Below are 288,358 nucleotides of genomic sequence, written 5' to 3'. Positions count from 1 at the left end.
CTATGTTCTTAGAATAAATTCATGAGTAAGATGTCTGCATTAAATGGTTTAAATATTTTTTGTTCTCACTATGTATTACCAAATTGCATATTTTAAACTTTTGCTAGTTTACATCGGGGCATCACCATACAAATGCCCTACTTTTCATGAATCTTTTCCAACAGAGTCAATTTGCTGATGAGATTTGGCTGCTTTCTGGCCACACTATTCCATGTTCAATGGTAAAGATTCTCTGGAATTCCGTTTCAGTGGCCTCTTGCACGACAAGGCTGTGAATGTGCTAGATTATAACAAGCCCCACAAAGGTCTATTACCTCTAACCCCTCTGCAATTTTTTGGCCCACCTGTAATTCTACCATTAGAGGAACATCTTTTTGGCTTAAGGCTTAGAGTTTTTCTAAAATGACCTCTGAAAGGTGTTGCTTTTAAATGGCTATCGGCTATTTTTATTCTGTTGCGAGGATGAGGAACCACATCATCTTGAGAAGGAGGAGGAGGAGAGGAAGCCAGGAGACAGTGATTGGAGTTGGGGGGTGGGGTTGGGGGTTGGGGAGGGAATGAAAGCCAAGAAGAAAGAAGGTGCATATCCTTTCCCTCCCCATCTGTTTTTCTTCTTCAGTGCTAATCCAAGGGAATGTAGTTTTCATTCATTCATTCATTCATTTATTCATGCTATGAAAACATTTCTTTTTAGTGCTTTCTTATGATGTACATAGCACTCTTGGTGCTGGACAGGGATACATCAGTGAACAAAAGATGTGTCTAGATGTGGGGTTACTGTTCCACAATGAGAGCCACAGAGCTCTGGCAGGCCTTCCTCTCAGAAGTGTCAGTGGTGGGAAGAGTAGATGGCCCTGGAGGTTAAGGCTTACCCTGACCAGCTACTGCCAGTTGTGGGCCAGGCCCCTAACTGCTCCCCGCTGGGCCTCAGTTCAGCAAAATGAGGGATTTAGATGCTAGGAGGAAGATCTCCATGGTCCCTTCCACCCCCCAGCCCTCTTTTTCTACTCTGGCTTCCATTTCTGCCAGTGAGCCCTCCAAGTACACAGCAGGATTAATCCATCAGCTCAGCCAGGCTGGGGGAGGAAGGGAGGCAGGCGGAGGAAGTATCAATGATATTGCACTCCAGTGAGCACTGAAGAGGCTCCATTCATGGGCCAACAAAACCTGGGAGAAGCCCCCGACTTAATCAGCCTCTGAGGCTCCAGCAGTAGGAACAAAGGGAATCAAAGCCTTACTTGGCAATCCAGATAACGCATCTGTTGTCTCCCTGACACCTGAGCCCACGGGCTCTGGGCTCCACCAGTACGCAGGCAGGCGCAGGCACGCGCGCGCGCGCACACACACACACACACAGAAGCAGATTGAGGGGTTATAGGTTTCCAGGAGGAAGGGGAAGACAAAAAAGCAAAACACCTGAGGAATTACATGAGAGATGATATGACTGAACAAGAGCCTTATTTTATTTGATTTGATTAATTAATTTATTTATTTTAAAGATTTGTATTTATTTATTTGAGAAAGAGAGAGAGAGCATGAGCGAGGGGAAGGGCAGAGGGAGAGGGAGAAGCAGGCTCTATGCTGAGCAGGGAGCCCGGTTCAGGGCTCAATCCTAGGACCCCCTGGATCATGACCAGAGCTGAAGGCAGACACTCAACGGCCTGAGCCACCCAGGCATCCCAAGCCTCATTTTAATAATACTGTTTTAGGCCATGCTGCTGGAATGCTTACAGTTTAAATTTTTAAAAATTAAGATCCTTTTTACACTTAATAACCAAAGAACATTTTGATGAGGTTTAAAATGAAACTCTTGCATGGACTTCTGCACAAAACTTTTGAGGGTCCTGGAGTTAAGTTTCTTACCATATTATAGCGGTTGCGATACTTTGTATCATGCATCTCTCTTTTTTAAAAGATATTATTTATTTATTCATGAGAGACACAGAGAAGCAGAGACACAGGCAGAGGGAGAAGCAGGCTCCATGCAGGGAGCCCCATGTGGGACTCCATACCAGGACCCCAGGATTACGCCCTGGGCCAAAGGCAGGTGCTAAACTGCTGAGCCACCCAGGGATCCCCTGTACTCTGCATTTCTATAGAATATCTAGCTAGGCACTTTTTTTTTTTTAATATTTTGACATCCATCTAGTAAAGTAGATAGAGATTATGCATTGGCCCATTTTATAAATGGGAAAACTGAGGTTGTGTTTCTTACGGCTGCTTTATGTCTATAGTATGCTGCTGTGATCACCTGGACCAACTTCATCAACAAGCGTGATCATCCCTGACCTGAGGGTGGTGCAACTGAGCAGACAACCATCTCCCTTCCATAGGTAAATGCCAGAATGAGAACGGGCAATTAGGATGCCACACACACACAGCAACTGGTAACTTTCCATGCTAATCACGATGCCTTTGTCAGATGTTGAGAGTAACTGGAAGATTATATTATTAGGATGACTCACAAAATTCATTAATTACTTGTTTTGTTTTGTTTTGTACTCACATGGCTGTGTTATTTTTTTTTATTTGACCTTCTGCTGCCCTGTACTATCACAAATTGCATCTTTCTGAGGGCAAGTCTGAGGAAGTTTGCATACATGAATATATATCAGTAGCATTTCAGTGAATGGGCATTGTCTTAAAAAACTTGTTGGAGTTGTCAGCAGTGTTTTGTGGGGTTTTCAACAACAATATTTACTAAATAGCTTCAGGGCAAATATTTCTGTTGGAAAAGTCTAACATTAAAATGAAAAGAAGAATTTTGCAAGGAAAGAATACAGTTTATTGTGTTCAGTTTTTTCTCCATAGGGAATAGGTAAGAGATGTAAGATCAAAAATGTATGTTGAGCTGCCATGACCAGTGGATGATGGACATGGTTTCTTTTTTAAAATATGATACCTGTGGCCACAACTGATGGCAGGAAAAACCACAGAAAAGGTGTTTCTTTCTCTTGGGTTCAGCTATTTTCCTGTTCTATGCTTCTTTCCCTGCTAGTGATTTGTTTTTACCTAGGAATCAGGTGACTCTTGGCATTCCTTTCAAGATGTTCTTGATGTATCTCTAGTCTTGGATATTTCCTTGAGCAGTATCCCTGACCTAGGACCAAACACACTTCTTTCATTGATACTTTCCAGCTCAAGGTCCTGATTTTCTAGTCCAGATATGACTTCTTGATAATTGGATAATTTCAGGCATTGTCCCCAGGACAGAGACCTTTGGAGGTCAAAGAGCCTTCACACAGCACTCCTCTCAATCTCCTCATGGAGGGTCCGCTTATAAGTTGAATCTGGCACCTTAAGACCTCTATTCCCTATAACACAAAGGGAGCCCAAGCTCTTGGCTAGGCTTGTGAGCAAAGCGGAGGAAACTGTTGTAAAACTATTTTGAAGTTCTTTTGCAGAGGAAGACCTTCTGGTGGCCTTAATGTTTCTTAATAGTTTACCTTCCACTCTCAGTGGTGTGCATGCAAATTATCCACAAACCTCTAGGCCCCTTCTTCACCACATGTCTGGCCTTCCTGCTCCACTCTCTTTCAAGGTGAAAACAGCCTCTTCAGACCTGCCAGCCCCTTTGAGTTGACCCCTCTGTCTCTAAAGTTACTTCCTTGGGATCCCTGGGTGGCGCAGCGGTTTGGCGCCTGCCTTTGGCCCAGGGCGCGATCCTGGAGACCCAGGATCGAATCCCACATCCGGCTCCCGGTGCATGGAGCCTGCTTCTCCCTCTGCCTATGACTCTGCCTCTCTCTCTCTCTCTCTCTGTGACTATCATAAATAAATAAAAAAATTTAAAAAAAAAATAAAGTTACTTCCTGCTTTGGTAACATCTTTCCTTAGAAGGAGCTGGAGGTGTTTTGCATAACTAGCACGTGGTGGGGACAGTATACATGTTGGCAGAGTTGAACAGACTGCTGAGAAAGGAATGGGGTCCTTCCTGTACTAGAAGTTGGCCTGCATCTGGGACAGTGATCTTCAAAGGGTGATGGAAGGCCCACAGTGGGCTACAAGGCTGCCTTGTGAGCCTTGAAAGATTAAGACATCTTTGTGATAGAAGATAGACCAAGCGAGCCACGGTGCCTTTTGCCATAAGTCAAAGAGGTTGGAAAACATTGGAGAAAAGTAGTCATGCCAGGAAGCAAGATAAGAGTACTGGTTATTCACTTTGGCATGACACTCTCTCCAAATGGAGGGAGGGAGTGGAGCTTCAGAAATGCCTCTCTGGTAAACAGCTTTAGTGTGCTCTCTTCAAGTCAGGGGCAGGGGGCAGGAAAACTTCCATCTGGGAGAGCAGTATACTGGTGTTTGCCTCTGCAAACCCCATTATTATTTACTTTTACAGCTGATAACTTCCACCCATCAACCCCGCTCCCTAGACAGACACATTCTGTCAGAAACATTCTTCAAATACTATGCATTCCCTTGATTGGGTTCTCAGTGCTGTCCCACCTGCTTTCCTGAGACTTCTAGTTCATCTAATTGGAACATTATGTATTCATAATGAGCTTTTGACTCACACATTTAGGGATGATTTCCTGCTTTACTTGCACAGATAGCTAACCACATCCATTGTATAAGGATTTTTGTAATTTAACTCTTAGAGCAAACTGCATTTCCAAAGTCTTAGAGTATATCTCATTGTGGCCTCAGTCCCTACAACGTCTTCTAATACTGTGATCTATTAGTAGGAACGAACTATCCCAAAATCACAGCTTCTAGGTGACAGATAGACACTGAACTGGTGTATTCTGTTTACTATCCCTCCTCTGAGTTACAGAGAAGCCTTCCACCTGTCAGTGAAGACAACTCTAGACATTCTTCCTATACTACATTATAGAGCTGAAATGGTATTCAGCGGAGTCCCCTAACAGCAACTCTGTGTGAACAGCAGAGGAGTCAACAAGAGATGAAAGCAGCTGCCAATGAAAGCGTATATAAACTGAAACCTTATCAACTCATGCCCCAGAATAGTCTCTTCCCTCTGGAGGCTTTCAGAATGGTCTCGGCTCCTGAAGAATTACATGCTCAGAAAACATCTACTGGTAGCATCTAAAGTGCCAGGCAGAGAGTTGTGGGTGTAGGATGAGTAAAAGATGAGTAAGACCCAGTGTGTGCACTCCTGGAACTCACGGTCTAATATGGCAGAAACATTGGCTTGCTGGCAAGTGGTTCTTGGAATAAGTTATGGGATAATGACCGGCAAGAAGGAGAAGGAACATTTGGAATTACCTGGAGACACATTCAACCTTGCAGTTCTTCCAGCAAGCATAAGGCTCTTTTTCAGTGCCAAGAGCCCTGCTCCCCTTCTTCCTTCTCCTTGCCCTCCCACTCTTTCTTCTTGGCCTTTGGAGTCTGGCTGTTGGCCTGTCTGAGGGCTGTGGCCACTGCTTTTCAGGATGAGTCATTCCAACCCATCCCCACACACAGAGCAGCACCTCCTCCATGAAAGGAACAGGGGATCTTCAGATTAAGCTTAAGTGTGGGCTGATTGATTGATTGATTTTAAAGAGGTTAGGAGTGAAAACTCTTATTTGAATATGAACAGGCTTCAACACTCTTTCTCAAAGCACAAGGATACTATTAATTAAAAAAAAAAAAGAATCTACTCTCCAGGGCTGGAGAACTTGGACCAGTGAGGGAGAAAAAGCAAGTACACAAGCCTGTTTAAGAGTTAGCTAGCAGACTTGTATTCATTTTAGCTAAAGCAAATTCCAAAACCAAGTGAAATGCTCCAAGAAAAGGCATCCCTACATATTCTATTACTCATAAAATGATAATCCAACATATTATGAGTTTGACAAACATTTAGTGTCAGTCACTTTACTGACTGAGCCCTGGAAATACTGCCCAAGACACAGTCCCAACCATCATGGTTCCTTGAGGATGTTCCTTCAAAGTAAAAAGTATAGCTTCCTAAAGGTTCTCTCAGAACTAAAACACGCACGCGCTCTCTTGCTCTCTCTTCTCTCTTTCCTCATTCTCTCTCTCTCTCTCTCATTCTGTGTGTGTGCATGCATGCGTGTGTGTGTGTGCGTGTGTGTGTGTGTGGTGTTCCTTCCTCCTTTCTTTCAAACCTTCATCCCCCTTTCTTCCTCTCCTCACACTGGTGATAGTCATAGCAGAGTATTTTAGTAACTACCACACAGACAATCACGTACCACTTTGTATGATCCATGATTTGCTACATGGTTGTATCAGTCAGGATAAACTCGGTTATGCTGTAGAACAACTCCAAAATCATAGTGGCTTAAAACAATGAAGATTTATTTTTTGCTTGAGAAATGTATTCATCATAAGTTGGCAGGGATCTTTGCTTTTTGTATTTACATAGAGACACAAGCTGATGGAGCAGCTGCCATCTTGAATGTTGCCAGTTTTTGTACCAAAGGGGAAAGAAAGTTCTGGGAAGTCACAAAAAAAAGGCTCCGGGCTCCAGCTTGGAAATGTCACATGTCACATGCATACAACATTTAAAGGCTATACCTCATTACAAAGCTCCATTCAACCATAAAGAAGCCAGGACTTTCAGTCTTATTCTGTGCCCAGAACAGAGGAAAATGGAGTATTTGCCAAATAGCGCTAGTGACTACCCACAATGGATGTAGTGGATTTGATGGATGCTTATCCAAACCCTAAGATGCTAGGCCTCTAGGCAGTTTCAGCCTCACCATAGTGAATTCTGTCTCTTTAGCCTCAAAGAAAAATAGGAAAATCACAACTACTGCTAAATCTCCAGAATAGTCTCATCCCAGGGTGACCTCATGCCATTCTTCAGCCATACAGGTAGACACGCGAAACACATGGAGATAAGGGTGGTGGTGAGGGCTACAGTAATAAGATGATTGAATAAAGAGGTTTCAAAACCAGGCCCATTTGGATTTGCATCCTTGTTTCCTCATTCACTACCCATGTGACCTCAGACAAATTTCTTAACTTCTCTGGGTCACAATTTCCTCATCTGTAAAAAGAACTAATAAAGCTTAACTCATTATTCTTTGTTGGGATACGCTGACTGAGATAAATCATGTAAGTTCCTTAGTACTTGATAAGTGATCACCATTATTGTGTCAGGATTGGAATAATAAGTAAATATCACTGCCGTATGTGAGAGAAATCATGTGCAAATCTGAAAGATATTTTAAAGTTGTTGCCTTTTCCTAGAGATGCTCTACTAGGTGTCAAGAAAAGGAGTGTGGAAGAGATCAATGCATGAGTAGCAACACTGATGCACAGGAGAGAAGCCAGTGTTATGAGACTGTGTGTAAAAGCCCTCTATATGCTCTCCTAAATACCTTTTAAGATTAGAGCGTCTTCTCTAATCTTAGACCTTGACTGAGTGCCTCCTATGCACAGACATCTCACACCTATTATTCCATTTGTTGCAATGAGCCCATCAGCTTGTATTGTTATGCCCATTTAATGAATGGGAACCTTTACAGCCAAGGAGGTAAGAGCAGAGACTCTGGAATCAGACTACCCGGATTAAAATGTGAAAGCTACCAGTAATCAGCTATGTGACCTCAGGCAACTTACTTTACCACTTGTTCATCTGTAAAATGGGAATAATAATTACGCATCACAGGTTGCTAGGTTAATTAAATGAGATAATGTATGTTAAATGCTCAGCTAGGTGCTTGGCATGTAATAAGGGCTCAATGGATGTTATTTAGAATCAAGACTCCAAAAACTTAAGTCCCTTGCCCGAGATCACACAGTTAGTAATTAGGAAAATTTAAACTCTGGACTTTTCAAATCCAAAGCACATGTGCCTGCGTTTTACCACATCATTCCATTATTTCCACTCATGCAATTGCCCTTAGGACTGCATTACTCTTCTGAAATTTGGGACAGGCAGTTCTCAGGCACAGTTGAAGAAAAGCAAGAAATCATGCAGAGGGTAGACGATGACAGTGGCAGGAAGCAAGTGGAATCATTCCATTTTCAATCCTGGTCCAGATAGGCTCCTAAAGTTGCTTTAGTCTGAGAAGGGGGAGGTGCTACTCCCAGGCTTTGATGACCTACTATTAGGTACCTGCAGGCCTTCAAGCTCTGGGCTAGGTGACTTCCCTGCATTTTCTCACTTCATCTTCACACAGACTTTTGAAGGAAGGTCTTCTTTTCCCATTTTTTTTCAGGAGACTGAGACTCAAAGGGTTAATTAAGCAATGTGCACAAGGTCACGCAGGTGGAAAAAGCAAAGCCTCTGAAAGATAGATTAGGTGGAAAAAAACCCTTTACCTACTGAACATTTAATAATCTTATTTTTAAAATGTAACACATCTCCAGATCATCAGAATAACAAATGCTCATTATGGAAAGTGGGAAAAGTGATACAAAATATAAAGACGCAGGAAAAATTATCCATGACTGTACCACCCAGAGTCAGTCACTACTAGCAAGCCCTTTAGTATATTTCCTTCAGGTCTTTTTTCTACCTTCCTTTCTCATTACATAGGTAATATCATACTCAACGGTGTTTAGTGCTGTGTTTTAGGGGACCAAGAACGAATTCAGTAGACATTTCTAGTTAATATAACAAAATCTTTGGTTATGAGACTTGGGGAGCTAATAACAGCTTCTATTATGCACAAAATGCTTTTTAATTAAAGTATCTCTTTTTATCTAGCCTATTCAAATAATTAGAATATTTATGCAACTAATATTTTAATGCACTCCATTTTTTAAGAGAAAGAAATAGAAGACAACAGAGAAGCTGATAGATCTAATTTATTTTATAAACCCAGACTAAACACCACCAGGCTGTAGCCTGGATATGTACCCTTGTATTGGAATATGAAGAAAAAGACAGGAGAGGAAAGTCTCTTTACAATTAATGAAAATGCTCTAGGTCGAGTAAAATGTAGAAATAGCCTCCGTGTGATAAGAACACTCGACCCCCCCGAGGGTCCAAAAGGAAGATGTTAGGGGAGGCTCTGGCTGCAGAGATGTTAGAGGTCAGAAGTGGACTTTGGGACTTTATTGTTTTTATGTTTAAATACTCTGTCTGTGTTTTGATAACTGAACTTGCTAATAGCCAGCCACTTGAATTGCTGCTTCCAGTTTTTTGTTTGTTTTAAATAAGAAGATTCAGCCAGTAAGAATGGGAGGAGCTGCAAATGATTTCCCCAGTTGGGAGTGCCTGCTTATTTTTCCTTCTGCCTGGGCATGCTGGTGTGTAGGCCCCACTCACAGACTCATACATCTGAGGATATAGCCCAAGAGAGCCCTTGATCAGTATATTTATGTAGGAGGTGTGTATAAGAAGGCCCTCAAGTACCAAAATATATAGTTAACTGTGGGTAAAAAAGGACTCCTGTTGCAAAAATTTAAATATGCCATTTCTCATATATTCATTTTCTTCTTTCATTTGGCAAACCTTAATTGAGCATCTAGCATGAAAAGCACTGTGCTCCTTGCTGTGAGACAGCTGAGATTTCTTTAAAAATGGGCCTTTACTCCTCCCCTTTAAAAGCTTACTATGTGATAGGAGTACTCTGATCATCCATTAAAGCATACCCAAGTCACCCACAGTGAACAATACTATAGGAGAAATACTTTAGGAATGAGACTGAACATAGGTATTGTAGGAATCCAGAGGAGTAAACATCCACTCCTGTCTCAGAAGACACTGAGGAAGATAGGTATAGGAGCCAAAGTTGGCTAGGAATGGACAGTAAATATCCAGAGGCCAAAAAAAAAGGCATGGTACACCAGGAGACTGGTTTACCTGGAGAAGAATCACATAGCAAGGTGTCTTGAAATGAAATTGGAAATTAGGGGTCAGAATGTATAGAGCCTCTAATGTCAAGTCCAGTTGACTTAGACACATATAGATGGAAAGTTAGGGAGGTGCCTCCTAGAGTCTCAGAAAAGCAGGAGATAAGGGTGACATTAGAGCAGAGAACAACAGTTCCTCACTTTCAGAATGTCTGCTAGGCCAACAAGCCATAGTTGTACCTCAAGGAAATACATTAATATAGAATGTATCAAAGTTGTAGAAAGAACATAGCTTCCAAATAAAAGATAGCTCTTTAAATCAAGCCAATTAAGAAAAATTCATTTGATTCTGCTTATTTTTTCATCATGGCCCAGTGAAAAGTTAATCACAGCCACGTCCAAACTCAGTAAGGAAGCATACGACTATCATATGGATCTATAGGAGAAGAAGGCACCAGAGGCTGCCTTGGTGCATTAGCTGCCACCCTGGCCTTGCTTAGTCTCTTTAGAGCTTTACTAGCATGAATAAGTGTCCTCCAGTGGGATCAGCTCTTAGGATACTGGCCAGCCACAGCTCTAAAACCTTCAAAGCCTAAGAGACTAGACCCTAGATTTTGGTGAATTCACCAAGGAAAATGGATCTTTCTAGAATCTGATCTGGGCAGCTCACCGGCTTTCTCTCCTTGGGCCTCCTTAAAGAGTACCTTATCATTCAAAATACCCACAGTTCTAGTTGTAGAAAAGTTTAGTTTATAGACTTTACTCCATTCCATATGTGAATCACCAATAAGTGAATAGAATACATTTACACTGAAAGAATCTAAATGTTTTCATTTTTTGATGATTCAAGAATAGTTCACCAAAGCATACATCTAGAACTCTCAAAACATCACAGAAAACAACCCAATGCAAAACAAAAGTGGTCAAGGGGTAAAATTATTGAATAGGTACTTCACCAGAGAGGATATCTGGGTGACAAGTAAGCACATAAAAAGTTGTTCAACAACATAACAAGTTACCATTGTATACTTAATATAATGGCTAAAAGAAAAAGTACTGACAATATCAAGTGCTGACAAGGATGCAGAGAAACCGGAACTCTCATGCATCACAGGTATGAAGGCAAAATGGCAAAGCCACCGTGGACAATGGCTTGCCAGTTTCTTTTAAACATGCACAAGCCATATGACCCACAATTCCTATGCCTGCATATTTATTATAGAGAAAAGAAAATTTATATTCACATAAAAACCTGTCTGTGCATGTTTATAGCCATTCTAGTTATGATCACCAAAAACTTGAAATACCCCAGACATCCCTCACTGGGTAAATGGGCACACAGAAACTACTTCAGAATCTTATAGTACTTTGGGGGAACATTATAATCAATTAATATCATGAGATGGTCATAGAAGAAAAATGGCCTTATATTTTTTTCTACTTATTAAATGATTCCAGATAGCATAAAGATTTTATGCAATTGCAAACATGAGAAAATGTGTAAATTGTTCACTGATGCCTGTGTTAGCCATATGGTTCATGTATGAGTATAGGTTTTGAAGGATCAGAGGGTAAAGTATGTGAATGAGAGAAGGAAGAGAAAGTCTGCATGTAGAATAAATCAGTCTCTGTCAATGTTGGCTTCAACTCCAGAACAAAAGTGAGGCAACTGCCTGTGTGTGTTTGTGTTTGATTAAGATGTTAAAAAATTAGTTCTTAAAATCATTGAATTTTTTTTTATTTTAATTTTATTTTTTATTTATGTGTGCGACAGTCTCACACACACACACACACACACACACACACACACACACAGACAGAGAGAGGCAGAGACAGAAGCAGGCTCCATGCACTGGGAGCCCGACGTGGGATTCGATCCCGGGTCTCCAGGATCGTGCCCTGGGCCAAAGGCAGGCGCCAAACCCCTGCGCCACCCAGGGATCCCCATTGAATTTTTTTAAATAGTCTTTTTCTGTGTGAGAGGTAGAGAGCCCTATATTTATTTTTATTTGTTTGAGGATTTACTTATTTATTTTATAGAGAGAGAAGAGAGAGTGAGCCCATGAGTAAGAGGAGGTACAGAGGGAAAGAATCTTCAGCAGACTCCCCTGCTGAGCCCAGAGCTGGAGCCATCAGAGGTGGGGGACTCTGTCTCACCATCCTGAGATCATGACCTGAGCCAAAATCCAGTCAGACACTTAACCGACTGAGCCACTCAGGCGCCCCGAGCACCCTATATTTAGATGAACTCAAGAGAGTAGACACAGAATTAGCAGGGTGGGTGGCACTGCCGGAGGAGACTGTCCCTCTCCTCATCCTGGTGCCGTCTTTGCCATTCGCTGTCCTACGTGCTGAGGGACATGACATGGTGTGATCCATCCTCCCCACGCATCAGCTCCTGCATCTGCAAACCAGTGACCAGTCCTGAAGCAGCTGCAGTTCTTTTGCTGCAAGGCCAACTCTGCATCCCAAAATGTATTTCATCAACTGAAATAAATGAGACATAAGTTTACCAGCAGGTGGCAATAGAGGTAATTGTGTATCCCAAAAGATTAAACTTTTATTATTTTATAAACCAGAGCTGGGGACCATCAGAACTTCTTCATTGAGCTCCAGCTTCCCTTCTCACCGTGTTACACTACCATTCTATGAGATAGAATTGTTCAAGCCTTAGAAAATTTAGTGAGACACGTAACCTTTCCCAGACTCAGCTGCTGTTGTGCTCAGATTGCTAATGGGGGCTCCTCTAAGAGTCTGATAGTTTGGGTTGAAAAAAATGGAAATGGTGGCAACATCATTATGGTCCCATTAATGAGATGTATTTGTGGTGAAGGGAGGCTCAAAACAGTGAAATAAATGCTGTGTTCAATTATCACCTCCTGGCATTATTAAATGAGTCTTACCCTCTCAAAGAACAAAGATAAAGCACTTAGACTGCTTGTGAATGGCAAAGGAACCCTAAGTGAATTTCTCAGACCTTTGTTAATTCCTTCCACATAGGAGAACACCCTTAGATTTCAATGGGAAAATAAACTTTTTATTTACACACAATAATTTCAAAGGCCAGCGAAAACAGAGACATTTGCTCTGAAACTCATGTCCCCAGTGGAGAGCAATGTGTTGCAAGAATGTCTCACTTGACCGTCTTTACCCTAAAACTTACAGACCGCCCATTCACCTTCCTGCTTCACCAGCTCTCCCTGATTCTCTGGCTCTCTCTCCTTCTCGATGGCTCCTAGGCTCCCGACTCTCAGGCTCATTCCCCCTGGTCTCCCTGCTGTCCTGTGGTTCATCCCTCCCTTCAGTTTCCCACAATCACTCCTAACTGAAAGGGAATTTGGCATGCATAATTTAGAAAAATTAAAATTGCTATTGCTGTATTTCCTGGTCTTCAATTTAAGGGTTCATTCAACTCCATGATATTTCTAAAAGTCAGAAGTGAATTCCTTTTTCAATTATTTAACTTACTTTTTAAAATAAACACATTCATGTGAATCAAAATTCCAAAGACACCAAAGGATAAAAATTCTCTTCTTACCCCTTCTCCTGCACAGCTCTCTTTGGAAGCAACTAATGCTACTATTTCCTGATAAATACTTCCAGAGATATTAGATGCATAAACAAGCAGCTAAACATATATATATTTTATGTGTGTGTGAGTTTAGGTATATGTATGTATGTATAAATATGTATGTATATACCTTCTTTATTTTTTCTTATTTTTACATAAGTCATAGCATACTTCATTAAAAGTACTCTGCTTTTTTTTTTTTAACTTAGCTATATATCTTGGCAATCATTCCATATAAATCCAGAAAGAACTTTCTCTTTCTTTTTCACAGACTCGGAGTATTATGTTTTGTGGAGGGTCCATAATTTATTTAACCAGACCACGATAGTAAGGATGTTTCCAATTGCGTGCTATTACAAACAATTCTGCTGTGAATAATCTTGTTCATATGTCTGAAGGACAAATTCCTAGAAGTAGAGTCGCTGGATTAAAAGGCATGTGCATTTGTAAGTTTAATAAATATTGTAAAACTGTCCTTAGAAGTCATACCCTCAGAAGTATGAGAGCACCCGTCTCTCTGCACACTCAGCAGTCAGCCCTTTCCATTGCTCTATTTTTCAGAATTCTTTTGACAATTCTTGTTTTTCTTTCCTTATGAACTTTAGGAAGTTTCTGTCAGCTTCTGTCCTTGTCCACCCCCCACCAAAAAACAAAACAAAACCCTGTATGAATTTTTATTGGAGTTGCATTAAATATATAGATGAACTTAAGGAGAATAGATATATATCTTTATGATGACTCCCTTTACAGATGCTTTTTATTTGATAAAGTGTTCATTTCTTTCCTCAGTAGCAATTGGATATTTTCTACATTCAGCACTCACACATCACTTCTTAAGTTTATCTCTTGGTATCTTAATTACTATTGCTGCTGTTGCCAATGGGATGTTTCCTTCTATCTCCTCTAAGTGGTTGCTGTTATATAAACATAGATATCAACGCTTTGATTTCTGTGCCCAGTTTGTATCTCACCACCTTACTGAATTCTCATATTACTTGTAATAGAGTCAGTTAGGTTTGGGGGGATATACAATAATATTGTGACTCAATAATGATAACTTTATCTCCTTTCCATTTTGTAGGACTATTTGGGACTGAATGTTTGTGTTCTATAAAAATTAATATGTCAAATCCTTAACCCCCAATAGGGCTATATTGGGAGATAGGGCCTCTAATAAAGTAATTCTGGTCAACTGAAGCCATAGGGGTCAGGAGCCCTGATTCAATAGAATTCATGTCCTTTTTATAAGAAGAAACTCCTACACTCCCTATCTGGCTCTTTTTTTCTCTTTTGCTGTCTCTTCACCATATGAGAGCACAATGAGAAGGTGGCCATGTACAAGCCAGGAAAAGAGTCCTTACCAAATCTGATTCTACTATACTTTGATCTTGGACTTCTAGCCTCTAGAACCGAGAGAAAATTAATTTCTGTTGTTTAAGTCACTTGGTCTAAGACATACTGTTATGGCAGTCCTAGCACATGAATACAACCTGTATTTTCTTTATTTTATTAAATGTATGGGCTAGCTGGAACCAGAACAATGTTAAGTAATAATGGTAGTTGTGGACATCTTTCTCTTATGTCAGAATTGAAAGGGAATGTTTCTAGTGTAACCCATAATGCTGGTTTTGGGCTGACAAACATATAGTCATATTAAGAAATGAAAGATTGAGGTTTTTTCATTAAGTATTTTAATTCCAGTATAGTTAACATATGGTGTTCTGTGAGTTTCATGTGTGCAATACAGTGATTCAACAAGTCTCTTCATTACTCAATGCTCATCATCATAAGTGTATATTTTCATTGAGTTTTTTTCATTGTTTGTGGTCTTTGTTGAAAATTAACAAATGCCCTTTTAGCGTCTATAGTGATTGATGGTCATGTGTTTTTTCTCCTTCAATCCACTGTTAAATATTAATGTCTTTCTATTCTGAAGCCATTCTATTCTCAAGCCACATAGGTATTCCCAATGGATATCACACTCGATTACAGTACATCATTCTTTTTCATTGATGTTCCATTCTATTTACTGATACTTGGTTTGGGATTAGTGTATTGATATTAATAAATAAGATTAGCCTATGCTATGTATCCATGGGTTTGTGTGGTAATGTTATCTCAGAGATTATCTTCTATTTATATTTCCTGGAAAAAATTTAAGAGCAGCAGAATGTCCTGTCACTTAATGGTGTAGTCGATTACTTGTAGCTTCCTGGTGCTTTGTCATTTCTGGTTGTTGGGAAGGTGATACTTCTTCAAAAAGTTTACTGTTTTTTTAAATGATAATTTGTGTGATATCTAATTGTTTTCTGGAAACATTTAAAGTAAGTTTTATTCTTAGAAAATTATTTATTTCCCAAGATTTCAAATTTATCTCCAAAACTTCAGTAAAGGTAATCTCTCTTTCTTTTATTTTCCCCTGTATTTGCGGTTATTGTTTCCTTTGTGATTTTTATCTTTTCTTATTTTATTTTTTTAAAACATTTCTTTTTTTTTTAATTTATTTTTATTTATTTATGATAGTCACAGAGAGAGAGAGAGAGAGGCAGAGACACAGGCGGAGGGAGAAGCAGGCTCCATGCACCGGGAGCCTGACGTGGGATTCGATCCCGGGTCTCCAGGATCGCGCCCTGGGCCAAAGGCAGGCGCCAAACCGCTGCACCACCCAGGGATCCCTATCTTTTCTTATTTTAAATTAAGTGTATTATTTTGTCCTTCAAGGAATTAGCTGTTGGATTTAATGTGCTCTCATCTTGTTTCGTCTTTAGTTAAATAATTTCTGCTTTTGATTAAATCCTGATTTACTCTTTCTTTAGGTTTATTATTATCCCTATTATCCTTCAGTTCTCTTTTTTTAACCCCTTGAGAAAGATGTTACTTCTTTCATTTTTAGCTTTTTAATTTATTATTCTTTATAGGTAAGGCTATGAATTTTCCTCTGGGCACTCCTTTAATTGCATCCTGTAAGTAGTGGTACATAGCATTTCTAAATTTATTTGTGACACAGAACTGAATTAATCGTTGTCTTGATTTGTGGCACACTTTCATCATTGGTCAGTGAATAGCCCTCTTTCGTTTACTTATCTATTTAGTGTGTTTATTTTAATGTGATAAATTTTAAAATTATGGACTCATTGCCTAACATGGTCTTTACAATAACCTGTATCTACATAAATGTTCCCCCATCTCCTCCATCTGCCTCCTTCTCTCTTCACTCAATTAGAGATAAACATCATCCTGAATCTTTTGTTTTTATTCTTTTTTTTCTTTTTATAGTTTACAACCTCTATCTGTCGATTCTTAAAATATATTTTATTTTAGATTTTTAATTTTTACTATTTTCTGAAGTCTGTGCTTTTGAGTTTTACTTCTCTTTGACATAAACTTTATTTTAAAGAGAAGTTTGTTTTCTTTTTATTTTGCATGTCACAGTTTGTTTCCTTTTAATTTTGTTTGTTTTATTATCTCATTTTTTTTATTAAGACCAGTTTTACAGCATCATGAGCAGAGAATGTTATCTGCACTATTTCTACATTTTGGAATTTATTGATGTTTTTCTTTGGTTTAAAATATGGTCAGTTGTGAATGCCACATAGCTCATGAAGAGACAGCATAGTGTCTAGTGTACAGTTTGATACAGATCAATCAGATCTACCTCATTAATTATGTTATTTAGGTCTTATATATTACCATTTTTGGTTTCCACCTGATTTGTCATGGACTGAGGGGCCCTAATTAAAATTTCTGCTATTGAAGATCCAGAACATCCTAAACATTAATTTATAATTTAACTGTCCAGGTTTTCACTGTCAACCAGCAGAGCTTTTGTTTTTGTTTTTGTTCTTACTTTGATTACTGATATTTGCTGCAATTTATTAAACAGAACTCAAGGGCAAGTGCAGCAGATCGGGTGGGCTCTGTAGTACAGGAAGGCCTAAGGCTGCATCTTGGAGGTGGCCTGGATGCTGGCCTCTGAGAGATGGCACAACGATCCAAAGTGGCCTCACCTTTCCATCCATTTCTGCCTTTCATGTTTCCACTTCTTCCCTCCACAGCCCAGTCATGCGGAATATATATAAAATTTGAATATGTATAATATATTGAATATATAATATCTATTATGTGCAGATATATAATTTGAGGAATATGGATGGTGGCAGTACTTTCAAATAAAAAATATGGATACTTAATCTGACACTATTTGGGTTTTAGGTAGTTCTCATACTCTGGCGGGAATGACTACTGCCAGATTGTCTCTTTCAAAGAATAGGTCTGTTTCTTCTAGGTTATCAAATTTGTGGGCATAGAGTTTTGAATAGTATTCCTTTATTGTCCTTTTAATGTTCATAGAATCTGTGCTGATGTCCCCTCTTTTATTTCTGATCTTAGCAACTTGTGTCTTCTCTCTTTTTCTCTTAGTTAACGTGGTAGAGGCTTATTGATCTTTTCAAAGAACCACCTTTTGGTTTTGTTGATTTTCTCCTTTGATTTCTTGCTTTCAATTTTATTGATATGCTCTAATTTTTATTATTTATTTTATCCTACTTCTTTTAGATTTAATTATCTGTCCATTTCTGACAGAGGGGTTTTGAGGTCTCCAACTATAATAGTAGATTCATCTCCTTGTATTTCTGCAATGAACTAAACGCTTATATTCACTACCACCACCACCAAATTCATATGTTGAAATCCTAACCCCAAAGGTAATGGTATTAAGAAGTGGGTCTTTGGGTGATTAAATCATGAGGTCAGAGTCTTCATGAATGGGCCTTTATAAAAGACACCCCAAGAGATCTTTTGCTCCTTCTACCATGTGATGTTACAGTGAAAAACAGCCATCTCTGAACCAAGAAGCAAGATACCAAGTCTGTGCACATCTTGATCTAGGACTTCTCAGTATTCAGAACTGTGAAAGATAAATATTTGTTGGTTATAAACTACTCTGTTCATGGTATTTTTGTTATAGCAGCTCAAGTGGACTAAGACAAGTTCTATCAGGTTTTGCCTTACATATTCTGAGCCTTGTTGTTCGGCACATCAACATTAAGGTTTGTTATGTCTTTTTGGGGAATTGATCCTTTTATCATTGTGTAATGCTCTTTTTTTTATCCCTTGATGACTTTCCTTGCTCTGAAGTTTCCTTTTCCTGAAATTTATATAGCTACTCCTGCTTTCTTTTGATTGGCGCAAATAGGCTATACCTTTCTCTATCCTTTTACTTTTGATCTTTATGTGTCTTTATATTGAAAGTGAGTTTTTCTACTCATTATAAACAACATATGTTTATAATACGGTCTTATTATTGATCCATTCTGACAATCTTAGTCTTTTTATTGGTGTATTTAGACCATTGATGTTTAAAATGATTATTGATATAGTTGGATTAATATCTACCATATTTGTTATTGTTTTCTATTTCTTGCCCTTTCTCTTTATTCCTATTTTTGTCTTCTGTTCTTTTTCTGCCTTTTGTGGTTTTAATTGAGCATTTTTACATGATTCCATTTTCCCTCTTTTCTTAGTATATCAATTATGCTTATTTTTTAACTTTTTAATGTAGTCAGTCTAAAGTTTTCAATATACATTTACAACTAAACCAAGCCCACTTTCAAATAACACTATACTGTTTCATGGGTAGCATAAGCACTTCATAATAATAAAATATTCCTAATTTCTCCCACCTCTTCTTGTCTCAGTGTTGTCATTCACTTCACTTATACATAAATACACACACGCACACATACATACACATATGGAAAGAGTGAAGCATACATCAGATATGTTGCAGCTGTTTATTATTTTGAACAACTGTTATTTGTTACAGCAATTAAGAATAAGAAAAATAGGGACACCTGGGTGGCTCAGCAGTTGAGCATCTGCCTTCAGCTCAGGGTGTGATCCCGCAGTCCCAGGATTGAGTCCCACATCAGGCTCCCTGCATGTAGCCTGCTTCTCCCTCTGCCTCTGTCCCTGCCTCTGTGTGTGTGTGTGTGTGTCTCTCATGAATAAATAAATAAAATCTTAAAAAAAGAATAAGAAAAATAAGAGTTTTTATTTGACCTTCACTTATTCATCTTCTAATATTCTTCCTTTCTTTTTGTAAATACCAGTTCCTGACTCATGTCATTTTCCTTCTCCCTGAAAAAGTTCTTTCAACATTTCTTGTAAGGCAGGTCTACTGGACAAGTTCCCTTGGACTTTGTTTGTCTTAGAAAGTTTTTGTTTCTCCTTTACTTTTGAATGGTAATTTCATAGGGTACAGTATTCTTGGTTGGTGGGGGTTTTTTCCCTTTAAATTTTAAAAATTTCACTCTACTCTCCTGTGTGTATGGTTTCTGAAGAGAAGTCAGATACAATTTTTTTATCATTTTTATCATATTTATATGTATTTATATAAATTTTATCTTCACTCCTCTAGAGGCAAGGTGTTTTCTTTTTCCACTGATTGTTTTCAAGATTTTTTCTTTATCTTTGTTTTTCTAAAGTTTTTTTTTAATGTTTTTATTTATTTATTTATGAGAGATACAGAGAGAGAGGCAGACACATAGGCAGAAGAAGAAGCAGGCTCCATGCAGGGAGCCTGATGTGGGACTCAATCTTAGGATCCTGGGATCATGACCTGAGCCAAAGGCAGATACTCAACCACTGAGCCACCCAGGTGCCCTTATATTCCACCTTTTTTAAAAGGTAAAACTGGTTTTATATAAAAAAGAGCTTTATACAAAAAGAATTTTCCAACAAGTATAGCTATTGGACAATGGAACAGTGACTTAGAAAGAACTAAATTTCCCCTCAGAGGAAATATTTCATCCAAAGCTGTCTGCTGCCAACTGAAGACATTGTAGAAGTTTATCCTGCACTGGGTGTAAGATTAGACAGTGAAGGTCCCTTCCAAAGATTTCAGGAACCTCTGAAAGATAATTGTCAAGAAGTTGCATTAATAAGACATTCGGGAGATGCTCTGTTTGGGGATCATCTGTGTTTACCAATAGTCTCTGAGCCTCTCTCTCTTTCCCACAAGGGTGATTCTTTGGTCCATTGAAGAGAAGGGGAAAAGGAGGGCCAGGAGAAAGGAAGCCACATGCTAGCCAGAGAATCCATGATCAGGTAGTTTATTCAAAGGCTAGTTTCAGTTAGGAGAGGGTAGCTGATTGAGATGGACAAAGCCATTAGCCCCTCAATGTCTACCTTGCCAGGTTACACCAGTTTAATCCAGAATGCCTCCTGAAAAGCTAAAGCCAATTAATTACCCACATCTGGTTTTAAGAGATCAGTACCTGTTGAGAAGGAGGAAAAGCTAACTTTATCATATGGGTTCCTTATCATGATCAGGGCCATTAGAGACCAGGATGGAAGTCCCAAAGAGGGCAGTATGAGGGCTGGGGTAGCCAGGATGTTGGGGAACTGCGGGGGTGGGTGGAGGGGTAGGGAAGAGCTTTGCCTACTTTGCAGTTTAGCCTGGGGCCTTGGTGTATCTCTGAGAACTTTCTCTGGGCTGATGACATTGTTTGCCAACACTCAAGTTGGGATGTCAGGACTTGTTTATAAATGGCAAACACCTTACACAGCTCAGCCCAGTCTTCCCTGTCTAGGCCAGTCTTGCCTCCTTGGGTTTAAGTCTGGGTTTCCTCTGAGAGAAAGGAAGAAGAAGGGAAAGAAGGGTGCTATCTCTGTTAAATATCTGCCTAAGAGGAAGGGCATATCAGCTATTCATTCTCATGTTAGTCACACACAAACACACACACACACACACTATTCCCTTCATGTCCAATATGATTACTCCACAGTTTCTCTATTGTGGGAGTTCTGGAACCGATCCACAAGGAATCCTAGCTGACTGGCTCTCAAACACCCAGAAACCTAGTAATAAGTATTGGACAGTACAGAAACTTAACAAGAGTACTGGATAGTACAGAAACCTAAGAAGAACAGGATAGGTAGTACATGTCATTGGAGGGAAAATTATGGTGAACCTCACAGTCAGGGAAGGTTTCACAGAGCAAGATGAAATGAACTTGAGTCCTGAAGAATGAACAGTTCTCAGTCATGCAAAGAGAAGGTGAGAGAATTTTAAGTTGACGAGACTACACAGGAGAAGCAGATGTGAGAGTGTGTTAGGAGCCAATGTGTGAACAAGTCTGACTGGATGGATCTTTTGAGGTAATTCAATGTTCAGTGCAACACTTCTCACAAACCTCCAGTTTTCATGCAGCATTCCAACTCCACTCATGATTGTTTGGGAGTCTCTAGACAAAAGTGAGCATTCAGTGGTTGAGGCTGGTAGATTAGGGAATGCTTGGAAAAAGTTTATCTGCAAAGAATCTGGAAAAGCCTCCATGAAAATTTTAAATCAAATGGGGGAAAGTTGACTGGATGAAAGTATAGTTAAATAAATTTATAGCTGTTCTATTACTGGACCAAAACTATATTCATCTCTTACCCCCAAATCTGCCACTGCTTATGTTTTCCCCCATTTCTATGGCTGGTCACTTACCCAAGTAGAAGTAGTAGTGAATTCTTTTTTTTTTTTTTTAAATCACTGCATACCAAGATCAGAGTACTGCTGGGGTTTCCCACAGTATGAGTTGCCACAGTCAGAGGTACTTACTGGCCTTAAAGGCAATCAACTTTCTCTAGGACCTAAACGTAGGCTGTGAAATCTGTGGCCACATAGTACATGGGAAAGATATTTTTTAGTTCTTGAGTAGTGACACCTATTATTCACATTGACATTTGGGCGTGCAAGACCATTTCAATAGAGTAGTATTTCCATTTAGACCAATTCATGTGGTAAGAATAAGAAGTTCAAATGCCAATGCCCCACATAATGTTCTTGCCATTGAAAAATATGAATTATGTTTTCCTACTAGCACTGACTAACACCATCATAATGATTGGTCTACATCTAGCACTCTGTGTAAAACACATGCAAATGAGAAGACAACAGTAGAAGGAGAAGAGAGGACTGGTCATAGGATGGAAGGAATAGTGGAAAATGTCTTTTCTAATTCATCATTAGAAAAAAACACAAATAGAGATGGCTCATTGTTTTTGTTTTCATTTTAGGGCAGTGGATCCACTGAGACATAAGTAAAAACTAAAAAGAATCTATAATCTAAAACAAACAAAAAGAATATATAATCTCAAGAATGGTCTGGAGATGTGGAACATCATTAAAAAGTGCCAAAATAGCAGACATGAAATCGTGATGTGCCAAAGTATCTTTTCTCTAGCATTACTTTGAAAGGTTGACTATTGACCTCCTGATGGGCCTTGAGGAATAAGGACTCAGCAGCAGTTTGATGTAGAAGTCAAAGTAGGGAGACATAAGTACTTTTTTTTAAAAAAGATTTTATTCACTCACTTGAAATTTATATAGAGAGAGCACAGTGGGGGGGAGGGGCAGAGGGTGAAGGAGAAGCAGACTCCCCATGGAGCAAGGAGCCCAATGCTGGGCTCAGTGAGCAGCTCGACATGGGGCTCAATCCCAGGACCCTGCACCGTGACCTGCTAAAGGCTGACACTCAACCAATTGGATCACCCAACTGCCCCCAAGAGATTTAAGTACTCTTGAAATCCCTTCTGTGCCCAGTGTCTTGGCATTTCTGGTTGAGTTAGTGGGATAGAAGTTTTCAAAAATCACAGGAGTGTGTGGACTATTGATGAGCAAGGAAAGTCTTCATTTCTAAAAGAGAGATCCTTCCATGGGCAAGATGATGCTGCCACACAGCAGACTGTAACCTGCCAGTCTGAGGAGATTGTCTGTCTATGTCTGTCTGTCTATGATAGAATCCATCTGATAATTTGGTCAGAAGTTTCTTCCCAAAGGAGACAATATCCCTGCCCCTTTTTGAGGGGAGGAGGAGTCTGGGTCCCCACCCCTTAAGTTCTTAAAGCAGTAGTAATAATTATTTCTTAAAGGAAAGTTGACGTTTTGGCTAGCATGATCTTTGAACTGACTTTCTCTCTAATCCTTCTGACACAGAAGACTTGTTGCTGAGTTAATGAAGAAGGTCAATATTTGAATGAAATAGAAGAGCTTAAGAGAAAACCCCCTTGAGATAATTAGGGGATTAGAGGCTTGTCTTTGTTAGTAAGATGCTTATGGTGCATAGGACCCGCTATAATGCATAGGACGGTTCTGTAGAATAGCCAGGCAGCCACTTATTTTAAACTGAGAAATAGGAGTGAGTGTGCAGAATAAAATGAGAGGGAGGGACGCAGCTGAAGGGGGTAGTTTCTATCACACTGGTCATACTGGCACCCTCTTGTGGCTCTGCCAGAGTTTAAGGGCCTATGAGCCTTTCTCATCTTATATACCTCAATACTTACTGCACAATTGGGAGAAAGCAGTCTATTAACCAACTACAAGTCCAAATACTCGACATTTTCATACACTCACCAATCGTAATGGACAATGAAGTCCAATGGCTGCACTATAAGTTTAAGAAAAGTCTAATTAAAATGACTTTTGAGAAAGTCCATCATTATACCATCTTTAAACAAACACAACATAGTGTGTTGGGTATTTTTCTTCAGTTGGGTAGGAGGTAACATAGTGGACTTTTACTTAATGGATCATGTCTTATAAGATAAATTCCTATTTCCTTAAACACAGATCAGCCCATATTATGAGATACATCTGAGACCAGACCAAAAGGGACCAAGGGGAAGAATTAGATTCACATCTCTCATTTCAGCTCATCTAATATCGTTCATTGAGTTGAAAGATGGGTCAATCATCTTCACTATTTAAATGGCTCTGTAGCCTTTCTTTTGTTCCTTTTCCCCCTTTTCCTAACACATATCATTGAATTCATGTCAATTAAATACACTGGGGTTTGATTCATGGACATATTGTCATCTAAGGACCTAAGTGAGAGCTAGAAATAAAAGGTAGGGTCTGATGCTTAAGGCTTTAGCTTCAGAACAAATTGGCACTTGGAAAGTGCCTTGTTGGCTTCTGTCTTTCTAAATGGGTGTCCCAGAGTCTGGCCCTTGGTAATCACCCTTTTTCCATTGATGATACACTCTCCTATCTTTAAGTGTTCTTTACACAATTTTTGGATGATACTTTTGGTCCAGAAGACTTTGATTAAGAAGAAACACAGATTTATGGGAGACAGCCCTGGAAATTTTCAAACAGACACATCTTTATTACAACCCTCTGGATCTGTGGGAGAGCAGACAGGGCCCTCAAGGATCGGCTCTGATTTTGCTCCAGCTCCAGGCTTTCAATCACTCCTTTCTCTTCAAGCTCTCCATGTGAGCCAGCATTTTAATCTTTCCATCTCTCTCCCTCCTTCATCGTCCCCTTGTTTATTCACCTTTTCCATTCCCTTGTCTCATTTTCTCATTCTTTCTGATTGCCCCACTCACTCACACTCATATCCCCTGATGTATCATCTTTCTGTTGGAGCCTGTACTGATGGCCTCTTTCCAAGAGCAGCAGGTTTGAATCAGCTCCAGTTTAAAATGAAGGCAGGGGGTGGGGGTGGAGTGAGGCCAGGAGAGGATATCAGCTCGCTTCTGTCCAATGCACAGAGCTCACAGCCCTCCCCCAGCCTCCAGGCTGGCGCTCGTGCTCCCAGTCTCCCGCACTCACCCGCCCTTTCTCCCTGCCTAGACACCTCTCCACACACAGGTATGTACAAGAAAAAGCTTAATAATCCCTTGCAGGCAAGGCCAGAGACCCCCACCCTCAATCAGGCAGCTGGTTTCCATTAGATGTTCCAAGCCCTATAAATATTCTCTTTTCTCACTTATCTCTTATAATTTTTCCTATCCCTTTCTCATGTTCCCCGCTTCTGGGTTCCCTTCTGGGAGGAGGCCTAAATTAAGAAAGGCAGGCATGCCAAGCTTTGCATTAACCATCTTGTCGTGCCCCAGGCCTCTGGCAGAGCAGAACCCAGAAATATTGGCTTCTCGTTTGTCTAGTTTGCTGCTCCACACACTGGAGCTCGAAGTCCTCGCAGGAGCTCAGAGAATGCTGCCAGCGTCACCCCCTCTTGGGCTCTTAGTTGTGCTCCTGGCTGAGCCTCTTGAGCCCTCTGTCAAGGTAGGCTTGTGTTTACCACTGGATGGTAAATGGTGTCTTGTGTACAGCTCTGGAGAGCGGCACTGGGGGCTCAGATTGTGGCCTCTGTGCACAGGCTATGTGACTTCAGGCAAGTTACATAACCTCCCTCATTTGTAAAACGGTGCTGATAACACCTACCTCAAAGAACTGCTGGGGGGATGAAATGAAGTAACTAATGGGAAGACATTTAGCTCAAGTCTGCGCTCAGCAGATACTGGTTCTCTCCTCTTGCCCCTTCCAGTAGGATTTACTGTGTAAAACAAAACAAAACAAAACAACACAAAACAAAACAAAACAAAAAAACAAAAACTTGCCCTTCCCTTCTACTGCCTCCTACACCTTCCAAGAAATTAACTGAGCAATTAGAGAAGAATTAACCCTTAAATACCCAAGGTCTTAGTGGGGGAGTATAGAATGTTTGCTTCTTGGTGAATGTTCTCTAAGAAGGGAGGAAGAATGAATGTAAAAATCCCTAAATTAGAACAGTGTTTATAATTGTTAGTACTTCTTATAAACCAGGCAGCAAGAAGCTATGTCATTGTTGAGTGAGTGAGCCCAGAGCAAAAGTTTCTTCTGAGCACCTTATCCCAGGCCATGGCAGCTGAGAACACAGCCTCCAGGATCACACTGTCTCTGCGTCTGGATTCAACTCTCCCTAGCTGTGGAGCATCAGCAAGGTTTTGACTTCTCTGTGCTTCGTCTCCTCTTCTGTAAACGAAGATAATAATAGTACTGACTTCACGGTGTTGCTGCAAACACTGACCTGACATGGGTCATGGCTCTTCGACTAGTGCCTGGCAGAATAATTGTGCAGCAGACGTTACCCATCCCTCCCATCCAGCAAATCTCTCTCATAGTCTTGCTCCTCTGTCATGGCCATTCCCAAACTGACCTGTATGCAGGGCAATAGTCCGCTAGGGATTTGCTTCCCCAACCTCCGCCTATTTCTCAGGAGTCCAGTCACTCTGGTGGCTCTGGATAAATCCCAGTCCTCACAAGTGAAGCAAACTCTAGAAACTCCTTAACTGGCCTTTCCATAGTGGAGTAAAGTTTGGGAAGACACGCACAGTGGCCAGTAGGCCCTTCCCGAGCCTCAGGCATCCTCATCCACCGACTCCATAGCTTTCCCGAGACCAAAGCTTTTGTCTGGGAGTGCAGTCCGTGGCAAGCTAACAGAAACGGAGCGGTGCACAGACATCACCCGAAGTCTTCAAACTGCTTCAGAGGGATGGTGGTGCTGGGTCGGCCTACTCCGCCTGTCTCCTGGGCTGAGGGGGAATGAAGAGTACTGCCCTCCCAGCTCAGACCCAAGCATAGCACAGAATTCCAAGGTCTTAGGCCCACAGAATTGAATCTCCTGGTCTCTGAACATAGACCAATCTAGACCATTGGGAACTTTATAATATGTTGTTGCTGCGCTATTTCTCTGACCTATTTATACACTCCATACACTGTGGAGTCAGCTAGATTGCTTAATCTCTCTGAGCCTCCATTTGTTAATCTATAAAATGGTGCTAACAGCATTACAACTTTAGAGACACAGCCCATCTTTCTCGATGGACTTCAGCCATGACTACTTATCTCTGTGACCAGTTACTCTGTTATCTGGTTAATTATATTTCATTGATATAATTCCACTTCCTCTTATTCTGTCTTTCGTGAAGTCAGAAAACAGCTGGTCACCATCATTCTTACATATAACCACCTTCCAGAGACCTGAAAACAGTTAATAAATCATTCTTCAGACTTTGAACTTCAGGCTAAGCAATGCCAAATTCTTTAATCTTCTTCCCAAGAGCCTATCTGAAAATCTTGAATAATTTCATTTTTGATCTCTCCCTAAATTATTAACATCTCAGGTTTTAGTGCCCAAACATGCGTGTATTGTTTTAATAAGAGCCTGACAAACTAGTTGACCACAGCGTGTATGAAGTTGAATTCATGTCATTCATGCTCAGCTTGGGTGCCCACTAATATCGTCCATAACGATGCATATAAATGTTAGACGATGCCAAGAGAAAACAGGTCAGTGTTTGTTCCTTGAAGAAGGCAGCCCCCCCAACTTATTCAGTAAACGTGTCCTATTTGCCAGGGGGGAGGAGAAAAAGAACTATCAAAGGGGACCCTGAAGGAAATCGTTAAAGTGAGGAGAGAGCTCTTAAGAAAAGAGACGTTTTCTGCCCTCTGAACCTTCTTGCTTGATTCTGTTCTCCCAAGGCGACATTGCAGCTAATCTAAGTCTGTGCTCCACTAGGCCCCTGCCGTGCCGGGCTAGAGTAGGACAGGAAATCACCACTCAGAAAATAAATGACCTGTCCCAGAGTCTTTTGTTAATGAGTCCAGGGCATAATAAATCAAGGTGACCCAGTCTCCAGAAACACAAGCCTGTTTAAAAAAAAAAGAAAGAAAGAAAGAAAAACAACACAACATGAAACCTCTAAGCTCCAGAGGTGAAGAGGAGGCGAAGGGAGAGAGAAGACTGTGGGGAGTCCTTATAAATCACACCCAGACCAAACTGGTGCAGATGTTTTCCAGTTTTGGTTCCACTCAAGAGGCAGAAAACAGATGCATGTGGATGTGAATGGAAGGGCCTATCTGTCTGTGAGGGAAGATGGGACAGTGGCCTGGCGGACACACCCCCTCCTCTCATATAGTGTCCTTGGGGCTTTTAGTGGCACACTGTCTTCTGACTGTCTTGTCCTGGGTCTGTCTTTCTCTCTCTCTCTCTCTCTCTCTCTCTCTCCCATCAGCATTGCCAGAGTGTCCTCTTCTATCAGCTGTGGGTCCCAGCTTCCCACCGCAGCAGGCTTCGGTAAAAAGAGAGGGGTGGTCTGGTCAATCATGGGAGGGTCTTGGCTTACCAAGCAACTGCAGGCTCTTAACAACAGAACAGAGTGTCACATTGGAATAAATACTTCAGGATGTGGTAGAGAAATAGGAGCCTATAAATCTGGGGTGAGCCTCTAATATAAGACGTATTTGCAGAGGGCCTTCACAGAGAGCCACAAGAACCTGTGGAAACACACATCATTGTCAACTATTTCACAAATGCAGAAACAGAGGCGTAAAGAGGCTAAAGAGTGACAACAAAAAGCATTTGTTGTTTGGTGCAGAGTTTCTGCAAACAAGTTACCTCATTTGGAGACACCCTGTATAGTAGGTGAAACGGGTATTTGTCCTTTGTTACAAATGAGGAAAGTGGGCATGAGAGACACAAGGAGGCCTTCTCCAGGCCCACACAGCTAGTGTGTGGAGGAATCTGGTGGGTCCATGCTCAAGTGCTGGAATCTGTCTCTTGTCTTTTCTGCTTGGTCACAGCGGTGTGCCAGGGTCCCAAATGAGAAGTGAGCTGATGGGGAAAGGGTGCTTGAAAAGAGGGTACATTGTGGCCAAAGTCCCCCCTGTGGCTAGTGGTAGCAGGACAGTAGGTAAGTACACAAGAGGAAGTTGGCACTCAATTTTTCCCATTCTCCATGTCATAAATTATATCACACCAATTGCTTTTGTGTTTTTAATTATTGCTCAGGCTGTTTTATTTCAACCACCATCGTCACAATGGCTTGTTTGTCTACACTTTATATTTCAAAATCCTTTCATATCTGTTACCTCTTCTGAACCTGTTAATTGGAATTGTCATTTAGCCTTGGAGAAACTGTGACCAGAGTAGCTTGCCCATGTTCACTCCATCTATTAGAAAGGAGATATTTCCTCCTTGCCCAGACTGCCTCCAAAATAAACTCAAGCAGCCATATTCCCTTTGCCATCTTCGTTTTTTTCCATATTGCCCCAGTTTTGCACTGAGAGATATAACCTTTCTCCAGAATTTCTCTATACACTTCCTATTATGGCTCTGCCTCTTGAAATAAAATAATGAGCATTGTGTTCTAGTCCAAATTGGAGTCCAAGCATTTGCCCAACCACACAGTGCCATCAACCACAACATGAAGATGCCACAGCAGGCTACCTAAAATAAACCCAAATAAACCCATAGTTTCTCATTGGTCCAGGACCTAGATCTGCAGAACAGTAGGCACACCCATGAAAATTAGGGCTGTTCTAAGTATTTTTGGTTGGGCAGCGGCCTTCCACCAAGGCAGAACACTGCTTTAGGTTTGCTTTGTTGGTTTTTGTTTGGTTTTTCATTTTGTTTTTCTTGTTTTTCATTTTGTTTTATTTTTTGGATCTACTCTATGAATCCAAATCTTTCATACTCAGATATTGATTCTCAGCTGGGTACTGAGAGGCAAAACACCCAGATGTGGGCTTATCAGTTTCCTTTGATAAGAGAAACTGTTATTTCATTTAACAAATATTCCTGAATTCCTACTATGTACTAGGGACTAGTTAGTTGGTGAAGGTGATTGAGACTCACGCGTTATGTCATCCTTACACTAAACATCTGGGGGACCTTGAGCAAGACCCTTCTTCTTTAGGGACATCAGTTTTTGCCTCTATAAAGTGAAAGGGTAGATAGTTGAGTTCTGGGTCCTTTTTTTTTTAAATTTTTATTTATTTATGATAGTCACACACACACACAGAGAGAGAGAGAGAGAGGCAGAGACACAGGCAGAGGGAGAAGCAGGCTCCATGCACCGGGAGCCCGATGTGGGATTCGATCCTGGGTCTCCAGGATCGCGCCCTGGGCCAAAGGCAGGAGCCAAACCGCTGTGCCACCCAGGGATCCCAAGTTCTGGGGCCTTTCTAATCCTACTGCTCTAGAGCTCAGGAGAATCTGTGCTGAAGGACTAGGCCTGGTTGCAGCACCTAAGAATAGAATGTCCTTTTCATTTACTGATGTGAAGAACTGGAAAAGGAAGAGGTTGGGGGAGGGGGGAATAGTATTTTTCAAGGACTTTAGACTTTTCAATGTGTGGGAGTGGGGGGTGGAGGAGTAGCTACTGATTTTAAAGAATTCATTATATATGGCATAAAAAATTGTCAAATACAAATTTGTGTACCACTTTATGCTCTTTCCTGGTACATATTTTATAGAACTGTAATAAGTTCATCCATAATATTTTTTGTTCTTTGTTTTAACTGTTTTGTATAAACATTCTGTATATCACAGAGCGCAGTCTTCTAATTTTTTTAGTGGGTAAGAGCTTTCCATCCTATCATACCAAATTTATTTTTTTATCTACTTGTCTACTCCCAAATAGTGGAGTATTTGGACTATGTCCAGCCTTTTTCCTTTGATTAATAGCTCTGACATATATTTTCCCTAAATTATTTCCTTTGGACATTCATTAAAAAAAAAAAAGGAATTTCTGAATCAGTGATGCAATCAGATTCTAAAAGACCCAATCAATTTATAATGGCACCAGCAATTGATGAGCATTTTTGTTTTCCTTAACCCATCTACATCACATGCACTAATTTTTATTTCTTTTTGATGGCTTAAAAAGTGTACAATGTTTCTAGTAACTTCAATGGAATTGTTTGTATTTTCATTTCCTTCATTATTATTCAGGCTGGTCTGTTTATGTATTGAATATTCTGTATTTCCTCCAATGTGAGTAGTTTATTTATGTCTTTGACCTCAAGTCTAATGGTTTTGAAAAACATATTAAGGCTTTCATGGGCCAAAATCTATAGACTATTGATATATTGTGGATACCCAAATGTGAATACATTCATCCTCAGGAAGGCAGAGATATTTGTCTGTTTTGTTCAGTCAAGTATTCTAAGCTCCTAAAATGATGCCGGCAAAAGTAGGTGCTCAATACATAATTATTGAATAAGTGAATAAGTCATCACTTAATGTTTATGAGGCGCTTGTGTTGGGACAAATGTGAGCATTCAGTTTTGACACAGAGGAGATGAAAGTAATGTCAAAACAGCTGGATGTAGAAGGGAGGGGTGTTTCTCACTTCAGAATCTTAAAAATCCATATAAGGTGAAGGGACAAGATAAGAAGTCACTGAGACATTTCTTCAGATAATGACTTGACATTGCCCAAACATGTCACAGATATCTGTGTGTTCTTGTCTATCCCCCTCATTACTGTGTGCATTAATAGTGTCAGACTAACTTTAATATTATTCCATTGTGAACTCAATTCAAGCAGCAAAGGTTTCCTTAGCTTTTACGATAATCTGCAAGCACTGAACTAGCCATAGGTGGTTAGTGCACAGAATGCAGTCTCTGTGTATCTATGCATTGACATGCAAACCTTAGAAAAAGGAACAAATTATTGATATAGACTGCAGGGTGTATAAACCTCAAATGCTTCATGCTAAGTAAAAGAAGTGAGATGCAAAAGAACACATAGAATATGATTCCATTTATATGAAATGTCCAGAAAAGACAGATTTTTTTTTTTAAGATAGAAAGATCAGGTGCACTTGGGTGGTTCAGTCAGTTAAGTAGCTGCATTTGGATCAGGTCATGATCCCAGGGTCCTAGGATCGAGCCCCATGTCCCCCCTCCCTGCAGAGCAGGGAGCCTGCTTCTCCCTCTCCCTCTGCTGCTCCCATCCATTTGTGCTCTCTTGCAAATAAATAAATAAAATCCTAAAAAAAAAAAAAAAGGTGGGCGAGGGGTTGGGGTGACTGGGTGATGGGCACTGAGGGGGCACTTGGCGGGATGAGCACTGGATGTCATGCTATATGTTGGCAAATTGAACTCCAATTAAAAAAGAAAGAAAGAAAGATCAGTGGTTGCCTGGGGTTAGGGGATGGGGTGACTACAAATGTGCACAAGGGGTCTCTTTGGGGTGATAGAATTGTTCTAATGCTAGATTGTGGTGATCTTTGCACAACTCTAAAATTACTGAAAACCCATTCAGTTGTATACTGATAATGAGTAGATTTTACGGTCTTAAAATTATACCTCAATTAAGTGTTTTAAAAAGAGCGGCTACCATGACCTGTGCACTGTCAAAACCAAGCAAAACATAGTTCCCAGAATAGGCAAACATTTAGAACACTGTCATTTAAGGGCTGCCCTAGAGGTGAGCCCAAGGGGTTATGGGAGCAGTCAGGGACCTAACCCAATATTGGCACTCAAGGGAAGTTTCCCACAGGAGACAATGTCTGGCTGGGAGAAATTGTTCTAGGAAGAGTAGGTGGGAGGATGTTGGTTGCGTAGGGCACACGCTAAGTCAATGCCAATATTATTCATGTCATGGGAGATAGTGCTAAGGTCAATGCCCACCTCGTTTTGAATTTAGCAGGTTTCAGGGAAGTTAAACACTGCAGAAGTCTTCATGTATTGATTATAACTACCATCTGGTCGTGAGTCAGGAGCTTCACATTTGGGAACAACAATCTTATAAGGCAGGATTACAGATGAAGAAACTAGGCAAGAAGGGCAGATATTACTTGCTGAGGGTCACTTCTCCAGTATGAGCAGCAAAGCTGGAATCCAAACATATGCCTGAGTCTGAAAGCCATGCTTTTCCCATTCCATTATCTTTTACCTCTACATAGACACGTGACTATTACTGGTGAGGGATTAATGAGAAGGAGATAGGTTCTGCTGACCTGCTCTAAAGAATTCATAAAACCCTTCTACAAAGAATTTTTGCAAATGCAGTTTGACAGGGTCTCAGAGCCACAGCCTTTGTCATCCATCACTGTCCCTAGCACTCTGTATACAGCGGGCAGGCATTTGAAATGTGCCATTTCTCTATTTAGCTTAGGATGTGCAAGTGAAATAATCCTGATTCGAGATAAACTAAAAGACACTGACTTCCTGAAGAACTAGAAAATCATGAAATACCACAGAAATCCAGTCTGCAATGCACAGCCCTCATTAAATGCCTTTGAATAATTTTGCACGATCACACAAAATACTTAAGATGATAATGACCAAAACAGAAACATGATTTCTTTTTAAAAAAATGTGTTTAGTTTCTTTCAGAGTTCCGAGAACTGTTCCTTCCCCTCACCTTTGGCTTAAATGTCTACCCCTTATGGGAAATTGTGAGTCGGCTTGGGTGAGGCAAAGACACACATTCTTCTCTAGAAAGAACGGACTTGCATTCCTAGGAGTAAAATAAATTAGGCCCAGTTTCTCTGTCCATTAATTATGTGGAATAAACAGCCTTCCCCTGCTTGGAGAGAAGGACAGGAGACCAGCACAGATTTCCTCCTTAGACTCAGGGGAAAGATCACCTGACTCTCCAGGAGAACGCCTGTGGCCTGAGAGGGCTCAGAGGCGTGGAGCCGGCAAGGCTGTGCTGCCAGATGTTTGTAAGAAACGCACCGATAGACACAATCCCGTGAGACCAGCGGCAGAGGACTGCGGCATTGCCGGGGGAGGCTACAGATGCAGCAGAGCACGCGGGAGAAGGGATTTGCATCCATTCCTGCCCCTGGGAAATTTCCCAGCCCTGAAGGCAGCCTGTAGAGTCTAGGGAATGTACTGCCCCCGGGGGTAGTTATTTTGGTTAGAGTCTTAGAACAGGCCAAGAACATCACCCCGGGAGAGGGGGGCGGTAGGAGGGAAGCGAGGCGTGGCCCCAGGGGTCTGGTCAAATGGCACCAGCTGGGATTTCCAAGAGCATGGACCCTCACCACGGCCACTCTACAGGCAGGAGCAACACGCGAACGAGACACGGAGTCAGAAATGTTTTTTGGTTCTTTTTGTTTGTTTGTTTTGTATTCATCAGAGACACACACAGGCAGACGGAGAAGCAGGCTCCATGCAGGGAGCCCGACGTGGGACTCGATCCCAGGTCCCCAGGACCACGCCCTGGGCCGAAGGTGGCGCTAAACCGCTGAGCCACCCGGGCTGCCCGGAAATGTGTTTTTGACCTTTACGCGCTTGTGACCAATACGGCTACTCATCATCCTTCGCTTCCTTACAAGAGAAGCTTCGTTTTATTAAGGGATGCTGCGGAGCTCTCGGTTAAAACCGCTCAGCCTCCCAGAATCCACTGCAGCTAGGGGAGGCCACGTGATCCCCTTCTGACCAATGGGATGCAGGCAGAGGTTGCGGGCTCGGGCTTGGGGCAATCACGGGGCTCCGGCCTCTTGCCCTTTGCCCTTTCCTTCCCTTCCGGCGGTGAGTGCAGACTTCCGGCCGCCATCTTTCGCCGTGAGGCGTGTGGCCGGGTGCGCGAGGTGCGGAAGCTGCCTACACCCTCGGCGATTCCCCGCGAGCGCTGCTCTGACCCGGGCCTGCCGTCCGCGTACTTTCTGCTACGGGAGTCGGATTTTTGCTCGAGCCGCTGTAGGTCGGGTCTGCGTTACGTGCAGCCGAACCTAACCCGGAACTGATGGCCCTGTGAATCCCGGTAAACTCAGCAGCGGTTTCCTGTGACGTGTTAGGCGTGGGACTCCAAAGAGGAGAAACCTGCCAACCTCAAAACAGCCACGAGCTAGTGCGGGAGCGAAGGTGACGTAAGAAAACCGGCATCGTGCAGTCGATGTGTTTGAAAGCAACGGAGGTTTTGTTTAAAGTGTAAAATGGGAAACAGTCATCAACAAGCAAAACCTAGTGGGGTGAGTTGTGTGGGATTCCAAATTACACGTGCACATACAGGTGACGCTGATGCGCACTGAACGTCCACCCTTCACACTAGGGATATAACCCGCCAAACCAGGAAGTCGCAGCTATTGTGCCCTCCCTTAAGGACCACTTTACACTTGTTTATTTTCTCTGGTGGGGTCAGAGGACCTCCATGTCTCCTAAGTAAATTTCTCAAGCCTTTGTCAATTCCTGACACGCAGGAGAAGCCCCAAGAAGTCCATGGAAAAAATAAACCGAGTCTAACCAGCAGTGGTAACAAAGGGCAGCCGGGTCTGAGGCACACCCTGAGGGGAAGGCCAGCGGGCAGCAGCGAGCGGCATTTTCACCCACTTGCAGCCGCTGCTTCAGCAACTGCTGCCTCTGCCTGGCTCTGATGCACTCTGCGGCTTCCTCTCTGCCTCTGCCCTGCCAAACTCCCCATCATACCTCCCTGCGCTCCTGGGTGGCGTCCGTGTCGCCCGGCTTCTCACACACCATCTCTCCCTCTCTCTCCCTTAGCAAGTCATCAGCTAAGGATGATGAATTTTTAAAAGGTTATTTGCTGCATCTCTTGAGAGTGGTTTTATCCAGGATTTTAATTTTTGAAGCCGATGATTGGATTAATTGATATTTTACAGAAACAAGGATAACTTGCTTTAAATTTTTTATTATTTATTTATTTATTTATTTACTTATTTAAAGAGAGAATACATTCACCTGGAACAAAGTTTAGGAAGCTTGAAAGGATATGCACAAAGTCTCTCCCTCACATCTGTCTACCTTGCTCCTTTGCTCAGGGCAACCGCCTAGGTAGCCCCACTGAGAATTCTAGACAAGTATTGAGCTCAAGTTGTATTGCTGTGAGAGAAAGAGGGCGGGCGATGGCAAAGGGGGGAGAGAGAGATCTACCGGCTTTCCAGCTTCACCAGCTTTGTGTGTATCCTTGTGGAGCGACTTTATATTCAAGCAAGTATCTACACCTGTTTCCCCATTTTGTTCCATAAAAAGATGGCCATACTTTTTTGTACTTCTCTTTTTTTCCCATTTAATATAGCTTAAAAATCTTTCATATCAGCACAGGAAAAAGCATGCTCATTCCCTTTGAGCTAAAAAAAGTGTTCCCTTGCATAAAGGTATCAACATTTTAGCCCTCTGTTGATGGACATTTAAGTTGTTTCCAAGTTTTATTTTTTTAAATAATGATGTGATGAATAGCATTGTATATGAATCATTTCACAGAAAAGAGTATATTAGGATAAACATAGAAGGGAATAAAGATAAGCACTTGTGATTATGGTAAGTATTGGGAAATTTCATAAGAGATACTCTTTTACATTTCCACTTACAATGTATGGCCATGCCTATTTCTGTAAATCCCCACCAATTTAGTTTATCAGACTTTTTGGACTTTGTCAGTTTGATGGGTAAAAGATGGTCTGCCAGTATATTTTTAATTAGTTCCCCTTATGAATAATACTTTTTCATCTTTATTTTATTTTATTTATTCATGAGAGAGAGAGAAAGAGAGAGACACACACACACACACAGAGGGAGAAGCAGGCTCCATGTAGGGAGCCCGACGTGGGACTCCATCCCAGGTCTCCAGGGTCACGCCCTGGGCTGAAGACAGGTGCTAAACTGCCGAGCCACCGGGGCTGCCCAGATTTTTTTCATCTTTTACACATTTCAGAGCTACTTGTATATTCTTTTCTATTAAATATCTATTAATATCCTTTATTATTTCTTCTATTCAGTTGGTAGTTTTTTTAGTTGATATTTTCCAAGTTCTTAGAAATATTAAACATTTATCTGTGATACAAGATACACATTTTCCCCCAGTAGGTCATGTGTCTTTTGATTCTGCTTAACAAATATTTTTTACCTTGCAAAGATGTTTAGTTTAGATGTAGTCAAACATGTGAATCTTTTCATTTCTGGTTTCTAGGTTTTGTTTCATATTTAGAAAGTCCTTCTGTTGGGAAGGCAGTTTTTTTTTACCTTCTTATTCATGCATTATATTACAAGTTAATGAGTTCTTTATCATATGGCTGTTACAAGTTAGACAATGGCCAAGAATCAAAGATTGGGGGCAGGGAGTGGAGTGAGAATCTAGATTCATATTTTCTCTACTTCTGGCTGTATTAGGCAAGAGGACTTAGAGTACTCTGATGTCCACCTCATCTACTTGTCTGCAGTGGGCAAGTGAACATGCCCACAGCTCTGCAGACGGAGTGTATGTGAAAGGAAGATGCTAAAATGCTTTGGTGACATGTGCATAAACATTTGAATTTCTTCTCTCAGCATATCATAGTGTCCTGTCTTGCTGGACATCTAGGTAATGTCTATCTACATATGTTACTGTTTGTCCTCAAAGAAGTTTCTGGCATGGGAGGTATAACAAAACTCATTACAGCTAAAAAAAAAAAAATTGTTGCATGCACATTCCTTGGTTGAGCAGGCTTGAGAGAGCCAAATTTAGATATGTATAATGAGGCACCTATAACAAGCTAAGGCCACTCCGCCTCTTCCATCCTTCCTTTTCCCCAGCCACAGCCTCCCAGCCCTAAGGGTTCCAGCTCCTTCCTTCAGATGAGGTCATAGCCGCAGGTAGGCACCTGAAGTAGGAAAAGCTGCCCTCCTGCAGCATTGGAAAACCTCCACCAGCCAGGAAGGGCAGTTCTGAAGATGGCAGCATCTAAATTTTTAGAAGCAACAGCCCCTCTCTAAGTGTCCTTACAACACCAGAAGACAAAGAAGCTGGCCACATAACAAACCCAAACTCCACATATAAACAAAAGTATTTTGAGGATCACCACTCAGGTTTTTAAGATTTATCTTTGATCTCATTATTTTTAGGGCATTTTGAAACTGTGTCCTTCCTACACACAAGGTTCTAAACTGAGAGTAATGGCCAGAAGCCATTGGGTCATAAGATCACTCTAAGGATATTAGCCTCAGCCATCAGGTGCTCCCAGGGCTCGGGCTGGAGGAAAATAAATGATAGAGCTACTTGGGTCCAGAAGAACAGAGTGATGGGAAGCCACAGAAATCAGAACTAGGAGTATGGGTGCCAGGAGGCCAGGGCATTTCAAGTCGGTGTCATTGACTATATCTCTGTCATAGACAGATTCTTCAGGCAGAGTTAGAAGTGAGGGAGGGCTCAGGAATGGAGTAGGTTTATTATACTCATGATAACAGCTCTGTGTGAGAACCCAGATGGTGCAGGCCTGGAGATGTTTGTCTGCTGCCCTACATTGTCACCAGCTGGATATGTGATAGAGTCCTTTACCATTTGGAGCAAGGCGCTGGGCTGGCGCATGCAACTCCTGATCTCAGGGTTGAGTTCAAGCCCCACAGTGAGTGTAGAGGTTGCTGAAAAAGAAAATCTGTAAAACAAAAAACAAAAAAATTGGGAGTGCATCAGTTACCACACAGGTGAGACAAGATTAGCCTAAAATCAGTTTTAAGGGAGCCCCCCCTTGTTTCTGAGTTGGGTAGAGGGAAGAGGGGATTCATTTGACTCAGGGACTCAGGATTGATGAAGAAAATGCTGCGTCCAAAGGAGAAGCAGCTATATCCAAGGGAATTCTAAAGACCAGTCCTTCTACTCTTCCCTGATTTGGGATTCAGATGGTTTGAGGACATTTTCTATTTGAAACTGTGGCAGTTAACTTGAGGCTTAAGTGCAAGTAGAGATCAAGAGTCAGGAGAGAAATGGCTGTAAGTTGTGGACTGAAAGGTAAAGGTAATCAGCATGAAAGAAAAAGTGACCATCCATTAATTTGGCCACTGTTCACTGAACCCTGAGTGCCAGATATTATTTAAGGTGCCAGGGATATAGCAGTGAACAAAACAAAGTCCCTGCTCTCATGGTACCTATCCTATATTCAAGTGGTAGTGACAAATGATAAACAAAATATGTATGTATTTTTAAATACATATTTCTATATGTATTTATATATATCTTCCCTCCATCCCTATCTGTTCTCTTTGCTGGCTCTGTTAGTACTTTTGCCTACTGCCAATCGGTAAGTAATGGAGTGGGGATGTTATTTGGGATAGGTGGTCAGAATGCTTTGGTGGTTCTGATGTGACATCCAGCAGAGCTGGAATGAAGTGACAGAGGAAGCCATGTAAACACAGAGGGAAAAGTGTCCAAGGCAAAGGGCACAGTGAGCCCGGGGACAGGCAGTAATGTGCTGGGTGCCACAGGGAGGTCCCTGTGGCTGGAAGCAAGGGAGTAAGTGTGGCATCATAAGGGATAAGATGACAGGTTGGAGGAGTGTCGTAGTGCAGGCCACAGGCCTTGCAGACCATGATAAAGGTGTAGGAATTTGTTTTGAGTGCAGTGAGGGGCCACTGGAAGATCATATAGTTGTCAGGTTATTGGAGGGCCTGAATGGCATTGTGCCATCATGTAAATGTGATGCTCCAGTGCCGTACTTACCTCCTAGCCTGAGAGATCGTGCCTTCCACACCCCAATCTTGGGGGAACTGGTTGTGCCCTTCAGCCACTGATTGTGTACTGGGCTGCAGCGGGGCCTGAAGAGATGGAGAAAGCCATAAAGGCTGCGAATTGCAGGCAGTTGGGGAGGGATTGCCTTGACCTCCTACTTGAGCTGCATCTTGCACAAGTAAGTGGCTGTTATCCCAATGTTCAGAAAGCAGTTTCTGCTTCCTAGTTCCTAAATTCTTCCTCCTGACCTCTCTGTAAACCAGACTTCTGCTTACCAGAGCTCAGCAGGACACCTGCTATGTCCATCTTCTTCTGCCTAGAACAAAATACCAGTAGGCCCTTCACGAGCTTCTTCCTTATGTAGGAAGTGAGAAATCCCCCAAATTCCCCCTACAGTTCAAGGACAAGCTTTGTCTATGGGAGTTCAGACTCTATTGGGAAAACCCTGCACTCCACCTATGATTCAAATGCATTAGCAGATACGCATTACAAAGGAACCCAGATTCCAGAAGCTGATTTCTTTCACAGGTGCCCTTCCTTGAAGCCTTAGAAAATGCAGGTTGTCTTACACCATTTGCATGTTGTGTGCATGTGTGTGTTTATAACAGTAAGGTTTATTTCTTGCCTTATGTCTGTAGGATTGTGCTGTCCTCATTCTAGGACTGAGACTGAAGGCATAATCCCTGTGTGCAACATACTCCTCCTCCTCCTAAGTATTTCCTACTGATAGTTTTTGGAAAATAGGATGGAACTCTGTGCTTTCTTTTGCAGAATAAACCATATTGCCTGTCCCACATGACCATCTCACCCTTATCTCCCTGTTTTGTCTTTATCATAAAGTTCTTGAACCCACACATCATTATGATATTGTCTGAGACCTAAGAGAAATGAGCTTGAGCCCCAGAACATGAAACAGTATGTTCAGTATAGTCATGTGTGTGTTCTGAGTAGAGGTAAATATGCATAAATATTCACCAAAGAGGTGGCATTATGAGTGTTTTTTATTTTCATCTTTTTCATGTCTATTTTCAAATTAAAAGATTAATTTAAAAAATCCTTACATACCGACTACCTGGAAATAATGTAAGAAAGTTATAGTCTCAGGGCGCCTGGGTGGCTCAGATGGTTAAGCATCTGCTTTTGGCTCAGGTCATGATCCCAGGGTCCTGGGTCCAAGCCCCTTATTGGGCTCCCAGCTCAGTGGAGTCTGCTTCTCCCTCTCTCCCCCTGCTTTTGCTTCTCTGTCTCTCTCTCTCTCGCTCTCTCTCTCAAATAAATGAAATCTTAAAAAAAAAAAAAAAAGTTACAGTCTCAACCTCAGTCTTATCATCTAACAACTCTCTATGAGGCAGGGCCTTCTAAGTTCTGCCAACAAGTTGTCTTTCAAATAGAGCACGTGTGTGTGGTAAGCACTCATGGACTGATCCTCTGACCAGCCTCCTTATGTTAGGCACCTGTGTGTGGCTTAGAACCCTTCACACCCAAGAGCGTAGAATCGGGAGAGATTTCAGAAATGATCTTGCCTGATTGCCTGCACAGTGCTCAGCTTTCCCTGCTGTATCCCTAACTGGGGCTCATCCAGTCTCTGTTTCATCACATCTCTGGATGGGGAGCACAGGGGCAGGATACCAGCTATTGGCGGACATTGGGCTTAATTAGGAAGGTTTGCCCTGTAGAGTGGAAAGATCTATCCCCCCCTGAACTCCCACCCTCAGGTTCTCAGCCCCAGATCTCGGGCACTTCACAGCTCACAGGAAATAAAGGGGGACATACGGTAGAGAATGAAGTTCACATTGTTTGTCTTTCTGCTGTTTTGATTTAAGAATCTCTTTTAGTTTATCTTAGTTTCTCGTCAGTGCTATCTGGCACGACTCAAAGATTTGGCGCCTTCTCTGTGTCTCCTTTCTTATGTCCGTGGTTTCTTTCTCTCCTAGGTGAAAGATCATCAGCTATTTCTCCCCGCTTCATTCTGGCCACTTTTCTTCAGCAGCCAGCCCTGCACCTTTATGTCCTACACTGTACATCACTGGCTTTCTTTGACGTTCCCCCTCCTGTCTTTATCACCCTTTTTCCTTTCTTCATCGCTCTTTCCCTTTCAGGGACATAGGAAAATACATTATAGTAATGCACCTCCAATATGTGACTCCAAAATAGTACCTATAATAGTACCTGTAAAACAAGTTTATGGAAAAACAGATTGTTTTGATTTTGTTTTTAGATTTTCACAGTGATGATTATTTCAGTGCTTTTTTTCATTTTTATCGGAAAACACAACATAAAATTTATCATTTTAAAGTACATAATTCAGTGACATTAAATATATCCACAGTATTGTGCAACCATCACCACTCTCTAGTTCCAGAACTTTTGCATCACCCCAAATGGAAACTCTATGCCCATTAAGAAGTCCCACCCAGTGCTCCCCTCTCCCAGCCTCCGGCAATAACTGAACCATGTCCTGGCACTATGGGTTTGCCATTGCCGGATATTTCATACAAATAAAGTACAGTATGTGGCCTTTTGTGTCTAACTTCTTTAACTCTGCATAATGTTTTCCAGCATGTTTTATCACAATTGTAGCATGCATCAGTGCTTTTGATGCATTCATTCAGCATGCATTCATTTCTTTATATGACGGGATAATATTCCACTATGTGAATATACCAGTTTGTTTATCCATTCATTAGTTGATGGATATTTGGGTTGTTTCCATCTTTCAGCAGTTGTGAATAGTGTTGCTGAGAACATTTGTCTACAGGTTTTTGAACTTGAACATATGAACACAAATGCTTTTTTTTCTGAAGTATTAATTTTTTTCTCCACAACACAGGCTTGTTTATTTGTTTCTTGCTGGAGGCAGGGATGGGTGTGCCGCTACTTTGCTGATGCCCTAAGCAAAGCTCAGCCTGTCCACTGGCAATCTCCCATCTGTTCTCTGTTCTTGTGCCTCTTGATAATCTGTTTCCCTTCCTCTCTTTTCCCTGCACAAATTTGCATGTGCAACAATTCAGAATTCATACCGGCAAGTGGATTTTCTTCCTCTAGAGGTGTATATGTGTGTTTAATAAGTACAGTGAATATGTATAACTCAGAAAGGCCTTAGGCCTCAGTTCTCAGCTTCCCCTAACAAGGCCCCTTTCCAACTCAATTCCAGGAAAGCAGGCTCCAAGAGCTCAAGCCAGGAGAGGCCTTTCTTCAGGCCTCAGCTCATAAAGCCAAGGTGTGTCTGGGCCCCACAACTCTGTCAGACTTGGAACTTGAGCCTTCACTTGCTGGCTGCTGTCAGAGTTCAGTGCTCCCTGCCAAACCCTTGGAAAGCTAGAGGCCACAGAGAAGAGAGAGGCATCAGATTACTGCCTACAGAAATGTGGGGGCTGCCCTATCTGACATTCCCCATATACAGTGTCCACGCAAGCAACCACAGGCATCATCAGCATTTGGGATCACATCACACAATGCAGTCTGGTTCTCAAAGATACAGATGCCATTGCTTCTTTCCCCTTTGCCTCCCCTACCTTTCTCCTGGGTTTGCCTCTCACCTCCCTCTCCCCTATCCTCTGCTTTTTTCAGATCAGTCTCTCTGCTGATTTCCCCAAATGCTCTCTAGTTCTCTCCTGTCCCTTTGATTTCCTCCCCTCCTTTCATCCTCTAAACTTTTTCTATCCACTCCGTCTCCTTGCCTTTCTCCGTGTGTCTTTCGGATCTGTTTCCTTTGACACTGGTCCCAGGCCCACTGCCAAGTTTCAGACCCATTAGTGAGGTGCCTTGCTGACTGAAACACAAATCAAGACTGATCCGGGTACAATTAGCAGCTGCTCGCACCTCATCTGGAAAGCATTAGCCAGCACTGAGAGGGAGGGAGGGAAATACTGATGCCAAACAGAATAGATCTCCTATTTTGGAACATGAAAGGATCCTGACCCAGTAGATGTGTAACTGAAAAAAAAAGATACGGATAGACAAAGAGGCCCTCCTGAAAGGCAAAGATGAGTGGCCCATTAACTGACTTTGGGTATCCTTCAGCATCTATGCAAGAGATATAGATTTCTCCACATTGGACTCAGGTCTATGACTATCGTCCAGAAAAAAGGGCTGTCTGTTCCATTTAATTGGGATACTCAAACACTTGTGTGACCCACGAGTTTTCTGCTTCTGCTGCATATTGTGTTATCTTCATACTGCTAGAGGTCTAATGTGCTCTAAGAATCACCTGGCACTGAGTTAAAAATACAGATTTGGATTCACTAGGACTGGGGAGGGGTCTGAGAATCTACCTTTATAACAAGCTGGTGGGTGAACCACACTTTAACAAAGGCTCTAGGACAGTTCAACTCTTATGGCTTTGGTCAAATGCCTCTGCTAGGGCTTCTCCCAGTACCCTTATCCTCCGCTTTTTTAGAACTCATAATTAAAAATAAGTGATGTAATTAGCTGTTTGATGCCTATCTTCCCAACTCAAATGCAAGCTGCCCAAGAGTAAGAACCAGGCCTGTCTGGTTCACCTCTGCATCCCCAGTACCAGCCCAATGTGTTGCATATAGTAGGTGTTCAGTAAACATTTCACAAGTGAATGACCCAGCTTAATCCCCCAAAGCCCTCAAAAATCTCTCCTCTTTATGAAAGCCTTCCTAGGTTAGCAGTCCTTATTTGTATCTGCCTGGTGGCATTTGATGATTTCCCATGTGATATAGCCCTGCAGCTAGATCATTAACTGCTTGAAACTGAGACTTTATCTTCTGAGTTTCTGAACTTTTTTTTTATGTCCCTTGGAGAAACCTCCATCCCCCTCACTCCCACCCCATCTTAGTACTGGCTTGCTCTAGTAGGCATTTAGTGTTGGTTGATTGAGAGACCCTAGGATGATGCCAAGTTCTATTTAGACCTCAATTATAATGCCCAAAGGGTGGCTGAATTTTGGCTGGGCCCAAAGCCAAGGTTTTACATGCCCCAGTGGAAAAACCTTTAATACTACCTAACACATTCATAGGGTGGGAAGGCTGAGACATTATGTGTACACAAAATCAAGAGATGTAATATTGTGAGGCTCCCAAAGCAGTTATAAATCAAGCCACTCCAGAGGGTTGACTGCACAGCTGTGGCCATTACGTCACTCCTATTTTCTCCACTGAAGATGATGGCTCACACTGCAGAGCTTTACTTGCAGGGGTGGGGGCCGTTCTTTTCCAGGATTAGGCAGACCATTTATCTTGGAAATAACAGAAATCTGGCTCACAGCATCCTGCTGTAGATAGAAGAACTTGATTTTGTTTGGGATTCATCAAATGTCCTAACTATTTTTCAAACATTGAGGTCTTCATGAAACCTAGGGTGCTTTTGTCAAGCACTTTCCCCTCGTAATTTTAAAATGTGTGTATTTTAAGGGACATTTAATGCATGTGTTTTTGATTTATTTACCCTTCAATCATCAAAATGCTGTTATGCAAGACCTGTTTGATGTCAAAGAAACTTTATGAGCATTATTTGTATGTTTAAAAACCTTGCTTTCAGGGTAAAAAACAGGAAGTTGTGTTTTTCCAAAAACACATTGCCTTTAACACAAAAAGGTTTGAGGTCCTTTCCAGAATCCTAATTTCCCAGGCTCAAGGGGTTTAGAGCCAGTACAGCCCAAGCTCACATCCCTGTCTCTTCAGGGAATGAAAGCATAGCTGGAAGTCCCAGGCTTGGCAAACACAGGCTGCCACACTTGATGGGAATTTGTGACCTTTCCAATACCCAACGGTGACAAAGCTTAATCTGTCTGGAGACTTCCAAGCATATTTTACAACCAGTACCCCAGATGTATGTTCAGTGTGTATTCTGTAAAATGCCTAGCTGTGGCCTGATTATCTTCTTAAGCAGATAAGACATAAATCTCAGGGTGTTAGAGACAGCTTTTGAAGTTTGAAAGTATTTGGCAAAGAAAATCCGCCAGAATGCAGCTCAAAGATGTAATTGTATCGGGTGTATTTTCAGCGATCTAACTGATCTCAGGATGGGACATGAGGCCCAGAATGTCAGATATCCCAGGTGGTCTTTTAAGGCCCTGACCCAAATTGGCCCTAAAAACTGAGAGCTACCACTTTGGTCTCTGAGTTCTGATACATGTACAGGTAAAATGGATAGAGTGGGTGAATTTCAAAGCAATGATGATGGATAAACACACAGTTTGTTTGTGATATCTTGTAGAAACACAATGAGTGAGCAATAGAAAATATAAGAAGAGATTCTGGTGGAAGAAAAACTGCAGTGTGCCTAACACAAAGGAGAAACTCCGTGAACAGTTACTGAATGAGGAGTGACTGCATTTTGCTGAGAACAGATAACAGGAAATCTGGACTCATGGCTGTCAATTCAAATTTTCTTACCTGTTCCAATGCAGTGACATGGAAGTTTAGGGTAACAGAACAGAAAAATGCTGCTGGGCAGGGAGCAGTGGCCTATGGAAGCGGTAAGAAGCAGAGGAGTAGGGAGGCTGATGTTCCCCAGGCCACATGGCCAGCCTCCCCATTATCCTCCCTCCTCTGCAGCCTTGAAGCCCAGCCTAAAAGAAGAAGCAGAGCTTTGCCTGGGGATTGAGTCTCCCAGGAATGATACTCAGCATCTGAGTTAACCACTCAGCAGATATCACTGAAGGGCCAACCATCTGTCCAGAGTGACAGCCATCCCAGAGCCACAATGGTGGCAAAGATGCAGTCCCCCAGCCCCCTCAGAGTTCACAGTGTGGCAAAGGCAAGTGGCCAGCTTCCTGCCTGTCCAAGATTCAAGAGAGTATGGATGGAAACAGCAGGACAGAGGAGAGATGAGCAAGAGATGGAATCAACAGCACTACCCCTGAACAGATGTGAGGAGCAAAGGAAAAGGCAACATTAAGAACACCATTAACATTTCAGGTCTCAGCTTCCCAGAGGATGGTGGTGAGACTAGCACAAATGGAGATTATGGAGGAGAAAAGCAGTTGAGAGGGAAGATGCCAGGGTCAGCTTGAAACCTAAGTCTGGTGGGACATCTCTCTAAAATGGCACTGGGGAGACTTTTCTGTTTATTTTGGGAGAGAAAATGGCTGCCTCAAAGGTTCCTACCCCAGCAACAAAATGGAGAGGAGAATGAGCTTGAGGGGGCTCCATTCTTGACTGATGTGCCACCCAGAGACCAGCAGAAACAGTTGGCTCTCTTGGCCTGGACATGCCTAGATCAGAATTAGCACAGTAGTCTGCCTCCCTTCTGATCACCATAAATGTTCTTAGGATGAAAGAAAAGAGCAATCTCACACTCCATTAAGTAGGTCAGATGTGTGTGCTTCAGTGGGTAGTGGTGAATCTACATATGGAAAAATGTATTCAGAAATGCCTGACTCCAGCACTGAAATTCCATGGCACACATGGAAGGAATTGAGGAGATAGCCAAACTGACAAATATTCCACCCACGCTGTGTAATATGGTGTCCTGATGCATTTGGAAACTGAAGAGTAACATAACATGGTGGGAAAAACCTCCATAGCTTAACTTGGAGACCTTGAACAAGACTACATTCTTTACAGGATTTCTGTATCACTAAGAACTTCGTCAACTCCTCAGTATTCTGCAGAGTAACCATAGACGATCACCTCTGGCTATCTAGAATGCTTTGGCACATTGTTTTGAAGAGCTAAACGTTTCAAGAGAGCAAAGGGTTTATCCTTTAAGCGCCTCAACTTTATTTCTGTGATTTGGCATGAAATCTTTCCCTAAGGTATATAACTTTTCTTCTTACATGTGAACTTAATTTCACTCGAAGAATGCCAGTTACAAACTATGCTCTAATAAGAAATGTGCTGGATTGCAAGTTCCTTGAGAAATAAGTACATGCAAAAACTGGTGAAATCCAAAGGTCTATAGTCTATTTAATGGCATCACACTGATGTTCATTTCATCACTTTGATAATGGATTTTACTTATGTAAGATGATATTGTTGGTGGAAGCTGAGAGAAGGCTACATGGGAACTATTTCTGCAGCTTTCTGTGAGTCTAAAATCATCCAAAATAAGGTTTTTAAAAAAAGTACCTTGATTCAATGATCAAGTAGATGAAAAGAAGAAGGAAAAAAGGAAGGGGGAGGGAGAGAAGAAGGAAGGAAGGAAAGAGGGTGGGACTTGGGACCTTTAGAGACCTAAAAAGATATATGGGAGAGAGTGTGGAGTATCAGAAATGTGGAGGCTTTATATGCAGGCAGGCTCTGAGGTCATACCCCCTTCCTAGCTTTGTGACAGATTTCTTAAACTCTGTGAACCTTCATGTTTACCTTTGTAATATCAAGGATATACATACACCCTGCAGAAGACTGCTGTGAGAATTAAACAATATGCCCAGTACACCCAATAGATGATGCATCACCCAGTGGATACTCAACGAATTACCGTGTTCGAAGAGCCCCTTAATAATGTGTGGTTATAATTCTCCGTCTTGTTTCTGTAGCTCTGATTACCAGTCATCGAGATTCAGCCCTCACACTTAGTGCTCTCTGCATGCTTCCCTGTTTAATTGGCTGCTCCTCATCTGCTGTGAGCTTAATATAGTTCTATATACAGTATTAAATAGGCTCAAAAAGAGAATCTCATCTGTGAGTAAAGTATTTTTGTTTCAGCCCACAGACATTAATTTTAGCTGCTCAGAAACCTTTTCCTTTTGGCTTTCCAGTTTGGGGCTGAGTTCCAGATGAATGAGATCACAATATTAATAATAACCACCATTTATTGATCATTATAATGCTAACTGGGCTGTTTTTTACATATATTATCTCATTTAATTCTCAACACTACTGTAAGAAGTAACTATTTTAGTCACTCACTGGAGAGTGAGAATGTCATTCCTTGTCTGAGGGGCCAGAGTTAATTGTCTCCACAGCTGACATCACAAGACCTGGCTAACCCCATAGCCCAGGCTCCTGTCATAGAGGATACTGTAACAGCTTCCTATTCCTTCATCACCATCGAAAGTGCTTTTAAATGGCCTGCCCAGTCCTTAGAGTGGAAACTAAGCCCCTTTGGTGGAGAAGCTAAAGGGAAGGGGAGTAAGAAGAAGGGAGGAAAAGAAATTAGTAACCAAGAATCTAGCTCTTTAAAAAACTTGGGAAGACAGCAGTATTGGAAACAGCCCTGTTTTATACTGTGTTGAGTGTTTTAGTAAAAACAAAAAACAGGGTTTCCCCAAACTGCCTAAAGAAAGAAAACTTTCTTAGAGAAGGTTTCTTCCTTCTATATCCTGAGACCTCTCATCTCCTATGCTGAATCTACCTCCTGAGGCACAGCACAGCCAGTCAGGAAACCTCTCTCACAGGACATGAAGCTGTAGGATTTGAATTACATAATTTCTCTCTCTCTAGGCAGTCTCTTAGGAATTGTCTACTATGCATTTTGAAGACTTCTTGTGTTTGGTGAGAAGACATCTGAAGAAATGCTAATGATCTCGCCAGACATCTGTATGTGTTCATTGCTCAGAGCTTAAGCCAACAATGGGAGCCATGCTGGTAGACACAAAAGAAGGAAAAGAAGACAGAGCTTTGGGCTAAGAGGCATGGCATGGAGAAAATATGCCTATTCCATAAGAGCAGAGGCCAGAATCCAGCAAAGTTTCAGACCTAACAGCTGTAAAGTCAGAGGAGTCCTCAAACAGAAAAGGTTGCTGGGCCTTGGCACATATTTTGCAATGGGTTGTGGTGTGAGGGATGTTTGGAGCAACTGTAAACAGGAACTGCTGTGTCCTTATTAGGAATAATCACTTCTTATTAGGCAGAGAAATGGCTGTTGACACTGCTTGTGAACCCCTTCCTCTCTCCGGGCCCCAGCCTATCCTCCCCATTGCTTCTGTAAGAACCCACTGAGGCTGTACATTATGATCACTCATGGAGATTGCTGCTCGGCAGGGCCCAAGAAAAGAAAAAGCCAGAGATTCCATCTGGCTGGGTCCACCTTGATCCCAGCTGCTCACAAGAGCTGTTTATTCCTACCAACACTGAGCCTAGTGTGGCCCTCCTCCCTACAGGGTGGCCTTAAGAGCTGTCCAGCAGGCCTGGCAAATTTTGTCAAAGCCAGAACACTGGGCAAGATTTCAGGGGGGGTGGGTCCGAGTCCTCAGCAGCCTGGATTTGGAGAGGCAAGAGCTCAACAGAAGGTAGAGGCTATGAAAAGAACAGGTTGGTGCCTCAGCTTCCTTGATGGCAAGGGCATATAAACTGTCAGGTGCCAGTGCCAGAGGTCATTGCCCAGGGGTCACTTTCATCCAGTTTCATCTCTACATAGGTAGTTCAAAGTATAGGCTGTGGTGACAGACAATATGGGTCAAAATCTGGCTCTGCCTCTTTTTAGATGCATGTTACAGGGGGATAAAGTAAGACTTGGCAAGTAGCTGAATGAGAGGAAACAAAGAGCCTTTTAGAAGTCTAGGCATAGGCCAGACTACCTCAGAGGAGGTGAAGGTCATTTATAAAAATTTGAGATTAAGGAGACAGCAAATTTAAAGATGAATGTGAAGTCAGTTTTTCACATTTTGAGTTTCAAGAGCTACTGAAATAATCAAATGAAAATGCCAAGTAGGAAGGACGAAAAAATGAAATGGGAGTTTAGGAGAGAGGTTAGAACTAGATTCTTTTTGGGCAGCCCAGGTAGCTCACTGGTTTAGCGCCGCCTTCAGCCCGGGGCCTGATCCTGGAGACCTAGGATCGAGTCCCACGTCGGGCTCCCGGCATGGAGCCTGGTTCTCCCTCTGCCTGTGTCTCTGCCACACTCTCTCTCTCTGTGTCTCTCATTAATAAATAAAACTTTTTAAAAAACTAGATTTTTTTCATCATTGATCATGCACAACCCTACTTTATTTCGTATATTTTACCTTTAGCAATATAATGAACACTATGAACTTCTAGCCCATCTAATCATTACCAGTAACCCACACCTACTCAGGTGTGCATCCATATCCCATTTTTTTCACCTCAGAGGAAACCATGATCGTGAATCCTTGTCTAGAATTCCTTTGCCTTGTTTTCTATTTTATTGCATATATATTCTTGCATAAAAAATAAATTGACTTTGCTTGTTTTTGAACTTTATAAAGAATTAATACTATAGTGTCTTTTGGAACTTGCTTTTGTCACTTAATCTTATGTCACTGAGATTCATACATGTTATGTGTAGCTGAGCATCATTAAGTTTCACCACTATATAACATTTAATTGTGCAAAAATTCACTTTGTATTACCTAGTGTCATTGGGCATATAAATGTTTCCAGTTTTTTTTGCTATTCTGAACAGTGAGCTATGAGCCTTTTCTCATGTGTCTCCTGGTGCATAGGTGTAGAATTACTCTTGGGCTTATACTGAGGAGTGGAATTGCTGGGTCATATAGCATACAGATGTTCAATTCTTCAAGATAATGCCAAAGTATTTTTCAAAGTAGTTGTGTTAATGAGATGAAGATTGGAGAGGTATCATTAGGGCAACTATTAGTCATAGAAGCAGTTCACTTTGTCCAGGGAGATAGTATAAAGCAAGAAAAAAAAGAGGATTATTATAGTCTGATTCATAAAAACATGTACACTCAAGTATTCATAGGAGGAAAAGGAGCCAGATAAGGAAATAGAAACGGGTGTCAGGAGCAACGGGTGCCGGCGGTGGCGGGGAGCACTACCAGAAAAGAAGAGGCCCAAGTACTCCAAAAGAGAAGAGTTCCTTAAAGACTGGGTAACCAACATCAAAGAATGCTGCAGAGATGAGAAGGATAAAGGTAAAGAAAAGGTCAGTGATCTTTAAGAAAGCTATTTGTGGTTTTGTTGACTGCTGAGGGTGGATGCCAGATTTCAAGAGATTTACAGGTAAGTGTGGAGGGTAGAGAAAAATACTGTAATTATAAATATCATTTGGACAAGTTTGACAGTTGCGAAGTAGGTGTAGAAAGTTAGAGAAGAGGGAAGCCTGGGTGGCTCAGCGGTTTGGCGCCTGCCTTCAGCCCAGGATGTGATCCTGGGTCCTGGGATCGAGTCCCACGTCGGGCTCCCTGCATGGAGCCTGCTTCTCCCTCTGCCTGTGTTTCTGCCCCTCTCTCCCTGTGTGTGTCTCTCATGAATAAATAAATAAATAAATTTTTTTTTTTTTTAAAAAAAAAGAAAGAGAAGATAATAGAGCTGAGACGTGATTTTTTATTTTTTAAGGATGGGAAAGACTTGACATGTTTACAGATTCAGAAGTAGAAGCCAATGGAAAGGAAGAGATTGAAGCAGTAAGAGGTTCATTCATCCTTTTAAGGATTGGGAGATAATAGAATCTAAAGTGCAGATTTGTTCTTACCAGCTCTATTTCTCTGAGAGAGGGAAGGTTTTTTTAAAAAAAAAAGCTTTAAAATGCATCAGAAATTACCACCATCATGGCAACTAACATTTTTTGAGTGCAGCATTAAAAGATCCTTTCCTAAGCACTTAACACATACTGTCTATCTTGTCTAATCCTTGGAACAGTTCTATAGCATGGGTACTTTTTATCATCTCTATTATAATTTCCATTTTACAGAAAAGGAAACCAAGACTTAGCAATATGACTAGACCAGGCAGCAGATTGAGGCCACGTGCTCTGAATTATTAAACACAAGCTGGGAATTAGGAAAGTGGAACAAGCTTATGTGAGATGGCCAAAGGTTTAGGGCTGAAGGAAATCAGAGATGTAAGAAGAATGGAAGAGGTTCAGACTAGGCACCATTGGTAATATGATAAGGAATTGGGGGAAGAGGAAAGAGAAGTAAACATATGGAGCTCCTGTTTCAGCCTAAGTGCTAGGCCCTTTACATACACTGACTTATTTCAATAGAAATAAATAGAGAACTAAGAAGAGCAAGGGCCCAGTGGAGATAAGGAAACATTCAAGTGTAATGGAACTACACAGTCTGGATTTTCTCCAGTATGCTCAAATGCCAGGAGCAGAAATAGGAGGACCGTGCAGTTGAGCAAGGGTTGGAGATATACATAGTGTAAGCCAAAAGGCAATAGGATGGATGAGACCAAAGAGAATCACTTCCTGGCTAATGTGGGGACCTCGTGGGGAGGAAGACAAAGTCATGGGGGCAGATGAACTGAAAGGGAGGGGAAGATAAAGGGACTGAATTTCCCAAAGGGGGAAAGAACCAGTTTAGCACTGGCATGAATGGGAGAGAGTGGGAAGTGAGAGCGTGAGGCACAGCGGCCTTCCTGGTTTGGGATCTTAAAGACAGCAGCTGAGTGCTGAGCAGTTTGCAGTGTGGTCACCGGGGTGGGGCTGATAGAGAATAGAATGTAAGTGAAGATCACTGAGACTGGGAAACCAGAAGTCTGGGCTATGCACTTTTCAGTTTATGTTATATAATCTTCATGACCACCAGTGAGGTAGGTGTGACTAGAGACATTACATTGATAACCAAACTGAGGCTCCCCTAACTGGGAGGAAGTGCTGGGATTTGAATTGAATCTTCCCTGCCTGCAATTCCTACTCACTATCCAAGACTCAGTTCAGATGTCATCTGTTAAAACTGAGCCAGGTGCCCTTCTGAGATTTCATAAATCTTTCTATCCCCTCGTATTGCAATTGCTCATTTATCTGTCCTTCATTAGTATATAGGACGATGACTATATTTCCAGTGCCTGGTACCATTTCTGGTCCAGAATGGGCTCAGTAAAAGTTTATGGAAATAATGTATTTGAAAACAATAGACTGAGACATACAAGCCAGGAGTCTCTATTTCTAACATTTGGACTTAAAGTCCTGGTAAGTTTGGTTTGAGGGAAAAAAAAAAAAGATTATAAAAATAAGATCATTGTGGCTAATAGAAGGGCAGCCAAGAGAAGCAATGAGAAGGGGGCCTGGGAAGGAGTGGGCTTATCTGGATAGGAATGCATTAATTAATTAATCAAAAGCCCAGTTTTCTGGGAGGCCACCAGATACAACTCGGATTTATCCTACCTCCGTCACTTCCCTCCTCACCATAGCCTGACCCCAAAAGTAGGTAGAAAGGTTATTCCCCCTCTTCTACTTGCCTACCACAGCCTTGCTTCATTCCACGTTCTTCATACCAACCTTTCCTTTCGCTGCCCCCCCAGCTCCTCCCTTTCACATGCGTCCCCCCACTCCCCGCTCCCCACCATGCCATACACACACACTCACTCATGTCATTCCATCCCCAGATGAGCATCTCTGCTTGTTCTCTCCCTGGCTGCAGCTCCTTGCTTTCCCAGACTGAGAGAAGAGAAAGCCTGTTTTCAGTTAAGGTTTGGTCACACACAGATGCCTTTTCCATTACTCTTGTTTTTCCTCTTGAAGTGTAACATTTCTAATTAACTCTCCACAGGGGAGGAGGCCCTGTGTTAATCAGCCCCACGTGAGGAGGGCAGGGTCCTTAGAGGCCAACCCCAGGTTGCCAATAGCCAACCCCTGAGCAGCCTGCAACAGGAGCTTCCTTTGCTTTGGGGTAGGGATGGTGACCCTGTGGACACAGTTTGAAGGCATGTCACAGGCTTGCCCACCTCTGTGGCTAAGATCTGTGAAATGGACACTCTTCCAAGCTCCTTTACTGACTTCTGACAGCCCGAAGACACCAAGTTAACCTCGTCTAAGGACATGGAATTTATCTTGGTTTATCTTAGAACCTAGGGGAAGAGTTAGAAAATAAGGACCATAATTGGAGTTGTAAAAATCAAAACGATCTCCTCCTAGATCTCTACTTTCGTATATGTCTAAAGCACAATTTCCCCCACAAATGAGGCTATTACTGAAAATGTCATGGAGAGTTCATATTACTGCCCGTGTGATATAAGAAAATACACAAAGTTGCTTTGAAATCTGGATGCTGAGCAGTTGCCTTAGTTCAATTATTAGACCCCATGGATTAGCCACACAAATTCAAACTTGGGCCTCTAGAAAATGAAATTCACATTTCATAGATTCTAAAGGTTGGCCACAATTGTAAAAACTGCAAGTACTTGTGAACGTCAAACATTGGTTGTGATAAGTCTTTGGTGTGATTTTTATGAACTACGGTAGGCCAGGAATTGTGCTGGGAGCTTGGCAGTCACTGTGAAGTTTGCCAGGTGGGTAATTGCCATGATTTTGTGTTAGACCCAGGACCACTGTGGGGAAACCCCACCTGTGCAGAGGGCCTGGATTCTGCGTCTTTGTCTAGTTGGAGCTGCACTTTGGGAATCCTTGATACTGGGTGTCATGGGCTAGAGATTCACCGGATTCACTCTGGGGCTGGAAAGAGGAATTGAAGCAGTACCCCTTCAGCAGCAGAAGGACAAAAGCAATGGGAACTGGGGTGTGGGAACAGCAGGGGGATAGGAGGAATTGGTTTGACTGCAGAGTCTTGTCAGATTAGAGGCCCAGAGAACTCTGACGAGTGAAGGACACAGGCTGTTTATAATCATTAGTTAAGTAGGCTTGGTTACACCCTGAAAGCTCTGCCCCCCCCCCTCCAAGGCACCTGGGTCCAATTACCTCAGGGCCCATCTACCTAGAAGAGAAGTGGCATCTGGCTCTGATTCGCAGCTTGACTTCACTCTCTCCAGACACTCATCCTCTTTCTGACATGAATTTAAGGGAATACAGGTGGTAGAGGGGGCCCTGGCTATTGACACATACCCTCTAGAAATATCTCACTGTTTTATGTTTACATCTGCCTGAAGTTTGATCACCAGCAACTTATTTCTGTGCACAGTTCACCCTGCAGCGGTGACTACACACTGAGATGCTATTTCCCCCCTCCCCAGTTTTATTGAGATATAATTGACATATAACATTGTGTAAGTTTAAAATGTACAGTATAGTAGTTTGATACATGTATATATTGTGAAAGGATTACCAAAATAAGGTTAGTTAAGAGATTCATCACCTCACATAGTGACATTTTTGGGTTGCTTGTGTGTTCTGTGAGAACTTTCAAGATTTACTGTCTTAGAAGCTTTCAAGTATACAATACAGCACTGTTAACGGTAGTCACCATGCTGTATGTTAGATCCCCAGGACTTACTCATCTTCTGACTTGCAGTTTGGACCCTTTGACCATCTTCACACATTCCTCCTTCATTACCCCCACCCCTATGCCTAGGCAACCAATCCACTCTCAGTTCCTATGAGTTCAGTTTCTTTATATTCCCATGTAAATGAAATTATACATGATTTGTCTTTCTCTCTCTGACTTATTTCAGCATAATAATGCCTTTAAGATTCATCATCCTCATTGTCTTAAATGGCAGGATTCCCTTCTTTTTATGGTTGAATAATAATATTCCAGTGTGTATATGCGTTTATCACATTTACCCCATTCATCTCTAGACAGATACAGGGTGTTTCTGTGTCTTGGCTGTTGTGAATAATGCTGCTGTGAACACAAGCGTGCAAATATCTTTTAAAGATAATGATTTCATACCCTTCATTTTTAAAAAGTATTTATTTGAGAGTAAGCAAGCATGAACAGGGGGGAGGGGCAGAGGGAGAAGCAGACTCCCTGTTCATCAGGGAAGCCTGCAGTGGAGCTAGATCCCAGAACCCTGAGATCATGACCTGAGCCCAAGGCAGTCACTTGATCGACCAACTGAGCCACCCAGGCACCCTCCTTTCTTTTCTTTCTTTTCTTTTCTTTTCTTTTTTTCTTTCTTCTCTTTCTTTTCTTCTTTTTCCATTTCCTTCAGATATATACCCAGAAGTAGGATTATTCAGTAGTTCTATTTTTAATTTTTAAAGGAACTTCTGTACTGTTTTTCTGAGTGACTGCACCAATTTATATTTCCACCAACAGTGCTCGAGGGTTCCCTTTTCTCCATCTTTTCACCGATGCTTGTTATCTCTTGTCTTTTCGATAATAGACAGGTGTGGGGTGATATCTCACTGTGGCTTTGACTTGCATGATTTGATAATTAGTGATGTTGAGGATCTTTCCGTGTACCTATTAGCTATTTGTATATCTCCTTTGGAAAATTTTTCAGATTCTTTGCCAATTTTAAAAATCAGACTTTTTGTGTGGTTTTTGGTTTTTTGGGTATTTTAGCTATGGAATTGTATGGCTTCCTTATATACTTTGAATATTAATCCCTTATATACAATTTAGAAATATTTTCTCCCACTCTGTTAGGTTGCCTTTTCATTTTGTTGATAGTTTTCTGTCCTGTGTAGAAAGAAGCTCTTCAGTTTGATGTAGTCCCACTTGTTTATTTTTGTTTTGGGTACTTGTGCTTTTGGTGTCATATCCAAAAAATGATTGCCAAGACCAATGTCAAGGAGCTTTTTCTCTCTGTTCTAGGAGTTTTATGGTCTCAGGTATTACATTTACATCTTTGATCCATTTCAAGTTAATTTGTGTAAGTGGTGTAAAATAAGGGTCCGGTTTTATTCTTTTGTGTGTGGATTATTTTAAGGGCACAAATTTAAATCTTTAGGAAATAGAAGAGTGGATTGGGCAATATACAGTGCATATTCATTGTGTTCAGATCACATGAATGGGCACTTTGCAGACAAAATAGAAAAATATAGTCTGAGATGTTAGGGTGTAAACTTTCTAAATGAAAAGACAACTCACTCGTGGAAAGTATAATTAGATGCTTAAACATGGAGACTAGTTAGGGAGGGCATCTGGATCTCCTTTTGATATGCTAGTTAGAGAAAGATTCTCTGAAATGATACATTTAAGCAAAGATCTAAAATATAAAAAAGAGCCGGCTTTAGAAAGATCAGGTGGAAATACTTTCCAGGAGAGAAACCAGAATGTGCCAAGTTCCTGAGGCTGAAAAGAGTTTGTTCAAGGAAGTTAAAGACCAGTGTGATTAAAGTTTGTTTTCCAAAACATAATGAGGTAACATTATATGTAAAATTTTGTTTACTGTATTGTTACTTAATATAAAAATGCATTTTCTGTGTTTTTTCAAAAATATAGTTTTAATGATTTAATTCCATTCAATAAATAATATAATATGCATAATTATACTCTTCAAAAAACAATGTTTCCAGCTTTTTGCTTTTACAAATAATGGCAACATAGGCAGCTTTATACGTAAATACATAAATATACATATATACATAAATATTTGCCTGAACTTTTTACTTTTCCTTAGGAAAGGTTGCCAGGAGTGTAATAACTATTTGGTGGATAAACATTTCTTTTTTTTTTTTTTTTTTGGATAAACATTTCAAAACCAAATTTCTCTCCAGAAAGTTGACCTTATACTACTCTTTCATCAGCAGTATATGGAGTCCATTCCAGAGGCAGTGATAATTTGAGCAGGATTTTAAAAGGTTAACTATTAAATAGAAATCTTCTCTTATTAACTTTAAATTACTAAGGAATATTAGAATAGAAGTTGCTTCAAAGTGTGTAAACTCAAGGTGCATGAGTGGCTCAGTTGGTTAAACATCTGCCTTTGGTTCAGGTCATAATCCCAGGGTCCTGGGTTTGAGCCCCAGGTAGGGCTCCATGCTCAGTTGGGAGCCTGTTTCTCCCTCTCTCTTTGCCCTTCCTCCCCACCACTTGTGCTCTCTTGCACTCTCAAATAAATAAAATCTTTAAAAAAAGTAAACTGAAATATATGTGTAAATAAATCAGTATAAGATAAAAGTGGTATCTCAATACATGGCTTTGGGAAAATTGTTTATTTGGAAAAAAAAAATTACCTCCTTACCTCATACCATATTCTGAAATGCATTCCATGTGGATTAAAGATGCAAACATAAACAATAAAGGGAAACTAAAAAAAAAAAACTCTTAAGAAAATATAGTGTATATTTATATCATAGAAGAGGAAAAGCAAAAAAGTCAAGAAAGAAAGCAGAAAGGAAAAAATTAGTAGATCTAATTGCATACAAATTCAAAACATCTATTTCAAAAGTCCCATCAACATAAGTTCAGCCTCTGAGAATAAGATGGTACACTAGAAGGTTTCTTTTTTTTTTTTAATTTTTGTTTATTTATGATAGTCAGAGAAAGAGGCAGAGGGAGAAGCAGGCTCCATGCACCGGGAGCCCGATGTGGGATTCAATTCCGGGTCTCCAGGATCTCGCCCTGGGCCAAAGGCAGGCAGGTAAACCATTGCGCCACCCAGGGATCCCCACTAGAAGGTTTCTTAACAGAAACTGTTAACATACAGTGAGTGCTTGCTGGGTACTGGCTAAATACTTAATTTGCCTTTTATAATTTAGTCCTGCAAAGTGGTTACTATTACTACCAGCCCCTGGCTCAGAGGTGCTGGGGTCAGCAGCAGTTAGTTGTGCTAAATGAGGTGGTATCAGTCAAACACCTGTCAACTCACCCAGGACACTTACTGACTCCAGACTCTGCTCCTCGGTCCCTCACTCTCCCTTTGCAAAACTTCTTCAGACATAAGGCTGGCTTTCTTGGCAGTCACCTGCCCACTGATGGCAGTAGAATATCACATTGTGATTTCACTTATCCTGAGGCCAAAGTCTGCTGTTTTTTGGACACTGGCCCCCTCTGACTTTCTCCTCTACTGTCTAAGCCAATCCAGGAGAAGTCACCATAGAAAAAGAAAATATTGTTAGAGTTTGTATCACAGACCTAGGGATCTGAGTCTCCACCGAGCTGAGACAGAAAACTAATATGTTTATCAAGAAAGATTATATTGTCTGCAAAGAGTCTCTCTCTTTCAGACTGTAGGATAAACAGAGGGAGTCGCTGGCTGCCTTCTGGGCTGGTCCCTGCTCAGGGTGTCTGCACGGAGCAGATAGTATGTGTGTGCTCTGTCCACCTCTGAAGAAAACAGGCTGCTGACTTCATCCAGCTTCCAGTCCTGCTCTAGAGAGGCCCAGACTCTGAGCCACAGGCATCTTCCTCCCCACTGTTTTATTATAGGATAATAATCAAGGATGATTAAGGGGTTAGAATGAAATGATTTCTCAGAAAAGATTTAAAAGGCTAAATATGTATAGTATAATTAAACAATGACTAACACTGGCCCCTCTGCTCCCTGAGAACCCTGTTGGGCCAAGGCATTGTTTAGGCTGGCCTTATGAGCCAATGATCAGACTATGGCTCACCCCCACATGGCCTCCATCCATCAACCGCCTTGCCCCTATTGTAGAAAGAGCACGAACCTAGACCTGGGTTCAAATCCTGATGCCACTTATTAGCTATGTGGTCTTTAGCAAAATCCTTGATCCTCAATCTTGGTGTCATTATCTGTAAAATGGGGATAATATTTTCTACCTGTTAGAAATGTCCCAAGGATTAGTGATAATAAGGTGTTTAATGAATAATATTAATTTATTTTCAGAAGAAAACTTATCTCCCCAGTTCTTTTTTCCTGACTTCTCTTTCTATTCTTTCAGTTTCTTAATAATAAAGAAAATGAAAGTAAAGAAGGTATGTGGGTGAAAAAACAAATTGTACTAAAGAGACACTGATAAAAAGTACCAGTCTCTTCCCCCACCCTTCTAAAATGTAGCCTTGCTCCACGGAAAGAACTACTGAATATTTTCTTGTTAGTTATTTCCATTGCTACGACAATATGCTCGTATCAGCTTTATCTTCTTTTTTAAAGTAAAATGTATACGTGGTTAAAAAAAAAACCCACAAGAAGAACCATCTCTGAATTTCATGAAAACATGTTTCAGATGTCTGAGTTATTGACTAAGGGTCCCAGCTGCCATGCTGTGAAATCCATACCCATATACAGAGGCTGCAGTGTAAGCATACCAGGGATATGAAGCCAGGCCCATTCGTGGGAGAAGTGGCATTCCTCAGAAAGGCAGCTTTCATCCAAAAACTGGCCATCAGCTTTGCTGAAACTTCTTTAGACTGCACATCATCTAAGATTTTTTTTGCCCAACCTTTTTTCCTTCCCAGACCTGTGCCATATCTGTCAGCCTCCTCTGTCTCCCTCCACATTTTCCTTCACAGATGTTCCATAATAAATCTCTTGCACTTTTTATCCTATCTTGGCATTGTTCCTCAGAGGACCTAAACTAACATAGGGATACTAGAAGTGATGCAAGAAGAGGTGTAGTAAATAGCATTCTGAGACTTACTCCTTCAATGACCAGTGGGCAAGAGGACACCATCATAAGGGATGTGTGTGGCATGGATGATCACACAGTGGTGGTTCAGGCACTGAAGATTTCACAAAAGGTAAAAATATCTCCATTTAGAGAGATGACATGGCAGGTGGGGTGGATCAAGTATTTGAAAAACCTTGAGGTTTCAAAGTGTCTACAAAGACAGTGGGTCTCCAGTTACTGCAAAGATGTGTTGACTGCCTGCAGAGGGCTAATGAGAAATGGGGTCATTAGTAAGCAGAAAAGGACAATGTGAAAGCCATAAGGCCTCTTTGGTAGCTTACAAAGGTACAGCTAAGAGTAGGAGGAACAAAAACCAACTCTCATAGTTAAAATTGCAGAGCTCCAGCAATGTTAGAGTGCTCAGCCAAGACAGGTCTGCTACGCTAAAATCAGGAAAATATTAGGACCCTGAAACATAATATGGGATCATCAAGACTGATGTCCCTGAAGATTTGATTCTACAGCCTCTACTCCCCTAGGCCTTCAGAGTTTGCATAGGTAGATTACTTCTTAGAGATAGCATTTCCCTGTGCTGGAAGATGCTGCAGAGATCTGTTCCCTGGAATGCACACCCCGTAAGGAGCTCCCCCAACCTCCTCTCCTGGATGACAGGCTAATAACTAGGATGTGCCACTTCTGCTTATTTCCATTGTAAATAATACCTGTCAGTAGTTCTGTCACCTGCAAACTAGTTTTTGACTCCCTGCTTTGAAAATAGGATATTGGTACCCTTACCTTTCTCCATCTCCCAGCTCCTGTCCTCTGTCCTTTTACTTTTACATTGCCAAAGTTGGTAATGTTTATATTCTATCTTCAACCAACATTGTCTTCCATCCTTTATATGAGGACTGACCCTAAAGATTTTAAATCAATAAGCTATATTAACAGTATTATGGCTATGTAATAATTATTAACTGCAGTCCTAAGTGCCTCACAATGATTAAATTGCCTTACTTTTTTAGTTGTTTGATTTTTCTCTGGAGTTTCTAAATGCCTTTGTTGGGGGATTTCCCTCTTTTTTATTTGCCTCTGTTAAAGTTGCATTTAGCAAAACCTCTTCATTTTAGCATTACTTCTGATACCACCCACTTTTTTTTTCTTGGAAGGTATTTCTTCTAGATATGTCCTCCTGCTCTAATTTAGGCTGGCTGCTTTTTAAATCTACTACATAGCTGTTGTACTGGGACTTCACTGATGTAGTTTGGATCCATTGTTTTCTGAGTACCATATATTCCTTTCTCTCTCCTCAAATAACATTGTATGAAAAAGTATACAGGAGTTAAACTTTTTGGTTTTTTGGATCAGAAAATGTCTCTATTCAACCTTCATACTTAATTGGTAGTCTGGTAAGGTGTAGAACAAGTTAAAAACAATCTCATAATCTGAAGGCATTGCTGTATATTGTATGTTGGACGATTTCTGTTAAGAGATCTGATGCTAAAAAAAAAGATCTGATGCTGATTCTAATCTGATGCTCATTTTTTTGTATCGTTGACACAATGTTACATTAGTTTCAGATGTACATGATTCAACAATTTTATATGTTATTACTCTCACCAAAAGTATAGCTATGATCTGTCACCATACAACACTATTATGACACTGCTGGCTATATTCCTTATGCTGGACCTTTCATCTCTGTGACTTAGTCACTCCATAACTGGAAGCCTGTTTCTCCCAATCCCCTTCACCAACTTTGCCCATCCCCTCAACTCCTCTGGCAGCCATCTTTTTGTTCCCTGTATTTATAGGTCTAACTCTGACTCTGATTTTTGTTGGTTTATGATTTGTCTGTTTTGTTTTTTAGATTCCACATGTAAGTGAAATCATATGGTATTTGTCTTTGACTTATTTCACTTAGCATAATATTCCCTAGCTCTATCCATGTTGTTGGAAATGGCAAGATCTTACTCTTTTTAATGTCTGAGTAATATTCCATTGTGTAAATATACCATCTCTTTATTCATCTATGGATGGGCACTTGGGTTGCTTCTATAAGCTGTTATAAATAATGCTACAATAAACATAGGGGTGTGTATGTATATCTTTTCAAATTAGTGTTTTTGTTTTCTTTGGGTAAATACCCAGTAGTGGAATTACTGGATCAAATGGTTGTTCTATTCTGAATTTTTTTGAGGAACCTCCATACTGTTTCCCACAGTGACTGCACCCATTTGCATTCCTACCAACAGTGCATGAGGGTTCCTTTGTCTCCATCTCCCCACCAACACTTGTTATTTCTTGCCTTTCTGATTCTAGCCATTCTGACAAGTGTATGATGATACCTAATTGTGGTTTTGATTTGCACTTCCCTGATGATGTTGAGCTCAACAAAGATGTTGAGCATCTTTTCATATGTCTATTGGCCATTTATATGTCTTTGGAAAAATGTCTATTCAGGTCCTCTGGCTATTTTAATCATATTTGGGTTTTTTGGTATTGAGTTGTATAAGTTCCTTATATATTTTGGATATTAACACATTATCAGATGTATAATTTGCAGATAACTTCTCCCATTCAGTAGATGACCTCTCTGTTTTGTTGATGGTTTCCTTCACTGTGCAAAAGCTTTTTATTTTGGACTAGTCCCAATAGTTTATTTTTGCTTTTGTTTTTCTTGCTTTAGGAAACATATCTAGAAAAAAAAGCCAATGTCAAAGAAATTGCCTCCAGTTTTTCTTCTAAGAGTGTTATGGTTTCAGGTATAACATTTAGGTCTCTGATCCATTTTGAGTTTATTTTTGTGTATGGTGTGGTCAATTTCATTCTTCTGCATGTAGCTGTCTGGTTTTCTTAGCACTATTTGTTGAAGAGACTGTTTTATCCTCATTGTGTGTTCTTGCCTCCTTTGTCATGGAATACTTGACCATGTAAGTGAGGGTTTATTTCTGGGGCCTCTCTTCTGTTCATTTGATCTATATGTCTATTTTTTGTACCAGTATCATACTGTTTTGAGTACTACAGCTTTGTTGAATATTCTGAAATCTGAAATTGTGATTCTTCCAGCTTTGTTCTTCTCTCTCAAGATTCCCTTGGCTATTCAGAGTCTTTTGTGATTCCATACAAATTGTAGTAGTATTTTTTCTAGTTCTGTGAAAAAATGCTGTTGGTATTTTGATATGAATTGCATTAAATATATAGACTGCTTTGAGGAGTAAAGACATTTTAACGATATAAATTCTTCTGTCAGCATGGGATATCTTTCCATTTATTTGTATCATCTTCAGTTTTTTTTCATTAGTGTTTTCTAGTTTTCAGAATATAGGTCTTTCATATCCCTAGTTAAGTCTCTTCCTTGGTATTTTATTCTTTCTTATGCAATTTGTAAATAATATTATGTTCTTAATTTCTCTTTCTGCTACTTTGTTTTTAGTTTATAGAGAAGCAGCCTATTTCTGGGTATTAAGTTTGAATCCTGCAACTTAACTGAATTCATTTATTACTTCTAATAGTTTTTTGATGGAGTCTTTAGGGTTTTCTAGATATGGTATTGTGTCTTCTGCTGAGAGCGACAGTTTAACTTCATCCTTTTATTTCTTTTTCTTGGCTGGTGGCTGGGGTTAAGACTTCTAGTGCCTTATTGAATAAAAATACTGAGTGAACATCCCTATCTTGTTCCTGACCTTAGAGGAAAAGCTCTCAGTTTTTCACCATTAATTATGACATTAGCTATTGCTTTTTCATATGCAGGTTTTATTATTTTGGTATATGTTCCCTCTAAATCCACTTTGTTGAGGTTTTTTTTTTTTATCATGAATAGATATTGAATTTAGTCAGATGCATTTTCTGCATCTATTGAGATGATAATATGATTTTTATACTTTGTTTTGTTAATGTGGTGTATAACATTAGTTGATTTGCAAGTATTGAACCATCCTTGCATCCCTGGAATAAATTTCACTTAATCATGAATGATCTTTCAACATATTGTTGAATGTGGGTTGCTGATTTTTAGTTGAGGATTTTTGCATTTGTTTCCATCAGGAATATTGGCCTATAGTTTTATTGCCCTGTAGTTCTGTAGTGTTTTGTCTGGTTTTGGTATTAGGATAATGCTGACCTCATAGAATGTACTTGGAAGTTTTCCTTCTTTTTCTATTTTTTGGAATAGTTTGAGAATAGCTATTAACTCTTTAAACATTTGGTAGTATTCACTCATGAATCCATCTGGTGCTGGAGAGAATTTTTTTTTTACTGATTCAATTTCATTACTAGTACTTGGTCTGTTTAGCTTTTCTGTTTCTTCTGGATTCAGTTTTGGAAGATTGTGTTCCTAGGAACTTACTATTTTCTTAGGTTGTCCAGTTTGTTAGTATATTATTTTTCATAGTATTCTCTTAAAAACCTTTGTATTTCTGATGTAGCAGTAGTAACTTTTCTTTCATTTCTGATTTTATTTGTCTGTCTCCTTTCTCTTTTTTCTTAATGAGTTGGATAAAGGTTTATCAGTTCTGTTTATCAGTTCAAAGAACCACCTCCTGGTTTTATTTATTTATTTATTTATTTATTTATTTATTTATTTATTTGTTGTGTGTATCCATGTCACTTAGTTCTGCTCTGATCTATGGTATTTCCTACCTTCTACTCATCTTGGGCTTTGTTTGTTTTTATTTTTCTAGTTCCTTTAGATGTAAGGTTAAATTACTTATTCAAGATTTTCTTGTTTCATGAGGTATGCCTGTATTGCTATATATTTCTCTCTCCTCTCACTGTACCCCAAAGATTTTAGACCATTGTGTTTTCATTTTCATTTGTCTCCATGTTTGTTTATTTTAAGTTTCTTCTATGATTTCTCTGCTTACTTATTGATTGTACAGTAACATGTTGGCTAGCCTCCATGTTTGTTTTTTCCAGTCTTTTTCTTGTGATTGATTTTTAGTTTCAAATTGTTGTAGTCATAAAATATTCATGATATGATTTTAGTCTTCTTAAATTTATTGAGATTTGTTTTGTGGCCTAACATGTGGTCTGTCCTGGAGTATATTCCATGTGCACTTGAAAAGAATGTGTATACTTTTGTTTTTGAATGGAGTGTTTTGTATATATCTGTTAAGTCCATCTGGTCCAATGTGTCATTCAAAAACACTGTTTCTGGGGTCCCTGGGTGGCTCAGTGGTTTACTGCCAACCTTTCACCAGGCAGGGTATGATCTTAGAATCCCAGGATCAAGTCCCATATCGGGCTCCCTGCATGGAGCCTGCTTCTCCCTCTGCCTGTGTCTCTGCGTCTCTGCCTCTGTCTCTCTCTCTCTCTCTGTCTCTCATGAATAAATAAAATCTTAAAAAAAAAAAACAACCTTTTTCCTTAATGATATTCTGCCTCGATGATCTCTCCATTGATGTAAGTGAGGTATTGAAGTTCCCTACTATTATTATATTACTGTCAGTTTCTTCCTTTATGTCTGCTAATGTTTCCTTTATGCATTTTGCTGCTCCAGTGTTGGGCACGTAGAGATTCATAATTGTTGTATCCTGTCTATTTTGTCTGATATAAGTATTGCCTCCCCAGCTCTTTTTTATTCACTTCCATTTACATGGGATATCTTTTTCCAGCTCTTCTTTTTCCATCTCTTTCAGTCTATATGTCTTTAGGTCTGAAGTGAGGCTTTTGTAGGCAGCATATAAATAGGTCTTGTTTTTTCATCCATTCCATCACCCTGTGTCTCCTGGTTGGCACATTTGGACTATATTTAAAATAATTATTGATAGGTGTGTACTTATTGTCACTTTGTTTTCTGGGTGTTCTTGTAGTTAATTCTCTGTTCCTCTCTTCTTCTCTTGCTCTCTCTGTAATGACTTTCTGTAGTGTTGTATTTGCCTTTCTCCTTATTTTTGTGTAACTATTATAGGTTTTGGGTTTGTGGTTACCACGAGGTTTTTATATAACATCTTAAGTATATAGTAGTCTATATTAAGTTGGTGGTCACTTAAATTTAAGCACATTCTAAAGGAATTTCCACTTTTACTTTTCATCTCATGTTTTACATATATGTGTGTGTATATATATATGTGTGTGTATATATATATATATATATATGGTCATATTTTATAATGTTTTATTCATGATTTTCTTATGTGTGATTATGGCCTTTTCTTTTTCATTTAAAGAAGTTGCTTTAACATTTCTTCTAAGGTCAGTTTAGTGGTGGTAAACTCCTTTAATTTTTTGTTGTTGTTATTCTGGGAAGTCCTTTATTTCTCTGTCTATTTGGAATGATAATCTTGCCAGGTAGAGTATTCCTTTTTTTTTTCTTAAGATTTTATTAAGGTAGAGTAGTCTTGATTGTAAGTTTTTACCTTTCTATACTTTGAATATAGCATGTCACTCTCTTATGGCCTGCAGTTTCTGCTGAAAAGTCAGCTGATAACCTTATGCTGTTTCTCTTATATGTAACTTTTTGCTCATCTTTTGCTGCTTTTAAAATTCTTTATCTTTAATGTTTGACATTTTAATTGTTATGTGTCATGGTGTAGACCTCTTTGGGTTCACCTTGTTTGGGACTCTGCTTCCTAAACTAGACGTGTCTTTCTTTCCCTATATTAAGGAAGCATTCAGCTGTTATTTCTTTGAATAAGTTTTCTACCCCATGTCTGATTCTAGTTTTTTATAAATATTCAACTTTTTTTTAAGATTTTATTTATTTATTCATGAGAGACACAGAGAGAGGCAGAGACATAGGCAGAGAGAGAAGCAGACTCCTCATAGGGAGCCTGATGTAGGACTCTTATCCCTGGACCCAGGATCACACCCTGAGCTGAAGGCAGATACTCAACTGCTGAGCTACCCAGGCATCCCTAAGTATTCAATTTCTATTCCTTGGAAGCTTTTGGAACTTCTGTTTCACCTTGATGTTCTAAAAGTTCACAAATAGATGTCTAGGCAAGCATCTTTTTCACTCACTATGCTTGGTACTTAATGGGACTTTTAAAACTTTTTTTTTTTTTAAGATTTTATTTATTTGACAGAAAGCACAGGCAGGTAGAGCAGCTGGCAGGAGGAGAGGGAGAGGGCGGACTCTTTACTGAATAGAGAACCTAATGCAGGGCTCTGTCCTGGGACCCTAGGATCATGACCTGAGCTAAAGGCAGACACTTAACTGACTGAGCCCCCGAGGCACCCCTTAATGGGACTTTTAAATATGAGGACTTATGTCCTACTGTTCTGTGAAATTTTTTCTTTTATAATTTTTCTTTTTCCTGTTTCTTAATTTGATCTTTCTATTAATCAGATATTAGAACAACTGGAGTGATGTTTTGTCTTTTTTCTCATCTCTTATATATGTTTGTCTTTTAAATTTTACTTTCTATGAGATTTCCTCTATATTTTACTTTCTAACCCAGAAGAGAAATTTATTATTATTATTATTGATATTTCAGGTATCCATAGTTTTAAGTGTTTTTAAATACTATCCTACTCTTGTCTGACTTAAGCTATTACAAATTATTGTATTCTTAGAATGATTTGAGAACCATGGCATTAATAAAGCAAAACTTGCACCTTCTTGTTACAGTTCTGTTTTCATTCTCTGTATTTTTTTCCTACTTCTACTCTTTTCCTTTTAGTTTATCTCCATGTTTCTTATTCATATTTTAAGATGTTTATTTCCTCACTTACATATAAGGCAGCAGGCAGACAGGTTGTGAGCTCTGTGTATGCAGGTAGAACAGATCAAAAGAGGCTGTTCACACCAGTGGTGAGGAGAGAGTAAACAGGCCATTATGTTTTGAGATTCCCTAAATGCCAGAGGTGTCAACTTCCATAATAGTTCCCTTAGCTTTTCCCAAATAGTTTGTTCTGTTTCTTTAGAGTAGATTTATCCCTTCTTCCATTTGTTGTTGCCTGACTGCCTGGCACTTTTGTACACAGTTAGTGGGGATATGTTGAAAGTTGACTGTCATGTCTCTAGACTCTTGCTTTTTCTCCCTATACTTAGGCTTTGGCCTCTTCAGCTCTTGAGTTTCTCCAGGGCTCTATAGACAGACCAACTTTTCTCTGTGTATATTCTCAGGTCTGCTTCTTCCACACTGCTTCACCAGTCACTACTCTTTTATCTGCTTTTAGTCTTCCATAAATATTTGAAATCTGTTGTGCCCAAATGCCCCCACTTTCCATCTTGGTTAAAGGGTATTAATAACTTTATTATTTTTTCAGTATCATTTAATATATTCTTAGGAGTAAAGACATAAATGTGCATGACCAGTCAACCATCCTGAACCAAAGTTTTCTGTCTTAATATCATTACTCCCTAAAGCCTCAATTTAGTTAGAAACTAATATCATATTTTCCTATTCTTTTAATTCCCATTTCTATTATCCAGTTCTGACTCTTGCTCTATCCCACTTAGGGTGTTACAGTAACTACTTAACAAGTCATTCTAACTTGATTTTCTATAAAACATAAATTATGTCACTTTCCTGCTCAAAAGGAAAGGCTCTTTAGTGGTCTCTATTGACTGCAAAACAAAACCTAAAATTTTGCTAGCATTGAAATTTCCTATTAATCTGTTCCCTGAGCAGTCCTATCTCTATGCCACTTATCAGATTGCTTTTTTCCTCCTAGAATGTTCCTACTTCCCATCTCTATAGCTGGAAGTCTTTTTCTTCTTTTTCCTTGATTTACCAAAGCTAACCTCCCTAGGTTACTACCTAAGGTACTACCACTTTCTGGAAGATTTCATTTATTTTTTATTCTCTCCCCATGCCTTTCTCCCAACTCTCCAAACTCTGGACTCTCCCAAAATACTGGCTAAGCCTCTTTTAGAGCATCTGTAACCAAAGGCATTTTGAGCTTCCTGAAGGCAAAGACCTGCCTTATTTGCCCTGTTTCTCTGTAACCAACCAGAGTGACTGGTATATAATAAGAGTTCAGAAATTATTACTTGAATGTACTTGGAGGGGAAATAGAAGTTAAATGCACAGGCATGCTTTTCTTTTTGCAAGCCAGAAGTAGGTTATATGGTCTTCTGTCCCAATGCCTTACAGTATTCTTTCAGCTACCCAAGGTTTAAATCAAAGTTTGTGGCCACTCACAGTTTTAAGCCAGGGCCTTTGAGATGAAGAAAGGAGAATTTGGGTTCTGGTTAAAAGTCTCTTGAGTGGGGTGCCAAGAGGGGAAGGAGACTTTCTTGTTTCACCACTTTTCTCCCTCGACTTTTCTAGGTATGATCCTGTTGTGAGGCCTGGTGGCCTGGAGCCAGGAGAGGGGTTAGCAAATATTTCCCTCCATGTTCCTGAGGGATTCCTGACAGAGCCCATCAGAGCTGCCTTTTATCACCGCTAAACGCTTTAGTGCATCTGTCATGGCTTTCAGACATCATGTTCCTGGCTAGATTAATCCTGCCTGCCTTCACACTCAGGATGTGGGACACAGGGAGGGAGGTGGGGAGAAGGGGGAGGGAAATAAAGTGAGAGGAGAAGAAACTTTGAAAGTACCAAGTGACAGACCTAGGAAGAAAAAAATTAATTCACAAAAATAGAGGGAAATACAGTTTTGACAAATTAAAGCTAAAGATCTGAAAAGAGAACAAAGGACTGAAAAGAAGGGGGGGGGGTAAACTCAAAGTTCCAGAATGTGAGGGATATTCAGTATTAGAGCAGAGACTCATGCTGCAGGCTAGTGCTGTCAGAGGTGGTTTATTATTTTTAGAAGATTATAAAGCAGATTGATCACTCACTGATTCATTCATTCACTCGGTGCACATTTAGTGAGGACCTATTTTGTGTGCACCCCATGCTAACACACACTTGGAGTTCTTGTATACTTGGTTCTGCCATAAGCTTTCTCTAAGACGTAGAGAAGGAAATGGAATACATCAGAACCTCAGTTTTACCTCTGTAAAACTTGTAGCCAAATCAAACGTATTAGAAAAGCACGTTAGCATTCCTTTTGTAATAGACATTTTAGAAAGAAAAGCACTGCTGGCTTGGCACACAATGAACTACAGTTATTATGGTGCCTGTGCATCTCAATGCCATAAAGAGCCTCCCCATCTGGACTGGCTGCCACTTCAATCTCTTCCAGTGCTGTGGTTCTGGGACACAGAGACACGAGACCTCTGTTACTCTGAGTGAGCATCTTGAGGACAGAGACTGAATTTAGTTCATATCTATTTCCTTTTTTGCACGTTGAACCTGATGCTTAGTAGATACTCAGTAAATTCTGTTGATTGCTTGAAAGGGATCAGGAAAGGCATCAGAGAATCCATAAACATGAGCTAGGCCTTGAAGCTTTAATGTACAGGCTGTGTTTACCATACCAAAGGTACTCAATAAAGGAAGCTTTAGTAAGTTTATGGAGAGGAAAAGAAGAGCAAAGCACAGGGACAGAAATAAAGTGTATGCTGAATTCAAGGAACAGGCAGTTTATATATGGCAAGACCAATATGTCCAAACTCTTTGTGTTTATAAGAATTGCTGGAGGAGTTAGTTTTAATATACTGAGTCCTGAGGTCTCTAAACTCAGAAATTTCTGATTTAGTGGCCCTGAGGTCCAACAAGGATGTCTGTATTTTAAACAAATACCATCAGCTTATTTCTTACAGATAGTCTGTAAGCCACATTTTGAGAAGCACAAGCCTAGAGATTTGGGAGGGGTGGGGAGAAGGTGGGAGTGGCAAGAGTATGTGGAAAGATGAGACCAGGGTTGGTTCAGAAGAGTTTGGACTCCATCCAGGAAGGGAGCCCTCCAGGGTTTCTAAGCAGGGGAGTGACAGGGCCAGGTCTGTGATGGAAATCAACTGTTCTTACTAAAGCTCAGGGCATTTTCTCTTTGCTTCTGCTCCATTAGATATCATTGCTTCAAGGGCCCTGAACAAATAATGTTCCATTAAAGCCTCCAGGTTTTGTAGGACCCAGAGTTCCAGTTACCAGTGGAATGTGAAGTTCACAGGCCCCGTTCAGGCTTGCAAGGAGAGGATTAATTAGGTAAAAAGGCAGTTGCACACATAAGTGGGTGCCCACACCCCAGTCTGGCCTGGTGTTTTGGTGCACTCATTCAGGCATACAATACCCTTTTCAGTTCTATGCGCCACCTCTTGAAACAAGTTAAAAAGCGAGTTCCATGTGAGATGCCCAAGTGCTCTGTTTTACACAGACTAATGATCAACAGCCTTCTGTTTTTATGGTCCTGGCAACCAGACTGGGCTCACTGCTAAAGAAGCTATAGAAAAGAATTGTTACATCTCACATCTGACTACATAGCTAAGTGCTGAAAAAAAATATGTTTTAGGTTTAAAAAAAAAAAGCGACCACTTTACAAAAATTACTTGTTTCTAAAAATTTGTGCCTTGTGGGTTTTTTTTATATTTTAAAAATGCCATATGTTTCATTGTGTTGGGACAGTGAAATTAAAATTAACATTTGTAAAGTGTTTTACCCTTTGAGAAGTATTTTCACCTGTAATATCTTTATTGACTCTCAAAATAACTTAACTATGAACTTACTTAGATTTCATCAGTTTTTCCTCTACTATATTTTCTGTTATAGAACTCAATTTGGTGTCCCATCTTACATTCAGTTGTCATGTCTCATTGGCTCTCAGTCTGTAACATTTCCTTTTTTCTTGATCTTGACACTTTTGAAGAGTATTCGTTATTTTGTAGATTGTCTCTCAATTTCAGTTTGTCTGATGCTTTCCATTTTGGGGCAAGAATAGCACAGAAGTGATATGTTTTTCTCAATGTATCATACTAGGGGGACATAGTATTAATGTATCTTATTATTAGTGATGTCAACATGAATCACTTTGTTGAGGTGGTATCTACTCTCTTTGTTCAAAGTAAAGGCAGTTAAAAGTTTTGTGATTAATATCTTGGGGTGATATTTTGAGACTATGAAAATACCTTTTGCCCACTGATTGTAGCACCCTAAAGAATATTAATGTGATATTCTAATAAAGATTTTCTGTTTTCCTAACTCTGTCTCATTTATTATTTGGGATTATTCTATAATGAGGAGTTTCTGCTTTTATTCTATTTTATTCATTTATTCATTCATTCAGTTACTTATATCAGTATGGATTCAGGTATACTTATTTTGTCCTATTGGTTATAATCCAATAAAACTGCTAGTTACTTTATTGCTGAAATTGTAGCCAACTTTAGCTGCAGGTTGGCTTCTCTGCCCTTTCTGTATACTCCAGCCCTTTTTTGAGTACTTCCTTCCTTTGTTGACAACAGAAGATATTCCTGGCTGATCTTGTATTTTTCCAAATGTCCTAGCCCTAGAATCAAATACTTTTTGAAGAATTTCTAATTCCTTTTACTGAAGAATGGTATATAGAAATCACAGTTTGAGTGCTGGGTATGCACACTATTGCTGGATATCATTGCTTTTGGGCCCTCTCAGCAGATAGAGCTAGGAAATGTATGTGTGAATACAAGGAGAGTACTTGGTGCCTATACACATCTATGTTTATTTCTCTGTACTTTTCTTTGTATATATATTTTTAAAACCATGAGTTCATACTGCTACCTCTGACTCTTATTTAACTCACAGCCTTCATTCTAATATTTCCCTTTTCCTTATTTGTAACTTCTTCCTCTAACTTTGAAAAGCCTGGCTTTCATTTCTACAATGAAATTTTACATTTCTACAATGTATTTATTTCTGCATACATTCTACATTTCCACAATGTGCTTATTTGTTCACCCTTACTGTATACACAAAGTAGTTTCAGAATTGCTAATCCATATCCCTTTGAGAAATAAATTTACTGGGGCATCTGGGTGGCTCAGTCCGTTAAGCTTTTGCCTTTGGCTCGGGTCATGATCCCAAGGTCCTGGAATAGAGCCCCATTTCTGGCTCCCTGCTCAGCAGGGAGCCTGCTTCTCCTTCTCCCTGCTCCATGGCTATGCTCTCTCTTGTCCCTCTCTCTTTTAAATAAATAAAATCTTTCTTTAAAAAAAGAAAAGAAATTTACTAAAATACCTTTTTTGTGTATTTGTTTTTCTTTTAACCTTATAATATGTAGTCAAATACTGTTTTCCAGAGAAACTTGGGTTAGTTCTTCTACATTATCATTGTATTATTCGTTTGTTATATTTAGGTTCAGTTGTTACAATTTGTATTACATTGTAGAGTCTCCCCCACCATAACTGATTTGTAAAAAAATTTGTATACAGTAAAATTCTCTTTGTGGACTATAGTTTTATAAGTTTTAACAACTGCATGTTATGTATTTTTTTAAAAAAGATTTTATTTATTTGAGAGAGTGAGAGTGAGCATGAGTGGGGCGAGGGGCAGAGGGAGAGGGAGAAGCAGACTCCCCACTGAGCAGGGAGCCTGACTCAGGCTCTATCCCTGGACTCATGGATCATGACTTGAGCTGAAGACAGGTACTTAAACGACAGAGCCACCCAGGCACCCCCATGTTATGCACTTGTAAGTTGTTTTTCTGCGTCCATAAAACATTTTTTTCTTGCTTTGTATATTTAAACATTTCTGTTTATTTTTCAAAATGCTGCATGGTAACTTTATGAATTGGTCATTCTTGACGGAGATAACTATCAGCATTTCTGTGTTTAATATCAAAGGCCCCAATCTGAGGGACCAAACTGTCTGTACACAGCCACTGCTTCAAATTTGGTCAAATCATTATTTTCTGTCACCTAAACCGCCTGTGCCTGCACGATCAGATTGACTGTGCTGTCAAACCATATTAGCTCCTAAGACATCAAACAGCTAAGAACGTGGGGAGAATTTGTGGGGCCAGAGCTGGGAGAGTAAGAAATACTATACAGTGGCATCTACAATTTTTCCTCTCTTTAGCAAACATCTACCTACTGCCTATCTTATTCCAGAAGTTGTGCAAGGTATTAGGAATACAGTAGTAACCAAGGGTTTCAAGGGGATCACATCAGTTGAGGAAAATTGAAAATACACCACAGTGTAAATGACATCCCCTATGGTTTAGAAACATGACAGCTTAAAATGGTTAATTACCAAACAATGCAGTAGGTGCTATAATAAGGGTAAACACCAAGTGATATATGAGCCCTTGGATAATAAGCACCTATTTTATTGCACTGGGCAAAGAAGACCAGAGGAGCTAACAATTGAGCTAAGTTTTGCAGGACAAATAGGAATTTGGTGCAATAGGCAGTAAAGGTGCTCCAGCAAAGGCCTAGAGACATGATCACATACACAAAAGCCTAGAGACATGATCCTGGAACATTCTGAAGAAGTTGAGTAAAGTAAGGGAGGGAACAAGGTCAGGGGAACAAGGTCAGGGGTGGGGGATGGTAGGAGACAGACCACATTGAGGAGATACTTGTTCAGGACTGGCGTGAAAGGTTTAATGCACTTTGCTTACGAGTTTGATTTCATCCTAAAAGTGGTGAGGTGCAGGTGGAGGGAAAGCTATGGCATCATCAAACTTGACTTTTCTAAAGACGTCTCCATTGGTAATATGAAAAACAGACCAGTGATGGAGGCAGATGGGAGGCAAGACAATTAATAAAGAGACTTTTGCAATCTTCCACATAAAAAAATGATAAGGGTCTGGACTAGGGCAATTACAGAGTAACAAATGCAATTAATGAATTCTGAGTTTGGTATATTCAGGCAACTTCATGGGTATGTGTTACACAGAGACTTGCCCTCAGGTTCCACACTTGGTTTTAATCTCCGGGGCTACTATCTTGACATTTTTCTTTTTGAATTTGTGTTTTGTAAGGGAAGTTCAACTGGGCAGTAGAACATGCACTGGAGTTCTGGACATGTGAGTGTCAGCTCACATGTCATCCTGCCTCCCACTGCCTACCCGGGATAGGGGCTCAGCTGTCTACTCCCTTGACTCCTAGTGCCCTGGCTTTCCCCAGCTTTTCCCACCAGATACTTGCTCTATGGCTTCAGTCACCCTCTGCCTCTGATAGGGGCCTAGGCATAAGTGGGGATGGTTGGTGTAGGGCATGTAACCCATTGCATCTCAGGGAAGGATGAGGCAGTGGCTTCCTACCTCCCTCCCCCCAAGCCTGGCAGTTTCACAGTGCTTTCAGTAGACATCTGGGCAGGGGCCTATAGCTCATCTCCTAGGGTATCTTGGTATGCACATTACAGCCCCTTAGGGGTTGGCCATCTGCTATGGGTATAAGAAAGCGAGATTGACTTCCCCATTCCTTTTTTTTTGTTTTGTTTTTTGTGTTTTTTGTTTCTGTTTTGGTTTTTAACGTTCTTAGTTTATTAATCCTCTCATGAAAAATCTGCACAATCACTGAAAATAAAGCTACTGCAGAATCTTTACTCTTTCTGTTGTTCAATCTCCAGCTCACTTTTTGCAAGCACCAACATTGGCTTTTTCAGTCTCCTTGACTTTCTTCATTCTATTCTTGCATTCCTTGCTCTGTTTCCTTGATGTCTTTTCTTCTCATACAGGCCATGTCTTGCAAGTCTATGTTTGGGTTCATTTTTATTTGCATAATCCAAGGAATCATAAATCATGCCAAAGGCAGTTGTCTTGCCACCACCAAAATGGATTCTGAATCCAAATACAAATATGACATCTGGTGTGGTCTTGTACATTTTGTCTAGTTTTCCCCCAAATTCTGTCTTAGGTACTATTGCCTTCCCAGGGTGAAGAACATCAGTGACCATCTGTTTCTGCTGAAGTAGTCGGTCATGAACTTCCTGGTCCAGATAGTTACTGTGTCATTCATGATGGCGGCCGAGCTTCAAGCAGCTGGGGAGGAAAAGAGCTGACTTCCCCATTTCTGACTGGGACCCTGCATTTTTATTTTGTACTTAGACTCTGCAAAATATGTAGCCTACTCTGTTGTGTTGGCTGATGGCAGAGAACGGTGAATGGAATTATTCCAACTCATCATGCATCCTCCAGGAAGACTGTGTCTTTTCTTGTCCTGTCAGAGGAGGAATAAGACATTCTACAGTCGAATCTCAGGAGAGGGAGGGTGTAAAGCAGAGACTGGATGAGGAATGAATCCTGTTTCTGTAAGCTTTCTGGGAGAAACTCAAGCCCTTTCTTTATGGGGCCAACTGGGCACAATCCTGACTCTTAATGGTTGTGGCCAGACATTCAGGGGCTTAGCCACACAGACACAATAACGTACAAATCATTTCAAAAACACAACTACCCACAAATCAGTGTGCAAGTAAAACTGGCAAAATCTGAATAAGGTTGATGAGTGTATCAAACTCGATTAAGATATTAAGACATCTTTGATTAAGATACACTACTATAATTAGGCTAGATACTGTGCTATATTTAGGGGAAAACTAGGTGAAGGGTATACAGGAACTCTGTATTATTTCCTACAACTCATGGGAATCTATAATTATCTCAAAATAAAAATTAAAATACAGCTGAAAGTCAGTCATATGCTATTCTTTCAGATACACCATTAGCATCCAAATGCAGAATACCATATGGTGGCCATCCGACTTTGTATCTAAGACAAATCAGTCAATAGTTGCTTTAGGCAAGGATCTGGTTTTGGTATTCAAACTATAATTCTACACCAGGTGCAGTATTGGTTATTAGTATCCTTTCAGCATTCCAGACGACATAGATTGACTAGGCTTCAACTGCTGTGACAGAGATACTTGATTCATTAACTCTTCATTCATTCATCCATCTGATATATTTATACTTTGGATACCCAATATGTGCTAAGTGTCATGCTAAGCACTGAGGGTACAAAGTTGAAACGAATTGCCTTTCCACTTGGGGGTATTCCAGCTGAGGGAAGTCAGATGGACCCACAATCACAACTATACTGCCCATTATGGATGCTGTGATAAAGGACGGGAGAGGGTTCAACTCCAGTGCATGGGCAGACAACTGGAGTTGGGGAGGGAGAGTTCAGCGAGTATTCCTAGAGGAGGTGATGCTAGCGGGAAGTCTTAAAGAATAAATAAGAGTTTGAGTCAGAGGGACAGAAATTGGTCAGGTTGGGAAGCACGAGAAAGTATGACCTCGTGAGGGAGAGAAAAGAGATGCTAGAGCATAAGGTGCCGGTCGGTGAGCCACTGGGGAGCCGGGCTGGAGAGGTGGGCTGGTTCAGAGCAGGGAGCACTTGTCTCCTATATCAAAGGAGCTGGGAGCCACTAAAGAACTTTAAGGCAGTGAGTAATGTGATCCTGTCTATATCTGTCCTGAATAATAAAGACAAGGTTTATGAGTTTTTTTGGTTTGGTTTGGTGTTTTGTTGTTTCTTTTAAAGAAACGAGGAAGTCAGTAGGGTGGACTATGATTAATTTTTGTCCTTCTTCATTCCAGGCAGAGGTTCATAGGTAAGGCACTTGTCAAATTGGGCCCATCGAACCTCAGATGATTTCATTTCCTAGTCGATGAACCAATAGAAGGCAAAGAAGATGAAACTGGTATCTGAATCTGAGTGGGACAGGTAGTAGGGAGCCCCAGTATCTCTGCCTTCCTCTCTTTTTCCTTTCTTGGGCTTCCACTGTAAGGGCTGTTCTAAAGAAATGGGACAGGTGACATAGGCTGGGACATAGTTGGTTTTCTGTCACTATGGCCCAAAGTCCCAGTGAATCCCCAGTACCTCATAAGAGGGAAAGAAAAGAATACAGTGAGCGCACAACCAGGTAGCACATTACCTCTCTAAACTTGCAACAGCAGTTTGGCTTTTGATTCTGTCCTGCTTGGGCCCTGGAACCTTGATTCCCCTCCATAGAAGCACCCCATCACCAAACCCCCTTACAGGACGTGTGAGAAACTCCTTCCCTGTTAATGGCTGACTGAGCAAATTTAACGGAGGCTGTTTGGTATCAAAGCTCTGAGGTCCAGTTTTCTTTGAGTTTTGGCTTTCGTCTGGAGTCTCTTGCCTGCTGCCCTGGGCTGCCGTCAGCTGCACAATATCTAACAGCTGGAGGATCCAAGTTTCTCAGCCTAACACGTGAGAGGGTGGGGGTGGGGAGGAGAGCAAACAGAGGGAGTTGTAGAAGGTAGAGGTTTCACGTGGGACTAAATGGGGCCTGTGCTTGCTTCAGAGAATCTGATATCTTGGGAAAAATGGAGTCTCTTAGAACTCAGTGTCAACAAATTCTATTTGTCTGGGACTTAAGGAGTGTGCAAAATCAAGCATGCAGCACGGGTCACAAAAATGGCCTTGCATTGTCCTGTTTTCCATTTCTCTGTCCTTGATTCACCTCTGACTCAGACTCTTACTACTATAACTGCCATTTATAATGTGCCTACTAAAGGTTATGTTTTTAAAAGTGCAATGGGCATTGCATGACCTCTCAGAACAGGTGCTAGCCATAAACAACTGGTATGATTGTATCAGATAACCCACTAACAATCGTATAATGAGAGAGATACTTCAGATATATTTCCAGTTTTCACAGATGAAGGAACTGGGATTCAGAATGTCTAAGCTTGCAGGCTTGTTTAAAGACTGTATCCAAACCCAGATTTGTTTTGCTGCACAATTTCCCCTTTTATTTAATGTCATCCACCCCTTAGAGTACCCTTATCCATTAGGCAGCCTCAGGGGGCTTAGAAGACTGATCCCTTAAAGTCAGCAGAACACCCGGCGCATAGGAATGCCCAAGTTGGCAGCACTGGACTAGGGAAGTCAATCCCAGCCAGCTCAACTTGTATGGGGAGTAGATGGCATTGTACCAGGCTCACCTGTAATCCTGCCCAAACCATGCAATTTAGGGTTTAATTACATGCTGTCTTGCATTGTTTACTAATTGTTGCAGAGGTCAATCTTATACTTTCATTCATCATTCAGTCATCAAATATTTTGGAGCAACTGTGCACACTTCTCCGACAGCCCTTGTGATACTCAGCCTTGAAAGGTAGGCCAACTCAGGTAACTAGTAAATGGCCCACTAACAAGCAAATGAGAGCTAATTTTCCTAATAACAAATTAATGACTTTTTGTATTTATTTTGAAAATGAGCATATTCCCTTCATTACTAAAAGCTTTATAGCTAGAATTCAATAGCTAGAATTTGAAACCAGCAAGTTGGATACAATATTTTATTTCTAGCACCTCTGATCAAGATAAAAATCTTTATCCAAACATTAGCTTTGAGAATAGGAATGTATACAAAAGCCAATTTGCTTAACTACTGTTGATACTATGAATTTTAGTATCTAGTCTTTAATCTTAACTCCTACATCAGCGCTCCATTCTCTTAAGGTATACAGTCCTTAGACTTTTCTATCAATTACAGTGTATAAAATACCTTAGTTCCTTGAATTAACTTGGTTGCTTTTTAAAAAATCAGCCATTCAGAAGCCCAGAAAAGATCTTTAATGACTTGGACGAAATTTAAGTATCTTCTGAATATGCTTTTCTTACCCCATAAGTAGCCTATATACCTCCTGAAATACTTATAGGAAATGTTACACTGGAAAAACCTCAGGTTTAGGCGTTGGTACCACCACTTAGTTGTTGGGGGATCTTAGGCAAATTACTTAATTTTTCATATCTGTATACTGGAACTGGAGTTGATCAAACCTACAACGAAGGGTTGTTGCGGGGATTCAAGACTGAGTGTACACGTAGAACCGAGCACAGAGGCTGTGAGAGTAGATGCTCAGTAAATGTTACCTTATTTCTCAAGGGGTTATTGGAAAGATTACATAAGATCATGAATATAACTGAGCTCACATAGCAAGCAATTATTGTTCAGCTTTTCCCACTTGAGCGTTGTCTCCAGTGTAGTGAATATTTGGCATTTGTTTTCTTTATCTGGTTAGTGCAGTCATCCAAACTGGATAATTCAATCAAGTCTCCACTTGGGGCCTTGTGCTTGATGATCTCATTGTTGTTGAGATCTGAGAGATGAAAATGTACATTGGAGCCACTAGAGGACAATTTTGCAATACCAGCCAAAAGCCTTTAAAATGTTATATCTGTTGATCCAAAGCTCCTACTCATAGGAATTCACCCTTAGGAAATAATCAGAATTGTAAATAAAGATTTATGACAACATGTTTAGTTAACTCTGATGCATTATCATAATAAAAATGGAAACAATCTAAATATATGACAATAGGATAATGGTTGAATAAATAACAATGTCTCTCTTTGATGGAATAGGACACAGCTGTTAAAGGCAAATTTTGGAGAAGATTTAATCATATCAGAATGTTAAATTTAAAAAGTAGGATAACAACTTCTATATACAATAAACACAATTTTGTAAAATATGAAAGTACAGATAAATCAATGATAAAACTGGCCCCTGCTTAAATTACCAAATGCATAAGAAAAAAAGTACAAAATATTGAATAAAGGTATCTGATTATGTTGTCCTTTTAAATATCTTCCAGTTCTGATCAATTAGAATCATATACTCAGTGTAGACAAAGTATGTATTTGTACTGATGAGAAAAAAAAAAACCAACAACAATAACAAGAGGAAAATGATCAGGAAAAATACCTCAATGGGTTAGCAGTGTTATCTGGGGGTAAGTGGGTCTAAAATGATTTTCCCCTTCTTTATGCTTTTCTGTATTTTCTAATTTTTTTTCAATAAACATAGTATATACTCAGGCAGACAGATTTATTTTAAAAGAGGGAAAATTATGTAGTACCTATTTCTCTGTGTACATTTTAGTAATTTTTCTCAGTACAATCCTCTCCAGATATGCTTCACAACGAACGAGTACTCTTGTTTATGCTGTAATGGGTAGTGTGTCTGCAGCACCTGAGGGACACCCCTCTTTTCACTTCACTCACTGGGATTCCTTCCAGTTCACTCTATATAGTGACTTATGTAGACCTATATAGAGTCCCTGCTTGCTCCCTCCCAATGTAATAAATGTCATGATCACTTTCATGCTAAAGGCTCCCTCCTTCATGGAGGCAAGAAAGCCCCCAGGAAAGCAAAATGCCAAAGGGAAATCACCATGAACAGAGTGGAGAGTAGCATAAAGCACCTTACCGCAAGCTTTGACTCTGTTTTGAGATGGCTGGGAGCTAGTGTTGGTGTTGGGTGGGGAGGGTTAGGATAGAGAAACTAACAGAGAGAGAAGGGAGGAACTAGACAAGGATTGCTCCAAGCAAAGGGGGAGAATTCAGAGATAACAGTGTTCTTACTGAAGTAATAATAATAAACATAATTATGTTAATACAAAGAGCCATAAAAACAATAAACACTTCTGGGGTGCCAACACTATGCTTGATGCTATTGCAGAATTAAACCCTCTAAATTAAGCTGTGATCTGCATTCTTTTTTTTATTTTTTTTAATTTTTATTTATTTATGATAGTCACAGAGAGAGAGAGAGAGGCAGAGACACAGGCAGAGGGAGAAGCAGGCTCCATGCACCGGGAGCCCAACGTGGGATTCGATCCTGGATCTCCAGGATCGCGCCCTGGGCCAAAGGCAGGCGCCAAACCGCTGCACCACCCAGGGATCCCTGTGATCTGCATTCTGTCTAAACTCTGTGGGAAAGATGAGCAGCCACATGAGCAGACTCGGATGGAGGGAAGTATAAGGCCATGGGCCTTTATCCTGGCTAAATAGCGTTGGTAGGGGACTGTGATTTTTGTTTTCTGCTTGTGCTCTGACTTGTTGACTCGGACCCTGGAGCAAAGATTCAAAAATAAGAATGGAGGGAATAGCGGGTCCTAAGAGAAAGTCTGAGGAAGAAGACAATGTGAAGGGGTAAGGGACATCTTTGAGATGTTGAGCAACAAATAGTATGTACAGAAATACAGAAGAATCGATCTAAGAACTTCATGCATGGTGTTTGCATTAGAACCCCACATTGCCAGTGGGAACGGTACTACTTGGAGTCATCTTTGAAAAACAGACAGTTGGATACCCCACTTGGGGCTTGTGGAGAAGGACTATTTCACTGCGGTGGAAGGCTGCTAACCTATTCCCTTGGGGGAATTAAGAGTTCTGTATCCAGGGTAGACTCCAGGCCTTGTAGTCCTGTGCCGCAGGAGGAGGACAAGAAGAAGGTGGAAGCTAACAAGGTCATTGGCTGGGGAGAAAAGTAGGTCTTGGGGAATGCTGGGGGTGGGGTGGGGAGAATGTTAGTACCAGAGAAGGAAAGTGGGGAGGGAGGGAATGGGAGAAGAAAGAAGAGGAAAGAGTATAGATAGGTACACAGTTCCAAGAGGGAGTTTCAGTGTCTTTTTCACCTTCTTGTTGAAGATGGATCATCCCTTTTTTCATTTTGCCCCAAAGACAGGCCCCAAGAATCCAGGCACACATTGTTGAAAGTATCAGATAAATCAGTGAAAATCTGGCTGCCTGAATTACCAAATACATGAAAAAAGCAGCAGTACAACATATTGAATGAAATATTTATGTTGCCCCTTTATTTAAAAATTTTTTTTTAAGATTTTTATTTATTCATGAGAGATAGAGGCAGAGACATGGCAAAGGGAGAAGCAGGCTCCCTGCGAAGAGCCTGATGTGGGACTCGATCCCAGGATCCGGGGATCATGCCCTGAACTGAAGGCAGATGCTCAACTGCTGAGCCAACTAGGTGTCCCCTATGTTGCCCCTTTAAACATCTTTTGATTCAGATTCGATTAAAATCATATACTCAGCGTAAAGTATGTACTTTTTTACTGATGAGAAACTTAAAAAATGGTTATGTGACTTTCTCAAAGTCACACAGTGGCTTCCTGACTCCCTGGGCAGCTGCCTTGCTGCAGAAAAGAGGCAGCACCTTCCTCCCCCACTCTTGGCCTGCTGATCAATTCTGAGGTGGCTTCCTTCCCACTTGGGCACAAACTTGAGGTTCACGTTGAGCAAATATTTTAACCTTTCTGGGTCTCGTTTTCCTCAGCTGCAATATAAAGGTGTGGACTTCAATGAGGCGACCTACCCGATCTACCTCTCATCCCTGAAGAAGGAGAGGACCCAACTTGCCAGTAAGTCAGTACATGTTTAGCTTCTCAATACCGTTGAAAAGTGTTTTTACAGTGTGGCCCTAGGTCAGGATCACCACGGTCACCTGGGAACTTACTAGAAATGCAAACCCTCAGGCCCACCCTAGAATCTGCTGCATCAGAAAATTGGGGGGCGGGCCCGGCAATCCGTGTTTTAGTAAACCTCTGGGAGGTTCTGAGGCCGCTCAAGTTCCAGAACCGCTAAATTGTTTTCCGCCCAACCCTAAGCAGAGGCGTTTAACACACGCACACGCGGAGGTAACCAACTTCTCTCTTAGGCCACTAGCCGCCTCCTCTCTCCCCCCTCGGATGCTTTTCCTGCTTCTCCATCCCGGGATGATGAATGGAGGTCAGGGCGCTGTCAGCGCAGGACGCGGCCAACCCTCCCTCCCATCCCCACCCGGTGGGTCGGGGGAGGTGGCGTCGGGGCTTCGCCGAGACCGGTTTCCTCCCAATTTCTTTGACAACCGCTGCCCCAGTTTGGGGACGTTTAATGACAAAGTCTGCTTTTAGTGATTTAGCCGATAGTTTGCCGAATGAGGACGACTACTGAGACTGGGGTGTCGGAAACAGTCTCGGGGGAGCGAGTGACGGGGAGAGAGGAGGGTAGGTTGGCGAGCAAGGCTCTGGGGTGAGGCTGAAGGGGGAGAGGGGTCCGGGGGCACTGCCCTCGGAAGGGGAGCCACAAGTGGGGGAAGAGCGCGGGCTAGAGCGCAGCAGAAGGAAAATGGGCGTTAGGAGAAAACGGAGTTTGGGGGACTGGTCTGTTTTTTTTTTTTTTTTTCCAGCTTCCTTTCCTTTCCAAGACTTTTTCTCTGCCCCGGCTTGCTCCTCCCCCTCCTCCCCGCCTCCTCGGCTCCCCCTCCTCCTCGCGCGGCAATGGGAGGCTCCTAGGCAGGAGAAGCAAAAGAAGGAATTGTTTGCGAGTTCACTCATCCAAAAAAGCGTCTTCCATATGGAGGGACCGGGTGCGCCGGGCGCGGCGTCCCCTGCCTTGTGCTCCCGCCGCCGCCGCCGCGACCCCCGCTGCCTGGCGCGGAGACCCTGAGCCCCGGCCGCGGTGTCAGCCGGCGCGCGCGCACGCACTCTCGCCCTTGCACACACGCACTCGCGCCCGCCGCAGCCGCACGCGCCCGCACGCGCCCGCCCTCCGCGGCCGGCTACCGCTCGGGCCGGGGCTCCTTTGTGCTCCCGCGGCGGCCGCCCTCCGGCTCGGTGAGCCCGCGGGGGTCGCGGTGCGGGGCGTGTGGCCGTGCGCCGCGGTGCCGGGTGGCTCCCTCCGGCCGGCCGCGGGCCCCGCTCGCCCTCGCAGGAGCCGCTGCACCGGGGGTGAGTCACGTCGCTGAAGTTTGTTTTCTTTTCGCAAAAAGTTGTGTTTCTGTGTTGGTTGGGGGGGGGGGGGGCGGTCGGAGGCCGGGCGACGCCGAGGGAGCGCCGACGGCGGGAGCGGGTCCGGGAGCTCGGCCCGCGGGCTCCGGCGGGGACCGCGGCCGAGGGGGGCGCGCCGGGCGCGGGGCCGGAGGGGTTGGGGCGAGGCGGGCCGCGGGGTGCAGGGGCCGGAGGAGCTGGGGCGAGGGGGGCCGCGGGGTGCAGGGCCCGGAGGAGCTGGGGCGAGGGGGGCCGCGGGGTGCAGGGGCCGGAGGAGCTGGGGCGAGGGGGGCCGCGGGGTGCAGGGGCCGGAGGAGCTGGGTCGAGGGGGGCCGCGGGGTGCAGGGCCCGGAGGAGCTGGGGCTAGGGGGGCCGCGGGGTGCAGGGGCCGGAGGAGCTGGGGCGAGGGGGGCCGCGGGGTGCAGGGGCCGGAGGAGCTGGGGCGAGGGGGGCCGCGGGGTGCTGGGGCCGGAGGAGCTGGGGCGAGAGGGGCCGCGGGGTGCAGGGGCCGGAGGAGCTGGGGCGAGGGGGGCCGCGGGGTGCAGGGGCCGGAGGAGCTGGGGCGAGGGGGGCCGCGGGGTGCTGGGGCCGGAGGAGCTGGGGCGAGGGGGGGCCGCGGGGTGCAGGGCCCGGAGGAGCTGGGGCGAGGGGGGCCGCGGGGTGCAGGGGCCGGAGGAGCTGGGGCGAGGGGGGCCGCGGGGTGCAGGGGAGTTGGGGCGAGGCGGGCCGCGGGGTGCAGGGGCCGGAGGAGCTGGGGCGAGGCGGGCCGCGGGGTGCAGGGGCCGGAGGAGCTGGGGCGAGGGGGGCCGCGGGGTGCAGGGACCGGAGGAGCTGGGGCGAGGGGGGCCGCGGGGTGCAGGGGCCGGAGGAGCTGGGGTGAGGGGGGCCGCGGGGTGCGGGGACCGGAGGAGCTGGGGCGAGGGGGGCCGCGGGGTGCAGGGACCGGAGGAGCTGGGGCGAGGGGGGCCGCGGGGTGCGGGGACCGGAGGAGTTGGGGTGAGGTGGGCCAAGGGGTGAGGGGGAGTTGGGGCGAGGCGGGCCGCGGGTGCCGGGACTGCCGCCACCGGGCCCCGGCCGCCGCGTCTGGTTCCCTGCGGCGCAGTCTGGCCGGTGGTTCCCGGAAGCTTGTCGGGTGGAAGCGGGGCCCGGACCGCCTCCGAAACGTGCCCGAAGCCTGACACGGGTGTCCCGGCTCCGCGCGCCGGGCGCGGGGAGAAGCCCGCAGTGGGTCAGCGGCACCCCCGAACCGCGCAGCACCGGTTGGCACCCCCGGGGGAGGGGGGTGATCATCCTGGCGTTAGAAAGAGAAAACACGGAAGGAGGGACTGAAGGCCGGGGAGGGAAACAGCCCCCTGCGGAGCATCTCTAGCGGGGGGCGGGAAGGGGGAGTGTGTGCAAGGGGCGAGGCCGAGAGTGGGGTGTCCAGAGGTGTCAGTGGGGCTGGGGGAGCGGCCGGAGAGCGTGTGTGTGTGTAGGGGGGGTGTTCGCACGCGCAGCATCCTGGAGTTGTGCTCTTAGATTTGTTTGTGTAACTGAGAGGTGGGGAAGTGAACCTCTGGAACAGGTGGGAAGGGCCGCTACGGAGGGGCCAGGAGCCTAGGTGGGATCTCCTGCTGGATTGTTGAAGGCCTCGCTTGACTTTCAGGGTGCCACATGTCCGCTCTTCCAGATGATGGGAGGATTTCGAGGGGCATGGGGCATCGGACCTGGAGGACTTCAGGAGGAGCGCTGGGGATTTGTTTAGTTTTGTTTGGGGGATGGTGGTGGCAGTGGCAGTGGCAGGGTTACTTGAAAGGTGGTTGTGTTCTTCCAGAGATGTGGCAGGAGAGCTAAGAATACCCAAACCACACATCGGCAATCCTAAACAAGTACTTTATGGGTGTGGTGGGGTGTACTGCCGCTCCCCCATCCCTTCCTAGCCAGTTCAAAAGGGCTCGAGGAAGTTTTTGATTCAGAGTTCCTTTGAGTGGACTGAGTGAAAAGTGTGCTTTGGTTTCAGGCCCTTGTGCCACCCCCAAATTCCCTGTACCCGGCTCACATTTGTCACCTAGTACTTTGTTGTTCAGAACTTTGCAAACATTGGACACAGAATAAATGTAATTTTCAAAATTTTTCAGTGCACAAGTGTTTTTGATTTCTTCCACAACTGGGCCCCACACAGCTCAGCTCTGTGATGTTTTTTTTTTACTCTTCTGATTACAGCCAATAAATCAATCTCCATTTCCTCCAGGTCAGCATGGACAATATTATAACATGTCTTGTTGGACTCAGGTGGGGGCTGGGGCACCTATCCATCTGGGTGACCTATTTTCTGAACTTAAGTGAATCTGAGGCAAGAGCTTGGCCGTTTTGAGGTGTGTAACAGCTTTCCCAGGAACGTTTCTGAGGTCTTATAATTGGCACTTTTTAATGGTCTCATAATTGAAACCCAGAAGGTTCCCATGGTAATCTTGAAGCACCTTGGGGTCAGTGGGACGGAGGCAGGGTGGAAACAGCAGTGGAGTTATGATTTTCCTGCCAGGTGAGTTTTAGAGTGAGTTTATGGAAGAGGTAAAAAATGAAAGAAGAGTTGCCTCATTCTACCACTTTGCTGACTGTGCCCACCCCCCACCCCCGTTTATTTCTCAGTTTGGCCCTTTGGGAGACTGGAGGCTGTCTATTCCTATGAAATCTGAGGATTGAGATGTCAGACACTGGCCCTTTCATCCTCTTTCAAGAGATCTAAGAGGAGTAACATTACAAGAGACATTTCCTCAGGAGAAATTGCCCAAGACACAGACATTGGCTTTACTCTGGCAAGGTTGCCAGAGGCCACCATGGTTGGTTCCTTCACCACAGATAGGGGTGGGGGATGGAAGACCCTGCTTAGCTGTGGATTGGTCGGCCAACTTGTGATAAGGGGGTGTTCCTTTCCATCCTCCAAATGAATTTGGAGATACTCCTTTCTTTGAAGTGCTCTTTCAAATGTTTGGGCTCTCAGTTCTCTTCAGCAGCTTATCTGTGATTTCCATTCCCCAAGAAGGAGTAGGGGATTTTACTCATTAAATAATTCCATTGACTTCTCCAGGGCTTAAGCAAGAAGAGCAAGTGAGTCTGGTCACAGTATTCCACAAGACCCTAGAGGGTCTGGGTTCAGACCTCAGTGAAGTCACTGATGGGGTTAATGAATAAGGAGTTTTCTGTCTTTCAAAACAACTGGGAAGAAGCTGAAGATCCAAATGCATCAGTTAATTGATATCCAGTACTTTCTGACCTCTTGAGTGAGAAAGTATTAAACTGGCACCAAAAGATATTATATATTTAGAGTCTGCTTTCTGGGGAAATAAGAGAAAGGGGATGGGAGTAGAAATTGGGGAGGCAGAGGAAAAAATGTAGTGATTTGCTACATTTTAAAAAAATATCATTTAGAATTTCTTGTCATCTCTATACTTCAATTTATCAAATATTTCTAGTACATCAGACCCTAGACTGGGATCTTTTTTGCCCCTGAGGGAATAAGCTTAAAGTATGGTTCCCCAAACTAAACCCTTTCTCCCTCATTTTTATTTATTGCACAAGCATCTATTAATAATTTAAAAAATTTTTTTAAATGACCCATTTTCCCATACTATAACACAACTTGATTTTGTTCATCTGTGTGCATACTTTTCACATAGTTGTGATAAAAGTATACACATTTTTGTAGTCCACAGTGAAGCATCTAGAGATTTTTGTCCAAAGACTCACAGAGAACAGATGTGTCCAATCTACTTCACCTAAATCCTAAGAGTGCTCCCACATGAGGCCTTCATGTATAATATTTTTATCATTTATGAGGCCGAATCAAATATCTGGGACCTGGGCGGTGGGCGGGGGGAGAGTGGAATGGAAGTGGGTGTTTTTAATTTAGGTATCTGTGTTTACAAAAAGCCTCCCTAAATAGGGCTTTTGCCTCCTTGGAGCCCTCAGGGTTGGTATGGGTAGAGAAGGGGAGATGGAAGGCAGGAAATAAGGTTTAGACGATCCATCTCAAGTGGCACGGAGATGAGGAGTAGGGAATTTGGGTGGAAGCCCTGGCTTTTCCGAGGACTCCATTCACACAGATTCAAACCACCGAACTAACTCATTGATCGTCATGGCTGCACTGCCACTGTGTTAGCTTCCCTTTTGAAGCTTGCCCTGTCGTTCCTGCCCTTACCTTTTATTATTCTTCCATCTATACCATCTTTTCCATGCCTGCTACTACCGTGCTTCTTCATGCCCTTGACAATTGCTGCTGACAAATGGCTAGACTCCCCACTGGCTACCTATCACCACACTGCCCATCCTCCATCCGTCCCATAAACAACTCAGCACCCAGCTTAAAAACAGTTTAACTTTACAACCCAAATTTTTAGCTCTCTCACATGTGGCTCTGTCCCACCTTATGATAATATTACTTTAGCAGGAGCCTTCTGCTCCAGGCCAAACCTAGCTAGTAGCTAACCCTTGATTTTATGCTGGGTTCATTCCTTGCTTGCTGCCTTAGCACCCTAAACCCCTTTCCTATAAGCCCACCTTACTTTGTATGAGTCCTGCTAATAATATGTTCTTGAGAGATATATGATGAATATTGACGAAAATGGGCTGCTGGTTGCAACAGTAATGGTTTTGTAAGATTAGGCTTCAGTGTAATCATTGTCCTTAATTCATGGTTCCTCTCTTTTCTACGAGGGACCAGGTAACTAGAGATTTAAGGAAGCCTAGGATCTTAGAAAAACTGCTTTTTCTGTTTTCTTATTTATAAAATGGATTAATAAGGAATTACTGTGGTTTATAGCAAGGCACCTTATAAAAAGCCAGTACTTCAGAACTGTTTATTTTGTTGTTCAAAAGATAAGACACTTCTCTTTTTCCCCAGTCTCAGCACAAACTTCTGGAACCCATGACCCATGAAGTCTTGTCAACAACAGTCACACCATCTGAGGGTAGCAGCAATGAAGTAGAAGAAGCAGGTGAGCTTTTCTGCCCACAATCTAATACCTCTCTGGCCTATTGGATCGTTTATTTTTTTTAAAATTTTTTTTCCATGTTTTGTCCTCTTGAGGATACAGTGTTCCTCATCCTTTAGCATTGGAAGAGTCTGACACTGAGTGGAATCTGGATCAAACAGATTGGTTCAGACACTCTTTTAGTCAGAGCCTGTGATAACCTCTGTGACTGTGTGAACCCTCCTTTCCTTGAGGCAAATCCATTCAACATGTTGGATACAAACCATTTACTATGGGATTTGGAGTCTGAGGCTGTGTCGAAGAGTCCGGCTTGGGTTTGGGTGAGGAAAGCCCTGTGTTTATGTCTCTGTCAACGGTATTAGAGCGAAGGTCTTGTGATCTGCTCTACTGGGCAGTGTTTATTTCACAAAACCCAGAGGGATTCTGTGTCATCCCAACTTTTGAAATAAAGTTAGAAAATAATTTCTCTTTTTCCTAATGGTGAATTTGGCCTTATCTTCAAAGAAGGCCTTTGATGTTTGTGACAGGATTATTGGGCAGTCAGAGGAAATCATAGGAGAAAGATCAGAGCCAATAATACACAGTCAACTTCATTTGGTTGCCAGAGAAAATGTTGAGGAAAGTCTCAACTAGTTCTCCTGGTAAGAAACAGGAAAGTACATAATATGGCCAGGATAAGTAGGATTGAATTAAAAAAATAATAATAATAACTCAAAAGGAGCTGAGCAGCAAAAAGTATGGCAAAGAAATGTTTGTTCTTCTCTAAAATGAGTTTGGACAGCATTGGACAAGACGACGGTGATGATGTATGTGTAGGCTGGAGCCTTCATCCTTTCAACAAACTTTTATTGGGTACTTGCTGTGTGCCTGGAATCAATACCAGAGCCTACGCCATCCAGAATTCCATTACTAAAGGGAACACTGCAATACAAACTGTAGTGTTAAAGTACTTGGACGGGGTCAATTAAGGAAGGCTTCTTGGGAAGCCTGGGTGGCTCAGTGGTTGAGCGTCTGCCTTTGGCTCAGGGCATTATCCTGGGGTCTGGAATCAAGTTCTACATTGGGTTCCTTGCATGGAGCCTGGTTCTACCTATGCCTATGTCTTTATGTCTCTCATGAATAAATAAGTAAGATCTTTAAAAAAAATAAGAAAGGCTTCTTGAGGGAGGAGAGTCAGTATCTCAGACTAAGTCTTAAAGACAGAGATGGGACTAGTAGGACTGAACTGTTCTTTGACTTCTGCCTATATGTGTTCTTTATTTTCTCCCTGAAAATGTACTTCAGCGGATGATAGGCTCAAGTGTACTTGAGACAGGAGATTGCAAGTTCAGAGTAGTTTTGTTAATTTTAGAAAAGTGAAAAACTGGAAGTTCTGCAGTGAGTACAGAATCTGAAATCTGAGTCTTAGGATTCTGAAACTAGTTACTGAATGGCTTTGGGGGCAGTGGGAGGAGAAACATGTGATTTTGGTTTTTCTTTCTCACCCATGTCAGATTTTAGCTGAGAATTTTAGAAACAACATCCTGAATTCAGTTTTTTACCTCTCAGTTTCATTTGCCCTTTGTTCTACTGTGTGCACCAGGTTTGCTAACTCTGAAATCATTTCCAGAGTTGCTGGTGAGGGGTCATTTCTTTTAGGGACAAATAAAAGTCGCTGGGCTCTCCAGTTGCCCAGGAACCTCCTTGGCTGCTGAGAGGTAACTGTCACACAGGATGAGAGCTACAGGTAAGAGGAAGAGGGCCCCTCTGGAGCTGGCTGACCTTGGAGGTGCTCCCCGGCACCACCTCCCACCAGGCGGGGCTGGAGTTGAACTCTGGAATAGAGCCCTCCCCAACCTTCCCCAGCCCTGCCAGTATTTTTCCAGAGTAGTCTCAGCCAGGTGCCTTTACTAGTCTGAGTTTACCTAACATTACAATCTCAGCAGGTTTATTATGTATGGGTCCCAGTTAATTGGAGAGGAAAATTGGGGGTTTCTAGCTTTATTACTTTTCTATGAAAGCAGAGGCTGCTCTTAATTATTTCACAGATCATCCCCGCCACTTGACTCTCTTTCTGCTCTCTAATGACTATCATCCCACAGTGGTGTTACCATAGCTCTTCCTTTTTATGTACCTGTGTCCACGTGAGGGGGATTTCACAGTCCAGTTAGCACAGGGAGACCACATGAAGCAGTGGAAATTCATGGCTGTTTACCTCTGTCATTATGAATGGATGTTTTGTAGTGAACAAGTTACATAAAAATCTACTGTGTTATAGCCGAGAGTTAGATTCTAATGACTCTTCCAATGTACAGGCCTTCCCAGCAATCACCTGCAACCCTTCCTTGACACCACTGGTGGTCTACCATCATGAAGGCTGCATCAGCTCCAGGTGAAAGCCCCATGGTCAGGTGCTTTTCATTCTGTAGCCTTGTGTTGCAGAGATGGAGGCTGGGTGGTGGTGAGGCCCAGCTTTCGCTTGTCTGGACTGTGGCAGCTTGCCAGCAAGTTTCACTGGGTGGTCTTTGACAATGGGAGAGAGGAGGGGTGGGGGAGCTCAGCTCTCCTGCCCAAAGGGGAACAAGAAGGTTGGCAGCCAGTCTTCCCCCCAACCCCCGCCCCGTCATTGAAACACCACAAAGGTCTTGAGCACTGGTAAAAAAAAAAAAATGGAACAGGTTGCTGAGGGCAGTATTGTGCAGGGTTTCATTTTTGTTCCCCTGATTTTATAGGCAGAGCCTCTTGTTTATGTAGCAAGGCTCCCTCAAGAGGGTGAGCACGCAGGAGCAGCAGGTACCCTTCACGGGAGGGGAGAATGATTCCATCACTTGGAATCAGCCCTGATGCCAAGGAGGCAGCCCCGCCTGCCTCTTCTGTCCTGGTGATGTGGAGAATGATAGCTGCCGGTTAATGAGCACCGACTGTGTGCCGGGCCCTGTGCTAAGCCTCCAGGCTTTACCCTTGCACTCTCCCTCTGCAGTTCTGTGGAGACGGGCAGTATGATCCTGTTCTGCAGAAAAGGGGCAAAGCTTAAAGAATTGTCGCGACTTGTTCTGCACTCACAGCTGGTTAGGTGGCAAAGCCAAGATTTCATCAGAAAACTGCTGACTCCTGAACTCGAGTTTTGCGGGGAAAAAATGCCCAATTTCTCCTGCTAAGAAGAAGCTTGCGGAGGGCGGTGGTAGCAGGGAGGACTGTTCCTATTGCAACTAACAAATGTAAGGGGCAAGCAGGGCCTTTATGAGACTTGCTATAGGAAACAGGAACTGAAAACTGGGACCACAGCTGGGAGGTTTTGACTGGCACAGCAGCAGCACACGGGCAGCCAGGCTTTGTGGCACAGCTCGAGTCAGACTTTGCAGATGGTTCTGAAAGCCGCCTCCAGCTGGGTCTCATCTCAGGACATGTCTCCTCTTCCATGGCCCCCCTCCGCCCAGGACATCATCTGAATTAGCTGGCTGAGTCTCTGCGTCCGCTGTAGATGCCAGCTGAATTCACTTGCTCCTCAGGTTTCCGCAAGTCTGATCAAGCAGGTCCTGTGTGCCCTCAGTGGGAAGGCGCTTGGCCCAGCAGATACTTTTCCTGGTCAGGAGAAGTGGCAGCTTGCACAGAAAAATAGCCTGGGGAAGGAGGCAGGAGCTTTGACAGACAGGTAACTGACAGGAGATGGTACCTTGCAGGCAAATCCTCACAGGACAGCCAGCAGGAAGAGTTCTACAGGCAATTACCTGCAGGAGAGCGAAACAGACCTCTCCCTCTTGGCTGAGGACAGTTGTGGAGACTTGGCTGTGGAAAACTCATAGCTGCCCACAGTTCCTTGTTTTTCTCTAGCAAATGTGGACAGCCTGAAGCCAGGGGGTTCTTTGCAGCGAGCGAGGGACAACACAGGACACTTGGGTTTAAGAACAATTATGTGACCAGCCAGTTGGGTGACTGAGAGGAGTCACAGAAACTCTCTGAGCCTTTATTTCCCTGTCCCCACAAAGCTGCCTTTCAGAACACTATTAGGATGCAGAGAGAGAGAACACAAGAGAATGCTTTTGATTCAGAATGTTTCTGCTCACATCAGAAACCCAAGCCCCTTGGCATCTGTGCTCGCCCAGGATGAGTTAGGAGATAAGACCTGCTAGGGAACTGGCCAGAGGTCAGAGTGCGGCCATATGGGCTGCATCTGCTTTTGTGGCTGTCTCTGTTTTCTGAGGACAGGGGCCTGGACCGGAGGCAGTTCATCGCATTGCCAGAAACCCTTCCCAAGCTCTGGACAAGCTCTTTTCCCCTCATACAGGAAGAGGCAGTGAGGGGGTCTCAGGGTCTGGCAGGAGTTGGGAGAGGAAAAAATGTCATAGTGGGGGGATCCTGGTTAACATTCTTCCTGAGAGAGGAAGACCAGAGGAGTCTGGGGGAGTGTCTGGAATGTCCCCTCTGAGAGGACAGAGTCTGGGGTGAATCTTATTAGAAGTTTGTTCAAGAGGAAACAGTATTTCTAGGGCCACTTCCAGGTTGGAGATTGTGTGGCATCTTGGTTAGTGCGGGCTTTGGAACCAGAAAGGCCCGGGTTTAAATCCTGGCCTTGCCAATTGCTAGGTCTGTGACCCTGGGCTAGTTACCTAGACTCTGAAATCCCAATTTCTTAGGGTGGTAAAGAGAAACAAGAGATGGCTTATAATGCATTTATGAAGCACATCGTGAGCATTCAATAGAAGGGGTTGTTGGGAAGAGAGGAGCAGCGGGAAGGGACGGTTAGTGATGGATTGGGCAGCTGGAAGCCTGTGCTCATGAAACCCCCACTGCTCAAGGGACAAAGGAATGAGGGGGAGCCCACAGTGGGACAAAGCCCTGCCCACTGCCCCCTTAGGTGTCCTCAGACCTGGTCAGTAGGAAGAGAATTTCCACCCAGCCTCCTCCTCGGCTTCTTTGCAGTTCAGCATCTTCCATTCTACCCATGAGGCCAAAAACATTGGTGTCCTCTTTGACTCTGTTCCCTCTCTCCACTCCACTTTAAATTGGCAGAGAGTACTGGCTTTACCATATCCAGAGTCCTGCCCCTTCTTACCACCTTGGTCCTCCACCACCCAGACTGTCACAGTCGCTCCCTCAGGGATCTGCCTGCTTCCACCTGGACTCCCCTCCCTCCCTGCCCCACATCTGTCCACTTTGAGAAGTCAGTTTCAGCTTCCCGTGGAGAAGCCTGGGGAGGTCACTTCTCTGCTCCAAACTCTCCAGGGGGCCTGTTTAATTCAGAGAAAACTCTAAAGCCTTCAGTGTGGTCAGCTCCAGGCCTAGCAGGTCTGCCCTTACTCCCCCTCACCCCCAATCCCACCCACCCTGGCCTCCTTGCTGCTCTTGCAACCAGCTGAGCAACTGGCTTTGCCTCCTGCAACTGACCTGAACCTAGCCACCTTTTATCAATTCATCATTCTCTCTCCCCTCAGCCTAATTAATTTTCCCTCAAAGTTATCACCTGCTGACAGGTATCCATTTGTCCATTTGCTTACTGCCTCCTTCTCCTCCAGAATGAAAGCTCCCTGAATCCAGGAACTTTCTTTTCCCCTCACTGTCTTTTCTGTACCTGGAATAGAATCTGATACATAACTGGTGTTCATTTTCTCCCCCACTAGTCTGCAGGGCTTTTCTGAATTTCAAAAGAGGTGTAATATGACTTTTAAACAAATGAAAGAATTACTTATGAATTTATGTAAGAAAAATGGGTATATGTATGTGGGAGTATGTGGGAAAGTAGCAGAGAATTCTAGCAACATTTGAGTGTTTCAGAAATGCCAGGGAGCCGTGTGCTAGGCCACGACAGATCTAGCCCAGTTCTTTTGTCCTCAAGGTGACTGACTTCAGGACTGTCCACAGGTGTGCCACTTGTTGTACCTGTAAGGTGCATAAGAATGGATGCCTCCTCTGGCCCTTCCTCACCCCTCACTTCAGAGGCATTTGTGGAACATGTCTGTATGCCCTGTGCTAAGGCTGGCTAGGAGATGCAGAGAAGCCCAGCGCATTCTATCATTCCACCGAGTTCCACATTCTAGTTGCTTACCTGGGATTTCCTGAGTGAGCCTGGACAATCCATTTTGCTGCTCCCTTCCAGTAGCATGGTGACCTGAGTGGAATTGGAGCTCTGTTGAATGGGGTTTGGAACCACAAACCAGGGACAAGAGGAACATGATGAATTCGAGAATACTTCAATTCCTCACACGCATGGGGGCCTAATGGAATCAGGCCCCACGCTAGGCATACAGGCCACAGAGATAGTCTCTGCTGCCAGAGAGCTGACAGCTACATACAAGGGACAGCATGGTTGGATGTCTGCCCAGAGGAGGATAGAGCTGACTTCTAATTGCACCTCAGTCATTTCTGACTTGCTTCTAGATTTAGAAGCTAAGGAAGAATAAAAATAGGGATAAAGATCCCAGGAGGTCTTGTGCGGACAACAAATGTGCCTGAGAAATTACACTACTGGGATCCCCAGACCCAACATCTACAGCATCTCAGGGAGCTGAAGGCCTTAGCTTCCTCCTTCATTTTCTTTTTTTAAGTCTTAAAAATTGATAGCTTTTTTTCCCCTTGCAATTTTAGGTTTATAGAAAAAATTAAGTAAAAAATAGAGTTGCCACATACTCCTCACACCAGGCCTGTTCCAGCCATACTATTCAGATGTACATGCAGTGCATTTGTCACAATATGCTACATTGTTATTAACTAAATGGTTTACATTTAAGGTACATGGTTACGTTGACTATTTGTATTACGCACTCTGGGTTTTGACAGATGCATAACAACTATTCACCATTACAGTATAGTTGGAATCACACAGCATATAGTGTTTCTAAGTTGGCTCCTCTTTTTTTTTTTTTTTTGTTTAAGATAGAAACCACCTTTATTTATTTTTTTTTTAATTTTTATTTATTTATGATAGTCACAGAGAGAGAGAGAGAGAGGCAGAGACACAGGCAGAGGGAGAAGCAGGCTCCATGCACCGGGAGCCTGACGTGGGATTCGATCCCGGGTCTCCAGGATCACGCCCTGGGCCAAAGGCAGGCGCCAAACCACTGCACCACCCAGGGATCCCTAAGTTGGTTCCTCTTAAACATGGCCTTCTTTCCGCCCCCACCCCCCATGCACGTGTCCATCTGGAGTAAAAGCCTTGTGCCTGCCGGGACCCCCTTGACCAGAGCCCGTGAGTCCCCTTCCTTCCTCATCTCCCCATAAGTATGCCTGGCCCTGGTGCTACTGGAGTTTAGCCCAGGCTGGTAAACTGTCAGGAGCTGCCTGTGTTGTGGTTCCACATCTGGAAGCATCAGCTGTGCAGACCTCCCCATCCCATTCCTAAATAGAGACAGGAGGAGCACATGGGGCTGTTTGTCTTCCTCCTCAGTCGTTTGTTTTACTTGCCTCAGAGCGGGGGGGGGGGGGGGGTCGAGGGTGGGGACATGAGCCTTCCCCAGGCAGGCAGCACTCCTTCACACTCACATCCGCTGGCGGGCCACATGTCCCTAAGCCTCTGAAGTCACGGCTGTCCGTGCTGAGCCCTGAGTGTGAGCACTGAGGCCTGTATTGTGGTCATTTGAGAGGAAGACCAGTAGGGAGCAGAGCAGCTGAGAATGTTTTCCCTGCCCAGAAGCGCTGTTTTCCTGAGTCAGCCTTGCAAGCCAGGACTCCCTGGAAGCTGGAGGCAGGAACCTCAGTATTCATAGCATTCACCAGTCGCTAAGGCAGGGAGGCCCTAGGGGCATAAGTGATGATGTTGGATGCTAGGAGGAAAGCAGGTGGAGGGAGCTCCTCAAAACTAGGCCCCAGCTAAGGGAAGGAAAGTGCCTGTGAATGGGGTCCTGTGGAGCATCTAGTTGAACCAGGCTGAGAAGTTCCAGGGGCTAAGGGAAAGGGATGCATACTAGGTGCAGAGAGTTAACAATCCTGGGGAACAGGGACTGAGGTCTAGGCTCCAGGTCCCATTGCTTCCTGTTTGGAATAAACACAGAGCTGAGGCCAGCTAGTACCTTCTCACACCGAAGGACGCCAGCCAGGTATGTCAGAGTTCAGTGTGAAGAAGGAAGAAGACTCATTGGCCCCCTTGGAAAGTCAGTTTTTGGACTATGGAAATTCCATGCTGATGGCCCTTGTCCATACCCCCTCCTCTGGTTTTCTTTCTTCACCCAGGCGACCGTCCAGGCTGTATCCTGATCGGTGACACTAAAGAGCTCAGGCCATCCCAATCTGTGACTCGCTGAAGAGCCCTAGGTCACCATATATTGGCTCTGCTTAGCTGTCCCCAGGGCAAGTGGAGGCAAATAGTACCTGGCCCAAGTTTGCCACTGAGATGGTGAGCTGGTTGTAATGATGTTGCATTGGAGTGCCTAAAGTTCTTCAGGCTCTTCAGAGGACACTCTCCACAGGCAAGCTGTCCTTGACTTTGTTGTAAATTATGGAATCAGAGTGTGGCCTCCTGGCCCCCTGTCTCCTAGAGTCTAATTCTAGAGCCTAGGAGGCTGTGACAGTGATCACTGACCATCAGCACAGGGGAGGCCTTGACCCTTGCCTTGGTTTACCCAGAGAGGCAGACAGCCAAGAAGTGCTGAACCATGTGAGTGTGGGCCCCATGTTCCTCACCAAATGCAGCCTTTAGCCTTGTGTCTCTCCTAACATTCTGTCCCCACAGGAGGTACAGAGAGTCCTGAGAGAGAATCCCAGACCAGCTCCTGTAGATACTTCCAGGTAAAGAGTGTCTAGGAGCAGGGGCACTTTTCCTGAACCAAGAGATAAATATGTCATCTGACAGAGCATTTGGGTCCCCCCCCCAACCTCCTAATTAGTGTATGGAGGAAATCTCAGGCAGGCCAATTTTATTTTTTATTTTTTTTTAATTTTTAAAAATATTTTATTTATTCATGAGAGAGAGAGGCAGAGACACAGGTAGAGGGAGAAGCAGGCTCCATACAGGGAGCCTGACGTGGGACTTGATCCCAGGACCCCAGGATCACACCCTGAGCCAAAGGCAGGCGCTTAACCTTAAGCTCAGCCACCCAGGCCCAGGCTGATTTTATAAATAACCTTTATCTTTACCAAAGCATAAATTTATAAATCAATGCATTAAAAAAAATCATCTTTAGCATAAAGAATGGCATTTTATACAGTGGGGATCATTCCAGAACCTCTCAAACTGTGGTTGCCTGTCAGCTTGCGATGCTCAGGATACCACAGCCTGGGCCCTACTTGATTTGGGGAGCTTCATCCAGTGTTGGTGGAAGGAAGTCTCTGGTGCAGTCTGGGTCTCCTCTAGTACTTTCCAGAACAATATGCAGAAACCAGGGCAAGGTCTGGATCTGACCCACTGCTGCTCTACTCCCCTCTTTAGAAAAAGTCAGCCTCCATGATAGTGGAAGAGGGAAGCCCCTTACTAACCAATGTCTATGTGCTTTCAAAGTCAGAAAGTAAAGAGGAACGCATGCCCAATTTTGATGGACTCCTGGGCAGACAGAACTAATTTTCCCCACATTTAACAAAAATGCCAGTACTAACACCTTTGGTCTGCATGGGGAGAAGGCAGACAGACCTTGTTTCTTTGCGTCTCAGCCAACACGGGTGTGTATCCCTGTCCGAGGATGAGGGTTCTGACCTGTCTCGCTAGTGTAAAGAATGCCACCCTTTGAGATTCACGAGGGCCACAAACTGCCCCTCCTGAGTCACTTATGGTTTCCTTCCAAGTAGCCAGCAGTAACTCTTGGTTGAGAGCTTTGCTGTTCGTGCTTCATCAGGCATAGGCCCCCAAACACATTCAAAACTGTGAAATAGTGGCCTTTCAGTTGGTCAGTCAACACACTACTGAGCACTGTTCCATGCTGCCCACAAGACACTTCTAGCCTAGATTATGACTATCTCTGAAGTCCAAACAAGAGGTTAGTTCACAGTGAATTGCGTTATCCACATTCTCTCATTAGAAAAGTGCTCTCTGAGTAGGTGCTAAATGCTCACCATTATCTTCCTTGTTAATTTGGCTTGAAATAACCTGCGAGTTAGAATTCTTTCCTATTCTTGGAGCGCTTGGCTATTTAAAAATAGTTTTGTCAATTATGGTGTGTTGGGAATTTTTTTTAATTTATTTATTCACGAGAGGCACACACACACAGAGGCAGAGACACAGGCAGAGGGAGAAGCAGGCTCCATGCAGGGAGCCCGACGTGGGACTCGATCCTGGGTCTCCAGGATCATGCCCTGGGCTCAAGGTGGCGCTAAACTGCTGAGCCACCTGGGCTGCCTATGTTGGGAATTTTATAGTAGAGAAATGGAAGCCCAGAGAAAAATGATAGATTCAGAAGTCCAAGCCCGTTTGCTTGCTGGTCTTTCACCTGGACTTCAGGGCTTCTGCACTGGGTAGGTTCTGCAGTCAGAGGAAAGTCAGGTAGAGAAGCTGGGGGCGTGCTATTGGTGAGATATGCTCCGGGACCTGGGGAAGGCCCATCCTGGACACAGAAGCTCCAAAAAGGAAGCAGAGGGCATGGGGGGCTGCCAACCAGCTCTGGGTCCCAGTGCCAGAGAGCTAGGAGGGTAGCTCTGTAGGTTTCCTCTGGCTGTAGCCAGCAGTCCCCTTTGAGATGGGGCTGCCTCTTGGGCCAAATACCAGGGAGCCTTTCAAGGTCAAAGAGAACACCCCTTCCCCACCAGAAACGAGGCACTCACTGAAGTCTGCTTTTGAAAATGCTGTTTGACTTAACTGAGAGGACATTGGGTATGTGGGTGAATGGGTGGTGGTGATTGTGGTGGTAGTATTTTCTGGAAGTTAGTATGGGATTGGGAAGGTTTGAGATGTCTAGTTATCCTTTGGGAAAAAGGCAAAACAACAACAACAAAAAAACACCCAAGTTTTATTATTGTTTATTTAAAAACCCTAACATGCAGATGTAGAAAGAATAGTATCATGACCCCAACCTACCCATCACCCAGATTCAACAGTTATCAGGACAAAGTGTGTTTTGTTTTGCTTTTTAATTATCAGTTTGTTTTCATTACTGTATGCCAGATGGGACAAGGATGGATGCCACAGGTTGCTCTTTCCAAAAGATGTGTGTGATCCAACCTCCCCACCATCTGCACAGTAGCATAGACAGGAAAGACCACCAGCCTGGGGCACTTGAGTTTGATTCCCAGTTGTTGCACGGTGCTCTGAGATGTTTTTGCATTCCTCCCTACCAGATGCTGAATTCTTGGAGAAAGCGTGAACTTTGTCTCTGGATTCTGAAGACCTCGTATTAAGTGGGTGTTCAATAAGCATTGACTGACTTGTAAGGCAGGTGATTCTATGAGACAGGGCGGGTTCCATCTGGACAGGTGCAAGTCACGCGAGTGCTTAGTTCACCATTTGGGGAGTAGTTCACCCAAAATGGGCAGCTAGTGGGATTCAGAGTTGGGCAGGAGGTGATTCTCAGAACCCTGGGGGATCCTGAATGCATGAAGGGTTAGCCTTTATTATTCAAGTGTACAGTGGCTCCTGCTGTTGCCTAGAAAGAGGAGAAGAAAATTTCGGCAGCAAGAGAGAACAAAAGAGGGTGGGACTGGGGCTGCTATCTGCCTGGCCCCCAGATTCTGGAGCCTGCAGGCTGTGGGTGTGGTGGAGCAGGCTTTGAGAATGAGGCTCCAGCCCCAGACCCATTTCTCTGGGTGGCCACAGACAACCCACAAGCTGCCTGCACCACCAGGCCTGCGTGTCATTCCAAGTGCTATTTTATTCACTGTGGTGTTGGCAAGGAACAAGGCTCCTTGGAGCATGGGGAAGGGAGTCCGCTTCCAGCCTTTGCAGTGCTGGGCAGCTGTGCTACTCTGTGCCGCTCTGGGCAGGGCTGGGGATGTTAAAGGATATGAAATGGGGTTTTGGAGGAACATGAGGGCAGATGCTGCAAACACTTCCCCTCAGATTCCACCCTGGGTGTAGCCAGCAGGGGCCTCAGGCAGGGTGGGCCAAGGCCCACAACGGACCCCAGCCAAAGTCTCCAAAGCCCTGACTTTCATCAGTGACCTGCCCTGCCCACTCCCTGCCTGGTCTTTTTCAGTTTAACTTCCAGCCCTGTCCTCCCCTCCCGTACATGCATGATGTGTGTGTTAGTGTTTTAATTTTTATTCTTGGCAGAAGTTAAGACACAAAATGGATTTGGAAGGAGATGAAACCAGTCTGGGTATATGTTGGGCAGCAGCAGCTTCATTCCTGGAGTGGGCGGGCCATGGAGGGGGAGGGGCTGGGGTAGAGACCAAGTCTCTGAGGCACGGGTGGGGAGCTGTCTCCTTCCCTGGTAGGGACCGAACTGAAAATGAACCTCTTTGGGGAATGCCTGAAGCTAGCGGTTAAGCTGTTAACCCTTTGGGGCATCAAAAAAGACCGTTCCAGTGTAACCAAAGCCCTCTGGTCCAGTATGGTGTTAAGTGGATGTGGGGACCCTGGATGGTCAACACCAGTCCCACTTCCTGGTGGTCTATGAGCCTCTGGAGACTGTCCTGCCTTTGTTAAGGGACTCATTGCTGCCATTTTAGGTTTTGGACGTGCAAACACTAAAATGTGCATGTGCTTGAAAAACTTCCTGTCTTCTGCTAACCTCCCAGGCCCCAGAAGTAGTGGTGATGGCCCCAGTCTGACAAGGACCTGTGGCCCAAGGACCTGTTTGAATCTCCTTTTCTACTGCTGAGGCTAACTTGGCCCCCAAAGTAGGCACTTTTTGCAGTGGTGGCCTCCCTTTGGGTTTTTCTGTGCGAAGAGGAGAAAGCTAGGAATCTGAAAGTCCAGAAAATATCTAAGGAAGTGTGAGAGAAGCTTTAAGAAAATGTTTTTATTCTTTAAAGATAGTCCAACTTTCGGAATTAAAAAAAAAAGGTTTTAGCATTAAAAATTACAAGAGTTTCCTTAAAATAATTTAGTAGGGAACATTTTTATACAGAATTCTCAATCCCAGCCATGGCATCCAGTGTAGCCAAGGGATTTCTGATAGACCTTCTTTATCAAAATGGGCCTCAAATCCATGGCAGAGACGCCCAGTGGTTCCCAAGCTTGGCTGTCTCCAGGGAAGAGTTTTGAAATACTGATGCCTTGACTCCACCTCTGAACTGGGGTTTATACTTGTCTGAGGTGCTGCCCAGGTATTGGTCTGTTTTAGTGTCCCCAGATGATTCTTCTGTGCAGCCGGAGTTGGCAACCTTCAATCTAATGCTTGTGTAAGAACAGAAGGAAGATGAGAGAGAAGCCAGGTTAGGAAATGGAAGAATTTTATTGTCTCTTGCTAACATGCTGGTGCATATAACTTGGATCCAGACTCAAAACACTGCTGCCAACTTTGAGCTCTCAGACATCAGGACTGACTCTCAGTGGCGTTTGGGACAACACATCTTTAGGAGTTTGAATGCAGAATGCATTGTGGGACCTGCCAAACCAGTCCCTCCCAAAACATGATAGCTAGTCCATGACTCTAACTCAGACTGACTCTGGTTTTTTCAGCCTTTCATAGTTCCTCCTTTGGAAAGCAGGTCATTGTATATCTGTTTGAAGTGACCAAGGACATCAGGACCAACAGTCAGGGCAAGCAGAAAAGCCCTGGCTTTGGACTCTTTACTTGAGCAAGATGCTTAATCTCTCTGAGCCTCAATTGGTGCATCTGTAAATGGGGATGACTATACCTCCTGCTTCATAGCCTTGTTTAGAGGTTAGACAACAATGCATGCACATTATCTCACACATAGTAGCTCAACAAATGGTCAGGTACTTTGATTTATACTAAGATTGATGATTTCTTCTAAGTATCTTCCTTAATCCCGTATCGCAACAAAACTTGGTGTATTTACTAAATCTCAATGACTTTTTTTTTAATATTTATTTATGAGAGACCGAGAGAAAAAGAGAGAGAGAGAGAGAGAGAGAGAGAGAGAGAGGCAGAGACACAGGCAGAGGGAGAAGCAGGCTCCATGCAGGGAGCCTGACGTGGGACTCGATCCCGGGTCTCCAGGATCAGGGCCTGAGCCAAAGGCAGACGCTCAACCACTCAGCCACCCAGGCGTCCCAAAGACTTTTAATTACATTTGCAAATCAGTTAAATTAGGAAATAAGCAAGTTAGGGAAAAAGGCAGTCTTTAAATGTTCATATGCCCCACATGATAATTTCAGCAAACTAACTTCTAAATGGATACTTTGTACAATTTACTAAACAAAGTAATTTCAGATTTGTAAAGGTTAACAGAGTATTAAATATGTTTACTTTTCCCGTAACACTTGTCCATATTGTATGGAAGCAGCAGATCCTGGAATTAGAGGAGGTGTTCCTTACAAACTTAAGTTTCTGAATGTTAACAGACGACACAGGAATCTTTTTGGATATGATAATGGAGCAAAGAACAGCCTTTTTATTGGTCCACAGGGTTGTTGGGAAATGAGGTCCTGAGGCCTATGGGAAGATAAAAGAATAGTGATGACATGCTATTTGGAGGTCGCCTTTTAAAAAATTTGTCTTTTTAATTATAAAAGTGATAACTACATATCAAACCACTTTTAATATTTCTGAAGTTTTTAATGTAAAAAGTACAAATCCCCTAATCTTTAGAGATAAATGATGTTAACATTTAAGTGTCTTGTGGCCTCCGAATAAGTATATGCCACACATCATATGCAATTTTTAAAATTACAAAAATGGAATCACGCTGTCTTACAAGTCGCTTTTGGGATATTTTCCAGGAACCTCTTAGGCCAACATTTCCCAAAGTGTATTTGATGAAATTCTCCTCACTAATGGTACTCTGAGGAAAAAGTGTAGTGTGGTCAAATAAGTCCAGGCTTGTGGTCAAGTAAGTCCAGGCCTGTGGTTAAGTGAATTTAGACTTCAGTGCATATTCTGTCCCCCTCTTGGTGATTCATGGTGCATAACAGCATATTAAAGGCTCTGAAAAGGCCTGCAGTAAAGAAACCGAGCTTGTTTTTCTCAACATAACATTTCCCTCAGTTATTTTTGCTGCCTCACTTTTACAACCACTGGGTTTTTAAAGAGCCATTTTAGGCATTCCTCACTAACCTCCCCTCTACCCATTATTCTCAGCCGTCTGTGGCATAATCCTATGGGGGTAGTCAGGAAGAGAAGAGCTCATCTCTTCATTTAATCATCAGATACTTATTGTGCTGCTCCTGTGTGCAAGCATTGTGATTGATGCTGGGGATACAAAAATGAGCAAGCTAGCAGGCGCTCTGCCTCAGAGGTGTTCAGTTTCCCTCCTGCGTGGCAATGGTATTAGTCATCCCAGGATGGCTTGCACCTGGGAATGGTGGCGCTTCGGCAGGGGATCCTCTCTGCAGCTGTTGGAGCCCTCGGACAGCAGGTTAGAATTATCCCCACCCCCGCTGCTCCTGACCCTTCACCACGTTTCTCCAATTCCCCACGCTTTGCTCCTGCTATAAATAGTGGTGCCTGACCCAGCTGGCATGACTCCATGTGTTTGTTTTCTCTGCGTGTGCCAGCCCTGCACCAAGGCCACTGTGCTTTACAAGTTGGGGAGGGCTGACTGGAGATGGCGTTGGGGGCTTCCAGCAGAAGGTAGGGGCTGGCATACAGATGGACCAGAGCATGGTCTCCAAATTGGTATTTATTTTAAGTTTTCAGTGGTTTGAAAGAGCTCTGTAATTGAGAGAGAGTGGGGGTGGGCTGTGGACTAAATATGTGTATTTGGCGGGGGGTGTCAGGGAGGTGGTGAAGAAAGTGGGTTTGCATGAGGTCAGATGGGAAAGAAAGTAAACTGTCATGCTTCTAAAGCATACTGAGCAGCTGGAGCTGCTTCCTGTGTGAGCACATGTGCATGCACGCGTGTGTGCATGTGGGTCTGTCTTAGAGGTGAATGCACATGCCCAGAGAGCACAGGTGGGGGTGTCTGGCGCCCGAGATAACTACGTATTCTAAGGTCTCTTGTTGAAATACTAGGAATAAACCTGCAACAATGATCAGACTAATGAAAGTATTCCTCAAAGTAACCCTGAAGGGAATTATGAAAATTTAATAAGTTGCTGTCCTGTATCGAGCCTACTACTTTGTACCAGTCATTATTCTAGATGAATTACTAACCTAATTTCTTTTTTTTTTCTTCCACTATCCCCATGTGCAATAGATTTTGTTGTCCTACATCAAAGTGGTTCCTTCTAAGTTCAGGGGAAGGGTTTCTGGCTTGCAGGAAGGTCTAGGAGAGATCTTGTTCATGTCACTGTGCCGTCAGATGCCAACTGAAGAGCCCTAGCTCCTGATTTCCCATCTTGGTCCTGACTTCAGCAGTTTGGCCCCAAGGCTTAGCTTTTCATGAGAATGCTTCAGATTGCCTGTCAGCATGCATGAGCCTGTTAGGGGATGGTGTGTGTGTTGGTGTTTTGGGGTTTGGGGCTGATTTTGCCCAGCATTTGCTTGAGTCAACCCTAGATCCAGATAGACCTAGAAGCAGCAGCCTGTTCCTCATTCATTCTGGGTCACAGAACCCGAGACCAGCTTTAAGTCACGTGAAGGGTGTAGGTATGGGCCTGGTACCATTGGTTGTTTAATCATCAGGAGGAAGGGACACAGAAAATGATTGCAGGTGACAGCTTAATTGGAGTTAGTGGTGATTATTTCACCTAACAAAGTAAATCAAAGTCTTTTCAACCACAGAGCTTCCTAAATGGCCAGCTTCTAAGGAAAAGCTCCCTCCTTGACTAGATGACTATAGTTCTTTCTTCTGTCTGCCCTGACCTTCATCTTTGTGCCTCAGGTTGTTATTGGCTCACTCAACAGGTATTTGCTGAGTACCTAGAACTGTTTTAGATGCTGACAATGCCCTTGTGAATAGCCTCACCATTCCTGATTCCTGTAGCCTTTGATCTAGTAGCCAGGCAGGCCAAAAACAGTGTGATGGTACCTCCACAGGGGAAGTGCAGAACTCCCTAGGGGAACAAGAGCTGGGTTCCTAACCACTGCCTGAAACACAGCAGATGCCAGGGACATGCGTTGAACAGAAGAGTTTCCTCAGGTGCCTACCTCTCATATTTTCTTCCCTAGCCCCTCCTTGGCAAGCCTACCCCCACCCACTTCATGCTGTTGGATGCTACAAAAGGAAAGACCTGCGTCCTGCCCGCCACCTCCACTGAATAAGAACCACATCCTGGTTGGAGATAGGAACAGGGATATCAGACACTCAAGCACCACCTTCCCCAATTCAAGGAAGCTCTGCTTTGCAGTGAGAACACCTTTGGGAGTTCATCAGAGCAAATTCCAAGAACCAAATAGACTTGGAAAAAATCTTGGAAGCAGGTCTTTATAGCTTAGGAAAGATTCATTGAATACCTACTATGTGTCCAGAAGAGAGCTTTGCAAACAAGTTCTGATACAGAGTGAAAAGTGACAGCGATAAAGCTGAGACTTAAGAGATCCTCATTGGCCTCTGTTAGCTCCAAGCCTCTTTCCTGCCTTTACTGATGTACTTTGATTCTAGGACTATGCTGCAGATGAACCTAGATAGAAAGGAGAGTTCTTTTAGGACTCGTGAAAGGGGCTGCATTGGAGGAATAGCCTTCTGTGCTGAGCAGGGCCTGAGAGTGTGTGTGTGCGCGCGTGCGTGCATGCTCAAGTGTGTGACACATATATCAATCTCCTAAGGCCTCTGGTTCCTTGCCTGTACTTAGTAAAATCTGTGGTTTATCTTTGCTCCTTCCCTGAAGCCGTGATGCATTTAAATTTTGGTATAATAGAAAGATGCTGTCAAAGCAGAAAGTTGACTCGGTTCCAAGCTCTTCAAGGATGGGAGGCTGCACCCTCTGCCAGTGTGTGGTACCTGGGGGCTACTCAGTGTGGGTTTGCTGAACTGACCCGAATACTGCCCTTTGTCCACCTCAGGGCCCTGTGCTTCGATCATGTACCTGGGGTTGCCAGCTATGCTACGTGCTCCTCTCCGCAGGAACACTAAGTGGGTTAGATTGCCCCTGTTTGTCTTCCTGTACTTCTGAGGCAAAGCCTGATCCCTTTCTGGATGATTTGGGGAAGAAGCTATTTCTGTGGTTCCGTGTACGTTGAGACTGAGCAGTGCTTGCTCTCTGGTGTACTTCCAGGCATTATACTTCCCATTCTTCTCAGGGCTCCATTGCTTTCAGTGGCTACTTCCAGATAGAATTGAGTCCCAGCCTTCCCCTGAGACTGCTTAGAATAGGTAATAAGGTTTATGTTTACATACTCATCACTTAAACGGGATCATTTTTCCTTTGTCCTAGGAGATAGGACACTAAGCTGTTAAGATCTGCTTTAAGTGCTGTTCAGGTCCTAAGACAGGTTTGTTTATATACCCTATCCCCGCTGTCTATCCAGACTCTAATTCCTCTTACACGGGCTCTTGTCAACCACGACCACCAGAAGGTTTGGGAGTGGATGCTCCTGTTTCCTTTCCAGTCACTATGTTACCATTTTACTTCATTGTTTACTTGTGTGGATATAGCCCTGACCATAGGCTGTAATTAGAAGCAGGTAGGTGGATAGAAGCAGGTGGCTTTGTTCCTTTACTGACAGGGTCAGAGGTGAGCTCCTTTCTGAGGCTGGGCTGGGAGTAGGGGTCAGAGGGATCAGGGGAATGTTTTCTTCTCTATAAACACATCTTCTTCATAACTTCTTGTCCCAAATGGCCTATTGTCTGATGGGGATCTCTTCCCTTTTCTCTCTGAACATGTAGAGACACTACGGAGAAATTAGGATCATTATCGTCATTATCATCATCAAGAGAGTGCAGAGAGAGGGCATAAACAGGGTGAGGGAGAGGTGGTGGGAGAAGTTATTAGCTTAAGTGATGTAAATATGGATTAGTGTTGGGTAGAGAGTAAGAGGCTAGAAACCAAGTCTTGGTGGAAACTTGGGAATACTATAGCACTCTCCGTGGATCTCTTATCCCACAGAGCTATTATGAAGTTCTGTAAAACACTGTTGAGAATGTAGGTATTACTGTTTTCTTTTTTCTTCAACAAAGACTGTTTCTCAATTCTGATGCATGTGTGTAATACAGCAAATCAGGCCTTCACTTAATTTTTTACAGCATGGAAGGAACAAGCAAAGAGATGGTATCACATGTGTCAGGAGTTCTTAAAATGCAACATCTTGAAGTCTTAAAGTACATGAATCTCAGAGTCCACTCAGTGGCAGTGCCACTGTATGAAATTAGACCTCCAGTCAATGGCTTCCATGACACCTGTCCCCCCAGTTATTGCCTGATTGCCGTGTGCCAGGCTGTTCTCACATCAACTGCATTAGCTCTCTTTAGCAGGTCAGCAAATGAGGTATTATCAATTTAATTTTCACAGAGAGTAGACTGAGACTCAGAGATTAATTTACCCAAAGCTGCCTACTTTACCAGGGGTAGAAGCAGCAGAGCTCATGTCTAAACCCCAAGGCTTATGATTTTTCAGTACTTGATCCTGCAGAGTTCCAACACTGTCACTTAGCAAAAAGGCAAGTCTATAATAAAACCTGGAGATGCCTCCTAAAATCCTTATGTGATAAAGCATAGAGAGGGTTTTGATAACCTCTCAGGGACAATAACACTTCCTGGTTTGTGAAAATTAAAAGTGATGGGGCACATGAACCCCAAAGCTCCGGGCTTGGCCAAGAGTGGGAACTTAGCATATGTAGCGGCCTTTCTTGCATCTCTTCCACTTCCCAGCCATCCTTCTCCCATGCCTCTTTCCTTCCACCCTGGCCTCACACTTAGGGTCATATTGATGCCATATAATACCTACTCTCAGTATCTTCCTAGATTACCTTCCTTACAGTTCAGTGGCTGCAGGAAGCCCAAGTCTCAAGCTTAGTAGGGTGTTTGTTTTGGGAAGAGAGATAAGGAAAACAAAGAATGTCCTTGAATGAAGCTCCAAGCCACAGGAGCATCTGCAGAGGCACTGACTTCTGTCAGACAGCTTGGCCCGCCCTCCCAGGGCTGCCTACAATGATCTAAGGGCCATCTGGTTTTGAAAAATAAAGGCCATGGCTGTAGTCCTTTGCCCCTAGAAAAACCCCTTGGTTCCGCCCCCAGTAACTGTGAGTCTTTCTCCGTGCATTCCTCCTATAGGTCCAGGGCTAGATGAACATTTCTGCTCAATCTCAAATTTCTAATCTGAACAAACCCTTCAGTTTGGCAAACATTGACTGATCCCCTGTGTTGCACCAAGGCTTTTCTAGATGCTAGGGTTACCAAGATAAAGTCAACACAGCCTTGCCTTCAGGAAGTTTACAGTCTAGGGTGGGAGGGTAGAGATCAGAGACCCATCACAGACACACACAGGATCAAATACACAAATTCTTGTGGAAATGTTACAGTAGATGTGCAAAAGCCCTGGGGAAACGGATGAGGAATAGTCACCTTGAGGTAAGCTCTGAAGGGTAATTATGAGAGTTCCTCTGGTGGAATGAAGGGAGAAAGGGGAGATGGTTCTGGCAGAAGTAAGGGTGAAAAATGCAGCTTGCCCAGATTTTAGAACTTGCAGGAGGAAGACCTGAGAAAGGTCACCTACAGCCCAATTATAAGGGACCTGGAAGGTTGTGTGAAGGAGTTTGGACCGTATTTAATCATACTCAGTTGGGGAGCTGTGGAAGGTGGGTCTGTTAGCTCATTTGCTTGTTTTTAACCAACCTCAAAAGGGAAAAAAAATCACCCCTACTTCCTTCACGTTTTCAAATCAGCTGCTTTTGTTTCCTGTTCCTTTCTAGGCCTCAGCTAACTCCTTACATGCTTTTTACAAAATGAGATCTATGTTTGTTTGTTTTTTTTTTACTCCTTTTACATATTTTTCATGTTACTACTTGATCTTTATAATTATCATTTTTAATGGCTGCCTAACAATCCATCAATTATTATGCTATAATTTCTTTAAAGCAGTAGAGTGAAAAGAACCAAAAAATTTTGAGTTAGAAGCTGTTCAGATCCCAACTGTGATTTACCATCTGTGTAATCTTGGACAAAATATTTAATCACTCTGAGCTTTAATTTCTTCATTTATAAAATGTGTTGATCATATTATATGAGCACTCTGGTCAATCATTTTACCACTTGATGTGTGTGATGTGGTTAAGAGCTAGAACGGCCAACCCAAGGAAAGTGGGGACAGCTTCTCTGGTCTTGAACAAATACTTGGCTTTCGTTTCACTGCTCAGAGGACACTAATGATCTGCTTATACAAATACATGCTCAAATTCACCTACTCCTCTGGTCTTTCCTAAATATGATCAGTCATAGGGACTCAAAGCAGCCAGAGAAACACAGTGCAAGTGTATATAAATGAATGAAACATATATAATGCTCCTATAGTTTTACCACTGCCGACCAAGAACTTGAAACTCTTTACCCAACTGACAACTACAGTCAGGGTTCAGATGGGTGACAGTACTTTAGCAGAGGCATAATGCTGCTGGTAAAGGTACAGCAATGTCCCTACTATAGTGATGCCAGGATCTGTTACAAGGCCTTTTTGTTACCCACATCAGCCAATGCTGAAGTCAGATAAAACTTCTCAAAGCAAGGCAGATACTGGTGCTTGGTGTGGTTTACTCACAGGACCACTGAGAGGCTTATATCAAATTAGATGTATTGGGCAGCCCCGGTGGCTTAGTGGTTTAGTGCTGCCATCAGCTCGGGGTGTGATCCTGGAGACCCGGGATTGAGTCCCACATCGGGCTCCCTGCATGGAGCCTGCTTTTCCCTCTGCCCCCCACCCTCTGTGTGTGTGTGTGTGTGTGTGTGTATCTCTCATGAATAAATAAATAAAATCTTTAAAAAAAACCAAATTATATGTATTATGAATTATGGCCTGGAGGAGATGTTTATTCAATAGGTGGTGGCTGCCCACTTATCTTTACTGATTGGTTGAGCTTGATGTTCTAGAAGGAAGGTAGGTGACAATGTGGAGGTGGATTGTATGGGGAGAGGAGTGGGTCAGGGAGCCACCTGAGGGCTCTAGACCCACGGTGGCCAGCAGTAGTGGCCACTAGTACGTGTGACTGTTGAGTGTCTGAAATGTGGTCGGTCTGAATTGGGATGTGTAGTAAATACAAAATACACACTAGATTGAGAAGATTTAGTATGAAACAAAATATAAAACACCTTGTTAATAATTTTTATATTAATTATAATTAAATATGTTATTTTTGATATATTGTGTTGATCGATATTAAAATTATTTTCACTTGATTTTAAGATGTGGCCACTAGAAAACTGTAAGTGACATGGGGCTTGCATTGTGTTTCTCTGCCTTCTCTGAGTCCTTATGACTGATCATATTTAGGCAAGACCAGAGGAGTAGGTGAATTTGAGTACGTGTTTGTATAAATACATCATTAGCGAGTGTCCTCTGAGCATTGAAATGAAAGGCAAGTATTTGTTCAAGACCAGAGAAGCTGTCCCTACTTTCCTTGAGTTGGCTATTAACCACATTAGGCACATCAGTGGTAAGATGACTGACCAAAGTGCTCATTGCAGGGAAGCCTGGGAAGAGCTTGACTTCTCTGCTGAGCTCCCAGAGTGCTTCAGGACTGGCTGACAGTGAAGCACCGGGCGTCCCCATTCACTCTCTTGTGGAGCACTTCTCTGAAACACCTGGAGAATGCTGGGGTCAAACAACTGGGAGAAAGACCTTAGAGAAAAAATGAAGTTGGAGGGACAGGCTTCTTCTAAAGGGAGGATAAGTGCTCTGAGTCCTGTACAACCCTGCTCAGTTGTGTGTCTTCATCTCTGGTTTGGAGTCCTCAGAAAAGTATTATTCCCTTTAATGGGTCTCTAATGGATGTAAATGGATTTAATGCTGAGGCTGGCTTCTGGGTAGCATTTCAGATAACCAAATGCTATTTAGGTTTTCCAACTAGGAATTGAAATCCTACCTAGCTCTTAAAATACCCACTGTACATTTCCTGTAGTGTTGCTGGGTAATAGAGCCTTAAAATCAAGATAACAGAAGTAAAGAAAACTTCTAAGAACTTTTGTATACTTCCCTATAGTTGGTCTCCCATGGGTGGAGCTCAGGAAACCACAGATTTTGGATGCATATTAGTGGGAAAGAGCAAGGCAAGTGGAAGATATCAAGTTTGGAGGGCAAAAGTAAACCACACCAAGCACCAGTATCTGCCTTGCTTTGAGAAGTTTTATCTGACTTCGGCATTGGCTGATGTGGGTAACAAAAAGGCCTTGTAACAGATCCTGGCATCACTATGGCAGAGGCATTGCTGTATCTTTACCAGCAGCATTATGCTTCTGCTAAAGTAATGTCACCCATCTGAACCCTGACTGTAGTCCGTTGGGTAAAGAGTTTCAAGTTCTTGGTCGGTAGTGGTAAAACTATAGGAGCACATACAGGTTTCATTCTTTTAGCAACCATTTACTGATCTTTTTCCACATGCCAGACACCTTGGGATTAACGTGTTAGGTGTAGGAGAGTACATGAAAGCTTTAATTGCTTTGGTTTGCTTTTATTTTCTATCTTGATTTTAAATTTGTGACTTTTACAGTCACAGAACAAATAGCTTTGTTTTATAACTTATGAAACTGATATGACAGTCATAGGGATTTACTCTTTGAGGACTTGTATTCTGGGTACCAATTTTATTTTTTCTGAGAACTTGGGAGGAATGTACTCTTTTCCCCTCCTACATTCTCTGCCCTCCTTTTAGGCCTTGGGGAAGGCCTCTGGGATCCTCTGGGATCCCCAAGTCTCATTTCCAGCACATATACTTATGACAAGGCCTAAGCTCTAGAAAGCCCACTCCGTCCATGCAGTGGGCCCCACATGCCCTAGTTTGGCTGTGGCAAACTACAACTGTCCCCTCTTCCTCAATGCCAGCCTGCCAGAGGAGGAAATAGGCCCCAATGTGGCAGGCTGGTGGGTCTTCTGCCCCTATAGAGATTTTTGAAGTGGTTTCATACCATTGCACCACCTGTGACTTTTCAAGGTAATTGTGAAGAGCTGGGAATTGGCCAAGGGCCTGACACCTGAGGGAATTAGGTGGCACTGGCTTTAAAATGACCTTGACTTGACTGGGATTGGGGGTTGTGTTGGGATACTAGGCTTAGAGAACTGATTAAAATACGAAATTTTCTGTTGTTCCAAGGCCTTGACAGGTCATATCTACTCCACCATGCTCTCTTCCACACGTGCACAGATTCAAGCCTGTGCACACCTGCACATGTACAGTATGTCCCTTTGCAGGTACTGTACCCTTCTCCCCAGCTGGCTTCCCTTGAAGCCCTCACTTCTCACCTCTCCCCACCACCTCCAGCCCCTACCCCAGCACTGTCCTTCCTAACCCCAGAGCCCAGCCTTCCTGCCAGCTCAGGCATCTCCAGGTTAGAGCTCTCTGGGGACCCTTTCCTTTTGAAAGGAAGAAAGAAAGAAAAAGGGAGGAAAACCAGAAAGAAAGAGGAAAGCAGAAGAATGAAACTGGACCGAAGGGGCAGTGGTGCCTTGAGCCATCTCACTGCATTACAATGAATATGGACTCTATTAAGCTCCGTTCTGCCTGTTAGTGTTTCCCAGGGCAACACAGCCCCCATATGGCAAGCATGCAGCAGATTAGGGTGGGCCCCTGGGCCTCATTGAAGGCGGGGGGCTTGACTGGCAGTTGAACCCCCTCCTGTCTCCCCCTACCCCTCACACTTGACACTGCCTGTGTTTATCTAAAGCAGGGGAGGGGGGTGCATTTGGAAGGTTTTTGTCCGGCTCTGAGAGAAGGGAGAGGAGGCTGGAGGCAGAGGGTGGATATGGGGAAGCTGAGAGAGGAAGGTGGATGGAGGTGGGGTGGAAAGTGGATCTGTGAGGAGGGAAAGCCTCATAAATATTCAAGAGGAGTGGTGAATGGAGAGAGAGAAATAAAGCAGATGGAATTCGTGTTAAAGAACAGCACAATCACCCTGTTTTGAGCCCTCCAAAAACAAAAAAAAAGAAAAGGGAATGGCTTTCTAGGAGCTGCGTTTATCCAATTAGCAGGGTTGTCAAATTGAATTTATATGGAATAGGGTGGGGGAATTGAGAAGGGAGTGTATAAGAAAGAAAGTGATTTTCCTTTTCTCTTAAGGTTTGTCCACACACACACACACACACTGCCCTTCATGGCTAGATTTTTAAATTTCCTTAAAGAGAAATTTAAGGAAGGGATTTATGTGACAAATGTGACTCCTCAGTAACTTTTTCCTCAAGTGGTGGAGGTGAGAGAGGATTAGATTTGTTCACTGGGCAAATCAAGGGACCACATCTTCCCTTTACTCAGAAAGCAGAGGTGGCTTCTCTCTATGGGGGATTCTTCCCCAGAGCCTACATGCTGTGTCTAGACGCCTTTCCCCATCCATGGATGGTAAAGGAGTTCACCTACCTGGGTGGAAATAGGCTCTGTCCATGTTGGTTAGCAACTTGTTATAAATTTTGGGTTCAGTGAATAAGAAGCCCAGGTTGGGCAAATGCCACTTTGATTATATATTCCCTTTTCAAAAACCATCAGTGGTTCCGCTGTCTGTGGTGGTCATTTCAGACTCTTTTCCCTAGTCTTCCACAGCATGACCCAGTCTCAGTTTCTTACCTTGCCACTTTTCATTCTTCTAGAAGTCTTCAAAATGGGGCACAAGCTCCACAGGGAAAATATAAGAAATGCCACTGGAATACTAGAAGAAAATATTAGAGATGGCTCTTAAGGTTAATTTCTGTCTTAAAAAGGGATAGGAAAAAATTCAGCTTTCCTGGTATTTAATATTAGGGTTGACAGTGGTACCTTCGGTCTGTATATGACAAAGCGATGTGTCCCAACAATGGCAAGAGATCTCTTCCGCGTGACCGCAGGAACTCACTTGCTTATTCATTCCCCAGTTTTCCTGTTCTCTGTTAAGTGGATTTACAGATTATATAATTTACTTTTAAAAATTAATGCTCACAAAAGGACGAGTGGCTTAAAGAGATTGCTGCAAAGAAATGGGAGCTGAAGAAGAGTATGCAGTATCCAAGCACATGCTAACAGGAAGAAAACAGCAGAGCTGACCCTCTTCAAGTCACATAAGAAAATATAAAAACAACGCTCATGGAATCCCATCTGATGAGAAGTCAACAAAATAATCAACATTCCAGCAGACCGTTTGAAAGAGGTTACATCCGTATCCTTACTGGTGCACCTAACCCTAACCAGTCTTTCTGTCTTAAGGTATTAGCTTTAATTATATTCTAAAACAGTCATGATTATCATGTCATCAAAACATGGTTTCACTTTTACCTACTCTTTTTAAATTTTAGTTCGGCAGCCCATGCATTTAATTTAGGAATTGCCGTGAATGTGTTGGGGATATTGGCTCAGGAAATTTTAGTCATAAGAAAGCAAGATCAAAACAGGATCATACGGGAAGAGAGGAAAAAATTAAGACAAAACCGGAGAGGGAGGAGACAAACCATAAGGACTCTTAATCATAGGAAACAAACTGAGGGTCGCTGGAGGGGAGGGGGCAGGGGATTGGGTAACTGGAGTGATGCGATGAGCACTGGGAATCATGGAAGACTGATGAATCCCTGAGCTCTACCTCTCTAGCCAATAATACATTATATGTTAATTGAATTTAAATGAATTTTTTAAAAAGGGGGGGGGGGCGGAAATGAGAAGTTTGCAGACCACCGTTCAAGATAAACCTCTAACAGCCAAGCTGCTTGATGAGCCACCCTCCCCACCAGCCCTGCCCTCACCTACTTATGGACGCATATCCCAAGAGGCCATCCAAACCCTTTATCCAGAAAGCCCTTCCTGCAGACCCCATATTGAAAACGCGCCCCTCCCTCTGCTCTCACTTGCCACTTCCCACTTGCGACTGAATCACTGATCTGATCCGCTAAGGTCTTAAAGTCAAGAATGCTGAAGTCCTTACAGGAGAGGAATCGCCCACGTTTCAGTGGTTTTGGGCAACAACGGTTTATTTCTTCCCCTGCCTTGGATCGCCTTGACTTCCACCTCGTCCCTGCGCCTGCGGAAACACGGGACACGGGCCCCAGGACTGGGGACAGGAGAAGCGGGAGCCGCGCTCTGGTTCCCAGCTCTTAGCAGCGGGAGCCTGGAGCTGACACGTGACAGGGCTGCCTGCGCTTGATTGGCCAGCGCTAGTCACATGACGCCGCCAGCTGCGGAGGATGCTGGGAAGTGAGCTCGTGGGCGTTTGCTGAGCGCTCGATGACTGAACGTTCCTAGGGGTGGGATGCATTTTTTTTTTTTTAAGATTTAATTTATTTATTCATGGGAGACCCACACAGGGAGAGAGGCAGAGACCCAGGCAGAGGGAGAAGCAGGCTCCAGGGAGGCACTTGATCCGGGGTCCCCCAGGATCGCGCTAAACCACTGAGCCCCCCGGGCTGCCCGAACGCATCCTATGATACGGGGCCTTGCATCGGGCCTTCGACGGTAGGTCACAGGAATATTTTTTCTACCTGATAATAGTGAAATCACAACATACAACATCTGGTTAAGGCGTAAGCCACAGCATGGCTCATAGTTAACTTCGAAGTTTTGTTACTCTCTCCTATTTGACATCAGGGTGGTCTGGGTAGATGTTCCACGTATTGGTGTAGAACTGCGTTGCCCGGTGTGGATACATTAACAATCTAGTTCCTCGGTGGCATTAGCCACACTTCAAGTATCTGGTAGCCACCGGTGGCCAGTGACTGGCGCTGATGGTGCAAATGTATTTTCACCATTGCAGAAGGTTCTACTGAAGGGGATCGTGTGTAGAGCAGTAAGATTATCCTAGATTTGAACGTAAATGGTAAAAGAATGAAGAAAACCAAAGAGAAAGGTACTCTATTTTTAAATATATATATATGTGTATATATATATGTTTGAGAGAAAGTGCACGTGCATGAGTGCGAGCAAGGATGGCACAGAGAGAGGGAGACCAGCAGACTCCCCGCCGAGCGCAGAGCTTGACACAGGGCGCAGCCTCAGGACCCTGAGATCTTGAGCAGAAACCAGGAGGCAGACACTTAATTCGCTGCACCACCTGGCAACCTCAGAGAAAGTTACATTATTTTTGTGCCTCAGAAAATAGATTAAAAAATATTCCAAACTTAATCCTAACAGTAGTTCTTTTTTTTTTTTTTTAATTTTTTTTTTTTTATTTATTTATGATAGTCATACAGAGAGAAAGAGAGAGAGGCAGAGACACAGGCAGAGGGAGAAGCAGGCTCCATGCACCGGGAGCCTGATGTGGGATTCCATCCCGGGTCTCCAGGATCGCGCTCTGGGCCAAAGGCAGGCGCCAAACCGCTGTGCCACCCAGGGATCCCCCTAACAGTAGTTCTAAGCACTTGGTGAATATGACTTCAGAAATGGTTTGCTGGGAGGCAGTATTGGAAAGTAGAGAAAGGCCGGGATGAGGAGTCAGAAGACCTGACTTGGAGCCCTAATCTCTCTTAATTAGCCAGGAGACCTTCTGCAGATCACTTAGTCTCTCTGCTCCTTGCTTTCCTCATTTATAACATTCGATACCCATAGGCGTTATCCTAAGCTATTATTTTATTTTCTCTGAGGTCCCTCCTAATTTAAAATCTTTCTTTTTAATTAGGTCTGTGGGTAAAAGTACAACTTCTTAAGTAAAAATGACCTTTCTTAAACTCTTCTCCTAAGTCTATTTAAACTCATATATTCAGCCCTTTGAGAACTAAATTCACTTGTGTCCCAGAGATTTCCCACGATGCCACTCTTCTGAGCAGGAGTGCTACCCTGGGGCAGCCCCGGTGGCGCAGCGGTTTGGCGCCGCCTTCAGCCTGGGGTGTGATCCTGGAGACCTGGGATCGAGTCCCACATCGGGCTCCCTGCATGGAACCTGCTTCTCCCTCTGCCTGTGTCTCTGCCTCTCTCTCTCTCTCTGTGTCTATGAATAAATAAATAAAATCTTTAAAAAAAAAAAAAAAAGGAGTGCTACCCTGTTTCTTGAGGCCAGGGGGCTGCCAGCACTCGCCCCTACCCCTTCTCAAAGCCGCTTGGCATCACCTCCTGTGAGCAAAACCTCTCTGCCTTCAAAGACCTTTGGGGAAAGTGAATCTTACTCTACAGAATTGAAAACTTGCAAAAAAATAATAATAATAACTTGGGGTCAGAAATATTTCTTTTATAATATTTCAAGCAATGGAACTAAAAGCTTTGTCAGATCTTTTTTTTTTTTTTAATCACTGAAAGAATGCTAGAATGTTTTCTCAGAAATAAGTCTCTGTATGGTACCTGCTAGATCCCATGTTCTTCTATTTCATCCATCTTGGTTATTGGCCATAGGATATCCAAAGGGTGTGTTTTGTGTTTAAGACCATGAAGGCTTCCCTTTCTTTCCAAGACAGCTGCAGTGCCCTGGCTGACCAGGGAGGAGATGTGGCCTCCTGTGCTCCAGCCAGTCCTCTTGGGAGAAGGTGGAGCTGCCTGCCTCCTGCTGCTTATGGATTCTCAGTTGTTTGTAATTTTCTCACAAAATAAATACTCCGAGGCTATAATTTCTCACTGGTATCAACCCCAGAAGTGTATTCTGTTGTTGTTGTTTTTGGAAAGTCTCAAAAATGTCTGCTTGGTAGAGATTATTTCAGTGGGAGCATGTATGTCAGCAGTTAAATTTCTCAGATGCATTTTCTTTTCTTTTTCTTATCCAAATAACCCTTAAAAATAGCAAGTACGTAGGCCTCGATGAGGAATTCATGTCAGGAATTTATTCTCCACTCTGTTTTTGATTTTTTTTTTCTTCATTTCTCCTCTTTTTCTGAGAAAATGCATAGAAAATAAGGATCTAGACATACTTTGCATTGCCAAGAAAAATAACAGAGTTTACTGTTGCCTTCACCCAACTTTGAAATTGTACCTCATTCGTTTCACAGTGGGACAAAGTTACACTGTTTGTAGGAATTCCAGTTAAGCCTTAGTCGTCTTTTTTACCATTATAACAGAATTCTCAGAAATGTATGTCTTTGGAATTCTCCTTCTAGACAAAGCTCACTAGGTAACTTGGCCCAGGAAGCAACTCTAACTTCCCAGCTGCTAAATAAGATGCATCGTAGCTACAGTGATGCCCCTTCCTCTCTGTATTTGTCCTAGTCCTGCATTTTGTGAATGAGACTTCATGTGACCTGCTTTGGGGTCATTAAATGGTATCTGCTTACAACTCTGTTGTGGGGGTGAAGGAGTTAACTCCTTTCTCCCCCTTTAGATACCTGCTTCTTCTCACTCCCTTTCCCTCCCCAGATACATTCTTTGCTCCTGTTTGCTTATAAAAGCAAGTTGGTGGCTGGCAGCAAAAGTGGGGTCTGTTTCCATTTTGAATCCTATAAATTACCAAGGGTGCAGAAGTAACAGTAATTGTTTGGCTGGTCCTCGTTAAGCAGGAGGGGGTCTGGGCTGAATTTCCTCAGTAAAACCTTTGTGGACTTTACAACCAAAACACCTCTGCAGCCACCCTGTGCTCAGATAAGAAACAGCCCTGTCCTCTCTGTCTGCTTGTCTTCTTTTTGCCCTTTATTACTTTTATTACTTTATGTTCATTTCTTGCCTTCGTGCTTCCTACTTCCCTTCCCTTTCCTTTCCTTTCTTGGGGCAGGGACAAAACAGGTGTCAGCAATTTTCTTAGAGTTGGGGAAACTGAAGCTTGTTGTGGTCACGTTCCGTAGAATCTTTCAAATTGGTAACTCGTGCAGTGTTCTAGATAAATACGTTACTTCTTTGGGGGAAAGTAGGGAATTAAAACAAGTATCTGGAAAATTGAGAGGACACCAAAACTTGCTTTTGGAATTAGTTTATAAATCTGTTAATGAAATTTTCCTCTAGAACTCACTGTTAAAAGGCCTCACTGTTCTTTTTTTTTTTTTTTTTCTTAAGATTTTATTTACTTATTTATGAGAGATACAGAGAGAGAGGCAGAGACACAGGCAGAGAGAGAAGCAAGCTCCATGCGGGGAGCCTGACCTGGGACTCGATCCCGGGACTCCAGGATCACACTCTGAGCTGAAGGCAAACGCCCAACCTCTGAGCCACCTTTGGGATGCCTCACTATTCTACATCACCCTGATTCTAATTCTGTTAAGCTCCCACCAGGTGCAGAGCACTTATAGAAAAAAAAAATGTGAAGAGGCTTCTATTATGGTTAAAAGTACAGAGATTTGAAAAGATCTTGGAATCTCTGTGACCTTAGGATTCACTAGTAACATTGCCTAAACAAGGGGTTCAGCATGCATTACACACATGACGGTGATGTCCACAATAGCCTGGTACTAGTGACATGGCATGCCATGTGGCCATGGACATCTGGCCTCCTGCAAGCCAGTGATAAAGATGAGGTCATCCTTCCCAGCAATGTGTGAGATGCTCACTGCCTGGACCCTGGCCTGGCCTTGGCTGCAGGTCCCAGGCCCTCTAACAGGCCCTGGTTGCTGCCAGTACATGGGGCAAGGCTCTGGCTCTCATACCACAGTAAAATCCCCTTCTAGCTCAAGGGAACTACTTAAAAGAAGCCTCTTTTAGATGAGAAATGACGTGAGAGTATTCTTTGGCTTTCCAGCCACTGTTCAGGTTGACATCTTGAATGTTGCCAGCATGTGTAGTAGAGGCAGGGGGTGAAGGGACAGAGCCAGGCCCTATGACAGGCAGCCTCACTCACCACCAGGGCCATTTCTCTCTTTCTCACAACAGAGTGGTGTGGGGGATTGTAGTACCTCTTGGAGTGACTCCAGTGGCTTATGGGACGTTGGCTTGGACCCTTGGTGACACCATGCTGCATGGGATGATGACGACTCAGAGAGAAAAAAGGCGTGAGGTCATCCTCGCTTGCCTCCTCTTGGCTACAGCAGGCTGCTTTGCTGACTTGAGTGAGTGCTTTCTTTCCCTTTCTCAGCCTGCCCCTCTTATAAAACACTTTGCTGCCCATGTCAAATGGAAGAATTACACATTCAGTAGTAACCCTTTAAAAAGGCCTGCCTTTTCCTGGATTTCAAAGAATAATTCATTCCCATTGGCCTTCAGGGATACATCCAATAATATAAGATGAGAAATCATCTTGGCAGCCTCATAGTGGTTGTATTTTAGTATTTCAAATATATACCAGAGGAGGAGGAATAGTAATGACTGCCTTTAATTGAGCACTTACTATATGAGATTATGGCTGGCAGTTGACATGCATTGTTTGTAAGCTTCACAGCAGCCCTCGGAGGCAAGTATCATTAGCCCCATTTTATAGGTAAGAGACAAAAAGGCTCAAGTGACATGGCTCAGAAGCAGTGGCACTGGGGTTTGGGCCCAGTCCTGTCCAACTCCAGTGCTCGAGCTCTTGCCTTTACACCTTGCTGCCACTCCAGTCTGCCTTCTGAGAACAACTACACGCTGGGGAATGGACCCAAGGACAGTAGTGTTCTTCAGAAAAAGATCGACCCCTCTGGATTGCTCAGCTCTGGAAGGCCGTGTGGGTGCTCATGTACTGCTCTCATGGGGGTTGTTTGTTCATTGCTATGTCGCTGTTCTTCCTCCAGACCAGATCCCTCAGGTCACTGTCCAGCCTTCTTCCACCGTCCAGAAGCTCGGAGGAACTGTGATCCTGGGCTGTGTCGTGGAACCCCCATGGATGAACACCACCTGGCGCCTGAATGGGAGAGAGCTGAATGGCTCAGATGATGCCCTGGGCATCCTCATCACCCGCGGCACCCTCGTCATCACTGCCCTCAATAACCACACCGTGGGACGGTACCAGTGTGTGGCCCGGATGCCTGCAGGGGCCGTGGCCAGTGTGCCAGCCACTGTGACACTAGCCAGTGAGTGCTGCTCTTCTGCCACAGTGCACTCTCTCTTCGACTCTCCCATTCTTTCTCTTCCCCAGACCATTCCTACCCCATGTCAGTAGTCCTAACATAAAAGGGGGCCCTCAAATTTGAAATTCCAAACCAGAGAGTGGTAGCTGCCTAGCGGTCCCCAATGGTGGAGGACCATTGTGCCCCTAGGAAGCTGCTCTCTAAGTAGGGACCATGTCTGGAGTGAGTATCTAGAAGGAGGGGGACGCGACATGTTTAAACTGTTTCTGTGGGTGCCAGAGCTGGGCCATGCCATGCCTTTCTACTTTTCCCTTAACTTTAGGTGTGATTGTGCCAGCTGCTTACTATCTCTCCTGCACTCCATCCTCATGGCAGTTATGGTCAGAGCATTTGCAAGGCCATGTGCAGTCCAAACAGAGCTGCCCATCCCATGCTTGGCCTCCTGTCTGTCTGAGGGGCAAGCATTATCCAAAGGCCTGGGGTATAAATAATAGAACACAATGAAAAGAAAACTGTGTGACAAAGAGTAAAGAGAACAGAAAAGAGGACAAGATTGGGGTACAATTTGGTCCAAGGAGGATGTTCAGAGAAGACTTTATACTACCCTTAATACGTAATTACCACTTGCATATATTATGTGCAAAACACACATTGCCTCGTTTTCTACCCATTGTACATCTGGGAGACAAGACCTACTGACGAAATAAACTTCTGAAGGCTGCAGGGCAGCTCCAATATCTGTTCTTATATACGAGTCTACGGCCAGGAACTATTAAGAATGATGTCTTCTTCCTTGGAGCCTTGTTCCCTCCTGACCTAGCAGGGCCCCTAACCCCTGACAGCCTTGCTTCAGACTTTCATGTCACCATCATCATCACTCCCCTGAGTGATGTGTGTTAGGGGTCATGCCTAACAGCAAACTTCTGAAATACTCCTTAAAGGTTGACTGGGGTCCCTGGGGTGTGTGAGGCATGAGTCCAGGAGGAAAGTGGTGGGAGATGAGGAAGTAGAAAAGAGGGGGGACCCCCCGTCTCCCCCCATGGTTCCCAGGTCCTTGGAGGAACTTCACTCTGTGAGAGAACAGAGTAGACGCTGCTGGCAGTGTTCTGGTTTTCTTGGAAAACAGTCAAGCAGCCCTGCCCTTTTCTCAGAAGGGAGAAGGCGGGGTGGGTCCTCAGCTGTCCCCCCAGGGGGCCAGGCTGAGCCTCCTCATGCAATAGGAGCCATTTTCCTTGGTGGCAGGAGCACATGCTCAGTGAGGGAGGCAGGCCTTCGGCCACAGCCTGGCCCTCCCCTCTACCTGTGCTTGCAGGATGCCAGGAGGGTACTGGCACTTAAGTGGGGAAGGTAGAGGGTAGGGAGGGATCATCTCATCGTACAAGAAGGGCTGAGGTCAGAGCTGCACTCCTGCCATCATAGTCCTCTTTTCTATTTTTAAATTGTAATGAAAATCATAGAAAGTACAGAATTTATAGAAAATACCATTTCTCCTCAGCCCACCATTATCCCATGACCATCATTTACCATTTTGGTGTATACCCTTCCACTCTTCATCCATACCTGTACTTCCTTTTTTCTTTTTTTTTTTTTTCTTTTTTTTTTTTTGACTGAAGCGTGTAGTTGACATACAGTATTAGTTTCGGGTGTACAAGATAGCGATCTGACATTTGTCTCCATTGTGAAATGGTCACCACGGTATGTCTGCTTACCCTCTGTCACCACACACAGTCGCTATCACTGATTGAATTCCCTGTGCTGTACATTATATCCCCATGACTTACTTTATGACCGGAAGCTTGTCCCTCTTGATCTCCTTCATCCATTTTCCACCCCTCCCCCCTCCCCTCTGGCAGTCAGCACTCTATTCTCTGTATCAGTGAGTCTGGGCTTGGTTTTGTTTTGCTTTTTTATTTATTATTTAATTTAATTTTTATTTTTTAAAGATTTTATTCATGAGAGACAGAGGGGGGGGGCAGAGACACAGGCAGAGGGAGAAGCAGGCTCCATGCAGGGAGCCTAATATGGGACTCTATCCCAGGCCACGCCCTGGGTCAAAGGCAGGCACCAAACCGCTGAGCCACCCAGGTGTCCCTGGTTTTGTTTTTTTGATTCTACCTATAAGTGAAATCATAGGTATCTGTCTTTCTCTGACTTATTTCACTGAACATAAGGCATGCCCATATTTCACACTTTCGTAGTGATCTACTGAATATATAGTTTCTGTCCATATTCTCTCCCTCTCAGCATTGTGTGGTAAGCATTTTCTGTTGGCCATATGACCATATTTCTTCTGTCGAGTATAATTCAGCAAAGTATATGAAGTGGACTAATAAGTCAACAACCTGATTCATCTTTCACATGTATAACCAACCCCAGGCAGTCATCACTCTAGCAAGCTCCCCCCATGCCCCTTACTAGTCATCTGTGCCCCCAGCCACAAGCAGAGCAGGATCACGGTTACCAATGGCCCTGAAATATCCCCTGGGTGGCTCTACACTATGTCCTGAACCCTTTTTCTATTGCTGGACCATTAGGTTGCTTTCAGTGGTTCATTATTACAAGTAAGATGTGCCTTTTACAGCCCCCGTGGCTCAGCGATTTAGCGCTGCCTTCAGCCTGGGGTGGGATCCTGGAGACCCGGGATTGAGTCCCATGTTGGGCTCCCTGCATGGAGCCTGCTTCTCCCTCTGCCCGTGTCTCTGCCTCTCTCTCTCTATGTCTCTCGTGAATAAATAAATAAAATCTTTTTTTTTTTTAAAGTGCCTTTTAGTAGCATTCATGCCTTTAAAGGATTTTGCTGCTCATCTAGGAGGGTTGCTCATCTGCAAATAGCACATGTCTGTGAAGACCCAGAAAACTCCATAACTGTTCATTTGGCCTTATCAGGAGGCAGGCTGAACCTTTTCTTTGCAGGAAAGGATAGAGTCTAGAAGATTTATGTTGGAGCCCACCTTCTACTTCAAGATGTGTATGTGTGAGGAGAGACCTTTTTTTTTTTTTTTCTTGCCTTTATTTAAAAAGAAATTCCTGCCCACTTCTTTCTGTGGTACTTGAAGGGATCTGTAGTTGACAGTGAGGACAAAGGGGAGGGTTTGGTTGTATCCCAGAAGGCACAGTGAGAGAAGTGGCTTGTGCAGAAGCCTAGTGCATCTTGCTGGAAAGCCAAGAACTGTTGGCTTGTCATAGAGACATGAATCAGAAGTGAAATGTTTGGAGCTGACTGGCGGGATGGAGAAGTGCTGGAAATGAGGAGAGCTGGCTCAGGGGCTGTGGCAATGGAGTGGAACTGCAGCCTCCCCAGCTCAGAGGAGGAGGCGCCAGTGGCGGCAGGAAGGCAGGAGAGGCAGCAGAACGGGGTGCTGTCTTTGGGCTAATGCCATGGGGGATTTGGCCCAGACTCAGCAGTTAGATTAAGTTTCCGAAAGCACATTCCTGAGCAGAATGGGGGCTGTGTTTTGCTGGTTGGCTGATGGAAGGAGGCTGAGTGGTGAAGGGATTACCGAGGCATGGTCTGAATTTAGAGGCAAGGCTGGGCCGTGGCGTGCCTGTGCACACGCACACACACCCGCCCACACTCAACACTTAAGGCTTCCTTTTCCTCTGGCCATTTTTGCGTGTGCTCAGATGTTCACCCTCAGACAAAGCACCCACTGTTTGGCCTACCTAGCAAGGTGCTATCTCCTGTGTCTTCGTGGACTCCTGGATCACCGGGACCTTCCACTGGTGGCGGTTAGACCTGGCTTGAGGATTCAAGGGTGTGAAGGAGGCCTCTAGAAGAACTTTTCCTGGTCCAGACCTCTTTTACTTAGATGCTGGGGGCTGGGAGTACACTTGGACTTCACCCCTCTCTGTGGACATTGGCTTCTGGTCTTCAGGTCAAATGGAGCACATGTGGATAACTGCTGTCTTCACTCTCTGTGGAGGTGTCCATCCCACTCTCCTCCACACAGAACTTTTTCTCCTATTGAACCCAAACTTTATTTGTGGTAAATCTCTTGCTGCTAATGCCTCACTTCAGACCACCTTGTCTAATTCTTGCTTTTCAAAATACTTTTGACTTTGATCTCCTTTCTTCCTTACTCCTTTTTCTAAGCTTTACACCAGGAGGCCAACCACTCTACATGGCCCACATGTTCCCACTCTCTGCACCTGAACCAACAGCAGACTTTGCCAATGGACACCATATTCCTTTTTTCTATACTCTGACTCAGCCTTACAATTGTTCTCAACACAGCCCAGCAAGGAATCACAATTTAGCAGAGCTGGCATACGATGTGAAAACTGTTTTTGATCCCTTACTTCTAATAATTCAAATGAACTCCTACGTAATTGTTCATTTTTAACTTTTTTCCATTTTTTAAAATTATTCTAATTATCCTATCATCCCTAGGTCCCATTTGTCGTTGGAAATAAAACAGGTGGTAATGGGGTAGTACTATAGCTGGGAACTTTAGTTCTCAAGCTAATGTGAAGTCTTAAACTGATGCTAGTTTAATTGAGACCAGATCTGTAACTCCTCCCTAAGGCCTTTAGGCTCTAAGAATCAAGCATGGTTCTCGAGTTTTCTTTCCTCAGGAGAGGAAGGAGCTCCCCTTAGCCAGTTGTCTCCATGACCCTGACTCTGAGGAAGGTCAGAAGGTGACAGAATTTAACCCATGAATAAAATGAAGAAACAAACTAATATTATGGAGGGGAAAGAAAGACTTAAAAAAAAACCCTTGGATTGAAGTTTTAACTCTGCCCTTAGGACTTGATGTGATTCTGGGTAAGTTAGTCCCTCAGATTGCCACAACTATGAAATGAGCACAGTGATAATTTATAGCATCAGTATCATAGTTTTTTTTGTTTGGTTGGTTTTGTGGGGGTTTTTCTGAGGGTCAAATGATGGGATAGTAATATTTTGAAGCACTTTAAATTCCAGGCTTTATACATTCCACCCATTTGGTCAGCGAACATTTGTGGAGTGTCCTCCTGCAGGAGGCTCTAGGGCCTGTGTCTAGCTCTGGGCTGCCCAGCTCCATTCTGGGAGCAGCCTTCAGAAGAACAAGTCCAGGGAATGGCAAAGCTTCCACTCCTAGCCAGAGCCAAAAGAGAGGGCTGGCTTGTTGGGAAGAGAGAACTAACCCATTTCCTGTGAATTTCTCAGCAGTTTGTATACACATGATCTCTTTTTTTTTTTTTTTTCTTGCCTTGTACATCTTTTATTTCTCAAATGTTCATCTGAACACAGCTCTTACCCAAAAAGGAAGAGGACACAGCCGAGCATGAAGTGAGCCGAGTGAGTGAGAGCTGACATTTCAGCAGGTTCGCAGGGATGAGGGAGACAACTGGCTAGGTCAGAATGGGTTCTTCTTGTGGAGACAAGACCAGGTTGGAAGAGTCCCTTCATAGCTGGAGTCTGAATTATCCACACAGCATGTGTATATTTTGCAAATAAGCTCAGATAGGAAACTGAAATGTGCACAATTACATGCACACAGAACATTCAAAGACAAGTCATTTTTACAGATGTGATTACAGCAGTTAATCCCCCTCATTACCACTTCAGGTCACATCAGATCAAGTGCCTTCTTCCTAGAGACCAGGCCAGCCACACCTGCATGTGGAAGAGTGCATATTTCATCGGCATACAAATCATGAAACTTCATCAGGAGAACGCACCCAGGTCAGCAGCATACAGATTAAGGAAAGGCCTTACCAGTGCCAAGCAAGTCCCCTTGCATCTCTGGACAGTTTCTACCCCCACCCAAGATTAACTGTCACCCTGACAGTTATTTGCATAATCGTGATACTAAAGCCTGAGAAAGAAATTACAAGAAAGAAAAAAAGCAACTAGAAGCCAGTCTCATGAAAATAGATGCAGACTCCTTCACAAATATTAGCAGATTGAATCCAGCCATGTAGCCTTTTTTTTTTTTTTTTTTTTTTTATAGCCAATAATACATCTGGGAGCTTGGCATCTCTTGGAACTATTCTCCCATTATAAATAAAACTTGAAAACTTTAAAAAAAAAAAAAAAAAAGGCTACAGACTCCTAACTCCTGGCTGCATTGGAGGATAGCCATGGTGTCACTGCATTGCTTGTTGTCCCCGTAGCCACAGAGCTGCTCATTTATGCTTCTGATGGCTCACCACTGCTCATTCCTCTAACCAGGTAGTCATTGATTTGTACTGGCAGGCTGGGCTGACCTTGGCCCTCAGCATGGTGATTCCACAGAAGGAGCCATGTTTCTTTTTGTTCAGCCCCCTCCACCTCTGATTGCTACCAGATACTTCCTTAAGGTCTTATAGGCTCAAACTGTGAACTAGAATAAGCCATAAAGGACCACTGTGGACATGGCCTTTATTAAAATATTTATAGCTTTCTCTGTGTTTTAGTCAGGTTCTCCAGAGGAGCATAACCAGTTATACATACAGGTGTACCTTGGAGATGTTGTGAGTTTGGTTCCAGGTGACTCACTATCAAGTGAGTCTAGTGAATTTTTTGGTACCCTATATACCCTTGTATATAAAAGTTAAGGTTATACTATCCTGTAGCTCTTAACATGTGCAATAGCCTTACAACTAAAAAAAAGTACACACTTTAATTTAAAAATACTTTATTGCTTAAATAACCATCAACTGAGCTTGCAGTGAGTTGTAATCACTGATCAGAAATCACCATAACAAATATAATAATGATGAAAAGATTTGAAATATTACAAGAGTTAATAAAATGTAACAGAAAATAAGCAAATGCTGTTGGAAAATGGCACTGATAGACTTGCTTGATGGAGGATTGCCACAAACCTTCAATTTGTTAAAAAAAATAAAGTATAACCAAATGAAGCATCCTGCATATGTATATAGAGAAATTAATAAAGGCAAAAAATAGATTTATTTTAAAGAACTGGTTCACATGATTGTGGAGGCTGGAAAGTCCAAAATTCATAGAGCAAGCCAGCAGACTGGAGATTAGGGAGTCCCACTGGCAAACAGCAAAGCACCCATTCTCCAGCAGTGAGTTCAGTGTTTAGATGTCTTGGAGGTTGGTGTCCTGAGAATTAAGGACATATTCAGAGTTTCCAGCAGAGCAGAGTAAGACCTAACCCTCGCCTTTGAGGAGCTCTTAATCTCATGGAAAAGATCGCAGTAACGCATTAGCCCTAAAGCAAGTCAGTCTCCAACAGAGATACAAACAGATTTTCCTGAGAGCTCAGGCTAACAGGGATTCATTTCAATTTCAGGGGATTGAGGAAGACTTGGGAGTTGAGCCTTAAAGAATGTGTGTGGGACAATCTTTATTTCTCATTTCTTGAGTTCTCTCATACCTTTCTCAGATCTTCAACAACTAAGTTTAGCTCTTAGCATTGTGTACTTAGATTTAAGCCTAATGCAGTTTCTGGGATGGGGCAGATAGTTCCATCGTGAGTCTAATTTCCATAGTGAGGTAATTCCATGGCGAGTTCAATTAAATCCTGCATGTAGCCACCAGATAAATTGTCTCTCTCTTGCTACCCCATCGGATTCTCCCCTAAATCTCCCCCATTTTTCATTATTTCTCTTTTCCCTTTGGGGGTGTATATTCTGTGATTAATAAAGGAAGCCTCAAAGTTTTCTCCAATGCCACTCCTTTCCGCCTGTCTCCTTCAGCCAGCCAGTGACTCCTTGACAAAACAAGAAGGAATGATACGCTCCAAGTTGGAAAAACATTTTGTTGTTAGCTTAGGCATCTGAAGGAATCCCGTGCAAGCCTTTTGCTTTGCAGTGAATGGGCGGTGGCAGGAAGAAGAGTTGGAGAACCAGAGGAAACAGAGGTGGCGTCCTGAGCTGGCCCAGGAGGGGAAGGGGGGGGGGTCCGCAGCTGGAGGCCAGGCTGGCAGTACTGCCATGTGGAGTGGTAGAGAGAGACCTTGGTGGCTCTACAGGGGGGTGTCCTCAATCGGAAAGGGAGAATCAGCCTAAGTGTGAGATTTAGCTGCTTTACACTGTAAGTTTTATTTTACTTTGCCAGTTAGACAAGAAAATTAGTAACAGCTTAAACCCAAAAGGAGCTAAGCAACTTGAATATCTAAATAGGAAATGACTAAGGAATGCCTTATAGTATTAAACCAAAGTCCTATTAACCCTTTCTGTTTTCTACTGGATACAGGCAGAAGTTCATGCCTCCCAAGAACTTCCCCTGATATTCTGGTGAAATCTTCAACCTAATCCCATCAGGCCTGGTGCAAGTACCCAGACAAATGTGTGGTGTGAGCTCAGCTCAGGGCATCATGGCAGTAACTGTCTTCCCCAAAGACAGTTCCAGTTTTCTATTTAGTGATGGTCAGAATTTACCAAAAGAAGACCTCAAATCCATGGTGTATCTTCTACCAAGGACACGTTTACAACTCCTACCCTTCTCCCCTCCTCAATCTGTTCTTTGCACATACAGCCACATGCTTAAGTAAAAATCTTAGTTCCATCTTCTAAGAGTGAAGGGGAGACCTCATAGTGTGTTTAGCTGGTACCACCTATAATTTCAACGAGCCAGAGTAGACTTCGCTCAGGAAGGTGAGGGAAGCATTGATTAGCTTACTTGAAATCACTTGTTCCCTCTAAGGAACATGATGCAAGATGGTTCCTTTAAAATAAAAAATTAAGAGAGCAGATGAGTCCCTTGGGTCCCCCTTTTTTTTGTGGAAAAGCTTAGGAATTTCTACCTTGACCTTGTTCTTAGACTTTCAACCCTTCCTGGACTGGTAATAACCTTGAGGTTATTGTTATTGAGAACAATAGAACAGCAAGTCTGTCCTGCAGGTGGTTCAGTGTTCACATCAAAGATAAAGGACTGTCACTGAATAGCGAGAAAACATGTAGGCAAAGGGGGGAAAAACCTTGATTGAGGCAAAAACAGCATTTTCTTTCCTGAGGGAAAATCATGTTTAATGTTGAGTGACCATGCTCCTTAACTTAGAAACATGTGAAGACTTTGGGAATCACAGAACAGGACATGGGCTGTAGCGTGGTGCTTAAGCCCATCTCTCAGCCTCACCTCTCACTCTAGACCCCTCAAAATCTACCACTTCCTTATCTGTTGTCTTGCACTCTCCCCTTGTTTTTGGAATGGTGCCCTATCTACCTGCAATACCATCCTTTCCGTTCCCTTTCCCAGAACGTGCCCATCTCCCTTGGGATAACAAATTCCTTCTCAGTTTTCAAGCCTCGAGTGTCTCCTCTAGGAGTCTTTTCTTGAAGCCCTCAACTTCCCAAGCCCAGAGTAGAGTCTCCTCTTCCTGGCTTCCTTACCACCCTGTGTTTACTTCTGTAGCCCTCTCATTTGCCTGGAGGGCAGGGGCTGCTGCCATTCATCTCTGTGACCCCACAGCTTCCCATAGGACCTGGCACACAGTAGGCCTTCAGTGAATGTCTAGAAAGAGGAAGACTCCCGGATAAGATGTGTTTGAAGTCAGGAAGGGCAAAAGGAGCATGCAAAAGGTGAACAAAGATTTCTTCACCAAATCCTGATAGATTAAAAGGCTTAAGGAAGTAAAAAAGTTTGAAGCAAGCATATAAACAGAGACAAATAGATTCAGGGAGGGTTCAGAAAAATTGATGGATGTCAGAAGCCTAAAGGGCTGCTTAAAAGAGATTGAGATATTTGGAGGAACCCCTAGAAACTTTGAAGGGAGGTGTCAAAGAATGTGACTCCACGTCCTACCAGATACTTGTTAGGGCACCATTGGAAATGGCGGGCAGTTTGCATCAATCAAGCCACCACTGCTTGTAGGAATATGTACTTCCCAAGTGTGTGGGCAGAAAAAGTGGAACCACTGCGGGCCCTGCTGGCCTTAGCGCCTGTGCCTCCCACCCAGGGTTCTGCATGTCAGGACCCTGCTGAAGCTCTCCTCTCCACTCTTCCTGAGTGCCTTGGCCTACATTTTCTCTCCCCTCCCTCTTCCTGTACAGGCTGCCAGCCTGCCAGAGACTCTGCCAGGATCCAGCTCTGGCTCTCATGATCCCAGACCACCAGGATTCACATTAATTTTCCCATTGCTAAGTTTATAGTTTATATTTGGTTGATCAGAGAAATATGTATGATGTGGGTTGCTGGCAAGTAAATCTTTTTTTTTTCCCCTTCTCTTAAGTGTATTTTTTCAAACCATTTCATTCCTTCATCAAGTCCAAAAGAAACTCCCAAGTTCTGCTAACCAGCCCTACCTCATTGCAGTAGTGAAGTCAGATAAATGAGATGGTCTACAGACATCTTCTCTGTTCATCTGGCTGCCAGACTCAGTAGAGACATGGCTCCCATCCTTGCCTTGTCTTCAAGGATTAATCACGTTTCGTGTTCTCTTATTTTTTAAAAAACATTTTCAATGATCCAAGCCAAGAAATTCCTGAAGCATTAGGCCAGTTTTTTGCACATCGTTTAATGACATTGCAAACTAGGTGCTTTTTATTTTTCCTTCTTCCTGTCGCACTCTTCCCTTCATGCCCTTTCTCCCCTCCTGCCCACCTTTGGTCTTGTCTTTGATCTTTTGCCCTCATCCTCCTGGTTCTCTCCTCAGTTTTCTCCCACAGCTCAAATCTGAGTTTAGACCCCACCTCAACTCAAGGGGAAAGAAAGAAACACAAGACTGAACAACTAATGTGTTTGGCATCTGCAAGAGTCTTTTTTTTTTACCCCCATGGAAACTGTTTTTATTTAAATAAGAAAGAGCATGTCTTGTTTTCATCGGAAAGTATATTTGAAAAATTTTATGCCATGTTTCCATGGCTCTCAGGAGAGAGTTTTCAATCCAAAATTATTTGTGCAATTGGACAGGCGGCAGAAAAAAAAAAAAACCTAACAAAAGCAAACATATTTATCCACTCTCCTGGCCTGCAGAAGGAGGCACATATTCCCTCTGCCAACCCCCTTTGCCCTTTCTAAGTTGCTCTGGAGCTCAAGGTGACCTGATCTAGGTTGGAATGCTGGTGAAGGTAGTGGAGACTAAACTTGCAGATACTACTCTTGGAAATTATTGTACCCTGCTTTTTGTGTTGTTTTTATCTGTCTTGTCTATCAGAGTAAAGGACCCTGAAGTTAGGAACTATATTTTGTCTTCATGGTGTCTTCTGTAGTTCCTAGCATACTAGATAATTCTGTAGTTCCTGGCTGAATGAATGACTCAGTGAGGCCTGGAGGCCATGAGAGTTAGGGAGTAGAATTATCAGCCCAGAAACTTGCCAATGGCCAAGAGGCTATTGAGCCATCCTGACAGCATTGCCAAGTGACCCCATGTGGTGCCCCCACAATTTAGTGGATCCTGTCCAAACCTCAGCAGATGGGTACTGGCTTGTATTGAGGCAAGAGAGAAGGACAGAACTGACTATACATAAATACTTACCTGGATGAGTAGAAAAATGACTTTTTTTTTTTTTTGGACTGTTCAGCTGAGCTCATGGAGATGGAGATGTTGGTGACTCCAGGCAGCCTCCAGCCAAAGGCACTGTCTTCTTACGTAACTGAACTTTGACTTGCAGCCTAAGAAAGGTCTCCGGGAGAGGAGGACCAAATGGGGAAACTCCGTGAAACTCCTTTTGGATTACAGAGGGGGCGTTCTACTTTAGTGCAATGCACCCTGTAACAGGAAGTATAAATTCTAGGAAAATTGGGAGGATGAGCCTATAATTAAGATTTGATACTTTTGTGTCGTGGGAATTTGTGAACATATACCAAATACCGTAATTTAATTCATAGATCTGCTGAGCTAAAAGAAGGATCCAGGCTACAAGGGGAGAAAAAATTCAAAGGGCTTATGATAAAACTTGCCTCTTTGCATGTGACCCTGGTGACGGCAACCACGCACTCCTCACAGTTCTTGTTTTCCTCCCATTTTCCCTTGGCTCAGAAGGCAGATGCCTGCTGTTCTCTATAAATACGAGGAGGAAAACCAAAGCACATCACACGATTTGTGTCTGAACAAATTCCTGATGTCCGTGTTTCCACGGGTCCCATGGAAGTGATGTAGCAGAAGATACATATTCCATTAAGAAATTGAGGGCTTACAAGGAAGGCACTAGGCAAGGGTTCTGCATGGAGCCCAAACTGTTTGGGCTTTCTTGGAAAGCACAAAGTTCTATGAAAAGGAGACTGTAAATTCAGAGATGGCTCCAAAGACCAGAGCTCTGGCCTGTTGAGAGCTGAGAAACAAGAGTGGGCCTATTGGCATTTGATTAGTGCAGACAAGTTAATAAAATAGTCGAAAGAATACACAAAGAAAGGATGCACAAGAGGGCTCTGGGGGAAGGTAAGAGGATTAAAGCTGCAAAAACATTCCTTTAATGGATTTCTCAAACACTCCAGCCCACAGGCAAGGGCAGGTGTCCCTTCAAACCATTTCCCCATGAAACCCGATCCATCATTCTGTGGTGCAGCCTGTTAACCCCATTTGGAACTGAAGGGCCTGCCCCCTAGTCCCAGTGAGGCACCCCGAGCAGCCCCAGGACTGGCCAGGAACCCAGCTTTGCAGACAAAGGGGCCTGGGAACAGGCTGGTTTCCTTCACTCACAGCCAACTAGATCTCTGCATTTGCCTCATAGGGTAGCTGATTAGGCCATTACTGATCACACATCTCCAGCCCGCCCCCCTCCCCAGTCTCTTTTCTGCCTAAAAATACTTGAGAGAGGGTGCTCTGATTTTCAGATCCATCATCACTTTGTTACTCTCTCTTTGATCCTTAGTGAAACTCAACTCTTGCTCCAGCAGCCAAATTGGATGTGTTTGTCTAGTGAAGCAACAGCTAAGGCTCAAGCTCAGGAGGAACAGGGAGGGGACAGGGCCAAGGAACGAACTACTGCTTATTTGTTTGGAAGCCAGGAAGGCAGGCCTGCCAGTAGGATGCCCAGCTGGGGTGTCCTCAGTCCAGCCCACATGGGCTGTTGTGCACATGTTGGCATCAGAACAAAGGGGCAGTCTGGCCACATGGCTGACCGGTGCCCAGCTTTGTGCCTCCCCCACTGCACAGCCTTCTGTCTCCAACTTAGCAGTTGTCAGAGGGTACAGAAGGAGCCAAGAGGGACAGAGAGGGGGAGGGGGCCATGTTTTATAGTATTAGGTCGGTGAGGTGGGTGCTGGAGGAGTGTGTGCCTTGTGCCTGGATAAGCTCTCAATTACAATGGGGCAAGAGCCTGGGCCATTAACATGGAGATGGCATTCTGGTGCCAAACTCCTCTCTTTCTTGTAAAATGATCTGTTAGGTTTAAGTATATCCTTGCTTGAGGCAAATTTCCTTGGAATGAAATAAAGCAAAGGAGGAGGAGGAGAGAAAAAAAACTCAAACTCTTGGTGGAGTAGTTTTAGAATTTATTGGACCGTGGAAGAGACTGCTTCTTGGTGACAGGAATTTTCCAGATGCCCCTGAGCTGACAATCGCTCACAGCTCGCTTTGTGGGGAGCCTCCTGACTTGGCAGGTACAGCACACACTGTGCAGAGGAGGATTAAGGCCTTTGCATTGTTTAAGTGCATTGCTTTTGAAAACCAGTTCGCAATCTTTAGCCAGAACACGCTAAGGACAGGCCGTCCGCCCTTTTCCATCATCCATATCTCCTTCCTCTCTGAGAAAAAAAAACATCCGCTGTCTTGGCTGAAAAGCTCAGCCAGGACTGGACTACATAATTTTGGGGGTCTAATACAAAATTAAAATGTGGAGTCTTGTTCAAACATTAAGAATTTGAAGACGATGATAGAGCATTAAACCAAGCACTGGCCTCCCCTTCCGGGCCACATGGAACTACACAGATTGCACTCCCATGAAGCTGGCGTTGGGCTCAACCTTCCAAATTGTTCATTCATTCAGCAAGGATTTAGAGAACATTTGCTATATCCTGAATATCATGCCATGGGATTTGGGGCTAGGGCATGGAGTGTAAAATTAGTATACTGCTCCTAGGAATTTACAATTTAATTGGAGTCAGATATCACATATATAAAATTAAACAATGATAAAATAAATCTTTAAAAGCCCAGAAGGCTCTACACACACTCAAAGGAAAGAATCCATAAGCGAGATATCACCTTGCCCCACAGGTATCACTCAGCCGGGAAAATAAAAGAGAGTGCTAGAAATTTGGGCAGCCTGTCTGTTTTTGCCATGCCACTTGCAAACAGCATGTATTTCCTACTTCACATTCATTAGACCTATTTCGCACCTTTTCCATGACTCCAGAAATAGCTTCTCAAGAAGCAGTCTGTTTTCAAAATAACCATATTATGTAACTGATTTGAGGGTCCTAACTTCTAAGATAGTCCTTCATTCGGTCATTCACCATTTACTGAGCATCTAGTTAGGCCAGGCCCTGGTTAGGGTCAGAGGACACATAAACAAGACTTGCCCCTAAAAAGTTCGTACTCTAGTATTGTAAGGACAATAATCCTTTCATAGAAACAAAAGGACTTTCCTATTCTGGTGTGGCTTTTCTACTGGAAAGTTCCATTAAGTGGGAAACCTGACCTCACTGCCTGCCTTGATCCCTGGGCTCTCCTATGGTGACAGTAGTTTGTTTTTGGTAATTACCTCTTATCTACTGTGAGAAACTTGATTCCTGCCTGCTCCTGTCGCTTTCTTGCCTTCTCTGGGTCTCCAGGGGAAACAACACAGGCAGGTGGAGTCTTGCAGTGGAATTGCAGTAAAAGCTCTGATGGCGTCCGTTCTCAGGAGCTGAGCTCAACACTGTGTGGTCAGCATTCAGACAGGGTGCCTCGAGGGCTTTCTAGGTACCTTTATGAAGGAGCATCCAGGTAAATATTCTCCTCTTTCTTATCTTATTCCCCTTTCATTTTACTTCTATTAGATTCAGCTACAGTCCTAAAAAACAAATCTGGAATCTTTTTTGCACAAGTGTCCAATTTTGTTCAGCAACATCAGTGCTTTGGCTCTAGTTTTGGAGAGAGTTTTGTTGTTTGAACTGTTAGATTATCTGGGAAACATCCTGCTCTTGTTCCAGGTGGATCTTCATCCTCTACCATTTTAGATTCTAGCCTTACCACCAAGCCAAGTCAGAAAAGATGGCCATCATGCTACTAGACTCTGCAGCCTGGTGTCAAGACCCTCAGGTCTCCCATCTTCCATTGCCATCAGCCACATTATGGAGACCCATCTTTCCCTTTGAAAGCTCTCAGAGCATCCACAGATCTCCCACCCCAGCTTTGAGTAAGGATTAGCCATGATAGGAGAACATAGCTCCCAGGTAGCATCAGCCTTCCTGTTATGACAATGGTTGGTAACTGAGTGAAATCTCAGGCCTGTCACTTTACTATGCATGTCAGAGAAGAACCAAAGGACTTCTTTGTTTTTGCCATGCCACTTGCAAACAGCATGTATTTTTTACTTCACATTCATTAGACATATTTCACATCTTTTCTGTGACTCCAGAGATCACAATTTGCTCTCATCATTCCCTTCAGTCTCCTTTAGCTGAGTTGTGCCAGGACATTTATGCCTTGATTGCTGACCCATCTCCAGCCAAGTTCCATAGGGCCAATGGGCCTGGGCAACTGGCCACCATGTCCCAGTGTAGAAGAGGCTGATCTGTGTCACAGGCATCTCCTCATGGAATTCTCTATACATGTCCCCACTCTCCAGCTTCTGTATATCAAGTTGAACTCTGATGCACTAATGGAGGCTACACATTGCATCCTGTAAACTCCTATAGACAACAGAAGGCTGGAGGAAGGATTTGGACAGCCACTGGGAAGCCCCTCGGGGTGAGGCCCCTACAGCTGTTTATCATAACACCAAGGCAGAAGTCCACTCTAAAATGTTGCTTTGTCTCTCTGCTTCATTGAGGCCCAGTTGGCACCTTCCCTTCTCTCTACAGACCTCCAGGACTTCAAGTTGGATGTGCAACACGTGATTGAAGTAGATGAGGGGAACACAGCAGTCATTGCCTGCCACCTTCCAGAGAGCCATCCAAAAGCCCAGGTCCGATACAGTGTCAAGCAAGAGTGGCTAGAGGCATCCAGAGGTGAGTGAAAAGGAGGAGCCCAGAGGCCGAGGCCAGGGAGGAGGCTGACCACCTCTGGCTTCTGCCTCTCCAACCCCCCTTCCCCCCATCAGCATGCCTGTGGCCCCCTCCTCACACTGGTCAACTGTCTTCTACCTTGCTGTTTAGCCTTGTCAGGTCCTAAAGGGATTTGCTTCCATAATGGAGGTCCCCTGCCCTTTTTTTTTTTTTTTAAGATTTTATTTATTTGTTCATGAACGACACACAGAGGCAGAGGCAGAGGGAGTAGCAGGCTCCATGCAGGGAGCCCGATGTGTGACTTGATCCTGGGACTCCAGGATCACGCCCTGAGCCAAAGGCAGACACTAAACCCCTGAGCCACCCAGGGATCCCCCTCCCCTGCCCTTTTGAGAGGAATTTCTTCATCCTTTGAGGCTCTGGAAGATGTTGCTCAGCTGTCACTATTTGATCGAGGCTATCAGCACAGGGTTCTGGAGCCTCCCATGTGTGTGCTCCCTGCTACACACAGCAAGACTGCCTGATGAACCCAGCCGTTCATGGAGCTGTAGTGTTCCCTGGTGGGAGGCAAAGCCCTTTCCCACATAGCACAGGAATGTTTCAAGTGGGACTTGGGTTTTTCCCTCTTCCCATCTTCCTGGTAATACAGCTATCTCAGCTATCCTAGCTTCCTGCTTAGGCTGCGGTGTCAATGACAGCTGGGCCAGGGAAGGCCAAGCTTTGGGCCACAGAGTGCCTGGGAGGAGAAGGGGTGCCTCTCAAGATGAAATCAGCTTCTTCCCATAGCTGACCCTTCACTGGAGACCAAGTAGACCCTGCTTGACTGAACCCATAGCTCAAGATCTATTCCTTTACAAATATCCTATAGATATTTAAATATTTTCATTAAGTTTTTCTGGCCATGAAAGGAATATATGTTCCTATATTCCTATGAGGAATATATATGTTCACTGTAGAAAATACAGAAAACTATTTTTTGAAAGGTAAAACTCTTAATCCCGCCACTCAGAAATAACTGGAGAGGAATAGAATATTAATCTGAGAGGACTAGAGCATTAATCTCCATTGTCCCTAGCAGAAGCTTGGCAGCAGCCTCTGGAAAAAGCCCCACAGGAGTCAAGGGTTCTCCCTCCACCCCCTCGTTCTGTTGGGCATTTGCCTAAGCTGCTCATACCGGGGGCAGCCCAGGGACAGGCAGGCACCAGGCTCCGTGAACCTAGATTTCAGAGACAGCAGGACTCCCAGGGCAGGCTGCACCACCAGAAAGCTCAGAGCTGATGGCCAGTGCTTTGCCTGCTGGGAAGCTGAACACCATGGAGTGGGGTGTCCAGAAGCCATGAATCTGTCTCTTGTTGAAAGAAGCCGAATGCAGCCCTGGGGCCCCACCCCCATGGCACCTCTGGTCCTGAAGCAGACAAAGCCTAGCAAACCAGTGATGCAGATAAAGGGTTTCAGTGACATTCATGGAGAAGGTGGTGGTTGGCAGAGTTAGAATAGTCCTCCCTGCTTGCAGAAGTCCAGTAGTGAGGTGGCTCAGAGCTCTGACCCTGACAGGGACTCATGGGGAATTCTAAACTCATTTCTCTCCTTCCTGGTGGCTTGCAGGAATGATCATCTCATCTCACACGTGTACAGCACGGGCCCCTCAATCCTTACAGCAGCTCTGAGGTGGCTCATGTCTTTTTTTAGTAAGATTTTATTTATTTATTCATGAGAGACTCAGAGAGGCAGAGACACAGGCAGAGGGAGGAGCAGGCTCTCTGCAGGGAGCCTGACATGGGACTCGAACCCTGGATTTTGGGATCACGCCCTGAGCCGAAGGCAGGGCAGAATCTCAGGGGTTTAACCAGCTTTGCCGCAATCACACTGCGCACGGCAGATCCAGAGCTTAAGCCCAGGTGTAGCAGACCCCAAATCTTGCTTCCTTCCCACCCTCCTCCAGCTCCCTTAAAAGTATAAAATATTCATCCAGAGACCTGTGGACTAGCTCAGGTGGGTTAGCTAGCTGGTTTGCCAGCTAATTGGTTAGTTCTGTTCTCGGCATTTCTGTCCTGCTTGATCTGAGGTTTTACAGGGAGAAAAGCATTTCCAGTTTGGGCTGCTTGGGATTCAGGTGTTCGACTCATGGTTCCTGTCCTCCTGCCTACTGGGAGCTGCTGCCAGACTCATCCCATGTCCCCTTCACCCTCCCCTTTTCTCAGATAACTACCTGATCATGCCGTCAGGAAACCTCCAGATTGTGAACGCAAGCCAGGAGGATGAGGGAATGTACAAGTGTGCTGCCTACAACCCGGTGACCCAGGAAGTGAAAACCTCGGGCTCCAGTGACCGGCTCCGCGTGCGCCGTAAGGGGCCAGGGGGTGTCTCACTGACGGAAGGGGACACAGGAAGGGGGGCACAGGCTGTGCTCCAAGCCCGTTCTCTCAGGTGGGGGTGGGAGCTGGGGGGCTCGGGCCAGTGGGAGTATCCAGGACTCAGACAGAGCGGGGGGTCCTCTCCCCTCTAGTGGCACATATCCCTTGCCTACCTCTGGGGTAGCTGTGCTTGCTAGTCCCGTTCTCCTGCCTGTTGAGAGCTCTCCTTCCCTGGGAGACTTTCAGAGTGGGTATCTGTTGGGATGTGTCTGCTGGGGCCAGACAGCCTGTGCTCAGCAGCTGGCAGCACATGCATAGGAAAGACGATGATGTGCTTGTGCCTATGTGAGGCCACAGAGCCTGCCTGGCCCGAGGCCCGGCTGTGCTTACACTGGCTGTGGTGAGCCCAACACCTCCCTCTGGTGATGGTCCGTGGAGGCCCACACACTCCTCCATTTGTATGAAAACAACATCTGCCTTTGCCAAGCATCTCCGGGTGCCAGGCACTTTTCTAGGCTTCCTGCTTACTCAGTGGAGGGACAGCCTACGTGGAGCTTGGTTTTAGAGGCAGCACCAGAGGCAGATGTACCGTGAAGCTAATGAAGCTAAACTACAGCAGTCCCTCACTCACAGAATTTTCTATGTGTAATTTCACATTCTGTTTCTTCAAGAGGTCCTCCCAAGCTGTAGATGTCTCAGGTCTTATAACACCAGGATCTGCCCCTGCTTGGCACACAAAGCAGAATCACACAGAGCGTGGAGGGAGGTGGCTACTGGGGAGCAACTTGCCTTCCAATAAGTGCTGTGCTGTTTCTCCACCAGCACTGAGAAAAGATCTCTCCTTCCTTAGCTGAGCAGCCAACAAAGTAGTTGATTTGCTTTGGGGACCTGTACTACTACTGTGCGAGAAATGCATGTCTTTACACAGTGGGTCCCTCTCAGTGCAGCGAGGTGCTCACACTATGAAGGATGCTGAGATCTGAGACCCCTGGTTGCTGTGGGGGATACCGTGGATCCTTGTCTCCTAGCTCATCCTCAGACTTGGGGTGCACTTGCTGAGTGCAAGCAGGAAAAGTCACCTGCACCATTTGGTTCTCTGTCCACCCCCTCATTTTCTTTGCTGATGTGCGTAGTTATTCAAATGCATGTTGTGTCAATGCTGCTGCTATTCCAGTATGTTACCACATCTCTTACAACAGCTCTCTGCAGAGAGAGGGCCTTGTTTTTATAAAGAAACCAAGGCTCAAGGGAATTAAGTAATTTGCCTCACTTTATGTAGGTTGTAAACCCCTGAAAGGCTGTTTGATTCCAAGTCCACATGGTCTGGGATTGCCTCCTGGGACCTGGCCACCTAAGGCAGGGCAGAGGGGATCTTCGGCACTGAGTCCTGGTCCCACACGCTGCCTTTCACCTCCCGGCTCCTCCAGGCTCTACTGCTGAGGCTGCTCGCATCATCTACCCCCCAGAGGCCCAGACCATCATTGTCACCAAAGGCCAGAGTCTGATTCTGGAGTGTGTGGCTAGTGGGATCCCACCCCCACGGGTCACCTGGGCCAAGGATGGGTCCAGTGTCGCCGGCTACAACAAGACACGCTTCCTGCTAAGCAACCTCCTCATCGATACCACCAGTGAGGAGGACTCAGGGACTTATCGTTGCATGGCCGATAACGGAGTTGGGGAGCCTGGGGCAGCGGTCATCCTGTATAACGTCCAGGTATTTGGTGAGTGTCTCCTGCAGACCTTCTTCTCTTTGGTCAGTGTGGTCTTCTTAGAAACTCATAACCCCAAGGCTCAGATAGGGTCAGGTGCCTTGTGAGAGGTCCCATGCCCAGGGTGTAATGGAAGAGGATAGAGTGAGTTGGGATGCTTGGGTCCCAGGGCCTTGGTGTATGGGCCTGACTTCCCTCTCTAGTCCCTTTCCTGTCGTGACTGACAGACGAGGCACAGGACCTTTCCTTCCCTCTACCAATACTCACAGGAAAGGAGGGACTCACTCCTGACTATAGATCCCTCCCCAGCCTGTGTGGCCCTGGATGGGAAGACTTGGCCTTTCTCACCCCTGCTCTGGTTTCCTGGCAGAACCCCCCGAGGTCACCATGGAACTGTCCCAGCTGGTCATCCCGTGGGGCCAGAGTGCCAAGCTCACCTGTGAGGTGCGTGGGAACCCCCCGCCCTCTGTGCTGTGGCTGAGGAACGCTGTGCCCCTCGCCTCCAGCCAGCGCCTCCGACTATCCCGCAGGGCCCTGCGGGTGGTTAGCGTAGGGCCTGAGGATGAAGGCGTCTACCAGTGCATGGCTGAGAACGAAGTCGGAAGCGCCCATGCCGTGGTCCAGCTGAGAACCGCCAGGCCAGGTGAGTGCAGCCCGAAAGGCTGGACATCGCAGCTGCACATTCACAGAGCCCTTTCCTTGACTGAGAACCCTAATATATAAAAGAGGTAAAAGTGATTTTTAGTTGTAAGTTCAAGTTTACATTAACTTATTAGAAGGTCAAAGTGTGTACACTTTCACTTGTGAAAGCGATCCATTTAATTGTTTTATTTTTTACAAATATTTATTTGAGAGAGAGGGAGCAAGCATATGTGAGTAGGGGGAAGGGTAGAAGAGGAGGGAGAGGGAAAGCAGACTCAGTGATGAGTGTGGAGCCAACTGAGGTCCCAATCCTATGACCCTGAGATCATGACCTGAGCCAAAACCAAGAGTTGGATGTTCAATCACCTGAGCCACCTAGGCACCCCTTTACTGTTGTATTTTCTCAAATGCTTTTTATTTTGTGGAATCTCTAGGTTCGTAGGGTGCCATGACACCTGGTTTAACAACCGTTGTGAAAAGCAAATCCATCCCTTTCAGCCTGATTCATTTCAGTTGACACCTGTACTGGCTGAGCAGTTACTTATGTCCTCAGCACCGGACTAGGTAATGTGGGGGGTGCAGAGAAAATTAACAAAGACTCAACCTCCTCGTGGAGGATGCCAAACTCACCAAGGAAATGATTTGATAAAAATATGACCCCAAATAATGCTGAATCCACATGATCAGATGCCAGCCTTCTGTGGTTCAGGATGTCAGGTGGAGGGACAAGTAACATTGGCAGATTCTGCAGATACTTCCTGAAGGACGTGTTGCCTCTCCTGGCCTCTCAGGTTCTCAGAGGGGGGTTACAGTTGGCTTTCCATCTCGTAAGGCAGGTTGCTGCCTGGTGTAGGAACAGGCCCAGACTGCATGGTGTTAAGACCCCGCAGCAAAGGGATGTGTCCCCTCCCCCAACACAGACAGAAGGAGGAGGAGGGTGCAGGGTTCCTCAGGAGTAAACAGAACATTCACTCGAGGTGAGGCTAGCGTAGGGGTTCAGGAAAACAGATTGCAGAGCTGCCTGCCTGCCACCCTTGGCCACGGCAAAAAGCCTGGGCACAGGGTCCCGGCTTACTCCTGGCGGGGCAGTGACACAGCCCTCTCTCTTCCCACAGAGCCTGGCTGCGTGTGGACTGGGCTGATGGTCATCTTAGGCTCTGGGCTGTGGGCTCTTCCTATCTCTCACTTTCCTCTGCCTTCTCCCTGGGGCAACAATGCAGCCAGTGACCAGGGGAACGACATTGTCCACCTTCCCTTCTCTTTCCTTCTTGGTCCTCCAGGCACAACCCTGAGGCCATGGTGGGATGCTAAGCTGGACACTGCCACCCCTCCCATGCTGCCCTCCAGACCCGGAAGCCCTGACCAGATGCTAAGAGGGCATCCAGGGCTCCCAAAGCCGCCGACATCGGTGCAGTCAGCTTCCCCACAGTGCCCTGAAGAGAAGGGGCAGGTGGCTCCTGCAGAAGCACCCATCATTCTCAGCTCCCCCCGGACCTCCAAGACGGACTCATATGAGCTTGTGTGGCGGCCTCGGCACGAGGGTGGTAGCCGTGCGCCGATCCTCTACTATGTGGTGAAACACCGCAAGGTACGGTGCCTGGCATTGTGCGGACTTCTTCTCAGTGAGTCTGGGCAGGGGTTTCTGGCTGCTGGCCATCTCCCCCCAAGTTCCTGAAGCCTGGACCTTGACCTTTGGCCTCCTCTGCCCTACTTCCTACCACCTCCCCCGAGGATGGTTGTGAGTTGAGGCATGTGGGACCCTCAGATGCTCAGGAAAAGTGTGTGTCACTTCAGCTCCTGTGTGCACTGGTTTCCCAGAAGCTTGGCACCCCCCGCCAGCTCCTCATCCTGGGCCATAGTTAACAAATCTCCTTGTTAACCATCCCCTGCCCTCCCCTCTTCTCTCTGTCATTTGTTGTTGATGTTGTTTTGTTTTTTAACCAAAGTAAGCTCTACTGGGCACATACCTGCAGGAACTCTGCATGGCAAGCTAGCTCTGGGGCCAGGAAAACAAATATTTATGAACAAGTGTTTTCTCTGAGGGCTATAAAACACCCCCTCAGTTTTCAGGATTCCTCATGGCTCGGCTTGGACAAGCAGGCATGGGGTCTGAAAGCATATCGTGTTGCTCAGACCTCAGGTATTTCTCCTTGACAGAAGGAGGCCTGTCCAGGTGGATGTTTCAGGAGCTCTCAGGGAGGGAGCCTCTGGCTCTGGCAGAGTGCAGAGCCAGCTGGACAGCCCATCCTCTTGGACACAGTGTCCTATGAGGCAGGACAGGGCCCGCCGGCAGCCCCCTTGTTCAAGGCTGTGTGCTCACCTGCTGTTACCCTCCGGGGGAGAAGGACATAAGATTTCCTTTAAAAAAATGTCCTGGAGGAGCATTTCTGTTCATCCCAGATGTGTGCTTTTTTTTTTTCTAAGTCCATTAGGCAGCAGGAAATTATTGTTCTTTTTTTTTTTTTTAAGATTATGTATTTATTCATGAGAGACACACACAGAGAGGCAGAGACACAGGCAGAGGGAAGAGCAGGCTCCATGCAGGGAGCCCGATATGGGACTTGATCCCAGGACCCCCAGGGATCACGCCCTGAGCCAAAGGCAGAAGCTCAACTGCTGAGCCACCCAGGTGTCCTGAAAATTATTGTTCTTAAATGGATTTTTAAAAAATGTTATTTGATAATGTGCATACATGCTATATTTTATATAGTAAAAGTATTTATCAGCTCTTCTCCCCCTCTAAAGACCAAAGCAGCCCTGTGTGAAGCAGCATGTCAGCTGTGCAGTTGCGCTTTTCCCTGCTCTGGACCCTGCCAGCCTCTCTCATTCTGATCTTTCCCTTTATGACCTTGGCTCAGGACAAGTCCATAGACACACTGGGTCGTCAGAAAGACACCTGAGGCAAAATTGCCTCCTAGATGGGGGGGGTGGGGGTGGGGATGCAGTCTCTCACTAACACTTGGCCTGCTGGCCTCTTCATAGGCAAGCAAAGGGGGTGAATATATTTTTAACAAAAAGCTGCATTGTTCAGCCCAGGTTATGGGGCAGGGCCAGTCCTAATCCTCGTTTCTCTCTGTAACTAGACACCTCCATCTCAGAGTTGTAGACAGAGATCAGGGCAGGCCAAATGCTCATGGTCCCTGGGAGACAAGAACCAGTAATGAGAACAAGAATCATATTTTTCAGGCCAGTAGGTGGCCATGAAACCGCTTCACCAAGAGGCAGGCTGGCAAAGGCCATGCGTGGCGATCAGGAAATGCCAGGCCGGGGCCACATTCACCCTGTGCGAGTGTGACAGTGACTAATGACCGTGCTATTTCTTAGTTTTGTTTCAGAGCCCAGTGTCAGTGTGAGGCCAGCGCCAGGCGGGCCAGAGGATAAAGGGGTACAGGGAAAGTGAGGAACTGTGCCCCTGCTGGGTCTGGCTTCAGTTAGACTCTGGCCTGTGGGGCACTTAGGACTGCTCAGTGGACATGGCCGGGGAAGAAATGATATCTCGCAAGCAGTGCCTTTCTTGAGGAACTAGCAAATCTTAAGGATCGTCACACAAGAAAGGATTTCGAAGTGAAAAATCAGTTTGGACTGTGTTTGCAGCCCCCTTCTTTTGCAGGAGACTGGGAATCACTCAGATCATTTTCACTTTTTCACATTTGTGAAGCCAGTTTCACTTGGTGATACATCTGCAGACCCTGGGCTACTGTGTCTGGGTTTCTAGTACTACTGAGGATTCTCAGTTTGTAAAAACTTCTCCCCTTGGAACAAATCCTGGAAGTCTGACATAAATGAGCCCAGACCATCTCTGTCCCTTGAATAGTAGGTTTTGTTTTACTTTGGAATATTTTGCTTGAGGATAAGAGGTTTTCCTACCAGCTGTTTAATTCTTGAGCAAACCACAGCTTTAGGTCCCAGCAGACTGTGTAAAATGTGCACTGTTGGCAGTTAAGCCTTTTGTCCTGGAAGGTGGGGTAGGTGAGATGAAGAAGCTTCTAGGCATCGCCTGTGGGGGACAGAACCTGGATATATTTTTTTTTTTAAAGAGCCAAGAATTTGGGGCCATTAAGGATTAATCCAGAATTAGTTACCGTTCATCCACAGTTTTTAAGCAAGAAGCAAGGGGTGAGCACAGGAGCAGCAGAGGAGGATTGGAATGGCAGAGACCTGCCAAGTGGAGGATGTGGGCAAGTCGGGAGAAGGGGCCAGGCATTCGCTGGGAACCTGTGTGCCATGTTCAGTGCCTCACGCTTGGTATACATCATCTCGTTTAACCTTCAGAAGAAGCTGAGAGCTTTTCTTTGACTCATCTTAGATTTGAAAACCTTGAGGATCAGAGACGTCAGGGAACTTGCTCTAGGGTTACACAGCTGGTAAGAGACACAATCAGGATTTAAACCCAAGATTTTCAGGTTCCCAGATTCCTTTTCTTTCTAGGATAAGTCACGAATGGTTAGGGATGTGTTCTCTGGAGTCAAGTCATGATTTTTGTACTTATTAGCAATGTAGGTCTAGGCAAATTACTCCTTTCCCCAGGCCTTAGCATTTGTGAAGTGGGCACAAAACTTAACACCTGTCTCTTGGGCTATTGTCACAAAGGTCTTTAGAGGGCCTGTGAAGTGCTTGCTTCTGCGATCGAGACTCTGTATTGGTGCTGCTGCTTTCATCATCATAATCATCATCCCAGAATAGAAACTGTGAAGGGACTGCGTTTATTTGGTTTAAAAAGAGCAAGGAGGGAAGAAAAGTTAAATATGGAAGTTTTTAGAAATACGGAGAGGACATCTTTGGAGAAATTCTCAGCAATAAGAGGTCTTTTGACTTTCCCACCGAATTTTCTTTGACGGGATGGTTAGATGAGGGACCATAGAGCCTACTTCACTGTCCCAGCAAGGATGGAAGTCCCAGAGCCAGCAGGACCAGTGTGCTCTCTGCAGTACCACCCCTCTGCTCCCAGCCCACTGGTTCTTCCTCCTGCTCTGGTGGACTCCACTCTGCTTTTTTTTTTTTTTTTTTTTAAGATTTTATTCATTTATTCATGAGAGAGAGAGAGACACTTAGAGACACAAGCAGAGGGAGAAGTAGGCTCCCTGCCGGGAGCCCGATGTGGGATTCCATCCGGGATCCCGGAATCAAGCCCTGAGCCGAAGGCAGATGCTCAACCACTGAGCCACCCAGGCGTCCCTCTACTCTGCTTTTTATGCAAACCACAGCCACCATTAGCTCCAAGCTGAGATGCCAGTTCTGATACCGGCTGTCTTTTCCAGCAGGTCACAAACTCCTCTGACAATTGGACTGTCTCCAGCATTGCAGCCAGCCAACACCGCCTGACCCTCACCAGACTTGACCCCGGGAGCTTGTATGAAGTGGAGATGGCAGCTTACAACTGTGCAGGCGAAGGCCAGACAGCCATGGTCACCTTCCGAACTGGTAAGGGTCAAACACTGCCCCCATCTTGGGGTTTTATGGACCTGAGCAAATCCTGCCAGGCCCAGGTGGGAAGCCCTGCTCACCTTGCCCTATCCATTTACCTTGAACTTTATCGTCCTGTCAGCTCTTGCCTCCCCATGATTTATGAGCCCAGGCATAGGTCCCGTGTCTCCTCAGGAGAACCGCCAGCTGGCCTCTCTGCCCTCCCCACCTTGTGCTCATGCCCCACACACACAGACACACACACATACATGCTGGGCCCAGGCTCAGTACCATGATGGTTAAGCAGAACTGGGGATCAGACCACACTGCCAATACCCTATATTATTTGCATCACCCTGTCAGACCCCTCAGCAGAGTCTTTGGCAGAAAGAACTCTCTGGAAAGGCAGACCTAACACACGCCCCCACACTTGCTGATCTCAACCCATTTCCACCCAGGACGGCGGCCCAAACCTGAAATCGTGGCCAGCAAGGAGCAGCAGATCCAGAGAGATGATCCAGGAGCCAACCCCCAGAGCAGCAGCCAGCCAGACCACAGTCGCCTCTCTCGTAGGTCCCCAGCAGCTCAGAGGGGTGGGAGTAAGCAGGAGTCAGAACTGGAACCAAGTTCTCTGCCTCAGAAGGCTCATTGTTGCAGGTGGAATGGGGTCTTGTTCTGTGGGTCCAGGAAGCCTTGTGACATTTTTCCTGGCATCCATCCAGCTAACCCCAATAAGAAAACATAGATTGGATTTTTTTCAAGGAAAACATGGTAGTCTGACAAGGTGGGTAGGGGATTGCTAAACCGTGTGGGTCCTGACAGCACAAAAGAGGGAGCCACAGACTGTAGGTCCTCCATAGTGTGACGTTGCAGAAGCATGGCCTCTAGGGGTCCTAGCTCAAGGGTTCCTTCTGGGAGAAGGTGACTCCAGTAGCCCTGGGAGATCTGATACAGCCACCAGAGGGAGAGGGCTGGGGGGAAGAACGGGCCCCAGTCAGGAACAGGTCAAGTCCATTTGCACTTCAACCACTTTATTGTGTCCCTTCTACTTCCATCCTCCCTCATGGATGGTTTCCTACAGCCCCAGAAGCTCCAGACAGGCCCACTATCTCCATGGCCTCTGAGACATCAGTGTACGTGACATGGATTCCCCGTGGAAATGGTGGCTTCCCAATCCAGTCCTTCCGGGTAGAGTACAAGAAGCTAAAGAAAGTGGGGGACTGGATTCTGGCCACCAGTGCCATCCCTCCTTCCCGGCTCTCGGTGGAGATCACTGGCCTAGAGAAAGGTAGGGGTCTGGCCACTATCCCACCTGATTCCCCATCTGTCCCCAACCCCTTGGAAGCAGTTAAAGGTTTGAGGGCTCTTCTGTCTGCCGGTCTGCCACCCGCCACCTTGCTTACATGGATGGTTTTGGTTGTGTTCCTTCCAGCCTACAAACCCTTCCTTCCCCTCCCTCTCTTTATAAGAGGTCCAGAGCTGTCCCTTCTGTGGCTCCTTTCTGAAGAAGATGGGAGTTCTTGTGTCCTTTGGGGACTTGTATTTGGTGAAGGGCTACCCAAAAGATCCCTGTAGGTTCTGGGTGTGCTCGGTGTGGGTAGGTCAGAAGAGTTTTCCAGCTCCTGGGTTCAAGTGAGTTTTCCTTACCAGGCACCTCCTATAAATTCCGGGTCAGGGCTCTGAACATGCTGGGGGAAAGTGAGCCCAGTGCCCCCTCCCGGCCATATGTGGTGTCAAGCTATAGTGGCCGTGTGTACGAGAGGCCTGTGGCAGGCCCTTACATCACCTTCACTGATGCTGTCAACGAGACTACCATCATGCTCAAGTGGATGGTAAGTGGCCTCGCATAGAGTGCAACGGGGAGGTGGGGCTGAGCTTCGAGATCATAGAGGCTGGCTGCTGCAGCAGGCAGGAAGGAATCACTTTTCTGTTCTCCCTTCTAAGACCCTTTCCCTTAAGTGGTCACCCCCTGCTCTGCCCCCCGACCCAACCCCCATACCTGGGAATTGAGCCAAGAGACTCATCCTTATAGTACCCAGGCAGGTTCAGAGGGGACTTACATCTTTGGAGAACTGTTTCTAGTCTCTAAGAGCTGGGGGACTTTTAGGCTAAATAACAAGTGATCTTCACAGCCTTCCCCGAGAAAGCCTTGGAGATCTTGTCAGAAATATTTGTCAGGCTCCCTCTGTGAATTTTTATACTCTAAGATGGGGTCAAATTTCTGTCCACCAGTGGTTCTGCTCACATGATTTCTCTACTCCATTGTCAACTTGCTGCTTCTCCATTCCCTATAGTATATCCCAGCAAGTAACAACAACACCCCTATCCATGGCTTTTATATCTATTATCGACCCACGGACAGTGACAATGATAGTGACTACAAGAAGGATATGGTGGAAGGTAAGAAGCACTTTGGGTGATACGGTTTTCTCTGTTAACAATGGGGGTCTAGGTGTTGGTGAAAGTATAAAACCTGGGCTGGAGACACTGGGTGGCTCAGTGGTTGAACATCTGCCTTCAGCTTAGAGCATGATCCCGGGGTCCTGGGATCAAGTTCCGCCTCAGGCTCCCTGCATGGAGCCTGCTTCTCCCTCTGCCTGTGTCTCTGCCTCTGTGTGTCTCTCATGAATAAATAAAATCTTTTAAAAATATAAAAAATATAAAAAATAAAACCTGGGCTGGCGTGACATAAAGCATCTGTGCACATATCATTGACACATGCTACAGTTGGGGTCATCGAGATCATAAGTCCACATGCTTCTTTCCCATGGAGATGGGACAACAGGAATTTGGGCGGCACTTAGAACATTTCCTCCAGTGCTTCTCCAGCCCAGGGCATCCTGTTGCATTCCTGGCACCAGCCTGGACACACACCCCTGTCCAAGGCTGACTGGGAAGGTTCCAGGCAGACCAGATGCATATTCCTATATGTGACTTCCTTGCTGTCTCTTCCAGGGGATAGATACTGGCACTCCATCAGTCACCTGCAGCCAGAGACCTCCTATGACATTAAGATGCAGTGCTTCAATGAGGGAGGGGAGAGTGAGTTCAGCAACGTGATGATCTGTGAAACCAAAGGTGATTGTCTTTAGGTTCTCTGCTTTCCTCTTGCTATTTTTAGCCAGCTAGGAAAAGTCACTGTTCCATGTAGCATGCTGATATCTCTTCCCCATGAAGACTCCTTATTTTCCAAGTACCCATTTGTCATCTTCTGCTCATTTGCCTGTGCCTCAAGTGTGAATAGGGCTGCCATCATGATAGCTTCCAGGAACTAGGGAGTTAACTCCTACATGATGAACTCATGGATTAGAACCCATTCTTAATGTCAGAACTCTCTATAAACACTATGCTCCTGTAACATTTGGTACTTACATTGAGGTTGTAGTTAAATTCAGTAAACCAACCAGAGATAGAAAAGGAACTGAGCATCAGGAAATGATGTATCTCCACGAAGGTCACTTAGCGAGTTAGGGGTGGAGCACACTTTGGGCACAGTGCATCAACTACAAGCCCGGATTCCTTCTCTGCACTAAAACATGTTAAACATCTTCACATAGTAACTTAATATTTGTACATTGGTCAAGTGGATAGATATCACCATCTCCATTTTGCAAATACTGAAAATGTATAACATAAGAATGTTGCAGAGAACTTAATCAGGAGAGGATCACAAAAGAATAGTAAGGGAGATGAGAAAATAATGCATTTTCTTGACATTGGCAACATTGTCTCTCTGGCTTTGTGCAGCTTTCAGTCACCTATTCAGCAAATACTAAGTGCCTCCTGTGTGTACCCCAGCCCTCTTTTGTCATGTCCAGTGGAGAATACTGCACAGCCAGAGTCCCCTATCAAGTGATACACCGAGTGCCCAGGGCAGAGAGCAGAGACCATGAAGGTTCCACACTGGTCTGGAAGGCTTGAATCTTTAGGCTGGACCAAGGAGGGACCATCCTGGGGGACAGGGCCAGCCAGCAAATAGCTCCAGGTGGTTAGAGGATGTGGCCTCTAGAAAGGGAATGTCCAGGGAAGGGCATGGGTGGGCTGTGGGCATTGGATCATCGAGGACCCTGTGTCCGTGAGGTTGAGAAGCTCACAGGAATCTCTGCAGCCATGGGCAGGGGGAGCGCATGGGAGCTGTGAAGTCCAGGCAAGGAGAAGGGACAGGTTGGAGACCCTTCCGAGGAAACGTCGGTGGACCAGGGGCTGCTAGCACATCGGGCCGGGGGGAAGAGGGAAGGGAGTCTAGCATAAAGGACAGATGGATGATGTTGCCGTTTATTGAAATGGGGGAGCCAGAAGAACAGCAGAGCCCAGAAGGAAGGAAGGAACAATGCGAGGCCACTCAGAGACTTCCTGGGGCTGTGTCTCCGGAGACCCTGAGGGAGAAGCAGGTTTCCCAGCGGGGAAGAGCTGTGGACACAGGCACTTGGCAGCCATCAGGACGCAGGACAGAGTAGGGAGAGTGTGGCCCCAGAGGGACGAGGAGGCCTCCCAGTTCTGAGGAGGCAGACAAATGTAAGCAGCAGCCCTGGGAGAGGTAGCGGGAAATCACCGACTGTGCTGTCAGAGTGGAGGTAGAGGACAGCTGTGAACAGGAGTGAACAGGTCACACACAGCCTGGTAATAGCACGACCCAGAGGACAGCTTGCCATCTTGTCGCAGAATTGGTGTCTCGCAATTACTGCCTCTCCCAGAGTCCCCTACCTCCGCTTCACTCCTGCCCCAAGGCCAGGCTCAGATCTAGTCCTTTGCATCCCTTAATTTTCCCAGGAGTAGCAAATCCATGGGTAAACTCTGCCATTCCCAGTTCTTTTGCTGGTTTCGTGCATTTTTTTTTTTAAAGACTGTCTTCCAAAAGTTCACTAGCTTTCTTTGGGAAAAGCCCTTCTCCTTTCCCACTCAGAAGACACAGCCTGACACCAGTGCTAGACTCACAAACATCTCAGAGTGTATTTTGAAATAGAAGGTTCTGCTCTCTTTGACCATGCCAAATCTGCCATTCGAGGCCAGCTTCGTGCTGAGCTTGGACACCACACTCATCTACTACTGAGTTCTGCCTTGTGAGTTTGAACCCATTTCCCACTCCCATGGAATCAGGTTTGTTGTTGGTGTTTTCTGTTTGTTGTGAGAGAAATGTCAAAGAATAGATACTGAGGTGAGTTTTGTCCACAATTACAGCTCGGAAGTCTTCTGGTCAGCCTGGTCGTCTCCCACCCCCAACTCTGGCCCCACCTCAGCTGCCACCCCCTGAAACCATAGAGCGGCCGGTCGGCACTGGGGCCATGGTGGCACGCTCCAGTGACCTGCCCTACCTGATTGTTGGGGTCGTCCTGGGCTCTATCGTCCTCATCATTGTCGCCTTCATCCCCTTCTGTTTGTGGAGGGCCTGGTCTAAGCAAAGTGAGTGACCCTCCCCCCCGCCTACCACCTCAGCACGAAGGGAAGGAGCCTAGTGGGGATGAGGGGCCTCCCAGCCTGCCAATGAGGCCTTCACCCAGGGCAGGATCAGAGGTGCCCTGCTTCATATTCACTAGAGCGTCAGCTCCCAGGTTCCCCACAGGGCTCAGAGAGAGAAAAATACTCTAAGTCTGGGCCCTTTCCTCCCAGTTTATGGATCTTGGCAAATGGAAAGTATGCAGTGGAGAGTGTTCTGGCCTCTGCGTCTCTGGAACTCAGTACTTATCTGGCTCCAACTCCTTTTAATGTCTGAAGCTGCTGCTCTGACCACACGTTCATGTTGAAAATAGACCCCACCTCTTCCCTGTCACTTCTCTGGGTCTGTGGACGCATTGGGCTTTCTCCCTTTCCCTGTTATCCACTCATCTCTGCTTCAAACGACAACACATCTCGTCAACTTGCCTCATTTAAATAGTTTCTTCTGTTGACTCACCACTTCTTTTCCCCAAACTTCTGCTGCTGTATCTCCTCACCCTTCTCCCCACTGCAGAAGAGTCTAGATGGTAGGAGAAATGGGTGACTGAGAACATTCTTATCCCTGGGGCAGTGTCAGAAGTTTTCTGAGATTTCTATGGTACTGGAGGCTGCCCTGGACCTCCTGGGCCTGAGCATACCTGTGTCCTTCTGTCCTTCCAGAACATACAACAGACCTGGGTTTTCCTCGAAGTGCCCTTCTGTCCTCCTCCTGCCAATACACTATGGTACCACTGGGAGGACTCCCAGGCCACCAAGCCAATGGGCAGCCCTACCTCAGTGGCACCAGTAGACGGGCCTGTGCCAATGGGATCCATGTGAATAGGGGCTGCCCTGCAGCTGCCATGGGCTACCCAGGCGTGAAACCTCAGCAACACTGCCCAGGGGTGCTTCAGCAGGTAACACAGCCCTGGGAATGTGGGCAAATAGGTGCGAGCCAGCACAGGGGAGTACTGGGGCTGCCTCCTGGGGCTTTCTTCCTTCCAGCCTCTAATCCTGGGCTACTGGGTCTGGCTTCCTTAGTCGGGAACAGCTCATTCTGTTGAACACTGAACAGGAAAGTTACTTGTTACTCTTTCTCTTGAGCAACAGGATGACACCAGCAGCCTGCTAAAGCAGACCATTCTTGGCACTGAATATGACCACACCAGTCACCAGGTTACCAGGTAACTGGGCCTCTCCCCTCCCTGCCTTCTGCTCCAGAGCTTACCCTAAGCCCAATCTCAGTCATTGAGAGGAACAGGGTGAGGCACAGAGGCACATCCCACAACCTGCTCCACTGGACCTCCTTAGGAGGTGTGTTGGCAATTATAATGTGCTTTCTGCATTGGGGACTGGGTTGGCCCGTTAGAAGTCCTTCCTCACTTAGCAGGCCAGAGCAGCCATTTTCAGCTGGTTCTGTCCATAGGCTCCTAGACACCTGACTGCACATCCTTTCATGCATTCAGGAAATAGACTAGAATTATCCATGGAAGTGGTGGTATGACACCAAATGTTCAAAGGGGAGCAGTCCCTGCCCCATCTGAGCCCTGACTGGCTCTGATGCCCTGAGACAGGGAAGCAGCCAGGGTAGTGGGGATACAGACCTACTCTGCCTCCACTTCACTTCTCCATCTGGTCTCATGCCTGCAGGGGTCCCAAGTCCAGTCCAGATGAGGGCTCTTTCTTATATACGCTGCCTGATGACTCAACTCACCAGCTGCTCCAGCCTCACCAAGACTGCCACCACCTCCAAGAGCAGCCTGCGGCCACGGGCCAATCAGTCATGAGGAATGTACCCCCGAGTCCTGGGCTGGAAGCAACGTGGGACCCTCTCTTTCACCGAGGTTGGTGCCAGGGGCAGGGCAGGAAATTGAACAGACTGGGGCTGATGTGAGGGAGGCGTCCACAACCCAGCAGTAGCCTAGAGAGGGGGGAGGTAACCTTCCTCAAAGGTGGTGTTAAGAGCTATCCACAGCTTTTCTATGGGGGAATGAGAGACCTGGTCCGGCAGGTCCATGGGGGCGATCTGGGTGGGTCCAACTCTAGCATGGCAAGCTGTGTCCTCAATAGCTGAGAAAAGGACACACCCCCATTTCAGAGAAAACAAACCTTTTGGTCTCAGCATTTCATGACCATTCACAGATTCCTGCTGCCTCTCATCACACCAAGAGGCATTCTCTAATCACCCCAAATACCTTGCTGTGTTGGGTCTTGTCTCTTAATTAGGAAGATGATATCAGTCATTAAGCAGCCTAGTTCTCACATCATTGTCATAACTCTGTGCTTCCACAGAACCTTTTCTCCAAGAGCCTCAATGCACACTGCCCATCCTACAGTGTTCCTTTGTGCCAGGCTCTTGGAAATCAATCAGTGGATGCTTGATTGGAGGCACAGGCTGGTTCGGACATTTGGCTAATGCTTCTTAGCTTCTGTGGCATGTGTCCGTTCGCATGCAGATCCTAGACCCTGTCTCTGGGAGATAAAATTCTAAGACAGGTGCCTCCTAGAGTCAGACCCCAGCATCATCAAAACTGGACTCCCTCAGGTGGGATGATGATGCCCAGAGAAATCATACTGGAAGGGTAGAGTAGCAGTTTAAATCTGGAAATAACAGGGCTTTCTTCCACATTTCAAGGGCTCAGCTGACTTCATCTGCTTTAGGGTATCGGTGCTTAGTGCTTGCGAGTCTCTGTGGTGGGACATGGGTACTAGTGACCCATCCCATATTTCTGAGACGTCAGAGCAAACTGCCCTTGCCATAGTCCTGTGTTTCTGTCTTTTCTTTAGGGCAAGTCTAACCCAGTACTCCTGAGCAACGGCTCCTGGTTAGTCTGGATTTTAATTTTTCCCACTTTTCTCCTCCTCAGGGCCCCCGTGCTGCTTGGGCCTTGTACCAGTTGAAGAAGTGGACAGTCCTAACTCCTGCCAAATAGGTGGAGGAGACTGGCGTTCCCAGCACCCCACAGGGGCCTACACAGGGCAGGAACTTGGGATGCGGCTCTCCCCCAGCCCGCCGGTGCATATATCTTTTGAAACACCGCCTCCTACAATGTAGGCAGAAAACCAATATCCCAGAAAGACTATATATTGTTTTTAAAAAGAGACAGAGAAAATTGGTATTTATTTTTCTATAATAGTCATATTTATATATTTATGCACTTGTAAATAAATGTATATGTGTTTTTATAATTCTGGAGAGACACAGAGAATCCTACCCAGTTGAGGTATGAGAGGGAAATCAAAGATGCCACAATAACAGGATTCAGCCTGGCAAGAGTAAAAGACGGGTCCGAACAGACTGAGAAGGCAGCAGAAAGCCCCCAGAGAAGCTGATGAGAGGACGAGCCTTAGGTACACTGTCTACGATGACAAGGAGGGAAAAGCCACAGGATCTCAGGCTGGAGATACTCATGAAGACAGCCAGACCTGGTACTACAGGAAACGTTTTCAGAAGATGCCCGTGAGAATAGACTAAGATGTGTATAGTCCTATTAGCATTAACAAACCTTCCAGAATCAATAATCTGTGGCAACCTATCTCTGTAAAAACAAACACTGTAATTTCTAAATAAATGTTTAGTCTTCCCTGTAACGTTCAACTTAGTCATGTATGAGTCAGCATCCTCTTTATAGGTTTTAGGATTCAGTTTTTTGAGTTTTTGAAGAAAGTCTCCCCTTGTGACATTTTTCAGTTCTGTCAAGAGTTTGAGATCAGGAAGAGGTAGCAGATGTCTAATTCTTTAAGTATTATTTTGGTAACCGTTTTGGCCAAGAGAGATTCAGCATGAAGTAGGCAAGGAGAAGCAGATTCGCAGTTCTCTTACTGAATGGACTTGAGGTAAAGCTTTGGTCATAGAGAGATGTGTGGAAGATCTCCAAAATATCATTTAGTTGAATGCTATGTTGCACGTGCACATGTAGTGCCTGATAAAATTCACTTTCCTTTTTTCCAAAGATAGATCAGCACTGCCAGAGGAGTTGACTCACTAGTTGTTTAAAATCAACATTTACTTACGTCTATACAACCACAGGATCAACCTTCATATGTGCAGCTGGCACTAGCTGGGGCCTGAAGCTTTGCAACGAAAGCCCTAACATTCAGACTGTTCCCAGGAGGGAAAAATATATGTTGTGAGATTTCAGCAAAGGTGAGTTACAGATGGAATGCCCCTGGAGACTCTCAAGTCTGGTTAAGTGAGTCATGGAGGCAGATGTTACAGGCTAGTCACCAGTGGGAGAAACAAGATTCCAGGCCAAGTGCACCCTCTACTGGTCAGAAGAGATACCGAGCCTGCACCTAGCTTGTATCCCATGACTTTTCTGTCCAACAGCTAAATTGGAAAAAGAGCTCTCATCGGGGTACGACATGATCTTCAGAAAAGTTGTACTTAATATTTTAAGAAATAAAATGAAGGACTGTAAGGAACATGGAAATGATAGAAGAAATAAGATGTAACTTCAGGCACGACCTTGCACTGGGGACCCTAAAAGTCACTTCAGGAGTGGGACAGGGCCAACTACTCTCAATCTTAACTCCGCTAATCCAGGGCCTCTTGGAGCTGCGTTGTAACTCACCTCATAGTCCATTGGCTTTAAATTTCATTGTATTTTTTCTTGTCTTTTCTTCCTTGATAATCCTAGGTAGTTGTCAAAGTGAATTTTGGTGAACTTTATGGAAGTGATATGTAAAATTGCTTTCTGCACAGCCCTGGAACCGTAACAATATTGAATGGTTTTAGCTCTCAAAAAAATTTTTTTAGGAAAGAAAAATCACTTCTAAGGTACGTTAAGTGAGATGAATATGCATATTTACCTTAGCCAATTGAAGGAAAAGAGGAAAAGTATCAGGCCTCTAAATTTTAGCCTAGAAAACTAAATACATACTCGAGTTCATTGTATTTTATATTTCTTTAGACTCGGATTATTACAGTGCCTTTTAAAAGCCTGATTCAGCCATGCAAAGGCCGTATAATTTACCGAAAGAAGAGTAAGAGCTAGTATGCAGGTGCCAATGGTGGTACAGAGCCCAGCGCCAAAAGACTTTTCCACAGGACAGCCAGACTTGGCAACAATGAGTAAATGTGACAGAAGGGCCTCCACTCTACAGCTGCTTTTTCTTCCAGTATTGGGCTTTGATGATACTGTGGACAAGAGTTCAAAATAGCCAAATTATGTTAGCAGTTGACCCAGAGGTAACTCAGTGTAGACAGATTTTGGCCTCACTCTCAGAAGTAAGTCAGCTTTCTCTAAGACACAGCTAGAAGCAGAAAATAATTTGATCAGGGGAGCAGGAGTGAATGGAAAGGCTGATACTAAACTACAGACTTAGTCTTAAGTCTGGAATCAAGTAGAAATGAAACTAAAGCTATCCATAGGTCTTGTCCAATTCAAAATAAAAAACAACTTGAGTGTTAACTATATATAACTATATATTATCAGGCCTGCATATTGTGGACTTAAGTGGAAATTTAGTCTTAGCTCCATTCTGGGGGGAAAAAATATCCTGACTGTAAAACCAATCAGGAAAAAAAAAAAAAAAAGTTGAAAAACTCAGAGAATCTTTGCTGTGGCCCTTCCATAGACTCTACAGTCATTCTTGCTGCAATTAGAATCCTACCCAGGATTCTAATCCTACCCAGGATTCACAGAATTTCAGAATGGGAAAGAGATTTAGAGCTTATCCAAATCCTTCATTTGTTAGATAATAAAATGAAGCCTAGGAAGATTACGTAACTTCCTCCGGCTCCCACTACCACCTAGGGAATGGTGTCTCCCTGGAGACCAACCACTTTATCCAGGCAGTTGCTCATTGCGGTAGCCAGCAAGGAACGGAAGCCTCCTGCCAAACAGCCAACTGAGTGAGTCTGGAAGTAGCCCTTCCAGTGCCAGCCAAGCTGCACATGGCTGTGGCCCCAACTCACAGCTTGACCATAACCTCATGAGACTCTGAGTCCAAAGCAGGCAGTTAAGCTGCTCCCAGATTCCTGACCCTCAGAAACTGGGTGAGGTAAGTCCTTGTTGTTTTGCATAATATTTGGGGATAACTATTCATGCAGCAATAAATAAGTAACCCTCAAAAGCTAATACGACCACATTTTTTTAAATGCTTGGGGGACACACATAGTATAGGGCAGAGAAGCTACATACCTCTACTACAACACCAGAGATTTAAGCTAACAGGCACAAACTATTCAGATCTTTTAAATAGGAACATGAAAGAATCTTCAAAAGGAAGGAAGTCCTTTCTAATCTGGCAGGGACACATCAGCAGGCTAGTCACGGAAGACTTGATGTTGCTGGGTCACTTTCTACATTGATGTAATATCGCCTTTCTCACCTTTCCTTCTCTGGGACAAGGTTCTGTTGTGGGACGGTTCAGTGAAGAAGCTCATTCATATTGACCTATGGAACTCTGAATCTAAAGTGCTAAGCTCTGTTACTAACAAACAGGGATGCAAATATCAGGGAGATCCTTCCTAAATGGGTACAGCAATAAATCCCCATGACCAGTTACCCCCAAATGAAAAGGACAATCAGTTTAAAATGTTATGCACAATCAAGAGTGATTGCTAGGGACGGTCTCTCAGAGTGACATAACCTGTCAATACTTCTGGATCTGTATCAGAAACAACGAATGACTCCCATTAGACCCCGAAAGAAAATGCATAGGACATGAGAAACTCTGGGAACATTTAGAATACTGGTAGAGCTGCAGACACCTTCAGAGAAAAGCCTCCTTGCTGACCATTTTTGCCAAACACAGTCCTCTGCTCCATTCATAGCTGGACTTTGCTGAAGCCAGGGGTGATTCAGGAAGCTGGGTAGTCTGCTTTCTGCCAATCCAAAGCTAACTGCCCTTTCCACATTTCCTGCATCCTGAGCCCTCAAGTAATTGCTCTGTGAAGTTAACAATGTCAGAATTCTGATTTGCATCTTAGTCTAAGATACTGTTGGCAGACTAGCTTGTGCTTTTTTGTTCTCTCAGAGAACACTGAACATGAGAGTTTATTTTCCAAGGCCTGTAAAAAAGCAAATTTTCTCACAGATTCCCACCCCACCCCCCCCCCCGCCCCGGTGGCTAAAAATTCAGATAAACAGACATATTTCCTAAAACAAGATGTATTGCAGATGCTTTCTTACAGTTTTGAGATACGGCCTTCTGAGGCTCCATACTCAATCCATTGGGTTCCAAACAAACCTAAAATGGTTAAGTTCAAGAGGAAATAGATGTTGGGTGTTAGAGTCTGTTCTAAGATGATCAAATTGGAGAAAAGTTATTAAAACTGTATGACTGGATCTGGTCTTAGACTTTTAAATAAGTTTAAGACAATAGGATTGCTGCAGGTGGCAAGGAAACAACTACTGGTAAGTTGTGTGTCGTTAATCTTGGATGGATTTCAGCAAGAAGCAAACTTAAAGACCCATGGGGTTCATCTCCTTCTCTTGTGGAGGCTGAATGGGCGGGAGAATAAGACCACCTTTCTTACGCAAGAGAGCAATCTCTTCCTTTAAGGCCAAAATCCTTTCTGCCTGGAGTTGGATCAATTCAGCGACCTTGTCTTTTGCCACAATGTCTGCTTTCCGAGGGCCCTGGAAGGCATTGCCCTGTTGAAAGAAAACACCTCCCTGCTTTCAGCATCACTCGGAATGTGAAAGATTCCCCATTCTTCCTTTAGGGGTGCCTATCTTACAGTCAACTTAAACACCCCTTGCTCCTTATTTTAAGGGGCCTTCAATTCTTCCATTGAAATCCTACCATTAGAAGTGTTGCCCCTCTGGCCTAATGAGTAGCTCTTAAAATGAAAATCCCATCAAGCTAGCTATCCATCTTTCCTACTGTAGAGGGTGCAGCACTGGAACCATAAAGGACAAGGTACCGCCTTTTTCTATGCAGCCCATATTTTGTTTTCCAGAAAGGAAATCTCTTTATTTCCTCATCCAGTCCCTTTGTCCAGCCAACTCCTGCTCATGCTTCAGACATCACATTTAGGCATCCTTTGTCCTGTGGACTAGATTAGGATTTCCTGTTCTGTGGTCTTTCAGAACATCCATCACATTATCACTGTGATTATGAGATTGAACCATTTAAGTTTATATCTGAGACTTGTTTTTAGGTTGAAAAAATAGGCAGTTTCATATATAGTTCAACCTAAATGCCTGTTTGAGGTCTTTCTTGCAAGATCTTGTGCCTTTAAGAGATAGGTGGCTCTTACCACTCTACCCAGCACCTTCCTGGAGCATGTTACCATAAGTATAGGCTCAAAAAGCTTTGAACGCACATTTAAGAGAAGAATATAACAATATAGTATCTGCTCTGCTTAGACCTGAGGCAGCCATCATGTGACTTTGAAAGAAACACCAAAGAATCACTGAGAGAATCAGAGAGATACTAGCCCTGGCATTACAGACCCACTAAACCCCAAACCATCAGTCATTACCTCCAGACTTCTTGTTAAACAAATAAGGGTCATTTTCCTCACTTAAGTTACTCTCCAAAGGTCTTTTAGCTACTTGTTGCTAAACCCGTGCATCAGCTCATAGCATCGCTCCAGCTAGTCACTTTGAAGTCACCTTAACTTTCCCTTAATTTAGACCATTTCTAGGATGCTTAAAACAAAGAAAAGGAAAACAATGGGCATTTTTGCAAATACTATTGTAAGAATATGACATATTTTAAAATGTCAAATATGTGTTAGGTTCCTAGAGGTCACCTCACCGAGGTGAACCTTAAACCAGGTGAACCTGTATGAAATAAGTTATCCACCATATACTATGTATTATGTCAGGCTCAATAAATATTATATAAGAAAAAATTAAAAGCCATAAAAAGTAACAAGTGTTTTAATAAGGTAACATGAGATCCTACAATTACGGATACCCACTTTAAATCATATGAAATAGGGATCCCTGGGTGGCGCAGCGGTTTGGCGCCTGCCTTTGGCTCAGGGCGTGATCCTGGAGACCCGGGATCGAATCCCACATCAGGCTCCCGGTGCATGGAGCCTGCGTCTCTGTGTCTCTGCCTCTCTCTCTCTCTCTCTCTCTCTGTGACTATCATAAATAAATTTAAAAAAAAAAATTTAAATCATATGAAATAAATATTAGGAATGGGTCTTTGACACCAAATTTAGGGATTATGTCGGTGTCATTTGTACCTAAATAACCTTACTTCTCCAGGGCTAAGGCAAGCTCCATAGATTAGTACATATGTAAATTCGTGGTACCCAAAAGGCGTACAATAAAGTTAGCCCCTCAGGCTCATTTATAAAGTAGGTACTGGCAACTTCATGTCCTCAGGGACCCAGGTGGACTGGAAGAGGTCCAGGATCAAGGTTTGTTTAAATACTAGCACTTGTTATTCTTGTGAATAGCTAACTTTACAGAGCTTCCCCAACTCTGACAAACGGTCTGAAGAAAAGAAACATACCTGCTGGTTCTGTAATGTATTCAGTCGAGAATCAAGTTTCTTCTTTTCAATGCATAAATCATTCATCTGATGAAGCTTTTTGGTGTGTTCCTTTGTCTTCATCATCAACTCCCATCGCACTTGAGCAATCTTTTCCTGCCAGGGCGGGAAGATGCAAAATGAGTTGAGTAAGAGAAGAAACAGAAAAATACATGTCCAGATTTGATCAAGCCATTCAGCAAATATGCATATGGAAAAATAGAAATCAATATGAAAATGCAACCAGAGCCAACTGCATTGGCTCTGGCTCAATTAGAGAAAAGAAGAATGTAGGTATGCTCGAGGATACAAGGAGGTAAAAATAAGATAGGCATAGAAGCGCTTCATTGTTGAAGAATGAAATCAGTACGCATAGCGAATGTTGCTATGCATTACTTTAAAGGAAGAATATTAATTTAAGCAGCAAACTTTCATATATTGTTCTTTCCCCAGTCTTGGCCCAGGATTCTCAAGTAGCCAGCTTGAACAGCCATATGCCTTCTAGTGGGTTGTCTTTGTTCTCTTACTGCTCCAAAAAAAAATTTTATACTGTACATATTATCTCCAGCATGCCCCTGAAAATCTTGGATAAGCAAACATGAGACAAGATAACACTACGAACCTCCTTCGCACCCCATCTACTGATGAGATCAGACAAAAACTGGAGGTGTCACAATGACTTGGGAGCTTATAAAACCTTTATAAAAGCTCCTATCTTTGAATCTGGCTCTAACTGGGGCACCGCCTCATCGTATAGCTCAGGGAACAATGTAGGCATTAACATCTTCTAGGACCCTACCAGCTAACGAGTCCATACCTGGTTATAGAATCTATTGCTTAGATTTTCTAATTTCCAGATACGAACAGCATGCAAAAGCTATAGGGAATACTACAGTTGGGATCTCAGGGCATAGTGAGTGATTCCATCTCTGACACTGTCAGAGCATTTATTTGTATATTAATGTAGATCTCAAAGTGGAATCTTTGTCATTATCCATGCCATTGTGTCATATTTCCATGTACCCAGGACCCCAAAACCTAGTGCTGGTGCTTTCACCCCAAGACAGGCAAGTCCCTTCAACTGAGTGAATGATAAGAATGCTGAGACAGGCTTAAGATCATGGGGGAACCCAGCAGGGCTCACAGACTCGTCTCCGGCTGCACAGATGCTTCACAGGAACTACTGACAGCATTTCGTGCCTCAGCCCATGTTCAGCCAAGGTGCATCACCTGTGCTCTCAGCCATACCTCCCACATCTTCATTTCCTTTGCATTCAGTAGCTCCTTTCGAATTTTTCTGATCTTTAGCTCTTCAAGTGTAGTATTCACGGAAAGTGTCTGAAGGGCTTCTAGGTTGATCACACGGCCAAACTTGCTGATCATTAGTTGGCGGACCGTTTCTTCCATTTCTAAAAGAAGACATCACTGTCTTATGTCATTCAGTGGCTCCCATTGATATTAAATGAACAATACGAGTAGCAACAACATTCCAAAGAACAGCTTTTGCAAGAGGATGGTAAAGATTTTATGTTACCAGTTGATTTTTCCTCTGTGACTCTTCACCTGCTCCTTTCCTCACTTAAAATGCCCATTCCTGTGTCATCGTTTCATCTACTTGAAAATCCTATGTAAAGCAGACTCCGCTTTCCCAATAGCTTCCATGCTCTGCTGTGCCCCTCCTCAGACTGTTAACAGGTTCCAATTGAAGTAGGAACTCTTCAGATTTTTTTTTATTACTGATCTCTATAACATCTAGTGTTAAGAACAAAGCAGGCACCTAGAGAAAATTTCTATCGTACTCCAAGTAAAAATTAAAGTCTGATTCTCAAACATTCCAGGCTCACTCTCAGTTCCCACTGACTGGAATGTTCTTCCCCAAATAGCCATATGGATCCCTCTTGCCAGCACATTTTCTGAAAGCAAGTTGTAAGATGGGTATAAGGCTCATTCCAATACACTCAGTTCTGAAGGGGTAACCAAGAGCAGGTCCTTGCCCTCTAACCAGGAAAGAACACACCTTACCAGGTATGGCACATTTCCAGGGAGCAGTTCCTTGCTCCTACGGACCCAGTCATTCTCCTTTCCAGTCCCTTGTTAATTTTTTTTTCTTAGCAACGCTCTCCATCTAACATGCAATATATCTTACTTTTGTTTACTGTCTTTCCTCAACATGAAAACACAGTAACATCTGGGGGAAATTCCATTTGTGGGGTCTGAGGTCCCCAAGAAAATGTAACCTTGCAACAAGACTTTCTCAGACTCCAGACTGTCCCCCAAGTGAAGTCTGAGGCCCTAAAGTATCATAAGATGATACAATTATGCAATGGTGTGGAAGTTTGTATTCTGACATCATTGTTGCAGTTGAAAATAATGGTATAACTGGTATGGCTGCTATTGTGCATGATCCAAGGAGGGGCTATTCACTTGTATTCTATGTGAGTGCAGTCCCCATGGACTTGTCTAATGTGGAGACCATGATAATCAGTGACGCAAAAACAAAATGATGGTTAAGATTATTTGCAAATGTGTGCTAGTCTGTGGCTGCCTGCTTGGCCTCTCAGTAAGAACTTTAACTCCCTCCAGCTAGTGTGTCCTCTCCATCACAACTTCATGTACTATGACATGGACTCTGGTCCTTGCCATTCCCCCTGAGGAGTCAGCCTAACACCCTTCTCCTGACTTGATTATGCCAACTAGTGTTCACTGGGCACATAAAGCCTTCTGGAATGTTTGCCATGTGCCTTCTCCATGGCTGAGAGCTGTGTTCTCCTTGGAATGAAGTGAACATACCCCTTTCTCACCACCGTGTTCTTGACTCTCCTCTTCTTGCTCACTAGGTCTTTGGAGGGAGAAAGGCAATAACAAGCGAACTGTGGTGTTTCTCATTACTGCTAAGCCTTTGTTCTTTGGCTAACAGAAAAGGAAGTCACTCTTAGATCACCTTCGGAGATCCATCTTTAACGAGACTCACAACTTGCTTTCCAGAAAATGGGGCAGCAGGGGAGGGGGAGAAGGACTGAAAGTTGCTGAATAAAACTTACACCATGTGGAACTAGTATTCCCTTTTATTTCTATTAACACTCTGAAAATTTGAATACTTCATCTTCACACATTTTCCCAAACTAAGAGTTTACCCAAACTGAAACAAACTTCTTCCCTTGTGTTCATACTGGTCTATTCCTTGTTTTGATGAATAATACTTTTTTTTTTAGTACTTTCAAATATAAACAACATTCGTGGCCTACAGAAGCCAGAGGAATGTGAAGTACATGAGAAACACTGGAACCTCAAGGCTTACACCTGAGAAAACTCTGTGTCTCAAATAAGTGTTACTTAAGCATGCAGTCCTAATGTGTATTTTTTTTTTAATTTTATAACCCAGCCACCCATGAAGCCAGAACATCAACACAAACTGGAAATTGGCCTCTATATTCCAAGCAACTTGGATTGGTTAACTAGTTGACCACAATAGGCTTCCCTTTTTTTTTCTTTTTCAAATTAAATTATACATATTTTTTATTCAATTGTGGTAAAATATACAACATAAAATGTATCATTTTAAGCATTTTTATTGTACAGTTGTGTGATATTAAAGTAAATGCTAAGGTGTTGGCAATATTGTTGTTTTTAAAGTTGGAAACTTCACAACTTACATTTGTGTTCCATATGTCAAATATTCAAAATATATTTTAAAGGCTAGTAATCTTTATACTGTGCATCATAATATCCACAACTCCAGATAGATAGATTAAAAATGCAAACATGAAAAACACTACTAATAGAGGAAACTGTGGACAAAATATCTTTATGATCTCAAAACAGAAAAGGATTTCTTAAACAAGACATACAGATGCAATGCACAAATCATAAATAAAATTAACTATATTAAGATTTTCAATGTCTACATCCCCAAAAGACACACTTAACAAAACAAAAGGCAAGTCACAAACTAGAAGAAACTTGAAGTGCCGTAAAAGAATATAGAAATAATTTTCTAAAATTAATAAGAAATAGAAGTAAAACATTGGTTAGGTATGTAATAGGCAAGTTACAGAAAAGGAAACACAAATAAATGGCAGATAAATGTATGTGAAGATGTTCAATCCCACCAGAATCCAGGAAATATGAATAAAAACCACAGTGAAATACAATTTAACATCCGCCAGCCTGGCAAAAATATTAAAGTCTGACACCATCAAATATTCCTAGAATAGGGAGCCTAGACAATTCTCACTGCCAGGGAAGTGGCGGGGAGGGGGTGTGGAGACAAAATGGCACGACCACTTCAGAGAGCAGCCTGGCAATACACGGGAGCACCAGAAGTGCATACATCCTTCTCCAACCCAGACACCCCAGTCCTGGGGATTCACCTTCTCACGTGCACAGGGAGATGTGTACAAGAAGGCTTACTAGAATTCTGTTACTGTGAAAAATTAGAAACGCCCTTATTATCCATCAAGAGAAGACTGAAGAAACAAACTGTTTCAGAGTTCTATAATGGAATATTGTAGTAGTAAATAAATTATAGCAATATGGATACCTCTCAAAAATTGGTTTCATAAAGTGAACTGCAAAATAATATAATATTACAGTTACAAACATGCAAAGTAGTTCCGTACGTTGTGTGTGGATGCATACATATATGCATGTGTGCTTACCTGCCAGGTGCCTGGGCAAGGGCTAGCAGGACAGTACCAAGAAGAGAAGGGGCGTCAGATGTATCTACAATGTTTTGGGTTTTCTTAAGTGTGGTGGCTAGTGCATGGGTTATAACGTTACTCTATATTTCATCCTGCATAAAACCTTTTAAACTTAAGATAACTAGTTTCTGTGATAAGAAATTTATTCTTTTAAAAGAAGAGGGTGACCATTCAGTGGTATCAGCAGAGCTGGTAGCTAGGAAGATGACGAGGAGTTTCCTTGCTCTCAATGGGTTCTGATTCTGTGATTACTTACCGCTTTCAAAGTCACTTAATGGTTCCCTCCCTTATTAATAGATAGTACGAGATGGCCCATGCGCTTAGTTACTCACTGCTTATAGTTTTTGCCATCTCTCTCTTTTCTCGGATAAGCTGTTTACGCCTCTCCCGGCATTCTTTGTTGAGTTTTTGCTGCTTGGCATTTTCCTCATGGAGCTGTGTGATTCGTTCTTGCAGCCGGCTCAAGGATTGGTTAGAAAAGACCAGGGTTCCAGAAAGATCACTAGGTATTTCTCCAAATACCACATGCTCTATCTATCAAAACAAAACAAAACAAAAAAACAGAACCAAGATCAAACTAAATGTAAGATCATGGGAAGCACTTCTTTTTCTGTCCCTTATTTAGGTGATTGCCTTTGGATTTCTATCATTTCCCAGCACTGAGTAAAAAGCAGCAGTTGCCTTCAGATAGTAAGCCACATAATGTACCTGTAGGGACAGCAAATCTTACCCCCAGACCATGATATCTGCTGCATACTCATGGAACAAGCATTTCACAGTGGGCGTATTAGGCAAATTGCTACATATGGCTAATCCAGTTTGGATCAGATTACACAAAATATATTTGAGGCTGATCTGAGCTTTTCCTTCTAAAATACAGCTTCCTCTCTTTACCTGACAAAATGGGGTATGAAATGCACCTCTGCACTTTAATATAAGCTGTAATTCTAATGAGTGTGGAAGTGAGCAAAGAGGGAAGAAAGAGAAAGGATATTTTCCTTTTCTCTTGCCCTCCCTCATAAACAAGCAGAGATTATGATAATTCTTGCATCATTAGTTCATGTCTATTTGAAGATGGTGTGAAAAGGAACATGTGTATAAGATCCAAGGCCTCAGCTTCCAAGCCATTCCATTCTTAAGTCATAAGCTCCTTGGGGCACCTGGCTGACTTAGCTGGAAGAGCACTGTGACTCTTAATCTCAGGGTCTTGAGTTTGAGCCTCATGTTGGGTGTAGAGACCAGAAAAAAATAAATATAAAAAATTAAGTCATAGGCTCCTGATTTCCTCAGACCCGAAATAATTAATTGCACTTTGGAATTGGTAATGGGCCACCAGGAAATATATATATTTGACTATTACTCTTTCATAACAATCTGAGAATGGATAAGAAAAGTTGGAGTGTCATTATTCAGGTAGAAATCTCAGCAAAGGGCTATACTTCTTCCCATCTTTTCTGGAAAAGCCTGGGTGTGGTGCCTCTTCTGCTCAGATGGTGGGGGAAGCTGGGGGGTGGGGGGTGGGGGTGACATGACATCCTCTCCAGACCCATCACCTGGTGGAGCTTGAGTGGAATCACAACCATCAGTTCATTCAGCCGCTGCTGCTTCTCTCGTTGGTAAGCCTCCAGGGCCTCCTCCGCTGCATTTAGGTTAGTTGCCACAATTTTTACCTGTGGAAATCCCCATGTGATAAATGTGATAAATGAGGACATCTTGGGAGATGAGTGGGACCTGCTCTGTTGGGCTGTGATTAAATGAATGATCCCAGTTTGCAGCCCAGGAATGTGTATTATTTTCTTCCTGCTAAGTCATGATTCATACTACTTTTTCAATCATTCCTGTGTCCCCAGAGTGTAAATGTTTCATGAATAGGAGTTCAGAAGACATGTTCTATCTCCCTTTTATTTTCTGCATGAAAAGCAGCTCTCAGCATGGAATGTCTTTGTCAAGATAGTGGGAATCTCATTTGGTCATAAATGACCTCAAAAAACAAAAGGAAAAAGTCCTTTAAAGCAGCAAAACTACTAACTACAGTACTTATAAAGCACATTCTTCATCTTAAAAATTTGAAAGTTTTCCAAATCATTTCCTACCTGCAAGAGAAGTAATTTATCAAAAATATTTGTGAATATGAATTAAACTACGTTGCCCTAGGAAAAAGGATTTAAGAGGGGAAATGAGCAAATAAGGCAGAAATCAAATCCATCAGCATAATTATACCAAAAGTTTAGCTTTACGTTCTCCAACATGGGATGCACATCCCCCAGAGGGTCAATAAAGTGATCTACTAGGGCACAGAGGGGGGAAAAAAAGATCAGTTTCTATTTCTATTTATTTTTATCTTATTCTTTTTCATTTCTGTTTTTGTGACTGTTTCCTAATATACAAAATATATTAGTATAATAGTTCATTAATATAATCTATAAGCAAATATACATATATTGTGGGCTTACATGCTCCACATTTTGTTCTTTACTTATAGAAGTATGTAATAAAAAGTTTGGAGATCAATGATTTAGATAAAGAGAGTCCAATCTTCAAAAGAGTCAACAGCCTACCCCACCACTATGCTTGAAGAGGAAAAACTTATAACACTTAAATGTTTGTTCTCTGGGGAGAAGGCCTAACTTATGTCTTGCTATGAAACAGCAGTACAGTAGCTGTGAGGGGATAAATAGGTAAGCACACCATCATACTTTTTTGGATAATGCATCATGTTCTTTTTTGAGGTTATCAATACTTTTCTTTTCTTCAACTAAGGCCTCCTCGATGTCCAACCTTTTCTCTCGAAGTTGAAGGGCCATTTCAAAAAGACCCACATCACAATCTGAAAAGACAGTCAAAATTAAAAGAAGCCCCATTGTTATAGAATGTACTAATATTAGAAGAGTGGATTTTGGAGCTTCAAAATTATTAATGACCATTTGTGAGTTCACTAGCACACTTTCACTCCACCTAGGGCTCCACCATTCCAGGTGGAAAAATTAATAGTATAAGTAATCATGATAGTAATTCTGATATGAGCATTGATGTTCTGAGCAGTACCATGAGCCAGGCTTTCTGTTTAGGCCCTTTATGTAAATCATCTCAGTCAAGTCTCCTAGGCTCTTGCAAGGTATAAACTATTTTTCCCACTTTATAGTTGGGGACCCAAAGTCTCAGAGAGGTCACATAGCTGATACATGACACAGCGGGATTCAGGTACAGTATTTCTCTACTAATTTCCACTATATCATGCCACAGTCACATTCATCCACAAAGCAATAGATAAAGTATGTGAAAATAAGAGTACTGCAATGGAATTTAGAAACCTTAGTTCTAGCCCTAGTTCCACCACTAAACTAGTTGTGAGACTATTTTCAGGCCATTTAATCCTGCTGTAAAATAAGAAGTTGCATTATAATCTTTTGAGCTCTATTTCACTCATACATATGATCTTAGAAAGACTCTTGTTTACAACATTAAAACAAGATTATAACTTTATTTGAAATTAAACCTTAAAATTTGATTTAAAATCTATATAAGGTGGCTACAAAAATAAATTTCACATCAAAATGAAGTTATTTTTTCTGTATTGGACAATTCATCTTTTGAGACTATAAAAATATTGGTCTGGCTGTGTCAGACTGGTTTTACCAATGAAAATAGTGAATATAAATTGCTAAGCATCCCCAAGAACCTGGCACAAAGTAGCCTTACAAAAAGGATTTTAAATATGAAAATTTGAATTGGTTTGTCAAAAAGAGAAACTTTGTAAAAAAAAAAAAAACACAGATGCATGCATACACACACTTCAATCTGTTATTTCTGCATAATTTGACTTTGAACCAACTATGAGTTATCTGCAAATTATTTGTCATTCATAAAATGGCTGCCTAATGAAAAGAAAATAAATGATCCAGAGAGCCAAAAAAAAAGCATTCATTCAACTATACTCCATACAACTTCAACCATGCTTCCCTTAAATTTTATTATGAGACAACTGAGAGACAAGAAAAAAAAAAAAGGGATCTCCTCAGTGTTATCAGTTCATATTCACACTTCACAGAGAACATATGGTTTTATCCAACTTACTTGTTGGGCAAATAGAATCATCAAAAACTTCATCATCAGATCCAGACTCATCTTCACCACTCTCTAAGCTAGATTCTTCTTCACTTGATTCATCGCTATCTTCATCTTCATCTAAATAGAGAAGGCATTTTAATAAGCAGAGAAGTTCCTGTGTTAACCTAAGTCTCAGATTTTAAAAATAAAGGTTTTTTTTAAAAATAAGTTAGTCACTAGGAATATAAGAGATAAGGCAGGCAATTAGTCAATATATTTAGAAGGGTTTAAAATGGTTAAAGACAATATTACCCAAAGAAATTTACAGATTCAATGCAATCTCTATCAAAATACCAATAACATTTTTCGCAGAACTAGAATGAATAATCCTAAAGTTTATATAGAACCAACAACAAAAAAAAAAGGCCTTAAATAGCCAAAGCAATCTTAAAAGAACAAAGCTGCAGGGATCATAATCCCAGATTTCAAGATATACTACCTAAGCTATAATAATCAAAACAGTTTGGCGTTGGCACAAAAATAGACACATAGATCAAGAGAACAAAATAGCCCAGAAATAACCCCACACTTATATGGTCAATCTATGACAAAGTAGGCAAGAATAAACAATGGGGAAAACAGTTTGTTCAATAAATGGTGCTGGGAAAACTGGACAGCTACCTGCAAAAGAATGAAACTGGACCACTTTATTATACCACACATAAAAATGAACTCAAAATGGATTAGAAACCTAAATGTGAGATCTAAAACTGTAAAACTCCTAGAAGAAAACAGGCGTTAATTTCTTTGACATCGGCCATTGAAACATCTTTCTAGATGTGTCTCCTAAGGCAAGGGAAACAAAAGCAAAAATAAACTATTGGAACTACACAAAATAAAAAGCTTTTGCAGAGTGAAGGAAGTCACCAACAAAACAAAAAATCAACCCAGTGAATGGGAGAAGATATCTGCAAATGATATATTCAATAATAGGTTAACATCCAAAATATATAAGGAATTTACACAACTCCAAAAGAAGAGAATAATCTAAGAAATGGACAGAGAATATGAATAGACATTTCTCCAAAGATGACATACAGATGGCCAACAGACACATGAAAAGATGCTCAACATCACTCATCATCAGGGAACTGCAAATCAAAACCACAATGAGATATATCACCTTACACTTGTCAAAATGGTTAGAATAAAAAAGACAAGAAATAACAAATGTTGGCAAGGATATGGAGTAAAAGGAACCCTCACACAGTGTTGGTGGGAATGTAAATTTATACCATATTTGTTCTGAAGGCAGACCAAATATGAGGTGGAAAATGTTACAGAGTTTCTCAAAAAATTTAAAATAGAACTACCATATGATCCAGTAATTCCACTACTTGGTATTTACCCAAAGAAAATGAAAAAACTAATTCAAAAAGATATATGCACTCATGTTTATCACAGCATTACTTACAATGGCCAAGATACGGAAGGAGCCATTGTGTATGTGTACACACACACACACACACACACACACAATGGATTATTACTCAGCTACAAAAAAGAAATACGATCTTGCTACTTGCAACAATATGGATGGACCTAGAGGGTATAATGCTAAGTAAAATAAATCAGAGAAAGACAAATCCCATATGATTTCACTTACATAGGAAATCTAAAAAAGAAAAGAAAAAAAAAAACTAATGAACAACCAAAAAAAAAAAAAAAAAGCAGAAACAGAACTATAAACATAGAAAACAAGTGGACGGTTGCCAGAGGGGAGAGGGGCCAAGAGATGGGCCAAATGTGTGAAGGGGAGTAGAAGGCACAAGCTTTCCAGTTACGGAATAAGTCGTGAGATGAAAAGTGCAGAATAGGGAATACAGTCATTAGTATTAAAATAGTGTTACATGAGGACAGATGGTGGCTGCACTTGTGGTGAGAGCTCAGTACAACATATGAAGTCATGGAGTCAATATGTTGTATACTTGACACTAATGTATGTAACATTGTGTATCAACTACACTTCAATCAAAAAGGATCTTAAAATAATAAAATTCTATAAAATAAAATAACCAAGTAAAAACAAACAAGCAAATAAATAAATAGTTGAGGACACAGAGACCACAAACTCAAATGCCTGAAGAAGGTTGTGCAATTAATTTCAATGCATTGAATCAAAGAGGGTTGAGACCAAGCGGCCAAGCCACTTCTGCTGTGACCCACTTAACACATACTTGGTTTTATAGGGCCACAATTCCTAAATCATAGTGCCTTGAAAAAAAAAAAGACTTTCATAACTTATCTGAAGTAATGTTATTTTATTTAGCCAATTTAGTGTATATGTGTCCTACTGCAGAAATAAGGAGTTTGATTGAGAGATCTTACATTAAACCCTCCTGGTGATGTTAGTTGACAAAGACTGTATCCTTGTCCAAACTTGAGTCAGGCTCCTGTGAGTCCTCTTTCTGACCTGTAGTGGAACCATGAGCTCAGTCCTTGACCCACTTAGTCCAGTTTTAGCAAGAATCTTGCTGAGTCAGTTTAGTAAAAATCCTGTACCCTTGATATCCAACCAGATTCCTCCTTAATCCTTACCTTCACTATCTTTTCACTCTGGCTAATCTTTAGCAAAAATTCTGTTAGGTCAGTCTAGCAAATTATCCTACCTCTTAGTAATTTTTCATTCACTCACTCCCACCCTGCTCCTTGGCTATAAATTTCTACTCGTTCTTGTTGTACTCAGAGTTGAGCTGATCTCTCTCCTCTATTATAAAATCCTATTGTAGTGATGCCCCTGAACAAAGTTTGCCTTGTTGTTCTTTAACAAGTGCCATGAGTGTTTTCTTTCTATAACAGTACCATATATAATATATTCTATAAAATATAAAAAATATTAAACCACATCTTCCCCCCCACCCAGGAGTTTCAGATATAGGATTGTAGACCTCTCCCACACAACTCTACCCTATTTTCTTTAAAGCATCTTGAAGCCATCTATGAACCATGGATCACCAATTGGCAATTTCTATTTTAAGAAACATCAAATTAAGAATAAGATATGGACCTCATATTCTCTAGATTTCTTAAATGTATCTCTTAAAATTGCTCTAAGTGGTCTGTACCACCTTATGAAATAAATGACCAAAGTTTAAAATTAGACTTTAAAATTCCTACACAGATTTCTTTTCAGGAAGACAAATTAGAACTACTTTTTCTTATTCCTCCTGCAAAATACAGCTAAAATATGGACATTATACATAAAACAAAAATAAGATTCTGAAAAAGGGAAAGACAGCAGACCAAATATGAGGAACTGAGGAACAATACTATGGTGAGCTTTTTGGGTCTTCCTTTTGCCTCCTATATATATCAAACTTAGAAATGAATAAGTTAGCAACCTGGAAACACCAGTAGGTGCAGAGAAACAAGAGCATGTTCTCTCTAGCCAAATGGCCAAGAAAGAGGCAGCCTAACGAGACAAAACTTTTAGACAATATCCTAACCAAACACCACAGGGAAAAAAAATACTATGGTCTCACTCCCATCCCCATCAGTAAAGGCCAACCTAGACATCCACCCTTGCAAAGCTGCAGTGAAGCACCCAACATTCTCATCACCCAGGACAGTATCAGAGAAAGCCAAGCAGGGAACCAGGACATTTTGTTCCTGCTGGCTGGTAACCAGCCCTGCTCCCAAATCCCCACCAAGATGTCTGTGGAGACCACATGGATAGCCCGGATTTCTACCTTCACCTGGCAATAACTAAGACTCACTTTCTCTTCCCACAAAGGTCACATCAGAAGAACCCTACTGAAAAATGGGAAAAAGAAGAGCCCTAGTGGAGAGTCAGGACTTTCACCATTTCCCAGAGGTACCAAGGCCATCCCCACTATGTTGTCAGTAGACACTACATGGGGAACTGGAATTCCAGAACAAGGAGGTCCTCCTTCCACTGAATCACAGTGAAGGCTGAGTACCTCCACCTGGCAATAAGAAGTAGGTACCCACCCACCACTTTCTCTGGCCAAGCAGTGTTAGAAAAAGCCAAGAAAAAACCAGAAGATTTAAATAAGATACAGAGTCTTATAACATGATATGGAAGTTTCCAGGTTTCAACTGGAAGTCACTCATCATATCAAGTACCAGGAAGATCTCCAAATGAATGAGAAAAAAATAATGAATAAATGTCACTATTAAGATGACAGAAATGTTGTAAGTATCTGACAAAGTATTTAAAATAGCCATGATACAAATTCTTTAATATCCTATTATGAACATACTTTAAGCAAGCGGAAAATACAAAGAACTAAATGGAAATTTTAGAACTAAAAATACAATGACTAAAATAGAAACTCAGTAGATGGGTTCAACAGCAGAACAGAGGGGAACAGAGGAAAGAATCTGTAAACATGAGGATAGAACAGGGTGACAGGTATTTAAGAGGGCACTTGATGAGTTGAGCACTGGGAATTATACTATATGGTGCCAAATCGAACTTCAATTAAAAAAATAAATTATCCAGTTTGAAAAACAGAAAGAAAACTGAAAAACAAACATACCCCAAAATTCAGAGTCTCAGGGATCTATGGGACTATAATGAAAGGTCAAACATCCATGACATGAGTCCCAAAAGAAGTAAAGAGGACATTCTTAAAAGCGTTGAAGAAACAATGATTGAAAACCTCTCAAACTTGGCAGAAGACATTATCCTACAGATTAAAGGAGTGAACTCCCATCAGTATGAACCCAAAGAATCTACTCCAAGACATATCATAGTCAAATTCTGGAAACTAGAGACAAAAGGTCTGAAAGGCAATGAGAGAAGTGATACTTCACCTATAGGGGATGAACAATTTGAATATCAGAGGATTTCTCATTAGAAACCATGGAGGCCAGAAGGAAGTAACATAATATTTTTTAAATGCTGAAAGAAAAAAAGTCAACCTACAATCCTATACCTAGTAAAAATATCTTTTTGAAATAGGAAGTTAAGACATTTTCAGATTAAGGGAAAATAAAAAAAAATTGCCACTAGTATACCTATCCTAAAAAAATGGATAAAGGAAATTCTCTAAACAGAAGGGAAATAAATTTTTTATAAAGGAACTTTGGGAGATCATCAAGAAAAAATAAACATGGTAAGCAAAAATATGGGTAAATATAATAATAGGCTTCCTTTCTCCCTTTGAGTGTTTACATTATATTTGGTGGCTGAAGCAAAAAATATAACACTGTCTGATGTGGTTCTAGATATATGTAGGAGAACTGTTCAAGACAATTATATTGTAAATGGAGGAGATAAAAGGATGTAGAGACAGATGAGTATTCTATATTGACTTAAACTGGTAAAATGGTGGTCTGGGATAAATTGAGTATATATAATGTAATTTATAAAACAGCCACTAAAAAAGTTATACAAAGAGATATACTCAAAAGTCTAGGTAAAATTAAAATGGAATTCCAAAAATTTTTCAAGTAACCCATGGGAAGGCAGGAAAATGTAGAAGATACAAAATAAAAAAAAAAAAAACCTACAACAATTAAATGGCAGACTTAAGCCCTAATATATTAAATGTAAATGGTTTAAATACACCAATTAAAAGACAGAATAGATTAAAAAAACATTAACCATGTGCTGTCTACCAGAAGTTCACTTCTAATATAATAACATAGTCAAATAGAAAGTAAAAGGAGAGAAAAGATATGTCATGCAAACAATCAGAGCCAAGCAGGACTGGTGATATTAACATCAGATATAGTAGACTTTAGAGCAAAGAAAATTATATAAGTTCTTTCTCTGTCTAAAGTAAAGATAAAAGTGTCCACCTAATCAAGAAGACATAGTAATCCTGAAAGTGTATGCATAAAACGGGGCTGCAAAATATGAAAACAAAAACTGATAGAAATGAAAGGAGAAATAGATAAATCCATGATTATATTTGGAAATTTCAACACCCCCTCTCTCAACAATTGTTGGAACTATACTGAAAATCAGCAAGACTACAGAACAGAAGACCTGAATAGCATCGTTAACCTACAGGATCCAATTGACAGTAATAGAAGATTTAACCCAAAACAGCAAAATATAGGTTCTTTGCAAGTACCCACAGAACCAAGACGTCTAGACTATGTGTTAGACCATGAAACAAATTTCAACAACTGTAAAAGAACTGAAATCATGCAGAATGTGGTCTCTGACTACAATGCAATCAAACTAGGAATCAATAACGGAAAAATAACAGGAAATTCTCAAAACACTTGGACCCAAGCAACACACATGGATCTATATGATCCATGGAACCTAGAGGAAAGATCAATGTGAATTTTTTTTATTTTTTTTTATTTATTTATGATAGTCAGAGAGAGAGAGAGGCAGAGACACAGGCAGAGGGAGAAGCAGGCTCCATGCCCCGGGAGCCCGACGTGGGATTTGATCCCGGGTCTCCAGGATCGCGCCCTGGGCCAAAGGCAAGCGCCAAACCGCTGCGCCACCCAGGGATCCCCCAATGTGAATTTTAAAACTGCAGTAACATGAATGAAAATGAAAACCCAACTTAACAAAAATTGTAGAATCTGGCTAAAGCAGTGTTAAGAGGGAAATTATAGGGATCCCTGGGTGGCGCAGCGGTTTGGCGCCTGCCTTTGGCCCAGGGCGCGATTCTGGAGACCCGGGATCGAATCCCACATCAGGCTCCCGGTGCATGGAGCCTGCTTCTCCCTCCGCCTGTATCTCTGCCTCTCTCTCTCTCTGTGACTATCATAAATAAATAAAAAATTAAAAAAAAAAAAAAGAGGGAAATTATAGCACTAAATTAGAAAAGAGGAAAAGTCTCAAGTCAATAATTCACACACATCAAAACCTAAAAACATATGTTCAGAATAAATCCAAAGTGAGCAGAAGAAGGTAATAGTAAAGATAGGGGCAGAAATCAATAAAACTGAAAGCAGAAAAATAACCTTAAAAAAATCACTTATCCAAAGTTATTCAAACTTATCTAGTTTAATCCTCAAAAAGACCAAAATGACAAACCTCTAGCAAGTGTCTAAAAAAAAAATAGGAAAATAAGAAAAAAGGTACTAAAATCAAGAATGCAATAGGTGATATTACTATAGACTTTGCAGGTATTAAAAAGATAACAGGGAACCACAATGAACATCCCCACACACATAAATTTGGCAACTCAAAAAAAATTTTGGCAACTCAGATGAAATAGACCAATTTCACACACAAAAATATAAATTATCACTAGTCACCCAATATGAAACAGATAATCTGAATACTTCCATAGCTATATTAAAAACATTTGAGTTTGTAATTTTAAGACTCCCTTGAAGAAATCTACAGGTCCAAATAGATTCGCTGGAGAACACTACCAAACATTGAAAGAATTACTACCATACACATTATTTTCCAGAAAATCAGAGAAGACTTTCTAATTCATATTGTGAAGCCAGTATTTTCCTAAAACTAAAACCAGACAAAGACAGTACAGAAAAAGAGAAAAAAAGCAAACTACAGACCAATGATCTTCATTGATGTGTATAGACACAATTTTTTTTTTTTGTAAGCTCTACACCCAACAAGAGTGAGAGTTGCATGTTCTACCAACTGAGCCAGCCAGGTGCCCCTAGACACAAAATTTCTTAAAATATTAGCAAATAGAATTTAGCAAAAATTTATACAAAAAGAATTTATACAAGAAGAATTATACACCATGGGGGTGTATATTCAAGGGTATAAGTGTGATTCAATAATCAGTAATCAGCCAATGTAACCCACCATATTAATAGGCTAAAGTGAAAAAGAAATCACATCACCAATTGATGCAGAAACAAAATTCAACACCCATTCATGTTAAAAACTCATGAAAACTAGGACAGAGGGGAACTTCCTCAACTTAATAAGAGTCTATGAAATACCTATAGGTAGCATACTTAATGGTGAATGATTAAATGCTTTCTGCCTAAAAATGGGATTTAGGCAAGGATGTTGGCTCTCAACACTCTATTTCAATGTAATACCGGATGTTCTAAACAGTGCAATAAGGCAAATAGGAGGATATTGGCATAAAGATCAAAAAGAAAAAACTAAAACTGAACCTATTTGCACTGAACTAAAACTGAACCTATTTGCACTGAACTAAAACTGAACCTATTTTTTTTTTCTTTTTTAAATAAAATTTTATTTTTATTTATTCATGAGAGACACACACACAGAGAGGCAGAGACACAGGCAGAGGGAGAAGCAGGCTCCATGCAGGGAGCCTGATGCGGGACTTGACCCTAGGACCCCAGGATCACGCCCTGAACCGAAGGCAGACGCTCAACTGCTGAGCCACCCAGGCGTCCCTCACCAGTTCTTAATAGCTGACACCTAACTATGTTTCTGGAATGAACAAATGTGAGTAGTCTATAATAACTTTTCATAAAGCTTCATTAATTGAAATTATAGAATTTCATTTATTTTTTATGTATATATATTTAATTTTTTAAAGTAATCTCTATGCCCAACATGGGGCTCAAACTCACGACCCTGAGATCAAGAACTGCATGCTCTACCGACTGAGCCAGCCTGGTGTCCCTAAAATTATAGAATTTTAAATATGACTTTTTTCATGTCATATTTAAAGAAGAGTTTCATGAAACTCTTGTCTACATAGTAATTCCCAAGGAATCTATCAAAAACTCCTAGAACTAATAAGTGAAGTCACAAGATAGGAGATCAACATCTAAAAAGCAACTGTATTTCTACATACTAGTGTGAACAAGTGACATCAAGATTAAAAATAAAATAGCTCTATAAAACTGTATTAATGTATACTATTGGTGTGCCACTTATTTCCTTTATTTTCTAGGATATTGTGTGGCATTTTAATGAACTATTTTTACTTTTAAAAAAATAAAAGAGTATTTAGAATCACTTAAGGGGCACCTGGATGGCTCAATCAGTTAAGCATTCAACTCTTGATTTCAGCTCAGGTTGTAATCTCAAGGTGATAGGATCAAGCCCCACATATCAGGCTCTGAGCTCAGTGGTGAGTCTGCTTGAGAATCTCCCTCTCCCTCTGCCCCACCAACCCCCAAAACTCTCTCTCTCAGAAAACATAAATAAATCATAAAAATAAAATCACTTTAAAAAGGGAAATTCTTAGGTATAAATCTAACAAAACATGAACATGAATTGTATGTTGAAAATAGCACAACACTGATGAAAGAAATCAAAGCTTTAAGTGCATACTCACTGTACAACTGTACAACTTTAACTCATTGGAAGACTTAACAAAGATGTAGATTCTCCCCAAATTGATATAAAGTTTAACGCAATTGCCATCAAAATTCCAGTGAGATTTTTTTATAGATACAAAAATTACTCTAAAATATAGAAAGATAAAACAAATAGTTGAAACAATTTTGAGAAAGAAGAATAAAATGGGAGGAATGAATCTACTTAACTTCAGAACTCAACAGCCTCTGTAATCAAGACTATAATATTGGGGGGGGGGGTGGATAGACAAACTGATCAACAGAACAGAATACCCAGAAATAGATCCACACAAATATACCCAAGTGGTTTTTGACAAAGATCAAAAGCTTTTCAATGGGAGAAAGCTTTTGAAACCAATGGTGCTAGAGCAATTAGACATTCACAGGAGGGAATAAAAGGCCTTGGCCTAAGTCTCACATCTTGCATAAAAATTAAACACAAATGGATCACATACTTTAATGTAAAACTATAAAACTTTTAGAAATAAACTTTTAGAACTATAATAACTTTTAAGACTCTGGGACCTACAGCTCAGCAAAGAGTTCTTAGACTTTGGCACCAAAACAAGATCCAAAACAAAACACCCTCAAAACCTAATAAATTGGACCTCAACAAAAATAAAACCTTTTGCTCTGTGAAAGATCCTGTTGAGGGAATGAAAAGACAAGCTACACAATGGAAGAAAATATTTGCAAAGCACTTGTCAGACACAAGACTAATGCCTAGACTATAGAAAGGATGCTTAAACCTCAAGAGGACAAAAGTAAAAAATCCTAATCAAACGTGGACAAAAGACATGAAGAGATATTTTACCAAAGAGGACATCCAGTTGGCAAATAAACACAAGAGAAGATGTGCTTCTTACGTGAAACTACCCCTAAACTATCTTGGACCAGATACACACACACACACACATACACACACACACAAAAAAATTAACTCCACAGGGTTAGAGACCTACAGGTTTATATCCTCTCCCCTTCAACCCACAGTACCCTCTGTCTATGTTGTAGGAACAAAAAGTGTCAAATACATCCTTAGTTATTTCTCTGTTTCATGCTAATGAGAAAAAACTAGATCATATGTTAAAAAGAATTTCAAACCAGCATCTCCTTCAACCTCTTTTTTCTTCACCCGCTTAATCCTCTTTTTTAGGACTTTCATGAGGAAATTAGCAAATTTATTGTTTTCTCCAATGGCTGCTTGGAAACCAGCATAGAGTGCTTTTTCTTGGTCCTGGAACTTGGCAATTTCATTTTTTTTCTCTTCCATCTCCTTAAGAGTTTCATTTATTTTCCACTAGATGAACAAAAACAGGAATAGGTGGCAAAGTATTTCTGGTAAACCAGGTTCAGAGAACAATGTATATTACAAGGTAAGGTTACAGTTCACAAACATTTTTTAACCTTCTTAATAGAAGTTTACATTTCTAATGTTTGCAGAGCCATCCATTTACTTGGTTAAAATTTTATAATTCTTTTGTAAAAATCAGTTAAGTTCAGAATCAGATAAGATCAGCTTTTTAATGTTTAGCTTCCTCAAAAAATCTAAAGGAAATGAAATTTTTACTGTCAGTTAATATTTTTGTATGTGTGGCCTCAAAAACAAAAGATGTTTTTCATATGAATATCTAACAAAAACACACCTCATCTCCTAGTGCAGCAGATATACCTTAAAAATGATGCTACTATTCAGTATGTAATATCTATTTGATGGAATCCTTCTTGTTTCAAGACAAAAGTTGGGTGGTATAATTTATCTCTTTAAATTTAACACATAACAAATTTAACACTTTAAATTTAACAAACTTATTTTCCTCTGATACTCAAATATTACCATGAAACTATCACATTTTAGGAACTAGTCAACTTTTTTTCCAAGTATGTTCAGAAGGATAACATATAATCAAAACTCAACTTTATAGGATAGCTAGTGACAATTAAAATGTACTTTGAAATTTGAACTAAATAGAAGGGTCACTTTTGAAAAGTTATTCACCCACCTTACAAAACATCAGATCAAATTCACCATAAAATCTAATTCACTTCTCTCTGACCAAGAATACCAAGAGCTGAGCCAGCAGGAGTAAGAGGAGATTGGAGGTGGGGGGAGGATGAGGGACAAAAGACTAGAGGATCAGAACCACAGGGGAAACTAAGCTGAGAAGAGGAAGAAGGAAACAAAGAATCGAGTCCTCTCCATAACTAAAGGACACAGCCAGCCAGCTTTCTCCTGCCCTTTCATACCTGTATATCCTGCTCTTCTTTGTCTAATGAATTAACACGCTCTTGAAGTATGTTCTCCTGTTTCTCAAAATTCTTGAGGAGAAGCATTTCTTGAAATAATGTGACATGATGAAGGTCAGATAATTTCATCTGAGTATCTAGTTTCAGTTTCTGATGCCTCAGGAGACGGAGTTCTGCATCAAAAGTGACAATCAGTTCTTTGATCTGAGGTGGAAAAAGATTTGACTGTATGTTAGAACTTAAGAACAGATTAGTATTTTTAAGATTATCTAACAATACTGATTTGTTTAGGTAAAAGCATTTTCTCATTAAACTGTTATTATGGAGAATGAATTATATGGGCTCACGTGTGTGGATGCGTAGTTCTATAAATCAATTTATCAATATTATGAAATTTACTTACATAAAGTGTTAAGGATTCTGTAACTATAGCCCTGCCAGCTATTTCTTTGCCATGATTAAGCCATCAATCGAGACTGCCCTTCTTGCTCTGTGGTATGGTTTAACTCAGAGACTATGAGTTCTTTGTGTGTAGTGTTTCTATCTGCCTCCACTTTACCGCACAGTATCTCTACATTGCCTTTCATACAGGAAGCAGTAAATATTTCCCTCAACTTCTTGTTTTAAAAAATTTCAAACATTTCAAATGGTGATTTAATTTGTTACAGGGCTGGGATAAAATTGAAGTATCCCAAGCCCTGGGTCTAGACCTCATCCCACTGCCATCCCAATAATTTCAAATATTTGGTTTTGCTCTGATTTTGGTACAGCACACCCATCCCAAAGACAATGAAGAGATCAAAAAAGAGTCCCAAGGACTGGTTCTTCTGAGGAAACTAGTACAGTGGGTAGAAGACAAACCATTCCAAATTTTTCATTAGGCTGTGCTTGATGGGAAGCCTCAACAACCAAAAACCCATAATGAGCGAGGGCCCAGCCTGTGGCTAAGAAAAAGGAAGCGATCTGTGGGTTTGGGACAGTGACACTACTGTTAGAGAATTTGAGAACTGAGAAAAAAATTAAACTTTTGCTTATGTATGGTTATAGACTAAGTGGGGTCCTCTTCAATGTTTGCTCAACAAGTTTGAATTATTTTTAAATTTCTTTTGAGGCAGGACTATATTTTTTCAGTGTAACACCATTCCAAAATTGTACCACATAGATGTTGAAATTTGTAAGGCTCACACTTGTTTTGCTCTCACTCACCTGATAGCCTATAAGCTTTATGAGGATAGAGAGTATGTCTGGCTTGAGTATGACTGCATCCCTGCTACCTAACTAGCACTGTTCTTGCACAAAGAATGAACAATAAATATGTTAAGTTGATACCATAAATAAATTAGTTACAATTAAATCGATCAAACTTTTTACTAAATATTACACGTCTGGCATTTTCTAGACACTGCAGGGAAATCCAAGGACAATTCTATGTGGTCTTTCTCTCAAAAACTGTGTAACCTAATTTGCAAGACAAAATGAACGCATATGAGCACTAAGTAATGTACAGAGTTACTGAATCACTATATAGTACATCTGAAACTAATCTAACACTGTATGTTAGTCATACTTCAATTAAAAAAAACTTAGCACACATAAAACAGCAAGAAAGATAAGTGGAAAACATGAGGTGCTGCTTATAGGTGCAATTGGAGTTTAGAAAAAAGAAAAGTATGTAATATGGACAGGAGATTTGGAACTGGGCTGAGTTTTGCATGATGACTCACGTTTGAAAGGAAATCATTGCAGGTGGGAGGAAATAGCAAAGGAGAAGGCAAATATAAAATTCAGAATGAGGGTGGGGGTTGGGGGTGGGGAGGAGCAGGAAGAGTGAGAAAGCAAGGCTGACAAAGTAGAGATAACAAGTGAAGAATACATTTTGGAAGCTATAGGAAGTGTCTTTACGGGGTGAAGCTGGACAGACACTGAGGAAGGGGACTCTACAAGGTTGGCAGCAGGGAGCTATCTATCCAGCAAAGGCCTTTTGCCTTCCAGATTCAGAGCACCTCTACAACTGGCCCCAACCTGGTCTGATTTCCTAGAAATAAAAATAGATGCCATTCCAGCTCCAGAACAATTTTGAAGCCAGTCATCACCAGGAACATTCCCACTAATGAGGCAAATCACACATTAGAGAAAGGAGGATGTAAAAAACAGAGGGTGCCCCATTTTCCCTGGAAGGTTTTTAACATTATGTTCCGTCGAACATCTGAAAGATGTTCCATCGCTTCCCCTTTACCAAGACTTCAGTTAGATGCCAATTAATACGGATTTGCTCTTAATTCTTATCTTTGCCCAAAGCAAAACATTTAAAAGCTCTAAAGTTCTTAGGCAGAGCACAATAATTATCAGAAGGCCAGGGATGGGAAGGAAGCTAAGCCTTCAGTGAGCTGTGGGCCAGTCAGGGCTTGGGAAAGATTATCTTAGAGAAAATTTAAATTAATAAATAAGAAAGTAGATCTAGTTCTTCCCTGCTCGCCTCTCTTTCAGCTTTAAAAAGGCAGTTTCATCCCTTACCCTGTTGGTTAAATACTGTTGCATGTATAAGTGTTTAATCTCGTCCCTTTTCATAATCTCCAGCTCTACATCAATCGGATCTACTTTTTCAAATTCTGATAACTTTGCAGTGTCTGCACTGGACGCTGATGCCTTTGATGATTTAGACAATGAATCTCTTGTCAAGTCACCATCCTTTCTAGAAGAGAGTCTAAGGAATCCTCCACCTGAGCCTGCAGACTCCCCCAGTTGGTGGGACTTTTCATCCTGAATCTGCTGTCGCTTAAAATTTAGGAGAATTTCTTCATCATACTGGAATCTCTTTTCTGGAACTTCTTCTGGGTATATCTGGGGGACTTCAGGAATAGGAATATGCTTGGATATGTGAAGAGTTGCCTGGATGGTCTTCAGTTCTTGAACCAGGCACTGTATTTCCTCGATGACAGCCACTTTAAGGTCTCGTAGAGAGATGATACATTTGTTCATGTTCTTTTTCTTTGAATGGGCCTGATAAAAAGAACAGAAGGAAAAAAAATGACAGCCCACTCACAAAGAACAGTTTGAAATATGATTTTTGTCCCTTGACTGGTATGCCCAGCAAAAATCCATGATAAAATTTATCTGATCATTCCTATTTACTACTAAGTCACTCTTTACTCTAGCTTTTAGGGTGTTTCCCATTTAGCCTCTCCAAAAGAAGAAAATAGTCTGGATGTGACCTCTGGTATCCCTCAGCCACCTTGTAGGGCTCAGTCCTGCTGTTTTCTGACCACCCAGGGAAAATCCTTCCTGAAGGCTTGTACTCAGCCAGAGCCTAGAGAGAGAAAAGTCATTCTTTGGTGAGGAACACACACACATAACTGCCCATCCCTGATGGAAATTCAAATTCCACTGGCTTAGACACATTTAGGGTTGCCCACTTAGGGCCAAACTAAAGTGTAGCCTATTTTTATTCTGCATTTTGGCCACATTACTCCTGTTACTTCTTGTGCAGTCAATGTCACCATCCTGAATTTCAGTATCATGCTCACCGAGAGACCCCAAGATACTTTCTTGGTTCCTTCTTCATGTATTTAAGCCAAACTATGTCCGCTGTCTCAAGCTACAGGAGCCATAGTGACCCATTGTTCTGTCATTACCAGCTGTTTCCCAAGTCTTTATTTCCAAAATACTCTTACCAGAGCCTATAAGTACATGCAATCCTAATCCTATGTATAATTAATGAAGTGGTCCAAAGGCTATTAAGAATTACTTAGCATAAATATACAGGTTCTTTAAAAAAGGATCAAAAGGTACTTCTCCAAATAAACAGTAATAATATAGTAGTAGGGGACTTTAACATCCCACTTACGTCAATGGATACATCACCCAGACAGAAAATAAATAAGGAAACAGTGGCTTTGAATGACACATTAGACCAGATGGACCTAACAAATATATATAAAATATTCCATCCAAAAATGGAATACACATTCTTTTCAAATGTACATGGAATATTCTCCAGAATGGATCACATGTTGGGCAACAAAACAATTCTCAATAAATTTATAAACATGGAAACCATATCATTCATTGTTTTTGACCACACTGGTATGAAACTAAAAATCAGTTGCAAGGAAAGAACACAAATACATGGAGGTTAAATAATATGCTATTCAACAATGAATGGATCAACTGAGAAATCAGAGAAGCAATTTTAAAAAATGAAAAACAGTCAAAAATCTTTGGAATGCAGCAAAAGCAGTTATAAGAAGGAAGTTTATATCAATACAGGCCTACTCAAGAAGCAAGAGAAAGCACAAATAAACAACTTAATCTTTTATCTAAAGGAGCTAGAAAAAGAACCCAAAAAAGGCCCAAAGTTAGTAGAAGGAATAAAATAGTAAAGGTTAGAGCAGAAATAAATGAAATACAAACAAACAAACAAAACCAATAAAAGATCAACAAAACCAGGAGCTGCTTTTTAAAAGATAAACAAAATTGATAAACCTTTAGTTAGATTCATCAAGAAAAAAGGAGAGGACTCAATAAATAAAATCAGAAGTGAAGGAGGTGAAATAACAACTGACTCTACAGAAATACAAAAGGATTATAAGAAAATATTACATCTTTTTTAAAAAGAGGGGAGGGATGCCTGGGTGGCAAACCACAATCAACAACACATTGAAAAAAATATTCACCACAATCAAGTAGGATTTATTCCAGGGATGCAAGGGTGGTTCACTATTCACAAATCAATCAAAGTCATATATCACATTGACCAGAGAAAGAATGAAAACCTAACAGATGTAGAAAAATTCAATATCCATTCATGGTAAAAATAAAAAAGCTCCCAACAAAGTAAGTTTAGAGAGAACATACCTCAACATAATAAAGGCCTTATTGAAAAACCCACAGATAACATCATAACTAAATGGCAAAAAAACTGAAAGCTTTTCCTCTGAGATCAGCAACAAGACAAAGATATCCACTTTCACTCAACATAGCCCTGGAAGTCCCAGCTGCAGCAATCAGATAAGAAAAAGAAAAGGCATCCATATTGGTAAGGAAGAAGTAAAACTACCACTATTTGTAGACAGGATACTATTCATAGGAGAAATCATACGGAAACCATCAAAAATCTACTAGAACTGGTAAATTAATCCTGCAAAGTTGCATGATATTTGTTGGGACACCTGGGTGGCTCAGTGATTGAGCCTCTGCCTTCAAGTCAGGGAGTGATCCCGGAATTCCAGGATTGAGCCCCACATTGGGCTCCCGACAGGGAGCCTGCTTCTTCCTCTGCCTGTATTTCTGCTTTCTCTCTGTGTCTCTCATGAATAAATAAATAAAATCTTTAAAAAAAAGAATTTTTTTGCATTTCTATCACTAATAACAAAGTATCAGAAAGAGAAATTAAGAAATCAATCCCATTTACAATTGCATCAACAAGAATAAAATACCTAGGAATAACTTAAATAAAGGAAGTAAAAGATCTGTATTCTGAAAGGCTATAAAACATTGATGAAAAAAATTGAAGAGACATAAATAGAAAGATATTCCATGTTCATAGTTTGGAAGAATATTGTTAAAAATATCTATCCTACCCAAAGCAAGCTACAAACCTAATGCAATCCCCATCAGAATACCAACAGCATTTTTCACAGCTAAAACAAAAATCCTAAAATTTGTATGGAACCACAAAAGACCCCAAGTAGCCAAAGCAATCTTAAGAAAAAAAGAACAAAACTGGAGGTATCATAATCCCAGATTTCATGATATACTACAAAGATGCAATAAAGTAGTATGGTATTGACCAAAAATAGACATTCAGATCAATGTACAGAATTGAAAACCCAGAAATAAACAAACCCACACTTAGATGGTCAATTAATTTACAACAAAGGAGGCAGGAATATACAACAGGGGAAAAGATATCCTCTTCAACAAACGGTGCTAGAAAAATTGGACGGCTACATGCAAAGGAATGAAACTAGACTACTTTCTTATACCTTACATAAAAATGAACTGAAAATGGTTTAGAGACCTAAATGTGAGATCTAAAAGCCATAAAATTCCTAAAAGAAAATTTAGGCAGTAATTTCTTCAACATCAGCCATAGAAACACTTTCTAGATAGATCTCCTAAGGCAAGGGAAACAAAAGCAACACTAAACTGTTGGGACTACACCATAATAAAAATATTTTGCACAGCAAAGGAAACCGTCAACAAAATCAAAAGGCAACCCAGTGAATGGGAGAAGGTATCTGTAAATTATATATCCAATAAGGAGTTAACATTTAAAAAATATAAGGAACTTATACAACTCAACCCCCCAAAAACAATCGAATTAAAAAATAGAGGACTTGAATAGACATTTTTCCAAAGAAGACATAAAAGTGGCCAACAGACATATTAAAAGGTACTCAATATCGCTAATCTTCAGGGAAATGTAAATCAAAAGTACAATGAGATGTCACCTTACACTGTCAAATGGCTAGTATCAAAAAGACAAGAAATAACAAGTATTGGTGAGAATGTAGAGAAAAAAAATCCTCATGCACTGTTGGTGGGAATTGTAAAAATTGGTACAACCACTGTGGAAAATAGTATGGAGGATTAGCAAAAAATTAAAAATAGAACAACCATATGATCCAACAATGCCACTTATGGGAACCTATCTGAAGAAAGCAAAACACTAATTTGAAAACATATAATGTTTACTGCAGCGTTATTCACAATAGCCACGATATGAAAGCATCCCAAGTATGCATCCACAGATAAATGGATTTAAAAAGGTGGTATATCCATACAATGAAATATTATTCATCCATAAAAAGGATAAGATCTTGCCATTTGTGACAATATGGATGGCCCTAGAGTACATCATGCTGTGTATGCTGTGTGCAATAACCCAGACAGAAAGACAAATATCATATGATTTCACTCATGTGGAATTTAAGAAACAAGACAAACAAACAAAAAAAATAAACTCTTAAATACAGATCAAAAACCGGTGGTTGCCAGACATGGGATGGGGGGATGGGAGAAATAGATAAAAGGGATTGAGGGGTACAAACCTCTAATTAGAAAATAAATAAGTCACAGAGATGAAAAGTACCGCACAGGAAATATAATCAATGAGATTGTACTAATGTTGTTTAGTAACAGATGGTGACTACACCTATTGTGGTGAGTATCCAACAATGGAAAGATTTGTGGAATCATTATATTGTATACCTGAAACTAATACTGAATGTTATACTTAAAAAAAAAAAAAAAGGCACTTCTTTAGGCAGTCTTACAAAACTTACCTGCATGATTACTACTTATGAAGCAAGAACACTGTAACAAAATAGAAGAGATGTTTTACATACTTAAGAATAAACACTTAAAGCATTAAGATATGAGCTCAAAATCCAGCCCTATGTGAATGGAGGACCTGTTTGAAGCACCTGGAAGATTGACAATCAAGCTTAAAAGAACAAATCTAAGCCAGCCCAACGACTGTAAGGCTCACTTCTTTGAGGAACCCCCTTTACACACCAACACTTTCTTCTTAGTTTTCCAAATACCATGCATACCTAAACACTGGCCACAGGGAAGGGGGATATGTAATAGGCTATTTCCCCTAAACTTGATACTTTAGAGATTTTTAATTTAGTGACAACAGTAATGACCATTTATGAACTGTGACCATCACATTAATTTTATGAGGTAGACTAGATAGGTTTTATTGTTGTTAATTGGAATTAACACCCCTTTATAGACAATTTAGCCAAGGCTTAGGGAGATCTACATGACCAGCAAAGTTTACATGGCTATTAAGTGGCAGGCATGGGAACAGAATTCTGATCTGACATGTAGAATAGTACATTCTATGTTATTTTTGCTGCTATTTTAATAAAATGGATTTCGGTGTAATGTAGTTCAAGACATCATACCTGTCTATCCTCTAGCTAGATTATGAAATTTCACATTGGATGACTGGCAAATTACGGTCAAAAAAATTTCTCTATGATTATGGATGGAATATGATTGATGAAACAAGAACTGCCTGAGATGACCAGCTAGATAAACAATCTAAATGGTCACTAAGGAAATGTTCAAAATGTCTGCCTAAACAAAAAGCCATAGCTATAAGCTATAAAAATTTACTTATGGATATAATTTGCCATACCAGGATCCTTTGCACTGCTGGTATGTACTGCAGCTTTGGTGAAATTGAACAAGACTCTTTCTTTCCTCAAGACACTTTACTTCCATTTGTCAGAAAATTATAAAATATTCTAATATACTATATCTGTAGTGTGATTGGCACTCTTTTCAATGTGATGCCTTGTAATGTGCAAACTGCATGACCATGTACCAAATTCTCCTCAAAATGGTAGCTCAGACACCTTCTGAGCCTCTGTGTGTGAAAAGTCACTTGTCAGTTAAACTAAGGAATTACTATGACACGGAGAGGAGACTTCAGTAAGAAAACAGACATGAGAAATCAGGGTAATTGGAAGCAGTTTGGCAGAAAGCGGATAATATTTTTAAAAAGGAATAAGGTAACTGATTATTATTGAGACACCTACAAAATTTTAAGTCCTGAAGAAAAAAGGGGCTAAATAATAGCCTTTTCCCTAAGTCTTTGGCAATCGATGGTGGCCATGCATGTCTGAATTCAGAAATTCAAGTCTATAAAATATAGTATTTTCACCCATGAATGTATTGAGGCAAGTAATTGACTTGAAGACAAGTTCCACCATATTAAATAATCACGGACCAATCTCTTGTCCTCAATGAGCCTCAGCTTCCCCACTTGTAAAAAGGAGGCATCTTAAATAATCATGAAGCTCTTTTCCACTTCTAAATTTCTATATTTCTATATTTCTAAATTTCTATATTTCCTTACAAACCAGCTAGTGAAATGGCTGATTTCAGCAGAATTCCACTAAAACTCAGGGTGCCTCTTATTGTCATGAAAGCTGTGAGTAAGTACCATGGAATCTAGGTGCCCCAGTTCCTCTTTCTTCTTGGCAGCATTTACTCTCATGTGCTCAGGTATCTTATAGTCTGGAGCTGTCTTCAGATTGAAGTCTCCCATATACAGCTGGGCCTCTTTGATGGCTTGAACATCTCTGGGATCTTCAAAATCATCCTGCGGTTTACTCTTGTACCTATCAGAAAAATAGGTAACCCAGACACAAATGTAACAATAAACTTAGTTTGTCCACTATATGTATATAATCAAATTCAGTCATAAAGCAAAAGTATAATTCTGGGCCTGTGGTACTTTTGTCCATAAACCCCAAGCATTTTTTTAAGTCAATGACTACAGACTTTTGTCAATTTACAATAGGGTTATGTACCAATAAACCCATACTTGAAAATATCATAAATCGCAAATGCATTCAATACACCTAAGTTTAGCCTAGCCCATCTTAAACATACACAGAACTCTTAAATTAGCCTACAGTTGGGAAAAATTAATACAAAGCCCATTTTACAATAAAGTGTTAAATATCTCATGTAATTTATTGACTGCTGTACTGAAAGTAAAAAACAGAATGGTTGTAAGTGTATTGATAGTTTATCCCCATGACTGTGTAGCTGACTCAGAGCTGTGGTTCACTGCTCTGTCCAGTATCATGAGAAAGTATTACATTGCATATACTTGTAGCCTGAGAAAATAACAAAATTCAAAGTACAGTTTCTACCGAATGCAAATCACTTTCACCCTATTATAAAGCCAAAAAAAATCATAAGTTAAACCATCATAAGTTGGGGACCCTCTGTATTTTTAAAGCACCTCAAACAAAGTAATAATGAAACAAGTAAAAACTAATTACCAGACAGTGCTGAAATAATTGGAATCATTTTAAGGCTTCGGTTCACTTCTAAGTGATTTATATTAAGATGACTATTTATTCCTTCAGTTGACATCAAGCAACAGTGGTAATCAGTAAAAAGTTAATTTACCTTCTTTTAGACAACATAAGTATCAGAAAATTTTCAAAAAAAGGCATTATAGTTAAAAATGACTGCCTCCTGCTCTCTCCAAATTCCATGGAAATGATGGTGTGGAGATATTAAAGGGAATAAATCAGGAAGGCTGAGAATAAGATAGAAAGCTATGAGCAAATCGGTGATAGAAATTTTAAAGGATAAATCAGACCAGAGAAAACTGTGGCCCAGAATATCCAGGGGAAGGCTACAAAAAGGATTGGATATGATCTTATTAGTAGAGATCCTAGGAGGCTCCAAGCACAGACCTAAGAAGATCCAACCTACCTAATTCTTTAAAGTGAAGCTTATCAGTCAACATGAACATGTGCACATAGCTTACAGTCAGCCCTTTAGGAAAACAAACACATACAATAACAGAGGAAACACACATTGTCTAATGTACTAATTGACAATTATTTGGGAGAGAAGGAAGTAAAGGGAGGAAGGATGAATGGAAGGAAGAGAGGGAGGAAGGGAAGGTAGAAGGAAGGAAAGAAGAAAAGAAAAAGAAAAAGCAAGTAGATACTTTGGCTCCAGGCATGTGAGAGAAACAAGGTCCATAATTATCCTCATGCTATAAAAGAAAACTAAACAAAAAAAAAAACATGAAACAACTATGTTCAGACATGGAATAATTGGCAGCATAGGGCTATAATTCATGTGAGAAGCGAAACAAAATAACTAATCATTACTATCTCTATTTCTATGGAGGAAATTATCAGACTGTAAAAGAGGGATGAGATACCAAATATGAGTCCAGTAATCTCACTGATTAATTACAAAGATAGAGTTCAGAGAGGCCAGAGTGGTTAGAATTTTGTGGAAAAAAATATCAGAGCTACACACAAAACAATACCTTTAGAAATTCACATAGGGCTGTCTGGAGTTTTTGGGCAAGTATTAACCTGTATATGTGTAGTGTGAAACATCATGAAAATAAATGAGGAATATCTGGGGAAAATACCATTACTGGGAAGCTATAAGGCAAACAATTCTCGTAGTTTACACATGGCTGGAAATCACCTTTGAGTTCATCAGCTGGAGAGACCTTATTAAAGGGAGGGAACATTCAGTAGAGACCTTGAAAGAGTCATGCCTTCAAAGTAGGAGAAATAAAAGATCTAGACATTATCAGCAATCATCCAGTCCTCACTGACATTTACAGAAAACTACACCAAAGAATACAAGAAAATATATTCTTTTTGAAGCACACATTGAATTTTCATGAAGATAGATTCTATGCAGGCCCACTCACCTCACAATAAATTTATCAGAATTTAAACCATGTAAACTGTTGGGTAATTATACAACATACTTAAAAATAAACTATGGGGGCACCTGGGTGACTCAGTTTGTTAAGCCTCTGACTCTTGATTTCAGCTCAGGTCATGATCTCAGGGTTGTGAAATCAACCCCTGCATCCAGCTCTGCACTCAGCACTGAGTCTGCTTGAGTTTCTCTCTCTCCCACTCCTCCTGTGCCTCCCCCTACGTGTGCTTGCTCACTCTCTTTAATCTCTCAAATAAAATAAATGTTTTTTTAAAAATCACAATCAGCAAGAAATCACAAGGGATATTAGAAAATATTTTATACAAAATGATGCTGAAAATATATCAGAACTTATAAAATGAAGTTCAGTGTTTCATTTATACTTTAAATTTATACTTCAATTTATACTTTAAATGCTTACAATTTAAAAAGTATAAAATCAAAGCTTACAGCTCAAACTTAAAACTTAAGCAGCAAGAAAGAAAAGAATTAACTAAACTCGAATTAATTAGAATAAATGATGTAGAACAGAAAAATCAATGACATAGAAAGAAGCTGACAAGCAATATTTCTAAAAATCTATGACCAAAAGTTAGTTCCTTGAAAAGATCAAATCGATGTCTTTTGCTGGAATGATCAAGAAAAAGAGAGAAAATACAAATTAATTATGTCAAGAATATTTTAGTATATGTGCTGCCAAAGTGAGCACTATGTCAAGAATAAAACAGAGGACAATACAACAGACACTACAGAAGTAGAAGTAAAAGGTCAATAGTATGAACTATTTTATGCCAATAAATTTATTCCTCAAAAGACACAAATTATCAAAATTGATCTAAGAGAAAATATAAAATCTGGATAGCACTATATCCATGAAAAAATGGAATTTGTATTTATACCTCTCAAAGAATATTCCATGTCAGTTGGCTCATTGACAAATTTGATTAAATATTTAAGAAATAAACAATATGAAGCCTACATGGTCTTTCAGAAAATAGAAGAGAAAGGAAAACTTCTCATCTCATTTTATGAAACTAATATTACCCTGGTAAGAAACCAGAAAAGATATCACATAACAATAAAACCAGAGACCAGTATTCTTCATTTTTAAAAAACCACAAAAGTCCATAACAAAATACCAGCAAATCAAATCTAGCAATATATATTTTTGGAAAATATCAAATGCCTATTTTTTTCCAGTTTACTGAGACATGATTGACATGTAATATTGTAACAGTTTAGGGTATACAACATAATGATTTCATACACGTATCTATTACAAATGTTTGCCTCCATAAATTTAGTTAACATCTGTCCACAGTTACAATTTTTTCTTGTGACAAGAAGTTTTAGGAACTATTCTCTTTCAAATACATAATATAATTGTTAACTAGTCATCATATTGTATATTACATCTCTAGAACTTATCTTATAAATAGGAGTTTGTATTATTTGACCACCTTCATTCCCAACTCCTCACCTCTAGCAATCATCAATATGTTCTGTTTCAATGAGTTCAGATTTTTTAGATTCCCATAAGGAAAATCATATAGCATTTGTTTTTCTCTGACTTATTTTACTTAGTATAATGTCCTCAAAGTCCATTTGTATTGTTGCAAATGGCAACATTTCTCTTTCTCAAGCTGAAAAATATTCCCATGTATATGTGTACCATAATTTTTTATTCATTTAACCATTAACGGAGACTTGGGATGTTTCCATATCTCAGCTATTGTTACCAACACTGCAATAAACATGGGAGTGCAGACATCTCTTCAAAGACCATTTTAGTTTTCTTTGGATATATACACAGAAGTGAGATTGCTGGACCATATGGTAGTCTTTTTTTTTTTTTTTTTTTTTTTGAGAAACCTCCATACTGTTTTCCATAGTGGCTGCACCAATTTATGTTCCCATTAATAGTGCACAAAAGAAAAAAAGTGCACAAAGTTTCCTTTAGTCCACATTTTTGCCAGTACTTGTTAGCTCTTGTCCTTTTAATGATAGGTATTCTAACAGGTATGAGGTGACTTCATTGTGGTTTTGTGTTTCCCTGATGATTAGTGATGTTCTGCACTTTTTCATATACTTAACGGCCTTTTGCAGGTCTCCTTTGAAAAATGTCTATATATGTCCTCTGTTCACTTTTAAATCTTTTTCTTTTGCTATTAAGTTGTAAAAGTTCTTTATATATTTTGGCTATTAACCCCTTATCAAATATAGGATTGTGAATACATTCCCTAAGTTGCCCTTTTATTTATTTATTTTTTTGATGGTTGCCTTTACTGTACATAAGCTTCTTAGTTTGCTATAGTCCCACTTGTTTATTTTTGTTTTTGTTGCCTTTGCTTTTGGTTTCAAGCCTTAAAAAAATCATTGCTAGGACACCCCCCCCCCCCCATTGGGACTTACAACCTATGTTTTCTTCTAGGAGTTTAATGGGTTCAGGTCTTACATTCAAGTCTTTAATTCATTTTGCATTAATTTTCACATATTGTGTGAGATACTGGTCCAGTGTAATTCTTTTGCATGTAGTAGTTCAGTTTTCTCCACACCATTTATTGGAGAGATTAACCTTTCCATTATATATTATTGGGTCCTTTGTCATAAATTGATCACATATGCATAGGTTTATTTCTGGTCTCTCTATTCAATTTCATCAATTGAGTCTCTGTTTTTATGCCAGTGCCATGCTGTTTTCATTGCTATAGATTTGTAATATAGTTTGAAGTCAGGTTAGCTTTGTTTTTCCTTCTCAGGATGGCTTTGGCTATTCAGGGTCTTTTATGGTTCCACCCAATTTTTAGGATTGCTTTTACTATTTTTGTGGAACTTTGATAGAGACTGCATTGAGTCTGTAGATTTATTAAGTCTTCTAGTCCATGCATGAAATGTCTTTTATTTATATCTCCTTCTTTAATTTTCTTTCATCAATGTCTTATTGTTTTCACTGTACAGGTATTTCATATCCATGTTTAAATTTATTTGTAAGTATTTTATTCTTTTTTTTAAGATTTTATTTATTCATGAAAGACACAAAGAGAGAGAGGCAGAGACAAAGGCAGAGGGAGAAGCAGGATCCCTTCAGGGAGCCCGATGTGGTACTCAATCCTTGAGCTCCAGGATCACCCTGAGCCAAAAGTAGAGCTTAACCGCTGAGCCATCCAGGCATCCTATATTTTATTCTTTTTGATGCAATTGTAATAGGATTGTTTTCCTAATTTCTCTGAGGGTTGTTAATATATAGAAACACAACTGATTTTTATATATTTATCATATCTTGTCATCTTGAATGAAATCATTTATTATTTCTAACAGTATTTTGGCAGAGTTTTTAGGATTTTCTATATATAATATGTCATCAGCAAATAGATGCACTTCCTTCCCAATTGGATGTGTTTTTTTTTTTTTTCTTGCCTAACTGTTCTAGCCAGGACTTCTACAATTATATTGAAAAGAAATAACGAGACTGGGGATCCCTGGGTGGCGCAGCGGTTTGGCGCCTGCCTTTGGCCCAGGGCGCGATCTTGGAGACCCGGGATCGAATCCCACATCGGGCTCCCGGTGCATGGAGCCTGCTTCTCCCTCCGCCTGTGTCTCTGCCTCTCTCTCTCTCTCTGTGACTATCATAAATAAACTAAAAAAAAAAAAATTATAAAAAAAAAAAAAAGAAAAAGAAATAACGAGACTGAACATCCTGGTTCCTGATTTCAGAGGGAAAGCTTTCAGCTTTTCACCACCGAGTATGATATTAGCTGTCAGTTTGTCATAAGTAGCCTTTATTATGCTGAGGTATGTTCCTGTTATATCCAGTTTGGTGAGAATTTTTATCATGAGTAGATGTTGAATTTTGTCAAATTATTTTCCTGCATCTCTTGAGATGCTATGATTTTTGATGGCTTGCACAATCACAAAGGTCTGAAAGACAACTGAGTTCGGCTTGGCCTGAACTCAAGATGGCAACATAGGAAAACCTTGAACTCCTCTCTTCCACAGACACACCAAATCTATACCTATTTATAAAGTAATTTCTTCCAAAGAATAACTGAGGGCTGACAACACAGCTTCTGCACAACAAAAGATAGACCACACAAAGAACAACGAGAGATGAATACACAGTAACAAAGGGAACCACCACTCCTGACACTGTGAACTACAATGGAGGTATAGGACTGAGACACCATGAGCAGATTAGTTTACACTTCTGACACTGAACTGCAATGGGGCTGAGGGACCATGAGCAGATTAAAGCTTTAGTTTAAAAAGGCATCTAGAGACAGAAGTTAAGATGGAGGAGTAGTAGGACGACTCTGGGATTGCCTCACCCCTTGAACACAGCTAGATTGACATTAAATCATTTGGAACACCTAGGATATTAGTCTGAGGATTGGGAGAATAATCTTCATGGCCAGAAGTAGTGAATGTGGCAAATATGAGGCATGTAGATGTGAACTGAGGGAGAGAAAAGCCACAGTGAGGAGGGAGGCCTTTCTGCAGAGAGAGAAAGGGAGGGGGAAAGAGAGAATAGCACAGTGGGTTCATGCAAGAAAAACACCTGCCCCAAACCACTGACTGGGGAGTTGAAAGAAACTGAGTATTGCACATTTTTGCAAGGAGTGTGTAGAGCTCAAATACTAAGGTTTTGGAAGTGAGTGATTTTCACCAGAGTTGAGCCATGGTGGATGCTCCTGGGGAAGAGAAATGCACAGGCCTGGAAGCAGAAAGCATGGTGTAGGGATCCCCCGCATCACACTGGGAGAGAATGCTCCCCTTCCTGGAGTACATCTGAAAGAAGATATATTGGCTCTCCAAGGACAAGAAAAAAAAAAACCTGCATGTGCCATTAAGCAGGTCTTCACCTGCATGGGATATAGGTGCACACAGAGGTGCATTCGTGCAGATGCGTGACTGTTTCTGGGATGAAACAGCACCAGTCAAGGTAAGGCTCTCTCCTAGCGGAGGGCAGCAGATCTGTATCATGCCACGTCATTAGATTTGGAGTCTTAAATCCCATCTGTGCACCAGAGATAAAAGGCAGGAGACCTGTGGTGTCAGGCATGCCAATAGTGCCAAGCACAGAAAAGGTAAGGGTAGGGATCTGACAAAAGCCTGGAACACAAGGGAGATTGCTCATTCTTTTGTGAGGACTTCTCAGTGTCAGGCACCAGATTCCCTGTCCTGAGAGTAGAGAGTGGGGTGGCCCCATTTTCTCCCTTGCCACCAATATAGTCAGACTTCAGTGAGAAACTCAACACCCCCAGTGGAGGTGGGACCCACTTACAACCAAACCCCACCCCCCTGTGCCCTGCAAGTGTGTGGTTACTAGGCAAATCTGACTATGAGCCAGAGCACTCTCTGAAAAAAAGAGGTAAAAAGAAAGGGAGCAACAATAACAAAAAAACCAAACAGACTAACAAAAATCTATAAGCCCGATTCCAAAGAAAAAGGGGGGAAAAGAGCAGCCCAAACACAACAGCAGAGTGCACATAGATACACTTTCTGAAGTGCACATAGATACACTTTCTGATATTGTATGATCCCTTCTTAATATAGCGTTACTCTCAGGAACAGGAAACATACAAAACGACAAGATGGAGGAATTCTCCCCAAAAGAAAGATGCAGAAGAAATCACACCCAGGGATTTTCTCAAAGCATATAGAAACAAGATATATGAATAAGAATTTAGAACAACAGTCGTAAGAATACTAGTTGGGCTTGCAAAAGGCATAGAAGACACCAGAGAAACCCTTTCTGCAGAGATAAAAGACCTAAAAACTAGTCAGGCCAAATTTTTTAAATGCCATCACTAAGATGGAAAACAACTAGATGTAATCATCACAGCGAAGATGGAAGAACCAGAAGAATGAATTAGAATAGAGAAGATAAACTATGGAAAATGATGAAGCTGAAAGTAAGAGGGAAAGAAAACTATTAGATAATGAAGGTTGATTTAGGGAACTCAGTGATTCCATAAAGTGCAAAAATATCCATAACATAGGGATTCCAGAAGAAGACAACTAGTAAAAAGAGGCAGAAGGTTTATTTGAACAAAATCATAGCTGAGAACTTTCCTAATCTGGGGAAGGAACCAGGCACTCAAATACAAGAGGCACTGAGAACTCCCCTCAAAATCAACATAAACAGGCTAACACCTAGACATATCACAGTGAAGCTAGCAAAATACAAAAAAGAGAGAGAGAGAGAGAGAGAGAGAATTCTAAAAGCAGGTATGGACAAAAGGTCCTCAACCTACAAGGGTAGACACAGAGGGTTAGAAGCAGATGTGTCTACAGAAACTTGGCAAGCCAGAAAGGACTGGTATGTGAAATATATTCAATGTGCTAAGTGGAAAAAATATGCAGTCAAGAATACTTTATCCAGCAAAATGGTCATTCAGGCTAGAAGAAAAGATAAAGAGTTTCCAAGAGAAACAAAAACTAAAGGAGTTCATGAACACTAAGCCAGCTCTGCAAGAAATGTTAAAGTGGACTCTTTGAGCAGAAAAGAGACCAAAAGCAATAAAAACTAGAAAGGAATAAAGACAATCTACAGGAACAGTGACTTTACAGGTAATGCAATGGTACTACATTTATATCTATCAATAATTACTCTCAGGCACCTAGGTGGCTCAGTTGGTTAAGTGTCTTTGTCTCAATTCATGATCCCAGGGTCCTGGGATTGAGCCCCATATTGCACTCCCTCCTTAGTGGGGAGCCTGCTTCTCCCTCTCCTTCTGCCACTTCCCCTACTTGTGCTCTTTCCTTATCTGTCAAATAAATAAAGTACTTTTTAAAAATAATAATTACTCTGAATGTAAATGGACTAAATACTCCAATCAAAACACATATGGTATCAGAATGGATTAAAAAAAAAGCAAGACCCATTGTTATGCTGCCTACCAGAGACTCATTTTAGACCCAAAACCACCTCCAGATTGAAAGTGAGGGGGGTGTTGAGAACCATTTATCATGCTAGTAGACATCAAAAGAAAGCTGGGGTAGCCATACTTATATCAGACAAACTATTTTAAACCAACGATTGTAATAAGAGATGAACAAGGACACTATATCATACTAAAGGAGTCTATCCAACAAGATATAACAATTGTAAATATTTATGCTCATGGCTTGGGAACAGCCAAATACATAAATCACTTAATAACAAATTTAAAGAAACTCACTGATAATAACACAACAATAGTAAGCGACTAACACCCCACTCACAACAACAGACAAATAATCTAAATAGAATATCAACCAGGAAGCGATGGCTTTGAATGACACACTGGACCAAATGGACTTAACAGATATATTCCGAACATTTCATCTTAAAGCAGCAGAATATGCATTCTTTTTAAGTGCACATGGAACATTCTCCAGAAGAGATCACATACTGGGCCACAAATCAGTGTTCAACCAGTACCAAAAGCCTCAGATCATACCATCATATTTTCAGACCACAGTACGATGAAACATGAAGTCAACCACAAGAAAAAAAATTGGAAAGACCACAAATACATGGAAATTAAAGAACATTCTACTAAAGAATGAATGGGTTAACTAGGAAATTATAGAATATTAACTTTTAAAAATACACGGAAGCAACTGAAACTGGAAATAAAACCATCCAAAACCTTTGGGATTTAATAAAGGCAGTCATAAGAAAAAAGTATATAGCAATACAGGCCTTCTTCAAGAAGAAAAGTCTCAAATACACAATTTAACCTTACATCTAAAGGAACTGGAAAAAGAACAGTAAATAAAGCCTAAAACCAGTGGAGAAGGGAAATGATTAAGATTGGAGCAGAAATAAATGATATAGGAATAAAAACAGTAGAACAGATCAAAGAAACCAGGAGCTGGTTTTTTGAAAAGAACAAACCAAATCAATAAACCCCTAGCCAGACTTCTCAAAAAAGAAAGGACCCAAATAAATAAAATCATGAATAAGAGATGACAAACAACATCACAAAAATACAAAAAATTATAAGAGAATCTTATGGCAATTATATCCCAACAAATTGAGAAATCTGGAAGAAATTAATAAATTGCTGGGGATACATAGGTTCCTCAGTGGTTGAGCATCTGCCTTTCACTCAGGGTGTGATCCTGGGGGTCCTGGGATTGAGTCCCACATCAGGGTCCCCGCAGGGAGCCTGCTTCTCCCTTTGCCTATATTTCTGCCTCCCTCTCTGTGTCTCTTATGAATAAATAAAATCTTTTTTTAAAAAAAAGAAATTAATAATTTCTAAAAACATATAAACTACCAGAATGGAAACAGGAAGAAATAGAAAACCTGAACAGACCCACAACCAGAAAAGAAATTGAATCGACAACTGAAAATCTCCAACAAACATGAATCCAGAGCCAGATGGCTTCCCAGGGGAATTCTACCAAATGTTTAAAGAATTAATACCTATTCTGAAACTGTTACAAAAAATAGAAATGTAAGGAAAACTTCCAAACTCATTCCATGAGGGCAGCATTACCTTGATTCCAAAACCAGACAAAGATCCTGCTAAAGAAGAGAATTACAGGCTAAAATCCTTGATGATCAGGGATACAAAAAAATCTCAACAAGATACTAGATAATCAAATCCAACAGTACATAAAAGAATTATTCATCACAACCAAGTGGGATTTATTCCTAGGCTGCAGAGTGGCTCAGTATCTGCAAAATCAATGTGATACACCACATAAATAAAAGAAAGGACAATAACCATAAAATCTTCTCAACCGATACAGAAGAAGCATTTGATAAAATAGAGCAAACTTTCTTGATTAAAACTCTTCACATTTAGGGATACAGACAACATAACTCAATATCATAAACGCCATATGTGAAAAGCCCACGCAAATATCACTCAAAATGGGGAAAAACTTTTCCCCTAGAGTCAGGAACATGACAGGGATGACTGATGCTCAACATATTACTGAAAGTCCTAGCCTCAGCTATCAGACAACACAAAGAAATAAAAGGCATCCAGATCAGCAAGGAAGAAGTCAAACTTTCACCGTTTGCAGATGATGACATGATACTCTCTACATAAAACCCAAAAGACTCCACCCAAAAATCGCTAGAACTGATGCATGAATTCAGTAAAGTCACAGCATATAAAATCAATGTGCAGAAATCTGTTGCATTTCTATACACCAATAACAAAGCAGCAGAAAGAGAAATCAAGGAAACAACCCCACTTATAGTTGTACCAAAACCCATAAGATACCAGGGAATAAACCTAACCAAAGAGGTAAAAGATCCACATGCTGAAAACTCTTCAGTCTCTATAACACTTATGGAAGAACTTGAAGAAGTCACCAAAAAATGGAAAAACATTCCATGCTCGTGGATTGGAAGAACAATTATTTTTAAAATGTCTATACTACCCAAAACAATCTACACATTCAATGCAACCCCAACCAAAATACCACCAGCACTTTTCACAGAACTAGAACAAACAATCCTAAACTTTGCATGGACCCACAAAAGACCCTGAAGAGCCAAAGCAATCTTGAAAAAAGAAAAAAGCAAAGCTGGAGGCATCACAATTCCAGACTTCAAATTATATTACAAAGCTTTAGTGATGGTACTGGCACAAACACAGACACGTAGATCAGTGGAACAGAGTAGAAAATCCATAAATGAACCCGCAACTACGTGGTCAATTAATCTTCAACAAAGCAGGAAAGAATATCTAATGGAAAAAGGCCGTCTCTTTAACAAATGGTGTTGGGAAAATTGGAGAGCACCACGCAGAAGAATGAAACCAGACCACTTTCTTACACCACACACAAAAATAAATTCAAGATGGATTAAAGACCTAAATATGAGTCAGGAAACCCTTCAAATGCTAGAGGAGAATGCAGGCAGCAACTTCTTTGATCCTGGCTGCAGCCCATGATTTCTGGAAACAGTATGGAGGTACACTGTACAAGGCCAGCATTACCCTGATACCAAAGCCAGACTAAGACATTACATAAAAACAGAAGTATATGGTATTTGTCTTTCTCTGACTTATTTCACTTAGTATAATACCCTCTAGCTGCATCCATGTCATTGAAAATGGCAAGATTTCATTCTTTTTGATAGCTAAGTAATAGCCCATTGTGTCTATGTACGGATGGATATATATGTCTCACTTCTTTTCCCATTTATCAGTGGACATTTGGGTTCTTTCTCCATAATTTGCCTCTTGATGATAGTGCTGCTATAAACATTGGGGTGGAGGTGCCTCTTCAAATCAGTATTTTTGTATTTTGTATCCTTTGGATAAATATCTAGTAGTGCAATTGCTGGATTGAAGGTAGTTCTATTTTTAATTCTTTGAGAACATCCATACTGTTTCCAGAGTGGCTGCACCCATTTGCATTCCCACCCACAATGTAAGAAAGTTCCCCTTTCTCCTCATCTCACCAACATCTATTGTTTCTTAGGTTGTTAATTTTAGCCTTTCTGACAGGTGTGAGGTGGTATGTCATTGTGGTTTTGATTTGGATTTCCCTGATGATGACACGTGGAGCACCTTGGCATGTGTCTGTTAGCCATCTGGATGTCCTCTTTGGGAAAATGTCTGTTCATGTCTTCTGCCCGTTTCTTGACTGGATTATTTATTTTTTGGATGTTGATTTTGATAAGTTCTTTATGGATCTGGGTACTAGCTCTTCATCTGATATGTCATTTGCAAATATCTTCTCCCATCCACTGGTTGCCTTTTAGTTTTGTTGACTGTTTCCTTCACTGTGCAGAAGCTTTTTATTTTGATGGAGTCCCAATAGTTTCTTTTTCCTTTTGTTCCCCTTGCCTCTGGAGACGTATCTAATAAGAAATCACGGGCTGCAGCCAGGATCAAAGAAGCTGCTGCCTGCGTTCTCCCTAGCATTTGAAGGGTTTCCTGACTCATATTTAGGTCTTTAATCCATCTTGAATTTATTTTTGTGTGTGGTGTAAGAAAGTGGTCTGGTTTCATTCTTCTGCGTGGTGCTCTCCAATTTTCCCAACACCATTTGTTAAAGAGACGGCCTTTTTCCATTAGATATTCTTTCCTGCTTTGTTGAAGATTAATTGACCACGTAGTTGCGGGTTCATTTCTGGATTTTCTACTCTGTTCCACTGATCTACGTGTCTGTGTTTGTGCCAGTACCATCACTAAAGCTTTGTAATATAATTTGAAGTCTGGAATTGTGATGCCTCCAGCTTTGCTTTTTTCTTTTTTCAAGATTGCTTTGGCTCTTCAGGGTCTTTTGTGGGTCCATGCAAAGTTTAGGATTGTTTGTTCTAGTTCTGTGAAAAGTGCTGGTGGTATTTTGGTTGGGGTTGCATTGAATGTGTAGATTGTTTTGGGTAGTATAGACATTTTAAAAATAATTGTTCTTCCAATCCACGAGCATGGAATGTTTTTCCATTTTTTGGTGACTTCTTCAAGTTCTTCCATAAGTGTTATAGAGACTGAAGAGTTTTCAGCATGTGGATCTTTTACCTCTTTGGTTAGGTTTATTCCCTGGTATCTTATGGGTTTTGGTACAACTATAAGTGGGGTTGTTTCCTTGATTTCTCTTTCTGCTGCTTTGTTATTGGTGTATAGAAATGCAACAGATTTCTGCACATTGATTTTATATGCTGTGACTTTACTGAATTCATGCATCAGTTCTAGCGATTTTTGGGTGGAGTCTTTTGGGTTTTATGTAGAGAGTATCATGTCATCATCTGCAAACGGTGAAAGTTTGACTTCTTCCTTGCTGATCTGGATGCCTTTTATTTCTTTGTGTTGTCTGTTAGCTGTGGCTAGGAATTGAAGAAACAAAACAAATGAACTGGGGGCGGGGGAAGAAAACCAGGTACAGACTCTTAGCTAGAGAACAAACCAATGGTTACTAGAGGGGACATGTGTAGGATGATGGGTTAAATAGGTGATGGGGATTAAGGAGGGTACTTGTAACTAGCACCGGGTGTTGAATGTAAATGTTGAATCATTAAATTCTACACCTGAAACCAATATTACACTGTATGTCAACTAGCTGGAATTTAAATAAAAACTTGGGGAAAAAACTATAGGCCAATATCCCTGATGAATATAGATACAAAAATCCTCAACTAAATATTAGCAAACTGAATTCAACAATACATTAAAGGGACATCAGCAAGATCAAGTAGGATTTATTTCAGGGATGCAGGGATGCTTCTATACTCACAAATCAATTTAATTCATCATATTTACAAAGTAAGGATAAAAATAATATAATCATCTCAATATGTACAGAAAAGGCATTTGACAAAATCCAATATCAACTCATGATAAAAACTCTCAACACAGTGAGTGTAAAGGGAACCTTAACATAATAGAGGCATACATGGAAAAAACCAAATGGCTATCCTCAAACTCAATGGTTAAAAAAAAAGAAAGAGAGAGCTTTTCCTCTAAGATGAGGAACAAGAGAGATTGACTCTCATCCTTTCATTCAACATAATACTGGAAGTCCTAACCACAGCAATCATACAAGAAAAAGAAATAATAATGGAATATTACTCAGCAATAAAAAAGAATGAGGTCCTGCCATTTCCAAAACATGGATAGACCTAAAGGGCATTATGCTAAATAAAATAATTCATAGAAAGTCAAATATGATATTATTTCATTTCTATGTGGAATCTAAAAAACAAGTCTACAAACAACAACAAGCAAAATTAGACCCATAATCACAGAAAACAAACCATACTTACCAAAAAAGAGAAGGGTTTGGGAATGCACAAAATGAGTGAGGGGAATGGCAGGCACAGGCTTCCAATTATTAAATGTATAAGCTACAGGGCTGAAAGGTACAGCATAGGGAATATAGTCAACGGTATCGTAATAGCACTGTATGGGGACAGATGGTAGCTACACTTATGAGTATTGCATAATATATAGAGTTGTCAAATTATGTTGTACACCTGAAGCTAAACTGACATTGTGTGTCAACCATGCTTCAATTAAAAAATAAAGGTTAAACAGAGTTAGCATATTAAAGGAGCAATTCCTCTCCTAGGTATCCACCCAAGAGAGTTGAAAACACATGTCCACATAAAATTTATGTAAATGTTAACAGTGGCATTATTCATAATGGTGAAAAAGTGGAAATAACCTAAATGTGCTTCAACTGATGACATATAAATGTGATATGGATTATCTGGTCATAAAAAGGAGTGAAGTACTGACACATGCTATACCATGGATGAAAATGAAAGTCATATGAAGAAAAAAAAAAGCCAGTCACAAAGACCACAGAATCCATGTACATAAAGTGTCTAGAATAGACAAATCTGTAGACAAAAAAAAAAAGGTTGCTTAGACTTAAGAGGCACCTGGGTGACACAGTCAATTAAGTGTCCAACTTTTGATTTCAACTCAAATCACAGCTACAGGGTCATGAGATCAAGCCCATGTCCACATTTGGTGTGGAGCCTGCTTAATATTCTCTCCGTCCCTCTCCCTCTGTCCCTCTATGCCTTCCTACTCATGCTCTCTCTTTCAAAAAAAAAAGTGGTTGCTTAGGGCTAAGGATGAGAGTTTGGGGAAATGGAGAGTGACTGCTAATGAGTGGAGTTTTTTTGGGGCGGGGGGGTGGGTACTATGATATTAGAAAATAGTGGTAATGGTTGAACACCTCAATATACAAAAACTCCACTGAATTGGACACTAAATGTGTCAATTGTATGATAAAGAAAGACTGCTGACCAAAAATAACCTACCTGGCAAAGCTTTCCCTTAAGCATTGGGGGAAATAAAGAGTTTTCCAGACGTATGAAAGCTATAGGAGTTCATCACCACTAGTCCAGCCTAACAAGAAATGCTAAAGTCAGTTCTTCAAGCTGAAGTGAAAGGACACTGACTAGGAACAGGAAAACATGTATAAATTTCATTGATAAAGGCAAATATAAAGTTAAATTTGGAATACTCTAATATTTTAATGATGGTGAGTATATAATTTATAAATTTAGTATAAAGGTTAAAAGGCAAAGTATTAAAAGTAACTATAACTACAATAATTTGTTAATGGATATATAAAGTAAGAAAATACAAACTGCGACATCAAAAACAGTGTTGGGGGAGTTAAGTATGCTTTAGCATATGTTCAAAGTTAAGTCATTATCAGGTTAAAATAGATTGAAATGTTTTATGTAAGGCTCATAGTCATCACAAAGCAAAACCTTTAACAGATACAAACAACATAAAGAGAAAGAATCCAAACATACAGCAAAACTAGGTCATCCAGACCCCCCCAAAAAACCCCAAATCAATAAGGAAACATTGGACTTAAATAACAAGTTAGACCAGATGGACTTAACAAATATTTACAGACATTCCATTCAACAGTAGCAGGACACACATTCTTAAATGCACATGGAACATTCTTCAGGATAAATCACAGCAGGCCACAAAACAAGTCTTAATTAACTGAAAAAACTTGAAATCATATCATTTCTTTCCTAACCTCAAAGGTATAAGACTAGAAATCAACTACAAGAAAGAAACTGTAAAATTTATAAATATCTGGAGATTAACAACATAGTCTGGATAGCCAGTTGAGAAAAAAAAAATCAAGAGGATAAAATGTATATAGAGAAAATATTTATACAATTATTCTATAAACAAGGGAAACAAGAAGCAGTGGGATGTGTGAAGCAGTGGGATATGTAAAGGGACTTGAAGGCAGGTAAGGTAATTTTACATTTCATTCAAGTTGATAAAATGTCAACACCAGTAGACTGTGGTAAGTTGTGAATACATAATGTACTACCCAGAGAAAATGCTAAAAAAAGGTGTTCAAAGTGATACTCTCAAAAACATTATAATCGTATTGGAACTCTAAGATATTCAAGTAAACCACAGGAAATCATGAAAAATTAAAAACAAAAAACCACCGAGAACATTCTTTTTGATGGCTGAGTAATATTCCATTTTATATATATACCACATCTTCCTTATCCATTCATCTGTTGATGGACATCTGGGCTCTTTCCATATTTTTCAATGGCATGGATGGAGCCAGAGGATAATATACTAAGTGAAACAAGTCAGAGAAAGACAAATACCATATTATTTCACTCATATGTGGAATTTAAGAAACAAAACAGATGAACATAGGGGAAAGGAAGGAAAAATAAAATAAGATGAAAATTGAGAGAGAAGGAAACAGTAAGAGATGCTTAACTCCAGGAAACAAACTGAAGGTTTGCTAGAGGAGAGGTTGGCAGGGGGAAGGGATAATTGGGTGATGGGCATTAAAGAGGGCACTTGAAGTAATGAGCATTGACCATTATATGCAACTGATTAATCAATAAATTTTATATGCAACTGATTAATCAATACATTCTATCTCTGAAACTAACAAAAAATACAGAGAACAGAAAACAAAATATAAAGTAGCAGATATAAGCCTGAACTATCAATAATTATATATAAATATATAAGTAAATCCATGTGTAAATTACATAAGGGTAAATGGTCTTAATATACCAACTGAAGAACTGAGATTAATAGATTAAAAAACATAACCCTACTATATACAGTCAATGAAACATCAACCTCAAACAGGCAGCCTCAAGCAGAAGAATGAAAACCAATATACCATTCAAATACTGAATTCTTTCCCCTTAAGATCAGGAACAAATTCTAGAAGCTCCATTCTATTTCAATATTATACTGGAAATTCTAGCCAGTCCAACAAGAAAATAAGGGAAATAAGAGGCAAACAAACTGGGAAAAAATAACACTGTCCCTATTTACAGATGATAAGATTGTCTACACAGAAAATCCTAAGGAACCTACCAAAAGACTGTCAGAATATGACAGCAAGGCAACAGGATACTAGATACACACACACAAAAAAAAACCAATTGTATTTCTATACTAACAATGAACATGAGCACATAGATACCAAAATCAAAAGCAAATTATCATTTACAATTGCCAAAAAAGTGTCTAATTCTAACAAAATATGTGTAGGACTTTTATACAGAAACAAAACACTGATGAAAGAAATCAAAGGAAATCTAAATAAATTGAGAATCATACCATGTCCATGGATTAGAAAATTCAACATAATAAATATGTCAACCCCCCCACCCCCGCAACTGATACACAGGTTTAACACAATTTCTATCATAATTCCAGTTAGATTTTATTTGTAAGCGTAGACAAAATTATTTTAAAATTTATATAGAAAGGCAAAGTAACTAGAATGGTTAAGCAATATGGAAAAAAAAAAGAATACAACGAGAGGACCAATTTCAAGATCTATTACATAGCTACAGTAATCAAGATAGTATGTTATCAGCAAAGGGACAGACGCATAGATCAATGGAACAGAACATGAACCCAGAATTGGACCCACACAAATATGCTCAGATGACTTTGGACAAATGTGAAAATTGCAGAACCAATTCAGTGGAGGGAGGAGTGCTAGAGCAATCGCAAATCCACAGGCAAAACAAAACAAAACAAAAACAGGAAAAAACACCTGAATCTCACAACTTATACAAGAATGAACTCCAAATGGATCATAGACTTAAAAGTAAAATGTAAAACTATTAAACTTTAAAGAAAAATATAGGGCAACCCCGGTGGCTCAGCAGTTTGGCGCCACCTTCTGCCCAGGATGTGGTCCTGGAGACCCAGGATGGAGTCCCGCCTGGGGACTTCTCCCTCTGCCTGGGTCTGCTTCTCCCTCTGCCTGTGTCTCTGCCTCTCTCTCTCTCTCTGTGTCTCTCATGAATAAATAAATAAAATCTTTAAAAAAAAAAAAAAGAAAAATATAGTAGAAAATCACTGGGGACTAGGGCTAGGTAGAGTTCTTAAACTCAACACTAAAAACAAGATTGATAGAAGGAAAAAATGATAAATTGGGTTTAACAAAATTAAAAACTTTCACTATGCAAAAGGTCCCTATTAAGGGCATGAAAAGACAAGCTATAGACTAGGAGAAAATATTTTAAAACCACATAACCAACAAAGGACTTGTATCTAGAATATAAAAAGAAATTCAGAACTTAACAGTAAAATAGCAAACAATCTTATTTGAACATGCGCAAGACATGAAGAAACATTTCACCAAACATATGTAGGTGGCAAATAAAACAAAACAAAACAAAAGTGCTTCTTAAATAAAAGTACCCCATGCCTGAGTTTTTAAAAGTCAACTTTAGTTGATGAGAGACCTGAAGGCGAAAGCCAAAATTATAAGATATTAGAGCATAAAGAAAAATAACCTGATGGTAGGATAGATAGGAATTTCATAATCCTTAAAAATCTCTGACTGTATTCACAAAATGGAATTCCTGGGCCCCAAACCTTAAGGATGTTCCACTAAGGTATCACCACACTCAAATACCCAGCTGATCTGATTTCAATACTTCATCTCTGTTTCTATTTCAAAGATATCCTGAAACTCATGTTAAGAAGAAAGCGTATGGGTGAAAAAAGAAAAAAAAAGGAAAGAAAGAAGGAAAACAGAGAAAAAAAGAAAGAAAACAAAAATACACACACTTACAGTTCCTCCCATTCTTTTTTTCGCTGCTGAATCTTAAGCTGGGCCCTTTCAGCTTTTAATATAAGTTTCCTTGTTTTCTCAATTTGATTTTCCACCATAATTTCACTTAGGGTTTTAGGCCGAAATTTCTTCCCTTTCTCTATAATTGATTCTTCTGGCACACTAATGCTCCCACCTGCACAAAGAGTCAATATTTGTTTGTTTTCCATCTTCTTGTAACCTCAAAACGAAATTCTCAAACTTTTTTAAACCTCCCCATTTTAAAAAACAGGATATAATGAATCTGTAATTCATTTTGTTAAACAATGACCATCAATTGAACCCCAAAATAAGTCTTTTAGCATACAAAAATAAAGAGACCTAAGTCACAGCATTTGCTCCAAAGGACCTTATTGAAAAGTTGGCAAGATAAGACAAAAACAAGATAAATAACGAGAGGCTACTGACAGATACACTGGGAAATGGTTGGAATATTTGTTATATGGTGGGGGAAGGGGAAAACAAGCAAGTCCTATCTGACGTGTATAATTTGAGGTGACATTCACCAACTGCAGTGGTCTGGGGCCAATTAAAAAACTGGTCAGAAACATGCAATCAAACCTATGATTTAAGAGTTACGTATCTACTGAGGCAATTTCTTACTTTATGTTCAAGTTATGGAGAGATATAATTGGAAAAAAGTTAAATAATAATATGAGATGGTCATATGGTTATAACTCATGATTTCACTTCTCATTTCAAATATATGATAATATGGAAAAGCAGGAGTTTAGTGTGGCTTGAGTGATCATGGAAAGACTTTATAACAAAAGTGTAATTCAATCTGGGATCTCTAAGAATTGGTAGAATTCAGAGAAGAGAGGAATGAATTGGTCCCTCCAGTGGGAGCCTGCGTATAAAACTATCAGGCATAATTAGAGAGCAGTGAGCAAGACAATAGGCTAAAAATACTAGCAGAACAGTATGAAAATGCACTATTAATAGGAAACAGAATAAGGATATGCTGTGGAAGGACTAAATACTAGGAAAATGATTTCAGAATTTATCCCAGAGGCAGAAAGGAGCCATTAAGTTTTTCTCAATCAAGAGGATAAAGCGGCAGTAATATCAGTACTGTATCATGGGCACTAGCTGCAGTGCCTTTATTTTTGATTGGACTCTCCAAGTCATTCCCAGAATTCTTGTCTTCCTCCTATTCATCTGCAGTCACCCCGTGGGTGGTTACAAGAGGCAGGTCACAGAGATTAAGAGGTACTCTTTTCACACCTGAATTCTAAGCTCATCACTCTGTTTAAAGCACTTGCTCTTGGACAATATTTTGAAATATCATATTCAATCCCCACACTCTGGGTTAGGGTCCAAGAATCTGCAAGGAAACACTGCCTAGAAACTAGCAACTGGGGAAATCCTAGACTTAAGAATAGTTAGATGTTGGAAGAAATCAGCAGCATCAAGTACTCTAACCCACTCAGTCACATAACCAGGGTGGGTTTTCCTTAGCAGCACGCATTGAAGAGCTGGTGCGGAGCATTTGCTGGAGGAACATGGCTTCCCATTCTCAGCCATGCCACACCCCCCTATCTCTCTTGATTATGATTCCAAAGGAATAAGGAAAGGGAGGCAAGAGATTGAGCTCAAGCCATCAACAAAGGATCTGAAGGTTCTACCTATTTGAAACTTATTAAAGTAAGAATTTAGAAGCCTTCTTGTTATTTAGGCTACCTGTATCTTTCTGGCTATCCTTTCTTCCAGCTCCCTCTTTTTCAGATCTCTCCAATTTGCTTGCTCTTCTCTCTGTTAGACTTATTCTTTTGAACTTGGAGTACTTAGAGGGCTTTACAAGTCTATAGGAAGATATCTTGTGATCACTTTGTATGGCACGAACCACAATAATATCATTTTCCAATGACTCACGAAATCTGAAAAAAAATAGAACAAGTATTTACACTAGTCACCATTTTAACCATTTATACTATTTTAATAATTCTGCAAGATTAAGTAACAAAATAAGACCACTTATACACTATGCTTATAAATGATATTGCTAGATCCAAAAATTTGACAATGCGTTAACCAACAAGGATGTGATAGAAGTCACATAGGACTTGGTTAAAGAACAAGTAGATTTTTCTTTCTAATGAAAACATTACACAACCCATTATAATGCCACTCCTTTGCTAATATGTAGAAAAATGAAAATTTTTCAGGCAGACTATAATTTTTTTTTATTTTTTTATTTTTATGATAGTCACAGAGAGAGAGAGAGAGAGAGAGGCAGAGACACAGGCAGAGGGAGAAGCAGGCTCCATGCACTAGGAGCCCGACGTGGGATTCGATCCCGGGTCTCCAGGATCGCGCCCTGGGCCAAAGGCAGGCGCCAAACCGCTGCGCCACCCAGGGATCCCCAGACTATAATTTAATGGTGAGTGGATCACAACAAACTCTGACAAAATGTAATCCACCTAATATCTCATATAGCTCTTTTATATACATAATATGATATATATATCATATAGTTCATATACATGACCCTATTTGTCTCTACAAAAAATATTCAATTCAGGAATTCATATTACTATCTAGTTCATTTTCTTTAACAGCCCACAGAGATTTAATCGTTATCAATTAATGGCTAATTGTTGCTATTTTTTTTGGCACTAGTTCATAATTACTCTCCAATCTTTTAATTTTAGAATTTAATTTATGTATATAGTAATTATTCCTAGTTCATCTGTCTTTCTATTTTTTTAATCCAATCCTTTGAACACTTTCTTCTTTTAAAATGCCTTACTATTTCTAATTTTGCCTTTTCTCGCAGAGCATAGTATCTTTCTCTTCACTCTAAAACTTACTCCCTTTATCTTCCTGCCTGCTGGAGTATTACTCTTTAAATTTTAATATTTCAATGAAACACAAAAAACATGAAGGAAAACATGGATGGTTTTGGTTCCATCAAAATTTAAAACTTCTAGGATGCCTCAGTGGTTGAGCGTGTCTGCCTTTGGCTCAGGGTGTGATCTCAGGGTCCTGGGATAAAGTCTCACATTGGGCTCTTCATGGGGAGCCTGCTTCTCCCTCTGCCTATGTGTCTGTCTTCTCACCATGTCTCTCATGAATAAATAAAATCTTTTTTAAAAAAAATTTAAACTTCTGCATAGTTAGAAAAATGTAAACAACGTTTAAGATAAACAGCAAAATGTGAGAAAGTATTTGCAATATGTATAATAAAAGAAAAACACAGAAACAGTGAATAAAACCAGGGAAAAATAGAATTCAAAGGAAATTGAAGATGGACTCTTTCTCAGAAGATTAAATATAAGTGAACTATAAATGTATGAAAAGAAATGCTTAACTTCATCAATAATCAGAAAAATGCAAATTATTCAAGCAAGAGTTATCACATTTCGTCTATTTAAATTAGTGGAGATGAAAACACTGGTAGTACCCAGTGATACAACTTTATTCTCTCCCCCATTCTAATCAGATAGCAAGGTAACTTATTTCCTTCCGTATGTTTAGTGAAGACATAAAGCCGAGGGAGGGAAAGCAGGGAATTAACAAGCAATTGAAGGCAAGAAGATTGAGGAAGAAGAGGTTCCACCTGACAAGGGGGATGATGGACAAATTGGGTCCTAGAGCTATAGGCACATATTCCCTGACTCTGACAGCTTCTGGGGAGATGCATGTTCCCAAAGACAACGGCTGCAAGTATGTTCGATTCTGGGAACAGGGATTCCTGGCCTCACCAAAAACTACCTGCTCCAGCAGAGCACAGGAACGCAAACAAATGAAAGAAGCAGGCAGGCTGGGGCAATGAGCCTCACTGGTTTAAGATTCATAATATATTCATATGTATGAATTCATACTATATATATATAAACAAATATAATATGAATAGTCATTAAAGCCAAACATAGGATATATTATATTGAAGGTTCTTCCTGAGAAGAACTTCTTAGCTACTTCCATCTCTTGGTAAGTAGTCATCTAGATATAATTCCACAATTTGAATATTCAGGTATTTCATATCAGTGCCATGAGTCACAGAGCAGAGTACCAGAGAGGAAACTGCTGCCTAGGGAGAGAGCTCTGAAGGTCTGCAGAGGTCTCTCTTCCAGGCTTCAGGTGATTACTGATCACCTGTATGCATGTGATACGTCTACCTGAGGTTGGGGAAAGAATGACCAGAAGACAACAGATAGAATAATCCCTGGGCCTCACACAGGGTTATACTTTTTCATTGTTTTGTAATAGTCTTCAATGCTCATACCATGATTTATTTATTCATGCTACTGTTGATGGATATTTGAATTGTTTCTATTTTTTTGAGATGATGAATAATGCTGCTATGACCATTCTTGTGCATGCTTTTTGGTGGACATAAGAACTTATTTGTTTGCAATATAACCAGGAGAAGAATTGCTGGATCATAGATTATACGCATATTTGGCTTTACTAGATACTAGGCACTAGGTACTAGATACTATATACTAGAACCAAAAATGATTCAACCAATTTATACCATGGCCATTAGTGTATGAGAATTCCAACCGATCCCCATTGTATTAGCTTCCTAGGGCTTCCATAACAAAGTACAACGGACTGGTTGGCTTAAAATAACAGACAAAAGTTCTAGAGGCTGGAAGTCCAAAATCAAAATGTTGGTTGAGTTGGAGTGGATTTTTTTTTTTTGAGGAGAGATATGTATTTTTATTTATGTATATTGAAGTATAATTGACATATATATATGAGTTTCAGGTATACAACATATTGATTCAACAATTCTATACATTACTTTGTACTCACCACAATAAGTGTAGTCACCATACATTATCACAATATTACTGACTATATTCCCTATGCTGTATTTTTCATCTCATGACTTATTTTATAAATGGAAGTTTGTTAATATCCTTTTTTTAAAGTAATCTCTACACCCAATGTGGGGCTTAAACCCACAACCCCGAGATCAAGAGTCACATACTCTACCAATTGAGCCAGCCAGGTGCCCCCATTAATCTCTTCTTAATCCCATTTGTCTATTTTACCCACCCACCCACCATCCCTTCAGTATGTTCTCTGTATTTAAGAGTCTGTTTTTGTTCACTTGTTCTGTTTCTTAAATTCCACACATAAGTGAAATCTACGGTATTTGTCATTCTCTGACTTCACTTTGCATAATATCCTCTAGGTCCATCCATGTTGTTGGAAATGGCAAAATCTCATTGTTTTTTATGGCTAATAGTCCATTGTATGTATGTGCCTGTGTGTATACACACACACACACCCCACACACATACAAATATACAAACCACTCTTCTTTACCCATTCATCTATCAGTGGACACTTGGGTTGCTCCTATAGCTTAACTATTATAAATAATATTGCAAAAAGCATAGTGGATAATATATCTTTTCAAATTATTTTTGTGTGGTCCCAACAGTTTATTTTTACTTTTGTTTCCATTGCCTGAAGAAACATATCCATAAATATGTTGCTAAGGGTGATATCCAAGAGATTACTGCCTATATTTTCTTTTAGGAGTTTTATGGTTTTAGGTTTCACATTTAGGTCTGTAATCCATTTTGAGCTTATTTTTGTATATGGTGGTAAAAAGTGGTTGTTTCATTCTTTTACGTGAAGCTGTCCAGTTTTTCCAACACCATTTGTTGAACAGAGGGTCTTTTCCCCATTGTGTATTCTTATCTCCTTTGTTGTAGATTAATAGACCATATAAACATGGGTTTCTTTCTGGGTTTCCTATTCTGTTCTATTGATCTATGTGTTTATTTTTGTGCCAGTACCATATTGTTTTAATTACTACAGCTTTGTGGCATATCACAAAATCTGGGATTGTCCTACCTCCAGCTTTGTTGTTTTTTCTCAACAAAGTTCTTTGTGGTTCCATATAAATTTTAAGGTTACTTGTTCTAGTTCTATGAAAAATGCAATTTGTTAGTTTCTTCTGAGACCTGGGAGGGAGAATCTGTTCCATGCCTCTCTGAGCTTCTGCTGGTTTACCAGCAGTCTTGGGGGCTCCTTCCTGTTAGATGCATTATCCCAAACCTTCTGCCTTCAAGTGGTGTTGTCTCTGTGTTTTTTCACATAGTCTTCTCTCAATGCATGTCCAAGTTTCCACTTTTTATAAAAGTATATAGGTAATGTTGGGTTAGGACCACTCTAGTCTCACTTTAACCTGATTACCTCTGTCAAGACCCTATTTCCAGAAGAGATTATACTCCAAGATACTGGGAGATTTCTAAGTGTCTTTCTGGCAGATACAATTCAACCCATAATGCTCATGCTTGTCATCACTTAGTATTGTCACTTCTTTAAATTTTAGCCATTCTGTAGTAGTATCTCCATGTGATTTAAATTGGCATTTACCTGATGAGTGATGATTTTAGCCCCTTTTCTTATACTTATTGGTTATTTGTGTATTCTCTTAGGTGTTCAAGTTCTTTGTTCATTTTTAAAATTGGGTTGTAAGAGTATTCATATCTTCTAGGTAGGAATCTTTTGTAGATGTATGACATGTATTTGTGATACATGTATATATATGATGTGTGTGTGCATGCATGTAAAATATCTTTAATCTGTGGCTTGCCTTTTCATTCTTTTAATGAGGTCTTTTTTAGCAGAAGTTTCTAACTTTAATAAAGTTCAATTTATCAATATTCTTCTTTTATGGTTCGTGTATAGGTAAGGAAACTGTACCTATTCCCAATTCATGAAATAATTCTCCTGTGTTTTATTCTAGAAGCTCTATTGTTTTACCATTATCTATATTGATTTTTGGGGGTGGTATAAGATGGAGATCATGTGTCATTTGTTTCTATATGGATATTAAATTGACTTAGTATCATTATTGAAAAGACCATGCTTTCCTCCTCAGATTATAGTGATAGGTTTGTCATAAATCAAGTAATTATATATATATAATATATATGTATATGTGTGTTTATATATTCATTTCTGAAGAACTATTCATTCTATTCCATTGGCCTGCCTTTGTGCTAGTATAATGCTATTTTAATTATTCTTGACACCTGATATTATAAATCCTCTGGCTTTGTTTTTCATCTTCAGTATTGCATAGGTCCTTTGCAATTTGTCAATTTTCATCAAAAACCCTGCTAAGATTTTGACTGGAATTACACTGAATCTATAGATCAACTTTGACATAATAGATTTTAATAGATAAGTATTGAGTATTTCAACCCATAAATATGATAGATTTCAAAGAGAATCCACTTTTCATATCTCTTCTAGTGGTTATAACCATACATGTAAATAATGTATTTATATGAATTTATTAATCATTATTTATTGGTTTCCTAGTATCATAGGTAAGGATTTTGTTCACTCTAATGTGCTCATGCTTTCCTCTACTTCCTGAACTTATAAAATATAATAACTGCTTTAATGTGCTTGTCTGCTAGTTATATCATCTGTGTGTTTTCTGGGTCTATTTCTATTAGCTGAAAATTTTTTCTTTATTTTGGGTTATGCTTTTTGTTTTGCTGAAAAACTTTGGATGCCAGACGTTATGAATTTCACATTGTAGGTACTGGGTATTTTTTTGACATTTTTATTTATTTATTTATTTTTATTTACTGCTACCTGCAACAACATAGATGACCTAAAGCATGATGTTAAGTAAAAGAAGCCAAATACAAGAGTTCATGTTGCAGAATTCAATCGTATGAAATTCTCAGACAAAACTCATATAATAAACATTCATCTCTGGCGAGTTAATATCTACCGGGAAGGGGGCCACAAGGGAACTTTTCAGAGTACCATGAATGTTCTTAATCTGGGCAGTGGATGTATGTCATATATAACTGTAAAATTTATCAAGCTATTCAGTTAAAATTTGTGCATTTTACTCAATGTAAATTACATCTCAAAAAGGCTAAAAAAAAAGGCGCAATTTCTTCTGGGGAGTCCTATTGGTACATGAGAGAGACTGGACAGGAAGTTGTCTTCCATTATAAATCTTTTAATTCTATCTCATTTTTTATTTTTTAAATATGTGCATGCTCATGTGTTAACTAGATATAAAATAATTTGTCAAAAACAGAACATTACATAATTTAGTTTGTAAAAAATCTAATTTTTAATTAAAAACAATTTTATTGTATTATTTTTTATTTAAATGCCAGTATATTTAATACAGTGTTCTAGTAATTTCTGGTGTACAATATAGTGATTCAGCATTCTCATACATCACCAGTACTTATCATGACAAGTGCACTCCTCAATCCCCATCACCCATTTCTTCTGTCACCCAATCACCTCCCCTCTGGTAATCATCAGTTTGTTCTCTATAGTTAAGAGTCTTGTTACCTGGTTCGTCTCTGTTTTTTCCTCTTGCTCATTTTTTTTTGTTTCTTAAATTCAAACAAATCACAGTATTTGTCTTCCTCTGAGTTATTTTGCTTAACATTATTCTGTCTCCGTCTACATCATTTCATTTTTTTTAAAAAAAAGATTTTATTTATTTATTCATGAGAGACAGAGAGAGGCAGAGACATAGGCAGAGAGAAGCAGAGGGAGAAGTAGGCTCCCTCTGGGGGGCCTAATGCAGGACTCAATCCCAGGACCCCGGGATCATGCCCTGAGCCAAAGGCAGACATTCAACCACTGAGCCACCCAGGTGCCCCAATCCATCTCATTTCAAATGGCAAGATTTTATTATCTTTTATGGCTATGTAATATTCCATTGTATAGATACTGCACCTTTTTTACTCATTCATCTATCAATGGACACTAGGGCTGCTTCCATAATTCGGCTATTATAACTAATGTTGCAATAAACATATGGGGGCATGTATGCTTCTGAATTAGTTTTTTTGTACTTTTTGGGTAAATATCCAAGTAGTGTGATTACTGGATCATGAGGTAGTTCTATCTTTAAATTTTGAGGAACCTCCATACTGTCTTCCACAGTGGCTGGTTTGCATTTCCAACAGTGCATGAAGTTTCCTTTTTCTCTGCATCCTCACCAACACTTGCTGTTTCTTGTGTTTTTGATTTTAGCCATTCTGACAGGTGTGAGGTGATATCCTATTGTGTTTTTTATTTGAATTTCCCTGATGATGAGATATCTTGAACATCTTTTCATGTGTTTGCTGGCCATCTGGACGTCTTCCTTGGAGAAATGTCTATTCATGTCTTCTGCCCATTTTAAAATTGTTTTCTGTGTATTGAGTTGAAAATTTATTTATTTATTTATACACACACACACACACAGAAAGGAGAAGAGGGAAAGAGAGAGTCTCAAGCAGGCTCCACACTGAGCATGGTGCTGATATGGGGCTTGATCTCATGACCCTGAGATCATGACCTGAGCCAAAATCAAGAGTCGGATGCTTAACCAATTGAGCCACGGTGGTGCTTTGAAAAATCTAATCGTTAAACTTCCCAGATTTAAATTTCCCAGAAAGCTCAAGAAGATATCAGTAGCAGTGACAAGAGGATTCCTTGAGATTTCAAATGTTAGTAGGTACTCCAGGACACCTCTTACCTGACCATTTTGATTAAGCCATTGTGAACAACTTCATTCAAATATATGATCTCAAACATCCTAACTTGTAGGAAATACAAATCCTACCTATTCTGTAGCTTCATGAGGCTAAGTTCATGTTTCTCTTTTTCCCAAGCTAATTCCTTTTCCACTTCATGAATTTTAAAAGCTGTTTTTCTGGCAATCTCAGCACGAATTTTGGAATCCACATCAAAATCCTGCAAATAAGTGGATTTGTTCATCAAAATGGGTACATTTATCACTGTACATTATCAATCCTATTTCATACCCGGATACAGATTAAGTTTTGTACCTAATTTCACTTTGCATCATAATTCTCTTCCAAATATCACAAACTGTTCTAGAAAAAAATAACAATTTTATTTCCACAAAATATGGAGAAAAGTTCTCAGAAATAATTAACAATACTGCAAATAAATTTCTATATTAAAGGATTTTCCCACATAAAAACAATAAACGATAACAGAGTATTTGGAGAGTGTGCAGAGGTTAAAAAAAAAATACTTCTACCACTCCAAAGCAACCACTGGCACATAACCAGCGAGGCACAGGGTAGGAGTTCATGGCACCCCTTCCCATGTGACCCCACCCAGGAAAGACAGCTAAGTCTTTGGTATCTTTTTTAAGGTCACCAAGTTCTAGCTGGATGTCCTTTGCCAAGAGGGCTATTTCTCCCATAAGGGTAATTAGGGGAGCAATGTTTTTTTTTTTTTCCTTTTCTCTTGGAAAAATATCAGTGCCTGCTTTCAGACTAAATTATAAGTAGTAATTATCTTTCCAGGGGTGTTTCAGGGGCAGGGAATGTACAACACAATCTTGGAATATCTTAGTATTTTTTTTTTAAGATTTTATTTATTCATGAGAGACACACACACACAGAGAGGGGCAGAGACACAGGCAGAGGGAGAGGCAGGCTCCATGCAGGGAACCTGACGTGGGACTCCATCCTGAGTCTCCAGGATCAGGCCCAGTGCTGAAGGCGGAGCTAAACCACTGAGCCACCTGGGCTGCCCTCCATGGGTGTTTCAGTTTTAAGTAGTGATGTATATAAAATGCTTAGCTATAGAACCCACCTCAGGCGTTCTTTATTTTGAATTATGTTACTTATATTCTGTAAATGTCAACCTTTTTTCTTAGTAAAATAGCAATATCTTTTAACCATTATGGGTTGGTCTTTTAAACAATATAAGGTAGCCATTTATGATTTCACTAGAGCATTTTTCATATGGAATTGACTAGATGCCTCTAAAATTATAGGTATAGTCAGGATGATAAATTCTGGCTTTTTATTTGATTAGATTCTTGACAGCAATTCCACTTTGGAAGAAGTATATAATGAAAAGAAAATCACTAGCAGGTAGATGGAGCTTTGTAATAAGTCAGAAAAGAAAAAAAAATAATACAAAATTAGCTTAAACAATTTGTTGATTGTCCCCATAGCTACAATTACACTAAGTCATCTTTTAAAAATTTGTGGATCATGTACTATCTTTTTGATGAATTCAGTGAATTATCGAAATAGAATCACAGAGAATCAGAATATATGTGTATCTTGTTTAGGTACAGTAAGTGTTGATAATCAGATTCAAACCTGTATTTATATTTTACTTGTTACTCGCCCCCATCAAAAAAAAAAAAAAGTGAGGTAGCTAAATCTGGAAGTAAACCTTATGTAAGGAAGCTCTTCTGTATCCAAACCAAGCTGTGTGTCAAGTTCTACAGTATTTTAGCTGCTACCAATATACTAGCCAGATAAAAGGGACCTTAAGGATGATTTTAAGTTTCCTATTTTATCAGCAAAATAGTAGTCTTGATGGAAAAAAATAGTGTATATTTTAAAAAATTAAAGTCAAATTTCTTTGAGGCTTACTGTTCGCTTAAACTGCATATGCTTTGGTAATTCTTGATTCATTTCTAGAAGTTTCCAAAATTCATTTCTCAAAGCTTTGAGCTTTTCTCTCTTCCCAGCCTTTATTTCTTCCACTTCTTTCATTAACTTGTCATGTTCTCTTTTTCTTCTAGCATTCTCAATACTGAAAACAGATATTGAAAAGGATAACAAGAGAGAAAAACAGCGTAAGAGGAAACAAGGACTCAACTTGGAAATTCTTTTGGCTTGGTCAGCTTCTAAAAAGTGCCATTTTGCGACAGTTTAGGGCTAGTGAGTATTTATCAAAAATTCCCATACCTATAGGATTTGGGATCTTCAATATCTTCTGGAATTGGCTCTGCTTCAATTCCAAACTGTAGAAAGGGGAGAAATGGTTAAATGCCATATTTCTCTTAAAATATCTAATATGAAATAAACTGAGTTTTTCCCTCTGTCAATTTCTAATAATTATAGGCTTGCAAAGTATTTTCACAAGAAATAAACTAGGGAAAATATTGCAATTGACTAAACTTATTTCTGTTTTAAACAAGTAGGTAGAAAAAGTCTTGAAACTTAAGGCATCTGCAAAATGTTGAGATCACCATAATTCCTCTCCAAAATGTGACTTGCTAATATCATGTATTGCTAACAAAGAATAAACACAAAATTTTTCTAGGTCATTTGTTTTAAAATGCTATTTTTTAGCTTATGCCCTTTCATATATGCATAATTCTCCCCAAATACTCTATGTATACAGGAAGAGTTTAAAATGTATTTTTTAAAAGTTTGAGTATAGTTGACATACAATATTTTTTTAAACTTTAAGCATTTCACTTGACCTTATTTAAAAAAGACATACAGTGAGAAATGCACAGAGTAGTATAGTTCCCCTCCTTGAGAAAGAAAGATGAAGTCAGAAACATGAATCTCCTTTTAGAAAAGAAATTAGTTAAGGGAACTATGAAGTAAATCATTTAAAAGTGCTTTGTTTATTCAGGTGCAATGCTATAAAATTTAAGGAAGAAGAATTATAATCCAGTGAACCAAATAAAGTCTGAGGTTGCTAATCAGTTCTTAAAAGTGAACTTGTTCATTCTCTATTCTTTTTCATCACAGATAGATCTGTTTTGTTGTCATTCATTGTAAAGAAATAAGGAGTCTCTTTTCACCAAGTTGTATTGTTACAGTACTAGTCTTTATACATATGAAATATATCTACATGTTTCTATAAGACAAGGTTTAGAACTTTTTTCCTAAGATTTTTTTAAGTAATCTCTACACCCAACGTAGGGCACAAACTCACAATTCCAGGGTCAAGAGTTACATGCTCTACTGACTGAGCAAGCCAGGTGCCCCAAAGTTTAGAACTTCAGTAAAAGTGAAGACATAAGACATGACCAGCGTAAAAAACATTGATGGCTAATACATTGTAATTACTGTTAATCACTTAGGACATAACTTGATTGAATTTTATGTTTTTTTAAATAAATTTATTTTTTATTGGTGTTCAATTTGCCAACACCCAGTGCTCTTCCCGTCAAGCAAATACCCACCATTTGCTTCGGCGTGGATGGAACTGGAGGGTATTATGCTGAATTTTATGTTTTTATTCTTTTATTGCCCAGAGCCAAGCCCCTTGGTTTTCCATTAGCAGTGTGGTCTCCAGGATTTGATGCTGATACCAAGCCCACTACCCCGGCCTCAGCTGTTTACAATAAATTTGAGTTAAGCAGAGTTGCTGCCAACTGTGCCAAAATACAGGCCAATTGTTCTCAATCCTGGCTGTACCTTAGAATCCTAGGGCCTGAGACTGGGGGAGAGGGTAAGATATTTTATAAAATACTGCTACCTGGGCCTCACTTTCAGATATTCTGATTTAACTGCTCCTGGCTAGGGCTCAGGCATCTGTACTTTAAATGACTTCCCAGCAGATTCTAAAGGAAGAAGCTTAGACATAGGCAGAGCTTAGTCCTCTCTTGATTCATTTCTTTCTGATTTTGCCTTCTTAAAAGCAAAGTCTGCATCAATGACATAAGAAATATCTATTGAAGTCATAAATAAAAGGATGCTATTATACAAATGTGGAATGGATTTCTTCTGTCCAAGATAGATTTCCATAGAGAGAGCTGGCAAGGTAGAAAGAAAAGGATTTTCTTCTTCATAATTTTCCCTTCTATAATTCTTCCTGAGCTAAAGGTCTTTAGATAACAGTCCATTCTCCAAATTTTGCTTCTATTAATAGAAATGAAAATTTATCTGCTCAAATCTGCCCTACTTTTTGTATGTTCTTTTGAAGTGGGCAACCTATTAAATGGGATGCCAATGTATTCACAGGAATTTTAACTACGGTCTAATATAATTCCCTCTTGAGGAGCAATTCTAATGGTTATTAGTGATTTTTTTCCCCAAAGGAACCACTTTGATAATAGAAACTTCAAGTCATGTGGTAGGGCAAATGGATATCATTTGGGGATATGAACTCTCTCAATCTTCATTACAAAGCCGATAATACATTCTGCCTAAGAATAGAATAATTTAACTTAATGTTTGATCATAATCTACATTGTCATATTCTAATACTAAAGACTAGTATTTTTACAACCCCTTTCAAACACAAATTATGGTGTACATCTCATATATGTCCCTTTAATAAGTGAGTAAATGAAAAATATATATCTGGAAAAATGTACATTTTGAAAACAAAGAAATTTTAATCAAAAAACTGATTGATATAGAAAAATTGACTTGAGAAATTCTATAATTTTAGGGCTATAGGGGAATTCAGTGACTTTAATATTTAATAACAGAGGCACCAGAAAGCCAAAATTATAATACTAACAGCAAGAATAGACTATAAGGTAAATATGTCTAAAGAGTTTTCAGTTTTTAAAGAATGAGTAATTTTGACATCACTATTTTAAAGTATTTTTTATCATTGTTATTAGTCAGTTACATACCCTGGGAGATGGCACTTTGGCTTTGATAGATTTCTTCAGCTCAAATTCAGAAAAAATGGTGAAAACAAAGATATTACTATCTGCCCCAGTAGTCACCAAGAAACGGTCATCAAAACTAGTAGAGATGCCTTTAACACATCCATAATTATTGTCATGAATATTGAAGTGCCAGTAGTCCACCATATTCATCAATGAAGGATTATTCTGACTTAAGATATAGACTCTAATTGCTCCATCTTGCATTCCACAGAACATTAGATCTTGGTGAATGCTATGAAACATAAATTGTTCTTCATGTTAATATGAAAATATTTAAGTTAACTGACAAATGACTAAACTTTAATAACACAGATCTCATGGATTACGTTGTGCAGCTCCCCACTCCTATTTTGAAACCCTAACGAACTATGGCAGCCTCGGCAAACTCATACAAAAGGGTAGAAGGGGGGAAAAAGCCAATTTGAAATTTGGAGCTATTATAGTTGATCTTCAAAAGAATGACTGGCATGTATGTTTAATTCTCAAATAAGGGAATAATGAATCAATTTGTGATTTGTCCAGAATCATTGCAATACTTAACCTTTATTATCTGACCATGCAGTAGCATCCTCCTAAGTAACAGAAAGTAAATCCCTAAAACAATTGTGTGATAAACAGAAATTCGGACAGAATATTTGATAGAGGGACTTGAAATACAGTTTCAGAATTAGCTTTGATTCTATTTATTCATTCAATTGATTTAACTAGAAAATGTTTGAGTGCCCTTCCATTTGGACAGATCTTTAAAAATGAACAATATTCATGATGGGCAACAACATACACACATATGGGATATGGTTTTTTTAAGGCTTTCTGAAATTCAGTTCACCTGAAAGTGATAGCTTGGATGGGATTATCCTCTGTATCTTCAAGACGACGAAAATCAAAAGGTTCATTTTTCATTTCTGTGATAGCACTATTTTTGTCATACGGGGGGAACTCACAGTGATATAGAAAACCAGCATCATAGCCGCCCTGGAAAAGAAATAAAGAACATAAAAGGTAGTATTTGAATATAAGATACATATGGCCACATGAGGACTTTTTTTTATTATTAGTTCAAATTTTAAAACCTAAAATAGATGTCTCAAAACATCTATTTTTATATGATTTCTATGATTATAAAGTTTTATAAAGTATCTCCATTGTCTTTTTACATGCAACTATATGATTATACAATAATAAAACATCTTACAATAATTTGCTTCCACTTAAAAGTGGAAGAGATGTCTCTTCTGACTACCTTTTTATTTCAAGTATTATTCTGCATTTAGTGTTTAGTAAAGGGTTTTATAGGTCATGGTGTTCAGAACTAGTTTTGAGTCTAGGGCATTGCTCTTCCCCTAAGGCAGTTGCCAGTTCTGTAAGTGGCAGCTGAGAGGCTTAGAAGCTCAGCAGAGCAATGTGTTGTCTCATGCACTTAGGGAGAGGGAAAGAAATTGCAGGATCCTCCCAAGGAGGAGGAGCCACAGTAAATATACCTTCCAGCAGGCTTTCCATTGCAATCCTGGAACACTGTACACTACATGCGTGAGTCTCAATCACTGAGTAGATGAAAGTAATCTAGGATTTCTAGCTGCTTTCCAGAACCAAAAATAAATTTCCAGGAGACAATGGCAACATATAGATTCTCAAGCTATAGCTTTTCACATACAAGGTCAATTATTAAATTTAAAAAAACTGGGCATACTAGCTAAGACAAGACTTGATTGAAAACCAAAAGCCAAACAGATTATAGTGGAATGCAAACTAGTGCATTCCAGGCAGGAATGGCAGCCACCCTGAAGCCAGTATGGAGGTTCCTTAAAAAGTAAAAATAGAACTACCTTACAACCCAGCAACTGCACTACTCGATATTTATCCAAAGAATACAAAACATAGTGATCCAAAGGAGCACATGCACCCCAATATTTGTAGTATCAATATCCACAATAGCCAAAATGTGGAAAAAGCCCAGATGTCCATCAGATGAATTGATAAAGATGTGATATATGTATATAATGGAATATTATTCAGCCGTCAAAAGGATGAAATCTTACCATTTGCAATGATGTGGAGGGAACTAGAGGATATCACTCTATGTGAAATGAGTCAGAGAAAGACAAATACCATACAATTCTACTCGTATGTGGAATTTAAGAAACAAAACAGATGAACATAGGGAAAGGGAAGGAAAAGTAAAGTAAGATAAAAACAGAAAGGGAAGCAAACCATAAGAGACTCTTGACTATAGGAAAGAAATTGAGGGTTGCTGGAGGGGAGGTAGATGGGAGGATGGGGTAACTGGGTGATGAGCATTAAGGAGGGCACTTGGTGTTATATGCAACTGGTGAATCACTAAATTCTACCTCTGAAACTAGTAATATGCTATATATTAACTGAATTGAATTTAAGTAAATTTTAAAAAGACAAGCAGATCAAAGAAAAAGTCATGAGACATTGGTTGATGTGTTTACAAGATGGACTTCAAATAATCATGATTAATATATTTAAGGAATGTGAAGGCAATATGGAAAATTTAAGTCATCTAGAATCTATAAAAAATAATGGAATAAAATTCTAGAACTGACAAAATGACAAATTAAAAATTCAACAGATTAGTTTGAAAGCAACTAGACACAGCTAGAGTTATGGAGCTGGAACAGAGACCAGATAAAGTAGTCATACCAAAGCAGGAGAGAGAAAAGAAGGATGGAAAATACAAAAAAAAAAAAAAAAAAAAGACTGGTGTGTTTGTAAAATACATACGGGACATAGTGATAAGGGTTAATGTACATAAAACTGGAATCCCAGAAGAAACAAGTAAAAAGATGGGCCAGAAACAATACTGTGGTAGATAATGGCTAAGAATTTTCCAAAACTGAATAAAACTATGCTGGCATTCAAGAAATGTTATGAGCACAAGATAAATATGAAGAAATTAAACGCTTTAATACAAAATCTTATAATCAGCCAGAGAAAAAGACATACTAGGTTTCAAAGAAACAACAATAAAAAGACGCAGCTGGTAGAATGGCAGGCAAAAGAGGATTAAAAGATATCAAAGTTTGAAGATATCCAGCAAAAAATATAATTTTTAAAAAGGCAAAATGAAGACAATTTAAGACCCTCAAGAGCCCCCAAAATGAAGAATTTGTCATCAGCAGATATACAATATATATATATATATATATATATATATATATATATATATATATATACACACACACACACACACACACACACACATATATATATTTTTAGGCAGAAGATTCAACTACAAAGAAATAGAAGGGAATTAACAGTAATAAAAAGGATAAGCCAAAATTATATCAGCACTATAAAACTATAATAAAATACCCCTTGGAGATACAAATATACATATATAAAGAAAACAGGACAATGGAGAGGGGCAGGATACACGGCATTAACGTGCTCTAAGATCTTTTTTCTTTGGAATTTTAGAAGAATAAATTTATATCAAATTATATGAAGTTAAAGGTGCATAATATGACCTTTAGGATCATCTCTAAAAGGAGGAGTGGGAGGGAAAGAAAGAGGTTTAAGGAAAAATTTTAAGTCCTAGAGCATGTTTATGTGCTGATGATAAGAATTTAGTAAACAGGGCAGCCCTGGTAGCCCAGCGGTTTAGAGCCACCTTCCGCCCAGGGTGTGACCCTGGAGACCCAGAATCGAGTCTCTTGTTGGGCTCCCTGCATGGAGCCTGCTTCTCCCTCTGCCTGTGTCTTTGCCTCTCTTTCTCTCTGTGTCTCTCATGAATAAATAAATAAAATCTTAAAAAAAAAAGAATTTAGTAAACAGAGGGAAGTGGATGATACAGATTAGGTGGTTTATTGCAGGAATAAAATACTGGAGGATGTGAGAGGGGTCAGATCAAGAGGCCTTCGGGAAAAGTGTCCTTCGACAGTCGCAGGAGACCATTCATCAACTGGAGTAATAGGCAAAGCAGACAAAACTTGTATGGGTTGGTCCCCATAGGGTGTTGGATCTGTTGGAGACAAGGCAAGGAAAATCTTATTTTCTCAGTGAAATGTGAGAGGAGGTTATCATTAGAAAGTAAGGGAGCATGCAGCTTATGTGAAGGAAGAATTAAATCAGAAATTTAGAAAGTGGCCAAGTGAACATGGCTAGGTGGTAGAAGGGGCCTACAGGGTGAGTTCTTGAGAACTGTGGTCAGGACTTCACAGTGAGACCAGTTTTCCATACCGTCTACTTGGTTGTAGGCAGAGTTGGCAAATAGTTGCATTCAGCACTCAGTGTCACCACCTCTGTAAACTGGACCTTAATCTTGTGTGCTGGTGGGGTTTAATAGTTAAAAGCAGGGATTCTAGACCCAAACTGCTGGAGTCCAGATCCTGGTTCCACCTCTCATTAGTTATATGACCCTGGATAAATTACGTAACCTCTCCATGCCTTGGTTTCTTCTTATGGAACACGTAAATTATAAGAGGACTTCTTTTATAGGGTGGTTAATAAATCACTTTGAATGCTGTCTGGTACAGAATAAAGAGGTTGCCATATTCAGCAAATAAAAATACAACATGCTCCGTTAAATATGAATTTCAGAAAAAAAACAAATATACCTAGTGTAAGTTTGTGTCACGTAGTATTTATCTGGCAACCTGAAGAATAAGCACTAAATGTGTTTGTTATACAAAAATTTTTGCAGGTGTGTTTCAAGGATGCTAGAACTCTATTACATTGTATTACAGTTGTTTCTATGCCTCTCTCCCTCTTGAAATGAAGAAATTTCCTGAGGACAGGAACCATGTCTTACTTATCCCTTCACTCTTAAACCCCACACAAAAGTAGCCAGAAACAATGGTTTCATAAAACAAAGACAAGGGCCACCTGAGTGGCTCAGTGGTTGAGCATCTGCCTTGGGCCCAGGGTGTGATCCTGGGGTCCCGGGATCGAGTCCCACATTGGGCTCCCTGCATGGAGCCTGCTTCTCCCTCTGCCTGTGTCTCTGCCTATGTGTGTGTGTGTGTGTGTGTGTGTGTGTGTGTGTGTGTGTGTGTGTGTGTATCATGAATTAATAAATGAAATCTTTTTAAAAATAATAAATAAATCAAGGTAAAGGCACTAATAAATGGAGTCCTAAGGTGCCTCCATCACTATTTTCTATCCTCTTTCTGCTTGCCTCTTTAGAAGTTGCTAACGAAGATGTATTTCTAGGAAAAGTGGAACAGGGGAGAAGCTAATTGCTCATTACTCCTTGTAGCAACAGTCCTTGGCTGCTCAGTGTCCTGGTCTGGCCAAAGATCTGGGATTGGTTATGAATTAATGGTAATCTTTCACATACAGGCATACCTTGGAGATATTGTGGGTTTGATTCCAGACCACCTCAATAAAGCTACTATTGCAATAAAGTGAGTTAAATGAATTTTTTGGTTTCCCAGCGCACATAAAAGTTGTGTTTATACTGCAGCATAGTCTATTAAGTGTGTAGTAGCATTATGCCTAAAAAAAACAATGTACCTACCTTAATTTAAAAATACTTTATTGCCCAGAATTTCTAACCATAATCTGAGTTTTCAGCAAGTCTTAATCTTTTTGCCAGTGGAGGGTCTCACTTCAATGTTGTTGGCTGCTGACTGATTGGGGGTTGGGGTGTGGGGTGGTTGCTGAAGGTTGAGGCAGCCATGACCATTTCTTGAAATAAGAATAACTTCATTGTTAGGAAGTTTGCTGCATCAGCTGACTTTTCCTTTCAGGACTTCCTCTGTTGCACACAATGCTGTTAGTTCACATTTTACTCACAGCAAAACTGCTTTCAAAATTGGGGTCAATCCTCTCAAATCCTGCTGCTGCTTATCAACTAAGTTTATATCATTTTCTAAGTCCTCTTTTGCCATTTCAACAATCCTCACAGCATCTCCGCCAGGAGCAGATGCCGTCTCAAGAAATCACTTTTTCTGTTCATCCAAAGAAGCAACTCTTTATCTGTTAAAGTTTTATCATGAGATTGCAGCAATTCAGTCCCATATTCAAGGGAATTCTTGTTCTGAATTCTAGTTCTCTTGCTATTTCTACCACATTTGCAGTTACTTCTTCCATTCAGGTCTTGAACTCCTCAAAATCATCCATGAGGGTTGGAATCAACTTCTTCCAAGAACTCCTGTTAATGTTGACATTTTGACCTCTTCCCATGAGTCTAGAATGGTAAATGCCTTCAGGAAGTTTTTCAAATGACTATGCCCAGATCTATTAGAGGAATCACAATCAGTGGCAACTATAGCCTTACAAAATGTATTTCTTGGATAATAAGACTTGAAAGTTTAAATTACTCCTTGATCCACAGGCTGAAAAATGATTGTTGTGCTAGCAGGTATGAAAACATTAATCTCATTGTATGTCGCTCTTAGAGCTCTTGGGTGACCAGATGTGTAGTCAGTAATATTGTGAAAGGAATTTTTTTTTGAGCATATCTCAACAGTGGGCTTGACATATTCAGTAAATCATGTTGCAAACAGATGCACTGTCATCCGGGTTTGTTGTTTCATGTATAGAGCACTGGGAGTTAGATTTAATGTAATTCTTAAGGGCCAGGATTTTCAGAATGGTATACGAGCATTGGCTTCGACTTCAGTCGGCAGCTGCATTTAGCCCCTGATAAGAGAGTCAGCCCATTCTTTCAAGCCAGACATTGATTTCTCCCCTATGAAAGTCCTAGCTGGCATCTTCTTCCACAGTAAGACTGTTTCATCTACATTGAAAATCTCTTGTTCTGTGTAGCCACCTTCAAAAATTATCTTAGCTAGATCTTCTGGATAACTTGCCCTTGCTTCTACATCAGCACTTGCTGCTTCACCTTACATTTCTGTGTTATGGAGACAGCTTCTTTCCTTCTTTTCCTAAACTTCATGAACCAATCTCTGCTAACTTCCCATGTTTCTTTCAAAGCTTCCTCATCTCTCTCAGCCTTCATACAACTGAAGAGAATTAGGGTCTTCCTCCGGATAAAGCTTTAAGGAATGTTGTGGCTGGTTTGATCTCCTAACCAGACCACTGAAACTTTCTCCTATCAGCAATAAGCCTGTTTTGCCTTCTTAGTATTCATGTGTTCACTGGATTAGCACTTCTAATTTCCTTCAAGAAATTTTTCTTTGCTTTCACAACTTGCCCAAGTGTTTGGCCCAAGAGGCCTAGCTTTGGATCTGTCTTGGCTTTTGACATGCCTTCCTCACTGAGCTTAAATCATTTTTAGCTTTTGATTTCAAGTGAGAAACATAGGACTCTTGCTTTCACCTGAACAATTAGAAGCCACTGTAGGGTTATTAGTTGGCCTAAATTCAATATATATTTTTTTATTTCAGGGAATAGAAAGGCCCAAGGAGAGGGAAGAGAGGCAAGGGAATGGCTGGTTAGTGAAGCAGTCAAAACACACACTATATTTGTCATTAAGTTTGTGGCTTTATATGGTTATGGTTCATGGCTCCCCTAAACAATTATAATAGTAACGAAAATCAATGATCACAGACCATCATAACAAATAATAATGAGAAGATTTGAAATACTGTGAGAATTACCAAAATGTGACACAGAGACATGAAATGAGCCAATGTTGTTGGAAAAATGATGCCAATAAGATTGCTCAACATAGGATTGCCATAAACCAATTTGTGACAATCAACAGTATCTGTGAAGTGCAATAAAATAGGGTATGCCTGTATTACTTTTATGTCAATTATTACTTTTTTGGTTAATGGAGCTGAAATTTGTGACAAATTTATAATGAAGGAAATCTTGCTTTGCAATTGATCAATGTTTTATGATAGGAAAATATATAATTAGAGGATATGTTACAACATTGTGACAGTTCTTGGTGTTTGTCTCCCTGATATTCATTTTTCTCTTCTTCCTTATTAGTCAAATCCCAATTATTCACAATAGCAATGTGACCATCTAAAAACAATAATCCTCAGGGCACCTGGGTTGGCTCAGTCAGTTAAGCATCTACCTTCAGCTCAGGTTATGATCCCAGAGTCCTGGGATGGAGCCCCAGATCAGGCTCCCTGCTCAACAGGGAGTCTGCTTCTCCCTCTCCCTCCCTTTCTGCTCATACTCTGTCTCTCACTTCCACTCTCTCTCGAATAAAAAAAAAAATCTTTAAAAAGAGTAATCCTCCCAGACTTCCACATGGCCACACAGCATAGTTGCAAATAACAAAATGCAAGCAAAAGTTTACAGGATAGTGTGGCCATTATTTTCAAAATGTCAATTAGTTTTAAAATTTAAAAAACAGCAGAATCGACTGGAAGAACCTTTACCCTTTGCCTTTCTATCTTGTATTCTTCTCCCCTTTGCCCTCCCAGAACATGTATGATGGTTATAGATAATTGCAGATATAATAAGTAGACATAAAAGAGATATTAAGATAACATAAAAATTGTAATTCACTTTCATTCTTCAAAATTTACACTTTCAATAGTAGTTAATAAACCGTCTTACCAGAAGAGTTAGAAAGTAAGAATGTGCTGGAAAATCATGATTATAAACTATATTTGATTAAGGCTGAGATAAAAATAATGTATTACAATATTACTCACCAAAGAAACCCAGAACTTCCCTGGCTCAGAGTAAAATCCACAGAGGATGTGACAGGGGGTTGATGGAATAAAGATTTCAGGTAATGGCTCCTCTGCCTCTACCTCTTCCTCTTCTGCGTGGAATTCCTTTTCTCCATTTCCTCCCATCTCTGCTGCTAGCTGCTTCCTCCTTTCTTCCTTCTGCTTCTCCTTCAATTCCTTTAGTCTCTTTCTCTTTTCTATTTCTATAAATCGCTTTTTCAAGAGACATTAAGAAGATATAAAAACAACTGTAAACCATTCATTCATGGTGGTTCCTTCAAAGAAAGTGGAAGGAAGATAGGGTCCCAGAAAAACTCACAGCTCTGATGTAAAATAATGTCACTTAAAAATGATTATCCATTTGGAGATGTATTTTATCACTAACATTTTCAAATAATTTCTGTATTCCCCCCTTCAATCCTAGTTTTATAAAACTTATTTTCTTATTTTTTTCCTAATAAAGAAGTTAAAGTTTCTCCCAGAGGCTATCACTGTCAGCCCACGAATTAGGTAGATCAAAATAACTCCTGAGGAAAGTTGTTCCTATTTTTAATAATACTATGAGTTAGACCCCATCATTTCTTTCAAATGATTATTTCAAAAGCCACCTAATACTGGGATCCCTACCTCCCATATTTTATCTCTTTGTTCTTTTTTAGCCCTCAGAATTATGCTCCTAATTTATATGATCTCATCACAGCAACCCCTCCTCAAAATCTCACAGTGGGAGGGGTGATTGAACAGCTTCTGTACAAGAAAACAGAAATGAAGACACAGCAATAAAGGGAACCTCCATCCCCAAATGCTGTGAACTGCAGTGGGCGTTGAAAGTACTGAGAGAGCAGGAGCAGATCTGCCTGCCCTGGAACACAGGATAAAAAGGCCAAGGTTTAAAAGAGCAACTAGTATATAAAAGAACCAACCTTAGAATCACCAAACGGCAGGGAGCTGCTAGAAATCTCTGCAGGTCAGAAGGGCTGGTGAGCACCATTGTTTATGCTCCCCCTCCTCCATGAGAGTACAAATGGGGGAATCAAGGTCTGGACACCCTCCCCAGCCTACCACATCAGTGAGCCCTAAGCACCTAGCCCCCACTAACCCCAGCAATCCCATGAAAGAGGATCCAGGGAGCTATACACCAGGACACCCCTGGATAGTGATCACTATAGCTCCAGGTGTCACACCAAGGTGACACAGGTGCAAAGCATCCCTGAATACTCCTGGTCTATACCAGTTTTGCCTCCAGCAGCTTACTAGAGCACCCCCAACACAGTGCTCTGGGACCTTTTGGCTGATGCCTGCTTTGGCCCCAGCTATCCCACCAGGATGCCTCATGTACACAACACAGGCCTCCATCAGCCATGGCTTCCATTACCCCTCAAGGACAGCCCCTGTGCTGCACACCCAGGGAACCCTACAGCTTGTACTCATTTTACTTTCACCTGTCCTGTCAGGGTGCCCTCAGTGTGGAATGCTTTTAAACACCCTGGCTTGTACCCATTTCCACTTTAGCTGTCCTGCTAGGGTATCTTCTATATGAAAAGCTCAGGGACTCCCCAGCTTATATCCACTTTAGCATCAGCTGGCCTGACAGGGCATCCCTGTATAGTATGTGGTTGGACACCCTGGCCTGTGCTGGCCTGTACTCATCACCGCATCAGGCCACCCCTTGGATGAGCGTCGCAGGACACTCCAGCTTGCACTGACTTAAGCTTCAGCTGGCCTGCCAGGGCACCCACTCCACATAGAGCTCCAAGGTCCTCCAAACCTGCACCTAATTCAGTCTTAGGTGTCCTGCCAGGATGTCCACTGCATGAAGAGCCCCGAGAACCCCCCCCCCACCTTGCACCCAATTTAGCTCCAGCCATCTCACTAGGTCAGCCATAGTACAGAATGTCCTGCAACCCCCAATCACACCAGCTGTAGCTCTAGCCAGCCAGAAGTCATCTCCAAGTATACACAGGGGAGACCACACACAAGGCCATTCCTTCAAATTTAGGAGAAGTAGCTATTCCACCTCATTCATAGAAACATAAAAGTCAAGAAAAATTAAGAGACAGAGGAATACATTCCAAAAGAAAGAACAAGAAAGGGGCAGCCCGGGTGGCTCAGTGGTTTAGTGCCGACTTTGGCCCAGGACCTGATCTTGGAGACCTGGGATCAAATCCCACATTGGGCTCCCTGCATGGAGCCTGCTTCTCCCTCTGCCTGTGTCTCTGCTTCTCTCGCTCTCTCTCTGTCTCTCATGAATAAATAAATAAAATCTTTAAAAAAAAAAAAAAAGAAAGAACAAGACAAAATCTCCAAAAGAGAACTAAATTAAAAAGGAGATAAGCAATAGGTTTAATAAAGAGTTTAAACCAATGATCATAAAATGCTCACCAAGCTGGAGAAAAGAGTAAAATAACTCAGTAGGCCTTCAACAAAGAGGTGGAAAATATAAAAAAGAATCAGAAATGAAGAATACAATAACTGAAGTGAGTGCGGGGGGGGGAACTACTAGAGGGAATCAACAGGGTAGTAGATACAGAGGAATGGAGAAGAGATCTGAAACATAGGGTAATGGAAATCACCCATACTGAACAGCAGGGGGAAAAAATCAGGATAAGTTAAGAGATCTCTTAGACAACATCAAGCCAACAAACATTCACATTATAGGGGGGTTCCCGAAGAGAGAGAGAGACAGAAAGGGGCAGAAAACTCATTTGAAGACATGCTAGCTAAAAACTTCACTAATCTGGGGAAAGAAACAGACATCCTGGTTTAGGAAGCACAGAGAGTTTAAAACAAGATGAACCCATGACACATAATAATTAAAATGTCAAAGGTTAAGGATATATAGAGAATTATAAAAGTAGCAAGGAAGAAGCAAAGAGTTATGTACAAGGGAAACCCAATAAGGCTATCAGCCAGTTTTTCAGCAGAAACTTTGCAGGCCAGAAGGGAGTGGTATTATATATTCAAAGTGATGAAATGAAAAAAAAAAAAATCAAGAATACTCTACCTGGTAAGGTTATCAAATTCAGAATAAAAGGAGAAAAAGTTTTCCAGACAAAGAAAAATTAAAGGAGCTTATCATCACTAAACTGGCCTTCCAAAAATGTGAAAGAGATTTAAGTAGAAAAAAAAGTCCATAATTAGGAAAAAATTATGAATTAAAACATGTAAAATATGACATATACATAAAATATGGAAGGGGGAGTATAAAAAAATAAGTTTTTTTAATAATGTGTTTGAACTTAAATGACATCCACTTAAATATAGACTACTATATACTTAGGATGCAACATATGAAACTCATAGTAGCCACAAGCCTATACTAGATACACAAAAAATGGAGGAAAACACCCAAGCATGGCACTATACACTGTCAATCACAAACGAAGAGAGCAAGAAAAGGAGGAACCAGGAAGAACTACAAAAACCAACCAGAAAACAATTAACAAAATGACAATAAGTACATATGTAATTACTTTAAATGTAAATGGTCTAAATTCTCCAATCAAAAGATAATAATTTTTTAAAAGACTTATCTATATGCTGCCTACAAAAAACTCACTGCAACCCTAAAGATCCATACAGACTGAGAGTGAAGGGATAGAAAAAGATATTCCATGTAAACGAATGCAGAAAAAAAGCTGGGGTAGTAAAAGTCCTATCAAACAAAATAGACTTTAAAATAAAGACTATAAAAACAGATGGAGAAGGACATTATATAATGACAAAGGGATCAATCCAATAAGAGAATATGACAATTGCAAATATCTATGTGCCCATCATTGGAGGATCTAAATACACAAAAGAAATAGTAACAGATATAAAGGAAGAAATTGTCAATACAATAATAGTAAGGGACTTTAGCACTTCGTTTACATCCAACATAGATCATCCAGGCAGAAAACCCATGAGAAAATAGTGTCTTTGAATGACACATAAGACCAGATAGACTTAATATATATAGAACATTCCATTCATAAACAGCACAGTATACATTTTTTCAATTGTACATGGAACATTCTCCAGGATAGATGATGTCAGGCCACAAAACAAGTCTCAGTCAATTTAAGAAGACTGAAATCATATGTTTCTTTTGAAATCACAACACTATGCAACACTATACAACACTATGAAACTAGAAATCATGGGGCACCTGGATGGCTCAGTGGTTGAGCATCTGTCTTTGGCTCAGGTCATGATCCCAGGGTCCTGGGATCAGGTCCCATATCAGGCTCCCTGCAGAGAGCCTGCTTCTACCTCTGCCTATGTCTCTCTCTGTGTGTGTAATAAATCTCTGTGCCTATGTCTCTCTCTCTCTGTGATAAAATCTTAAAAAAAAAACAAAAACAAACTAGAAATCACAAGAAAAAAAGTGGAAAAACTACAAACACATGGAGGCTAAACATACAGCCAATGGGTCAATGAAGAAATCAAACAAGAAATGAAAAAAATACGTGGGAGACAAACAAAAATGTAAACAATTCTCCAAAAGCTTTGGGATGCAGTGAAAGCAATTCTAAGGAAGAAATTTTTCAAAAGTACAGGCCTATCTCAAGAATAAGGAAAAGTTCAAATAAACTACCTAACCTGACATGTAAAAGAACTTTTAGAAAAAGAACAAAGTCCAAGGTAAGAAGGAAGGAAGGAAATAATAAAAATTGGAGCAGAAATAAATGGCATACAGACTTTTAAAAAATAGAAAATACCAATGAAACCAAGAGCTGGTTCTTTCAAAGAAAAGCAAAACTGATAAAACTTTAGCCAGACTCATCAATAAAAAAGAGAAAAGATCTAAATAAATGAAATCAAAAATGAAAAAGTAACAAACAACACCATAGAAATACAAGAATTATAAGAGAATATTGTGAAAAATTATATGCCAAAAAACTGGACAACCTCGAAGAAGTGGATAAATGACTAGAAACATACAATCTTCCAAAACTGAATCAGGAAGAAAGAGAAAATCTGAACAACCAATTACTAGAAATAAAATTGAATCAGTTATATTTTTTAAAAACTACCAAAAAACAAAGCCTGGGACCAGATGGATTCATAGGTGAACTCTACCAAACATTTAAGACTTATTACTTCTCCTCATCAAACTATTTCCAAAAAATGAAAGAGTATGGAAAGATTCCAGGTACATTTTAAGAGGCCAGTATTATCCTGATACCAAAACCAAAGACAAGAAGAAAGAAGGAAGAAGAAGAAGAAAGCTACAGGCCAAAATGCCTGATGAACATATATACAAAAATCCTCAACAAAATATTAGCAAACCACATTCAATAATACATTATCAGGATCATTCACCATAAGCAAATGGTATTTATCCTTGAGATGCAAGGATGGTTCAATATTCACAAGTCAATGTGATACACATTAACAGAACAAAAGATAAAAATCATATAATCTCAATCGATACAGAAAAAGCATTTAACAAAATTCAACATCTGTTCATGATAAAAATTCTCAACAAAGTGAGTTTAGAGAAAAAAAAATACCTCAACATAATAAAGACCATATGTGAAAACCCATGGCTAATATCATACTCAATAGTGAAATAGCTTTACCTCTAAGATCAGAAATAAGATGAGGATATTCACTCTTGCCACTTTTATTCAACACAGTGCTGAAAGTCCTAGCCACTTCAATCAGATGAGAAATTAAAGACATCCATTTTGGCAAGGAAGAAGTTAAACTGTATCTATGTGCAGATGACATGATACTATACATAGCAAACTCTAAAAACTTCATCAAAAAAATTAGAAATAATAAATGAATTCAGTCAGGTTGCAGGACACAAAATTAATACACAGAAATCAGTTATGTTTCTATATACTAAGAATGAACTAGCAGAAAGAGAAATTAAGAAAATAATTTTATTTGCAATTACGCCAAAAGGAATAAAATACCTAGGAATAAAATTAACCAAAGAGGTGAAAGACCTATATTCTGAATATAAAACATGATGAAAAAAACTGAAGACAACACAAATGGAAAAATATTCTATGCTCATAGATTAGAACAATTAATATTATTAAAATTTCCATAGTGCCCAAAGCAACCTACAGATTCAATGCAATCCCTATCAAAATTACCTATTAAAAATTCTGTAATTTTTATAGAACTGGAATAAATAATATTAGAATTTATATAGGACCACAGAAGACCCAGATAGCTAACTCAGTCTTGAGAGAGAAAAAACAAAGTTGGAAGTATCACAATCTCAGATTTTCAGATATATTACAACTGTGGTAATCAAGACAGAATAGTACTGGCACGCAAAAAAATAGGCACAGATCAATGTAGCAGAATAAAGAGTCCAGAAATAGGCCCAATTTATATGGTCACTTAATCTATGACAAAGGAAGTAAGAATATACATGGGGAAGAGTCTCTTCAACAATCGTGTTGAGAAAACTGGACACTGGAGTGCTATATGCAAAAAAAAAAAAAAGCTGTGCCACTTTCTTATGCCATATGTAAAAATGAATTCAAAGTGGATTGGAAACCTAATTGTGATATCTAAAACCATAAACCTCCTAGAAGAAAACATAGGTAGTAATGCCTCTGAGATGGGTTGTAACATTTTTCTAAATATGTCTCCTCAGGCAAGGGAAATAAAAGCAAAAATAAACTGTAAGGACTACACCAAAAAGAAGAAGAAAGGAAGAAGAAAAGAAGAAGAGAGAAGAAGAAAAAGAGAAGAAGAGAAGAAGAAGAGAGAAGAAGAAGAAAAGGAGAAGAGAGAAGAGAGAAGAGGAAGAAGAAGGAGGAGGAGGAGGAGGAGGAAGATTTTGCACAGCAAAGGAAACCAAGACAAAAGGCAATCTAGTGAATAGGGGAAGATATATGCAAATAATATAGCTGGTAAGAGATTAATAGCCAAAATATATAAGGAACTTATACAACTCAACACCAAAAAAAAAAACATCCAATTTTAAAAATGGGCAGAGGACCTAAATAGACTTTTTTCCAAGACATATAGACAGCCAACAGACACATGAACAATGCTCAATACTATTCATCAGTAGCAAAATGCATGTCAAAACCACAATGAGATATCACCTTACACCTGTCAGAATGGCTAGAAGCAAAACAGCAAGAAATAAGTGTTGGCAAGGATATGAAGAGAAAGGAACTCCTGGGGCAGCCTGGGTGACTCAGCGGTTTAGCGCTGCCTTCAGCCCAGGGCCTGGAGTCTAGGATCCCTGGAGACCTGGGATCGAGTCCCACATCGGGCTCCCTGCATGGAGCCTGCTTCTCCCTCTGCCTGTGTCTCTGCCTGCCTCTCTCTCTCTCTCATGAATAAATAAATATTTAAAAGGAAGGAAGGAAGAAAGGAACGAACGAACGAACGAACGAACGAACCCCTGTGCATTGTTGGTGGGAATGTAAATTGGTGCAACCACGGTGGATAGCAGTGTTGAGATTCTCCAAAAAATTAAGAATGTAAATACCATATGATCCAATCATGTCTCCTGGGTATATACCCAAAGAAACCAAAAACACTAATTCAAAAATATATAACCCCCCTATGTTTACTGCAGCATTATTTACAACAGCCAAGATATGGAAGCCACCCAAGTGTCTGTTGATGGAGGAATGGATAAAGAGGCAGTAGTAGACCTACAAACATCACTCCGCCATAAAAAAAAAAAAAGGAAGAGATGTGGCATTTGGACAGCATGGATGGACCAAGAGAGTATTACACTAAGTGAAATAAATCAAATAGAGAAAGACAATTACCATACGATTTCACTTAAATGTGGAATCTAAAAAAATCAACCAACCAATGAACAAAAAGCAGAATCAGACCCCTAAATACAGAGGCTAATAGTTGCGAGATGGGAAGAAGTGGGGGTTAGGCAAAAAAGGAGCGTGGGAGATACCGGCTTCCAGTTACAGAGTAAGTCACAGGAATAAAAGTCCCATATGGTGACAGGTGGCAGCTACGCTCGTGGTGAACACAGCATAACGTGTAGGCCTGTTGAATCACTATGTTGTGCGCCTGAAAGTAACGTAACATTGTGTGTCAGCTCTACACCAACAATAAAAACTTCTTCAGAGAACAGGTGGGGAAAACAAAACAGAATAGCGACAAAGGGCCCACGATGGATCTCAATGGTCTAGAATTAAACTGAAAGCTCTTGGCTGGTATTTAAGAAGCCCGAGGGTTGGTCACACATTTCTACCACATCCCTCCAACACACTGCGTTCCTCATTTTCCATTCTTCTTTTTCTGAATATATTCCATTCTGTTCTTCATTTTCTGAAGACACCAGAAACTCTTACAACTCTGCCTTCCCTCAGGATATTATTCCGGTCCTTATCGCCTTCCTCTCCTTTCTCATCCTCTCAAAAATTCTTCTCTCTCTCTCTCTCTTTTTTTTTTTTTTTTTTGGTACTAAATGTCCCTTCTATGTAGTCATCTTTGATCCCCTTTCACCCCTCCATCAAAATCATATATTTGTTTCACTCCACACCCCTAAAATTATTCTCTTTGCACTGTGATCTTAGTATCTGCTCATTACTGCCTTCTAATACAGTCAGCTGCTTCCTACCAGCTTATCAGCTCTCCAAAGTCAGAGTAAATGTCATCATCTTCTATTTCATCAGCACTTTTATACAGTGGAATATTATTCAGCCATAAAAAATGAAATCTTGCCATTTGCAATGATGTAGATGGAGCTAGAGAATATTATGCTAAGTGAAGTAAGTCAGTTAAGGACAAATAGCATATGATTTCACTCATCCGTAGAATTTAGGAAGCAAAACAAATGAACCTAGGGGGAAAGAAGAGAGAGGTAAACCAAGAAACAGACTCTTTGGTGGGGGGTGGGGGGAGCTGAGGGAGAGGAAGAGAGAATCTTAAGCATGCTCCATACCCAGCATGAAGCCCAGCGTGGGGCTCAATCCTGAGATCATGACCTGAGCTGAAATCAAGAGTCAGATGCTTAACTGACTGAGCCACCTGGGCACTCCCAAGAAACCAACTCTTAACTACAGAGAACAAACTGATGGTTACCAATGGGGAGGTGAGGGAGGGAATACGTTAGATAGGTGAGAGATTAAGGAGGGCACTTGTTGTGATGAGCACCAGGTGATATATAGAAGTGTTGAATCACTATATTGTATACCTGAAACTAATATTACACTGCATATTAACTGGAATTTAAATAGAAACTTGAAGACAAAAAGACATGTTATATTCCAAGAAAAAAAAACTTATTAGAAGATAACGCTTCAAGGATATCTCATACCAGAGTCTTAGATTTGACACTTGAGAAATGAAAACATTTTATGTGCATGTCTTTGATTTCATAGGAAACAACATCACGATTTTCCTCTTCCTCTTTTATGGTTGGATACGGAGTTTCAAGAACATAGCCATTCTCACAGATAATCAGTAAAGTACTGTCAGGCTAAAAAAAGAAAGATTAACATATCATTTACATTTAGGTGAAGTTTTAGAATTATTAACACCTATTATTATCATTAATAAGTTAAGCGTTAATATTAGATTTAGGATTTGTTTCTTATTGATGCTGCAACATGTTTTCTGAGCCAAAAATACAGCTTGAAATATGTTAGCTCAATAAGCAGAATATTAAAATTGGGACTGCCAAGGAAAATGTGCAGTGTGTGGATGGCATATTCAGTTTCAGCAGCCTTTGGTGGATCATTCTCTATCTGCCCAAGTTCATTAAATGTGGATGTTCCCAAGGCTTTTGTTTTGTTCCCTCTTTTCCCCTCCATAAACATTCCCTTGGAAATCTTACAGCCAACCTAATGCTTCATTCCCACTCATGCACAATTAGATTCCAAATTAATTAATCTCTCCAGGCCAGATCACTCTCTTGATCTCCAAAATCACATATTTAATCATGTATGGGAAGTCCCCATCTTGATATTCCATAGACCCATTATTCAAAATATTTCTTCACTCAGTCATATCATTCTGTAATTATTTATTATGTATCTACTCTGTATTTGGCATTTTGTGGTGGGCTAGGGGTAAAATTGTAAAAGAAAAACACAGTGTCTGGTGCTAAGGAGCTTACTTCCCTCAAGAGAGCCTGTCATTTAACAAATCCTATAAATAAATGTAAAGTATAACTGCAACAAGTGTTACAGAGATGCCATAAGAGCAAAGGAGGCTGAGAAGATGGTATCTAACCCTCAATGTGGAGGAGGAGTAAGGATAATTACACAATAAGTTATGGGAAGGTTTGAGGGAGTATGCTATACAAAGGAAATATCATGTATAAATATCCTATGGCGAATATATTTCACTTACAAGGGAGTTATGGGCTTGGGTGGTATCACCTAAATCAAGAGAAAGAGTGAGAAGAGAGATTGGGACAGAGCCTTAGGGAAACAATACTCAGCAACTGTGTGAAGGAGGCTGAAAAGGAATGGCAAGATGTAGAAGAGGGAACGAGGAGAGCATGATGTCACATATGTCAAAGGGAGATGGTATTTCAAAGAGAAAGTAAGGGTCAACAGAGTCAAATGATGCCAAGAGGTCAAGAAAGACAAGAACTGAAAATGTTAAATGGATATCACTGGTGTCTTTACAGAAGATGATTTGGTGGAGTGATGAACCTAGAAATAGTTAAAGAGTCCATAGGAATAATCAATCCTCTTGGAAAAGTCAGAGGAGAAAGATGTGACAGTAACTACAGAAGAACAGAAAGTCAAGGAATTTACTTTTTGTTCATGGGAGATACTTAAACATATTTAAATATTGATGGAAATGGTCCAGTAAACAGGTGAGGTTACATTTATACGATGGAAAAGGGAAAATAAGAAGTATGAAATCTTGAAAAAAGTGGGAGAGAGTACAACCCAACGGACAGGAGATGGAATGGGACTTTTGGGAAGGAAGAGGGCATCTCTATCATAATAAAGGGAAGGGGGAAGGTGGATGCAGAAGTAACGGGACTTTATTTGGGGTAGTAGGAAGGTGAAGGATTCCTCTGCAGCTTTTCCTCCTAAGGACAAATCGCCAACAGTTTGCATGAGACTTAGAAGCCAGACAGAATGCTGTGTCCTAGAGCTTTAGGGATTCTTGCAAAGATGAGGAGACAAAAGTTGAAGTTCAAAGCTACAAAAACAATTAGGACTTGAGGGGATATGATCCCAGAGAAAAGGGAAATGCAGAAAAGTGAGCCTGACATTCTGCTGGGCCTTTGCTTTAAAGCATTTACATAACTCTAAACTTTGTGGGAATGGGGTTTGTTACTTTCCTCCAAATGGCCCATTATTTTTCACTTCATTTTCATTTATCTGAATGCTTTTATGTGTAGTATTATGTCTGCATCTAGGATATCAAAGAGGAAACAAGGAGGTTTATGATGCATAATCAAAGAAGCTTGGTGAACCAATGAAGGGCAGGGTGGTTAGAGGTAGGGAAGAGACTGGAATGATTCTCAGGATTTTCTGGTTAGAGCAACAGAAGAGAACAGTGGTCCCAGAACAACGCAGGCAAAAGAACATGTCTTAGGGAAACTCATGTGTTTCATTTAGACAGCTCAAAACTATCCCCAGAAATTCAAAAGATCACCAAATTTTGTCAATTCTACCTCCTCTATAGTTCTTGTCTGCAGTCTTTCAAACTCTGGTCACATGTCCAGAGCACAGTTGCCCAATAGATCCACCTGCCTCTCATCTGCCTCCTCTACAACTTCACACTATTGCCCAAAGTGATCATGGTGGTAATCACGGCAGGCAGAGCGATTCATTTTTTTAAAAATTTTTTTATTGGAGTTCAATTTGCCAACATATAGCATAACACCCAGTGCTCATCCCACATGGCAGCGGGAGGCAGAGTGATTCTGTGTGTACATGTGATGCATCCTTATTGGAAACACAAATTATAAATAGTGGACAGAAGTTTAGTGCTTCCAGGAAGGCAGGAGATCTGACCATTGAGAGCTTGTGGAAGCTAACAGCGATGGCTAGTTGGACGACTGAAATATGCAGCCTATCAGTTACACATGGTAATTTACCTTTGTCCCCCATCTTTATTGAAATAAAACGGAAATATAACATTTTATAAGTTTAAAGTGTACTACGTGATGGTTCAATACACGTACATATTGTGAAATGAGGGTAACTTATTTTGACATTAGTAATTCCCAAATAATAGAAATATAAGCACTAACTGGCAGCACTGCCTGAAATAACTTTTGAACTATGTTAGGGGTTTTGGTCTCTTACGTCTATTTTTAAAAAAAAATTCTAGCTTCTTATTTTGAAATAATTATTGATTCAAGGAAGTGGCAAAGATAGTACAGAGAGGAATCATATACCCTTCACCTAGTTTCTCCCATTGGTTACCTCTTATACAACAATATCGAAACTTGGAAATGACATTAATATAGAATTGTGTATAGTTCTATGTCATTTTATCACATGTGTAGATGCATGGAACCATTCGCCACAATCAAGATGCAAAACTATCCTATCACCATAAGGATCTTCTTCAATATACCCCTTTGTAGTCACAATCACCCCCTTCCACCCACCATTCCTAACTCTTGGTGTTTTGGCTTTGAATCTTGAGAAATGATTAAAGGATGCCCATAATATCACACATTGTGTTCATGTTTTAACACAGAGCTCCCTTTGCAGCTTTCATTTCTTTCACCCAAACCACCTGCACTCACCCTTCTCTCCAAGGACCCAAATCCTACCATTTCCTCAAGATTAAGGTAAAATAATACAAAATAACAATTTATGTTAACTTATTCCCTTCTTGAGATTTCCCTAATCTACATTCACAGCACATATGGCCATATTGATATTTTAGTCACAAATTCCCTTGTGAAACCTTGTATTGTTCTGTGACAGTTCTTTAACTTCTTAAATAGGTGTATTTTTTTTCTTTTTCAAGAAATATTATTTTGTATTGCTTATTAAATCCATCATCAGTGCCTAGCAAAGATGAAAATATGAGTCTTTGTTAAAGTTTTTTCTAGGTACTATTTTGTCAGTCCTTTTCCTTAGGAGAGTTTAAAGCAGATTATAGATGTTATTTCAATAATTCTGACAACACTTCTGTGCAGTTCAATAAGTATTATTATCCTAGAACCCAGGACAGCACCTGGTTTAGACATTCAATCAACATTCAGATGACTAGGTTATCCTATGCTTAAACTTAGGGAAATTAGAGGCATCAAATGAGATCAGGACTTAATCCAGATCACTTTATTACACAGTAGTTGAGATTTACACACAAAGACAAATAAGAATTACTTACATGGGAGTTTGGAGACCATATTAACTGGCAAACAGGTCCAGGAGTAGTAATATACCCTATGGGCTTATAATCCTTTTCTACCTCAAAGAAGAAGACAGTTTGATCTTCACTCTAAGAAAAAGAGAAATATCCAACAAATATGGGGTTTTTTGAAATCTATTCCACAGAGTACAGAGCAGCACTTAAAAGCTATAGTATACATATAAATATGTATATTTAAACCCACAACAATCATATATCTCAGATTATATGTGCTGCCGAAGCGAGCACATATATCTCAGATTATTCTTGGAAAATTATTTCAAATATTTGCTTTATTTCCCCCATGGGAACATTTGACAAACCAAGTGTTCCGGGATGTGTTTCTGAAAAAATGATCACCGTACTTGTCCATAGATTAACTCACACAAAAAAAATTCCACAAAGTATATGCTCACCTATTAATGCATTAAAAATGTATATGGTTATTCTCTTCACTTATGGCAATTCTATATAAGAACATGCCTATGTTTTATGTATTGATTATACATGAAACATGATCATAACTCCCAGCTGAAAATTTCTATTCATTTGAAATAAGCATTAAAACTCAATTTGTAAGAAAATTTTAAATTGTCATGCACAGACTATACTGAAAGAATATGAACATAAAGAAAGCAAACTATGGATTTTTCTCTAAAATGTACATTAGCACATAAGTTATCATCAAGTAGGAAGATGAATAAGGTAATTTTAACCATGAAAGCTCAATAGGAAACAAAAGGAAATGTAGCACTCACCCCTGTAGCTAGAATTTCTCCATCACGTTCATAAGCTAAAGCAGTGACACGAGCAGTATGGGGTTTGAAAACCTGCTTCAAATTAATATCTGCATCAGATACTTTCTTCCGTCCTGCAAAAACTGTGAGCCTTTTTGGATCATAAAGCTCAAGAACTCGAACAACGCCATCTTCGAATCCTACAATAATCTGTGCTCCATTGTAGCTTACCTTGGATAAAAATTAAATGTAACAAATTCCAAATTAGTTGATTAAGAAAGGTACACTACATAACAGATAACTCTGTATTTTATTTAGCCAAATGATTTAACATTGACTGCTCATTGGTAATTCCTTATACCACTTTCTGAGTAAATAATGGCAATACAAACACTTGAGGAGCAAATGTTGGTGGAATGTCTGTCTACCATGTGCCAGGCACCTATCACCAGCAACTCAAGGGTGAGCTATAAACAGTTTGTTCCTGGTTTCATAGAATTTAGGTCTAGTGGGAGGACATCATGAAGATGAGTGTAAAATATGAACAGAAATTAATGCTAAAGGAAAGAAACAATCTATGAGGGCATTAAACAAAGAAAGTGGACCTAGACGGAGGGCTTTCTTAGGGAAGAGATGGTGGAGCTGAGACCAGAAGGATATCCAGAAATTAAGTTCAGGAAGATGGGAGAAGTATTTCTGGGAGAAGACATAGCTTGTGCAAAGGTCGTGTGGCAGAAGAGAGGCTAAAGAGGGAGATAAGCAAGCCACAGGTCACAAAGTGGCTTACATATCACATTAAGGATGGTCTTCATCCCAAGAGCAATGGGAAGCCATTGAAAAGTTTTTAATTGGGGGTTTGGGTGTGTGTGTAGGAGCTGACATGATCAGATTTGCTATTTCAGAAAAGTCATCTTAGCTGCAAAACAGAACTGAGATGGCTTAGATAGGATGCAGGGAGACCTTTAAAGAGATTGTGGTCACTTGGTCTGAGGTAGCATCACGGAGAGGAGAGATATGGGCATAGCTTAGAGAGAGCTATAATGGCCCTATTTGGTGACACCTGAATATGGGGGAGGGGAGCAGAGGGAGGGGTCAAAGATGACTGAGACATTTACTGAGATAGGAAACAGTGGAAGGGAGCCAAGTGCATGTGTGGTTTGTTGTTGCTATTATCATTTTGGAGGGGACTGATTGGAGGCCAGCAGGGTATCATGAATCTAGTGTTGGACATGTTGGGTTTGAGATCCCCTGAAGATTTCAAAATGGGGAGGACATAGAGTCTGCAGCTCAGAGAAGTCTGGGCTGGAGAAAGAAATCTAGCAATGTCTGAATATACTAAATCTGCTGTCTTGGGAGGCATTTATGAAAAAGGCGAGAGCCTTGATATTCTTTAGAACAGAGTAATCATTGCTGAGGCCAAGTCATTAGGAGAGTCTTGGCAATAGGAAAACTGTACTCCGTTCAACTCCAGTTGAATGTTGTTCACTCAATACTTGCTGTGTGTCTAAATGTACCATAGAGGCACTAGAGATTCAAAGAATAAAGAGTAGTTGTCACCCATGAAGAGCAGTCTGGTTGGAAAGAGACATAAAGCAATTCATCATAGTACATTGTGATAAGGGTCATAAAATTGGTATATACATAATCCTTTAAAAAAAAAATCACAGGGATCCCTGGGTGGCTTAGCAGTTTGGTGCCTGCCTTCGGCCCAGGGTGTGATCCTGGAGTCCTGGGATCGAGTCCCACGTCAGGCTCCCTGCATGGAGCCTGCTTCTCCCTCTGCCTGTGTCTCTGCCTCTCTCTCTCTCTCTGTCTTGCATGAATAAATAGATAAAATCTTTAAAAATAAATAAATAAAAATAAAAAAATTAAATTAAAAAAAATCACAGACAAAGGAGTACCTAGCTCTGTCTGAAGGTAGAGTCCCACAGAGTGCTATGCACAGGAGAGGATGTTTGACTTGAGCTAAGTCATAAAGATATGGAGTTTTCTAGAGAAGCAAGAGGGTGTAAAGAAGGGGCATTTCAATTCTAGCGTGCTATTCAATGATCATTACTTGCATAGGAGGCTGAAAAAGGAAACAATTCTATGGACATTGCACAACCATCTGAATAAATGATTTAATTACATGGCTGTATTTTAAATACTTCAGGGAAGAGTGTAAGTGAAGGGGGATGAAGAGTCAGTCAGGTTCGGTAAGACAAACACTCTATGGTTTCTCCTTGTTCTAACCTTATCATTGTCCTACCTCTATTCCCTAGCCAGAGTTCTCCTTCTGGTCTTGATTCCATCATGAAATTCTCCTCTATTCCAGCCATTTCTGCCTTTATTTTGGCCCTGGAACATTTTCTCTTTGATTTCAACCCAAAACAGCAAGGATAAAACATTCTCCAAATACTCCCATGATATTTTTAAAACATAGCTGCAAATTCTTTGGCATGCCTCCCAAACAGAGATGGCAATTGGGTCCCTCCTCTCCTTGAATCTGAGTGGAACTTGTGATTGCTTCACTCAACTGAGTATGGTACAACTGACATCATGGGACTTCCAAGGCTGGTCCTACAAGGCCACCAGCATTGGCCTGTTTATCAGAACACAAGATCTTGGAGCGCTGAGCTGCCATATAAGAAGTGTGTGACTGCTGTGAGGCCATCATGCTGTGACAAAGCTCGAGCCACATGAAGAGGTTATTATGTAGAGAGGTACTCCTACTGACAGCCCAGCTCAACCCAGCCTTTAACCCAGGTCCCAGACTGATGATAAAGAAGCCTTTATGTGATTCCAGGCCTCAGACGTGATGAACCAGAGACAATCCATTCCTGTTGTCATCTGTCTGATTTCCCAATCCAGAGCATATGAGCAAAATAAAATGACTGTTGTTTTATGCCACTACATTTTATAATGGCTCATTACATAGCAATGGATAACTAGAACAACTCCCTATCTCTGCCTAGATTTTTTCCCATAGGTCGTATCATTATCTAACATATCACATATGTTATTTATTTTTCTTTATTGTGCATTTATGCCTCCTCTCTCCCACTAAAGTGTAAGATGTATGAGGGCAGGTATTTTTGCCTTTCTGTTCATGCTCTATTCCCAGAAGCTAGAAAAGATCCAGCACCTTACAGGCATGCTGTAAATATAAATAGAAGAAATGAAATCACAGTGAGATAAAGGAGAGATACACAAAGTTCTGTTGAGTAATTATTTTATAACATGGAAGGATTACTAACCTGCTGATGGCATAAAAATAGAGTTTCATTAAAACAGGACCAAAACAACAAAGCAAGGTCATGATACGATTTCTATCACATTCTGAGTGAATAAACTGTTTATCCTTCTCTAATGTCGAGTCATAAGACATATTTCCAAGAAATAGCACTGATATACCGTATTTACCAATAGATTCCAGTAGAAGTTCATTATCATTAACTCACCAGTCGGGGCACCCAAGCAAGGGCAGTACCTCCTTGTTTGAATTTCATCTGAGCCAAAGGAGTTTTGCTGGCAAAATCATAGATTCGAACAGAGCCTACAGAAAGATAGTTTTTTTTTTCCTAAATAACTTTTGCTCATTTAACATGTTAAACATTATAACAAGAAATTTCATAAATAAATCAACTAATAATCTATTAGGCTTTCTTTACTCAAAAATTTACATATATATCCTCAAGCAGGTAATTTGTAAGCGTGGACAATAAAGAAAACAATTGATGACTGACTCAGATTAATTTCACCTTGCACAGCCCACAAAAGATTCACCATGCATCAGGAAGGAAGAAACAAGGTGAAAAAAATAGGGAAAACACAAATGTGGATAAGACCAAAATGAATGGCATCTTCATGAGTAACTGACTATGTCCTTCAAACTTTCACAACAACCAAGGCTGCTATACTTCAGTTCCTCTGCCCTCCACAAAAACCCACCTCACTTGCATCAAGAGAGTTACCTTTTGGAAAAGTTCTCAAATGCTTTTCATCAAACACATATAAAATTTTGTGTGGAAAACAAAAAATCACAGATCTATTTTCATTTAGAGTTCCTACTCACAATCCAAGGCAGTAGTGGCCATAAGGTAAGTGAGGGGAGAGACTGCCAAGGCTTCGATGGCTCCAGAATGGAAGGAGAAGAGGCAATCTGGATCTTGGGTCTGATAATAAAAAGACAGATATCCTAGTAGATCTCAAAGATTAGTTAAAATCAAATTAAGGTCAAGTTTTTAAAAATATAACTAGAGCCTAATAACACATGTGTGATTTTATCTGAATAGAAATTTTTAAAAGCATAATAGGCTAGGGCACTTGGGTGGCTCAGTCAGTTAAGCATCTGATTCTTGGTCTCGGCTGAGGTCATGATCTCAGCGTGGTAGGACCAAGCCCCAAACTGGGCATGGCACCTGCTTGAGGTTCTCTCTCCCCCTCTCCCCCTGCTCTTCCCCATCTCTAAAATAATAATTTTTTTTTCTTAAAGAAAGCAAAATGGGCTAGAAAGAGTGGTGGACTTTAGAATTGGGAGAAACAGTACTGGCTTGAAGGCTTTCCATTTCTTCACCAGTAAAATGAGGTGATGGCAACTGTCTACCTGTTTATCAGGGTAGCTGTGAGAGCAGGAGATGATAGAAATGAAAATACCATTAAGTTAATGGCAACTGTAAAGCACTAGATAACATTGGGCATTGCTATTGCCACTTTTCTGGTAAATTTTGTTGAGATAGTTCCTTTTTTTTTGCAAAATCAGAGAGGGAGATAATACATTCTCAGGACTAGGACATGTTGGACAAGTTTTTCATGAGAACAATGATCAAATATGGAGAAAGAAAGAGTATCTTTTAAATAAGGAGAATAATAGACCTTTGTTATAAAAATTAGGGAAAAATAAGAAAAATGAACAACTTACAATATTTGAAAAACTAAGGTCAAGCTTCCATATGGCTCCACTGGCATCCTAAAAAATTAAATACCTAATATTAGTTTATTATTTTTAACTTATATCAAATGAAAGGAATTTTCTTCCTGTGATTTAGTTAAAGGAAAACAATAATACCAAGAGCTTACATGTTTTAAAGTATGATTGAAATTTAACAAAAGCAACTTATATATATATATATATTAGAACACACAATAAATGAAACATATTCATAATACATGTAGTCAATTTAATATAATAAGAATGCTAATTGGTTTTCTGTGTATCAAATACAGGTCAACTAAATACCAAAATTCAGGTACTCCTGGTTGACATATCAATAGTAGTCTTAATAGTAAAATGGACTTACAGTCACAATAAATCATGTAATTATTTTAATTTTATGTCCAGGTAACTTAAAAGAGCCAAGAGACAAGAACACAACTTACCTGAGCCAACCAAAAGTTACTTCCAATTTCATTCATTTTTATCATAGAGAAGAGTTTGACATTCTTGCCTACTTGAAGCTCATTAATGGGCTCGATCTCTAACAATCCAGTCTCATCAATAGAATCAGCAGTGTCTACTGTCTCAAAATCCCAGATCTTATAAATAAAGAAAATACTTTAATCAATCAGTAGTTTCTGAATTTATATTTTCTATAAGAAAAGGCCCTGATTTTTTTCCCCAAAAGTCGTTTCTTCTTGTTTCATGCAAATTAGTGAATAGGTGTAATGAGAACACCAGCCAAAATATGTCCCCTGAGATATTGCTCCCAACTATGGGGATAACAAATTTCCTTTATATGTATGGAGATTAGTGAGAAAATACAGCCTAGTAAGAATTCTAATTTGCCTAAAGTAAACGTTATGTCAAGGTATCTGTCAGGTCTATCTGCATATAAAGTGTCTGTAAGGAGTAAATGATTCAGTTGTTCAGGGAGACACTACAATGAGCCCTGTTTTGATTTTACCAGTGGGCCCCTGGAAAGGGGAAATGGGCCTTCTTAATGGTTCAACCACAGTCTTCATTATAAGCAGAGAAAATGGATGTAGATTAGGTCCTTTATGAGAAAATGTGTCTCGTTCTTGATTTAGACTGTACCATTCAGGTAAGGATTGTTGTTCCAGGACAAGAGAAGAAAATGCTATGGGAAGCATGAAGGAGCACAATTTCACAAGGCAAAGAGGTTGAGAAGGACTTCCTCTGTGAAGTGCTAAAGCTCACCCTGGATGGATCAATTAGCACACCCCACCCTGTTAACCCAGACTCAATAACTCAGCCTTTGGGGAGGGTTGGTGTTATCCCATAGACTAGCCTCATGGGGAAGAAGCCCAGATCATAGATTGGACTAACTCCTGGGAGTTGGGGTAAGTTTTTCCTAAAGGATTAGATGTAGAGATTTACTTTGTAAAAGACTAAAGAGATTAGCATGAAATTTTTTTTAAATTTTATTTATTTATGATAGTCATACAGAGAGAAAGAGAGAGAGGCAGAGACACAGGCAGAGGGAGAAGCAGGCTCCATGCGCTGGGAGCCTGATGTGGGATTCGATCCCGGGTCTCCAGGATCGCGCCCTGGGCCAAAGGCAGGCGCCAAACCGCTGCGCCACCCAGGGATCCCCATTAGCATGAAATTTTTAAAAGAAGCCAGTTTAGAAATTAGTGCTGTTCATGAAGGGACCCTCTGTGAAGTATTTAACTTCTTTTCTCTTGAGGTTTCCTTTTAGTTGGTATTTTGACATTTTGGGGTGGTATATATCTTGGAAGCATAGCGAATATACTAGGACAAACAAAAGGACATAAACATTTCCCAGAACAGTAAGTGGTATCTAACAAAATAATTTTAATATGGTAAATGTAAAAAAAAATGTATACTTGGTCTCAAAAAAGCCAATGGCAAGAAGACAGCCTGGGAGAGAGATGGCTTAAATAGTGTATTAGACATCATAAGCTCAGTAGGGATCAACAGAATGACCAGACTATTTTTAAAAATATAGTCTTACCTCTCAGAACAATACTTCCTATAGAATGCCCAGAGAATATTACCACTTTCTTATGAAAAGTGTCAGTAGGAATATGTACCATGAGGACCACGAGGCAAATCACCAGCCTCCAGGTTTGCCAGCAACAGCAGGGTATGTATATATGAATGTGGGAGACAACCAGGAGCACTTAGATGCTGAAGCAGGGTTCCAGCTTAGCCCACACTATGGACAGGACAGTGTCCATAGGTGAGGACAAGTGAGCTCACCAGTGTCAGGAGCAAGGAAAGGGGAGCATCCATGGGCAAACCCTATCAGCTCACTTTTGAGCATATTTCTAATTGATAACCTCAAAAATAAGAAATGTTTGGCACCTTGGCTAGAAAACTCCCCATTCATACTGTGTATTTTGAAAGGTCATCTGTATCCACAGCTTATATTCTGTTAAAATAGGTTTTCATGTTCTGAAACTACTATTTCAAAAACAGAATCAAAACAACAAAAGGTCCCCTCAGAAAATGCACGGCTAAGATGTTGTAAATTAATTTTGACTCAAATTTAAATATTTACTACAAGGAAAGCATTATTTAAAATGGATTGGCCTGGGAGCAAATGACTCCTCGTCTCTTTCATAAAGTGACCTTTGTGAGAAAGAAAAATCTGATCAAACCAACAGGGAAGGTTTTGATGTGGGTGCTACTGACCAAGTGTCAAGAAAACTTACCCTAATACATCCATCTGCCCCAATGGTGATAACTTCGCCCTCATCCAGCACTATTTGGTTAATGGGACCCTGATGACAAGACTTCCTTGCAGCTCGACAGAGCTCAACTTTGATGAGGCCACCTTCCCACAACAGCATGTTGCCCCACTCTGACCCAGAGAGCACCTGGCAGGTACGCAGAAAGGAAGGAATGTTCATTAAACCAGACAAACGTGGATATTTATGCCTCAAATAGCAGGTGAGAATTCTTTTTAAAGATCATATCTCTTGATTATAAAAGTAAAAAAAATAAATATGGAAAAATAAGAAACCTAGAAATAAAAATTCATTACTTGAGAAAAAAAATCACTAATCACGTTTGAATGTATTTCCTGGCATGATATAAAATCCCAACATAGTTTTACATCATTGTGATTAGGCTGTCCACTGCTGGTAATTTTTCAAATATATCTGTAATAGCTTCCTTTGTACATCTCTTAAAGCCACAATCCAGTAACAGAATTACCAGGTCAAAGACGTGTTTAAACACTTGATAGGCGAGAGTCTACTTTTTAAGAGTGATAATATCAAATGTCACAGGATGTTTAAAAAATTATGAGGCCATTAGTGAACTCAGCAGATTATAGCATAATACTATCCAATTTCAAACAAGAATAATCACCTGGGACCAGCTCTTATTAATCCATTTAATCCAGCGCTTCCCCGAGAATGTACCACCAAACACTAGTTCCTAGGTGGCTTAACTGGTATTAGATAATAAGCCATACTAATTTAAGTATTGACTCTGCCAAGTGCTGCTTGAGCATTTTACATATATTATTTAATCCTAAGAACCCATATGAAGGGGTACATTTATTGGGGGTACTAAATACAGCTATGCAGGTTGGGCACTTTACTTTCCCAGAAAAGACAGTTATCCTCATTCACACAAAGGAATCATATGGGCCAATAGGAGCCCCAAGTATTATTATTCCCATTTTACAAAGGGGAACGCTGAACAGAAGAGTTAAGTAACAAAGTACCCATAGCAGTCAGGATTTGAAACCAGGAACCCTGGCTCGAAAGTTCCTGTCCTAACATGCCTCACAAGGCCTATGCTTGGATAAACAAAAATCAAACAAGTTTCTTATCTCTAGGACCCCTAGGAGACTTTAACATAGAAGTGTCCATTGGAAATCACTGAGAGGAATTTCTAGATACAAAGGAATTTGACCCAGGAAGTCCTCTTTTCACAGAGCTTCTGTGCAGGCTAATATTCTTTGGGCGGCTCAGATCTAATTCTTTTCTGCTGGCTCCAGGATTCTGCATTCCACGTCCCTCACCTAGACTAATTTGCTCAGTCTTTCTGTCTCCCCAGTCTACTCATCCTATCCATTCTACCTGTTTCACCTACTATTAGACCTCAGCTCACTTTTGATAGTCTTTATTTAGCCTTGCTTTCTTCCATCCAGTGACAAAACCACCCAAAGCCACCAACACCTGGCAGGCAGGCCGGTCCTTCTGAAAGGTCACTCGCGTCTAGCTTTCTTTTTCCTTTTGTCCTGAATAATGAAATGAAAGTAACATCTTCCTTCTTGGCTTATCTCCCTGACTCCAGATTTCCCTTCCCCCAATTTGTTTGGCATTTTTGTGACCAGATTGATAAACAACTTCATTTGCAACTCTACTCTTCCGATGTATAATAGCTCTGCCCAGCTGTTAAAATGCCTGATACATAGGACCCAACTCTACTTCTCAGCCTAATTTCCCACCCTTTCCCAACATGAATGCTCTTCCCTAAGTAGCCCTCCAAATATAGGATATTTATTCCTAACTCTAAACATTTCCGTTTTAAAAGGAAAAGGCATCTCTCTTTTTTTATTTTTAATTTTATTTTATTTTATTTTTTTGGCATCTCTTTTTAAAATGGCTTCTTTTCTCCCCTACACATACACAAACCCTACTAAACCTGTTAAAGATAGATCTTGTGACATGTTTTGTTGTGTTTTTTTTAAAAGATTTTTTTAATTAATTTATTTATTTGAGATATAGAGAGCAGGGGAGGAGGAGAGGGAAAGGAGATAATCTCCAGCACACTCCACACGGAGCACAGAGCTGGATCCGAGGCTCAATCTGGGACCCTGAGATCATGCCAAGAGCTGAAACCAAGAGTCAGATGCTAAATTGACTGAGCCACCCAGGCGCCCCATGTGGTATGTTTTTCATAATCTTTATATCTGCTTAATTCTTATGGTATTTAGAATTTGAAGCTAAAATTATCTATGATCATTTTATAGGTTTGGGTATATATTTAACCAGCATCCAAAGTTTTTTATTCCTTATACACAACATGATTCCAAAGTGAGAATATCTACTAGGTAAATGACTAGCCCATTTGGTTCCTCAAAGTAATATTTGTATGCTGGCATTTACTTATAACTGAGATGTTCACAAGTAATACTATATAACTTTTCCTGAAAAGAAGCCAAATACAATATTAATGGAAAACCGATCCATTATTGAATCCATTAGTGGAAAATTGATCCAATATTAATGGAAAACTCATCCATCCATAGGCAATATGCCCATAAATTTTGTAAGAGGAAGAGAGAAAATAGACTAACAGTGTTAAAGAATAAACTAGGAGATTAAAGTCTCAGTGCATCTGTAGGCACCATTGTAAAGTGGCTCAATCTCCCTAAATAATAATCTGACAATAAAAACAAAAGCCACAAGATTGTATACAACCCTTGAGCCAGTAAGTCCTCTTGGAGCATCATGACAAAAGAGGAGGGTAAGGTAAACCTTATAAACACTGCAACTCCATGACATAATAAAAAGTGACAATATGTCAATAGGTCAGTATATTAAAAAGGTTACATACTTTATATATGTGTACAATATTTAGTAAACACAAAACAATGACATTTACATGTGGATTATGACAATTCCCTGGAACTAAATTAAAATTGATCATCTGAAGAGACAAAATTAAATGTCCACCATATTTACAATTATAGCCTCCATTATTACTATCATTGGCAGTGCTTTTTAGCTTTCCTCTTGTGTTTTTTTAAATTTTGTTTATTGAAGTTCGATTTGCCAACATATAGTGTGACACCCAGTGCTCATCCTGTCAAGTGTCCACCTCAGGTTTTTTTTAAGATTTTATTTATTCATGAGAGACACACACAGAGAGAGAGAGAAAGAGAGAGAGAGAGAGAGAGAGAGAGAGAGAGGCAGAGACACAGGCAGAGGGAGAGGCAGGCTCCCCTCAGGGAGCCCGATGTGGGACTCAATCCTGGGATGTGGAATCATGAGCCAAAGGCAGACGCTCAACCACTGAGCCAAAGGCAGACCCTCAACCGCTGAGCCACCCAGCCATCCCTGGCAGTGCTTTTTAGAATGCCTAATGTGTTTTCATACATTTTTTTAAAACATAATTTTGTTATTGTACAATAGTGGCTATACTCACTTTCCCATCTGGGAGCTCCATGTAACCCTCTATATCCGTTGTGGCTGTTTTGCCAAATCGACCCAATGAACCCTGAAGCTTGAGACCAGTGAATGTTAGAGCTATTTCCCAGAACCTGAAAATAAATAAGAAAGAGACTGGATGTACCTCTAAGAGGCTTTATTTATTTTTATTATCACCCAAATATTTTCATATTTCAGAATCACATTTGTTATTTCATTTATTCATTCACCTAACTAATATGTATCAAGTATCAACTAACTCTCAGGCAAAGTTCTAGGCAATATGAACTCAGAGTTGAGCAAAACAGACAAAATAAAGTCCTGCCTTTGTGGAGATTTAATCTTAGAGTCTTGTTGTCCTATGCAGCTGACCCTAGACAAGTTTGACTGTTTTAATTTAGAATTAACATAATTAACACTAAATCAAATTTAAAATTCAGTGTTTCAGTCAGACCAGCCATTTTCAAGTATTCAATAGCTCTGTGTAGCTAGTATTTACTAGATTGGACAACATAGAACTTTCCATCTGGGCAGAAAGTTGTTCTATAGTACCATTTTAGATGGAAAAGTTTTTTTTTTTATTCTAATTTACTTGCTATGTAACTTAAGAGTGATTTTCTTAATAACACTGTGCCCTCATTTTCTCATGTATAAAATGAGAATATTAGTAGCATCTACCTCATAAAATTGTTGAAAAACTCCTAGAACAGAGCCTTGTACATAAAAGCAATGAATAAATGTTTGTTATTACTAACATTTCTTATTAATAGTCTAAGCAAATGAACAGATGATGAAAAACATAGAAAAAAAGAATCTGGCCCTCCAACTACATATAAAACAGATAATGAATGGCATCAACAAGCCAATAGTATGAAGCCAAAAGCTTAAATAGCAAACCTCCTTCTTCAAGGCTATGGTAGGTCCTCTGATCATACATTCCAAATACTCTGTTTCTTCTACAGCACTTCACTCATGAAATTACTCTCTTTCTAGCTCTCTCTCTCCAAAGATACAGTGCAAAGAAAATATGCACGTTATTAAATGATGGGAAAATGTAAAGAATTAGAAATTTTTAGCCTATAGCTAGCAGATTACTTGAGATTTCCCCCAAATTTCCATTTTAAAATTTGTTCAATTAATCTATATTTCTAGTGAATGAATAAGAAGAGAACCAGGTTTAAATCTGAAGAAGGGAAACTCAGGATAAAAATGTCTTTCTTGAAAAGGACACTGGAAATCTAGTTCTGAACTGCTAAGAGGTGGTGGTAGAAGGTTGTTAAATTAATGCCTAAGACAGGGTAGAATGAAGACAGAAAAGGACAAAATCATTCCATCCTGGAAGGTAGAGCTGTGTATGTTAGAGTGAATAGGACATGGAATTTAGAGCCAGAGACTTGAGATCAAGAGTAGGCTTTGTTACAATTTAGTATTGAGGGTCCTGCATTAGGAATGATTGTTATAATTCTTGTTTTACAGATGAAGACTAGATTCAGAGATGTCGAAATGACTTAGCCATCATACAATACTGATACCACAAATGTAACGGTGGATCTGAAAACTCAATATTCCATGTTAGTAAGAGTTATACAAACCCTTTTAGGTGCTAAAGCCTATATGAAGGCAGCAGGCAATATTTAAAAGTTATTCTTTTTATCTCTACTGTCTTGAGTAATAAAAAAACCCCATATCCAATTAGAAAAGCAGCACTACAGTTAGTTTTGAAGATAACACATTTAAAAATTATCCTAATGTTAACATCAGCACAAATGTCTCCAGCTGGCCAATCCCCTTAGACGATATCCTTAATGATAATGAACCACCACCTGTACCAGTCACACAACCTACTTGATGTGGCCTGATCCCGCTGTAGTAAGCTGCTCATCATCTTCAGGATTAAATGTAACCTTAAAAACTTCCTGGGAAAAAGCTTTTGTCTTCAGTATGGGCTGTTCTTCTTTCCAATTCCAGATGATCAGTGTGTGATCGGGGTTGCTGCCAACAGAGGCTAGCAAGGTACCATCATAGTTAAAATCCACATAAGCATAGGCCAGCTCAGTCCCATCTGAAAAGATGAATGGGAGTCTAATGGACAAAGGCAACATTTATTTCATTTTCAATTTAAAAAAAAAAAAAGGAGAGAAAAAGAGCAAGCGAGCATCCTTGGTTATAAGTACTGATGAAAGAATGCCAAGAGTCCCCAAAGAAACAAAACAAAATCCTGCATCACTCTTGGCTTTACAATGAATTACAGGACATGATGAGGGAGAATGAAGAAATCTTAGTCACACTTTACATGAGAAAAACACCGAGAATACATTTCATTTTATAAAGTGGAGGAGGGGATAGAAAATCATGTTAGATGGCAGAAAGAAGTCAATCTGTAATCAAAAATTTGCCACTGAAAAATTCATCAAATAAAAATTGAGGACTTCAGGTTTGTGGTTATGCATGTAAGGAGTTTGGAAGTCACCATTCCATAATAACAAATAAAAAGCTGAACACACTAAAAAATCAACAACTCTCCTTGGATTCATAAGTGAGGGAAGGACACTGGAAATACTGACAAGTGAGGTGTATTTGTGACTTACCACATCAGGAACTCCCAACTGGTAACAGCCAAGGGTAATAAAACCTGAACATTTATAACTGATGAATTGCTGGAGGTTCAACATGGACAAGTCTGAGAGTTAAAAACTCCAAGGGTACCCAGTCAAGGTAGCCCCAACAATATTGTGAGATCTATCCCCAGGAGATTGACCAGGTCCCACAGTAAATACCTGGAAAATGCTTCAGACTTTCAGTAGGGAGAGGGAAAAGGAACCATCTTGAAATACACCAGAACACTCAGTTCTTCTTAATAAGGCCTGCCCTCAGGAAAAACTAGTTAACCAGAGCCTAACTAACCTGGGGAAGGAAATACCAACTTCAGCCCCCTCTAGCCAACCTGTCTCAACCAATAAAGAGATAACTACTGAGAAACAACTGTGACATTCACTCCAGAGGCAGAGACTCACTCAAAATTTGAGAACTAATCATGGAACTAAGAAATCCTAACCCTCCCCCGACCCCTTACCACCAAGTTATAAGGAATTATAACTCTACAGCAATTATTTTTACCCACTACACCAGGTCTGGCTACCAAGGAAATATTACAAAGCAAACCAAAAGGAAAGAAACACAATTTGAAGAGACAGAACAAGCATCAGAACCAGATAGCACAGATGTTGGAACAGAATAGAAAGCCCAAAAATAGGCCTACAGGATTATGGTCAACTGATCTTTGACAAAAGAATAAAGGCAATATAACAGAGCAAAGACAGTCTCTTCAGTAAATTGTGCTGGGACAACTGGACAACCATAGGCAACAAATACACAAACAACAAACAAATTAATGTAGACATAGACCTTATACCTTTCACAAAAATCCAAAATGGATCGTAGGCCTCAATATAAAATGCAAAAACGTAAAACTCCCAGTGCATAGAAGAAAACCTAGGTAACCTCAGGTGTGGTGATGACTTTTTTCGATTCCACACTGAAGGCAGGATCCACAAAATAAATCATTGATAAGCCAAACTTCATTAAAATAAAAAACTCAAAAAATAAATAAATAAAAATAAATAAAAAAATAAGAATAAAATAAAAAACTCCTCTAGGAAGGGCAAGGTCAAGAAAATGACAAAACAAGGCTACAAAGTGGGAGAAAATATTTGCAAAAGGCATATGTGATAAAGGACTGTTACCCTAAATAAACAAAGAACTCTTAACACTCAACAATAAATATGAACAACTCAATTACAAAATGGGCCAAAGACCTTAACAGACACCCCCACCAAAAATATGCAGATTACATATAAACATATAAAAAGCTGCACCACATCCTATGTCATCAGGGAAACACAAATTTAAAAACTGAGATACCACTACCCACCTGTTTAGAATGGCCAAAATCCAAGTCACTAACAACACCGAATGCTGGTGAGGATGGGGAGTAATGGGAACTCTCACTCGCTGCTGGTAGGAATACAAAATGGTGCAGCCACTTTGGAAGGCAGTTTAGCAGCTTCTAACAGAACTAAACATAACCCTCAGCATAGGCTCCAGTAATTATGTTCTGTGGTATATACCCAAAGTAGTTGAAACTTTACGTTCACACAAAAACCTGTACTCAGTTGGTTACCGCAGCTTTATTAATAATTGTCAAAATTTGGAAACAACTAAGATGCCCTTCAATATGCAGATGGATACCTAAACTGTGGAACATCCAGACAACAGAATAGTATTCAGCACTAAAAAGAAATGGAAAAAAAAAAAAAAAAAAAAGGAATGGGCTACCAAGCCATGAAAAGACAGGGAGGAACTTTAGAGGCATATCTTTTTTTTTTTTTTAAGATTCCATTTATTTATTCATGAGAGACACAGAGAGCAAAACAGAGACACAGACAAAGGGAGAAGCAGGCTCCCCGCAGGCAGCCCGTGAAGGACTCCATCCCAGCATCATGAGCCCTGAGTGGAAGGCAGACACCCAACCACTGAGCTACCTAGGCGTCCCTAAATGCATATTCCTAAGTGAAAGAAGCCAACCTGCGAAGGCTACACACTCTATGATTCCAACTGTAAGACATTCTGGAAAAGGCAAAACTGTGGGGAGAATAAAAAGCTCGATGGCTGCCAGTGTGGGGGCAGTCATGAATAGGCTGAGCACAGAGGATTTTTTTAGGGCAGTGAAAATACACTGTATGAGATTATAACGATGGGTATACATCCTTGTACATTTATCTAAACCCCTAGAATACAACATCAAGGGTAAACGCCAGGGGACATGTGCACTTTGAGTGACTGATGTGCTGAGACTGGTCCTCAGTGAAAAATGGACCTGGTAGTGATGTTGATATTGGAGAACATTATGCACATGTGGGGGGAAGAGGACTATGGGAAATCTCTGAATATTCTTCTCAATTTTAATGTAAATCTAAAACTGCTCTGAAAAGTAATCTGTTTAGGGCACCTGGGTGCCTCAGTAGTTTAAGCGTCTGCCTTCGGCTAAGGTCATGATTCCAGAGTCCCGGGATCAAGCCAAACATTGGGCTCCCCTGCTCAGCAGGGAGTCTGCTTCTCCCTCTCCCTCTGCTCCTTCTCTTGCTCTCTCCAATAAATAAATAAAATCTTTTTTTTTTTTTAAAAAGTCTGCTTAAAAAACGAACTCCTAAAATTAATTATATGGAAAACAAAATTGTAAAAGAACTGCAGTGATTAATTTTAGGTGTGGTTATTTTAATCTGGGTGGGCTTCATTCAATCAGTTGAAAGTCCTTAAAAGCAAAACTGAGGTTTCCCTGAGGAAGATGAAATTCTATCTGAACATGTAGCATCAACCCCAGCCCAAGAATGTCCAGCCTGCTGGCCAGCCCTACAAACCTCAGACCTGCCAGCCGCCACCCACAAGTGCATAAGCCAATTCCCTTAAATAAATCTCTTGTCTACCTCCTCCTAGTTCTGTGTCTTTGGGAGACCCTCAATGTTGTTAACCTTGAACATGGAATGTGTTAGAGGTTGTATGTACTGGGCTCACCTCGGAGGATCCTGTAGGGCCTCAAAGAAGGATATTCATAGATGATAATCTTTGGGAAAACTCCTTTTTCAGCTACAGTGAAGTAAGTTTTATCAGGATGAACCTACAAGAAGTAAAATCTCAAGTAGTAAAAGGAGGGTTTTCTCATAAACGGTGCTAAGAATGCAGAATTTATAATCTGTGATTTTATAATTGATTAGGATCCACTCTAATAGGAAACTAAAAAATAGGCATCTGAGAAGAACTTGGTGTTGGATGTGATTTACGCAGAAATCGAGGGGAATATTCATTTTAAGTTTTGCTTTTGTTATCTCTGCAGTGTTTTTAATTGCCATCAGAAGAGCTAGACGAGTGGTTCTCAATCGTTAGCATCCATCAGAACCATGGCAGGGGGGTGCTTATTAAGCCACAGAAGGCAAACCCTACTAGCAGAGATTCTGACTCAGTACATCAGGACTGGGTCCCCCAAATTTTCACTTATATCTCTAACAAGTTCCAGGTGATGCCGATGCTGCCAGCCCCGGGAACACTCTTTGACAACAAAGTTAGATGAATTGTTTACCCTCCACATATGAGTCAGCCTAAATTGTTGTACAGAAAAAATTCATGTTTCCAGAGTAGGTTACATCTCAGTTTAAAAAAAAAATTCACCTTGGACAAATTTACCACCAGTGGATATAAACTTACTAGAAGTGACAAAGCTACAATATTTCCAAGCCAGATGCAGAGGAAAATATAGTAAAAATAGCCTGGGTAAACTATTTGTGTTAGTATTTCAAGTGATAGCGGTTTATAAATGTTGTAGAATTCTGTTTCTTCCTGCTATTTTTGTTCATTGATAAGCCAATGTGCAGGAAGAGTAAATGGAGAGCCTAAAAATAAAAAGAGGCTGTCATAAAAATAAACTAAGACACAAATTGTGCTTCATAAACTTCTATTTTCAGTTACCATTTTGCTACTCCTGATTTGATACCTGTGGAAGAGGAGTTTCCTCAGGGGATACAGACCGCACTGTGGTTTTGGTACCCGAGATACCATTGTAGCTTTTTTTCTTCTTCCCGCACATGGGGCCATAAGACCCATAATAAGCCATCTTTCTGCTGAGCCTTCCATTCAAGTAGACACCCATCACTTTAGCTTGAAAGAAGCTTGGGTTTATAGAATGGACATTCAATGAGAGAATAACACTTATTGCCTGCTTATTATGTGCCCCCTGACACTGTGTAAGTTTTATATGAATTAATTCCCTTAAATCTTACATCAGCCTTGTGAGTTCGGATCCCATTATCATTCCCACCATATTGATGAGGAAATAGGCACAGAGAGGTGAAATAACTTGAAGTCATACAGCTGGCAAATGTGAGATGTAGGATTCAAGCCAGGTGTTGGAGCCAAGGAGAAAGTGGAATTTAAAAATAGGAGCTACATAGGACTTAGGGGGAAACAGGTTACGACTACATCTTTCCAGAGGCTCATTTACAGAAGAAGATTGTGAAGGAAGGAAATCTGGATGGGAATTCAGGCAAATATTTTACCCCCTAGGTCTTGTCTACAATGAGTGAAAAAGTTTCGGGCCTTTCAGGTCGGAAGCTCTGTGCAGTTGAGGTTGGTGTTTTATTTTTAGTGGAGACCTGGAACCAAAGAAGCATTGACTTTATACTCAACATATAGATTCACCCGATCTTTTCTGAAAGATAGTTGATTTACCCCCAACACACATTTCTCACAGGCTTCTGATTGCCTTGCAAGAGCACTTCCCACCTACAAACAGATAACAGTTTCAGGGAAAAAATGAAGTGATGAGGACAGTTGAGGAAAGGCCCCAGCCACAACCCAGGTGCTGACAGCTCTAGCACACATGAAGAAAAAAACCCATGGACATACAACTGCCCAGAGTCCAGGAGGGTAAGGATTAGGATTAGCATTCTTGACCACAGTACACCTCTACTTACCGACCTCAGACCAAATTACTGTATAACAAAATAGAAATTTCAAAACTACCATTGGCCATAAAGTGAGAGAAAAAGACGTGATAGTTACCTGTTTCTCAGTACTCTGCAGGTAATGTGGATCTCAGGGCTCACGATGCCTCAGGGTGGCCCCTCACTGACTTCCCTCCATAGAACCCATGACCCTCACTTTGGGCCTTTGGATATTTGCACATGACCAGTGCCACCATACCATGTACGTATCTACGATTTTGGTTTTTTGCTTTTTAAAATGAGTCTTGTCTCTTTAGATGGATTTTCAGCTCTTGGAATTCATAGAGGTCATGAACCCTTCTTCATTTAAATCCCTGCATGTTCTGAGTACTGTTGGATACACAATGTAATATAATAAATTCCTGTTTGGGTTGCCTGAGTAGCTCAGTTTGGTTGAGCTTCTGACTTTGGCTCAGGTCATGATCTCAGGGGCCTGGGGGCCTGGGATCGAGCCCTACATCAGACTCCATGCTCAGCGAGGAGTCTGCTTGTCCCTGTTCCCACCTGTACTCTCGCCCTCACCTCTGCCCCACTCCTGCTCTCTCTCTCAAATAAATAAAATGTTAAAATTAATTAATTAATTCTTGTTGAGTATAGGGACTTTATCATGAACACATGTTATGTATAGATAGCTGAACAAGAAAGAAATAATCATGAGACAATCTTCACTCTTCCATTTCACTATATCCTGTTTCCATAGTTGATCTATTTGTGGATCTCAGATTTTCCTTATCTTCTCCATTCCCATTCATGTCCCTGTTCTGCTTCTGAGAGCAAGAATCTTCAAAACCTCTCCCCTCACTTCCATTTCTAATCTAAATACCCTACCAGGTCCCATCTAATCTAATCTAAAGTATCTCCCACTACTCTGTGCCAGCTTGGCCTAGTCTCTGTTGGAGCTGCATCAAGGCTTTCTGCTGGAAGCCCTCCACCTCTGCAGGATGTGGTGATGTGGGCCCTGCACCTTCCAGTTCTGTCTGGCCTGCTCACACCTGGCAGGCAGGCAAGATCAGGGAAGATTTCTATTTAGATCATGAGCCTTCTAAAAAACCCTTTGTGCATCTGCTCTGGAAGTGCTGCTTGTATGAGCCCCAAATCCTGCATATTTGTGCGCCTTTCCCTGTCTCACACAGCCTCATCTAAACAGGCACCCCTCTCATGACTCTAAAGACATAAAGAGTTGTTTCTCAGGTTGTTTTTGGTGAGAGCAGACCTATGGACATCAACTTTTAAGAGTTACAGAGTAAAAAAAAAAAAAAAGAACAGTCAAGGTTATAAAAACTCAGTTGCGGGGCCAGCTGCTATAGAGAAGTCGAGTAAGCTACAGTTAGAAAGGTATTCTTCAGATTTGGCTACTCAGAGAGCCATTGGTCACTTTAGTAAGGGCAGTTTCAGTAAGATGGCAGGGAAAAGACAGCAGAAGCTTGGCTTTCAGGGAAGAGTCAGTGGGTACAGAGAATGTATGGTTAGAGAGGGGCCTTTCAAGATGAGAACAAGTTGATTTGGTGTACTTTTATGCTAAGATGAAAAGTCTAAGGACGTAGAGGCAAATGATACAAGAAAGATGATGACTGGAGACAGGAACCTGAGAAAGAAGGAAGAACAGACAACCCCCACCTCACATTCAAGTCCTTTTGTCAACTGCTCAAAATTATTGAATGTACAATCTATGCTTGATCTCCTAACATTTGATTCTATACCTACATCTTATCTGGCATTTCTCTCTATTTATTATTTGAAATAACATTTATATTATTCATCTGAATATTTTTGCAGAATGGCAACATAGCATTCAACATGAAAACCCTGCATGACTGTGGAAGCCACTTAGCCTCTATGAGCTCCAGTGTCCTTATCTGCAACATGAGATGATAGCATCATTAGCATAATATTGTAACACTGCAGAGGTAATGTCGATGAATGGAGTGGTTGTAACTGTTGAATTGAAAATTCCTTAGAATAAGGACATGCATCACATGTAATCCTGCAGGAATACTGCGCATGATATTAGCACCTGACAGCCTGGCTGGTCCACAGAAGAAACAAATACAAAAAAGATAGTGGGTTTTTTTTCCTAAGTCATTAACAGCATACCCCAATGACACCAATTCCTCTACCACTGCTACTTCGCAGGTAGATCTGTCCCTTGGTTTTCAAATTCAGAAGGATCAGCTGGTTCCCAGCTATGTACATCACAGTATTACTGTCCAGAAGTTGTAGATTGGCCCGCTTTTTGCAGTCATAACCAAAAGAATGACTGAGTGAAGATTGTTAAGGAAAAGAAGTGAAATAAAGTAAGCATCCAAGAGACAGGAAAAGTAATGAAATACATATATTTTAAAAATCTGTGCTCATTGATAAAGGCTCAGTGTTGAAGTAGTTGAGTTTTACTTTGAAACTCAGAGTTTTTAGTTATTACTAATGCAACTTTGTTTTTAAGTTAGGTGAAAATTCTCATACTCATATTTAGTCGATATCTTAATTTTCCTAAAGAAATCCTCAAAGCAGGTTAATTTTATAAAAGTAAAAGTATTATATAGGCCTCTTCCTTGATGTCGAAAGGCAAGATGTTTAAAATTCTGAAAGAATGTTATGCAATTCTGACACACCCAGTGACAATGGGACTAATATAATAAATCCACATAAATGTACTTGAAATTTAAGTCATGTGAACAGATCAAGAAAATGGACAAAATAATATATAGTGTAGAAGTATGTATAACAAATATGCTAACATTTCCTTTCTGAGCTTGTAGTATGTGTGTGGGTGTGTAGGTGTGTAGATGAGTGTGTGTGTATGTGCACATTTATGCTATACAGTAAATCTGTACTAATTAAAAATACAGATTAAAATAATCTGTTTTCATAAAACATCCTTTAAATGTACATTATTAGTACATTCAAGTTTAAATTAATATGATATAAATGTAATAATTAAATAAGACTAATCTATAAAAAATAGTTTGCAAAAGAAATATTACCGCATATCTTACGTAGATAGATTTGTATTTTCTAAGAATTCACTGTTGAACACAAAAGTTAAAGGACCATTAGAGAAATCTTTATTTTTTGAGCCCTGATCTAAAATATAAATTCTGATTTTAGAGGATTACCTTTACTTTTAAGTGCATATTTTTAGAGAAAGAAACTATGCAGAGTTTTTAATAAGAATATCTACAATTGTAAAAAAGAAAAATTAATTAATGCAATTTAATTGTGAAGTATATACAAATTACAACAAACTAGACATGACTATACCTACCTCATTGCCTAAGAGTTAAATTGAAAAAGAGAGGGCACATTTCAGGGCTTTTGATCTGCTCAAGAAAAAGGAATTTCATCAATTTAATAAAGACATAAATACTTAAAATTGAACGTTATATAGAAGTACAAATGGATATGTGATCCAAAGATTTTGCAGAAGCTATTTGGGCCTCATGGAAACTATCAGAGATCTCCTGACAAATAAACAGTGGGAGTCACAATGTCCTTATCCTCACAAATCCTGGTATGGGGTAGGAGGCTTCACCTATGCTCCTTTTCCCTTTCCCCAAACTGCTATTCTCCCCTTTCCTTCCTTCTCTCCTTTCTCTTTTTCCCAGGTGTCAGTGTAACACTTTGGAGGGCTAAAAGCCAGGTCTATGGCTGGGAGAGTAGAAGTAGGCTACCATCTTTTCACTAACTTGGGTGGCAGTTGGGAATCAGATATGCGATCATTTATCTGATATCATCTCTAATTTTGGAGTTGGGGGTGGGAGCAACTCTCTTTCACTTGCTGCTGCTCTCCAATGCAGAATGGGTTGAGACGGTAACTTCCCAAACTCTTCCCCTCCAAATCACAGCCTGCTTCTTCTCCCAGCTCATCTCTATTTCCTAGAATGTTGAGTACAGTGCCTTGAGCCTTACTTAGGCATTCAATAAACGTCTGTTGGATGAATTAGCTAATTAATGTGTAGCTAGAGTCTGATGTTTCTCTTTTAACTCCAGAAGACAGTGGCAGTCATTGACCAGACCTTGGAAGATATTAAATTCTGTTCTGGTGTACCTTCAACTCCTTCCTGTCTTATCCTATTCTCTCTTCTGACTTGAATCTTCTGAATTTCCTATCAGAGACTCAGGGCCTTCACCATGTGTTTGTGGGCATCTAGGACTCTCACTTTAAGATTGCGCTTAAATACATCTTACAGAAATTATGCTATGGTTTAGGTGATATTTAATAAATGACATATTTCTTGATTGATTTACAAGACACAAACTCTAAAATTGAAGTAGACTCAGTATAATTACTGAAGTATAAAAGAGTATGCAGGGGATACATGACAGCTGACTTCTCCTTGGAGCTTCTCATAAAGAAATAGAGATTTTATCTATTCCATCCCTGGGGGGATTAGAGCAAGACCTGTCTAATGAGAGATGTTACTGAGAGGCAGCTTTTGATTCAAGGCCTGGAAGACCTAATAATGTAAGCTATCCAAAAATGGGACAAGCGACTTTGTAGCTTCCCTGATATTGAAAGTGTACACGAAGGGTCTATAGTTTATACAGCTACTCATCCAGTATGAATAGAAGCAATTCATATATCAAGTCAAAAGTCAAGGTCACTCTGATTCTTATTATTTGGAATCTAGGCATATCTCTTTAGTACAGAAATCCTGTATCCCGGAGCAGCAAGTCCCCAGTGTTGGCGGCTGAAAGAGGGCAACACAATCAAAAGTATCTGGGAAGCTTTTTCACACTACAAGTGCCCAAGTCCTTCTCTGTATGGATATAATGCAGTAGGTCCAGGAAAGGTATCAGAAAATGTGTATTTTAGGAAAATCTTCTGAGTGACTCTGATAAGGTACCTCATTTGAAACAACAGGATAGAAGAAAGGCAATAGTCTAACTTTTATCAGCAACTTATCCAAAGACCACATATGCAAAAAAATCCTTAAGAGAAAAAGCTTCAAGTTAAAAGATTCAGGTTGAATTAGTTTTAGTTATACCTGGGATTGAAATGGAAAACTATAATAACATGTTCTATTTTTATATAAAAACCAAAACTGAGTCAGGAAGTACACTGCCCTCCTCTTTAAGCACACCTTGTATAAGAGGCCCGGCAGTGGTTGAGGCCATGTAGTCCTAACCACCACCCATCTGAAACTAAACATATTAAATTGCCAGCCAAGGGCATTAATGGAAATCTTCTCCCAACTATCCCATCACAAACCAACATTGTACTGTGATCCTAAACCCTTTTGTTGATTGATCCCCACCTTTAAATTTTTTCACAGACTCTTATTCTCCAGACCAATTAAAATGTGTTATTTTGTGCCCTACTTCCTGAGGATTGTCTTCTGATATTCATCTGATAAATAATGTGTAAGTACTACTGCCTGACAATGGCATCTGTGGTTTAAGAAACCAATGATTTTAACTAGGTAGCCATTGAGAAAGGGATGTCAGGCTTATAGAGGTGGTAAACCACGATAAGAGGCCTTCTGGTTTCCTTCACATCATGTCTCACAAAAGACAGCCTGAAAAGCATCATTTCTCATTACGGTTATTTGACATCAACAAAAGCTTAGTATAAATTAAGATTTCAACTTCTCTAAAGGCCAAACTTTTTGGAATTGCCTAAGACAGGGATCGGCAAACTTTTTCTATAAAGGGTCAGATAGTAAATAGTCTAGGCGTTGTGGGCCAGGTGACCTCTGTTATAACTACTTAATTCTGCCCTTGTTGTGTGATAGCAGCCACAGACAAAATGTAAATGAATAAGAATTGCTGTGTTCCAATAAAACTTTATTCAGGAAATCAGACTAGAGGCCAGATTTGGTCCATGGGCTGGTTTGCCGACCCCTGACCTAAGAAACTGAAATCCAAAAATCATACACATGTAACTGGAGTGGATACACAAGTGTGAGGAGATCCAGTGGTATGTTCGAATCCGGAGTCACAAAAGGCATCAAAACAAGCTCCATATAATCATAGAAGAAGTTCTCCGAGATTTTCTTCTTAACTTCCTCCTCTGCCCCTTCTGAGGCTGAAGCAGGGGCTTCCAAATACTGAGATTCTAAAAAATTAAAATATTTTAACTAAGAAGGTCATCTAGTGAATCCTAAATTGTATTTATCAAAGGCAAGAGGCATGTACCTAGCCTGCAGTACTCTAGCAGTTAAGTACTACCAGTGGCCTAGTAGGAGGCCACCCACTAATGAGCATGAGAGGAAGAGCCAACCTGCCTATTTGCATCAGGGTAAATGCAGATCTCTGGTCATGGTTTCTGCAGTCTCAAAGAGGAACTACTAATTAGTTCCAAGGGAGAATTATAATTCACTAATCTGGGATAGAGCATTCCTTAGACCATCCTACTCCCCAGAAAACCAAATATGAGAGTTTTGTATGTGATCCTCAGAAACATAAAGTATAGCTCCAGAGCTGCTAAATCACCCTATTAAAAGATGTTCCATACTTTTCCTTTTATCACCCTGACACAGCCTGCAAATTTTTATTTCTATAGATTTATAACTGTTCAATTTGGGCAACTTGATTTTAAAACAGTTACTATTATTGATAGAAAAATAATAATGCTTACCTCTAATGGTTTCCACATAGTCATCTTGAAATGAACTTGAACTTCCTTCCAAATGTTCCATAGAATAATCATCATCCTCTAAATACGATTCTCCTCCCCCTTCAGTAAGTGTTTCATCTGTGGCATCTTCTGAAGCTTTGTTACCCTCTCTCACAGCAGCTATTAAAAGTAATTTGTTTTAGTAATTTCTACATTTCGAATTAAACATTTCCTTATTTCCAAAAGAGCTAGAACTTTCTGATCACAACAGTAATAAACTAAAAATAAACTATGATATCTGGAAAACCTACAAATATTTGGAAATCAAAGAACATTTAAAAATAATGTATGGGTCAAGGAGAAATCAACAAAGAAATTTTTAAATATTTCAAACTAAATGTTAATTAAAATATAATATGTCAAAATTTGTGGGATGCAACTAAGACAATGCTTAGAGGGAAATTAATAATTTTTGTGTAGTTATAAGAAAAGAAGAAAAGTCAAAACTCAATGACCTAAAGCTCTACCTCATGAATCTAGAAAAAGCAAAAAAGAAAATAAAAATAAATAACAGAAATAATAAAAATGAAAGCAAGGATCAATTAAAAATCAGGTAAACAAACATAGAGAAAATCAGCAAAACCAAATTCTTATTCTTTGATATGATTGACCAAATGGAGAAACTCCTAGATAGACCAACCAAGAAGAAAGAGAGAGACAATATAAATCTCCAACATCAGGAATGAAAATACATCCTAGAGTTATGCCAACAAATTTTACAATTTAAAAGAAATGTACAAATTCTATGAAACAAAGTTACAAAACTTACAAAAGAAGAAATAAACAACTTTCTGTTTATTAAAGAAATTGAAATCATTAAAAATTTTCCCATTAAGAAAATTTCAGGCCAACATACTTCACTGGCAAATTTTACCAAACATTTAAGGAAGAAATAATATGAAGTGTACACAAAACATTTCTGAAAATAAAAGAGACCAAAATCTTTCTCAGTTTATTACATGAGACCAGCAACAATTTAGTCCTTTCATAAGAATCAGAATCAATGTCTTGGTAGTTAAGAATCCTTCATCCTGGGCAGCCTTGGAGGCTCAGCGGTTTAGCGCTGCCTTCAGCCCAGGGTGGTGGGATCCTGGAGACTTGGGATGCGAGTCCCACATCGGGCTCCCTGCATGGGGCCTGCTTCTCCCTCTGCCTGTGACAGTGCCTATCTCTCTCTGTGTGTCTCTCATGAATAAATAAATAAATAAAATCTTAAAAAAAAAATCCTTCATCCTTGTGACAAATTCTGGTTTGGCTGATACATTTGGCCTGGATTTCTTGATAGGACTACGCAGAAACCCCTTGTTGAATATGGGGAGAGTCAACTTTAATCTTTCTGCTCAGTGAAAAACCAGGAAACTGATGGATTCTGCATGAGAATTCCATATTCCATATTGCTCATATCTTAGCAAGCCTGAGAAAAGGACAAGGTCTCCAGGCAAAAACAAAAACAAAAACAGAGAGAGAGAGAGAGAGAGAGAGAATGGGGAAGCTACCAGGTATGTGGCCAAATCAGAAAAGAGACCTCTTACAGCACCAAGATAAAGGGTTTCAGGATACCGGCAAATTGCTTCATGTTACCTTTTGGGATCCTAAGAATCACAATGTGTGAATTTAGGAGGTGAGCACAGGGCCAGACCATAGTTAACAGTCCTGCCCCTACAAGGGTCTAGTATAAGAAAGGGAGACCCTGAGGTAGTGCTACAAAGGGTCATTATTATTAAATCCATCCATTCAGAAAAATGCTGCAAAGGACTGGAGACCAAAAAGTAGGTAATCCTGTGTCAGAAAATAGAAAATGGAGAAAAGTGGAAATAGAACATCAAGAGAGAACAAACTAACATTTCTGAAGACAGTGATATAATAATCTTTTTTGGAGAGATAATTCTAGTGGTAGTATAGAGAGAGACTTGAACAGGAAGGCTTGAGTAGAAATCTTTGTTGTAAGAGTCCAAGCGAGAGGAGATAAATATCTCAAATAAAACATGATGTGGAGAAATTACAGATAGGTCTCAGATTCGTTGAAATAGTTTAATGTAAATTTTGTGAATGAATTGATTTGCCCAGGTCTCCTCTAGGTGAATAATCAAAATTATATTTCTGAAACTATATTTAGGATTAGAAGTAGAAAAGTCCAGACTCCACTAAGACATCTAACACCATAATGCCCCATCAGAAAGAGCAAGCCATCTTTAAAAAATCCTTTTACACAATTCTTCACATTTTCTTCTGCTTTTTTTTTTTTTAATTTGAGTATAGTTGAGTATAATGTAACGGAACGTTACATTAGTTTCAGGTGTACGACATAGTGATTCAACTTCTCTATACATCATTCTATGCTCACTACTAGTTTAGTTACCATCTGTCACCCTAAAATCCTATGACAATATATTCCCTATGCTGTATCTTTTATTCCTGTGACTTATTCATTCCTAATTAGAAGCCTGTATCCCACTCTCCTTCACCCATTTTGCCCATCCTCCCATGCCCTTCACCTCTGCCAACCATCAGTTTGTTCTCAGTATTTAAAAGTCTGATTCTGCATTTTATGTATATAGTTCTTTTGTTTCAGAATGGACTTTACTGGCAAAAGTTAGGGTTAGAAACATTCAAATTCATAAAATTTAAATAAGACAGGAAAATTATACCTTGAAGCTATGGTAATCACATGATTAGGTGATTCTGCTTTTAATTTGTTTATTCATTTGCTTTTTTTTTTTTTAAGATTTTATTTATTTATTCATGAGAGACACAGAGAGAGAGAGAGAGAGAGAGAGGCAGACACACAGGCAGAGGGAGAAGCAGGCTCCATGCAAGGAGCCCAACGTGGGACTCCATCCCAGGTCTCCAGGATCACCCCCTGGGCTGAAGGCGGTGCTAAACCGCTGAGCCACCCAGGCTGCCCTCATTTGCGTTCTTTTTAGATTTCACATATAAATGAAATTATAGATTATTTGTTTTCCTCTAATTTATTTTACTTAGCAAAATACCCTCTAGGCCCATCCATATTGTTGCAAATGGCAAGTTCTCCTCTTTCTATGTCTGAGTATTGTTCCATTATATATATATATAATTTATATAAATATATATAATATATATATTTATAGATAGATAGATACATAGATAGAAAACCGCATGTTCCCTATCTTTTCCTTTATTAGTGAATGCCTGAGTCACTTCCATATCTAGGCTATTATAAATAATGCTGCAATAAACATGAGGGTGCATAGATCTTTTGAAATTAGTGTTTTTATTTTCTTTGGGTAAATACCCAGTAGTGGATTTATTGGATCATATGGTATTTCCATTTTTAAGTTTTTAGGAAAACTCCATAGTGTTTTCCACAGTGGCTGCACCAATTTACATTCCCATCAACAGACCACAAGGGTTCTTTTTTACTAACACTTTTGTTTCTTGCCTTTTTGAGTCTAGCCATTTTGACAGGTACAAGGAGATATCTCATTGTGGTTTTAATTTGCATTCCCTTCATGATAACTAATGTTGAGCATCTTTTCATGTGTCCATTGGCCATCTGCATGTCTTCTTTGCAAAAATATGTATTCAGGTCCTCTGCTCATTTTTAAGTCAGGATGCTTGCGATTTTTTTGGTGTTGAGTTATATATGTTCTTTATATATTTCAGGTATTAATCCCTTATTGGATATATCATTAGCAACTATCTTCTCCCATTTAGTGGATTGCCTCTTGTGTTTGTTAACTGTGTCCTTTGCTGTGCAAAAGCTTTCTATTTTGAAATGGTCCCAATAGTTTATTTTTGCTTTTGTTTCCCTTGCCTTAGGAGATATATCTAGAAAAATGTTGCTATGGCCAATGCCATAGAAATTACTACCTATGTTTTCTTCTAGGAGTTTATGGTTTAGGTCTTGCATTTAAGTCTTTAATCCATTTTGAGTTTTGTGTATGGTGTAAGAAAATGGTACAGTTTCATTCTTTTGCATGTAGCCATCCAGTTTTCCTAGCACCATCTGTTGAAAAGACTGTGTTCTCCCCATTGTCCATTCTTGCTTCCTTGTCAGAGAATAATTGACCATGTAAACATGTGCTTATTTCTGGTCTCTATTCTGTTCCATTGATCTATGTGTCTATTTTGGTGCCAGTACCATACTATTTTGATTACTACAGTTTTGCAGTATATCTTGAAGTCTGGACTTGTGATATCTCCAGCTTTGTTCTTTTTCAAGATTGGTTTCACAATTCGAGGTCTTTTCTGGTTCCATACGAATTTTAGTATTTTTTGTTCTATTTTTGTGAAAAATGTTATTGGTATTTTGATAGCAATTGCATTGAATCTGTAAATTGCTCTGGGTAATATGAACATTTTAACAATATTAATTCTTCTAATCCATGAGCATGGAATACCTTTCCATTTGTTTGTATTTTCTTCAATTTCTTTCATCAGTGTTTGATAGTTTTCAGAGTACAGGTCTTTCACATTCTTAGTTAGGTTCATTCCTAGGTATTTTATTCCTGTTGGTGTGACTGTAAATAGGATTGTTTTCTTGATTTTTCTTTCTGCCACTTTGTTATTAGTGTATAGACATGCAACTGATTTCTGGGTATTAATTTTGTACCCTGAAACTTTACTGAATTCATTTTTTATTTTTAATATTTTTTGTGAAATCTTTAGGGTTTTTTCTGTATAGTATTATGTCATCTGCAAATAATGACAGTTCGCTTTCTTTACCAATATGTCTGTCTCTTATTTCTTTTTCTTATCTGATTGCTGTGGCTAGGACTTCCAGTACTATGTTGAATAAAAGCAGCAAGAGTGGACATCCTCATCCTGTTCCTGATCTAAGAGGAAAAGCTATTTTTCACCGCTGAATATGATGTTAGACATAGGTTTTTCGTATATGACCTTTATTACATCAAGGTATGTTCTCTCCAAACCCACTTTGTTGAGAGTTTTTATTATAAATGGATGTTGGAATTTGGATGTCAAATGCTTCTGCTCCTATTAAGGTGTACGATACTTACCCTTCATTTTGTTAATATGGTGTATCACATTAATTGATTTGCAAATATTGAACCACCCTTGTATCCTGAGAACGAATCCCGCTTGATCATGGTGAATGATTTCTTCAATGTTTTTTGACTGTGGTTTGCTAACATGTTGTTGAGGATTTTTGCATCTATGTTCATCAGAGATATTGGCCTGTAGTTATCTCTTTTTTGTAATGTCTTTGGTTTTAGTTTCTGGGTATTTCTGTTCTGTTTGCAGTATATGATATTCCTCCATATGTTATCCAATTTAATCCTCAAACAACTCACAATTATCATCTTGCTGAGTGAGAAAGGTGAGAAAATTGAGGCTCAAAGAGGTGACATAATCTATCCCAGATGAAGCATCTCTAAGCAGTAGACCCAAACCTCATACCCAGAGTCCATCTCTTTCTACTACACTGCATTAGAAAAGTTCATTAAAGACTTTGTAGACCTCACAGGAGAGAGCAACACCAGATGTTCAGAGAGGTCATTATCAACATAGAGTGACAGTAACTTCTGTGTGCCAGTCTCTGCTCTCAAAGAACTTAGAATTTAGTAATAGAGTTAAACTAAAAGTAAACCATTTCTGTTATATAAATTTAAGTACTCTTTAAAAGTAATTGTACCTAAATTTAGTAATAAAAACCTAAGTGTGTATTATCTTTACTTACATCTTGATGCAGACTTCAAGGAGCTCAGAGACCGCTTCCCAGGACTCTTTGATCTATCTAATCTCTCCCCATAAGAATCCTGATCACCTGGTTCTTTCATTTCCTCTGCAAGCATAAAATTGAGACAGCTGTGAGATAAAAATCATTTACAGATATTTTTCTCCTAAAAAATTCCACAAGCACCAAACAGCATGTGTATTGATAACTGTATGTTTGCAGAGTAACCGAGATGACTTCACCAGCAGGAGGTATAGCCACCAGCCAAGAGACCTCGCACAACAGCAGAATATAGTCAGTCCCTTTTTCTAGGCCAAGTTACTGCAGTGCCATCTGATTTCCCAGAAGCCTGCAGTGAAATGCCTTTCCAGTCCATCTTTTCTCTAAGTATTCCATCATTAAAGTTAACCCCCTGCCATCCTTTCTTTGGTTCATCCCCTCCATTTCCTCTTCCCATCATTTAATTCCCCTGGTGTTACTAATTAATTTCGATTTTTAAATATTTGTTCAGGGCACCTGCTATGTATCAAGTCTTACAGTAAGCACTAAATTATGGTACTGAACTAGAGATGTGATTTCTAACTTTGTGGAGCTTGTTGCTTAGAAAGATAGATATTAGGGGCACCCAGGTGGCTCAGTGGTTGAGCATCTGCCTTTGGCTCAGCTCCTGATCCTGGTCCTGGGATCGAGTTCCACATCAGGCTCCATGCAGGGAGCCTGCTTCTCCCTCTGCCTATGTCTCTGCTTCTCTGTGTCTCTCATGAATAAATAAATAAAATCTTTTTAAAAAGAAAAATATTAAATGAGCAATTAAAATATCATAAATGCTACAAAAAGGAAAGAATAGGGTCCTGTGGGCATGTCTAATAAGATGCTTAACCCATGTCCTCAAGTTCAGGAAGAGGTATTTGAGACAAAGGTGATGAATAGAAGTCGGCCAGGCCTAGAATGGACAATGTGTGTTAGGCAGAGGGAAGTTGAGAGAGTGAGCTGTGTCTGTGAAGGGCTGAAGGCAGTCTGTTGTGAGAGTAGGAGAGTGAAATGGGCGGCGAAGAGGAGGCCAGCAGCAGATTATAGAACTGTCTCTAAGCTTTTGCTAAGGAGTTTACAACTTAATTTCTATGGCAATTGAAAGTCACTGAAAGGTTTTAAGGAGGGAAGTGACACAGTGGGTCTTCCCTGTCCTCTCTCTATTGCAGCTCTTCATCTTTGAAAGCACCTGCTATGTCCTCCTTGTCAGTGTTTGCTTCTTCACACCGCAATATATCCTCAACATCCTTCTATGGCAAGGCTGGCAGACAGAACAAAACCACAGTTCTATTTCACTCAGATTTGCGTTTTGATTTAGGTTTGAATCACAATTTGGCCACATAACCTCTACATGAACTCCTCAGTTGTAAATGGGAGTGAAATAAAAACAACTTACAAGGCTGCTATGAGAATTAATTGAACTAATGTATTGTTATCCCTTCCCGGTCTCTAAAGAAAGGCTAGGATGCCAAAACCAGATAGGATACACACTACATGATCAGTGGAGAGGTCCTCTCATCTGGACCTTGGAGGTCATTCCATCTGTTCTCTTGCAGTGACGTCATAATGATGCCCTGTCTTGATTTGGGGGACAATAGTGCAGGGTCCAAATGTTTTTCTTAAAAGCTATTATTATCAAGAAAGATGGCACTAAAATGGCACTTATGTTATTAAACTGTTTAGCACTCTAGAAGCCATTTTTCTGAGTTACAGGGATGATGATTTACCTTTTAAAAAGTTTGCGTGGTTTTTTTCCCCTTAGTTGTTCTCCCTCTCCCCTTCCTTCCTTCCTTCCTTCCTTCCTTCCTTCCTTCCTTCCTTCCCTCCTTCCTTCCTTCCTCACTTGATTGTAAATATACACGCACTGGGGTTGAGAGGCATGTAGGAATCAAATGACAGAAAAATTTTAAGTAGCAAGATCTTTTAAAATCCAAATTCTATCATCCAGTATGTTTCCTTTTCCTTCCAGTTTGGATATGCAGGCTTGCTTTCTACCTTTATACAAGTCACTGATTTGAAAATAATGAAATAATTATAATAATGAAATAATTTTTTTAAAAAAATCGATATCACAGGGTAATTTCAGTTATTGCAGCGTGGTTGCAAATGATCACATACTGTGGGTAAACTTCTTCAAATAGCTACAAACATATCCAAATGCCATTTTCTCCCTCCCTTTCAAGGTTCTTCATAATGTAAATTTACCAATTCAATTCTTAAAACTACTGAGCACACTTATATCAAATGGCATTATGGTAGGCATTGCAGAGGATACAAAAATGAGCAATAGAGAGCCCTTGGCCTTAAATGCTTTACAATCCAGGAAAAAGAAATTGACAATTCTCTTTTAATATAGTCTCAGAATAAACTTCTCTAAACCACCGATCCACATTTGAAGCTGACCAGAACAAGGATGATCTGAAAGTCTTGACTAAAGAGTGACAATAGCTAAAGATTTTTCCTTAGTAAAAAACAGCATTTAAACTGTTGGAAGGAAAGTGGGTTTTGCCAACTGGGTTTGCCAACAAAAGTAAACTCATATTCTAGTGTTGCTAATCAATTAAGATCTGAGAGAAAACTTTTAGTTTGCAATTTTCAGTAACACTTCCATCAATAAATAGGTATTGCTTCAGTTCTCTATTGCTGTCATACAAATTTAGCAGCTTAAAATAACACCCATTTCTTATCTCACACTTTTGTGGGTCAGAAATCCAGGCACACTCAACTGGTTCTGAGTTTCACAAGGTCAAAACAAGGTGTTGGCAGAGCTACTTTTATTTCTGAAGGCTCTGGGGAAAAATCTATTTCTAGCCTTATTTAGATTATTAGCAGAATTCAGTTCCACGTGGTTGTAGGACTAAAGTCCCTATCTTCTTGTTGGCCATAGGTCAGGAGTTGTTCTAAGTTTCCAGACTCCACAAGGCTCATGGTCCCCTTCAAAGCCAGCAATGGTAGGTCAGTTACCTTTCAATGATTTCAATCTTATAGTTTTTCTTTTCTGCTTCCTACCAATAAAAGCTTCATGAGATTATTTTCTATCTTCTAGTCTTCTCTTTTCCAAATACACTTATTTTTCACATATTATAACTCACATTAATAGCATATATATTCTAATAAAGAGCTTGTAAGACCTAATAAATTTACTTACAAGTTTATTATAAAATGAATAAGAAATAATTACAGTAAATAATTATGGTAACAATTATGGTGACATCATTCTGTAAACAAAGGGTTTAAACCACAACCAAAGGTAAATTCGTGTCAAGACAAAAGTATACTCTTTATCCCATGCTATTATAAACAACATATTCCTCAAGTGGCTAACGTTTCCATGCAATAAATTTTAGTATCACAAACACAGTTACTATCAGGTTGTGTGCAGTATGAGAGAAAATACTGGAACCCAAGGAATTTCCCGAAAGTTCCGAACTAGCAACACTGGATAAAAAATACTGAGATCTTTTCTCGGCTTTCCTGGTTCAGAAAGGGTGGCTGAAGAACCTGTGAAATGTAATTGAGGTGAGGTAAGGTAAGGTGGGAGGAGCTCCTGATCTTCTGGGGATTAGCAGTATAAATGATGAGATGGAGTAACGTGGTTTTTATTTGGTTGGTTGGTTAGGTTTAAGATTGTTTAGAATAAAGGGATTGGAAAGTTGTAACCTGCTAAGGCTTTGGAGCCAGAATGGTTTGGGTTCATATCCTAGTTTGGCCAGGATCAAGGTTAGTGTGGCCAAGAGCCAAGTCTGTAGCACCCCTGAATCCTTAGTCCTTTTATATATAAAATGATGATAAATAAGGTTGTCTGGCATAGTCAGAGTATTCAAATGTGATCTTTCATACCCATAGTTCTCAACACCAGCTGCCCTTTGGAAAACTTTCATAGCATACCATTCTCAGACTCACACTCCCTATGTAATTCTTTTGTGCAGTCAAAGATAAGAAATTGGGGTTAAGGACCAGGGGTTTATATAAAGCACATAGTAGGTACTAAAAAATGGTAGCTGTTTTTAGCATAATTACTACAAATTCTCTCCAGTACAGCCAGGGCTCAATAAATGTGACCACAGAATCTTCAGAGAGTTGAAAGAGATCCAGCCTCTCAGCCAGTGAGAGCCGCACATCAACATCGAGCTCAGCACCATTAGAAGAGCAGTCTGGTGTGTGGGTCAGGCTGAGAACTGGCTAGCGTCTGACTGTGCTTACAGCCTGGTTCCCCTTACTATACCCCTGTGAGGTGTTACACAGGTGTTCAACTTCTCTGAGCCTTGCTAGTCTCCTCTGCAAAGTTCAGTACCTACTTCAAAGGTTGCTCAGAGATCTCACTGAGTTAATACGGTAGAGCTTTAAGAACAATGCCTGGCACATAGGCACTCAGTATGTAAACTGGATGAAGGGATTAATGTATTCATTCCTGAGTAAATGAATGGAACACTTCAAAAGACGATCAGTTGGCTTCGGTTTAAACATTTCAGGTGGGATCCCTGGGTGGTGCAGCAGTTGGGCACCTGCCTTTGGCCCAGGGCGCGATCCTGGAGACCTGGGATCGAATCCCACATCGGGCTCCCGGTGCATGGAGCCTGCTTCTCCCTCTGCCTCTCTCTCTCTCTCTCTCTCTCTCTCTCTCTCTATCATAAATAAAAAAATAAAATAAAATAAATAAATAAACATTTCAGGTAAGCAAGAAAGCACGTTCTGTTAATGCTCAGCTGTAGTTTTTAGTTCATTTGAAATCTGCCTCCCTGCAACTTGGGTCCATTTTGCCCTTATTCTTCTGGGGACATTTACAACGCTTTCTTGTGTACTTATAACCATTCAAATAATTGTAGCTGCTTTACTTTTCTCCCTAGATCCTCTCTTTCCTAGCTACAGCATCCCAATGCTTTCAATGATTCCTCACTAACCAGGTTTCAACTCTTTTCTGTATCCTGAGAGCTCAAAGAAGTTCGTTCCCAAATATCTCTCCCGATTTTGTATTTTCTTTGAAGGATCCAGACATTTTCCAAAAGAGATGAACTGTTACTCTACCCTTTGGGAACACTGTATTCCTTTAAGGCAGCCTAATATTACATTATCTTCTGGGGGTGTGGAGGGGGGGTAGGCTCATTATATACTGACTGACTCATCATAATTCTGGTTGTAACCAACCATAATAACTACACCATACTTTGTTCTCAACCATTCCCATCTCATACAACTGAACTAGCTAGGTTTAGGAGTCTGTTTGAAGAATTACCGTTTTTTTTTTTTAAAAAGAAAAGGTTTTATTTATTCATGAGAGACACAAAGAGAGAGAGGAAGAGATATAGGCAGAGGGAGAAGCAGGCTCCCTGTAGGGAGCCCAATGTGGCACTCGATCCCAGGACCCCAGGATCATACCCTGAGCTGAAGGTATACAGACGCTCAACCACTGAGCCACCCAGGCGTCCCGAACTACCTTAAACGTACTTTTATTAGAGTCAGGTTAATTGATCCAGCCCATGGCTAACTCACTGAATAGGCTTTCAAGTTTTGAGTCAACCCTGAGGAAGCATAAAGAAAAAGAAAATCATAGTACAGTGGTGCAAAGGCATGTGTTGTTGCCAGAGTGGTCCCTAAAGCAACATTACTTAGATTCATTCCCCAGATTCCAGGGTCAGTCCTCAGCCTCACAAACTCGGACACTCCATCTCTGCAGTGTGCCAGAGCTGGCCGTGTTAAGACTCAGCGATGGTCCTTGCAAACAGATGCTCGGTTTTCACTTAACAATGTGAAACACCACTGTGCAAAGACTAATAATAGTCCGTGTATTTTGAATGTTTACCATGTGTCAAACAGTTCTAAGGAGTCTGCACACACTGTTTCATGCATTTCTCGAAATAACTCTAGGAGTTAGGTGCGACTTACAGACGAAAAAGCAATTACCCTGAATCTCGGCCTCTCACCCATGCGATTGGTTTCTGTGTCCCATTGCCAAGCGAACAGTTACTGAGACTTTTGAATTCATCCTCTCCCCTCTACTCCCACGGTCACACCCTCATGTGGTTACGTTGTCTCACCTGTACCATTACCACAACCTCATACCTTGTCTCTGCCTTTTCTAGTCCATCTCTACCCTGCCTCTTGTAATTCCAAAACACAGCTTTCAGCGTGCTACTCTTCCTCTTCTAAACCTTTCATGGTTCCTCGTTGCCACAGGAATAAGAACTCAGCTTCCAGGGCGCCTGGGTGGCTCAGTGGGTTAAGCACAGGCCTTCAGCTCGGGTTCTGATCCAGAGGCCTGGGATGGAGCCCAATCTGGCTCCAGCGGGGAGTCTGCTTCTCCCTCTGCCCCTCCCCCTGCTCATTCTCTTTCTTTCTCTCTCTCCCAAAAATAAATAAAAACCTTAAAAAAATAAAATAAAGGACTCAGTGTCCTTGACATGGCACAAAGAACCCTCATCTTTGGGTCTGAGCTCATCTCCTGTCACTTCCCCCTTCCTACTCCCTCCTTAGCCCCTTCTCCTTCTCAAAAGTCTTAGTGGCCACCTGGGACAACTCACGATGGGCTGGACGCACTGAGCACCTGTGTGCTACTTTAGCTACTTGGATGCCGCAAGTATTTACCGGGCACCTACTGCAGTGCCATGAATTTGCTCCCTACTTTGCCTGCAATATCCTATTTAATTGTAACAAGAACCCCACGAAGTAAGCATTGCCAGCTTTCCTTTAAGGGATCAGGAAGCTGAAGGTGCAGAGGGGTCAACCCCACAAGTGTGGGGCGAGCTGGTTTGCTTGGCCCCGGCACCTAGCCGCTTCCCCAGCAGGTCCCTGCTTCGGGCTGAGCCCCCTAACGGGCTCTCCCGGGGTCCACCCCCCTCCCGCCCGGGCCGGATGCGGAGCTCCCTGCAGCCAGGAACCCTGCCCGCTGTGTCCACAGGCTCTAGCTCCGTGCCGGCCGGCGCTGGCCCGGCCTAGGAGAAGTCCAGGTGGGGCCGGCCGCTCCCGGACTGGCCCGCGGACCTGGCGGACCCGGCGGCCGCCGGGCCCCACTCACCCGCCGCGGCGCGTCGCGGGTCAGTAGCGGCCCCGTCTCCGCGTCCCCGCGTCCCGCGGTCGCCAGGCAACGCCGCCCCGCCTCCTGGGGGCGGAGTCTGCTGGGCCGCGGGGCGCATGCGCCGCCGGGGGCGGGGGGGGGGGGGGGGTGTGTGGGCCTCCGGGAGCCCTGGGTCTGCAGGCGGGGCACGGGCTGCAGCCGGACGGAGGAGCCCAACACTCCCATCAGCTTGTGACCTCGCTTTGCGTCTGTGTCAAGCTTATATTATAATTATCCCAAGCATTTTATATTGGTAAACGAAAGGACCTTTGGATACTTAGCTACCTGCCCCGTAAGTTAAAAAATAGCCTAAAGGGGCCGTGATCGCACACGATCATCCGCAGAGATACACCACGAAGCCTTTTTTATTTCGTTATTTTCCGCTGTTACCCCTGTTGGCTTCTACGAGGAAATGATTTTATGTCGTGGGAGCCTTGGACTCCTGAGGCCCGGCGAGCAGGTATAGGCCTTCCTGCACGGACCTGTGGCCCTGAGCCGGGCCCTGAGCCGGGCCCTGAGCCGCGCTGTGCCGATCCAGCCCTCAGTGCTGGAAGCTTAAGTGCCTAAGGTCACTGGCTACCACACCCTGCGTTAAAACCACCATATTGTCCACGTGAACTACTATCACCTTGTATGGTAACGAACTGGAATTTAAGTAAAAACTTTAAGAAAAACCAGCTACAATATTGCAATAAGTAACCAAGGAACTTAGAAGGAGAATACATAAAAGGTTCTTAGAATTAAGAAAAAAGAAGGTGGGGACGCCTGGGTGGCTCAGGGGTTGAGTGTCTGTCTTCCTCTTAGGGTGTGATCCTGGGGTCCTGGGATGGAGTCTCACATTGGGCTCCCTGCATGGAGCTTGCTTCTCCCTCTGCCTGTGTCTCTGACTCTCTCTGTCTCTCATGATAAATGAAATCTTGAAAAAAAAAAGAAAATCCTGACAACTTAATTTTTCAAATGGGCAAAGGACTCTGAATACTTGCTTCACTATATCAAAGGTGTGGAGTGGCCAGTAAACACAGTAGTGCTCTGGGAGAGGCACACCAGAGTACACATACACTGCACCCACCAGAATGCAAAAAATTTTAAAAACTGCCAGCACCCAATATGGAAGATGTGCAGCCATTGGAACTCAC

At 41.1% G+C, this 288,358-nt stretch overlaps 2 protein-coding genes and 1 long non-coding RNA gene across 10 annotated transcripts; 1 reads left to right on the top strand and 2 right to left on the bottom strand.

The window, feature by feature from the left end:
* Positions 1–37,753: 37,753 nt before the first annotated feature.
* LOC121501516 lies at positions 37,754–53,526 on the bottom strand. Its single transcript, XR_005990624.1, has 3 exons — positions 53,428–53,526; positions 39,268–39,362; positions 37,754–38,206 (listed from the first exon to the last, which is right to left on the bottom strand). It is a non-coding gene; the product is annotated as an uncharacterized LOC121501516 (long non-coding RNA).
* Positions 53,527–83,755: 30,229 nt separating this feature from the next.
* On the top strand, positions 83,756–157,337 carry BOC (BOC cell adhesion associated, oncogene regulated). Of its 8 annotated transcripts, none has more exons than XM_041757414.1 (20): positions 83,756–83,775; positions 89,417–89,510; positions 121,151–121,326; positions 121,984–122,262; positions 138,083–138,229; positions 140,428–140,571; positions 142,008–142,301; positions 142,660–142,932; positions 144,212–144,519; positions 148,190–148,352; positions 148,793–148,903; positions 149,416–149,622; positions 149,985–150,166; positions 150,629–150,734; positions 151,290–151,412; positions 153,513–153,734; positions 154,428–154,663; positions 154,851–154,930; positions 155,397–155,590; positions 156,614–157,337. In XM_041757414.1, exons 3-20 carry the CDS (start codon positions 121,230–121,232, stop codon positions 156,799–156,801), a joined length of 3,354 nt encoding a protein of 1,117 aa, XP_041613348.1. In that variant the 5' UTR covers positions 83,756–83,775; positions 89,417–89,510; positions 121,151–121,229; the 3' UTR covers positions 156,802–157,337. The 8 variants fall into 8 exon arrangements, with proteins under 8 accessions (XP_041613348.1, XP_041613323.1, XP_041613342.1 ...); XM_041757389.1 differs by lacking the exon at positions 83,756–83,775 and adding an exon at positions 84,067–84,498; XM_041757408.1 differs by lacking the exon at positions 83,756–83,775 and adding an exon at positions 85,825–87,356.
* Positions 157,338–157,453: 116 nt separating this feature from the next.
* Positions 157,454–287,209, bottom strand: CFAP44 (cilia and flagella associated protein 44). Its single transcript, XM_041757344.1, has 35 exons — positions 287,184–287,209; positions 280,145–280,249; positions 274,429–274,587; positions 273,747–273,906; positions 269,946–270,108; positions 265,870–265,972; positions 262,144–262,360; positions 260,297–260,411; positions 256,843–257,007; positions 254,584–254,739; positions 254,126–254,173; positions 253,280–253,379; positions 252,666–252,760; positions 249,247–249,456; positions 248,468–248,578; positions 244,464–244,625; positions 235,184–235,417; positions 227,461–227,606; positions 226,593–226,863; positions 223,954–224,009; positions 223,636–223,798; positions 221,832–221,962; positions 213,938–214,134; positions 212,216–212,390; positions 192,414–192,591; positions 185,966–186,451; positions 183,452–183,655; positions 182,309–182,504; positions 171,965–172,075; positions 170,587–170,717; positions 169,444–169,560; positions 168,223–168,424; positions 164,439–164,599; positions 163,173–163,307; positions 157,454–161,350 (listed from the first exon to the last, which is right to left on the bottom strand). The coding sequence occupies exons 2-35, from the start codon at positions 280,242–280,244 to the stop codon at positions 161,159–161,161; spliced, it is 5,550 nt and encodes a 1,849-aa protein (XP_041613278.1). The 5' UTR covers positions 280,245–280,249; positions 287,184–287,209; the 3' UTR covers positions 157,454–161,158.
* Positions 287,210–288,358: the final 1,149 nt, after the last annotated feature.

The sequence above is a fragment of the Vulpes lagopus genome, chromosome 1 (genome assembly GCF_018345385.1).
Source record: "Vulpes lagopus strain Blue_001 chromosome 1, ASM1834538v1, whole genome shotgun sequence".
NCBI classification, from domain to species: Eukaryota; Metazoa; Chordata; class Mammalia; order Carnivora; family Canidae; genus Vulpes; species Vulpes lagopus.
Note: the sequence above shows the minus strand (reverse complement) of the source record. Positions and strands in the feature narration are given on the sequence as shown.

What these genes read in the sequence shown, in the direction of transcription:
- BOC (XM_041757414.1), top strand. Translation starts at nt 121,230, where the DNA reads ATGCTGCATGGGATGATGACGACTCAGAGAGAAAAAAGGCGTGAGGTC. An exon ending in GTATAACGTCCAGGTATTTG is followed by an intron (nt 142,302 to 142,659) that starts GTGAGTGTCTCC and finishes GTTTCCTGGCAG; the next exon opens with AACCCCCCGAGGTCACCATG. An exon ending in GATCACTGGCCTAGAGAAAG is followed by an intron (nt 149,623 to 149,984) that starts GTAGGGGTCTGG and finishes TTTCCTTACCAG; the next exon opens with GCACCTCCTATAAATTCCGG.
- CFAP44 (XM_041757344.1), bottom strand. Translation starts at nt 280,244, where the DNA reads ATGAAAGAACCAGGTGATCAGGATTCTTATGGGGAGAGATTAGATAGA. An exon ending in ATCCAAGCTATCACTTTCAG is followed by an intron (nt 226,864 to 227,460) that starts GTGAACTGAATT and finishes TATGTTTCATAG; the next exon opens with CATTCACCAAGATCTAATGT. An exon ending in GAAGATCCCAAATCCTATAG is followed by an intron (nt 223,799 to 223,953) that starts GTATGGGAATTT and finishes ATCTGTTTTCAG; the next exon opens with TATTGAGAATGCTAGAAGAA.